Source organism: Ursus maritimus, unplaced genomic scaffold, assembly GCF_017311325.1.
Source record: "Ursus maritimus isolate PB19 unplaced genomic scaffold, ASM1731132v1 scaffold_5, whole genome shotgun sequence".
Taxonomy (NCBI): Eukaryota; Metazoa; Chordata; class Mammalia; order Carnivora; family Ursidae; genus Ursus; species Ursus maritimus.
Window position 1 is genome coordinate 30676378 of NW_024426663.1, and position 288358 is coordinate 30964735.

The 288358-nt window shown below is 41.7% G+C and overlaps 1 protein-coding gene across 2 annotated transcripts; it reads right to left on the reverse strand.

The window, feature by feature from the left end:
- Positions 1-28009: 28009 nt before the first annotated feature.
- On the reverse strand, positions 28010-181753 carry SV2C (synaptic vesicle glycoprotein 2C). Of its 2 annotated transcripts, none has more exons than XM_008691274.2 (12): positions 181126-181753; positions 130536-130716; positions 118127-118278; positions 60427-60560; positions 59875-59964; positions 57691-57801; positions 57157-57245; positions 53319-53477; positions 49892-50025; positions 47761-47964; positions 47128-47287; positions 28010-28193 (listed from the first exon to the last, which is right to left on the reverse strand). In XM_008691274.2, exons 1-12 carry the CDS (start codon positions 181700-181702, stop codon positions 28010-28012), a joined length of 2175 nt encoding a protein of 724 aa, XP_008689496.1. In that variant the 5' UTR covers positions 181703-181753. The 2 variants fall into 2 exon arrangements, with proteins under 2 accessions (XP_008689496.1, XP_008689495.1); XM_008691273.2 differs by having other exon boundaries at positions 57655-57801.
- Between the last annotated feature and the right edge of the window lie 106605 nt (positions 181754-288358).

Consider the following 288358-nt stretch of genomic DNA (forward strand, 5'->3'; position numbering starts at 1 on the left):
TGGGACATTCTTCTGCTTCCTGCTTCCCTCTGGCTTCTGAAGGCCCATGAGGGAGCACAGGGCGAGGAGCTTCAGGGATTCCCTCAATCCTCGACTGCACACCCCTCCATGGGGCTGCGGCTGGGGCCGGGCACTGGGTGTGACAGTGGCCAAGAGAATTGCTGGTCTAGAACAAATGACACAGGCCAAAAAGAAAGAAGTGGCTGGACCTTCTGCAGAGGGAGCAACATGAGGCTGAAGTCAGCACCGTCCATTTAAAAACTTAAAAAACCCGCAAACGAAGAAAACTCTGTGCCTAGGAAGTATAGACTGCAAGCTGAATTGATTTCACAATGATCGATCATCCCACAAATACAATGCCAATGAAGGCTGTAGGAAGCAAATTGGAGATAAATGTGTGTGAAGGAGAAACGGAGGCCCCAGTGTTTAGAGTTCTCTGAGGACAGAATGGAGTCCTTCCTATCAATAAAGAACCACTCAATTTAGCCCTACAAACACAGGATCACTGACGGAAAAAAGACTCAACAGCAAAGTGAGACCCTATGAGGGGACTATAGGATTCAAGTTCAAAGGGGCTATCTGGGGAGTATCTCGTTGGGCAGAAAGCCCACGGGTTCCTGAGTAAGGAGGATGGCCGAGTCCAAGCTGCCTTTGGCTGTGACCCCGGAGAAGCACACAGCGTGTGCCAGCTCCCTTTCCCTGGTCTCTAAATTCCCCTCGCATCTGGGGGACCTCCTGGGGTAGTGCGGTCAAAGTCCGCTGGGCCCCTGCACTCTGGGTAGGATACACCAGCGGCGAGAAGCAGCCCTCCCACTCAGCTTCACAGGGTGAGCCCTGGCACAAGACCCGGACCCCTTGAGAGGAGGACGGTGGGCAGGTTCCCGGAATGGAGGGGTGCCTTTGGAAGAACCCACTTTCTGAGGCGTCCTCAGGGCGGCAGCTGATGCCAGGAAGTGAGAAACCCCACCAAAAATAAATGAAATCTTGGCCTGCAGGACTGGAGTCCTTCAGACATCAGATTGAGAGTATTTCCCTTTGAAACTTTACACAATTTAGCTGAAGGCAGATGAAAAAAATATTACCCCCAACAAGGGGGATGGTGAGTATGAATTCAACTGAGATACATCCCAATTCCTTTCATGGGGATGGCATGTAATACTATAATAAGAAAGGCTTGAAAACTCTTACGAGGGGTATAGAGCTATTATGGTGGGGGATTCTGGATGCGTTAGAGGGCTCAGTCGTCAAATCGAGCCTGACTTCAGAGCACGTGGGGGTATCTTGCACCCTGCACGGCGCAGGAGTGCCTTCAGACGGCTTTGCCCTGTGCCAGCTGATGGGATCCTCACAGAAACTCCACGAGCAGGTTTTTCTTCCCTCATTTCATGGAAGAGGAAACAAAAGCTCAGACAAGTGCCCAAGGTCAACTCCTTAAACATACAGCCAGGACTAAAATTTGATTCTACTTAACGCAAACTCTGTTCTTTTCATCACATCAATGTCAAAAATACAGGTTGCTGGGGCGCCTGGGTGGCTCAGTAGGGGAAGCGTCTGCCTTCAGCTCAGGTCATGATCCCAGGGGCCTGGAATTGAGTCCGGCTTCAGGCTCCCTGCTCGTGGGGAGCCTGCTTCTCCCGCTCCCTCTGCCCCTCCCCCTGCTTGTGCTCTCTCTCAGTCAGCACACATCTGGGGAAGACTGCTAGTGTCGTAAGCAGCATCCTGGAGGCTGGGCCCTGTTCTGAGCATGTTCACACGTACTTCCATTTAAGCCTTACAACCACGTTTCCAGGTTGTCTGTCTCCATTTGACAGATGAGAAGCCTGAAGCACAGAGTCACTTATCCAAGGCCAACTATGTGTTCAAGGTGGTTCCACTACACGGAAGAGCTAATTCACCAACTGGCTAAAGGACTCAAGGAAGACCAAGGAAAATGATCAGAAGCCAGGAGGTGAGTGGCAGGGCAGGGCTCCTGGGTCCCAGGTCAAGACCTGAGGTACTTGCACACCCATGGCTACATTCTTCTCTTCATCCCAAGAGCCAAGGTGGGCCTCACCCCTGTCTAACGTTCATCCTCCCACCATGCTCTGCATTGTATCCCCTTTGGTTTCTTCCAGAGCCTTCACACCATTGACTCTGGGCCCCTTTCCTTCTTTGTCCTTAACCTTTTCTTCTACTGGGGCTCTCTCAGTAATCTCTGAATAGGATCCAGTATGTTCCACCTTTAATAGTCTCTCCCCTCAGCCTCACATGCCCTGTATCTCCTACAACTAATTTCTTGCCTCACTCCACCCCAAGCCTGCCTGTCTTTCCTGCAGTCATACCTTGGTTAATGACATCAGCACGCATCTGGCTGCCCAGACCAGAAATCTGGGCATCATTCTTGATCCCTCCCTCTCTGTCACTTTGTCCTCTAATTCACTGCTGAGTCTTGCAGATTGCATCCTTCAATCATTCCTCCAATTCCTCCCCTTCCCTCCACTGTCACCACCTTCAGCATGGAGCTGTCTGGACTGCTCTCCGCTCTTCTAGTTCTTGCAACCTTGCCTACCTGTCATTCATCAGTTCTCCACACAGCAGTCGTGGTGATCTGTTCAAATACAAAGCTGATCCTGCCACTCCCCTGCTTAAACTCCTGCAGTGTCTCTGTATTATTCCCAAGTTAAAGACCCAACTCTGTATTGTAGGACAGAGATCCTCGGAGGTATGAAACTTCTCACCTGTCCAGACTCATTTCCCCATCTCCCTAGACGCCGCTGCCGTAGCTGCCACCACTCAGTCCAGCCCATCCTCCCTCACCCTTCCAGAATCAATTTGGATGTCACCTGCCCAGGATGTCTCCTCTGATCTCTCTTCCCTGATTGGACCCAAAGCTCTCATCAGATAGATGTGTCCCATCACATCATAGTTGTTGACTTATTTATATCGCTAACTACCGCATAGCTCCTGCTCCTTGAGAACAGGGACTGTGTTGTAACTACCGTGTCTGGTACTCGGTGGAGGCTCAGTGAACATAGGTGGAATGAATAAGTGACCTAGCAAGGCCATAGGGAGTGACCAGAAGCTGATAAGAAGGACTCTGGGGTTCAGAGTACAAAATACTTTCCTCCTTTAGGGGCCAGGCTGGCAGCAAACAGGGACTGAAAGCACTGACATCTGCTGAACATACGTGCTGTGCCAGCCTCTGTGCTAGGTGCTTGCTGTCGATTATTTTCTCTTAATGCTCGCAGTAATCTTACAAGATAGATACTGGTTTTGTTCTCATCGAATAGATGAGGAAACTGAGGCTCAGAGAAGTTAAATAATGTGCAGAAAGTCACCCTGCGGAGATGCTAAGATTCCAGCCCTGGTCTCTGCACTTCGTCGGTGTTACAGTGAACAGCTTCCTTTGGCCGCCACCTCCACCTACAGTGCTGCTGGAATCTTGAGGGAGAGCCTCTGTCTCACCTGCAGAACTACCACGGGGAAATGCCTTGTGTCCCTAACCCGAAAGCAGCTTCCCACTGGTTGGCCAATGACCGAGGTCTGGCGCAAGAACTTTGTTAGGGTGACAGGCTGAACCCATCAGACGCCACTGTTGGGGAGTCTGTGACGTATGGAAAGGGAAAAGGACAGTAGGATGGTACTAAAGAGGGACCACAGGGCAAAGGCAACAGAAACGGGAGGCAGAGAGGAGGGTGGCAGAGAGAATTAGTCAGCAGGGAAAAGTAGAGATAGAGAAAAGCTGAGTCAACCCAATGGAGGAGAAACCCCAGTCTGAAAATTCCAGAGAACGACTCGGGAAACTGGGGTTGAGATATTGGAGGGGATCTACTATCTGGAATGATGTCTTGGGGCGAACCCCACAAAGCCCAGCTGTATGGCTGGGTCCTTACATCCTAAAAATAGCCCACCATTGGCTAACCAAACCAAGGGGTCTCTGGATCCTTCGGTGAAGGCACCTGACAACACAGGCTGGTACTCAAGCCCTGGTGGGGGCTCCCAGCAAGTGGTCCGGGCTGGCTCTTGCTGCTGGAGGGAAGGCACCTGCACTGGGGCAAAAGTGCCAAGGCTGGGGCTGGGGTAGATGTCCTCATCCACTCCAGGCAGCGATGCTCAGCTGAGGTGTTCCCTTTAAAGCCTAGTGATCCTGTCAGGAAACCTGTGCAATTCCACTTTAAATGCGTCCTTCCCCTTTATGACTGTGCAGAGAGAAGGTCAGAGGGAGGCCTTGTTATTAAGCCAAGTCGGCAAACAGAATCCCATGTTTGATGTTGCAGTGTGGCCCTGCAGCGGTGGCAGCTCTGAGGCAAGGCTGGGGGTGAGGCGGGGAGTCAGAGGGTGGATGGTGTGCAGGTAGGGGAACGTCACCTCTGCCCCCTACTTGTTTCTTGCTTGATTCACTGCAGGGCCTGGCCCCTCCCTGCCTGACTGCCAGCCGTTTACTCTCCGAGTCACTTCCCAAGGATGTACCTGGAAATCGTCCCGCCAGTCCAGATATAAGACCAATTTTTCTAAAGTTGCTAATATAGCTCTAAAACATTTTATTTGGATTCTGCTCAACATTGAGATTGTTGGGGTTCACACCTTTTTCTTTCTTTTTTTAAAGATTTATTTACTTATTTAAGAGAGAGAGAGAGAGAGAGAACAAAAGCTGGAGGGGCAGAGGGAGAGGGAGAGAGAACCTCCAGCAGACTCCCTGTTGAGTGAGGAGCCCAACTCGAAGCTTGATCCCATGACCTTGAGATCAAAACCTGAGCCAAAACCAAGAGTCTGACACCTGACACTTAACCGACTGTGCCACCCAGGCACCCCCATACCTTTTTCTTAAATGAAAAACATTCTGTTCAGATAGCATGATAACAAAAGCTCATTCATTCCATGAATATTTATTAAGTTCCATTAAGTGTTAGGAGCTAGACCAGATATTGAGGAAACAGCAGTGACAACACAGAAACCCTTATGCACTGTTGGTGGGAACGCGACTTGGTGCAGCTACTATAGAAAATGCTATAATGGGTCCTCAAGACATTAAAAATAGAACTACCATATGATCCAGCAATTATACTTCTGGGTATTTATCCAAGGAAAACAAAAACACTCAATCAAAAAGATATACACGCCCCCATGTTCTCTGCAGCAATAGCAACACCCAAGATATGGAAAATACCTGTGTCCGCTGATGGGTGAATAGATAAGAAAACGTGGTACAGGGGCGCCTGGGTGGCACAGCGGTTAAGCGTCTGCCTTCAGCTCAGGGCGTGATCCCGGCGTTATGGGATCGAGCCCCACATCAGGCTCCTCCGCTGGGAGCCTGCTTCTTCCGCTCCCACTCCCCCTGCTTGTGTTCCCTCTCGCTGGCTGTCTCTATCTCTGTCGAATAAATAAATAAAATCTTAAAAAAAAAAAAAAAAGAAAAGAAAACGTGGTACATACACACACACACCTGGAATATTATCCAGCCACAAAAAAAAGAAATCTCACCATTTGCGACAACATAGACAGACTTGAGGGCATTATGCTAAGTGAAGTAAGTCCGACAGAGACAAATGCTGTATGATATCACTTATATGTGGACTCTAAAACAAAACAAAAACAAAACCAAAACACCCCTGAGCTCAGACATACAGAGAACAGATTGGTGGTTGCCAGAGTGGGGGTGGGGCAGAAGAGATGAAGAAGGTCAAAAGGCACAAACTTCCAGTTATAAAATAATAAGTCATGAGGATATAACGTACAGCATGGTGACTACAGTTAATAACATTGTGTGGCATATTTGAAACAGAGAGAAAATCGTGAAGGTTCTCATCACAAGAAAAAAAGCTTTGTTATGTGTCATGACAGATACTAATTAGATTTAACATGGCGATCATTTTGCACTATATACAAATAACAAATCATTATGTTGTATACCTGAAACTTACATGTTACATGTCAATTATACCTCAAAAAATAATAAAACATAAAAATTGCCGCCAATGTTTTTTAGCTCTTGTGTATTTTTATGTAAAGAAAGGGAGACATCATTTTCACTTACCCATAATGCAGAAGTGAGTGTCTCATTGGAAGTGGTGAAAAGTAACTTCATGCACTGATCTTTAATTAAATATAATTAACTGCCTACTTACCAAAACGTTTTTCAGGCTTCTTGACAATCTTTTAGTTGCTTTGGTTAGCATTAGACTCAGCTGACAATCACAGGGAATTCCAGCATCATTAGGAAGTCAGGCTCCTGCTAGCTTCTTGCTCTGCCGTCCTCAATTTGGCTTCAGCGCAGTGGTCTGAAATGACTGCTTGAGATCCAGCCATCAGGCCCACATTCTAGGCAGCCTGATCTGTCTGGACATTATACATGATACTTCTACTTATATGCCCCTGGCTAGAACTTAGACACACGGCTCTTTCTGGCTACAGGGGAAGTTGGGAAATGTGGTATTTACTCTGTGGCTGTGTATCATGCTAAAAACAGGTCATTTATTGCTAAAGTAGAAGAAAACAGATACGGGGGCCTCTGGAAGTGGCAGTTAGTGTCCTTGGGGTTTGGATGATATAAATATTCAGGAGGAAATGCTTTTTAAAATTATGTTATAATAATGATAATGACTTTCCTAAAAAGGTCAAGTGGCTCTCATGTATTACTCTAGGGCACAACATTGCCACTGTCAGAACGGAGAATAATTTCCCACAGAGAGGCCATACTGAGCTGGAGACTGAGAGGAATGGATTTTTCAGAACAGAGTCGGGGTCCGTGTCTAGCCTGGTTAGCGTCAGCGGTCAGAAGGAGCGCAATGTCTGCAGCACTTCCCAGCACCAGCGGCTCAGGTCACCTGCTTCTTATCTCTTGGAATCAGGACAAATCATGAGTTTTGATGACTTGAAACTCAAGCTGTGGGAAATTTAAAGGAGCCTGTAGTGTTTAAAATCAAATGAACATATTAGGGTAATGAAACACATCTGTGTCCTCCAGACGATGCTGTGGCTAATCCCTACTCGATTTGCTAGGCACCAGCCTCCCGTGGTGGGCTAGAGCTGTGTGTTTCATGTAATAGAACTGATTCCATGGAAAATGAAAATGAGTGGGCACACAGTCTCTCCTTTGCTCTCCCGCTGGCTGCTCCCTTGCAGTGTATTCCATAAGCTTCTATCTCCTTTGTTCTGCCTTGGGTGAATCCCTTCATAGCCCGAGCCACTGGTTCCCACCCGATCGGTCGCCCCACCTTTGGTGGCCCTCATGGGGAGCCTCTGCCAGCTTGGGACTCTCCCCGGATTCTCCAGGGATTTCTTTGGACTTTTCCTCAGTGGACCGACTCCAGGACTCCTCGGGGAACTGATGACCTCTGGCTGAGGTTACTCTGCGGGGAGATCTGAAGCTCCAGGGGGAACCAGCCAGGCTGCCCTTGCTTGAAAGGATGAGGGATTTCCCCTCTTGCCCTTCAGAGGGACCCTTCCCTCCCTCTCCTTTCTCTTTTCAGACCTTAACCCTAGTACTCCTCAGACAGCTGAAGATCTCTGGCCAGTGTGCCTCCCTAATGTGGTCTGAAGGTCTGAGTATGAACAGTCCAACTGCTTGTGCCTATGAGGGCAAAGGATCCCTTTCCTCTCCCTCTCCATCTGCAGCTCATCCAGGGTGAATCTGCACCCATTGTGGACTTGGTTGGGACCCTTTCCTGACGCTGGCTGACTCTCGGCTACCTTGCTTCTTTGAGCCGCTCCCCTTTCTCCTTTGTTCCTATGGATCCAGCTGCCACCCTGATCTACGGGCAAAATACCGTCCCACGTGTCTGAACGAATCCAACAATTCCATATACGAATGATGATTCAACAAGGATCCCAGCCCATACCGCCGGAGGGTCCCCTCCCCCTAAACCCAGTGGACCTGGCCACCAAGGAATTTCACTCAAACGGCCTGCCAGCACATTCATATAATCTCGCTCTGGTAACTGCAGAAACCCTGATGGACAGACAAGTTTCGGGAGGAACAGTGCACCTGCACCTCCGGCCAACATGAAGCAGCTGCTGAAGTCGAGACTTCTGCCTGGATGCCAGAGATTCGTCATTGCAGCTCTGTCGGGGGAATGCAGACGGCGCTCTAAGCAACAGGTTTGAGTGATGGAAATCTGAGCCAGGTAAAAGGGCCCCCAGCGACCGACCACGGGGCTGAACACAAACAGGCTCATTAAGCCACAGGCTCTACCTGACCAATGGGCTACTTACGACCAGGCACAGTTACTGAAAAAGGAAAATTCCATATGTCCCCGGACTCCCTCACTCTGCCCTATAACTGTGGCCCCTCATCACCGCTGTGTGGCACACAGTCTCTCCTTTGCTGTCTGGCCTGCTGCTCCCTTGCAGTGTATTCGATAAGCTTCTATCTCCTTTAAAAAAGAAAAAGAAAAAGAAAATAAAAATGAGTGGTCAGAATTAAAATTATACCCTCCGTTGTTAGCGAAAGGTGGCTTTTAAATGAATCCTACTTTTTCCCGGCTTAAACTATAATTTGAAAACTGATTAATTTGTTTGTTCATTCGCTAGGTCAGGCATTGCTCGGATGTCTCTGAGCATTTGGCAGGGGTACAGAGATGACCTTGAAATACTTAGCCAATTCTGATGATTTGCAGGCATCCATGGCTTCTAATGACACGACACGTTTCTCGGCTCTTTACTCAGTTGAGAAGACAGTGCACGGGGAAGAGCATTGATTTAGGAAACCTGAGTTTAAGTCAGGCCCCATGTAATCTTGGACAAGTTTCTTACCGTTTTGGGCCCGAGTTTCCTCAACTTACGATTCATGGTTGAGTTAGATAAGGAGTCCCAAGTTAATTCCTGTAGTGGCTAGGCATGTAACAAATACGTGAAGTGGACCTGGCTCGAGAAAAATAGAGGCAGAGGTCTGTTTTGCTTTCCCCTCAACTCAGGTTTAAGAAAACAGCAGTCTGAACCCAGTAGTAAATGGTCATGAACACTCAGCTTCTAAACCAGAAAAGGCATGGGGGGCGGTGGGGACAGACATCACCTGCGGCCATGATTGCTTATCTTCAGTTAGGAATGTGGGCTGAGTGCTGCCAGGTCTTTTGAATTTTCAAGAGAATTGAGAAATATGGATTGGTTTTCTGATGAAATTTTTGATTTTTTTCATTACGGAGCAACCAATGCAAAATTTTAAAAACCCTTATGCCAGTTAATCTTTTATGCGCCCAACTAGAATAAGCTGGGTTTGTAGGACCACACATTGATGATTTCTGGATTATGCTGTAGTCGGTAGAGCACTGGTTCTCAAGCAGAGATTTCTGGACCTACTAAGAGTGTCAGCCAGGCAGAACCCTTAGAAATTACACAGTAAGTTCTGTGAGCGTACGTTTTTGGTGCAAGTGGACTCACCAGTTTCATTTGAGGTAGGAAGTCATGGCCAGCAAACTTAGGTTCACCAGTGAGCCTCGCACAGGTTTCCAGCTCCCACTCTTCAGAATGCCAAGACTGATGATGGAGTCAGACACTTGGTTCATTCACTCCCTCGTTCACTCAGCAATAGTTATGGAATATTTACTACGTACGACGCATCTTCTAGGCACTGGGAACACAGAAGCAGACAGAAGAAACAACGTCTTTGTTCTCATGAAATGTACATTCTACAAGAGGGACACAGATATTATCTATAGAAACTAAAAAGGCACATGTGGTGTCAGGCAATGGGGAGGGGTGTACAAGGTAAGAGGAGAGAGAGCGACAGGGGCAGAGCAGCATTTTAGGTGGGGTGAGGAGAGAAGGGCTCTCCTGCAGAGACCTGACTAAAGTAAGCAAGCAAGCCATGTGATTTTCTGGAAAGAGCATTTTAGAGGAGGGAGAGATAAAGACAAAGGCCTGCGGCAGGTGCATAGAGTGGTCTGTTTATGGAGTAGCAAGGCTAAGGTTAAATTAATGTTATATAACCACCAGTGGGTTTAAATGAAGGCTTTGAGATTTTTTTTCTCTATAAAACAAGGAATTCCTTCAAATTGCAGCGCTTTATCTCTTTATACGGATAAAGCCCAGTTGAGAAGCAGATCTAAGAGGCACATACCTGCTATTGGCCAGTGCCATAAACCGGCTCCATCTTTCCTGAGAGCTGTCTGGTAAATTTAACGAGAGCTGTAAAACTGTTTACACCCATTGACTTGGTCACTTCACTCTGGAATAGTTCCACGAGGCAAAAGAGAAGGAAAGAAAGAAAAAAAAACAACCACCACCACAAAGAAAAACCAAATCTACCACATGTCCTTAGCAGGGGCTTGTATAACACACACAAATTTCAAATAATCTGTCTTCAAAAATGTAATAAAAATAAGCAAAAATTAACGAAGAAATTCACCATATTTAGATTCTCTTAAGCTGTTAAAATGACACTTGGGAACAATATTACTGAGGGGAAATGTATTATATGAAAAATGAAAGTAGAAAAAACAAGGTACAACCTGTGTATTGATGCTGATCAAAACTGTGGAACATATATTCTTGCCCCTTAACGAATATGAAAAGAGCATCAGGAGGGGAACAAAAATCTATTGTCCTGTGAGTGCTCTTTTTGAGCAGGGTTGCTGACATTCATGATGAGTCTTTCGGTTTTTTCTGGTTGTTGGGTAATGTGAGATTTTTTCCCTTTAGGCTGAGGTTTAGCACCCACAAAGTACCATCCCCCTACAACAGCACTGAAAGGGACGGGGCTGTTCCTCAGACACTGAGCTTGCCGCACAAGCAGACTCTACAAGACATCCTCTGCCAGCACCACAACGGGGGCTATGGAACAGCAACATGGCTCTTGGTCACAATTCTGCTGTCTGCACTCTGGACGGATCTGGCATCTGGGAAGGAGGCCACTAAGGTGGGGTGAGGAGAGAGTGGCCAACTCAAGATGGCCGCGTGTAGGGGAGCAGCAAGTTCTCTTTGCAGCCAGAGTCCTCACTCCCTTCCTGATACAGCCCAACAGCTAATTTTGTAGCTGTCTCCTTGTGGGGAGAGGGGGTTCCCTCGCTTAGAGAGTTCCAAAGCAAAACACACTCTAGCCCAGACTGAGCTTTGAGATGTTTTCTTGTTCTTCAGGCCAATGTTCACCTCTTCAGAGAGGGCTTCCCCGGCCATCTGATCTAAACTAGCTCCTACCTGGTGACGAAGGGTGTATTATCCTGCTTTGTGTTTTGTGTATCAGTCCTGTGTGCCATCTTAACTAATTTGTTTATTTGTTTACTTATTGTCTGTCTTCCCCCCATTATAATGTAGGCTTCTTGAAAACAGGACCACGTCTGTCTTATTGGTGACTACAGTGATTTCTGGTGTAGAGCAGTTCCTTGGTATTTATTTATTTTTTTAGTGGATTAATAAACTTGCAATGATCAGCAATTTGGGATCTCTGGACCTCTGCAGCCCATCTGGATATCATTTCTTGAGCCAACTTGAATGAAGGATTTCACACGGGAGAAATGAGACCATATAACTTGGCTGCTGGATTCATTAGAGTCTCAACAGGACCGTGACATTATCTTGGGCCTCAGGAAAAGGGTTGCTCTGAGAAGGAGGGGAACCTGTTTGACTTTCCCTCTTTGGAAAATCCCCATTTCCATATTCCCAGTCTTTCTTCTTACTTTCCTTCCCTTTGCTTCTTCTGGGGAACAAAGGCTAGTAGTCGGGTAGGTGATGGTGTACTGGTAGGAAATCTCCATAGCTCTAGGGCCCTTCAAGAAGATCTGCCTGCATGGAGAGTGGGGTGGGGAAGTAGGCACACAGGACAAGCAGATCTGTGGTTGTTTGATTCTTGCATCATTTTCAACAAACGGCTCAGAAAATAGCTCAAGACAAAGAGGATGACATGTATCCTTCATTGCATAGAACTGGAACCTGGTGTCTCAATGTCAGCGGGAAGAGATGGCTGGGGCTGCGCCATTACTGACATGGAGCTGATGTCTGTTGCCTGTGCTTGCAAATGCTTCTGACTCCCACACACTGAAGAAAGTCTTCAGCTGACTACCTGGAGTCATTGCTCTGGAATGTCTGGTACATGGCTTCCCAGTGTGTGACAGTGCAAAAGGGTTGCAGTGGAAACGAAGGCTAAAAATCTCTCTAAGAGTTCCTGTTGAGAGCCAAGACTTGCAAGGGCTTTTGTCTACTTGGTCATTTCCCCACAATCTAAACAGAATTGCTGAGAATATGCATGCCTTTCGTAATAGTTGCTCACATTAATTGCAAGCTGTGTCTGGCACTGCTCTAAGCATTGCACATTGACTCAACAATCCTAAGAGGTAGTTACTATTTTTTTGTTTTTGTTGATGAAACACTGTGCACAGAGCAGTTAAGCAACTTGTTCAAGGTCATCCAGGTAGAAGTGACAGAGCCAGGAAATGAATCCAGAAAGCTTGGCTCCAGCTCCATGCTCTTAACCATTATGCTGCACTATCTGTATTGAGAAATAGACACCTGGGGTGCCTGGGTGGCTCAGTCAGTTAAGTGTCCGACTCTTGATTTCGGCTCAGGTCATGATCTCAGGGTCTGGCGATCAAGCCCTGTGTGGGGCTCCATGCTCATCGTGGAGTCGGCTTGAGCTTCTCTCTCTCCCTCTGCCTCTGTCCCTCCACCTGCTTATACACACACAGACACACACACACACACAGACACACACACACACTCTCATTCTCTCTCAAAATAAATAAATCTTAAAAAAAAGAAATAGAGACACATGTAGATTTAGTTTTATTATATAGAGTCAAATTACGAATGCATGGCCTCTGGTCCAGCTAGGCATCAAGTTAAGTGTGTCAGGGAGACAAAGGTAAATGAAATATAGTTCCTCCCTCCAGCTTTTAGCCTGCTGGAGGAGACAGGCACACGTGCTCCTTTAACACAAGGAGGTGAACCCTGGAGGTGATGGAAGTTCAGCTGCTGAGGGGCTGGTAGAGGCAGTCGGGGTAGGCTTCTTGGGCAGGGGAGGCTGCAGTTGGACCATTTCTTATCTGTGAGAAATGCTGAGGTGCTGTGCATGCTGCGACGCACAGCCCAGATCCTGCTTTGAGAGCAGAGCACTCGCTCCCCAGCTGCCCTGAGTGCTGTCAGCCCACGGCTCACAGTTGAATCCCTCCCTGGCCTTTCTCTTGTCAAAGGGAATTGCTTCACCCAAGGTTGTCCACTTCCTCAGATGGCCTCATGCTATAGGTCATTGGTGGGGGTACAAAGGCCCCATCCCCTTGCCACAGTTTGGGGACAATTCTGAAAGCCGTCCCATAAGCAGAGCCACATGGGCTCAGCAGAGACCTCTGGTGCAGTCTGTCACAGTTAACTTTCCTTCTACCAAGGGCTGCTTTCTTCTCTCCTTTATGGGTGTTATTCCCCAAAGCACTCACCGATACATTTCCTTCATCAGAATCTGTCTCCAGAGTCTGTTTCTGGGGAAACCTGACCTGAGAAGGCAAGCAAGGTGCAAGGGTCTTCTAGGTGGAGGGCAGCATGAGCAAGTCTTGGCAGTGTCTACCAGCACCTAGGTACCAGCGAGACGTATGCAGTTAGGTGTAGAGGGGAAGGTGGCTGGTGAGGGGGCAGGGACAAGATTATAGAGAGCCTTGTATGTAGTCTGAGGGGTTGGACTGCCTCCTCAGACTGTTCATTCATTCATTTAACAAATATATATATATATATGTACAGCGGGGAGCCCGATGCGGGGCTCAATCCCGGAACACTGAGATCATGACCTGAGCTGAAGGCAGCCACGTAACGACTGAGCCACCCAGGCGCCCCTAACCAATATATTTTTTAAGGATTCATTTATTTATTTTAGAGAGAGAGAGCACAGGGAGTGGGGAGGGGAAAAGAGAGAGGGAGAGAGTTTTAATGGACTCCACACTGAATGCAGAGCCTGATGCAGGGCCCAATCTCATGACCCTGAGATCATGACCTGAGCAGAAACCAAGAGTCGTACACCCAACCAACTGCACCACCAAGGTGTCCCTCATTTAATAAATATTGTGTGCCTACTATGTGTAAGTCATGATCCAAGGCACTGGGGATACAATGGTAGGAATTCCCCCAGCCTGTCCCACATTTGGCATTGGCTGCTACAAACATTATGGCTCATGTCTTTGATGCACGTACAGACACCTTTCTATTGAGCATACACCAAGGAGAGGAATTCTGTACCATTTTCAAACTGTCATACCAATTTACCTTCCCACCAGTATGTGGCAGTTCCTTGATGAGAGGCCCTTGTCAACACTTGGTATTATCAGTCTTTTAAATTTTAGCCTTTTTGGGGGCAGGGGCTATGTAGTGGTATCATAACATGGTTTTGTTTGCATTGCCCTGATGACTGAGATTCTTTTCTTTTCTTTTCTTTTCTTTTTTTTTAAGTAAGCTCTACACCCTGTGTGGGGCTTGAACTCGTGACCCTGAGATCAAGAATCATATGGTCCACCTACTGAGTGGGCCAGGCACCCCTTGTTTTCATATGTTCAGTGGCCGTGTTCTTCTGGACATCTTTTTTCAAGTTTCCATTTAAGTCTTTGCTCCTTTTCTATTGAGTCATCTGTCTTTTTTGTATTGATTTGTAGGAGTTCTTCATCTATTCTGGATAAAAGTTCTTTGTTAGATATTCAAAGTGCTGACATCTTCTCTAACTCTGCAGCTTGCCCTTTCTCTCTATTAATGGTGTCTTTTGGTCTTCTGATCGATACTGAACATACCCAAAAATGAATTCCAGCTTAAATGTAGAGCTAAATGTGAGATGAAAAATAATGAAGCAGCTAGGTGAGGAGAATGTCTTCGTGGCATCAGGGTAGACAAAGATTTTTTATGTGATCCTTAAAGCACTAACCTGTAATGGAAAAGTTGGCGAAGACATCATGAAGACAACGCACTAAGCACTTGCATTGTATCGTTCAGTCCTTTCAACGAGTGATCTAAGTATCCCTCTATTACCAATGAGAAATTGAGGCTCAGAGAAGTTAATCAGTCTACTTGCCCTGGACCACACAGCTCACTCATGGAGAAGCTAGGGCTTGAACTCAGGTTTGACCTCATCTGGAGACCAAGCTCCTGACTCCTGCTGGGGCGGTGCCCCCATTACCACCTGCAGAGGGTCCCCTGTGGGGCCTGCATGGTGTCAGGCTCCAGACCTGTGCCATCACTGGCTTCTCATCGCGCTGTCTTGTGTGCAGGCATCACTTAACATGGCTCTGGTTCCTCCTTGTAAATTATTCATTTCCTCCTCCACTGTTTTGTGAGCTTGGCCTGCTGGCAACAGTTGCTCTTTGGCCTTTGTCTTAGTCCTGAGAAGCAAGTCTCCTCCAGGCTGTATTCACAGCAGCTATACCTGGGAAAGACTCGGACAACATTCTGTGTCTGAAGCAGGCTGAGTGGCAGAGCCCCAGCCACCTGGGAAGAGGAAGCTCTTGATGAGAAGTGCCAGGTCTCCACGATCTACTCAGGGACCTCTGGAGTCAGGGAAGTCCTGGCATCCTGGTAGGGGTGCCACCACTGTTCCTTCCTTCTCTTCCTGGCTGCCAGAGGCCCTGCTGTGGAGCTGGGCACTGTCTGAGCTGCTTTTATGGGAAGGGGAATGACAGCTGAGTTGGGGGTTGTGGGTAAGTCACCTGGAGGTCAGGGTCAGGAGAGGCCCAGGTGCCTGTCAGGCCTGCCTGTGACAGCAGAAGCTAGTAGTCACCTGATGCCGTAGAAGCCTTGTGGGAGCGGGACAATGGCAGGACTCCACCCTGTGTGAGCCCTCCACGAGGGTCTGGCTCCCGTTATCAGTGCACCTCAACATGAAGGGAAGTGCAGACCTGCCTCCCAGAGCAGATTTGAGCCGATCTTGCTTATCATACTGCCTATCCTGAGAACTTGTGTCAAGTGCTTTGCTAAGCTTTTTACACACATAGCCTCAATATCTAAAAATCCCAATGACATACAAACCAGCATCACTTTTAATGTATAGTTCTAGAAATAAATACACAGAGAGACTAATTTTAGCTTCCTCCATGCCCTCACAGCTGCTAAGTGGTGGAGTTAGGATTCAAAACCACATCTGTGTGACTCCAAAACTCCGAGGAGTGTTTGCCACCAAGCTAATGGAGCATACACCTCAAGGCCCCCATTTGCACAGGTCCCTTCGAGGCCCTGGGAGGGCCCTGACAGTGTATTCAAATGGTCATATGTTCTTCAACATTTTGCAAAACTAAAGAAAAACTTAATAGCTGGTTTCCTTAGTTAAAACTACCATTTCTTGCTACTGTTCTTCTCTCCCTCAAACTTGCCCTGGTGTTGCGCAGGGCTAGGCATTTCGGAAAGCGGGCTGAGGAGAGGAATTTGAGCTGGGTGGATACTTAGTTTGGGTTTGGTGAGATACATTGGTACAGCTCATCATCACTTCTGTGATGGGTAAGTATTGCTAGCTGTCTCTCTGAAGGAATGGCTTCCGGGAATATTCCTGCTGCCCTCAGGGCCCATTCACCTGGACTTGGGACTCGAACACACAAAACCAGAGGCTGGATTGCAAACGTGAATGTGGTCTCTGTCTTCAGCGCAGGAGGTATGTGGGAAATGGAGAAGAAACAAGAAACTTAAAAAAAAAACCTATTAGTAATCAAAACTAATTTTTATCTTTCTATTCCCTCTCTAGATGATGATCTCACAAAACTGTTACCATATGAAGAGGCAATCAGAGAATATGCAGCCAAATAATACAGGGAAAAAAACAGATGTGTCAGGCAGTTAATTAATTATAATAGTGTGTTACTTTTCTGGAATTTTGCTATGGTCTGTGGTATATGTCAACTTTCAAAACTTTGGAAATTATGGGAGCTTCTTTTCTCGTTCTAAGTAAGTACTTTGGTAGCTAAATTTTTTGATTATAATCTTCTTAAGAAGAAATCCCTAAACCTGGAACTGAAGAAACCTCAAGCTCCTGCTCCTAGCAGCAGTGGCACCCTGCCCCCTCCATTGGAAGGTTCACCAGTCCTCTGTGTGGATGGAGAAATGGGACTCTGAGGTCTAGAAAAGCCCCCTCTTCCTGCACTTTAGAAAGTGCTACAGGCATCCTCTAAGGGAGAGGGGAGGCTGCCAGCATCCTCTAACCTAGGCCGCGAGAGCACAGCAAAGCCCAGGCCTGCCATGGGCCGCATCGGATGTTTTCAGAGGCCAGAAGAGGGGATGGGGAAACTTGCCAATCGCCTCGCTTTTTGCGATGTGCAGTAGCTCCCCGTACAGCCGCGTCCCAGATGGAATTTGCTGGTGAGACTTCATTGGCCATCTCAGTCTACAAGGCTTTTGGGTGCTCTCTCAGGAGCAAGGATGCAGGTGTGAGCAGCTGTGAGGGAGTGCAACTGTGGTTCATAGGGTTTGTTCCGCCGCCCTGTGGGTTGGGGGGCAGGGAGCATACAAATAGGGCTGAAGGCAGGCGGCAGCTGGTGCCCTTGGAGTCAGGGGTGGGGCCTGCTGTGTCCTTGGTGCTCCCGGACCACACCACCATTCATTCTGGCCCAAGGCAGTTCCAGCAGCTGCAGGGCGGGACGGCCTTCCTTTCAAGAACTTGTCTTTGTGGTTTTCACTTCTCCACCTGGTGTCTGGACTGCAAATTACAGGAGGTGACGCTGCATCGCTTCTCCCCACCGAACAAAGGGACTGAGGCAGCTCCGGCTGACACGGTTGACTCCAGCTCCAGAAGCACCCGCCCCCGGCTCCCCTGGCAGCCAACCAGTGCACAGGCTGCTTGCAGTCATGGGCTACGCTCCACCCGGCCAGACCCCAGAGGGGCAGCTTTGCTCAGGGGCTGTGGTGTTGTGGGGAACCCACACCATCGACTCCAGGATTAGAGAAAATGATTGTACAGACAGAGCAGGTCTCATTTGGAATTCTAGTAATCAGAGAGCCTTAAGAACAGCTTGACACAGGCCTGAGAGGCTTGCTAGCCTGCCCTGTGGAATCCTCTAGAGTTATCTGTTTCTGGTTTAGGAGTGCTGGGCCCAAGGGTTATTCCCCATCTGTCTCTTTATGTCCCCCTCTGAATGAATAGCACACACAAGAGTGAACACATACAATATAGCCCTTGCTACTCTCCCATGTGACCACAGGCAAATTCAATCCCATTCTGTACACAATACACACACACACACCATATAATTCTATACACAATGTACATACACAATAAAATAAGTAGCACTTGGGCTAATGACCTGGGCTGAACTGTGTCCCCCTGAAATTCATATGTTGAAGTCCTAACCCCCCAGTACCTCAGAATGTGACTGCATATGGAGATCGGGTCTCTGGAGAGGTAATTAGGCTAAAATGTTATTAGGGTGGGTCCTAATCCAAGGTGCCCCTATTCAAATAGGAGATTAAGACACAGACATCTACCTAGAGAAGACCATGTGACAACACCGAGCAAAGAAGGCCATCTAGAACCAAGGAGGAAGCCCTCCAAAGAAACGGACCCTTTTTCTATCTTGATGTTGGACTTCTAGCCTCCAGAATTGTGACAAAATAAGCCTGAGCCAGTCTGTGGAACTTTGTTAGGGCAGCCGGCCCTAGCAAACTAACATAGATAATAGCACCTTTGCCATCCCAGACATCACTGTGCAGGAAAAGATATTCTTTCAGGACTAATGTTGCCTTGTTTTAACATACTGATTGCTGGGAATTTCACATTTGGCATTTTGCAGCCATTGGTCCAGGCCAGGCTTGAGGATGCTTCCCTCAGATCTCATAATGATCCTTGGCCAAACTCATTTGCACCTTCAGTGTCTTTTGGTGACCTCCCATGCTTGCCATAACCCCTGATACTATTAGGGGTTTTTAGCCCATGGAGTCCTCTATTCCTCCTCATGTGAGAGTCTTCTCATGAAACAGGAAAGTAAGGAAAAGGGTGCAAGTGGTAACTTTTCTCAAGTAATCAATTGGTTCTTAATCAGGTGGGCTGGGGGCTAGAGAAAGGGGGAAGACCAATATGGAGTGATGCGCTGGCTATCTCCAGTCTGGTGGGGAGAAGAAAAAGGGAGAACAAAGTTGCTACAGCAAAAAGAGAGAATCTAGCCTTGGGGGAGAGAACCTGGAAGAAGTGTGAGTTGGCCCCAGGAGAAGGAACAGCCTGCAGAGGGAAGTGCGTGCACAATCTCTAGGGGAGTGCTATCCAACAGAACTTCTGGTGTGAAAATGTTCTGTATCTGTGCTGTCCAATATGGTAGCCACTAGCCCACCATATGTGGCAACTGAGCATCTTGAAATGTGACTAGGTATGACTGAGGAACTGAATTCTTAACTTAGTTGTAGTTATTTTAAGTGTAACTATAAATAGCTGAGTACGGCAATAGTCTAAGCCAGCAAGGTCTGGAAGTCATGGCCCACCACTGCTTGCTACTCAATGGCTACCTTCCTTTTTTCTTGCTCATTAAACTTCAGTTTTATTCGGGTAGCCAGAAGCCATGTTTTAGCAGGGAGAGAACTCCTTCTGAGCTCTCTAGAGGGAGGGGATGTCTAAGCCAGATATAATAATTATATTGCCCTTGCTAGTGATCGGTTTAGGATAGGCAAATGATGCGAATCCCGCCAGTGAGACGTAATAGGAAGTCTGCTGGAGGATTCTGAGAATGTTCTCCATGATCTTAAAAAAGGGTCCTAAAGAGGGCACAGTCTGTCCTCTGGTCCTTATGCTTTTGCGTGAAGATCTAATGCTTTGACTTGCTGGCACTCTCTCATGCCCGAGGGGACGAAGGCGAGTCGGCTGAGGATGGCTGATGGGAAAGGTGGAAGGAAACTGGGTCTTCGGTGATGTTGTCCAGCTATGTCATAACCAGCGTCGGAACTGTCCTTTGTTACGTGAAATAACAATTGCCTTTATTACTCTGGATATTTGAAGCTGGGTGTTCAGATACATGCAGTCTGAAGTATTCCTTTGGGATCAGCAAATCCATGGCAGGCAGGCCATGTTTCTGCCTTTGATGGCAATGCTACAAAATACAGCACCTTTTCTCATCGTTCTCTTCAAGATAACATTCCAAGTAGCCACTATCAGACGAGTTAATAGCCTACATAAAAATCTGTTCGCTGTTTCTGTTCTAGAGCAAAAGAACACCGACGTGTGCTCTGCCACCAGCTCCCCCACAAACATTTTCTTCCCAATGGTCCTGGCTAACAATCAGAAAGTGTTCCTGTGACATCAACAGCACCTCAATACTCATGATCCCCGCCCACAGAAACAGTTCAAATAAGCCCGAATCCAAGGAAACAGGTTTTCTTGATGCCTAAGCATAGAAAAGAAAGTTTTTATTTTTAAAGGGTCAATTCATGCTTGGAAGGGAAGTCAGTCGCACGGCAATCTTTATTTGAATATAATGGAGCAAAAAATGCTCTTTTATTAATAATTCGATGTACATTAAATATCTTTGCAGCTGTTACATGAATGTTAGGTATCTGGCAAGTAAATGTACGCACACTTCCACATCTGATAGATTTATGCTGTACACGAGTCATCCCACACGGAGCATGCCCGTTCGCAAGGATACGCATGGATGTCTCGGGACATTTGTTAAAACATACTTGGTCAAACATTTTGGCAATTCGGGAATCAGACACAGAGGAGCATACCAGAAAGATGAGTTCACAACAGGACCAGCTGTAGGGAAGATGGAAACTCCAGAAACCTGCAACAGAATTTATTGGGGTTCACACATGCAGCACATATCTACAATACAATTGGGGTAACTAGAACATTCATAGCAGGAGGTCTTACAGAGCAGTGAAAACAGGAAAGGAATAAGACAGAATAAAACAAAACACCCAAACACCAAAACCAAGGACAGGACCCCTGCCAAGATCTCACTGCAAAGGAGAGCGGATGGTGGGCTTAGCATGTGCCAGAAATGGAGGTTTACCTGAAAGAAAAAAAACTCTCACAGGACTTTATTTACAGTATCTAGACATCAGTGAAGGACACATGATCTATTCAATATGTTCCCAGGTCAGGGTGAGGATACGTAACCGCTTTTTAGATGTTATAAAAGCGCGTATCAAGAAAGAACATTTTTCTTGTGTTTGATTTAGGACATAGATTCAGCACAATAAATGTCTAACAACAGTGGTGGAAGTGAGATTAAGCAAATCTGTCCAGTTCTATCCAGGCAGGCCTGGTGAATGTCAAGGGCAAGGAAGGAGTTTCCTTCTTGGACACCTACTCTGGTGTGAGAGGGGAGACACTTCGTAGCTTCGAACGAGTTTATTTTTGTTTGCAAAGAGCCAACTTAGTACATTCTCCCTGAAGGAGCAATACCCATACAAAGTGGTGGATTCTCTGCGTGGTGGGTCCTGTTCTGAGTCAATACAAATGCAGAGAGAAACCCTTTGTGTACTGACTTGAGGTTGAGCTTGCTAAGTCTGTTCCTTCCCTCGGGCATGTGGGCGATGCTGACCCACAAACCTATAGGACTCAACTTGGTGTGGCCTGGGTCAATGCAGTGGGAAGCCACACAGTGCTCAGGGCTTTAGGGAGAGGTATGTGGGCAAACGATTAACAACTGCTTGGGGCTGAGACTGGTTGGGAGCCTTGGTAGATTTCCATGCTGTAATGGCCCCCGCCCCCGCCCCCGCCCCGGCCAGTTCCAAGCTAGGAACGTGCGTCACTGAGCGTGGAGTTGGAAGGCGTGTGCACTAGTACACAGTATACAGCATCTCTACCATACAGAGACCACAGGCGTCCATCTCCTCAAGTGCATGGATGAGGCTAACGTGTGGTAAAATAATTAGAAAGTGATGAGTTTCGCATATTTCTTACTTCAGTGTAAGTTTGCATAACCTAATTTTTAGTAATGGCTGTGTTTCCCAACTGGCTCACAAAATGCCTGAAAGTTTTGGCTCTGAGGAACGGGTTTAAGTCTGCTCGAGTACATCGCTGGCTTTCGAGGCCTCTGGATTCTGTGAGCAGGCCCCACCAGTCACTCTGCACGCCTGCTTCTACGGTGGGCTGCTAGGCTGGTGTTAAACCCTGTCGGAGTCTGAACAGAGGGCCGAAGGCTGCTTTCTCCTCCTTCTAGTTTTGCGCACTCCCGGCTCTAAGGGGAGGACGAATCTGGCAGGGTAGGCAGAGAGGGGGCAGCCTCTGCAATGTCAGCATTTAAATCGGAATAGAAAGCACCCAGTCTCTGCCTTCGGCTCAGGGCGTGATCCCGGCATTCTGGGATCCAGTCCCACATCGGGCTCCTCCGCTGGGAGCCTGCTTCTTCCTCTCCCACTCCCCCGCTGTGTTCCCTCTCTCGCTGGCTGTCTCTCTGTCACATAAATAAATAAAAAAAAAAAAAAAAAGAAAAGAAAAGAAAAGAAAAGAAAAAGAAAGCACCCAGCCTCCCTGCGAGCAGACCCTCTGCAGGCCGGGAGCAGCACCTCTATCTCCCATGGCTCAATGAATTCCGAGAGCCCTGCAGCAGGCTGCCTCATCTTTCTTTTGGGAGTCCAGTGCTAAGCTTTCAGACTTCTGCCCCAAAAATGGGCTCTTTTGGATCCCATGCCCATGGTACCCATCTAATCATGCACAGGAAGGAGAAACAGCTGGAAATCTCTCCTGGTTCAGGGAGCTATGTCAACACCAACAGTCCAGAGCTTAGACTCCCTGCACCCACCGCCATTCAACACGTTCTTCATCCTTTGGGCCTCCACCAGAGGCATGGACGGGCACACTCTTTAGTCCCAAGTGCACCAGGGAAGCTTGGCCTTGCCTCTGTATGTGGCTGGAGTCAAGAGGTGACCAGAGGAGGCAAGGAGGAAGAAGAATGGATGGGGAAGAAAGCAAGTGAGTGTGTACTGCCTGGGGGAGGTAAGGAGGAGAGGCTTCGTGGGTGACAAAGGAAATCGGGGCTGGGGGGGGAGGGTCACCACCAACTACTGTCTCTGCTCTGCCTCCCTCAGGCCTCAGAGCCCCAAAGGTCGTTGCAGCTTCAAGACCCTTTGCAACAACTCTGCACTGGTTTTGAACTGAAATCTAAAAACCTCCGGCCACTAACTGTCTGAACCTGTTTTCTGGGTGGCTTCTCTGCTGAGGAGAGAGGGGGCAAAGCCGCTCCAGCATTCTTTTTTTTTTTTTTTTTTAAAGATTTTATTTATTTATTCGACAGAGAGAGACAGCCAGCGAGAGAGGGAACACAAGCAGGGGAAGTGGGAGAGGAAGAAGCAGGCTCATAGCGGAGGAGCCTGACGTGGGGCTCGATCCCACAACGCCGGGATCACGCCCTGAGCCAAAGGCAGACGCTTAACCGCTGTGCCACCCAGGCGCCCCTGCTCCAGCATTCTATCTGCAAAGACAGTGGACTCAGTCAGCAGTCTTCAGAATCAGAAAGAAAACACCCTGGGAAGCTGAGGCCCAGGAGCCTGTAGCTGAGGGGGCTGCTGACTCTGTTCTGGAACAGACTTCCCAGGCCCCACCTCTCCTCTCAGGCCATGAAAAGAACTCCGGGACTTTAAAAGCCAACCTCTCTACGGAGAAGGGGCTATCTTTGCTGCTGCTTCCTTTCCTTGAATACTTTAGTGTGATTTCATGCCGAGGCATTCAAAGCAATAGCATATGTGTCTTCGTTTCTCTCATTTTCCAAGTATTAGTTAGTAGTCCCTCTAACAAAGGCCAAGAAACTGAGGGGCCTTCTCCTCCCGTCAAAGATAGTCCCAATGTCTGAGTAGTTTCTGAACCGCCCACCGCAGGCTACTACTTCTTTTATATTTGGGAAAACAACACTTTGTGTTTATAGGGGAGGGGCTTTCATATGAGACCCCATTATAGCTGTTTTCTCATTCACGCCTGTTTCCTCCGCTTTCACTTAAGTCCTGCAAAGGGTTCACTATCCGCATGGAGCACACTGCCTCAACCCAGCACATGGGAAAAGCTCCATGAATATGTACTGAATAATCACATGAAAGGATAAGAGACCAGTGAATGCTCTGCCCACTCTTTGCCCCACCCAGCCTTGCTGGCCTTAAACAAAGGCCTACACCGATCCACGAACTGTATCTGTGGAACTCAAGATCCTGGGATTACTAAGATCTAGGTACTGTCGGAGAAAGAGCCCAGGAAACCCTGGCAATGCTGTGTCTGGTTGGTGCAACGCTGCTGATAGGAGGAATGGTCTATATTTGGAGCAAGAGAACATTACACGGAGAACTGGCACTCCATACCCGGAACGATAAAGGGCACATATGTCTTGGAGACACTGATAATTTTCTTTGGTCTGCATCATACAGATTGGGAGGAAAGCTTTCCTCAAAACATACACTGTTTGGCAGAAACGAAAACCGTAAGAAATGTATAGTTCATGTCAGAGTGCCCTACGGTGTAGATTTCTTTAAGTCACTGGACTAAGCTCAGCATGACATGGGGGTTAAAGGAAAATCAAATATACAGCCAATATGCACCTTACCAACCAACCACTTTTCTTTCTATGATACCATGTAAAAGCCGAATTCAGACATTTCTGACTTCAGAGCCTTTAGTGCATTGAACAGATGAAGAAAGAGATAAAGGCCATTTTGATATTAAATAGAAAAAACTGGAGACTATCATATTTTATTTTGGTTGGCAGAGGGAATCAAAAGGTATTCCCATGAAATGACTCTGTAATGACCCCACGGTTTAGAAAGTCTCCCGTGTGCCCTTCACTGGAACCTTCTTAAAGATATCTTGGACTCTCCCTCTGACACTACATTTTTTTCCCCACCTCTCCCATGATATCTAAAGACATCCACAGAAGCAGCGAAGCAGTTTTTGGTGCACACCTGAAGTCTGATTTGGTGAGATCTGTAAAGGAAGGTGCCTTTGCCAACTTAGGTGGTATCAATTCAAAACTCAGTTTTTGCGGCCCTAAGTCTTCCTGTTCTAAGAATAAAAGGGAGGAAGGAGTCGGGGCAGCTACAGGACACAGCCTTTGTGACAGCATGGTGACCAGAGACTCTTCTAACCGTGTACATGTTGCAGGGTGGGTCCCTTTCCTGAGCAGGCAATGATAACCATCAAACCAGCACTGAGTGGAGATAACGCTCAGGATCCTAAGAAGCCAACAGCACAGCAACATGGGAACTACGTTCTCTGGCCTATTCCTCGGGGCTTCCCAAACAACCTGCCTGCTTACTAATTTGTCCATTTCTAAACCAAACCTATTTGGTGCTTCTAACGATGAGTCCAGCTTCAAGAAGGCAGCCAGGGCCCATCTATTTTCTCTCCCAGGGTCATTACTCTGGGTGTAAGGTGATCCCTGGCCACTGGGTTTGGCGTTCTGGATTGATTCCAAAGAGCTATGAGGACATTTTCCTTAGAAAAGGAGTCAGAAACACAGGAGCAAGTGGAGTGGTGTCCTAGGCTTCCCTTTTGGCACATACTCTCGTTTTCCTCCTTTTGTGGATGAAACGAGATGCTGGTGGCAGGTCCCGGCGCCAGCGGCCTGCTCCATAGACAGAGCTGAGTTCCTGTGTAATCGCACGGCTCTATCTTAATCCAGCTAACCCCGGAACAAGCCAGACAGGCCCTGCCACATACTTCGGGAACAACCTGAGCTCTCTCAGAGAAAATCAAGGTGATGGGAACAATGCAAAGGAGGCAGTGAAAACTGCATGGAAGGTGGAAAAGGTGGTGACCAAGAAGGTTTGTGACCACAGACTGTCCAGGAGATTAGAATAGATCCCTCTTGGGCCACCTGGGAGGTTTGGATCAAGTGACAGGAAGGCCACGAAAGGCTCTTCTGAAGGGGATGCATGGTGTCGGGTCTCACAAAGTGGGGTTCTGCTCGTTTATCTCATTCTGACCCGACGAGTGTTCAAATAAAACTCTGCATCTGCTGTGCCCGGCAGGTGGGGAGATTTTGTTCACATTCAGAGCTACAACAGACGTGTGAGACATTTATGAGAGTGAACTTTGCTTACTGGACGACCTTAACTTTCAGAAAGCTAAGAGACTAGAGACAGCGACATCCATGCACATTGCTCTTTCTTCTGATTGGCTGATGAACATACACGTCTCACTTTGGGAGTTGTTATTGTACAAGCTGTGTTCAACTAAAACGGCCCTGCCGGGGTCCCCACATGCGCCTTTTTTAAGAAGATGAATCACGGGGTAGATAGGGAAATGAATCCACGTGAAAGAAAAATATACAGGGTACCTTCCTGGGTTGTGTGAATGCTAGCTTTGTTCTCCAGTAATATTAGAGAGGCAGAAGGGAGAGTCGGCTCCGTTTCTCTCCCTGATTTCCTAGCATCAGTCTAAGAGATCTCATCTAGTCTTGACTGATTCTCCCTCTTCCTGCCACCTTTGCAGTTTGGGGTTGGTGTTTTGCTGATGTGCTGGCCTCCCCAGGGAACCACCCTCTTCCTGCCAGCCACCAACCCCAGACTGCCCCTTTACAGACCTGAAGGACTTCGAGGGGTTGGTCGATTAATGGCTATGTTAATGAAAGAAATGGGTCACAGAGTCAGAACTCTGTACTCTGGGGCTCCAGGAGCACCATTAGGAAGGCGAGAGGGAGGCAGAGCGCCTTCGGGGTTAGGACGGGGCTTTGAAGGTAATGGCTATTGGAAACAAAGGCTCTCTCTTCCTGGGGGGCCCCAGGGCTGTGGCCTGCTGGAAATGCTATAATAAGTAACAAGGATAACCCTTTGACAAGACAGAGTTAAAAAAGGAATATTGTTTTAAAATGGGATTTATTCCTGGCTGCTGGTCACTGCTGCAAGTCTATAAGGAGGCTTCAGATTTCAAAGAAGATGAGTAAAAAGGATGAGCCTGGAGGAGGGGCACGCCCAAGGGGTGAGAAGGTCACATAGCTGACAGCCCGTGGGAATGTCCTGCTGACCTCTATCTTCCAGGCCCAGGCGGATTCCAGAGGTAAATAAAGCAAGCAGCCCCAGACCACTGGGAGATGCTGCCCTTGTCTGCCAGAGGGCCCCTTGCTTGGACTAAGCAGGATGGAGATTCCACACAGAACCAGCAGCTGGAGCACAGGGGCCAGTGGAAGCTAGGGGAAGAAGACCCACTTCAGCGCTGCCAGCTAGAAAGCCCAGCATCAACGGCGCGGGGGGGCACTGCCCCTCAGAAAGGTGGTACCCTCAAGGTAGCATTTTGCATTTCCAAACAGCCCTAGAGGTGGACTTCCTCCTCATTTGCAATTTACAACAACAGAGACGACTGACCAGCTCTAGACTGAACACGTTTCGGACGAAAGGCAGAATCAGGCAGGTAGACCCAGGGTTTGGATAGTGACTTTCTCCCTTCGAATCTGCACCCTACCAAGATCAAGGGCAGCTGGGGTGGGGGCGGGGAGGAGACGGGGGTAAATGGAGGCAGAAGATCTGTCTCTGATCTCTGATCTTCTAACGTTCTGGCCCACAGGCCACAATCACGGACACTACCGCGGCTCCCTCCTCAGATTTTTCAGGACTTAAACTGGGCAGAAATCTGGCTTATGCCTTTCACTCAGATCTTTGCTGCTCGCGGCACAGCCTCTCTCTCTTCTCAGCAGAGCCACCTTCCCTGTCAGGCCTCAAAGAGCCCCACCCAGCTCTGGTGCCACATGGTTTTCTTTGTAAGGCCCTGCTGTAACAGCAAGAATTGGGTATCCTTTTCTAAGTAAACAGGAAATATCACTCTGTTTGAAAAAAAAAAAAAAAAAGAATCCCTCTCCTCAGCACAAAGGCAATAATATGCCAACTTCTATTTCCCGTGAATGCGAAATCAGAAGCAGGATCTCTTTCTGAAGGCAGCATAGGCCCCTCCACCTTCAGTGAGCAGAATCTCAGGGAGGCCCGGCTGACGAGGACACTTAAAAAGTGCTACCACTGATTCCTGGGAGCTGGGAGCATCCCTGTTAGGAAAGGTCACAAGGCATGAAAACCCCTGCAAGCTCACACCTAAGGGGCAGGATGGTATGCATCTACAGTTCAGTCACGGCAAGAGTTAGTGTTCAGATATTTTACCACCTTTCAGTATGCGAAAACATCTGAAACCTTGAGTCAGTCCGGAGGGTTGACACAGGGCAGGAGAAAGAAACGTGGTAGACGGATGGCTTGTACCCCATTACATCAGGACCTGGGTTCGTGTGTCGGGCAGGCGTAAGCCCACCAGTCCTCCACACACCAGCACAGTGGAGGCCAGCAGGATAGGGATCGATTTGGTGAAGCCGACCAGGGAGCCGAATATTAAGTTTCCAAGGACGGCCGCTGCTTTGCACAGGGCATTCAAGAAGCCAAAGCCTGTCGCCCTGCAAGGGGAAGAGACACAAGGCAAGGTTGACAAAGCGACTTCCCAGATGCAACCTTAGATACAAACGTCCTCGGCAGTAGTTTTCAAGGACCGCCAGGAAGAGTTTTGTATCTCATTAAGGCATGTAATGAAATGCTTGTTAGTGCATCTGGACGCAGGGAACCTCAGCTGTTGGTACGGTTCCTTCGGCCCTCTGTTGATTTTTCTCCTCACCTTGACTGATTCTTATTCTGCCCAGAAGTTCCACTTTATTGTGAACAGAAAGAAAAAGGAAATATCAGGGAGATTTCTTCTCTCTTCCAGAGTTTAATTAAAATACAGGACCATATATTTCTTTAGATTTTTTTTCTCCTCACTCTTTCCTCATAGCTTCGTTAACGTGTGAGGTTTTAAAGAACTAAAGCCATGGAATTTTCAGAGAAAATCAGAGATGACTGGCTGGTATTCCTCATCTTTCGGGTGACATAGACGTGAATGATGACGCTCTCTTCACACGTGTTTTGGTAGCAGGCAGACACTGGATGCCGAGCGGGGTGGCCCACCAATGAGCTAATGGTACTTCTTCCATCCTCATCAGGGTTTCATGTGGAAAATCACGTCCAGGAAAATATTACAAGGGAGAATCAGAACGTAGGCCTAGAGAAGATCTTGCTCACTGTGCTAGCGTTTGAATGTGATTTTACTCTGCACTTCCAGGTAGAAAACTTAATTTTGTTCATGAGGGTACTGACACCACTGACATCATAATATGAATTTCCTTGGCCTCTATGCCAGTTCACTTTCTTGTCTGTCACTGGATACATCTGTGTGTTCAAGGCAAATTGAATGCAAGATCATTCATTGTTGGACACATTTTCCCCCCTCCGGAGGGAAGTGCATTTTAGATGCTGTAAAATGCAGCATCTACTACACATCTTTCTTTGATTTGTAAATGCCTAAGTGTGGGCTTCGGTCAGTCACAACTACTCATCGCTATCTGAGCTGTTCCTAGTGCTATTTTCTACAAAGTGTAGATATTCATTGCAGTTATTATCCACTCACCCTCCTTCCCACACCACAGAGAGGAGTGTACACGTCTGAGGGAACTCGGCCTGTGACTTTGCCCAGGGCCAGTGACTTCAGGGGTCAGAAAAGACCTACGAAGAGGTAGCAAGTGCCAACTTTCTTCCTGGCCAAGACACCTAGAAGGTAGAGGCCTCTGCCGTGTGGCAAAATTGCCAACTGTGTGGAATGTGGAAGGGGTGTAACAGAATCTCTGACAGAAAAACAGGAACTTCTTGAGAAGAGAGTAAGCTAATTTTATATGCTTCTTCTTTTTGGCTTGTTTTTAAATAAAGAAACTGGTAATAACAATGACCACTGGAAAGGTAAGATTTAATATATTGATAACCATTTTCAAATGAAATTGCTGGACGCTACATGCTGGGTACCACAGAGGACTTCGGTAGAATGACATCATCCCCACAGCCTCCCCCACCTCCATGGAAAAGTCATGAGGCTGAACTCCTTGTTTGTTCATTAATATTTTTTAGAGCTGTTTTAGGTTTTCAAAAACATTGAGTGAAAAGCAAGGAGAGTTCCTATATACCCCTTCACCCCACGGCCCTATTTTTAACATCTGAGTGTGGTACAGAGGTTTACAATTGATGAACCAGTATTAGTACACTGTTATTAACTCGAGCCCATAGTTTATGTCTGGGTTCATTCTGTGTTTTGTATTCTGTGGGCTTTGGTAAATGTATAGCGCCAAGTATCCACATTACAGTATCCTAGGAATCATAGTTTCACTGCCCTAAAATCCCATGTGCTCCCCCTATTCATTCCTCCTCTTTCCCCAGTAACTCCAGCCACCACTGATCTTTTTAGTGTCTCTAATTTTGTCTCTTCCAGAAAGTTAGATAGTTGGAGTTCTATGGTAGGTAGCCTTTCAGATTGATGTCCTTCATTTTTTTAAAAGCACATTTTAGTTTCTAGATTCTAGGCTCATAAATTACCAAATACATCTTCTGGTAGTAAGATAAACTGTATCGTTCTGGGAAAAATGGCTAGTGTGTATGTTGCTGATAAGAGGGGAACATTCTTCTGTAGGAAGAAGTCTCTTGATGCTGAAACTGTTGAATGACCCAAGCAGAGTTTACAGCTGGGTTAAAATAACCGTATTTTCCCAAGCTCTAACTCTAAACAGGGTATAAAATATGGGTGGCTATCTCCTTATGGTATGGACAACTTCCTGAGATTTCTGGACAGTGCTGAAGAGACATGCATTGGGAGCATCTGGTATCTAAAGCTTCTAAAAAAAAGAAAAAAACCCAAACGATCAAATCTTTATATTCTCTGACTCTCCATCTTCATTTACCTATCAGAGGCAGATTCTCACACGAAAATCTGGTGTGGACATAAAGCATACAGCCTCCTTAAATTAGCATTGGCATTCGAGAAAATGTGACCATCCTTTCCTCGGATAAGAAAGTTATTTCTTCAAATACTTGTGACCTGGAGGGTGTGATTTCCCATGCATCAGACACACAGCTGTGTTACCAAAATCATTCTCAAAGTAGTTCTTCCTTGCTGGTTATCTGTTTACAAAGTAAATAAGCTTTGACTTCATTTACTTCTTTGCTCTTACTTAAAGGAAAGCCATGAACTTCTACAGACACACAAAATACAAGTCCCCATGCTCATTAAGTCCTTTGAGGGTGGGGAGCTTGGAGTTTGCAGAGCTCAGCGTTTGACTTGCTGACTTCTCAACAGCACGACAAGCTACTAAGTTTTTTTTCAGACCAAAGATGTTCCGTGCCTTCTCTTAACCGACAAGTACAAAGGAGAAAGAATGAACTGATCTATGATCTTTCTATAAACTCTATGCCTTGTTCCCCTACCTCTCCAGCCAGAATCCTTTGTTTTCAATTCTTGCTCAACCCACTTAAATCTTTTACATGGAAATTCCTTCCCTGAACAGTACCCTGGGACCACGGCAGCCCTCTTCCACATTTTATTACCGTGGCCTTGTCCTGCACCACTAACTCCCTCTGTCTGAGAGCCCAGTGCTAGTTCAGGGAGCTGGCTTACTGGGGTCCTCAGGCTCCGCTGATGGGGGTGTGGCCACCAGAGCATCCCTCCCTGTGGCTGGACTGTGGCTTCTCCAGGGCCTTCCCAAAGGAGCAGGTTCCAGTTCATTCATATCATTATTAGCTTTGATTAGAGGCCGGGTAAAGGAAACCGCTGGCACCATTTTGGATAGAGTGAGGAAAGTTTTGCCCTCACATTTGGCCTCTTAAATTTCATTTTTCTGACTTCAATGCAGGGTCAGCTGTGGGTTTTACAGGGTTCCTGGGGAGAATCAAGGGATGCTGAATAATAGTAGCACGTAGGCCGTGCCCGGCACACGGTGGGCGCCATGCCACTGTTAGCCATGGTTTCAAACACTGACTGAAGGATTGACTGCTGAAATCAGGAAAACAAATTAATTGCTCATTTTGAAAAGACCTGAAATGGGGTCGATCCAGACTCGGCTCACAGAATTCACCTTTTAAGGGGTAAAATGGAAGCATTCTCTTTGCTTAGTCTAAACTTTTGGAAAGAACTTTTTCTGGACAACTCAAATCACTGGTAAAACTTAGAAAAGGAATACTAAGAACTGAGCAAGGGGGGGGGCATTTTGCAAAGTATAGGCAGTCCTTAAGTCAATAATATCATAGCCCCCTCTCATCTGCAGGGCAGACATTCCAACACCCCCTGATACTAGGGATAGTACCAAACCTTATATATACTATGTTTTTCCTATATATACTTACCTATGATAAAGTTTACTTTATAAATTAGGCTCAGATTAACAATAACTGACAATAAAGTAGAACAACAATACGCTATGATAAAAGTGAGGTGAGTGTGGTCTCTCTCCCTCTCTCTCAAAATATATTGTACTGTGTAAGTCATCTCTACACCCAATGTGGGGCCTGAACTCACGACTCGAACCTGAGATGAAAAGTCCCACGCCCCACCAACTGAGCTAGCCAGGCGCCCCTGTCTTCACTCATCTTGTGATGACGTGAGGTGAGGCAATGCCTACATGAGGAGATGACGTGAGGTGAATGACGCAGGTGCCGGGATGTGCTGTTAGGCTACCACTGACCTTCTGACGCTGTGTCAGGAGGCGGCTCATCAGCTTCCAGACCTGAGGGGACATGAGTCACCAAAACTGCATAAAGGGAAACCTCAGATAAGGAGGAACTACTGTACATTGTGATCTAGGGGTTCATCCAGAAGTTGGCTCTTGAAAGCACAAAATGAATTGCACTTTTCCTCATGCAAGCAGCACTACAAATGCTGGCACATTTCCCAGGTTTATCTAAAAAAGCTGTTTCACCACTGAATCCATCTGAGCTACTGGACTACCATGCTAAGAGCACTAGAAACCCCTTGAATATATGTCTAAGAAGCAAAATGGTCCTTAATAAAGTCCTGATTTACACATTCTTCTATGTATTCATTTAACGATCATTAAGGGTTATGTACCAGGCACTACACTAGGCACCAGGGTGGCCGAAATTAAGACGACGAAGTCCACCTTTGCATTAAGACAGATGCAAAAAGATCATGAAAACACAACATGCTCAGTACAGTAATACAGACAGCCAAGGGTACTATAGGGGTGCAGAGGATGGGAGGTGATCTCGGTGGGGGTGGGGCACTGAGGGAAGACTTCTCAGAGGGGATGGATGAGAAGAGAAGTCATCTTGCAGGAGTAGGAGGAGCTCACCAGGTGAAGGATGGGATGTGCCCAGAGGTGCTCTCTGACTCTCAAAACACCCTCACATCTAACTGATCTCTGTGGTACCCCACTCAGTCTTAGACACCCCACAAAGGCCTCTAGAGCACCAAATGGCCTGCTTCCCCCCAGTCCCCAAACAAGTGTCCCTCTTCCTCAGCTGTCTCAATGTGAGGTCAGAGGAGCAATCTGGTGGAACTAGGGTGCATGGCCCTGTGTGACCACAGTCTCACTCAGGGGTGCTCAAAGCTGGGTACACACTATCACCTGTGGAGCTTTTACAACACAGTGCTGTGGCGATACCAATGTCCAGGGCCACACCCCCAGACAGTCTGACGGTACTGCTGTGCTGGGAGCCCAGGCACTGTTAGTTTTTAGAAGTCTTGTGTGAATCTAAGGTATATCCAGGGAGGAGGACCCTGGATTCTTCCAGAGATAACTGCATTTTTGAATTGATCTGGATTTACTATTCTATGCCAAAAGGAAATTGCAAAAGCAAAAAATCTACTCCACCCCTCCAAAAAATGGTTTTCATTTCTGAATTCCCTTTAGTGTCCTTCCAATCATATCCTTATTTTTTATGAATCACAGGATTCACACAATTTTGCTTTTGCTTTCCCGCAATCATTAATAAAACCATCCCATGTTGTTTATGTTTTGTTTAAAATGAAATGATGAGGCATATAACCATTATCTCTGTAAGCGTACCACTGGGATAGTTAGGAGCTTTCCAAACTGGGGGAACATGAATGCTATTGCAACGAACACCTTCACACTCAAAACCTTTACTTGGATGTGTTCATTAGGAAAGTCAGGCAGTGTAACACAGGCAAGGGAAAATGTTTATGATATGGTTGAGCTGGGAGGAGACTGTGGCCCACAGGAGAGGAATCCAAGGCAAAGGCTTCATCCAACCTCTTTGCCTTCCCATCCCTGCTCCTGCTCTCTTATTTACGTTGCTCTTCGCAGCTTATTTCTCCCAGAGGCAATCTGTTTCTCAAGTAACCTGAATCATTTCTTTCTCTTCCAACTCTTGTGCAGCCGCTGTGCAGGCTGGACTCTGGGCAGCCATGAAGGTTCTTCCTGTTGAACGAGGTCCTCCTTCCTGCTCTCCCACTAGGGACTGGCTTGTACCACTCTCAGGGCTCTCCTGTCCGAATTCAGCCTGATCTTTGGGGCAGGATTGTAGAGTCTTTCCATTCATTCATTGCTGTCCCTTTAGGACAAGCACGGTGACACATAAGAAGATACTTGTGGAATGAAGTAAGGAATTTCCTGACACCTTCAAAATATGTTGGAAGTAGATTTCTGTAAAGGGCATCCTAATGGGCATTAGGCCATGTTTGTTTACTGATGCCAGACTATCCTCTTGCTTGTTCAGAGGACAGAACTCTAATTTCACATTCTTAAGTCAGAAAAAACTGAATTCAATTACTTTCTGAGCTTCAAAGAAAGAGAAAGTTTGTCTCACCCAAGTAAGTAGTATGTGTATGTGTGTGGTCTATATGTGCCCTCCTTAACCTGGGAAGATGGCATCCTATACCACTGAGCTGGGCTTGCCTTACATACAAGCCGAGAAGGACTTACGTATGGTTTGTGAGCCAAGAGGAATCCCTGGGCCCAAAGCAGAGCTCCATCTCCCTCCCATCCCCATCCCCATCACCTGTCAAGGGTCTTCCTACTGCTTGTGCTGTTGATATGCAAATATTCACAGTCCTGCAAAATGGAAGTCTTTGTGTCTTCCCCTCTATCTGATGAAGCTAGGCAGCAAGTAGATGAGTGCCTGGGCCAGAGTAGATAATGATGGAATGAAAGCAAGCACTGGGAGGCAACTTGGAGTTCCTTTAAGGCCAGGATTAGTGAACATGACTGTATATTCTAATTACCAGGTGAGCTTCTTAGAAGAGCGCCACCCCAGACCCCCTAGGAAGAGGGACGGGTATGTCTGTTCTGGGAGCAGCACCGTGGAGCCACAGAGCTGGGTTTGAGCCTCAGTGACCCAGGGCAAGTTTCTTTTCCTCTCTGTGTCTCATTTTCCTCTCTAGAAAACAGAGAAAGTCTCCTTACTCTTGTAGGCTTGGAATGACGTTTACACATGGTTAAATGAGATGACCTAAATCCTCGGTACTGAGCCTGACTCACCTCTATTTTTAGATAAGGAAACCAAACTCCAAAAAGGCTAAAGGACTGATCTAATTTACCCACTATCTTCTGGCAGCACCAGGTCTCCTCCTCACTACTGATGGAGAAAGGGGAAGAGAGGAGGAAGAGGGTTTCCAGTAGGCAATGCTGTGTGACCAAGGGGGAGCTGGCAGCTGAAGCATCGGGAGGTCACAGGCTCTGGACAGTGAAAGTGGAAAGGGGGACAGAGGGCAGTCAGAGGGAAGAGAGGTGCAGTGCTAGATCCCACATCCGATGGAAACCTAGAGCCCATAACCAAACGGATTTTAAAAAGCATCCCTTTTCCCTCCCTTCCCTTCCTCCCATTCACCTAGAGCTATGCTAATAAATAAGGAAAACAAAGTCCTGTCCTGATTGAGCTCACATCCTAGTGGGTAACAGATAGTAAGCAAACACACACATAACACCATATCATTATACGACCTGGTGGTAATTTGCTTTAAAAGTACTTCAGTACAAGGAGAAGTTGTTCTATACTCTAGAATTTAAAACATGTTAATCAGGAATCAACAGGCCAGAGATAGGTACTTAGGGCTTTACACATCATTTTAGAAATCTGCATGACAAAGTTTGTTAATGAACGCAGAGACAGTTTTTCATTGGTAAAATGAGTAGATGACTGGAAAGAAATGTTCTGCTCTTAGCACCATGGATGAGCAAGCATCCTCCAAGCCCAGCAACCTCAAACTGGTGGAATGGTACCCTTGGCTGAGATTCCAGATTCTAGAGCCCACTGGTCCTGCACACTAATGCTTAAAGGCCTGACCAGCCCCAAGGCTGATGGTCCTGCTGTCGGCATGTCATAATGGTCCCAAAGTCCTTTCCTGTAAGGGCTTGTTCAGCACCCAAGGGCAGAGAGATGGACTTCCTGGAGTCATGAACGGGCTGTAGGACCATTTCTGTGCCTGTCTGCACATTTGGTAGGATTTGCCGCCATTGTAATACCCCACCTGGGAGAGAGGTGGTCGGTGAAGGACACGTATACTTCTTACCCCCTCACACTCCACTTCTCACTGCCAGAGACAAAAAGGGTCTGACATTGCCTGAATGGCCAAAATGACTCAGATCACATAAAATACAGACATATATTATACAATGACAAGGTCTATAAAGATAGAAATGATAGAAAAGTTAGAAAGACAGTTGAGTGAAAGAATACTTCATGTCAAAATCTTCAAAAAATATTAAGTGAAGATATTAAGTTATCTTCATAACCACTGATGTAGCATGTTGTCGTTTTGTATCCCAAACAAATGAGGTACAGTTTTGCTGAGTGGTCTCGCTGAGGTCGCACAGCTGGTCAATACGAGATCCAGGATTAAAGACCATCAGGATGGAGCATGGGGAGGGAATGGGGAGCTGCTCTGTCTTAATAAGAACAGTCCTCAGGGGAGGGGCTTCAGTTGGTTAATTCTGGGCAGATGCTTTGGTTTAGCTCATGGAGGAAAAGGACCAGCCCACAGCGCTGGGTGACAGCAGCAGCTGCCCAGGAAGAGCAGGGAGTAGCAGGTGGGAACAACCAGAGGCTGACTTTCAAATGCTTCCTGAGGTCATGTCTGAAACTGTGTGTGTGTAAGGGGGAAGAAGGGAGGGGACCAGTGGCCAGGGAAGGCAGGAGCACATGGCTGGATTAATACCCGGGAGACAGGCCTGCTGGCTAAGGGACAGCTTGGGTTTCAGCATTTACAAGGTGGGAGCTCCTTGTCCTGAGCTCCATGGAGAACGGGTCAAAGTGGCCACTGGGCCATAAGGACGCAGGAAGCGTCAGCAGTGGCGCTCTGTCACACCCGCATGGTGACAGCAGGAAGTCACTGCCTGGATACAGAATGACAGGAAGGCTGGAACTGAGATCCCAAATGACCCAGTGCATGTGTCTCTTACATTAGGTGGCTATGTTTAGGATTTCAGGTGGTCTAAAACCTTGACAAAGGAGGGGAGGAAAAGAAGGGAGCTAAAGGATGGGGTTAACGAATACTAGGTAAATCTAGGTCAGCCTATCATTACATATTGTTTCCTCTTTGAAGATTCGAAGAGATGAGGGAGAAGTTCTGATTTTTTTCATAGTTAGAATACAGGGGATGGACTCCAACCAGCCCTGACTGAACCTGTGAATGGACTGTATCTTGTGTTGGCATCTCCCAGTGCAAGGAGGACTGAGATAGTTTTAGATGGTGGCAGCACCTGGGTGTGGAGAAATGATGGAAAAAGGAAACTCCCTTGGACCCATGTGTTCCGTGGGTGGGGTCCCCTTTTAGATATCTGGCAAGCTGGGAAAATCTGTTCTATCTCTGGCACAGTGGGGCAGTCATACTTCCATCTATGAGAAGAATCTCACATTGTATCTGTTGCCCATTGTTTACATTACAGATAATAGGCTCCCTGCTTATTTTTGACACAGGACAGGGGCTGATGTATGTAGGGATGATTAGAAATTGTCAAAATACTATACAATGACTTCTATATTCAATAATGCTCACACTTCAAAGATCTATCACTCTGTGTTGCTCTTCATTTCTTCCCTTATCATGCTTCTCAAAGCTGTCCTGACTTCTCAGCCTCATGGACACATACTCAACTCTGCTTTTTCCATCACCCCCAGTTCCCAGCACAGCTCCCTGCAGACCTGCAAGTACCACTCTCTCCTTCAAGGCCATGCCTCAGAATTCAGAGTCGGAGGAAGAAACATACTGTGTGGACCACTGAGTCCCAATCACTGCGGTAGGTCCTCAGGGATGTTGGGAGGCTGGCCTCTGCCAGGAACCCAGCTGTTAGTGAAGAGTTGGGATGAAGACAGAGGACCAAATGGAGCTGGTTGGCCAGGGTGAGTACACGAACAGAGAGGCACCTTCCTGTCCCCCAAGTTCCACTGCAGTTAGTGTTGCCTGTACCTGAGCTAGGTCTGGCAAGAGTCAGTTCAATAAACATTACTGACAATCAGCTGCAAGCTATTTGTCCCATTGTACTAAGCGTAGAGTTTACAGATTATTCTAACATACAAAACCTTTCCTCAGTGTCAGGCCTCATTTTTACAGGTGATGATGCCTCCTTATTACCTCCCTGACCCCGTGTTGACAGGCTGGTTTTTTGTTCTCTCTTCTCCTGGCCTGAGCTTCTGGCCCACTGAACCCTTCCTTGTCTTCTAGCTTTTATACTAACCGTGCACCCTATAGTATGACCTGCTGTGGTAACTCAGAATCTTCTTCCCTTGATGGGCTTACCCCCAGACCAGACTCTTTGCCTTCTCGGACACATCACTTTTCTGTAGGCCTCTGTTTTCTGTTTCCTTTGCCTTGAAATACTCCCCAGGCCTCTCTAATCCTACCGCCTGGTCTCCACATATTGTCACCAGCCCAGGAGCCAGGAGAGTGATGCCATAAGAGTGCAGAAGAACAAAGGGATGGCTGCTTGTCTGCAAACACGCACGTGTGTACACTTGTTGACTGTCCCTAAGTTCCTCCTGTCTTTACACATGGGACCACTTCTCTCCCACCTGCAGATTTAGCCCTGTCTGGGGTGCAGAAGTCAACTAAACCTCAAGGTAGGTTAACCCTGGGCCTGCCTTGCGATCACCTGTTGCATGGATGGGAGTCTGGCCACTAGGCTTTGCCTTAGTAGTAGTGAGCAGGCCCCTGCCTTTACTGTCATGTGGTAATTTAGTTGCTGCCATAACCCCAATTTGAGTCCTCAGTTCCCTTCCTCTGTTTGGTCCATCAGCAGCATCTATCACAGCTGATCACTCCCTCCTCCTGAACTACTTTCTTCACTTGGCTCCCAGGACCTAACCCATGCCTTTTCTCTTTACCTCACTCCTGGCTCCTTCTCAGTCTTCCTTCCTGACTTCTCATTATCATCTGGACCTCTGAATTCTCCCGTATCTCTGGACTGAGTCCTCAGAACTCCCCTCTTCTCTACCTACATGTCATCCTTTGATAGTGTCATCTGACATCAGGACTTTAAATTTCATCTCTACACTGAAAGGGCTCAAATTTTTACCTGCCACCCAGGCCTCTTCTCTGAACTCCGGTCTCATACATGCAACTGCCTAGTTGACATCTCCATCTGGATATTTCATAGCATCTCAGACTTAACAGGAACAAAACTGAGCTCCTGATACTTCCTCCTTAACTTCCCCCTTACATAATCTTCCCTATTTCAGCAAAGGCAACCCCAGGCTCTGGTCAAAACCCTTGAAGTCATTCTGAGTATCTGGCCCATTCCCCGACCGCCTACCTGCCCCTATACCTCACATCCAATCTTTCAGCAACGTCCTTTGGTCTTCAACATATTTACAGAATTGAACCAATTCTTACCACGTCCACTGGCACTACTGTATCTTGCCACAACTGCTGCAGTGCACTTCTAACTGCTCTCCCTGATTCCACCTCAGATCCTCTGTAGTATAGTTTAAACACAAAAGCCAGTTTTCCTTTTAAACATATATAAGATCATGTCGTTACTCTGCCCCAAACCCTCCAATGGATTTTCATGAAGATCAAAGTCCTTCGTGTCTACTCTGACCTATTGCCTCTTACCATTCACCTTGCTTATGCTGCTCCAGTGTGACAAGCTTCTTTTCCCCTCCTCCCACTGGTCTCCTGCACTGATACCTTAGGACCTTTGCACTCACTGATGCCTCTGATGTGAAAGTTGTCTTCCCAAGTATCTTCCTGCGTCTTTGCTCAAATGTCACCTGTTATAGTTGCATATTCTTAGACCAACCTGTTAGCAATTATAACTCCCCAGACCCCAGTGCTCTCTATGCCCATACGTAGCTTTCTTTTTCTCTAGAGCACTTAGGACCATTGGATATATTTACTTTACTTATCTCATTGTTTATTGACTGTCTTTTCTCAAGTGGAATGTAAGCTCCATCAAGCCAGGGTTTTCTGCCTGTTTTGTTCACTGCTCTATCTCAAGAACCAGAATAATTCCTGCCACACGACACATATTCCAAAATCATCTGTTTAATGAACTAGTGACTGAACACTCTATCCTCAGCTCAGGTGTCTTTCTGGCAACCAAACATAATAATGCAAATGCTTATCAGAAAACATCATGTTGACATGAAAATCCAACACGTCCACAATGGCAGCTCATTATCTTCCTGACCCCAGCCCAAACCTGGTCTCTCTCCTTTCTGTGTCCCAGTCTCAAAGTGCCCATCACCATCCACTCAACTGCACAAGCAGAAGCTGGAACCCTCTTTGATGACCTCTTTCCTCCCCCTACCATCTAACTTACCAAGAAGTTTTATTTATTATATCTCTAAATATCTGTGAACATGTTGAATGTTGATTTCGCTCCTTTCTGACCCACATTTTTCTAGTTCACGTCACTGTTTTCCATCCTAACCAGTCTTCCTGCCTCCTTTCTGGCCACCAGAGTAAACTTCTAGCCCTTTTCTGATCTTGTCCCTTTTCTTCCTAAAACACTTCAAGGGCTCCCCATCACCCTTAGGATGATGCAATTTACAAGATCCTTCCTGATTTGTTCCTTGCTTACCTCTCTTAACTCTTGCCTCCAGAAGTTTTCAGATAGTATTTCATTTGTCATCTGACTGAAATGTTCTTTCTCCATTTCTTTGCCTAGCTATCACCTATTTTTCAGGTCTCAGCTGTCAGTTCTTTCAAGAGGCCCTCTTCTCTGCTTTCATGACACCATGCGCTTCCCCCACAGTGACCCTGACCTCACTCTATGGTACCTGATGTTCACCTGTCCACAAGCTCTGTGAGAGTTATGACCACAAATGGCTCATTCATGGTGGTATCACAGGCACTCAAAAAAAAATGTTGAGTGAGTAAGTAAACAATATTAAAATTCATATGGAGATGACGTAGTCATACTTTCATGAGCATTCCCACTAACTACAGCTGAAAATACTGGATATTAAAAAGCAAACATAAGAAGACTCTGAAAGACAGAAAAAGGTAGAAGAGCTAGGGACCTTGGGAGTGATGAGTTCCCTGCATTTTCTTTTGCTCCAGTGATCTCAGACTCGGAACTGAAGAAGATGGCAATGTGGAAATACCATCAGCAACAGATAATTTAAAAAGCCCCAACAAACCCTGTTCTCTTTAGTCAAAGGACCAGGGTAGGGGCAGCCTAGAAAGGCAGAAGATGTTTAGACAATAATCTCTCTCCTCCAAATGAATACCAGAAGAATTATAGCCCAACTGCCAGCCACACCAGCAAAAGCCAAGGAGAGAGCCTAGACTTCCACCCTCACAAAACTGTGATGAGGTGACTCCATATCACCATCAAAGTGGTATCAGGGAAGGCAAAGTAGGGAGCTGGGACTTTCATCGGTGTTGGCCAGTGATGAGCTCTTTCACTTCTCCCTTCTTTCCTTCCATGGCATCATGATCATGAGGGAAGCCTAGACTCCCACCACTGGCCAGCAGTAATGAAAATGCCCAGCCTTATGGGCATCAGTAGAGTGGGGACACTGGACATCTAACTCCACCTGGCAATAATGAGGCAGTGCACCCTTTTCTCCTCACAGGGAGGTGTCCAGAAACTAAAGGTTTACAAGAGATTTAAAGTCTTATAACATAATAGGAAAATGACTTTTCAATTGAATATCACTCATCCTAAGAACAACTGGGAAGATCTCACACAGACTGAAAAAAACAATTAAGAGACACCAACCCAGAGATGACAGAGATGTTAGCATTATATGACAAAGGTTTTCAGGCAGTCATGATAATAATGCTTCAATGAGCAATCATGAACACACTTGAAACACATAAAATATGGAAAACATATAAAAATAGGGAAAAAAATCTTAGTGATTGGGCTCAACAGTGGAATGGAGGGGTCAGTGGCAAGAATCAGTGACCTGGAAGAGAACAATGGAAAATATGCAATAAGAAAAACAGACCAAAAAAACTGAAAACAAGTTAACTGAGCATCAGGGACCTTTGAGACTATCACAAAAGATCTAATACTCATGTCACTGGAGTTCAGACAGAAGAAGAGAAAAACAAACTGAGGGCTTCAGAGGGGAGGGGGGTGGGGGATTGGGATAGGCCAGTGATGGGTATTAAGGAGGGCACATATTGCATGGTGCACTGGGTGTTATATGCAAATAATGAATCATGGAACAGTGCATCAAAAACTGGGGATGTACTGTATGGTGACTAATATAACAAAATAAAAATTATTAAAAAAAAGAAAAAGAGAAAAAATACTCAGATATATAATGACTGAAAACCACACAAATTTGTCAAAGAGACACAAACCTACAGATTCAAGAAGGTGAGTAAACCTCAAACATAATAACCCAAAGAAATCCACACTAAGACCAAGAAAAAAATCTTGAAAGCAGCCAAAGGAAACAACACCTCATCTATAGGGAAAACCACTGAGATTGCTAGATGCCCCCCTCTCAACATGTAATGCTTTTAGAATTCTCCTAACAGCTTCTGAGCAGCGATGATGCCCGCACCCGCTCCAGGTAACACTGAGTTGTATCAGTCTTTAAAATCTCAGCTTTTCTGCATAATAACAGAAAGCTTCATATCATCTCTGCTTTAATTCGAGGAGCTCCAAAGATAGCTTCTTGATGGGGGCTGGTCTCTGGAAATAACCAACCATGTGAATAGAGAGTTGAAATTTTCAGCCTCCCACCCAACCCCCAACTTCTAGGGAGGGGAGAGATGCTGGAGATTAAATTCAGTCACCAATGACCAAGGATTTAATCAATCATGCCTACATAATGAAACCTCTATAAATCTAGAGAGCTTCCAGACTGCTGAATGCATTCAACATGTAAGGAGGGTGGTGGGGGACCCTAATTAACTTCACAGGAATAGAGGCTCATGCACTTCAGACTCTTCTATACCTCACCCAAGGTACTTCTTTATCTAGTAAATTATCAAACCTCTTTCGGGCTGTTGAAATTCACAAATCTGTAGTTGGCCGGGCAGAAGTGCGAGTTGCCTGGGCACTCCATTTGCAGTGTGCATCTGAAATAGGGGCAGTTTTGAGGGACTGAGCCCTTTAACTTGTAGGATCTGATACCAGCTCCACGTAGTGTCAGAATTGGAGAATTGGTTGGTGTTGGAAAAGACACCATATATCTGGTGTGAGAGAGTATCAAAGAATATACTAAAAAGTTTCCCTAAGCTTCTATTCCAAAAAATGGATTCCGTCACATCTCCATAAACAAATTGGATCCTATAAGGACTCCACTAAAATGTGTGTTTGTGAGTGTCCTTCTGCCCCATTCTGGGCCCCTCAAATTATCATATGCCATTACAGTCTGTGATCTAACCTGGGAGAAAAGCTGAAATGTCATCAGGCAATTATTAGATTATGCTTTCCTTTGATGCTGAGATTTTGAGGACTGAAGAATTATTATAGTGCCATTGACAGAGTAGAAAGGTGTGGTCCTGGAAGGTCATCAGCTGGAGAAGCAGGGCAGCTCCTTGCCCTTCCCTCATCCTTCACCCTACGCATCTCCACCATCCAGCTCTTCCTCAGTTGTATCTTCTCATAAAAAGTTGGTAAATGTACATAAATCTTCCCTTGAGTTCTGTGAGCCATTCAAATGGTCAAACCCAAGGAAGGGGTCATGAGAACTCCAATTTACGGCCAGTTGGTCAAAAGTGCAGGTGATAACTTGACTTACGTTTGGTATCTGAAATGCGGGCAGTCTTGTGGGAACTGAGCCCCTCACCTGTGTCATCTGATGCTATCTCCAGGCAGATGGTGTCAGAACTGAGTTAAATTGTGGGACATCCAGCTGGTGCTTGCTGGAAATTATAGAAGATTAAGAAAAACCCCCGCACCTGGTGGCCCAAAGTATAAAATTGAGAAATATTATTCTTTCAATAGAAAAACAGAGCTTTCCTTTACACATAAAGTGCTTGTAGTTGTTGCTTTGTTCCATTTTTTAGTCACAGAAAAGTGTTATTCAGTAAGTGTGTATAATTTTAATTTCAAACTTTCCTGCCCTCTATGAAATGATTTAGGGTAGCTTACAAAAAACAAAAAAAATTAATAAAATAGGAATAAAAGAGGGTAAATCACAATGAGAAGGAACAAAGCAAATAACTGGACCATGCAGATTTAGCAGAGACAGGCCTCCTCCCTGCCTAACAGAGAATGAAATGTGAAGAAATACCAATTTTTATCACATGAAAGGAAGGGACAGAGCAGCTCCTCAGAAGGGGGTCCTAGAGCTCCCTGCATATTGCGGGGCAGACCGCACAGAGGGAAGGGTGTACTGTAATGGGCTGTATCCTGTCCTCTTTGGTGTTTTCACAGTAAAGGCAAATGTAACCCTTAATAAAAGTCAAAGGTATAACATTAAAAGTAAAATCTATAATGTGCTTGACAAACGTGGATTTCAAGTGTTGTAATAGCACCTAGACTATACCTTACATTATGTTCCCCAAACAGAATCATTTTGATTGGGAATTTTGACTTTTTAACTAAGCTCCATGCACAGCATGGAGCCCAATGTGGGGCTTGAACTCAGCATCCTGAGATCAAGACCTGAGCTCAGATCAAGAGTTGGACGCTCAACTGAATGAGCCACCCTGGTGCCCCTGATTGGGATTTTGATAGGAGTTGGCTGTTAAATGGTTCCAGGAGTTATTTTTTTTGGCTCGGGGCCTGGGATCAGAGTGTCTTATTCTGATCATTAAGGACAGATTCCAGAAACTGGGCAAGGAGTTGGCAGTGCTAAAGTTCTAATATGAAATATCACAGCCTCTAGTCAGAACTCTTGTCAAGATGTATTCTTTTCTGCTTTGATGGGGAGAAGAGGCCATAGGATGCCTGCACTCAGGACAGTTGGGGTTTTCCTCTCAGAGCTGAGCCAGAGATGCATGGAGACTCCTTCTGTGGCCCAGAGGAACATGGCAGAAATGGGAGAGAAAGTTTCCACCTGCAACAGAGGAGGTGGTACTAACTCATCCACCAGGACCCTGGCAGTGCGGCTCTGGAGGACAAGTCAGCCCTCCACCACTGAGGAAACTGACTTCCTGCATGTTATCTAATCACACCTGTGTAGGAGCTGGAGAACGTCCCCCAGCAAAGGTGTGGCTGCAGTGAAAAACACACCTTGTGGACATCCAAGTCACTGCCCCAGCTGCTGAACTGGGAAATTCATTCCCATGTTTTGCTGCTCCAATAACTGAATGAGTTAGGAGTACTCCTGCCGGCCGGTTCCTGGGACACGCAGGACTTGCTGGAAGCAGATGCTGTCAGCCCCTGCCCCACACCCCCAGCCCCCACAGCCTTGCCTAACCTTCCTGAGACTGCCGGAGGAGGTGTGGGGCAGTCCCCCCTACTGTCCTCCTCACTCCTTCCCTGGGGCTAAGGCTGCCCTGCAGGTCTCCCAAGCTTCACCTCGCTCCCCATTTTCTCTCACACAACCATGTCTCCTAGTAGAATCTGTGCACGTTTAGTTCCGTCCTGTCCTCTGTTTCTCAGAGGACCCGAGCAAACACAAATAGCAATTTCTGTTTTTACCAACAAATTCTGTTGGGAAATTTTACCAAATTCCAACAACAAAATTACAGCAGGTCCATGTTTCTCATCAGAGGAACCTGCCTAATTCACTGTTTTGTTTTTTTAAGCTAGATTTTGCCATAGAAGAATACTCATCCTTCTGTTCCTTATGGTAGAGGGATAAGCAACTGATTCATCTAAAATAGTATCAAACTCTTACATGTATAACAAAAATGTGTCTGGCTATGCCATAGCCTTGCTTTACTATTAAGGGGTTTATTTTAAATGTATAGTTTAATCCCCATCTGGGCCCTGTTTGCAGGAAGAGAGATTGATGAAAGAATGCTCAGTGGATACTGCAGAGTCTTAATCTCCTTCTTTCCTTTCCTTCCTTTCCTTCTCTTCTCTTCTCTTCTCTTCTCTTCTCTTCTCTTCTCTTCTCTTCTCTTCTCTTCTCTCTTCTTTTTGGCAACACCCTTATCCCAAGGTCCATGGCATCTATCCCAGGTGCTCGCTCACAGAAGAGAATTAATGTTTGTTGAATGAATGAAGGAGAAGCTGTATTGGAGTATATGGTTCCTTTCAGAGCCTAAATATTCAATAGGAGGTTACTGAGGGTCTAGTAGAACATTTGATAAGCACATGTCCATAAGAGTTTGAGATGTTCTGCAGGAGATGGGTATATAGTTCCTATAATGTTCCTATAAGGTCAGTAATAGATGTTGTTGAAAATTCTCATCTCAAATGTCTCTGCAGATTCCTATAGAAATCCCTCCTGCATTTCAAAGTTCAGAAAATACTGACCCCATCCTTCAGCACAGAGGGCTCCCATGGTGACAATGTATATACAAAATAAAAGAAGGCAAAGGCTGTTTGTCTTTGCTTATGTCAAATGGAAAAACAGGGCTTCTATTCTCTTAATTATTCAGCTGCTACAGCTCAACCCCAAAAGTCTATCATTTAGTCTTTTCTCTTATATAAGATGCTTTTTGTTTCCACGTTGGGACTCATGTATAACTTTCTTCTAAAGGCAATCCTTGTTGTTGTTGTTGTACCTGGAAATAGATTGGGCTTTCCTCCAATAGACCACAAAGGTCAAGAGATATGGTCTAGAGACTTCTCTGTGGTTGCTTAATAGAGACGTCATGCAGACATTTGCAAAGGAAGGTAAGAGCCCTCTCAGGACTGATTAGCAGCTCAAAATGTGGTACAAGAGAGGTTATTAAATCCTGCCCCTCATGACTTCATTATAGGTTGCTCATATTGTCAGCCAACAAACTAAGTCATAGACACAATTAAATCCCTTCACTGGTTTCACTGCCCTATTATTTATTCCTGCTAGCAACTATATTTCCTGACATTTTCTTTTTAAAATGTATGAGTGAAAACTACAACCTCATAAACCAGGTATTTTTTTGGATTTTCACTTACTTTGGGAAATGACAGTTTGGCTTATTTTTCTACTTCTCAGTGGTCCCAAGAAGCTCAGAGCGCCTCTTCCTAGAGGCCTGTTTCAACATACCTGCGGTCTGTGGGGTACAGTTCCACAGTGACCACATCCAGAGAGTTCCAGGCCGAGATGGTCAATCCGTTATACAGACACAGCACACCTACCATCATGGACTCACTGCTGCCCAACCAGAGGAAGAAACAGCTGATCCCGGAAAGCACCATTGAGCCACCTGCCAACAAAGCAGACAAAAGGGTGCCATGTTTCCCATCATCTTAGGAGAGAATGATCCTTGGGTCTCTGACATCTCTCAGCAAAACTGAATCCCAAGGGGAAGCTGTGGCCTGGACTCCAAAAGCTCAGGTACAGGTAGCCTCACCTGTATAGAGGTTTGCCTCTCCAACTGCCTTCTGAACGCAGCAAACATGAAATGCACTTCGTCAATTACTCAGTTACTTAAGTGGAAAAACATACGTTAGTCACACGTAATTAGTTCTTCAGTCTGTCAACTCATGGAAGCTGCTCAAATGAAATGTAATTAGACATAATTTTCACTGAAATTTAGCCCTAATGAAAGGTCTTAAGGGATTTCTCCTCATCTCTGTGGGATGCAAATCCCTAAGGGGGCAGGGAGTACAGTGGGAACCAGGCTCCCCGGAGACGGCAAGGGCAGCTCTTTTATTTTACATGAAACCAAGCACATACCTAGCATCGTTAAGCGCCCAATTCTGTCCATCAGGAGAGCAGACACGATGTTGCCTGGCAACACTGCCAATGTCCCCAGGAAGCTGACAAAATAAATCCAGTAGGCACTGTAGTCATCATCGAAGGTAACCTGGCATCCCGTCTTGTTATGCAAAAATGAGCAGTTTTGAAATTCACTATCAATGAATTTATACGGCTCAAAATCTGTGGACACAAAGACAATTCATCAAGCTCTTTATACTTGTGCACCGGTCTAAGAAAGCCAGTTAAGAATTCAGGAAAGAAACATCGCATTGTAAACTTGAGGGCTTCAGGGCCTGGTCAAAGCGCAGGGACTAGTCTAGAACCTCACATTACAAAGTAGCTGAATGAAGGATACCTTTGTTGAATAAAAGAACACATTAAAGGGTCCAGTTATTTTCTGATTTCTTATGGTTGGCCATCATAATTATATTACTTGCTTACTCCTTTATAGTGTCACTTTGTTCTAATTATCATGTTACATAAGTACTATCATTATAGTACTAATAGCTTGCATACTACAATTACAAAAACAATTTATTTCAAAATGTGTATGAATCAGCCTTATCATTGCTATTTTATGGGACTCTGAGGCAAAGAGAACGAAAAGGATTTTCGTTGGGCCCATGAGGCTGGATATAGAAGTTGAGGTCAAAGGGGAGGATGCACAAAGGAGTAAGAGTCGCTCTTATCGGAAGGTCACTAGCATTCGCTGCTGATATTTTTTTCCTTGAACTTGGACCTATCCAAGGAGGGGTTGCAGAAGAATGGTGGGTTCTGCTAAAAGGCAGTGGGAATAAAACTGTTATTTTCCTTGCTGATCAAGACCTGCCTAAAAAGCTGGTCTTCTGAGGTTGAATGGGTTAGAAGATAGTGATAGCACTGTTTTAAAAAACCTGAAGACACCTGGTTCCACTCTCCTTTGGAGCTGGGCAGAGCTGCTTCCTGTCTGAGCACCAAGAAGGCAGGGTTGGCAACAAGGTAGCGCTATACTCCTGCCAGTGCTGGGCTCTTATTTTCGACTCAAAGGACAGACACATCAGAGGGTAGACGTAGGAAACCATGGGCTCTGCAATCAGATAAAACTGATCTCAAAAGTTTGCTGTCACCAGGTCTAAGAATGTGGCCAAATTACTTAATTTTTCCAAGTCTCCACTATTATCTCACCAAATGAGATAATGAGCGTCTAATGAGAGTAGGAACCAGCATATAACAGGTCCTCAATCAGTTTCCCCCCTACTCCTCTTTTCCCCTGGGGAGTTTTCCAAACTCCATTACCAGGATTGGACTCAAAAACTATTTGATTAAGCAAAGCCAACATAATATGTTGTCCATCTCTATTCACTACAGCTCAGGCATGATCACTTAAGTAGACATCAAATTTTGAAGCCAGATTTATAAACCAACAAGCCACAGGGTAATTTTTTTCTTCAAACAGTAATCAAAGGAGGGGCACCTGGGTGGCTCAGTGGGTTAAGCATCTGCCTTTGGCTCAAGTCACGATTCCAGAGTCCTGAGACTGAGACCCTTGTTAGGTTCCTTGATCAGTGGGGTGTCTGTTTCTCCCACTGCCCCTCCACCCACCTGTGCTCTGTTTCTCAAATAAATAAATAAAATCTTTAAAAAAATTACTCAAAGGATATATATATATATATATATATTTTTTTTTTTTTAGACAGAGAGAGAAATTGTACACACACGTGAGCAGGGTGGGTGGGGGTGGGGCAGAGGGAGAGAGAGACAATTTTAAACAGGCTCCATGCTCAGTGTGGAGTCTGACACCGGACTCAATCTCATGACCATGGGATCATGATCTGAGCCAATATCAAGAGCTGGATGCTCAACCGACTGAGCCACCCAGGTGCCCCAAGTTTTTTTTTGTTTTTGTTTTTAACTCGGAACTTCAGCAAGTCCCAGTTGCATTAAATCTGACAGAGACCAATAATAAAAGCTTAACTATGATCCAACCTGATTAAGGAAATCCATTCCTTTATACTTCAATATCTACTTTCCCCATAAGCCTGTGCCCACACTATCACAACGTATCAGGTTTCTGCCTAGAACTGGGCCATGTGAAGAGGCCCCAGGTAGAGCTAAGTAGCACACCTACCTGTGTTATCAAAAACAGTGTCAATAAATGTGCAGTTCTTGAAGTAGGTGTTCACTGAAGTCACATTCTCAAAGACGCAGGCCTTAAACAGTGAATCTTTGAAAGTTACAGATTTGAACTTCATTCCTACAAATCTGCCAAAACACACAGAGAAAAATTCTTATCAATGACTGTGTCCAGCAGGGTTGAGAGATCTGTCCACCACAGACTCTCCAGAAAGACATTAGCCTCCAGATCTTCTAGGCTCTTAGATTCCCCCCCTTTCCTCATGCAGCCTGTCCTTTGGCTATCTCCTGGCTCACCGATATTATTTTCCAGCAGAAGAGCTGGCATTCAAGATAACTTCATTTAGCTTTGGCAATGTTGGTAAAAGACTGTGGAGGATGCTACTGAAGGTAGAGAGTTTGGAGATTAACTGTGGCTACCGATTCCTTATTTTTCAATCCTACCCTCTTGCTCTTGATCATATGCCTTTATTTGAAAATTCTCTATTTGAGGTTAAATGGCTCTAACTTAAGAATGTGCTCCCATGCTCACTCTTTATGAAAGTCTGTTTCCTAAGCTAAAAATTCAAGGCTTCATTCTTATACAGGGATTTCTGGTGATTCTGAAGAGAGAACATGAGAATTCTGCTTCATTTATGTGAGGAATGATGGACCTGGGGCTCATAGAAAGAAACTCATAGGTCACTCTACTTTCTATGAATATTTTTCTTCTCAAAGCCAACAGGTCTTCCTTGAACCAAGCAGCGTGATGAGAGAGCTCTGCTTATTTGTGGAAAAGCATAGAATAATGAAACCTGCTCAGATACCTTTTTGGGTGCTGCAAGGGGGGGATTCTAGATGGTGAGATGATAACAGTCATGATGATCCTAACATCTTAAAAGAGTCTGCAACTCAGATCTGTCTGTGTTGGTAAGAACTCCCAGAAAACATGGATCGATAGTCATCATTGTGTCTCAGTAAGTTACTGAGAGACCATGAACATATACTTAGCCAGTCACTGAGAGGAGAATGCTTGTTCAAATGGAGAATAAGTTACTACACCAAATACCACTCAGGGCAGAAAGGGTCTGCGCATCCCAGGCAAGCAAGCTGACTGACTTAAAAGCTATAAGACCCTTTAGTACTTTCAAAATTGTTCTCACCTTAATGCCTGATTGTTCTTATCAGCTTGAAGTGCGCTGTGGCCTAACACACCACCATCTTAAAAAGTAATCTTATTTCAACCTCTACTCCAGGGGTCTGGAGTAAAACCATCTAAACCGTACATTTCTCCATTAAAGAAGGGTAAATAATGGCTTTTTTTTTTTTTTTTTTTTTTTTTGAGAGAGAGAGAGAGAATGAGTGAGCAGGGTAGGGGCAGAAGGAGAGGGAGAGAGAATCCTAAACTAGCTCCACACTGAGTGCAGAGCATGACATGGGACTTGCTCTCACGACCCTGAGATCAGGACCTTAACCAACTTAGCCACCCAGCCGCCCCAATAGTGGCACATTTTAAGAATATTATCAATTTTCTGAAATAAAACTGAATTTAGAAAGGGAAAACCATTTTAGGTTTTTTATGAATGGATAATATATAGCCCGAGTACACAGGGTACAGAATTGAAAACACCGAAAAAGGATAAAATAAGTCTTTTCCTAGCCATCTCCGAGCCTCCCAGTTCTTTCGCCCAGAGATGGCCAGTGTGGCCACTTTCCCGTGTACTCTTGAGGAGCACTCTGTTCATAGAGCGCGAGCAAAGGACACACACTACTCTACACCTTTGGTTTGTTTCCCGAGAGTCTACCCCGGAGGCTATTCCATCCAGAGCAGTAACACGGCCTTGAAAAGAGGTGCCATTTTATGATATTGAGTAGAAAAGCTCTTTGTAAAAAATGAGTTCGCTAGTGGCATTTCACATTTCCCTGAAAGACAAACAAAAAAATGAATAAAAATTCTAACACCTTCTAAAATAAATATATATGTTTCACAGGGATTTTAATACTATTAAAATGGTTAATCCTTATATTGCTAATGTAAAAAATTTCCTAGTGGTGACTGAAGAGTCAGCTTAGAACTTTAACAAGCGTCATTCAAAATATGTCAGAGACACAAACATATCAGACGTTTCTAATGGAGTAACAATACTTTTAAAAATAAATGAAGTAAATGTTTACCCTACCATTACAGAGCACGTGACTCTAAGGTTTCCGTGGTAAAACAAGCGCAGACTCGGGCTGGTATTTTATGTGGGAGAGTGAAAGCGATCCTACATGGCTTGCATAAGGATTAGGCCCCTCGCGCAACTGCCAATTTAAACAATTATCTCCTACTTCATAATTCTCCCTTTCATTATACAAACCGTAAGCATCCTATAGAATTCTTTTTCATCCTTCCAAGTGGTTTTGCCCTGAAGAACTTTGTTCAGTTTTTTATAATTTTTACTTTTACCAGTTCTGCGTTTGGTACAATTTCCTAAAATGATGTAAACCATCAGGAGCTCACATCAGCCATTATTTGTTCAGAAAACAACTTATGGATAGAAACAAACGGCTTTGTTTGTCCCTTTCCCTCCCTGAAAGAATGCACTGGAACCACCTTCCTGAGCCAGTTCTCTCTCCTTATCAAGAAGCATTCCAGGGCTCCTGGGTGGCTCAGTTGGTTAAGTGTCTGCCTTCGGCTGAGGTCATGATCCCAGGGTTCTAGGATCGAGGCCCATGTGAGGCTCCCTGCTGTGGGGAGCCTGCTTTACCTCTTCCTCTGCCTGCCACTCACCCTGCTTGTGCTCATGCTCTCTCTCAGTCTGTCAAATAAATAAATAAAACCTTTAAAAAAAAAAAAAGATGCATTCTAGATTCCACCTTCAAAAACGTCCTTTGCTAACTTATTCCGTATTTTCAAAGCCCTGAACTTTGGGGAATCATTCCTGTTCTCTAAGGGAAATCTTCCTGATACAATGTAACACTACTTCTTGATTCAGCCTAGTGGAGAAGGAAGGGCTTCTGAAAAGTGGTCCCCTTTCTCAGGGGTAGGAGACAGGCATCAAGTTACACTTTGGGTCCCCTCTCTGAATTAAGTAACACCATTACCCATCTTATTTCCTCATACTCCTCACTCTTCTCTTCTGTGACTTATTTCTGTGGCTTTCCAGCGTCTCTCTAAATTTTCTTTTCATACCAGTTAATTCTGCTACTTCACAAATGTGAAGCGACGGTTTCAGAAGCAGTTTTAAGTCAAGTACTGATACACATATACCCTTTCTTTTAAAAGCCCATTTGGAAGTGTTTAAATTCAGTTTGAAAATTACTAATGTACAAACTAAAAAATAACAGCAACAACAATAAAAACAAGCAAACAACAGTGCATGATTCTGTGCAGTGAAGGTTAGGAAGAAAGACGTTTTTCAGAACAGATAGCAGATTAAGTTATTTCGAAGTTTCCGGACCTGCCATTCTCGTATTCCGCTCCCATGTGCAACTGATTTGCCATTGTAAAGTTAACACCTAAATTTGAAAATTTTTCTCTCTCAATCTTTTCAATGGGCAACACGTTCGACTGCAGATGTTTAATGACATCAGGGAACCACACAGATAATCCATAGTACCTGCAAAGACAAAGAAACGGGAGTGTGTATGGGTATCAGTGCACCTGTTCAGTGACTGCCCCCCTGACATTTTCAGAGAGGCAGGGGTTCCTGGAGAAGCACTTGTGATTCTGATCAGCTCCCTGCAACATGAGGAATCATTGAGCCATCATCTGTACTGCCCCCTCCCCGTCAGAGAGACGGCCTGGGAAGCCCCAGGGATGGGAGTCCTGCACTCTGCCTTTGGGCAGGGACATGCATCATATACCAACACAGGGCTTCCTGACCCTGATGTTTTTTCTTATCACCCCAGGCTTCACTGGGGAACCCCGTCCCCTAGTCTGGTGGTACAAACTCCTGGGGTCCAAAAACACTGAGTACTATTAAAGAATGATCTCTTTACTAATGGGGACTATTTCTCGCTTTCTACAGTACTGTGATACTGTTAGCCTGAGGGTAGAGATCCATTTCTCAAGTGGTTCAAGGCTGGGGAAAGGGTCATTTGGGTTATTATCTGAAAGTCCAGGTTATTTTCACTTTCTGCCTTACCCTCTTCTGTACGATTCTAGCAGGTGACAGCTCAGTCACTCTGCTGTGCTCTTTAGTATAGTAGCCACTAACCACATGTGGCTACTGAGCAGTTGAAATGTGGCTAGTGCCGTTGCTGGGTCCTGGGTAGCTCTATTTTTAACTTTTTGCGGAAGCTCCATACTGTTTGCCAGAGTGGCTGCACCAGTTTGCATTGCCACCAACAGTGCAGGAAGGCTCCCCTTTCTGTTCATCCTCTCCAACATCTGTTCTTTCTTATGCTGATTTTAGCCATTCTGACAGGTGTAAGGTGATATCTCATTGTAGTTTTGATTTGTATTTCCCTCATGATCAGTGATGGTGCATTTTCATATGTCTGTTGGCCATTCGTATGTCTTCTTTGGAAAAATGCCTCTGATCCAGCAATTCGGGTATTTACCCAGAGAATACAAAAATACAAATTTAAAGGGATACAAGCACCCTGATGTTTATAGCAGCATTATCTACAGTAGACAAATTATGGAAAGAGCCCAATGTCCATTGACTGATGAATGGATAAAGAAGATGTGGTGTGTGTGTGTGTATGTGTGTGTATACATATATGTACATATAAATGGAATATTACTCGGCTATAAAAATGAATGACATCTTGCCATTTGCAATAATGTGGATAGAGCTAGAGAGTATTATCCTAAGTGAAATAAGTCAGTCAGAGAAAGATAAATACCATATGATTTAATTATATGTGGGATTTAAGAAACAAAATAAACAAGCAAAGGAAAAAAAAAGAAAGAGAGGAAAATCAAGAAAGAGACTCTTAATTACAGAGAACTGATGATTACCAGAGGGGAGGTGGGCACGGGAGGGGGAGGAATGGATGAAATAGGTGACGGGGATTAAGGAGTGTGTTTGCTGTGATAAGCACCGGGTATTGTATGGAAATGTTGAATCACTATGTTGTACATCTGAAACTAATATTATACTGTGTGTTAACCAAATGGAGTTCGAATAAAAACTTAAAAAAATGTGGCTAGTCCGAATGAGATCTGCTCTAAGTATAAAATACCAAATCTGGAGACTTATGAAAAAAAGAATGTAAAATTAAGTCATTAATCACTTTTATATTGATTATATGTTGAAATTATACTACTTTGGACATAATGAGCTAAATAAAGTATATTATTAAAATAAATTTCATCTGTTTCTTTTTATTTTCTTTCGTGTGGCCACTAGGAGATTTAAAATGACATATGTGGCTTGCATTTTATTTCTATAGAGGTTGCTGCTCTAAGTTGGTGGTTCCCCAAGTAGGATCTCTGGACGAGCCCAGCATTGCCTGAAAACTTGTTACAAATGTACTCTCCAGTGCCATCCAGAACGGCTGCCTCAGAAACTGTGGAGGTGCAGTCCTCCAGGTGATTCTTCTGATGCACACTCACCTCAGCCTGAAGTGTCCCGTCTCTAATATCAGAGCCATGACAGTACCACCTGCCTGACTCTGGTTAAACGGGATGCACAGTGCCTCGCAGATAGTGAGTGCTCAAAAGATTATTCAGTGTTGATCATCACCACTGCCATCAGGATTTCTAGAACATCTCTGCCTTACGATTCCATAGATGTCCAACCCCTTCCTTCCATAGACCATGACTGAATCACTGTGGGGGTGTGAGTGGTGGCCGTTAAATCAGAAATGACTCAGGAATAGAACATCTACCACACTGCTCTCTACTCATACACTCAGGACAAAAGTCTTCGGAAGTGGCAACAACGAGGTAAGCACGCTAGCCTGGAACACACATCATCAATGACATGGAGGAGTTTCAGCTAATTTTTTATTTATTCAGTGAACATTCACTGAATATCATCAAATGCGAGGCACTGTGGAAACCACAAAGCTTAAAATGTGGTCAGCAATAAATAACAAAATAAAAGCAAACCAGATATTACCATGTAAATCTCCACATCAAGAGTAGAACTTTTGACTACTTATCTTTGTACCTAGTTGAGTGTTTAGTACAGAGTAGATACTTTTTAGCCTTCTCTGCCTTCATTGATTGATGTGTCTTCTAGAACTTGAGTGGGAATTACTTTACATATTCTGAATCAACCCTCTTAACTTGGAAATAAGGAAATAAAACTTGATAGTGTCTCCAAGTCACAGAGCAGAGTGAGGCCTTAGGTCTTCTGATCCACACTTGCCTTGTCTCTCCTTTTACTACCCCTCATGGCACTATGAAAGATCGACCATCTCTGACCACTCACCTGTTTTAATTTAGGCATGTTTACAGATAGAATCTGCAGTGTACATGTTGGGCTCTACTAGGGCGTTAAGAGCCAACTGACCTGAAAGTGTAGGGTATTATCTAATTGCCTCTTTTAAACAGTAAATTATGCAAAATAGAGTTGGACACAAATATTCTAAAGCCATTAGCAAATAAAATTCTGATATTTTCTTCCCACCTCCTCTTTTCTTAGAACACATATATGGTGGTTTTATTCATTCAGTAACTACTTATTGAACACTTACCATGTGCCGGGGCACATAGCAGTGAACAAAATAGTTTAAAACCCCTGTTCTCACAGAGCTTCCACAGAGGGGGAGACAGAGCTTTATTCTCTACAGAACAAAGAAATGTTTTGTATATTAGAAGATGGAAGGTGCTCTAGGGGAATAATAGGGCTGAGGAGGGGGTAGGGAGTGCTGAGGGGCCGCAGTTAAGGAAGTGCTTACGGAAGGTGACCCTGAGAAGGTGACACCTGAGCCAAGTCTTAAAGACGTGAGGAAATGAGCTGGGCGATATCTGGGGAGCAGTGCCAAGACAGTTCCCTGAGAGGGGAACGTTCTGGCATGTTCAAACAAAAGCAAGGAGGCCAGTGTGGCTGGTGCCGAGCAAACAAGGAGAGGAAGGTGGAGAAGCCACGGGGAGCAAATCACCCACAGTCTCGTCAGACTTTCCAAGGACTATTGGTTTCGCCACCCAGCATTAAGACAAAATAAGGTAAGTCATATATAAAAACTATCATGGTCGGCAAATCTAAACTGAAATAAAGAAAAAATCTTTCCTAACATATTAACAGCATCAAACAGTGTAAGAAAGGAGAGCCGTGTGACTGGAAGTTACCGTGTGGAAATGTAAAGATTTCACTCACCAAGAACTGAAATATTACTTACCCAAAGGACAGGGTGAACCAAACAATTGTAAGCTTTATTGTATTTTCCCTGACTGGGTAGTTGAAACATCTCATGAAAGTCAACCAAATCTGTGAAATATTAAAGAGTTAGTTTCCTTGTGTGGTTATGCAGTGACCCACTCCCCAATCCCCTTCACCAATTATAAAAACACTTCTTTCAGCCAGATTCATTGGAACTTCAAATGTCAAGGCTGAAGGCTCTAGGAAACCAAATACTGCAAGTTTCACTTTTTTAGCTTCCTGGAAGCCAATGGATAAAGTAACTTAAAACTTCAGTGTGTCCCAGCCCTGACAAGACTTCTTGCCTAGCACCTTCCCTTCCCAAAGATAGAATGTCTTGGCTAGCCCACTTATCTCAGGGGGGTCCTTTCACCTGGTCCCAGTGCAGGAAAATAAGGTGTCCCGGACAGAAGGGGGCACAGCCCCACTCATGGAATGGTCACAATAAACCCTGCTTCTGACCAATTGTAAAGACGACATGTTGGCCAGCGCTCAGGGCGGGTCTATTACTTACTCCATAGAGTTCCGTGCGGATCCGGACAAAACACCTTTTGTACCACGTCCCTGTGTCACTCTCAATTTCAATCAGCTCATCTATTTGTTTGGGGGTTTTGATTCTGTGGACCTGTAGAAAGCAACACAATGCCAAGTGCTGAGTTCTCTTCTCTGAAGGCCTATCATTTGTTTTGAAATCCTCCATGGATTACATGTAGGCATTATTTTGTGATACTCTAGATTTTTTTTAAATCACAGAGGTGTTCTTATTACTCAACATATTAGTTTTGGGAGGCTTCTTCTTCTCTACTCATCAATGTTTGTTTGTTTGTTCATTCATTCATGGTCACCCACTGAGTACCAGGTCCAGCACTAGATGATGGAAATGCAAACAAAATATCACATACTCTCAGCATTACCATACAAAGAAAAAAACCTCTAATGGAGATCTATACTGGATGGGAGAGATGTATTTTACAGAACACCCAAGTTGACTTGGGAATGAGAGAAGCCTTCAGGGACTGAATCTGAGCTAGGACTTATGGAGAAGTAGGTCATTTGTCATGTATGTAAACCACTTGGAGGCCATTCCAAGCGTGAGAGCTACCATGTGCAAACATCTTGAGTTGTGAGAGAAAACAAGGTCCTGGCCAACTACAAAGACTTCTGGATTCCTGAAAAACAGTCCAAGGCCAGGGGGCAGTGAGTCATGAGGGCTGAAAGAAATCAGTGGCAGTAAGGTCAAAAGTAAGGAAAAATGAGTGATATTTAGGATGGAAATAATAGGACAGAGTGATTCCTTCAATATTATGGGGATAAAGGGTTGAAAGAAATAGGGTAGTTCTAAGGTTTTCCAGTTTGGTGGTACTGGTGGTATCTTCTGATAGAATTTAGTAAAAAGAAGCAGCTTGAAGACTTTTAAGGTGCTAAGTTCAGACTTAGAAATTCAGATTGGGAAGAACATAGAAAGATGTCCATAAAGGCCTTTGACATGTATGTCTGGAGCTCAGAAGAATTGTCCATTACGAGATAGCTGGAATCAGCTAAGGAAAATATATAAGGTTAAAAGAGAAATTGCTAAAAACAGAGTCCTGTAAAACAATATTTAAGGTAGGGGCATAAGAAGAAGGGCTTAAAAAGGAGGGTTTGGAGGAATGCATGCAGATTCACTGTGTTGTAGGCACAATAAGGAAAAAGACAAATTTGTCATGGTGGAATTGTGTAATGACTTTGAAAGTCACATAATAAATGACTCTGAGATTACCCATTCTTTGGGACTATTTCTTCCTGTTCTCACCTAATTGAGTAACAACATGGATGACCATGTGTGAATTTGGTAACTCAAACATTCTGGAAGAAAAAGCAGGTAAGTAGCACAGTGAGGCCCTGGAAAGACTCACCTTCACAGAAGATGCCTTTGGTAAAGGATTTTTCCTCACCTGGCTAAGAAGGGTTAGGTGACATTGAGTATCTAGATGATGCCTCAAGATTCCTCCAGCCTTATGATCCTTTAATTTAAAAAAATTCATCCTCTGTTGTGCATCTGCTTAAAAGATGGGCCTATTCAAAGACTTCCAGGTCCTCAATGAAGGACATTCATTACCGACCTTCATTTTTCCATTACATTGCATAAAAATTTTTGCTAATGAAGAATGTGTGATGATTTAGGTAAAGGCCAAACTAAGTCTATATTTACATTATGAAAAATGTGTTTCCTAAATAAAAATGAAATAAATAAATGTCAGTGGACTATTTAATGAGGGACTGCTTCATATGCTTTAACACCTATAGTTGATGTTATTTATAAAACCCTGAAGATCTTATTTATGTCCCCCTTATGTCTTACTGTATGTCTGCCTAAAGCTACTTCAGACAAAACATTATTAGTCTAATTGAATGACTGCCTATGTAAAAAGATTTAAACCATTGTTCCTTCCAAAAAATTCCATCCATCCAATTTTCACTGCTTTAGACTGGCCTTCCCCACTGAGAATAGACTTGGTAACAGGGACATAAGAACATTCCATGCAGAGCGAATGGCACACACAGAGCCAGTGAGTGCAACATGTCTACGTGAAGTGGGAATATGAGGAACCGAAAGACAAGCGTAGCTGGTGTAGAGAGAAAAATTTACAATCCGGCCTTTTCAGAAAAGGTTTCCCTGCCCTTGGCGTAGAAGAATCACTGAGAAGCAGGTACTCACCGAGAAGACTTTCTCAGGCTGACCCCGCGCTCTCATGTTTGTGTCATGAATTAATTTCAGGATCATCCACGCTTCATCGTGTTTTCCAACCTAAGAAATGCGAACCGACCATGAAGGGCTAAAAGTAAAAACACTCATACTCCCTGATTTTCCAATAACCATCTTGTGTTGTCAGAGCAAATGGGGTGTAATTGCACAAATGGGATATCCCACTGGGTCTCCTTAAGTACGTGAGCAGTTCAATGGATGTGCCTAGAACTCGAAATAGCATCTCTGGCTACTAAAATTTCATGTATAAAAAAGTAGGACAAAGTCTTTTCACGGAGTGAGAAGTTACTTGCTTGAGGAAGAGCATTAGCGCTTTCTGGCCACGAGGCAGCTTTTTCACACACTTGTCTTTTAGAGCCTGTCTCCATGAGCCAACCCCTTCAGGGTTCCATGGTAGCAGGGAAAACGTACTTCCCAAAGAGGCAAACACACTTTGCTAGAATTAACAAGGAACTTTTTCCAATGTGTGTGGCTCCCTTGAATATTCATAGTAATACATGTTACCTCCAACAAGAACCGTGGGCTTTCAGGCATGAATGTGAGGGCCACCACTGAGGAGACACAGGGCAGCGCACAGACTATCACGAACACACGCCAACTGTGAAACTGGTAAGCTGACCCCATGCTGAAGCTCCACCCTAGAAAAGAAAGAATGGAAGAGTGAAGGAGAGCGCCTCTCAGATGGCCTGCTGGGAAAGCAAGGACCCCCCCCCCCAATCACTGTAGGTGTCTACACTGCAAATGTATTAAGTCTTCATATCCACAGAAGAATGAGCCGATCTGGGCATTAGCCACAGTAAGCAGCTCAACTTTACAACCACCAATAGCAGTGTTGAGAGAAAAAAACCAAAGGGGTCAGAGCTTAAGTATGGGGGTACATGTGTGTTTCTGTACAACCGAATTCTAGGGGCCATGATAAATTAATTTGGAATACTTTTTGCAATAGACCTCTATGCTGGGACATGTTCTGTTTGCTCCTCCAGATCACTGCCCCTTCCCTCCCTCTTGCTGTGTTTTGGGAAGTGGACTGGTATGGAGGCATCAACTGGCTCGTGTGACCACTGGCTTCCATTGGGTCTGGCAAGGTGGGAGCAGCATTCAGGATATTTCTTTCCCTTGCTTCCCTCCTCCCTTCCCCTGGCTGGGTGGAGATTTGTCAGTGGGAATGCTCATCCCCTGGGACCTTCTCCTACAGCCACAGCTCTTGTCAGCTTCTGGCAATCACCCCCTCCTGGTGCCCTTTGAGGCACAGGTAGGTACAAGATGCCCTCCTCCTGCTAGCTCCTCAGTGCTTTATTATTCCCTATTGGTTTCTTTTCATTATTTCCACATGACTCTTTAGTGATCCCTTGTGAGGGTGTTGTTGGTTTCCTGCCAGGACCCTGACCAGTACAATTGTGAAGAAATGGCAGGTGTGGTATCTCTCCATATGTGCATGTCATAAAATAGATCAAGACAATTTAAAATTTCTAAATAGTATTTTTACTATAATGAAAATAAGTATAATGGGATACAAACAGAAATCTCTTTAAGAACTAAGGAAAACTGCTGAGAATAACCAGGAATCCCACTGCCATAGTCCCCTAGTTAAAGCTAAGCGTAAGAACTAAATAAAAGCTGAAATGAAATAATAAGTAAAAAATAATATTCATAAAATTTAAATAACAGTGGGAAAAAAAGAACTAAAAGGAAGCCAATTTTTGAATGAATATAAAATGGCTGAAAGCTAAATTCAAACGTGATTCTAAAAGAGAAATAATGAAGAGTATCAAATTTAATTGAAAACAGAGAGAAAATATATAGAGACATACATGAATTTCATGAGACAAAATTTTAGTTTTTAGCAACACGTGGCATTTATAAGGCCTTTTGTGAACAAAAGTCAGGTGTTTTATACCGCATCCCCAGGACAGCAGTGTATTTATTCATTATTTACACAGAAGCCAAGTGAGATTCTGAAGGTGATGTAACTTCCTCAGGGCCACAAAGCTGACATTACATATCAGCATCTTCTCCACCCGGACTTGAAGCAGAGTCGTGTACCACACCCAGCCTCATGTCTATGCACACTGGCTCATCAATGCAGAATTTGTTGACAAATGATACAAACATCAGTGACATGCTACATCAATCAAATGATTAATAAACATTTTCTGGGAATTTAATACATACTCTATGGATTGGTAAATTAACCACATCATAAACTTTAGGAGAAGGTCCAAAGTCCCAAATATCCAAACCACAGAAAAAAAATTGGTGGAATAGAGAAAACATACCTTGTTCACTTCACATTTTTTTTAAAAGATTTTATTTATTTATTTGACAGAGAGAGAGAGACAGCCAGCGAGGGAGGGAACACAAGCAGGGGGAGTGGGAGAGGAAGAAGCAGGCTCCCCGCAGAGGAGCCTGATGTGGGGCTCGATCCCAGGACTCTGGGATCACGCCCTGAGCCTGAAGGCAGACGCTTAACGACTACGCCACCCAGGCGCCCCTGTTCACTTCACATTTGATCTGAAAGTTTCTTATAAAGAATATCTTTTTATTTTTTAGAAGCTCTAGATCATACTGTTTAACACACCAAAAGAAAAGCTGTAGATGGCTAAGTGAAGCAAGTGCAAAGCTACAGCACAGGATTACATCACACTAGTGGATAGAGCTGGAAGCTTCTGGCACCAGAACAGGGCTCCCTCCCTGCCCAAAGATGTCCTCATCCCCATGTCCAGACCTGTGACCACGTGACTCTATATGACAAAGGTACCTTGAAGGTGCAATTCAGTTAAGGATCTTGAGGTAGACTGATTATATCATAGAGCAAGGTCCGACCTACATAAGTAGAAGAGCTTTTCATAAAAGACAGACAGAGAGAAGGAGATGTGACGAGGGAAGTGGGAGCTCAGAGAGACATCTGAAGGTGCTGCAGTGCTGGCTGGGAAGATGTAGCCGGGGCCACAAGCCAAGGAATGTAGGCAGCTTGCAGAAGCTGGAAAAGGCAAGGGCTGTCTTCTCCCCTCCCACCTCCAGGAGCCCTGCAAACCCATTTAGACTTCCAACCTCCAGCATTTTAGGATAATAAACTTGGGTGGTTTGAAACCAGGCAGTTTGTGGTGATTTCTTACACCAGCATTAAGAAAGCCATAGCCTCTCTTTGCAGTTACAGCTCTGTTGCTTACATGATTGACAGCAATTAAACTAAAGAAGTTCAGTTCTTCTCTATGAAACCTCAGGCTCCTGGCTTTTGCTTGGACTTCTCTGAAGGCATCTCCAATGACCTGTCTCCTTTCTGACACCTGGTCTTAGAAATACAGCCCTTCACTCTCACTGCTCCCAAACATCACATCACTGGGGGAAGAGACTGAGTGCGATGTGATTCCATTTGAGCAGTTTTCCGCCCACGGAGGAAACTGGACTACAAACTGAATCTAATCCCGGAGGAGAGCTAGCTGGTCCAGAGGCTCCCTCTCCTCAGCTTAAAATGCAGTTTCTTCAGGGGTAGATTCTTCTGCCCAGCAGCCTAACTTTAGCCTGATCACTGCGGTTCACATCCTTCTGTACTTCATTAGCTGTGAAGTGGGGCTCCGGCCCCCTGCTTGGTGTATGTGTGCGCACACGCACTGTGCTCTTGCTTTATATAAAGGGGGTGGGGTCCACTCCTTTCTCTCCCCGTTTTTTGCAATATGCTTTTCCCCAGCCTCCAAAACTCAGTTGTACCCCTCCTTCTGTCTCTCTTCAAATCTCTAGCAGTCTACTCTACTCCTTGCACTTGACACCCACCTCCTGTTTTCTTTGAGAACACAAACACAGAGAGAACTACATACATCTTTCCTTCTCACTCCTGAATCTCCCCACCCACCTGCGCCTGTCTGCACCCTCTGCCTTCCCTCAGGAGCACTGGCAGTTGGTCTGTTGTAACCATTCCAAGGCCAGTCTGTCCTTGAGACTCTCTCTCCTCCTTCTCTCTCTCAATTACAGAACTGTAATTACCTGTCCCTTCTCTCCAGCTCTCGTCATGGTGTTCTCTCACCTTACTCGATGGGTCATTCCATCAGCACACCCATCTCTGCCATCTAAGAAAAAACCCTACCTTGCCCCCCACATGCCTCTCTAGTTGCAATGCTACTCCTCTGTCCCCATTCTCAAAAGAATGGTCATGAGCAACTGTCTCCACTTTCTCACCCCAAATGGGCTTCTGCCCCCAAGTCCACAGAAGCTATGCCAGTCAAGGTCATCTGTCCTGCCAAATCTAATAGGCACTTCTCTATCCTCTTCTTACTCGAATTGTCTACATCATTCCATATAGCTGACCGTTCTCTTCTCTTTGAAGAACTTTTTCCCTTGTCTTCCTCATCACGACACGCCACCTCATTGGTTTTCTTTCAGTTTCCTTAGCTGACTTTTTCTCTCACTAGCTCTCCAAAGTCGGTATATCCTAAATATTGATTGTCAGTCCTGTTTTCTGGATATAGGTTCTTTCTAGGCAGACTCGTGTATTTCTATGACTTTCAGCACCATCTGTATGCCACTGTCTCTGACACATAGCCTCTTTCTAGGTCTCCAGAAACCCACCTCCACCTGCCTATTGACATCTTCACAGAGGTGTCTAATGGGCATCTCCGAGTTATTGTGTCCAAATGCAACTTCTGATTTCCTGCTCTGCTACCAAAGAAAACTCTTGTTTTTCTTTCAGTGTTCCTGTTTCAGCCAATGATACATTGTCAGCCACCCAGATATTCATGCCTAAAACCAACACCTCATCTTCAGTTCCTCTTTTGCCCTTACCACATTCAAGGTCCAATCTCCGCAAGCTCCACCTTTCCAACAGACCTCAAAGCCACCCACTTCTCCCCATCTCCCCGGCATCACCAAGCTTTGTCTTTGCATTTGGTATTTTCCCTGCCAGGACTGCTCTGCCTGAATATTTGCATACGTTGGTGCCTCCTTCCCACCTTCCAGGTCAGTTTAAAGTTACCTCTTCAGAGAGGCCAAACCCTCAATTCCACTCTGTCACCAAAGCCTGTCTTATTGTTTCCACAGCACTTACTGATATCCAAAGCTGTCAACTGCATTGATTTGGTGACACGTTTACTCTCTGTCCCTCTCCGCACTGGGAGAGTAGGAACTCTGCTTTTGTTACCCACCAATACATTCTCAGTGCCTATAGCAAGTCATGGTCCATAGACAGGTGCTCCTTAAACATGTGCTAAATGAAAACACACCCACACTCTCTCACAGTGCGTTTGTGTGAGTATTTGAACACATGACAAATCACTGCAGGCTAATAAGACTAGTTTTCTTTTGACATTTTTAAAATTCACACTAAACAGCAAACCTTGATTTATTTTTTCAAATTAAATTAGTAATTTATATACTGTAAAATCTATTACCTTTTCAGATTACCAGTTCTATGAGTTTGATAAATGAATAGTCATGTAGCTACCATCATAATCAAGAGGCAGACTGGTTCCATCACCCCAAAACATTCCTTCCTGCTGCCCTTTTGCTGTCAACCCTTCCTCCCTTGCTAGCCACTGATAACCATTGGTCTGTTCTCTGTCCCCATAGTTTTACCTTTTCCAGGATGTCATCTAAATGGAATTCTACTGTACACAGCTTTTTCAATCTGGCTTTATACACTTAGAATAATCCATCCGTGTGGATTGTTACACTTATCAACAGTTTGCTCCTTTTCACTGCTGAGTACAACTGCCTTGTGTGGCTAGATGACAGTTTGTTCACTCACCATTTGAAGGACAGCTGGATCGTTTCCAGTTTTAGGTGATTATAAATAAAGCAGCTGTCAACATTTCAGTCAGGTGCTTTGTGTCCCAAAGTTTTCCTTTTTGCTTGGGTAAATACCAAGGAGCAGGTTAGTGGAGTCATAGGATAAGTTTATGTTTAGTTTTATAAGAAACTGCCAAACTGTTTTCCACAATGGCTGTATCATTTTACATTCCCCTCACTTGTGTGTGATACTTTCAGCTGCTACAGATCCTTCCTACCACTGTTTTGTCTGTTCGGGTTTTTTGTTTGTTTTTGTTTTTTGTTTGTTTGTTTTTGCCATTCTAGTAGGTGTGTAATGGTATTTCATCATGATTTTAATTTGCATTTCCCTACTGCCTGGTGATCACCTTAATTTACTTTGTTTATTCATTCATATTTTCATTGAGTATCTACATGTGCTAGTCACAATGTTCCACAAAGTGGAGGCTAGTAAGACTTCTTTTCTGCCCTCGAGGAGTTCTAGTCTAGGGGAAGAGGCAGATTAGTTAACAGATACAACAAACAGTCCCACACATGCTGGAACAGGTTATGAAGAAAGTATAGTGGGAGTACAGAAGGAGCAGAGGTGTCTATCTGAAAGAGTATTTTCAACAGAGCCCAAGCGAAATTTCTTTTCTGATTTGGGTCCTGAACAAAGAGCTAATTCTTAAGTTTCTAACATTCAAGTTAGAGATACAATCCAATTCAATACTTAAGAAGTAGATGAAAGTAGCCAAGACAGGTTGTGCCATACCTGGTCCCTAACTCTTTCCTTCTATATCACAACCATCTGACCTGGAGAAAGGGAGGATGACCCTCGAGTGGGAGGAGGGAGTCCTAGAAAGGGAGACCAATGCTACTCCCCTTTTAGGACATGGCCCTGGGAAAGGGGATCAAAGACTGATGGATGATATTCTGTGTCCCAGATGAGGGACAGACACAGTGACAGTCTTGAGAAATGGCCCTGCAGATGCTTTGATAAACTAAAATACCATTATCTGGATCCAAAATGAATAAAAGAATGAAGTGGTAGAACACTGACCACCATAATTATTCAGCCATGAATTCCTGGGACCCCTCCCCATTTCGATTTCAGTATGGTTTACATCTGAATTTGAGAGTGATATAACACCTAAACCACCACCAGCAGGAAGCAGGGAGACATCAATAGGAATGAAGGACCAGAATATGAAACCAGGACCCATACAACTAGGGAAGTGGGTTATTGCATTTAGACACTCATCTGCACTTAGAAAAATGGATTGTCTTAAATGAGTCCTCTGTTGGCACCATGCCTTTCTTGTCTTATAAAAAAAAAAAAAGAAGTGATTCTTGGTGTGGGTGGTGGTTCTAATTGTCCTCTGGACTTTGTTAAAAAATACCCATCAAAATGTCATACTGAGGGATTTATCTACATATAATGTAAATTCCATGTATGGAAGAACCTCAATTAGGGTATTACAGAAAGCGGTTACTGCACAGCGCTAATCAGTGTGGCGCTAATAAGAGCATTATGCATCTCACATAGTAATCAAGGCCATTTACAAGCCTCGAGCCAACGTGCTCTAGGACTGCAGAAACTAGCTGCCTCCGCAGTTGTACGACTGTCTGAGATCTTTCAGGGTGCCAAGGCAGAAGTATGTGATGCATGTGGAAGAAGAATGCTGGCTTTCATGCTCTTTTTTTGGGGCTTAGTTGCTGTTGCGCTCGTGAATGAGCACATACTTTACTGATCTATATTTGAGTACCAGTTTTGCAATATTTGTAGGACGCAGTCTTTGGTAAGAAGGCAGTTTTTTTTTTTTTTTTTTTTTTTTAAGATTTATTTATTTATTTGAGAGAGAGAGAGAGAGCACGAGCAGGGGGGGAGAGGGAAAAGCAGACTCCCCGCTAAGCTGGGAGCCCGACGGGGGTGGGGGGGGGCTCTCCAGGTGCCCCAAGAAGGCAGATTTTAGGTGCAAGACACAGATTTAATGTTCTTAAACATTAGCAATCAGTATTTATAACAAATACATATATGTGAGACAAGTTTTTAGTAGCTAAGAAGTAAATCGCCTATATTTATTGGTCAGTGGTCTTCACTCACAAGGCACAGAGACAACTAAAACTCTTTTTGGAAAAGTAGTTCAAAATCCATTTTCTTGAGTGGCAACACACTTAGGAAGGGAACAATGATCAGATAAATTTCTGATTTTATTCCTACAGAAATAAAGTTTTATACCCTCAACAGGTTACTGGGTTTGCAATATAAATACTGTCTAATCCACGTGAAACATTAACGCTTGGCTAGAAACTCAGGTTGTCATCCATCTAATGTCATCTGTGACTTTAGAACCAGATGTAGCTGGACAGCCTCTAGTGCTGATAGCAGAAATTTTCACCTCCTCCTCATTTGTTAAAAAAATGAAAGAAAAAGAAGCCAGAGTGAGGGGAAAAGTTAAATCAACTATGGTATAGCCATGAAAAGCACACCATGTAACTACTTGCAAAGAATGAGGTAGATCTTTCTAAACTGATCTGGAAAATGTCCAAGTTACACTGCTCAGTGAGAAAGTTCTTTTTCAAACAGTGTAAACAGTAATCTCATTTTTACAGACACATAAAACATATTATATCCAGAAAACAAGGGAGGGGAGGTATACACTTAACTACTTTAAATGGCTACTCAGGGTAGGGAGTGGGTACTAAAAGGGGACTTTCGCTTCTGGCATTATTTGAGTATTCTATTGCCTTGTTATACTATTTAATCAAAAAGGACAAAAAAACTTTTCAAAGAGTTGTAAGCCTTTGATTTTTCTCAAGGTCTGATGGGAAGAGAGAAAGTATAAGGAAACTGGAATGATAATTTTGACACTATTCAGCATCCATACAATTCTCAGAACTAAACAAGGTTCATTTTGATTGCAATGAATCTGAACATTGACACTATAGTGCTATTGATGGAGAGCAATGAGAAAGTGCCAGAGACTACCCTGACGTCTCCAGGTTGCAAAGGAAACAATATTCACAGACCTTTGATCTTTAAACCAGTAACTCTAGTCACAGGCTACTTCTGGATTCCTGGGGGCAGAGCCAAGTTGCATTTTGAGCCAATCATGTAGCACAACTGCTGACATTGGTACACAAAGTAATCACAATAAAAAAAAAAAAATGGCAGGGGGGCTCCCGGGTGGCTCAGCTGGTTAAGCATCCAACTCATGATTTTGGCTCAGGTCATGATCTCAGGGTTGTGAGATCCGATCTGGTGTCTGGCTCTGCACTCGACAGGGAGTCTGCTTCTTTCCTTCTCTCCCTCTACCCCTCTGCCCCTCTGTACTCTCTCTCTCTCTCCCAATAAATAAATCTTTAAAAAAAAATGGCAGGGATCTGCCCGCAGCATGTAACCATGCCTTTAAAAGGCAAGAGTCAATTCAACTACATTGGAAACAGGGGATGTACTGTATGGTGACTAACATAATATAATAAAAAATCATTATAAAAAAAAAAGAGTCAATTCAACTGGAATTATACACTCTAGGGAGAGGGTCCAAGGGTCCAAGTCCAAATAACTGCAGGAGTCACCTGTCTCTAAGAGCAGGCCTAAGCAACAAGCTAATCTTTCCTCTAGTTTCTCTATTTCTGTCTCTGAGCTCTGGTCTTACCATTAGGAATGCACAGAGTGAGTGGTCAACAGCAGGAGGAATGCCTCTGGTTCCTGAGTGTGACTTGTCACCCTACCCTGCTTTCAAAGAAGCAAACTTCCTGGTGGCTTTTGAAAGTCAGAAATTCAAGGGCTTATTTGTCAAGGTTATTTTTTTCTGGAATATCTTCTGTGAGTGCTTCAAATATGAAAAGAGTAAACAAGAGTACCTTTCCAGAAAGAGTTCCTGGTGCAAGCATGTATGACTCATTCAAGCATGGTTCTTCCCAAGCTCCAGTGAAAGAAAGAGTCTAAGAGTTTAAAAAAGGTGATAGCATAAAATGTGTGTAGATGTGTTTCTGTTTTCAACAAAGATCCTTTGGGATTTTCTTTTGTAGACAGACATTAATATAATATTAATAACATGATAATGTAGATCTATTAAAATCTTATCGAAGACCTTTATGTAACTATATACTACAGTAGCCTATAGAACTGGCAAATTTTGACCACATACAAATGAAGCTTATATCATAAATGCATATAAATGCAGCTCAATACTTTGTAAATACACGTTGTATATACTCATATTTATTATCTTACAGTATATATAGGCACACATTGACTTTCCTTCTCTATCTTATATAAATATTTACTTAAAAACAACTGCGTATGTTTGTAGGTTTATATTAATACATAAACTCTTGCATAAGCTGATGTCCAGGCTTAGGAAACTGAAAAGCAAACATAACTATTGAGAATTCTTACATTAGATAGAAAGTTGGACTAACAGACTCAAAAGCCATTTTAGGGCTAAGCTTCTCTCTGATTCTAAGATCTTGTACCTGGAACAGATGAAACCACAAGAAATTCTCTTTGGAGTATAGATCCATGATAAGAAATGGAGCACTTTAAAAACTTAACTAAATAAAACTAAAACAAACTTGTGAACTGCAGGTTGTTCTGACACAAATGCCCAAAGGTTGGTAGAAGACTCCTGGCAAAATAACGATACTTTTTCTGTATATTAGCAACCCAGTCTGATCTGCTTTTAAAGTAGCTGTCCTTAAAATACTTTTTAGTTGTTTTTTAATTGAATTAAACACACAATGTTACATACATTAGTTTGAGGTGTGCAACATAGTGATTTGACAAGTCTGTTCATTATACTGTGCTCACCACAAGCGTAGCTGTCATCTGTCACCTCACAACACTATGACAATACCATTGACTCTATTTTCTGTGCTGTCCCTTTTATCCCCATGATGTATTCATTTGCTAAATGGAAGCCTGTATCTCCCTCTCTCTTCAACTGTTTTGCCCATTCCTGCACTCCCTTCCTCTTTGGAAACCATTAGTTTGTTCCCTGTATTTATGGGTCTGTTTCTGCTTTTTGTTTGTTTTTTAGATTACACATACATGAAATCATATGGAACTTGTATTTCTCTGACTTACTTTGCTTAGCATAATACCCTCGGTTCATTCATGTTGTTGCAAATGGCACTATCTCATTCTTCTTTATGGCTCAGTAATATTCCACTGGATGTATATACCACATCTCATCCATTCATCTATTGATGCACACTTGTGTTGCTTCCATATCTTGGCTATTGTAAATAATGCTGCAATAAATACAGGTGTGCACCTATCTTTTTGAATTGGTGTTTTCGTTTTCTTTGGTAAATACCCCATAGTGGAATTATTGGATATGATATTTCTATTTTTAATTTTTTGGGGAAACTCCATATTATATTCCACAGCGGCTGTACCATTTTTACATGCACCAACAGTGCACAAGGGTTCTTCTTCCTCCACATCCTCACCGACATTTGTTATTTCTTGTCTTTTGATACTAGCCATTCTGACAGGAGTGAGGTGGTATCCCATTGCGGTTTTGACTTGCATTTCCCTGATGATGGGTGATGCTGAGTGTCTTTTCATGTGTCTATGGGCCACCTGTATGACTTTTTGGGGAAAATGTCTCTTCAGGTCCTCTGCCCATTTTTAAATTGGTTGGGTTTTTTGGTTTTGAGCTGTATAAGTTCTCCATATATTTTGGATATTAATTCCTTATTAGATCTGCCATTTGTGAATATCTTCTTCAATTTAGCAGGTTGCCTCTTAGTTTTTTTGACAGTTTCCTTTGCTGTGCAAAACTTTATTTTGCTGCAGTCTAGTAGTTTATTTTTGTTTCCCTTGCCTCAGGAGACCTATCTAGAAAAAATGTTCCTATGCTCCATGGCAAAGAGATTACTGCCTATGTTTTCTTCTAGGAGTTTTTATAGTTGAGGTCTCAGGTTGGGTCTTTAATCCATTTTGAGTTTATTTTTGTGTATGATGTAAGTAAAATACTTTTTTTTTTCTAAGCAGCACTCCATACAACTTCAGGGCCCCTGTTTTATTCCAGATCAGGATTTCTTTTTGTTCTTTGGACACGGCCTTAGCAAGATCTTGTCTGTGATCAACAAAAGCTCTCTATCCATTCCTGGAAGATTTTCCATGATGTGGCATAAAAATACTAATGGAATCCATTCTTAGGTGAAAGATAGTTCCCCAGGGTGGGGATAAGGAGAGGGCCATAATATTTCCAGTGTTATGACAACAGAGGTCAGCCTGAGTGCTCTTTGTGGCTGATGCCAAAGGTCACCCTCATACATCTTCGCTAACTGTTGCCCTGTCTACCTGTTGCTTTTTTCTAGCCCCATTTCTTGCCTTGTAGTCTCTGATCCAGAACAAATCATTTAACACTTGACAAGTGAAACAGCTGCTTAGCTCATGATTCAGGCCCAAAACGACCCTTAGAGCTTTGTCATTCATGTCAAAGAAATTCCATTCTAATGGGCTGGGAAATACACGCAACCACATGACATGCAATCACATGAGCCCTGGTTTTGGGGCTGCGCCTCAAGGAAGGCGACATCGCAGGCCCCTTCCAAGTGCAGTGATGGCAGAGCAACTCTGGAGAGGTCTATCCTTTTAGCCCCATCACCAGCTATTGTTCACTTGTATCCAATTTAACACCACACCCTTCACATCGTCTCAGGTTCCTAGCTCACTGACACCAGAGGCTTCCTGAAAGGCTCCGGCCCATGTGGAGGCACTCAACCTTGCTCAGAGCCTTCCACACCAGAACTGGGACAGTCAGCCTCTACTTTCATCCTTCTCTATGTCCAGCCAGCCACTGGGAAATGTAACTCTGTTTTCTGTATTTTGCCCAAACCTCTCCTGTTCTCTCCATCTCTGCTTTAGCTGAGGGCCTTGATCTCCCTCCCTGGGTCATCCTCCCAGGGCTGGCGTGCAGCTGGCATGGTCTGTATGGCTGTGACGACTTCTGAAATACAGAAGTACGCAGGTCATGGATATGGTCCTGAGCCCTGGTGCTCTGCACCTCTCCACGGTCCAGCCACACACGGGCAGCACCAGCCCAGCAGTGGGCCTCAGAGGTTCCAGCACTTTGGCTTTTCTCTCTTCTCACTGACCATAGCCCTCGTGCTAAATCAGTTTAATGCCTTCTCTCTTTAATAGAGCTCCAGCTTCTAGTCTTCCTAGTCTTCAAGAGATCCTTCTATAATAAAAATCAGATCTTATCACTCACCAGCATAAAACCTGTCCAGTGGTTCTGTGTAGACCCTTCAGGATAGAGCCCAGATTCTTCAGTGTAACCACAGGCCCTCCAAGACCTGGCTCCTGGTTCTGTCTGCATCCTCATTCCTCATGATCCCTCCTTCCACACTGCTACCAACAAATACTTTGGCGTCTTCACTACTCCTCACCCGTATCAATTTGGAGAATTCCTAGACTTCAGTCTTCTATTGACCAAGTAGGGAGAAATGGCTTCTGTAAATTCTTCAGGACACACTAGAAGGTATTTACTTCCCCCAGTGAGTTTTCTTGCTATCCTGTGAATTCCCACAGTGCTTAGCACAGTGACTGACAGAAAAGCCACAGGAGAGAGTGAGGATTTATCTGCAAGTCTGTTCCATGAAGCCACGGGCCATGTCTTACTCATCTTTAGTATAAAATATGACAAAGAGTAGTCACTCAGCAAATGCTTATGTAATTAACCAATGAAGAACCCACTCTTGGATTCCTTTATAATCACTTTGCCTAGGACATTCCAAAGTGACTTTCTGAAAACATATTTATTTTTTAATTTCTAAATATAGGAAGTTTTTTGTTTTGTTTTTGTGACTGATTTCTAAAATTTCTAAGAGCATATGTTTGGTGGTTTTCTGAGATACAGTGGAACTTGCTTTAGTGCTCAGATTGATCCATTTTTGTTTTTGTTTTCCAGCTTTATTAAGGTATGATGGACAAATAAAAATTGTATATGTTTTAGGTGTACAATGGGATGATTTGATATGTGCACACTTTGTGAAATGATTATCACAAATAAGTTAAATCACACATGCATCACCTTACTTTTTTTGCAGGGGCATTGTGGAGGGAATACATAAGATCAACCTCTTAGCAAATTTCAAGTATACAACATAGAATTATTAACTATAGTCACCATAATATATATAGAACTGTAGACACATTAGATCCTCAGGACTTATTCATCTTCTAGCTGAAAGCTGTACAAGCCTTTGACCCATTTCCCCAGCTTCTAATGGCATATCTCACCCACAGCCAGACAGCAAAGGGGGCTTCCCCCTACAGCAAAGGATGTATTTTCTCCTGGACAAACTTAATACATCTCACACAGATTGAATTTCCTTTTGGAAAAATAAAATTCTCAGGAATTAATAAGTTGGTTTTTAACTCAAAGGGACACTTCTGACAATACATCTTTAAAGCATGCTTCATTCAGATTGTCTGAAAACAAAACAGAGGAGCCCACATCAGTTCAACAGTTGGCAGAGACCCAGTTCACTTCTGGCCATCCTTGATTTATAATCCTGCAGAAGACGCACAAATGCTGTTCTCCTCCCTTGCCCCTTCCCTTTTGTTCAAAATGTCAGGCATCTACCCAGAGTTAAATTTCACCTTTGCTCTCTGGCAAGGCTGCCTGCTTGGGTCATTAATCTTGGACCAGAAAGAAGCTCCTCGCAGCTACTGACTGTGGAAAGGATTGGTCCTGGCGTATCCCAGGGAATGGTTTTCTAGGGCTTATGGCGCCAGAAAAATCAAACCCAGAGTGAAGGAGTCTGGGACAAAGGCAGCAGTTTTTCATTCGCTATCACCTTCTGTGGCGGCTGCTTAGAGAAATGATCTAATAACTCGGCAAGCCCACAGTGAGGAAGCACTGGAGCCCAAGCAGATGGCCGGCCGGTGGCTCCAGTGCAGGCCAGGAAACCGGCCTCGACTGGAACGCTAGTTCCCAGCCCTGACAGCTTCACCTGTGGGCTCCCTTTCTGCTCACGACAGTGTACCCGCTCTGATGACAGTTTTGGTAAAAGACAGGAAGATGTGAGTACCAGCTGTGGACTCCAAGAGGGACACAGGTGGAGGGGATTCGTGGCCTGCACCATATTCCCAGAATATTTAGAGCACACCCACCATTTGCCAGGCACCTCACACACATCATCTTGTTTAAAACATCAACAATCCTGTTGTCCAAACCCCCACCACTGCCAGAGGGTGAACACATAAAAGGCAGGCCACCAGTTAAATTTGATTAAAAAAATTTTTTAGTATAAGTATGTCCCATGCAATATTTGAGACATACTTATACGAGAAAATTTATGTGTTGTTTATCTGAAACTCACATGTAACTAGGAACCCTGTCTTTTTTGTTGTTGTTAATTCCGGTAACTATACCCCAGGAGACATTTGGCGATGTCTGGAAACGTTTTTGATTGTCATGATCTTAGAGGAGGAGTTACTACTGGCATCTCGTGGGCAGAGGCCACGGATGCTGCTAAGTATCTTCTAATGCACACGACCACTCCTCCACCCCAAACAATTACCCAGCCCAGAATATCAGTAGTGCCCAGGATAAGTGGCCAGGAACTGGTCACTGTTTTTTCTATGTTACGAGGACTCAAAGTTAACAGAGCTAACGAAGGTAGTTTGAAGCTTGTTTTCAAATGGATGTTGGGAACCAGACTTTCAGAAGGCTTTGGATTTCATTCCTGATGAAGGCATTTTGTTTTATGTTAGTTTTCATTATTAAGTTATAAGCTCTTTTTGCTATAAAATCGATCTATAGGGGTTGTCATTTTCCTCCTTACATACTTTTAAATGCACCTTGAAGAACAAGTAAAGGTGGCACATAGTAAGAAGAGCTAAGAAATTCTCCTTGCCCGCCCCCACCCCAGGGTCTTGGTCGAGGGCAGCACTGTCCATCAAATGCTTTCTGAGAACACCTGCAGCTTATAAACGGTTAGTACTACAAACAAGGTAATAACCAAATGTTTCCTAGAGAATCTGTATTCTTGTTTCATAAGGGCAGGGGAGGTTTGTTCTTCAAATTGCCTACTAATCTTCAGGAATGGGGAAACAGCATCCTTAGTAAAAGTACCTGGCTTCAACCACACGACCCCGCCAGGTTCCTTGAGACAAGCCATGGCAGTCAGGGCTGGGAGGCCCATGCTGGGTTCCACAAGACCGACACTGAGGACCTGGGAAGCGTTCCTCCTCTTCAGGTTCCTCTCAGCTCCAGCCTCCTGGTGTCCGTCACCGTGCCCAGGGATATCATCATCAAGGTTCACAGGCTTCTCCCAGCACTCACGACCACCATCCGCACAGCTCACCTCTTCTCCCCTGCAGCAGGATCTCTTCCCCGACTCCTGCTGATGAAACCCCCATTCTCTGGAGCCTGGCTCCATGAAACCCTATCAGCCATGAAGTGCTCTACGGCAGCCTTAACGTTTCCTTCCCTCTCCCCTTTTTCCAGACAGTGTCCATGAGTTATTTGCCTTCTGTCTACCTGCTGAATACCACTGACCAGAACACAAGGCCCTTTTCTTTCTTTCTTTCTTTCTTTCTTTCTTTCTTTCTTTCTTTCTTTCTTTTTCTTTCTTTCTTTCTTTCTTTCTTTTTCTTCCTTCCTTCCTTCCTTCCTTCCTTCCTTCCTTCCTTCCTTTCTTTCAGATTTTATTTATTTATTTGACATACAGATAGCCAGCGAGAGAGGGAACACAGGCAGGGGGAGTGGGAGAGGAAGAAGCAGGCTCCCAGCAGAGGAGCCCGATGTGGGGCTCAATCCCAGGACCCTGGGATCACGCCCTGAGCCGAAGGCAGATGCTTAAGGACTGAGCCACCCAGGCGCCCCTATGAGGCCCTTTTCAACCCAGCCCCAGCCTGCTTCACCACACTCCCCTGCAGGCATGCCTCCCCATTCCAGCTCAGCGATGCCCTCCATGGCACTTTTGTGTGCAATACAATCACAGGGAACAGTATTGAAAATGCACATTCCCAGCCTCTGCTCCTAGAAAAATCCACATTTAGGAGGGCAGGGGTGGGTCCCCAAACCTGCATCTCAAACAGTAGCCCAGGCAGTTCTCATGCACATGTTCTTCCTAAGAAAACCAACTTCCAGTCTTACCCTATCACCTTGTCTTGCTTGTACCCCCGGGTGACAGACACCCTTTGTGTCTCAGCTTGGCTCTTTCTTTCTCACCCTTGTTATTGGCTTGCAAAATTCCTATTCGCACGTCAGGGCCCACATCCAACTTCACCTCTCTAGAGCTCCCCGTGAATGCAACAGACCTGCCCAGAATTAACAGCGTTGTCTTTGGTATTCCTACAGTGATTCACATGTCCTGCCACTTCCAGCATTTATCACATATTTGTTTATAGTATGTTCTTTGCCAAATTCCTGAGGCTGAACATTTAATCTGTTGAATCATGTTAAGCAGAAAGGAATAAACAAAAGGGTACTTTAGATTTTGGTATAACTTGTACAGCCAAAAAAGTATGCCAAGTAGAGGTCACCATGTAATTTAAAAAGTCATATTGTACTTGGATTTCACATCCATGTCTTATTGTAAATCACACATCTGTCAAGCTTTGTTTCCCTAGCTATTATTTCTCTGTTATACCAGATTTGTTAAAAAATTGGGTTAAAATAAGCTTATCAATCATTCATTCCCACCTGTTACTGAGAGCAGTCTAGCTCCTCTGCTACTATGTCGGGAGATGCCCAGGGAACATCTCATATGTACGCATGAATGCTGTCCCTCCCATCACCCTGTAGTGTCTTTTGTTTCTGTGTTTTGGGAATTTATTGACAGATACAAAGGCCTTCAATATCCAGCAAAGCCCTAGGATGCCCTGCTCCCATGCGCCACCGCCTAACTTTGAAGCATCTCTGGAAAGGGGTGGACAATTCAGGCTGTGAGTCAGACCACCCAGGCTGGAGTCCTCTTTCTGCTGGTCACTAGCTGTATGACCTTGAGCAGGCTACTTCATTGCTTTTTTATGCGTTTTCATTGTGCTAAAATCTACATAACATAAAAATTTACCATTTTTACCATTTTAATTTTTTTTAAAGGTTTTATTTTTATGTAATCTCTATCTCCAATGTGGGGCTCAAACTTACAACCCCGAGCTCAAGAGTCACATGCTCTTCCAACTGTGCCAGCCAGGCGCCCCTTAACCATGTTTAATGTACAATTCAGTGACATTAGATACCTTCACATTGTTGTGCAACTATCATCACCAGCTATCTCCAGAACTCTTCTTCATCTCCCAAGTTCTATACCCATTAAACAGTGGCTGCCCATTTCTCACCTCTACTCCCCGCCCCCGCTACCACCACTTCACTTTGTGCATCTATGAATTTCACTACGATAGGCACCTGATCTAAGGGGAATCATACAGTATTTGTCCTTCAGCATCTAGCTTATTTCACTTACATTAATGCCCTCAAGGTTTGTCCATATTGTAGCGTATGTCAGAATTTCACTCCTTTTTTCAGGCTGAAGAATATTCCATTATGTGTATAGCACATTTGGTTAGCCATTCAGCCAGCAGTGGGCACCGGTGGTTTCTATCTTTTGGCTATTGTTAAAGCTGCTATGAACCCTGGTGTACAAATATCTCTTCAAGTCCCTACTTTGAATTCTTTTGGGTTTAGTGCTAAAAGTGGAATTGCTGGGTCATAGGATAATTCTGTGTTTAGTTTTTTCAGGAAATGCCATACAGGCTTAACTGTTTGACTCCGTTTCTTTTTACTTCTCTCTCTCTCTCCAAATGCTTTATTGCTCTGTTGAGATGCTTACAAATACTGAAAATCACCCAGCCTGGGGCCCAGCAGCCATGGCCTAGTGGTGGGCAGGAAGGTGGGCTTAGTGTTAAGGGGTCAAGGGCCAAGGCCAGACTGCTGGTGGCCTGGTCTTCTGCTCTCCATTTCTGTCACCCTTCCAAGGCTGAAGGGAGGGCAGTCATCCTGCTGCCTCCTCTGCTGCTCGGGTCCCCCCCCCCGCCGGGGCATCTGAGCAGCCCTCCATCTCTGCTAGAAACTCAGCCCGTACAGAACCCACCTAGCTGCCTCTCCCATCCGCTTCCCTCCTCCTCCGGTCTCTGGATGTCCGAGCTTCGTCCCTTCTGGCTCTAAGCAAGGCGTGAGTGAAGGGAGAGGGCAGGGCTGGGGGGCCAGCAGGCAGCACATCGGGGCCTGGAGACACAGGCAGGGGCTGCAGTCAGGATTAGTGTGACGGTATTAAAGCCAGTGCTGTGTAGAGCCAAGGCTGCTCTGTGTGCTAACCTTGGTCCCACTCTCATTACTAATAGGCCTGGACCCAAAGGCTCCTTTACCCAGTATCAAAATTCCCCTTTCCTATCTTGAGCTCCATTAGGCTCCAATGACTCCTTCAAGGACATCTTTTATAGTTCATCTGCCGTTCCCTCTGACTGGTGCTCATACTGAAAAAGGAGGAGCTGAAAGCTGCGGGAAGAGAAAGTGCACTATCTCCTCATGTCCTTCTCTTTGGCTCTTTTTCCTTTGTGTCCTCCTACCCCAGGTGGCTCCTCCTTCCTCAGGGGGTCACAGTCCTTACAGGCACGCCCGGACCAGCCTCTGAGATGTGCTTAAGATAACATACTCAGCTTAGGCTCCCCTGGGACATTGCTACATCCCACTTTCTAGATGAAAAAAGTGAAGATTCCTTAAAACAAAACCAAAAATAAAAACAAAAAACAGCCTTAACTTTGAGTTACCATTGTTCAACATCATCAGTCTTCAGAAAATGCAAATTAAAACAACGAGATACCTTCCAAAGCCCACCACGTGTGGGCAGGGGTGTGGGACCAGCGGAAGTCTCACACATTGGTGGCGGGAGTGTAAAATGGTACAACTTTAGATTCTTATAAAGTTAAACATACATCTATCATATGACCCAGCAATTCCACTTTTAGCACTAAATCCAAGAGAAATGAAAACCTAAGCAGAGCAGAGGCGGCTCAAAAGACCTGTATAAGAATCACCAGAAAGCAGCCTTTAAAACAATAAAAATTTACCCCTCTCCCTCCACACACACACACACACACAGGAAATCCCACAAAAATCTGGAAGCAACCCAAACGTCTATCAACGGGAGAATGGAAGAACACATTGTGATATATCTATATAATGGTACTACTTTATAACGAAAAAATGAACTGCTGATACATGCAACAACATGGAGGTATTTTTAAAACATTATCATTGACTGAAAAAGCCAGAAGATTCCACACTATATTTATATTAATTTCAAAACCGGGAAGAACTAATCTTTGGTTAGAACTCAGAACAGTGGTTGCCTCTAGGGTGGGTAGTCAAGAGGCTGACTGAAAACGGGTGTGAGGGAACTTGTGGGGGAGATGGAAATGTTGCGTTATCTTGATTTTTGTGGTGGTTACATGGATGTATACAATTACCAAAATCCACTGAACTATACATTTAAGACTCTTGCATCTTTTTGTATGTAAATTATAACCTCATTTAAGCAAGAGTAGTCTCAGGACAAGCACAGCAAGATTACAATACCGGTAATATACCAAAGCTCCAGGCAAAGCACTAGATACTTTATCAACTACTGTGATTTGAAAGCATTCAGATTGTATTACTTTGGGAGCACTATTTCAACCGGTTGCATTTTAACAGACAACACTCTTTTTGCTTTTCACAACAGAGGTGACCAAAGGTCAGGCAGGGCTCAGGTTCCCGACTGAAGCTCCTTCTCCCCTTTTGGCCAAGCTCTCCTGGACTAAGGTAACTCCGAAAGAGGGAGTTCCCAACCCTGGAGAACTAAGGAAGCTCTGGCCATTCCTCCTCGCCAAAGGGAGATTTCCTGAGGCCGTAACCCTTCTGACCAGGATCATGCTGCCTAAAATAGTCTTTAGCAGTCATCCAGATGAATCAAATCCAAACTACATCCTGTTGAAGCACCACACGGTCAAAAGGGTGGCAACAGAGTTACTGTTTCTAGGGGTTCAAGCCACAGAAACAGGCAGTTTTGACTTCTGTGTCTCAATGAGTTCTTTGCCTCCCACCATACCCCTCACAACCACACACGCAGGCACGCTTGAGCTACAGAGAATATTTAGCCCCAGAGGCAGCAATAATGGTGAGATGGATGAATACAATGTTTTAATTAATAAGATTAATAAACAAATAAGAAAACAAGGAATTTCTTTGCGTAGCTCCGTGGCTCTGGAAGTCTGGTGCACAGAACACTCGTGGGGATTCCTAACCACTGCAGGTGCCTGGAGGTGGGTGTGCTGGGAAGTCTGCCCACCGGCCTGATTAAACAAGATGGGAGGGATGCTTTGACACAGTGGTAGATTAAGGAAGATAAAAAAGGTTTTCAGAAGTTTAGAAGTCGTTTTCATTTGGGTGGAGGCCGGCAGAAAAAAGTTGAGATGCAATTTTAGAGACTTAAAATTCCCATCAACAAGAAGAAACTTGTTGGTCAAGTCTGTTTGATCAATGCCTTTGCCTTCCAAGGGCCAAGCAGAAAGGTGAACTGGCCGGTTTTTCAGTTTTATGGATATCTTGAAAAGATAAATACAATGACATTTTTAAAAGGAGGCACATAAGAAAAAAAAAGATTGGGAGTGGGAGAGTTTCTGGCTAGGAAATGGATTTCGGTGAAAACGGCTCTTCTTCAATCAGAGTTCAATTTGCACAAAGGCAAATCAAAGTGAGTTTTTCAAAATACCTCGTGAGCCCTCTAAAAGACTGAACTTTTGACAAACACAAGAAAATCGTCCGGCAGAAAATAAGGACTGACAAGAATTACTAAGCCAAAATACATCTCCCTCATCCATGCTAGGGTGTGCTAAGAAATGGTGAACTGTGATTAACCCTAACCGACACTGGGGGGCACCCTGGGTTCACAAGCTACACAAAGATGAAGTGCTCTTAAAAGCCTCTGGCCTGGTGACTTTTACTTGCCAGAATGAGGGGAAGCTTGAAGCAATTCAGACTAGGGCTCAGAAGCTGTTGTGCTTTTTCTTTTCTCCATCAAATTCTAATTCAACCGCTGTACTCTTTTTTTTTTTTTTTAAAGATTTTATTTATTTATTTGACAGAGATAGAGACAGCCAGCGAGAGAGGGAACACAAGCAGGGGGAATGGGAGAGGAAGAAGCAGGCTCCCAGCAGAGGAGCCTGATGTGGGGCTCGATCCCAGAACACCGGGATCACGCCCTGAGCTGAAGGCAGACGCTTAACCGCTGTGCCACCCAGGCGCCCCCAACCGCTGTACTCTTAAATGCAACCTGGCAAGGCTCCCCTGGGAGGCAGATACAAAGATGGAAAGGCAGGGCCCTGCCCTCCAGCTCTGAGGGCCAGAGACCCAGTCACAAGGAGCCGAAGCACAAAGCAGCCTCCATGAGGGTCATGATACAAGGTCAAGGCCTCTGGAGCAAATGCAGCAGAGCAGAATTGTTTCAAGAGGAAATCTTTGCCCACCATTTTGTAAAAACATCCTGAAACATTTTCTGCCCCTGCTGCACTCTTTTGTCAGGTTTTGAGTTTTTAAAAAGGGATTAGGGAAAATGACCTGACAGTGTATTTCATTACTATACCAGGTTCTAAAGAGAACCCAAGCACTCTTTTCTCCTGGAAGGGCCAAGATGGGGGCCAGGGTGAAAAAGAAGCAAGAAGGACCAGAGGATTCCGGGTGTTTGGTGGGAGGTACCTCAGGGGTGAGGGGCTGAAATGAGGCCATCCACCTCTGGTGGTCCTGAGGCCAGCAGACCTGAGGGGTGAGCTGGGGCTGGCCTGGCATGCCCACTCTGACAGATTTCACTGGGTGAGGGGTTTGGTTTGAACAGATATGGGCTGCACATGTAAGGGTTATTTGAAACCAACCTACTCTCTGGGATTTGGAAAGGAAAAGTCTGATAGAGCAAAGGAATGCCGAGCTACGCAAACACAGATCCAAGCTAGCGCACTGGGGCCCAAGGGCAACTTTGGGATCACGGTAAAGAAAGATGTGTGAGTCTGTGAAAACAGTTAATGAGAACAGGACTCTAAAACCAGAGGTGAGGGAAGAGAGTCCTGCAGACATGCTGGAGCAGAGGAGGGTGGGGCCAGGCATGGGAGAAATGGGTAACATGAGAAGACCTTCTCAAGACCCACTGGTCCTGTGTCCAAACCACTTGATACAATTATAACCACAGGACAGCAGAATACATTCACAAATCCTTGTCTGAGAAAACGGAGAACCTTAACGGAAAAGACTGAGCTAGAAACATATCCTAAGCATTAGTGGTTCTCATTATCCCTGGCAGAAAAAAAACAAAAACCAAAAAACTTTCTTGGATCCGGGGGAAAAAAAAACCTCTGGTCAATTCCACTTACTAAGAATTAGTACAGAGTGTCACAGAACTTAAGAAGGGCTTTTAATGCTATTAAGAATGATTAGCATTATATCTAACAGCTGTTTTTCCTCTTTCCATAGGCTAAAATAGCAGGGAAGAGCTTGAAATTTTTGGTTAGCTGAGAATTTCCTGACAGCGAACATTAAAAACTATAGACAAAATAAAATCCATTGGAGTGAGGGGATGGTCTTATAAAAAGAGAAAAACCAACCCTGAGTATCTCATTTGTCTGGAATGCCCTGGAAAGGGGGTAAACTTGACTCATCTCACCTGCTTAGGATTCTTTTGATCATTTTTCTTTACGCTCAGCAGTCTTATCGTCGTTTTCTAGCTATAAAAACAATACATTCTTATGTGGCAATTCAAACAATATAGAATATAACTTAAAAGAAAGCAAATCACCCTAAGTTTCAGCACCCAGAGATGACATAACATTTTAGGTTTAACACAATTATTAGTATTTAATTAAGCCATGAGAAGATTTACGGAGAGTCTTGGGAAAGGAGGAATTTCATTCACTAAGATTTCTGAAACTTGAATCTTGGTTCACAGTATGTTGGAGGCAATCTGCATATTTCACAATGAATATTTGGACCTATCTGCATCAGACATTACCTTATAAGCCTGGACTCTTTCAGAGAAAACAGGCAGTTCATAAGGGCCGGAAGAATGAGATTAAGAGATGCATCACATAGCTAAATACGGAGGCTGGAGTAATGCTTACGTTAGGTCTCATTCCAGCTGAGGTGTTCAAAACAGGCTTCCACCACCATTCTGGAGGCATGAAAGACAAAGGAGGGGCACCTCATGCTGTTAGGCTGCCCTGCTGCCTGGCTAGATTTGTAGACGCATTGCACTTCTACCTCCTGCCAAGTCTCATGAGGAAAGTTCAGATTTTTAAAAAATCAGTGAGAATATTCTACAGTAGTTTCTCATCTTAAGATAGGAAGAAAGTGGTTTTTTTTTTTTTAATTTTTTACTTCTTATCATACGTGGCAAGAATTGCTTCTAAATTAAATCATGCCTGTAGGTAAAGCTTAAAAGATTTCCACTGCGTGTTAAACATTCTGACACCAGTTCCGATGGGAGAAGAGGTGTTTCCCCACACACCCAAGCAATTCTGACGGCAGCTGGGTGTCCTATAATTCAGTTCAATTCTGAGACCACCTGGAGACAGCATCAAATTCCACGGGTTAAGGGGCAGTCCTACAAGACTGTCCCCCACCCCCTGCCCCCTCAGACACCAACTGCAAGCCCAGGTTGTCCCCTGTGCTTCTGACCTAGGCCAGAGACTGGAGGTTCCAATGACGCCTTTCCTTGGGTTCAAATATTTTGCAAGAATGGCTCACAGAACTCAAACATTCTACTTACTGGATTATGGGTTTATTATAAAGGATAGAGCTAGGGAACGGCCCAATGGAGGAGATGCATAGGGCAAGTTATGGGAGCTTCCATACTCTGAGAACCCACTCTTCCTCAATCCCCATGTGTGCACCAAAGCAGAAGCTCCCCAAACCACATCCTTTCAGGTTTTTATAAAGGCTTCATTACATGGACATGACTGATTAAATCTTTGGCCACTGGTGTTTCAACTCAGTCTCCAGTCCCTTGCCCTCCCCAGGAGGTCAGGGGACTCAAAGTTCCATTAACCAGGTAGGCTCTACCGGGAACCAGCCCTTATCCTTAGGGGTTTTCCAAATCACTTCAATAACATAACAAAAGACACTATCATCACCAACAACGAAATTTTAAGGGTTTTAGGACCTCTGTGCCAGGAACCCAGTGGAAGACCAAATATCTATTTATTATAAATCTTAATATCATGATAATAAATGACAAACATTCATTTCACAAAGATGAAATCCTCATGGGAGAACTGTAAGATTTTCAGGGAGGGTGAAGGGAGATAAGGTGAGAAAGGAAGAGAACAATACCAGATACACCCAACTCCATGCAAATATGTGCAACTCGCACTGTGTCAGAATCAGAGGTGAATGTGACACCGAAATTAGTGCTCTTTTGATCCCACAGAATTTTGAGAAACCATTCCCTCCACCACAACTTCTAAATTGACAGTTACATTTTCATCTTAGCTTGGGATATATTTATTACTATGGGTAAAATTTCTGGCATATTGTAAATAATGGAAACCTTAAATAAAACCAGGCTAGCACCCTTAAAAATGGAGCCAATGGAATCTCAATGCCATAGCAATTTGGAACGGTCATCAGCCACTTAATAACCACAGGATCAAGCTCTTGAGTAAAAGGAAATTTTACATGATCTCCTTTTCTCCTTGAACTGGAAATTCCATTCCACTTACCCCACAGAGTTCTAACCTCATTTAAGCATATTGTTATGCATAAAACCTTCATTTATGATTTGACTGACCAACCTATTATACCTCTCTGCAAACACATGTTCTAAATTTAAAATATAAAAACATCCTGACCACAAGCTTTCTAAATGATAGAGAACATTATACTGACTGAGCTATTATTACACAATTGATCAATATAACCAAATATAGTTTTTAAGTTTCACAGGTTTTTTTTAAAAAGATTTACTTATTTTAGAGAGTCAGGTAGAGAAAGAGAGCGAGAGAGGATGAGAGCGTGAGGGTGGGCATAGGGAGAGGGAGAGAGAAACGCAAGCAGAGTCCACATTGAGCATGGACCAGACGTGGGGCTTGATCTGAGGATCCTGAGAGCGCAACCTGAGCTGAAACCAGGAGTCAAATGCTTAACCCACTGGACCACCCAGGCGCCCTGAAGTTTGACAATTTTTAAACCAAAAAAAGAGTTTTATTGGAAGTGTATCTTTCAATAACATGGAATGGAGAGGTTTTTTTCCCCAAATGGTTCCTGTATCCATGGGTGAATATTACGTATTGCTAAAGTGAGAGAGTTTATCATTAATTCATATTCATGTAAATAAGTAAATGTGAATGGAGGGAGTCTGACTCCTAGCTACATGTTCAATTCTGGGAACTCTCACGTCTCCCAGTTTTCAGCAAATATTGTTAATGACCTACCAGCTTATTTGATTAGACTCTTCTTCAGAATTGTTCAAAGGAAAGAATTAGAAACCACTTGACTGGAAAAGGATTTATTACTTGCTCACTAGAGTCATTTTCCAATCTCCTACACCAACTTTTGAATTACTCCTTATTCAGAATCTAGAGGTTCCCAGCTGAGGACACGAGTGAGCACTACACCGCTCTTGTAGAGTAGGAAAAGGGTGTGTTCACCAGTACATCAGCTTAAGGGAGAGTGCTTACGGATGTGGAACTGCTTAAAATTGGCCTTTTGAAAACTATCATTGCACATGTCCTCCTCGGACAGTGAATTCGCACACCCTCGTGTGAAGAGCAAAGTCTCTGGATTTAGCCTGGTAACAGTCCTAATTCTACTATCTCACTGACCTTAAAGAAGTCATTTGCTTTTTCTGAACCTCATTTTTCTCTAATAATAATAATAATTATATAATATGATAATATTATATATTATATTATATAATATACATATATAATATAAATACAATATTATATAATTATTATATAATTTATATTTATTATATTTATATTATATATATTTATAATATATTATATAATCACATACATATTATATATTATATAATTATATAATAAAATATTAATGATAATTAATAATATTAATAATAATAATTATTAGCAGCAGCAGCCTTGGGGTTGTCTGAAGGTTTAGATGGGATCATGGAAGTAAAGATGTAAAATTCTACGTCAGTGTTAGGTACTGTTTTCCTTACTATTTTTGATACCAGTGATTCAAGTGTAACAAATCAGGACCTGGGGTCATGTACACAAGTGATATCAACCCCAGGAATAAGAAAACCCTGTTAACAAGTTCGAAACACCAGTCCCCCAAAGCTGTACTGATAATGAATCACACATGGATAGTTCTAACACTGGATTGCACTGGTTCTCGAAGTGTGGTCTCTGACCTAGCAGCCTAAGCATCACCTGAAAACTTGTTAGAGATGCAAGTTCCCTGGTTCCACAGATCTGCGGAATCAGGACCCCTGGGGTGGGGACCCAGTAACTTGCATATTAATAAGCCCTCCAGATGACTCTGTTATGTGCCAAAGTCAGAGAACCCTGCTGTTCAGGATGATTTATGCGTGAGGAACCATACTGGATTACCCAGAATAGTAGGTGAGGAGACAGGGAGAAGCATTTAAAGTGAATAAGTGAATTAGTTCTGTATCAACATGCCACCAAATGTCACAGAGGGGGGAAGTGCTCTTTCATTTTACAGGTGATACCTATGCTGCCATTGGTCAGGGTAAGCAACAGGACCGTCAGGAAAGGAGACTTGATGTCTGCACAATTTTCAGAGTATAACTTAAGACTTCTCTAAATACATAAGCTAATGGCTACTCCTCTTGTGGGCAAGGACAAGAAGTCCTCTTGGCCTCCCCTTTTACAGAGAAAAAAAAAAAAAACAACAAAACAGAATCAGAAGAAAACGATCCATGGAAGTTTTACAGAAAGATGTAGCTGTGCCCATCTGGCTACAAAGAACTGTGGTTTCTTGACAATACTGTCTTCAGTTTCAGTGCTGCACCAGGACAGCTGGGCCATCCAGCACAAGGCTCCTAACGCTGACCCAGCCTCTATCATATGCACAGCAGGCTGCCTTCAGTGGGGCAGGGATGAAACCCAATCCAGGACAGCTCATAGAGGAAGGATGCAGCGGACAAGTGAACATAGAGCTCCCTTCTTCTGATACAGTGTATTTAATGCATCTGGAAAATGGATGGAAAGAGGTGGTTCAGAACTACTGATGCTAATGGGGTTTGGATGCTGTTCCTGCAGGATGCTTATTTAGCACAAATGAAATAAAGTAAAACAACAGCAACAACTCTAAACCACAGTGTACTCAGGATGAGAAGCAAGCTTTCAGTCACAGTATCTCTGATGGGATGGCTTTGATATAGGACTTCTGTTTTTAAGGTTTTTTTGGATGGGGAAAGAAAGCTCTGAACAGTTTTTTTTTTTTTTTTAAATGGGGAAAGAAGATACAGGACTTTTAAAATACACAGTGTTTTTGTTGACAGCATATATAAGAAAAAAAAATAAAGTCAAAGAGCATGTTAGCCATTTTATTTATTTTTTAGAGAGCGAGAGAGAGCGCACACATGCAGGAGAGGGACAGAGGGAGAGAAAGATTATCTTAAGCAGACTCCATGCCCAGAACACAGGCTGATGTGGGGCTCGATCCCACCACCCTGCGATCATGATTTGAGCTGAAATCAAGAGTCGGACACTTAACTGACTGAGCCACCCAGGCGCCCCACCATTTTATTTTTAATATTAGTTAGGTTTGGATTTTTCTTAATATTGCAAGAAAAGTTAGACCTGAAACACAAGAATAGCCGCAACAACAGGGACTGGAGAGTGGGGCAAAGAGGAGTATCTGTTGACTTTTCTTACCAATGAGGGAACCTCTGAGACATGGGTACGGGAACTACTGATGCTAATGGGGTTTGGATGCTGTTCCTGCAGGATGCTTATTTAGCACAAATGAAATAAAATAAAACAACAGCAACAACTCTAAACCACAGTGTACTCAGGATAAGAAGCAAGCTTTCAGTCACAGTATCTCTGATGGGTTGGCTTAAAGTCAACCATTAATTAAAGTCATCAACCATGTGGTTTTCACAGCTGACTTCCACATTGCAGAGAGAGTGACTCTGAAAGAGAATGGACAGCCCACACCACAAACCAAGCATTCAGAATAAAAGGTTCCAGTTATGTAACAAATGCCACAGTAACCCACTGAGGGTTAATATTAAGCCGATACCATTGAAAAAAATCTCATTATGAGGACTGTGACAAAAATTGAGCTGCTATATGGTTGACTGAGTGGAGGCTGCAAAGATGTATATGCTCCCAGGTTCTGCAGTGTCTTCTATCAGGACTAGCGCAGTGCTACCACGGACACCGTGCAACAACACAGCCATGCACATCAGCGACACACCTGTCCCCACTGTCGTAACAGCAGAGTAAGGCAGTAACGTCCTTGCACTGTCTGACCACATCAAAGAGAAATCTGTACCAACGGACATCTTCATAATCAAATGAATATATTTTCAGTGTATTTTCATCAAAGATATTATTTATAAAATGGATCACTTTTCCAACCAAATAAAAGCAGCTGCTGGTATTAACACAATTATTTAAAAGTCTTAGATCATATTAAAATGGTACCCAAATCGGCTTTAAGTTATAATGTTACAATATTTTTCAAAACCAACATTGACTATTTATTGGAGTAATGGGACTGCATCATGCATCTTTTCAATTTATTTCCGATATTATTATTATTTTTTTAACTTGGTGACTATAAGGAGAGCGTAAAATTGATAAATGTTTTGCATCTGGCCTAAGACATTTCCTGTTTGTGTGAGCGCATTAAAAATAACAAAGGACTCTAGAGTAGACAACATCCACTAAAGAGGCTTCCAACCTCATGTTTCACAAACTTGGAGCAGCTGTTAATTGCTTGCATCCACTTGGAATCATAATGCGCAATGCAAGTCATCTTAGAGATTTCCTGCGTCCCTCCGAGAGAAGTTCTCCAAGTCTCTTCTCCCTGTCTTTTCAGAGCTGATTCTGAATTTTATTTTTCTTCAGGTTTAATCATGGTCTAACTATTTCAAAAAACTGAGAGCTATTTTCTGAGTGCCCCAGGTGCAGCTTCAGCGCTGCTTCCCTTTTTCTCCTAACACCTGCTCCTTCCTCTAGCACAGGGACTGTGGTTCACACTTCTTCATCTCAGTCATTCAACAATTACTGCCTGAACATCTGCCACGGGCAGGGCACCGGCCTGGAAAGATGGCTGCTGTCACGGGCTGAGGGGTGTCGCCCACAAATCCCTGTGTTGAAGCCCTAACACCCAGTACGCCAGAACGAGACTGTATTTGGACACAGGGCCTTTCAAGAGGTAATGGAGTTAAATGAGGTCAGTGAGTTGGGTGCTACTCCAATAGGACTGGTGTCCTTAGAAGAAAAGGAGATGACACAGAAAACACAGAGGGATGACCATGTGAGGACACAGAAAGAAGGCCATCTGGAAGCCAAGGAAGGAAGGCTCCAAAGAAACCAAATGTCCCAAGACCTTCACCAGATAGTTAGCCTCCAGAATTGTGAGGAAGTGACTTCCTGTTACTTAATGCCAGTCTGTGGCATTTTGTTACAGCAGCCCTAGCGAACTAATTCAGCTGCGTTGCATCCACGTACGCGATGTTCCCAAATGACGGCAGAGGATCACTCCATGCAATGTGAATGCAGAAGGCCCAAGTACACAATGACATGCCTGGCTCTTGAGAATATTGCCAGTCTTGCAGCATTTTAAAAGTCAATACAACATGTATGTAACTTGGTCATCAGAAGTCCTAGACCAAGAACTTTCCAGGTTTGGGGCAATTTTCTCTCTTCAATATGGCCTTGCTTCTCTTCTTCCAGGCATTTAATAGTCACTGGTATCAAATGTCTCAGCAGGTGGGGAAGGACTGGCTGAGACCTGCTTTGAGGTTATTGCTTTACCATCTACTTATTTATAAAGTACCAACATACATGTAGTCTTTGATTTTCAAATTTAATCTTAAAAGCTAATGATAATGGCAATGTTGGGACTCTGGGTAATTTAACAATTTTCAGTTTTAATAGAAAAAAGAAAGACCACTTTAGGTCCACAATTTTATAGAACTCAAGCTTAAATTGAAAATTTCAAATGTTCTTTATTTTCCATAGATTGTTAGAATAGAACTAGTTTCCGGATGCTATTCCTGTCCTCCCCTTGGTATGGAGCAATTTTAAAAATCAACTTCCGTGTGCCAGTGCACAGCAAATGGAAGAAGGAATAGGCATTACCAGCAGTAATGACTCATTATCTGAAATAAGCACAAAGATAAGTAATCACCTCACAGGAAAAAATGAGCTGTGCTCAATAAAGGTAATTTTTTTCTACTTCTTGTCCACAGTTCACAGTATCCACTTCTATCCTTACATGTGAAAAAGGAAGCTAGTTTTGAGTGACAATTACCAACTGTTAAGGAATGAACATGGTGAGTGAAAAGGAGCCTACAAATAGTCACCGTACACCCACGGAACACCACTACTCCATTAAAATATTTACCTGCACAATTTCTGGGTCACATCTGCTGTATACAGCAGGTCGTAAGACACAATCATTGTTCTGACTTGGGTATTTCGTCTCATCAGTAGCGTGTTCTTAGGTCACTCAGCACTCTGACAATTAGTGAATCCCTTTTTAGGGTGTGACAACATCTCTGGCTCCCGTCTTACCCTTGAGGAAACTGGGACAGTAGCACTTAAAGATTCTGAGTTTATTATTTTTCAAGTCTGGTTCTTCAATTTCCACTCTGTAAATATCACGGATACACCTTTCAGCAAATAAATCATTTCGAATCATTTCCTAGCCAGATAGTTCTGAAGGTAAAGTAAGGATGTCTCTTGACTCTTCCTGTAGCCTCTGCCCTTACCATCATCCATGGGTCCTAATTCTGTATTTCACAAACTCAGGATCCAACTTTTAAAACCATTTTGCTTGCACAAGTAGATGGCATTAGAGCAGAAAATAGAAGTGTTTGTTCATCCGTGTGTACTGGCATGGGGAAGCGTGACAGTGGTGGGGATACTGAGTCTCCATGAGAGGGGAGAAGAACCACTATATCTTGTCTAGTTGGCTGTGTGGGGATCCCTACAAAGTACTTCAAAGCATTCCCTTGCTCCCCTCCCCTACTACCCCGATTTTTCAAGCAGAGTGTCCCTTCTGCATTCCCGAAGTCTTTCCACCCTGCCAGAGTTGCAGTTAAGGTGCTGCCGAAGGGGTGGGGGTGGGGGTGTTACTGTTCAGGATGCATGGAGCATGCACCCAGAAGATGTGTGTTTCCACAGTCTCCACAATGAGTCAGATTTTTCTCTTGAAGGGAATGATCCTGACCAGCTGTTCTGACAGTCTGTAGCAACTGAAAAAATACATCTAGCTAGGTGTCTGTCGGTGTCAAGTGTTCAACAATAAATAAGACAGTCCATTGGGTAGGACAAACACAAGACTCACTAACTTCTGATGTTAATAAATCAACAATTATTCCAATTACTTATGTTATTGTCATTTTTCTATTTAGATAAATACTAGGAAATTTTGAGTTGCATCCTGGTTTCTTGGCTTAGTCATTTTGGCAAAGGGAACCCCAGCCCCTTATAGTAGTAAAGGAATCCTCAGGGAAACAGTAAGGCTTTGACTCACACTGGGGCCTTACGAATATAAGTAAAAGGAACACCACTTTGTGTTGTTTTTTTTGCAGCCACTCTCCAAACACCCCGAGCTCTTGTGATGCAAACAAGGAGCCAGGAGCTCTATATCTGCGAAGGGTGATGGGGAGTGTCCTTAAAAAGCCCCCAGTCTCAAACTCTCATACACTAGAAAATCACCCTTTAATACCCTGTGTGTATACATTCACTCACACATCCCTCTTGCCTCATGGATGGAACCAGAGTTCTTTTCTGCTTTTCACTGCAATGTTTTAGTGGGGCCACTTAGTAAACTGTCTGCTCTGATTAATCACATCTCTCTTCCTGGCTCCAATAATTCCATCCTTTAAGTATCTTTAGATCAGATGCCCATAAATCACACAGCACCCTGAGCCTGCTATGAATCGCCCACAATTTCAATTAGCATACAGATTTAACAGCTGCCATCAGTGGGGACTGCAGTCGGTGGAAGGAGTACAGCTGATCCGACATTTAAGACTGGGCAATGGCCCTACAACCCAATCTACTCACAACATTTAAAGTATCTACCATTCTTAATTCAGGGATGTCCGTGAACTTAGGTCTGCCTAAATGATTCCCATAAAATCGATCCTCTGGCTACTAAATCTGGCGGCTTTTCTTAGCTCATCCTCTTTGACCCCCCAGATCCATTTGACCTGGATGGCTCATCATCCTGCATAAACCAAACTTCTGTCTTTGTCCCACCATCATACCATCCTGGTTCCCCTTTGACACCCTGGCATCTCTGTTCCAACAGGGTTAGTCCCATCTCCTTTTCTTCCAAGTTTTGGCTATTCAATTAAGTCATTCGTAATTAATTTATTCATTCCAAAAATATGTATTGAGGGCCAAGCCCTGGAGAATCAACAATGACAGCTTCCTGGCCACATGGAAATTTACAAATTAGGGAAATACAAAAATATAAAAATATAAAGGACATATAGGGTGCTCTTATAGCTTACAGTTGAGAGAACCCATTTCAATTTGAGAGTATCAGACAAGGCTTCCCGGGAAAGTTGATACATCTGTTAAGTCCTAAGAATGACAAATTAAGTTAGGAAGACAAAGACAATGTTCAGAACTTGCATCTCTTCTTTATATGGACTCTTAATGAGTACGTTCGTGTTGTATGTTTATAGGCCTTATCTATCCCACTAGACCTATGCTAGCAGGCCAATATGGCACCAGTACCCACATGCGGCTGTTGGGCCCTTGAGAGGGACTACTGTGCCTAAGGAACTGAATTAGGAGTTTTGCTTAATTTTAATAAATTTAAATGTAGAAACTGATGCTTGACTTCATTACTAGAAAACTGTTAAGTATGTTTCAAGCAACTTGAGTGTGAATCTGTTTTTTTCAATTGTAAGCCTTCTAAGTGCGGGAAAAGGCCAGTCCCTATCTGAGGGAAGAACATTCCAGAAGAGGGGGATAGCACATGCCAACACACTGAGAAGGAAACATGTTTGGCATGTACAGAGCAGAGCAAGGCCAGTGTGGCTGGAGCGCCATGAGCAAGAGAGAGCAGTAGGATATGAGGTAGGCCACGGACTCAATCAGGTAAGTCAGGGAGGCCAAGGCAAGGACTTCAAAGTTTGACGGGAAAACACTGCAGGCTGAAAGCAGGAAATAGGGTGGACCTACATTTTTAGGATCATTCTGGTTGCCTTACTGAGAATAGACTGGGGAGCACAAAGGGAAATCAGAGCCAGTTAGGAGGCTCTGGAAGTGATCAATAGCAATTTATTGAACAACTCGGGGTATAGGCAACAGGAAATGAGGACAAGTTAAATCTGGAGCTCTGCTGAATATCTTACTACAAATGGAAAACAATCATCATTTAAAAACCCATCTTTTTAAAAAATCACTCTTCAGTCAACAGTGTCACAGCGAGCCCATAGTGTGTTCATGCAGGACTGTCTCTGCTCCTAGTCTTGTCTTCATCTCAGCTGAAGAAGTGTTAGAGGAAGACTTTCAGCTACATCAGGTAGTAAGATCCCTTTAGTATTTATTGACTGTAGAACTGACTTGGGATTCCTTGTGGAACCCTTCATTGGATGTTTGCTGGTGGCTGACAGACTCATTATGGTTTTAGAAAATGTGTTTTTTTCAATTCAGTGCTTTTCTGTAGTGCAAACATACCTACACACACACACACACACTGCTACCATTTATTGAACACTTGCTATGGTGACTTGCTCCTCACCAAGCATTTTATAGGAGTGATCTTATTTAAATTCTACTAATTACCCAATGAGTAGATGCTACCGTCTTCATTTTCTTGAAGAAACAAAATGTCCAAGGTATTGCAGATAGTCAGTGCAGAGACTGGCTTCAGGTCAGCAACACCTGGATTTGAATTCCAGCTCCACACCCACTATCTGCAAGACCCCAGGGTGTTTCCCCATCAGTTTAAAAAAAAAAAGAAAAAGAAAGAAAGGTGGGTCCAACGTGAAGCCACAAGGCCAGTGTTTCTTAAAATATAGTCTAGGGTCCACCTGTATCGGAATCTCTATCGGTCCTTATTAAAAGCACAAACTGGGGTTGGTCTGGAGTCTGCATTTTCAATAAGCAGTACAGATATTTAATCAGTATATTATTTACGTAACATCTACTTGTAGGGTAGAATTAACATACTTAAAAATGGGTCATTTTACATTTATATATTACTTCTCTGGGATATGTGGAACTTCTCAAAAACTTCCTACATTTAGAGGCAGTGTCACAGTCTAGTGTCACCTGAAAAGAGCCTGAGACAAGGATTTGGATGCAGGTAGTTTATTTGGGAGGTGAGCCCAGGACACAGGTGTGAAGGAAGGCAGAGTGAGACCGAAGGAAGGAAAACATGGATAAAGGATGCCTTACTGAAGTGATTTCTGCTAGGGGCAACAGGAGCTCAGGCCCCTGGGGGCTCTCTAAGGCACCATGTAGAATGTGTCACTGAATGGTCTCTCCACAGGAGGTAAAGCTAAGGCAATTATCCACCACCTCGTTTTACCTACTAGTTGAGGGCTGACCCCTGGGAGTAAACTCCCTTGCATTTTATGGGTGTATCTGTGTGGGGCCTAGAGGTCTTTGGAAAGAGCCATGAGCCCAAAAATCAGAAAGCCCCATAGCAAACACTTGTGTTGGAACACTGGTGATCTCTATGCTACTGTCATTGCACTGGTATAAGGGTACTGGCGATGTGGACCAGGGAAGAAAACACATCTGCTTCAGGCAGAATTCATCACACAAGTGCCACTTAATGCTCAATTTGGGGTGGACGATCAGGAAATACATTGGCTGGCACAGAAACAAGAGCCTATTCTTCCCCACACATGCCACACTTTTATGCTGTGGTGGAGGTACCAAAGCATCTCCGCAGAAAATAGTCTTAAAGAAAAAGGACAAACAGATTCTAAGATTTAGGGGGTCTTCTGATGAAAGAGACTACCCATTTCCAGGAAATGCTATGCCAAGCCACCTCCACTCATCGCCCCTAGTCAACGAGCTCCTCTTGCTCACAAAATTTGCAGTCAGATTTCTGGCGCTTCACCATGAACAGATAGCTAAAGATCTACAGATACTGAAGAAAAGTTCCAACATCAGAGAGATCAAAACAGAAGAAACTCAGAAAAACAGGTAATGCAAGGAATATCACTGCCCACTCCAACCCCTCAAATCCCATAGCCAATGCCCTCAGAGGTGTAAGGGAACATAATGTAGTCATGCAGTATGAAAAGTTGCATAGAAAGGGCAAAGAACAGACCGATCTCTTAGTTTTTCAAAAAGTAGTAAGGGAAGACATGAAAACTCAATAGAATGGTTGGAAGGTAGAGTTGAAGAAAGTGCCTAGAAAGTAGAATAAAAAGACAAAAAGATGAACAAAAGAGGAAATCAAAATATTAGATAATCAATCAATCTAGGTAATTTCCAATATACAGAGATTCTAGAATGTTAGAACAGAAAAACTGGTGGAAAGTCATCACTGGGCGAAAAGTTTTATGAGGGAATGTCTCCAAACTCAAGGACTTAAGCGTTCAAATTGAAACGCCTAAGTCCCAGGAAAGTGAGAAAAAGAGAAAAAAGAGACACATGAAGGCATATTATGACCATGACACCATGAATAAAGAGAAGAACTTACAGAGAGAAAATACAGGTTGTATATAGAGCAAAGGGAATGAGAAAGGCATCAGATTTATCAGTAATTCTGGATGCTGGAGGACAGTGGAGCACTTATCAAAAATTCTAAGGCAAAATGATTTTCTTTCTTTCTTTTTTTTTTTTTTAAATTTTATTTATTTATTCGACAGAGATAGAGACAGCCAGCGAGAGAGGTAACACAAGCAGGGGGAGTGGGAGAGGAAGAAGCAGGCTCATAGCAGAGGAGCCTGATGTGGGGCTCGATCCCATAACGCCGGGATCACGCCCTGAGCCGAAGGCAGACGCTTAACCACTGTGCCACCCAGGCGCCCCAGGCAAAATGATTTTCAACCTAGAATTCTATTCCCAGCCATCCTATCAAACTGGTATATGGTATGATAAGGAGGCCCCCCCCCAAAAAAAAAGAAAAGGTAAAAAGATGGTGTACATCAAAAAGTCTATGGGTCCCAGAAATAGGGAATCAATTCAGGAGATCTGTGAAGGGATGTCCCAGGATGACAACTATGTAGCCGACCCAAGAAACACAATGACCAAAGGACTCCAGGAGAAAGGTCTTCAGTATTAAGTAGTGGAAATGATAGGTCATCTAATATGTTTCATTATGTTGAAAATCATACTGAGAGGTTGTACATGTACAAAGACTTCATCAAACACATCGAAAGCCAGGCAAATGAAAATACAATGTAATTATTAACTCCAGGAAAAGTAAAAGTTACATAAGAAAGAAGTATCTAGAACACTATTTGGCTCTGCAAAAATCATAATGATATAAATTCTGATTACTGATTTAACCAAACATTATGAGTTTACTGTATTGACAGCATAGGAGAAAAAGAATTTGGGGTTGGGGGTAGAAACACTAATTCTCTATTTCCATGCTAGTCAACAGGTAATGTGTAACAGACACATTAAGGGAAAAACAGTGTATCTACATAATTTAGAAAAAAATGAGGCAAATACAGAGGAAACAACTCTAATTGTTAAAAGCAGCTGCTCCTGAAGGGAAGGAATGGAAGGTGGGGAAGGGAGGGACAGAACAATTTTTTATTATAATCCCTTAGTGGTGTTTGATTTTTAGGACATGGACAAATGGTACTTTAATTTTTAACAATTAGCTAAAAAAGAAAATGTATTCTGAAGCTAGGCAGTAACTTTTGTGTACTATCCATGGTGCCATAACACTCATTTTGTTGGATTACTAGGTGTCATAGTAAACGTTTTTGGTCATGCTGCTGATGTGGAGAGTGGAACATCTGCTACAAGAAACTGATCCATTTCATCCTAGAGGAAAAATGGCTCAGCTGAGACAAGGGATTTATTTCTCTGTAGGAAAATGTGGGTCTTACCACTCAACTCTGCAGCATGCAATTTCTAGATTAAGATCTGTTTTTTAAAATATATGCATCTTTTAATTTTGTATAGGATGGGGCTGGGGGAGATAGCTCATATCACCAATTGTTTCTTCTCCACTTTCATCAGTTTAGATGCTAGCAGACTCATCTACAGCAGACCCAATTAATGAAATATACTACATGTATCTAAGGACATGTAGCTAAGGACAAAAGAAACAAATGTGGATTTGTAAAATGATGTTTCTCTCTGGATTTGAAAATGGGTCAGCTGACATTTTATTATGTTTACTTTTTTTAATCTTGATTCATCTTCTGCACTAAGCCAATCCCATGTGAAACTGCCTGAGATTTCCAATATAAGCATTCACAATACACTTCAATGACAAGATTTTATGTCCTGAGTTTCTGCCTTGTGGTAAACAGTTGCATTGTACTACTGTTTATATATAAGATTTTTATACCTCTGGGATTTTTTATTATTTTTCTTTATAATTTCTATCTTCCCTTCCATATATGTTTAGCATATTACAATTGTCCCAACGTAGACATGCTTTTCTCTCAGCATGGTGCTATGTTTCCCTTTACCAAATATATATATCACATCTTAGAAAAATCCATACTTTAACAGGAAAAAAAATCTACCAAAGCCTTGTTTACCTTGCCAAAACATTTCATGCCTTCTCTGCATTTTACTAAGGATATCTGTTTATTCCTTGACTTTGTGTCTTTTAAAGTATCATAAAATGTCTCATCACCATTTTCTTATTTACCTTTTTTTTGCCCTTTCTCCTTAGACCTCCTTTTGTTTTGTCTTTTTTCTGACCCTTTCGTGGAAAAATATCATTTAAATTAATCTCCCTTAGGTGATGTGATCCTGAAAGGCCAAATTAATAACCACAGGAAAATGAGAACGCTGGCTGGCTTTAAAAGCCAAGTGAAAAAATGAAAAAGGAATGTCTTGCCATTTACCTATATTAGTTCTTCCATCTCAACTTATCAAACATCTTGGTCTTAGGAAATACAGTGCATAATTCTGATAAGGTCTGGTCGGCGTGTGTTGTTGCTCCAGCTTTTATCTCTTGATTACAGTTACTGCAGGACGAGCCCTGTGAAATCGCTCACCCGGATCACCTTCCATTACAAATCAGGTAAGCACAGGCCGCCCTTTTGATTAGCTATAATATACTGCATAAAGGAAGTTTCCATTTCCCACTAAAGTCTGAACCAGAGGGAGAAGAAAAAATGAGCCAATCAATAACCTTTCCCCTGAAATGAAACTATGATTTATAATGCTCTTATGCAGTGCCAGGATGCTTGTTTTTTTAGGGCGGAGGCAGTGACGCTGCCTGCAACCAATGAAAACAGAAGCCTGAAATGAGGTTGCTACTTGCTGCTCAAACTGCCGCCTTATTGAGGAAGCCAATGATGTATCATAATAAACCTTGTCTCTCTGGATCCCTCCGATTTGGAAATCACAGGACCACAGCCACAAAGCATTTGATTCTTTGAGTTAAAAACTCAAATTACTTTTCCTCTAAAAATTAACTGTACTTTTCATGTAATACCACTGCAGACAGACCTTAAAATATGCTGTCCTGGGTTTGATAAAAGGGGTGAGTTATTTGGAATTGGGCTTTAAAATTTGAATAATTTTCTAAAGAAATATGTGTAATAGGGACTATTTCACTCATCGTGAATTTTTGATACATATGCTTAATTTTGTTGGTGGCAGGAAGGACACATATTGAATTATTATGGCTAGGCAGTTCTAGAAACAGAGTAGGTGCTTCTAAATTACTAGCTCCATTAAATTGAAGTATTTATTGACTAGCCTGCTACAGTCATACAAATCAAACTGATATGCCCATTTACATCCTGGCTTGTAACAATGCACAACACTTTAAACAAAACCGCATTTGTTTAGAAGAATTATATGTATGGAAGCCTTTCTAATAAAACTTGTCCCTCCATATTGTGAATGAATGCAGTTTCACCATTGTGACATAAAAATGATTTCAGTATACCTTCCCAAGACCAGAAGAACCTCAGCCGTGAGCGGCAAAAGCACCAGTCCATGAACAGGGGTGTATTTGCAGACCAAAAGACAAAAGAGGTGAACTGAAAGCAGGTGTTTTGGAACCCTGGCAGTAATTCTGACTGTATGATATTCACAGGTGCTAATTAATCCTGCAGAATCCTGCACTGGACAGACATTTCCCTTGGAGATCTCCTTAACCACTCCTTGGCCTTTACAAATTACTTGCCATAGCAACTTAGAATATGATGTGGGAATTAAGAGGGAAGTACACATTTTCTAGTGCACATGTGTTAGGGACTGAGGCTTAGAGAACCAAAGGGCATGGGAGTTTAAGTAAGAAAAGAGGTCATCTGACTCTTATTTCAGGACTCTCTGCTACTTTAGCTCTGCTCCTCGCTTATGCTTAGAAAATGTTTTAATTTATTTACTAAATGAGCTCCAGTAAAACTCTTGATATTTTTTCAACCTTGGGTGCAGGGGGTTGAATTAATTACCCTCCAACCACCACACTATCAACAGCATTGTGCAAATCATGTGCATATTTCTTTCCCCCTTTATCAACATTCCCCACTCTCTTGGTGATCCACCGACACCCCCACAGCCATTGCGGTTTTTTAAAGAAATTTTTATTATTGAAATAGAGTTGACTTATCATGCTACACCAGCTTCAGGAGCACAACATAGTCATTGAACAACTGTATACAATATGCAATGCTCACCACATTAAGTGTGGTTACCATCCATCACCATACAACATCATTACAGTATTATTGACTATATTCCCTATGCTGTACTTTTCCTATCTGTGACTTACTTTTTAACTAGAAGTTTGCATCTCTTAATCCCCTTCACCTAATTCACTCATACCCCTATCCCCTTTCCCTCTGGCAACCACCAGTTTATCCTCTGTATTTGAGGACATCTCTATTTTTGTTCGTTCATTTGTTTCCTAGATTCCACATACAAGTGATATTGAATGGTATTTGTCCTTCTCTGACTTATCACTTAGTGTAAGATCCATCCGTGTTGTTCCAAATAGCAAGATTTCATTTTTTTATGGCTGAGTAGTATCGAATTGTATGTGTACACACACACACACACACACACACATACACAGCATCTTTTTAATTCATTAATGTAAATTGGTACAACCGCTGTAGAAAACAGTATGGAGGTTCCTTAATAAATTAAAAATAGATACACTAAAGGATCCAGTAATTCCACTACTGGGTATTTGCCAAAAACAAACAAACAAACAAAACAAAAAAACCACCCTGAAAACATTAATTCAAAAAGATAAAGCCGATGTGTTTTAACTGTTGACTCAAATTTGAATAAAACCCTTGTAAAATACGTAGTAGGTCTCTTAACTTACAAAATGGCAACATGCTAGGGTCTCCGCTTTTTTCTTACTTTTCACTCAGCATGGTTATATGTTGCCATGGTATCATGTTGCCATTACTGTTTCTAATTGATGCCAAGTGTCCCACCACCTTTTGCATACCCATCCCCCTCATGATGGATGGACAGACTGCCCCAACTAACTCCTTTCACAAATAGCACTGCTGTGAACATCCTTAGGTATGGCCCCTTATGGATGTACATATGCACTCCTCCAGGTATATACCAGGGATGGAATATGCTAGGTCAGAAGGTATGTATTTACACATTTTGACAAGCATCATCTGACCACTCTCCAGAATGACTACACCACAGTCCACTTCCCTACCTAGATTAGAAGACTCCCAGTTCAAGGCCCTCTCACCCCAAACCTCCTGTTTCCCCTTGCTTGCAGTTTTTAGTCATCGAGGCCCCACCTCAGCATGGCCTTGAGGTGGAAGGAGGGCTTTGTCTCCTGCCATCTCATCCCCAAGGGAATATGGGCACTGTCCACATGTATCACTACACAGCATACATCCTCTCCCCTCTTGTGGGCATCATCTCACCCTCTCTTAACAGAAAAAGGTGGGAGCTAACTACACATTTAGAGGGCAAACAGAGTTTTCATGCCTTAACTTTCTAGCTGCTCAGTTCTGGATTTTTCCATGCTCTCCTGCCAAGTCTTCCTGGAGTGCAGAACAAGACGGCTCTCCTTAGTGTGACAGTCCAATTTCTCCTTTTCCAAAGCCTCTCCACTGTGAGAAGCCCCTGCTGAGAGCCACAAACTCTCAGGTCAGCGTAGCCCATCTTCTGCCCTGTTGCTCTTCAATCAGGCTCTCCTTGCCCTTCAAACCATTCCCATGTGCACAGGCTTTTCTCTGAGAAACACCCAAGTGGCCCTGATTTGACTGGAGTGGATTGTTAATTGCAGGGAAAGTCTCCCAGATGGTGCAGTGCCTAATGAATGCCTGACGCTGTAAATAGATCCAGCAGTCTGGATCCCCTGAGCAGCGGCGAAGGCCATGGACACAGTGCTTTCGAATCCAAACACGAGGCAGAGGCCAGAAGTTAAAACCGGGGCGGGGGGAGCGCAAAAACAAACAACCTGGAAGCTTGAGAACCACTTTAAATTACAGTAACTTAGCAGCAGCTCAGCAGCGACAGAACCTCAGGCTATGGAGAGCTACTTCTGATTCTGCTCTTCTAAGTCATCGCTCCTGCAGAGGCTTGGACCAAGTGAACCGGGATGACATCAACCAGTTCCTCCCCTTTAAGCCGCATCAGCTGCAACCATCACCAAGATGGGAACTTGGTCCTCAATATGCTGATTCACAAAGGAAAAAAAAAATAACCTCACAGCACAAGCTTATTTAATAAAACTAACTAGAACTGGGAGTGGTTATGTTGGATCAGATGTGTGAAAGGGTCTAACATCCCTGCCTCAGTTATTTGGTGACTCAGTTCAACACAACACTCATCGTGATCTAGTCTGGGCCAGGCATGGTGTTCTGGTACCATGGAGATTATAAAGATGACTAAGAGTTGATCTCTGGCTTCAAAGAGTCCAGAAATTGTTTCAGGTACTTAAGAAAGATGCTTTTTTAAAAAATTGAACGTATAAATTATGGCCATGGAATAAGGCAGAGTTGTGTCTGGAGCACACAGAGCTTGTGAGGCCCCCGTGAGGGCCCGGGGTCATGGCTGCCTCCTACTTGGTTCCACTGGTACCACATCTGGGTCAGAAAGGGGGAAATGCCCTTGTCTACAGTCTTTCTCTCTTTTCTCTAGTGGTCTACTGCCTTCCATCCACTGCAAGAAAGAGACTTTACTACTGGCTTGAGACATCCTTGAGCACAAACTACACATGGCAGAGAGAAGATGGTCATGGGAGGAGCTAGTCCCTCTGCTTGCTTACCTGGTGTCTTCTGCCTGGCCAGCTCCTGTGCAGGACAGGCTGTCACACAGTTTGACTTTCATCTGCGCTATGAGAGGAGGTTTCTGAAAATCTTCACAAAGCACCAAGGGCAATTCTCTTGTAGGAGGAGGACACCTGCCAGTCAGACAGTTGCCTCCCACTACTTCTCAGTAGGTCCCTGAGGTCCTTTGCCCTTCAGCAGGCCACTGCTGAGGCCCTGCTCTTCTGGGGCCACTAGCTCACGTCCAACCTCTGACCAAAACTAAGTTATTGCTCTCTCTGGTCACTGGGACCCCAAAGCACAGCTCCATTTCCTCTGGTTTAAGGGCACAGCTGTCCCATAGGTACTCAATGACCAGAAGTCCCACCTGCCTTTCTCCTGAGGCGGACATCTTCCTCCCAAATGGTTCCCAGACAGGCACCATCTCTCCATCAGCAAAAGATGGTTACTGGGTTTCTCTCCTCCAGGTCAGGTTAGCTCCTTTTGTCTTAAAAGTGGCTCCTTCTGTGCCAAATTTAGCACCTGGCCTAGAAGAATGTTCTGTTTGGTCCATGCAGTGTTTTTTTTTTTTTTTTTTAAAGATTTTATTTTTATTTATTTGAAGAGATAGAGACAGCCAGCGAGAGAGGGAGCACAAGCAGGGGGAGTGGGAGAGGAAAAAGCAGGCTCATAGCGGAGGAGCCTGATGTGGGGCTCGATCCCATAATGCCGGGATCACGCCCTGAGCTGAAGGCAGATGCTTAAGGACTGCACCACCCAGGCGCCCCCCATGCAGTGTTTTGAAAACTTTTCGAAAGGATTAGGTGATTGTGATAAAGTTAATTAGGAAAACAACTTGGCATTTTCTCATCAAGTTAAAGATATACTTATCAAAAAAGTCCAGCAATTCCCCCTCAGGTATTTACCCAAGAGAAATGAAAACCTCATTCACTCAATGACTTGCACACAAATGTACATAATTACTCCTAATAGCCAAACTACAAACAACCAAAAAGGTCCATCAGCTGGGGAAAGGATCAACAAGCTGTGACCCATCCATACCATGGGATAGCACTCAGTAACAACAAGGAATGAACCTCCACCTACAAAGAAGAATCTCAAAGGCAATATGCCCAAACAGAATCGAAACACAGAAGTTATATGCTGTATGATTCCATTTATAAGAAATTTTATAAAAGACAGAAAGCATATCATTGCTTACCAGAGACCAGGGATGGTGTGAAGAAACTGACCGCAAGGGAGTACAAGAGATTTTTTTGGTGGTGGGAGTGTTCTGTATCTTCATTGAGATGGAAGTCACACAATTGCAAACCTTTGTCAAATCTCATCACTTAAAATGGACTAATTTTACTGTATGTTATATTCATTTCCTATTGTTCTGTAACAAATTACTGCACACTCACTGGCTTAAAAGCCACGCAAATGTATTATCTTACAGTCCTGCAGGTCAGAAGTCCAAAATGGAGCTCACTGCCCTAAAAACAAGGTGTCAGCAGGTTTGCCTTCCTTATGGAGACTCCAGAGGAGAATAGGTTTCCTCACCTTCTCCAGCTTCCTGAGGCTTCCCACATTCCTTGGCTCATGGTCCCCTTCCTCTATCTTTAAAGTAAGTAACATAAAACCGAATTCAGCCCACGCTGTCACTTCTCTCTCTTCCCTACGCCACCTTCTGCTCTTCAAGACCCTTGTGATTAGATTGAAGCCCCTGGAAAATGCAGGATCATCTTCCTATTTGAAGGTCAGCTGATTAGCAACCTCAATTTCATCTGTCCTTGCCATGGAAACTCTTACACTCACAGGTTCTGAGAGTTAGAATGTGGAGATCTTTGGGGACCATCATTCTGCCTACCACACGTGTAAATTATATCTGTATAAAAATAAATTTAAAATTCGATGGATTAATAATTGGAGAGACTTCATATAACTATCCAGAATTCTGCTTTCTCCCAGTAAATCTGGCCACACCAGGCATGAATAATTGCGTGGCTTAAATCTGTTGCAGCTGAGTAGCTGCCAACCCTCGAGAGAGGGTTTGGACTCTCTCATTTGCCTCAGTTTCCTTTCTTGTCTGCTTCATTCATACACATCGCCTGCCTGGGCACTATGATATTGAAATTGATCATCTCGATCTTAAACTGTTGAGTCAAATGAAACCAGGACTCTCTGACTTTTCACAACTCATCTTCCCTTCTTGCCTAAGTTTTCCCCAGCCTTCCACCTAACCCATCTGGCTGATGTCTTCCCTCCAACAAATTGTAACACCATTTGTATGTTAAAGAACACATAGAATTCAAAATAGCTCAGGCAAGGCTGAACTCCCAAATCCACCACAGTATTTGAGAAAGAGGCGCTTTGAGCCCACAGGCTGAAACAGGAAAGATGAGAAGCAAAGCTTGATTTCAAGGTCCTTTTTTGTTACCCAAGACCAGATGTTTCTGTATACTCCCACCTTAGCCTAGAAGCTTCTCTAGCTCCTACCACGGGGCCAGTCACAGAGTAGATGCCCCCCAAATGTTTGCAACACCCAAAGTGCCATGTTAAATCTCATCAAGTAATTTTAATGAGGGCTCAATCTCTGTTAGTTTAGCACTAATGCAGATCCAATTCTAGGACCCCCTTCTTTATGGGATAATTTAGGCTTAGACAGGAAAAAATTCATATGTTCCACGACCTTCAACCAATTTACCAACCCTTGCCAGTCACCTCATTAAGACATGCTTCCGGTTGTTGAAAAGACTGGGTGAGGGAATGTGCAAATGGCTGAGACAGCTCATCTTCACTATGAATCACACAACCAGCATCTTCTCATTAGCAGGACAATGCATTTGATTCACATCTATGGTAAGCAGCCCGCTCTGCTCTGACCCACATTTTCTTTCGCCATATTTTGCCTCCTTTAATTTTGCCAAATTTAGAGCCTGGCCATTTATCTCCCAGCACACAGTTCTCAGACTGTTTTCCAACCTCTTTGCGGGTATCCTGCTCAAGCCTTACGAACACCATTTGTCTTGTGTATCACATAGTGTGATGGGCAACGCAGCCAAATAGCTCATCGAGGAGCGAGCATGAGAGTGAGGAATAGTGGTCAATATAATTCAACCTGTCCTCAAGTGGAGACATGTCCCGATGTTACATAAAAGATCAGTCACTTCTTAAAGAAGAAGCACCTCGAAAATTTGAGAAGGTTCCTTTAGGAATTACTTAGTTGCATAATTAGATTCCCCCATCATGCTTTGAACCTCAAACTCTGTTCTATTTAATCATCTATTTTTCTAAGGTTCCATTATAGGCATTAATTGTGCATTTTATGGAATTAATTATATAGGTATCCTCTGCATGGTCCAGTTGTGCCGAATGGCCACATTTGCTAGGATACCACACCCTTGGTCTTTAACCAGGATAGCCTTGGGACCCTCTAAAAGCAACTCAGAGCAAATCCAAACTCGATTTTGACAGAGACAGCTATACAAAATATAGATACTAAATCAGCTCATAAGAGAATAGGAACTTCCAGGTTATTCAGGACCAATGTCCCTGACATAAAAATTAAAGTTGGTTTACTTTTTACAAATGGAAGAATATTGCACTTGTAAAAAACAGATGGGCAGCTCTACCACTGTTCATCTTAACCATCTGGGCAAGTGGATGGATCACAATTTTTGGGGACCTCACTATGTATATGGAAGAAAAGTGATGTCCAGGTTCTCTAGCTTGTACCCTCATACATCAAGGAAGCCTTCTCTCCCTCTCCACAACACTGTGAATATCTCTTGCCCTCCAAACCAGTTCAGTATTATTGATGGAAATCCAGGAAATGGTCACATCCTCAAACAAGGAACATTTTAGAAGATTATAATTTTTATGTCCCTCCAGGTAGAGGTTAATTTAGAAGCACTATAATTAGTTATCAAGACTTGGTAATCGTGCTCATTGTAAGCCTTGGATAAAGGATCTAATTAGGTTAATGATGAATTCAACCCAGCAAGGGTATTTTCAGAACAGTTCTTTTCAAGGAAACAAACATGTGCATGCCTTTTGTCTAGTTCAGAATATACAAATGTTCAGAGAAATGAGATAGGCAGTTCTAACAGAACCATAAGGATATCATAAGGCCTTATGTAAGAGAGAAAAAAGATCAGTGTTTCAGAGATAAGTTTGCAGTAGGGCCTGATAAGAAAAACATTGGAAAAAATTCTTAACTTTCAATGCCTTCAAAGGGTAGGTGGGTCATGGTGTGCTTCTGGTGACTGGAAGGTCCTCTGTTTGCTAAAACCACAATTGGTCGTGCTAGGAAATGAACTGTGTCTCCCTAAAATTAGTATGTTAAGGCCCTAATGCCCAATGTGACTATATATGGATATAGGTTTCTAGGAAGTAACTGAGGTCATAAGGGTGGGGCCCTAATCGAAGCTAAGAAAATGCTCTTTGATGACATGTTGATGACACAGCAAGAAGATGGCCAGGAAGAGAGCCCTCAACCAGAAACCAAATCAACTACCACCTTGATCTTAGACTTCCAAACCTTGAGAACTGTGAGAAAATAAAGTTCTGTTGTTGAAGCCACCCAATCCATGGTATTTTGTTATGGTAGCCCAAGCAGACTAACACAGGTGAGGTATGTACGTTTAGAGCTAGAAGCTGGGCAGAGCTGAATTTCTCTGTATACTCGGAGAAAGCAGGGTAGGCAAAGCAGTTAGATTCTTAGAGGCAGGAGACAAGGCAGCGAAGTCACATGCTGTGGGGGAGGGGGAGAGAAACATGTAATGCAGCCTTTGAAAGGCACACAAGTATCAAATAAAGATGGATGAGGTTGTGGGTTATAAGGCATGCAATGGAAAAACCTCTTCTGTCTTTTATGACATTTTCAGTGAGGTAGTTTTTAAATGACTGAATTCTGGGTTTAAACGTTTTCTCCTATGGCAAAGGATGGAGGCATAAGTCTTGCAAGGTTTGCCAAGGGGCTGTGACGGGGTTACCCAGAGAGGTGAGGGAATTGGTAGTTGCCACATAGGCTGTATATGCACACCGTAGGGACCATCAAACAAGTTTCTGGCTCCAAACTACCCTGTGGGCTGCTCTCTGAGAACATTTCTTAGCTTTGTCATGTCTGGAGGACATTTTGAAGAAATGAGGATCAGAAGACTGGTTCTAATTTCTAATCTTCACTTTTGTTTTTCACTCTGGGAAACAACAAAGTTTCTATGCAACAGGTTCACCATTCAAAAAATGGGAATAACACTTACTGTTGCTTTTGTTTCTAAGATAATTATAATAAATAAGCCGATAGATATAAAAATGCCTCTCAAAAAAAGGCATTACCAATTTTGTTTTCTCCTTTTTATTTTGAAATAACTAGGGTCATAGACACTTGCAAGATAATAGAGAGAGATCCCATGTCCTCTCCACCCAGTCTTCCTCAATGGTTAGAAATGCTTTGATCTTAAATTACTATGTACAATATCAAAAGCAGGAAACTGACAGTGGGATCGTGTGTGTGTGTGTGTGTGTGTGTGTGTGTGTGTGTGTAGTTCTATGTCATTTTATCCCACATGTGGATTTATGTAACTACCTCCATAATCAAGACAGACACCATTCCGGCAACTCAAAGATCTCCTGGGGGCCAGCCCACTGTAGTCACACCAGCTCCCCTTCTCCTCACCCTCTCTAATCTCTGCTAACCATTAACTTTTTCTCCAGTTTGATATTTGTCATTTCCAGAATGCTATGTACATGTACCTTTTGAGATTGGCTTTTTCACTCAGCAAAATGCCCTCGAGGCCTATTCAAGCTGTTTATCAAGTTCCTTTTGTTGATGAGTAATAGCATTCTGTGGTATTCTAGGACATTTTGGTTGTTTCTGATTTGCAGCTATTGCAAAAAAAAAAAGTGTTATGAACAATTATGTGTAGGGTTTTGTGTAGACATAAATTTTCATTTCTCTGGGTGATGGTAAATGTTCTAGGAGTACAGGTGTGGGTCATAGGTTAGGTCTGTTTAAATTTTTTTTTAAACAAACTGCTAAACTACTTTCCAGAGTAGCTGCACTATTTTGCAGCCAGCAATGTATGAGACATGCAGTTTCCCTGAATCCTTACCAACATTTGGTATTGCCATTAATTTGCTAAATAAATTTTTTATACTATCAAATGTTTTCACTGTCTGTTCCCAAGGCAAACCTTCATGTCAACAGCTCTTGGAGTAAGGATCTATATCCATAGTAAATGAAACCAACTTTAGGTGCTTTTATCTCTACTGGGGATCAAGTCCTAGTCCAGTGTTTAGGCTGGGATTCACATTTGCTTTGGGAAGCAGCCAGGGGTCTAGTCAGCTGTAATCCGAGGATAAGGAAGTCTGGTCTGCCGCAATGCTGCCGAGGATTCACATTGGCTAGGGCTCTCTAGACTGTTGTACCTAATTTTCTGTAACCAACACATAAAGGCCACACTAGCCCAAACTGTACCCAACCTCATTTGGCCCCAGACAGCACATTATTGCATGCCCAGTGCCTATTCTATTTAATCATCTATTTTTCTAAGGTTCCATTCTAGGCATTAATTGTGCATTTTACGGAATTAATTATATAGGTATCCTAATTAGGGCTAAGGTACCTTGTCACATGTTGGTAATCATGACTTCCTAACAGCAGGTGGCGCCCCTGAGGATTGCATCTTGCACAGAAAACTCTCTCCACCATCTCTCGAGAACAATTAAACCACTATCAAAATGCCTTGGTACAGTGGAAACTGAAGCTGTGCACGCTGACCTAAATTTCTTAGACTGGATGTGGGGTTTTTTGGGTCTGGGTGCTGACAGCCATGCCAGCCATCTAAGGAAGGATTCCCTCAGCTCCTGCCATTTCCTGAGCCTGTTTCTCTAGCCTTCCTGACCATTCTGTGAGCTACTCAATAGCCTTCTAATAAATTCCTGTTCTGGTTAAGTTAGCTCGAGTTGCTTTCCATAATTTGCATCTAAAAACTGACTAATACAGAAGGGGCATACTAAAATGTTAGATTATGAACCACATGGACATTTCTAAAAGATTTTCCAGAGGAAGAATGAAATGGTACAGCAGAGATGGTTAGTTGTCTCCCAATAGCCACTCTATCTGATCGGTGTTCTCTTTACTGCTTGGTATAGAAGGCTACACTTCCAAAACCTCCTTGTAGCTTGGTATGGTCACGTGCTGAAGTTCTGGCTAATGAGATTTAAGTGGATTTGTCTGGGATTTCCAGGGAGATTTTTAATGCCAGCACAGGTATATCTTTATATATCCTTCCTGCTTTGCCCTGCCTAGAATGTGGACCTACCGGCTGAAGTGTGCTCAGAATGGTGGATAAAAGGAATTGTGAGATAAAAAGAATTGGGCCTTTGATGGGTGGAACTACCATCCCAGCCCTGGACAGCCCCCATCCAGGCTTCTTTTAATATAACACAAGCTTATATCTTGCTCATGCCTCTGTTAATTTTTTTTCTCTTATATCCAGTCAATCCTAATTTTTTTTTCCCCCAGTAAATTCTAATCTTAACTAATAGATTGTAAAGAATGGGATGTGGAATTCTGGGAGAACCCAAAGTCCAGTGGTTTCCTAGGATTCAAGAGAAAGGATTCATTGACTTCCAGCTTCTATGTCCACATCTACTTAAAAATAAAGGTAGCTATTAGGCCTGATGCCAGGTGTAGTTACCTCATATGCTAATACATTTTGTTAACAATTGGTTTCATTTATAATCCTATTTATTTCATTTTCTGCATTTAAAAGCATTATTCTGGGAGGAGGTGTGCAGGCTTCACTGGCCACCTGAGGGATGGATGAGCAGCCCAGCTGTGTAGGGTCACCCAGCAGCGTCAGCAGCACACGCATCTGCAGATCTTCACACCCACACATGAGCAGGAAAACTGCCATATTTTTAAAGCCCCTATCTCTGTTTTCAGACTGTGAGTGTAAGATCAATGTGCTTGGCACAGTGTCTGGGACATAGAAGGCTCTCAACAAGTGACCTCTGCCCCTCTGTTTCTGAGGAGCTTGAATGGCAGTGGGAAGACCTGAGCACATTGATAACTGGCTTAATGCACAATAGAAGAGGCGACTCTGAGTTCACCACGTACACCTCCACGCCTCAAAGATCAGAGTGAGAATGTTGTAAAGCACTTCCCAGTACTGTGCAGGACTGGCAGGGGGTGGGGTGGGTGGCAGGTGGGGGAGCTACCTGCATCTCAGCTGACAACGTTTCCCCAGGTGATGTCCTTCACGTGAGGAGAGCAGCGGGAGGGCTGGGGGTGGGAGAGCTTGTGGCTCTAAGAACGCAAGGCTTCCAAAACCCCTGAACAATGACACATACTCACTACAAAAATAGCCATACACTTAAACAGTGAGAAGGCCTCAAACCCATTTCTTAAGCCTTTAGATAGAAACTTTATCATTATTATTTTGGGGGCCAATGTATCTTATTAATGCCTGGGGAAAACTGAATCAGAGACTGGAGGAAATCTGAGTCTAAGAGTCATTTTGTTGAAATCAAAGATTAGATGGATCCTAAAATGGACAAATTAAGAAATAACACTGGTGTACATTGATGTACCAAGTGGGTTCTCCTTGCAATGTCTTACTCTGATACTTGAGAATAAAATCTGCAGTGTCATGACATTCAATGAGGTACAGCTAAGATGGGTGGCAGGGCTTGGGGCCACTTGGCTGGGCTGGTAAATGGGACCCAGCTGTCATTGTAGCCCTCCCCTGCCACCCAGAGTGGGCGCAGAATACTTGGCACACCTTACACGCTCTGTGTCTGAATGCTTCCCCTTCCTAAACACCTCCACAACCTTCAAATGATAAGCACACAGCTGAGAGAATATGGTTAGGAAAAGGAGAGTAAGGTCTTTTTACTCTTTCAGTAACGTCTTCGTACGCTTACCTCAACGTTAGCCCCATCTGTGGAAAGAAAAGACTGCACTTAGTGACCGTGCGTATCAGGCACGGTGTAACCACTGTTGTACACAGTCCTTGAACACAGCAACACTATGCGGTATTAAGCCTGCTTTATAGACAAGGAGACTGAGGACCAGACAAAACTAGAGAATGGCTGAGCCGGCTTGGAACCAGGGCATGTCTTACATCTAACCCCATGCCAGTAACCACTCTGCCTGCCGCCAGGATCCAGAGCGTAGGACAACTTGCTGCAAGACAGAAACGGCTCTGCCACTGTTTCTGTAACCTGCAGGGCTGGCCAGCGTCTCGGCCACCAGGTTAGGGCAGTCAGGTTCTTGTCCTTCCTACCTGGTGAGAGTGGTCCCGTGGCCTTTAAGGTGGGTCTTTGTATAGTTTGTGCCCTCCAAATATTAATTCATCCAACAAATAACTGAATGGAAGATCTGGATTCATTGAGTTCCAGGTAATCCAGGTTTTACAGTATTATTTTTTTCTTTGAATCTCTCTCATTATCTTAATTTTTTTCTGATTTTTCCTTTCTCTGACTCCTCTGACCTCCTCACCCACTAGGTGAGGTTTACCATTTGGGACTTTTGAGCTCATTCTCCCTCTTCCTGTAGCTCTCATCTCGAGCTGGGCTGCATTGATGGAGTCTGGATGTCTGATGTAGATGAACCTGACAGCAGTAAGAGCTACCGTTTGTTAAGCCCTATTCAAGCCCTGGGTGTTCTAACAGGACTGTCACACTTAACCCCCACTGAGATGCAGGAAATGGGATGGGACGAGACTGAAAAGCTTGACAAAGCTCATACCCAGAGGCAGTGCGGCAGTGACTCAAGATCAGCACCCACTCCCCCCCAACCCTTCCCTTGGCTACAGTGCTCTTCCGCTTGTGAACAAAGCCAACATACCCTTGCCTATTTCCTTCTTCAACCAAACAGCCATTTGACTATATCGTGCTCCCTTCACCCAGTTCCATCGTTAGGGAGAAGAAATGTATTAGCTTCACACATCTTGGAACTAAAGGGGGGGTAGGGACATCTTGGTCAGGAATATGTGAGGTTTTAAGCCCAGGCCTTGTGCTGTGGCTGGCGGGGGTGGGGGTGGGTACTAGGGGTGGGCCTGGGCTTTATGGTGCCCCCTGGGAGGCCTGCAGTGAAGGGTGGGGGAGATGGAGGTGTGGGGCGGCTCCAGGGCGGAGGGCAGCCCCATGTGCTCTGGGCTTTAAGAGCTGAGGCATTTTGTGCTGAACCGAGAACCTTCCCACTTAGCTAACTGAATGTCCTTGCTGCACACTGTGGTGCACCTCAGCAGGGGACAAACCTCATCTGATGTGCACGCGAATTTAAAACAGAAAATGACGTTGGAGGGTTTAATGGAGCAGACAGTGCTGCAATCCCAGGGCAACTCCAAAGCCTGGGCCAACGTGCAAGCTCTCAGCCAAAGAGGGAAAGTGCTGTGAGTCAGCAACCTGTCCCATTTCCTCCTGAGGCCCAGGGGCTTCCATTAAATGCTGCATGTCCTGATTACTGAGGGGAGGGAGGCTGAAGGAAAACCGTCATCCCTGTGCTATCTCTTCTCTCACAGGGATCCCAGAAGCTGGAAGGAGCTGGTCACAGGGGAGGTGGCCAGGAGGAAAGGTGAAGACATTCAAACAGGGCCTCCTAGGGCTGTGTCAGAGTGGGCAAGGTAATTTTATGTTGGGAATCTCCAGATGTTGGTGACTGTCTGCGGGGAAATCTTCAACCCCTCCAGCAACGGTGTGAAGGTAAAGTACCATCATGATCCGATGCCAGTCCAAAGACGAGGCCTCGGTGGGCTGGGTGGATCCCTCTGTCCATCAGCAGACCCTGGCCACAGCCCACATGTTAACTCAGGAGCCCTTGCAGCAGTCCAAACCCCCTTCTGGCCTTGTCTGACTTCCTAAGACTCGTTTCAGATTTCCTTTGCCATCCTTATTGACCACTCACAGTCTCTTTGTGTAAGGAGTTTGTCTGGAGTCGGAATTTAGGTCACTTGGTACCCGGCTCAGGACTTTGTGCACTGACTGCTCTGCCACAAAAGCAGAGAGACAACGCCACAAACACCTTCTTATCTGCATCACTTATCATTTAAATTGCTTGCAGAGTGGATGCCAATTTTTTATTCTTTCCCTCTCAGCACAAATCCTGTTACTGTTGTGAGAAGGGCCAGTAACTGGCTCTGAGTCGCTTTATAATGCTCCCAAATTGCTCCCTTGCTGGGTGAAAACTCCCTATTGCTGTCTGGGTGGTGGCGCTCAGAGGTCTTCTGAATGAAAGAGGATGGCGGGCCAGGACCCACATACTCTCATTTTTCTATGGGCTGTGACATCATCTATATAAGGCAGAATTTCAGAGGAAAAAGAAACTTTCCATTTTTTCAGAGGTTGCAGGGAAAGTGGATGGACTTAACAGCTCTTGTCTAAGTAAAGTAAAAAGATGTGGCACTGAGAAGAAGACAGAGCAAGATGTCAAAGTTACTTTTTAAGTGATTCTAAGCCATACGAGTGGGAAAGCCCTTTAGCCTGGATGAAACCAACAATCTGGAAAGCTAAACACCCACTGAATAACTCAACCATGCCAGTCAGGCTCACTCTTCTCTTTGTTCTCATTTACAGCCCTCCCTATACATACATGATGAAGTCCCAGGGGCTTCCCAGATCACCCACTGTGAGAGGTAGGAAGCTGAAGATTCTCAAACCTGGCTGCAGTGATCCAGCTTTAAAAGCCATCCATGCAGAGTCCCCAACCCAGATAATCAGATTCGATTGATCTGGGATAGGACCAAAGCATGGGTATTTTCAGGGGCGTAAGGGAAGTGGTAAACTTTTATGAAAAAGTATTTATTAAAAAAAAAAGTATAACATCCATATAGTGATGTATGCAAATTTTAAGTACCCAGTTTAATGCGTTTTTATAAATGACTACTCCTGAAACACCTTCCCCACACCAAGATACAAAACATCATCATCCCCTAGAAGCCTCAGCACCGGATTTTTAAAACTAAGTTCTTTTCTTTTGAAATAATTCAAACTCTTCAAGTTGCAAGAGCATAACAATGATTTCTCGATTTCTCAACATTTGCTGCAACATGGACGGCACTGGAGGAGATAAAGCTGAGTGAAATAAGTCAAGCACAGAAAGACAATTATCGTATGGTTTCTCTCATCTATGGAACATAAGAACTAGGAAGATCGGTAGGGGAAGAAAGGGATAAAGAAAGGGGAGGTAATCAGAAGGGGGAATGAAGCATGAGAGACTATGGACTCTGAGAAACAGAGGGCTTCAGAGGGGAGGGGGGTGGGGGAATGGGATAGGCTGGTGATGGGTAGTAAGGAGGGCACGTATTGCATGGTGCACTGGGTGTTATACGCAACTAATGAATCATCGAACTTTACATCAAAAACCAGGGATGTACTGTATGGTAACTAACATAATATAATAAAAAAAATATTCATTTAAAAAAAAGAGCATAACAATGAACTCAGCAAGGGAGATAAAATCTCCCCTGCTGATATTAATATGCAGACGGGCTTGTTTGCAATAATTGTTGCATTTGCCACATTTCTGGCCATGGAGAGCCTTCAATAAAACATGGGCGTAAGGTTTTAATGATCTGTTACTGATTGCTTAGCCAGGTCATTATTTCTCAAGCTTCCTTTAACATATAAATTAATGTCAGTCTCAGATACACCTAATTTTGTTGTATTGTGATTGGGTTTTTGCTAACTTTTTATGAATTGTTTATGATTCACAGCCTCAGCTCTTTCTAGTTACGTATGGACTAGGCAGCCCTTGTTGCTATAAAAAAGAAAATCTTATGTGTGCTTGAGAAACACAGAGGTGGGATTACACTCATTCTTTGTGGGTCAGCCACTGACTGATGGCTGGCAGGGCCACAGGCAAAATCTGGAGCCCACCATAGCTCGAGGGTAGAGATGTGTACAAGGCAGGGATGTCTGAGGAACTAAATACCTAGTGAGGAAAGACAAAAACAAGAGCGATCTATGCCCAGGCCTGGTGGAAATGTGCAGAATGCAGAAGCCAGTCTGAGTTACGAGCTCAGGAAGACCAGCAAGAGAAATTCTGAGACACAATGGGAAGGGGACCAGGAAGGAGACAGCAAAAACCCAGGAGCCAAGGAGCTCTGCTGCCATCAGAGGCTGAGACACAAGGCTGGCTGCAAAACGAATCCAGCGGCCGAGTGGAGCTGCCAGCAGCGGCTCGCTGTGTGAGCACCAGGCGGAGCTGGCCACAGGGGCTGCAACCGCATCCACCTGGATAAGGCACCCCATTTTCATTTGTACAAAGCTTGCATACGGACTAGGGCAGCTCCAGGAGCCATGCTGAGCAACGCTGGGCTCTGCACAGGCACTGTGTCTCCTTTTGGTCTCCTTACACACAGTTCCTAGGAAGCAATCCTTTACAGGGCAGCTAAGTGACTTTTCCACCCAGAAATGCCAGCTAGGTGGGGTGGGAGCTAGACGCCTGTCTACACAGAGGCAAGTTCTGAGGGTGGCTGAGGGCTTCAGGGCCCAGACAAAGAAGGTGAAGCACCTGCGATTCCTTGGACGGTGGGAGAAGACAAGCCTTAGGGTGGACTCCATGAGCCTGTGTGAGGGTAACTCTGCCCCTGAACTGACCAGAGTTTAAAAAAGGAAAACCCACCTCTTGAGCCTGGCACACTCAACTGAAGTGTTTGGCAAGGAAAAGTTCTCTTTAGGCCAAGTAACCTTGTTAACAAGTCTTCCTTCTTATTGTTATATACAATTTTGATGTGCATTTAAGTTTTTAGGTTTGTTAAAAGAAAGAGCGTGACAAACATGAATTCTGTAACTCAGTATGGTAAAACAAATTAGAATGCATTTGAATACTAAGTCTCCATCTTGTCTGTGATCTGAGCAATGAATCAAATTCACCCAGGGTTGTTCCCTAACAGAACTAGGCTTTATTGTGAAAATTGCTCTGTTATAAAACAAAAGCAGGAAAAAAAGAAAATGGTCCCAAAGTGAATTTCTGAAATCTAATTTTTTACCTGATGATCACTTAGATTTTAGGTTGAACCAAGAATGAGTTTTTGAAGTCCACATGTGGTTTTAATTTACACAGTATTCATAATTTGTAAACTTCAACATACCTGCTATTTCTCTCTCTCTCTCTCTCACACACACACACACACATACACACAGACACACACAGATACAGACACAGATGCAGACAGACACACACACACCCAGAACATCTTCCCTCCCCTTTGCCTTATATATCAAATTTGATTCTTGGATTCTGTGAACCTCTCCCTGCATTTCACTGTTTGTGGTGAAGCACCTGGAAGTTTCTGGCTCCTAAGCAGGACAACGCTTACTGCTCAGAAACAGGAGGTGGCAGGAACGGCAAGTGCTGAGAAGAAACTGAGGAGGGATCTGGGCAGCAAGGACAGTACAGTCACCTCTTAAGTTCCGCAAGCAGACGTTGCACGAGAAGACAGGAGTCTTCCTGCTCTCACCAGTTCTGAGCAGCCAGAAGAGGTGGGGCTGATGTGGAGCTGAGCTTTGGAGGGGACCCAGGGGGGACAAATGAAGGTACCTGTGTGCTCCTGATGTGTAGGACAGACCCCCAAACAACAGTAAGTCCTGTTGCCTTATATACAATGACCTCTGTCTCCTCTCATGTCCATCTGGGTGGGGACCCCAGAGTTGATAGCACATAGAAAGCCAATGAAAGTGATCACTTGAAAAACAGCAAAATGCAATAATATTCCTACAGGGCCCCTGGGATGGTCCTACCTTACACAGATCTCTGTACTAGGGGGGAAATCCTAGATATTACAAAAGGGAAAAACTTGATCATGACAGTGTGTTTCTCAAACCAGCGTTTACAACACAGGGAAGGGATGGAATGGAGGCTGAAGGAAAATAAGGTGGCTGCCTGGCCTGTGTCAGGCCAGCCTCTTACCGTAATGTGGGATGATGGCCCAGGCCATGGCAGAGGCGTAGATGCCACCGATCATCCAGAACATGCAGAGCCAGCTCAGATGCTCACCCCGCTTCTCTCGGGCCAGCACTTCAGCAAAGTAGGAGAACACCGTGGGAATGGCTCCTCCGATCCTGCCGAGAGGGACAGAGAATACGTGAAATCAGAGCCAGGACAGCTATGGGAGATGCAAACGGCAGAAGCTCCCAACACACGCTCTCTCTCTATACAGCGTATCCAGAGATGTATATTTTCTATCATTTTATAACTTTAATATTATAATCTCTGTTCAATAAAGGTTTATGATCAGAACCTGCAATTAAGCGATGTTACCAAAAGGTGGCAGTGGTGCCCTAGCCACATGCTTTATAGAGCTCAACTTGCTTAAGAATCTGAGGGGCTTTCTGCTCAGGATTGAATGTTCTACGTATTTGCAAAAATTACAGTATTGGTGGGTCCAATCTAGTGAATATTTTAATTATCACATTTTTACAAAGAGGTACTGTGATATGTCCTACCCATGACATGGTGACTTTGGAAACAGCTTCAAATACTTCTGGGAGGCTGTCTGCAGCTGGACTTAACTAGCTACTACTACCCTGCAGCAGCTGGCCCTGCAGCCCAGTCAGGCTGTTGTGTTGATGAACACAGGCCCAACAGGGTTGCTTCCTGGACTGTTCTGGTCTCAACCCAGTAGATCTCGTTGCTGCCTGAGTACATGTGCATGTGCACTGGTAGAATCAAATAAGGCTGCCGGCTTCCATACCAATAGAATGGGGTACAATGCTTCCTTCCGGTAGGGGAACTATAAGAGATGTTGACATGAACAGTGACTTCCATTCAGGTTAAGGGTTCTCCAATGAGAGTCTATGGAATAAATATTTTGTTCATTCTAGGCAGATGGGCCCTAGATCTCATCCAAATTTCAAACAGGTATTGACCCCTAAGTTTTAAAAAAACACTGCCTTGGGAAGTAGGGTAATATGAGAAAACATTACTTACCATCATTCCACAAAATATATCGATTCTTAAATATTTTTTTGAAAGATGTACAATAATACATTTAAACAAATTGCAGAGAAAACACTTAGCAATACAGTTTTAAAAGTATGTGCCTAATTCCTTTATGTTCAGACTTCTGTAAGGTAGATTGCTATTGACATTTCACATCAAGAAGTAAAACGCAGTTAGCAAGAACTGATCTCCTCAGAGCCTTTAATATGATAAAGAAGTATTGGCAGTGACCATAGCAAATGAAATTTAGAGAAAGGCCTTATCTGTAGCAAACTGGATGTACCAATCGAATTGTAGGATTCATAATGTCATCCTGCATCAAGTGGTAGGTCAAAATATAGCACCACTTCATTCATTTGTCCCTGCTTAAAGTGATATGGTGGTTATCTACTGCTAGATATGGGCAGATCACTTAGGCCAATGCTTTTCAATCTGTGGGCTATGAAATTAATTTAGTAGCTATAAAAAGAATTTTAAAAATTGAAATAGAGACGAAAATAGTTAAGTACAACTCAAGTTGTAAGGATAAGTATCATTTCATGAAACTTTTGTCTTCATTACGAACATATTTATAATGTAGAAAGTACATACGTATATGCATATACATGTCTACGTATAAATTTATATAAAAGCAAATAAATAAGTATGTATATAAGTGTATATTGGATTACAATGTGTTTCTTAGTGGGAATTGCTATTCAAACACTTGAAAAAACACTAGCTTGAAGCATCTAGATCTGTTCCCCTGGGCTATGATTGAGGCAGTTCTACCTAAAATTCCTAAACTCCACGTGACCTCAGATGTAGCACTTGGTGATATGGCGCCATCACACTAGGGGTAGCCAAGCAGTCCAAGGTCATCAAGAGGACCCCCCACACAAGAAACATATGCGTGTGGCGCTATTCCACACCACATCAGACTCACACAACTCTCTGCCTGGCTTCTCAAGGACCAGAAACCATGGACAACTAGCTGAATTTTAAAATTCCACAAAGCTCTGAAGAGATTCAAAGTGGTTTCATTACAACACACAATTTTAATAGGAAATCAGATGGCTGTGTCATAAATCATTTAACGCTACTGCTTTTTTCATTTGATGTGAAGAATCCGTTTCTCTGCACCATAAAGTCCCAGGTCCCTAACCTATGCCTTCACTTCTCAATGCATAAAAAGAGTCCCGGTTTTTACTGACTTTTCACGTCCCAATTAATGTTTCATCAGGATTCTGGACATTCCATACATAAGACCTATCGCTTACATTTCATGAAGGCACAATTGCATGTAAGATATGCCAGGCCACTCGGAAACAAGATAAACGTACCCTGGGGCAGCTAAAATGGCAAGTGGAAGACTGTAGACTTGGCTGTTAGCTTTACACAAATTATTGTTGTGTAAGAGAATACCAACTTTTAGGGGGATATAAGCAATCCAGCCAGTTCTGATTCAATGCCTCTTTTTCAAGGTAGTTATTTTTGCATGGATGTCCCAAAATATCTGTTTGCAAAAGCAGATCGCAAAGAACCCTAATATCAATGGATAAATGAGTCTGAAGTATGAGTGAGGGAGTCTATTCAAACCCTTTGCAGAGTTCTTCAGATTCAGAGGCCTACAAAACAATGCAAGCATTCATATTTCTCACTGTGGGCTGATCATCCATTTTAGGGAAAACATTACCTCTCGTGTTACTGTGATGGCCTTTAAGCAGAAAAAAACATTACAGCCTGCTGTACTGTTAACTATTACTGGTGTTTCATACACCAGCAGAGGTCTTAAACATTGTTTATACTAAGATGAAGGCTCTTTGAAGGTGAGGACTATATCCCATTCGTCTTTGAATCCCAATTACCTGGCCCACTGGACATGCACTCAGTGCTCCTTGAAAGAGCTGTATTTCTCTGCTGAGGGAGGTGCCACTCCAAACGGACTGGAGTAACTTGTTCTGAGGACCTAAATATCTCCCGCAAATGGAAACATACACCTTATGTTCTGGGTCAATGTAATCATAAGAGAAATTATGGGTGCTGGAATGGAGGTTCCAATAGCAACAGAGCCCCCAAAGAGTTCCTGAAATCACTCTATGTCTGAGTTGCTATGGTCATCTCTTGACCAGGTGCCCTGGTGAAAAGAGCTACTTGGAATTCCTGGGCATAAGATACTGTGCAACCCTCTTGGGCACTCTAGGAACTTCTAAAATAGCTTTGGTACCTTTCAGAAAAATGCTGCAGAATGCTATAATTACCAACAACAATAAAAATTCAGATATACATTCAGAGATAAAGCATAAGTTTTCGTGTCTCGCAATATGATTTTGTTTCTTTAAGTACTGAAGATAGGAAAAAGCTGTCCCCCCCATTTTTATAAGGGGAAAAAAGAGAAAATTTCTCATATTCTACATCAATATTCAGTATTTTGCATGAGGGGCTATATATTTCCCGATTTGTTTTATTGTATCAAGATAAAATTTCTGAGACTACATGAAGAGATAACAAATATTTGAATGGCAGTTCTCGAAGTCCCACATATCAGTGGTTTTTAAATACAGTTGATTGTGGTCTCCTCTCTCCCAACAGATGTTTGGCAATGTCTGGATACATTTTCGGCCGTCACAACTCAGGAGGTGCTAGTGGCGTGTAGTAAGTAGAGGCCAGGAATGCTGCTAAAAATCCTGGAATACACAAGACAGCTCCTCGCAACAAAGAATTATCCATCCCAAAATATTAGTAGTGCGGTTGAGAAACTCACGTAATGGGGATTTAATATGAAAAATATAACTGGTTTTATACTAAAAATTCATAATATAAGGCACGAAATGGTTATCTTTTACATTACTGGATGCGTAAGACATCTCTAAATCCAGTTAGCATGGAGACTTTTTTATTGTTAGTTATATACTGATCAGTTAGCTACTGTTGAAATTTTCTCAAGTTCATTTTTGATGGAAGTTTACATAAATGAAGCCGTCAGATCAGGGTGGTCTGTAAAGAATTTTCCTCAGTATCAGATATGAAGTCTGTTTTATTAACTGTCAAAAAGGGTCAAATCTTTGTTATCTTCGGTAAAAGGAGGCACAGAGGAAATAATAATTGAAATCCACACTCTATAGAGGTGGAAGATTAGCTAGATTCAAAATAATCGAATTGATACAACTGAAATAGAACACTGATATTTGGAATTCCAGAGTTGGAATTATTCTGAAGCAATAATAAGGTTATGTTTTTACCACTTTAATTACAGAAATATAATGAAACTAGGAAGATGTATTAAAACACATTCTAGAATCAGTTGGGACCACTCTCCAACCCCATTCTACATGCATATGTGCCACATGCGCCCACACACGCAGGTACACACACACACACACACACACACACACACACACACACATCACCTCAAAAGGTCTACATATGCCTCAGTACCAGGTGTCTGGTGAATATCATGAAAAATATTTATCTCCCTCAGTAATCTAAGGCAAATTCCCAAGTGGGATATGGTGTAAGGCAAAGGGTGTGTCAGCTTTACAGACACAAATTCTCTGTTGGGCACATGAGACACATAAGTTTAAGTCCATTTAGCATAGCAGGATGAAAGAGAATATCGCATAGTACAGTCCTCGCAAACTTCAATGAGACTTTTGTAAGGCTGCGAATTTCACAGCCACCCGGCATATTACTCTGGTTTGGAGGGCAACTCTGGTGGATTATGATTGTCCCCGCACCTCATCATCCTGACTTACGCTGGCTACTGAGGCAAAGATAGGGAAGGGTTGCGGGTTCTGCAGTGAAAGAGGGAGGCTGTGGATAAAGAGTAGTTGTACTTAAAATGGCTTGAAATCTGACAGTGTAGAGGAGAAACTGGAATGTCAGATGACTTCTTGTCCTGAGGAGGGGTTCTCCTGAATAATTCTGTTCTGCGTAATTCCCCAGTAGGCATGTAACAAAGAATACATTCGTTCCAACTTATTTCACCATGTGATTGTCAAACAGTCTTTCACCTCCATCTTCCATCTCCCATTTCCATTGGGAAATGGAGCATTATGCGAGGACTGAATTAAAGAGGAAGTTGAATATGCATTGTAAAGTCACGTGTTCTATACTGATAATAGGCGGAGGGCAAAGTCTACCAAGAGCTGACTCTGACAGCTTTTATTAACATGGGTATTATGGGTTTATAAAAAAAACTCTGAATGGTGTAGTCTATACTGGGAATCACAATTACAAAAAAGTTGCATGAAAATATCTATTTAACCCTCACTCGGAATCAACAAAAAAGGAAAATCAAAGACACTGAACTTCCAGGCAAATTGCATAGCAATTCAGAACCAATTCACTACATTTTAAATTGGACCCAGAAATAAACAATTAAAGCAGCAGCCCCCAAGAAGGACTTTTCAGTGACTTCCTTTTCATGAAAGTAAAGAGACTATCACAGAGGCTTAAAGAACACAGATCTAACGGCTTCTGAATGGGCTGGGTTGGCACAGAAAATGAGATTGCTGTATTGATTAGAAGGTACCTGTTCATGATGAGTACTCAAGACAGAAACAGGAGAAGAACACTTACGGGGAACTGAACCAATCATCAGATTGAGATTGGAAATCTCCTATACCCAGTGGCAGTGCTAAAGGATGTATCGTTTGGGTAGCTTTAGCTTCCCACTGTCCAAAGCCACAGATTAAAAAATCATATTCTTTGATAGGGACAGTTGTTATTTTCCATATTGTATGAACCAAGGATAGAATAATTGGTAGAAACTTGACTATTTTAAAAATATTGAGATGTAAATATACAATTTGGGTAAAAGTTGTGTTTCTAAGAAAACAGCTTCAATACAACTTCCCTAGCCCTTGTTTGCAATCAGGTTGGTGCCCTAAACCCCTAAACGTATAGTATCCACAGCAGCACAGTATGTCACAGGGAATGGGTATAGTCATCGATCAGGATTCTAATGCTGTCTTGAAAAAAAATTAATCGAGCTCTTGAGAGAGCTGGAAAAATGCATTCCCACAGCACCTACATGGTGTCATGAATAAAGATGGTGATGATCATTAAAATGATCTGTAAGATGTGAAGACAAAAACCTGCAGACTTCACCAGACACTTGTTATATCTACTCATCCATTCCTCCACCCACCCTCTCACACACCCACCATTTACCTATCCATCCATCAACCCCCATTCCTACCCCCTCCAGCCAAACTCTGCGTGAGGTACATCAGAGTTAGAGGAGGTACAGGCATGAAGAACCCAAGTGCCTGCCCTCAAGGAGCTCACAGAATCTTTTCTAAAGAGTGCATATGGTTCATTTTTCCACAATTATACATTGTAAGTCTGGGAGATCTTTTGCTCTGTTACTTCTCTCTTGGGATCAACAGCACCTTTGCCAAAGGGCATACTGGGAAATGAAGTGCCCAAAGGTCAACCTCTTTGTTGGAAATTCTCAAAAGGCGTTGTCTAAGACAGTGCTAATAGAAGTACCATGTGAGCCACATGTATAACTTTATTTATCTATTTTTTTAAAAGATTTTATTTATTTATTTGACAGAGAGAGAGACAGGCAGCGAGAGAGCGAACACAAACAGGGGGAGTGGGAGAGGAAGAAGCAGGCTCCCAGCTGAGGAGCCTGATGCGGGGCTTGATCCCAGAACGCCAGGATCACGCCCTGAGCTGAAGGTAGATGCTTAACGACTGAGCCACCCAGGCGCCCCATAACTTTAAACTTTCTAGGAAAGATATTAAGACAAAGCAAAAAAAAAAAAAAAATCAGGTGAAGTTAATTTTATATCCATTCATTTAACTTAACATATTCAAATATTGTCATTTAACATGTAACCAATATATAAATTATCGGTGAGGTATTTTGCACTCTTCTGTATGTGCTAAATCTTTGAAACCAGTGCATGTATTTTGCATTTACAGCTCATGTTAATCTGGCTACATTTCAAGTGCTTGGTAGCTGCATGCTCCCTGTTGGATAACATAGGCCTAAGGAAACCATGACCTCCTATTTACAATCTGGGTTTGTGAATATTAGGGGATTAAAGGTAATGTAGTCTGTTGCCTCATCTTTCATACTGGGAGAGCTTTCCATTCTGATTCTCTGGGTCAGAAACCTTCCTGAAGGTTCGAAATGTTTATTTAGTGCCTATCGTGTATTGGGCATCATGTCCTATGAAATCAGAGATACTGCTTGTTGAATCTGAGACAGCACAGCCTCGTGGTCTGAGCATGGGTTCTGGCACCAGGCTGCCTGTGTTTGAGCACAATACTTACTGTGTGACCTCGGACAGTTACTTAACCTCTCTGTGCCTCAATTTCCTCCTCTATAAAATGGGTGGAATAAAAGGTATCTTCCTCACAAGGTCACCATGAAGTTTAGAGGAGACAATATCACAAAGTACTTAGCATCTCTCAGAGGGCAAGCATATACAGGTGTTTGATAAAACACATTTTAAACGTTTTGAAAATTTTGAAATGAGTCTCCATTTTTCAAATATGATAAGTAAAACATATCCTAAGAAAAGACTACTTTGAAGGGAGAACCTGATAGTTCAGAATTAGACTAAAACTGAGAAGACCGGAGGATCTATTGAACATTTGGAAGCCACTCAATCTACCTGCGCCTCTATTTAAAAAAGCATAATAGGGGGGCTTGGGTGGCTCAGTCGGTTTAAGCATCGGACTCTTGATCTCAGCTTAGGTCTTGATCTCAGAGTCATGAGTCTAAGCCCTGCATTGAGTTCCACACTGGGCATGGAGCCTACTTTAAAAAAGAGCATACTCGGGGCGCCTGGGTGGCACAGCGGTTAAGCGTCTGCCTTCGGCTCAGGGCGTGATCCCGGCGTTATGGGATCGAGCCCCACAACAGGCTCCTCCACTATGAGCCTGCTTCTTCCTCTCCCACTCCCCCTGCTTGTGTTCCCTCTCTCGCTGGCTGTCTCTATCTCTGTCGAAAAGATTAAAAAAAAAAAAAAGCATACTCTTTTTGCATAGATATTTATTTAAAATGTTGTGGGAATAAACATGCTAAATATAAAATACTGAAGAATTCCAATTAGTGGGGAATCATTTCTACAAAGCCAAGGTAATCTGGTTATAATGCAGTTAATAGAGGGATATAGCAAACAGCGATGAAGTATGCATTTGTGAGTCTCCATTTGCAGAGGGAGAAATGACTATTTGTCCACGATGATATACAGATACATAGAAATTTCATTTTAATTTCTGTTGCTGTATATTTTTCTCCTGACCTTTATGCTTAGCAGTGCCAGGCCCTCAGTGAGAAGCTCCCAACTCTGACATTGCCCAGCATCTGAAGCATTATCATTCCCATAATTAACAGTGACTGGAAACAAATAATTTAATTCTGGGGCAAATGAAAATGAATCAGTGGTGTCAACTCCATTTCCCATCTTTCTAATTTTCTGTAACAAAAGAGGAGAGGGAAGTGTCTGTTCCCTGGTGTGAGATTCACTTAGGGAAGTGAGAGACAGATGAATAATTGGTGATGCCCTATTCCTCACTTACACTGTTGTCCCCAGCTGGAAAATCATTCGTCGTCTGAATAGACATTTAAAGTCGCACAGAATACGGCAGCTGGACACATTTATGTTTCTAACAAAATATATTCATGACTTGGTGTGGGAAATTAAGAGGAAAGCACTTTTAGAGGCAATGAAACCGTAAACCCAGGTCGACCTCAGGCTACATGAAGCACCACTTCGCAGTCTCCCTTATATGCAGAAACAGGAATTTAACACAGTGCGCTAATGAGGCTTCAGCCATGATATAAGAAAGAATAGCTGGAAACTTGTGGCATTTGTGATAAAATCAGCACAAAGGCATCTTGATCTTGGATTCAGAATGCAGTTTAGTTGAGTACAGAGTTGCTAGTTCAAAAGGACTTAGTTGCGACTTAAGTCCTAGCTATGTCTTCCTGGTTCCATCACTGCACTTTAATCTGCAAAATGAAGGCTCTGCCTGTGACCCAGAATTTCTCTTCCTCCTCTGAAATTCCCAGGCTGTGGAACTTGTGGACAGGCTCTGTACCAACACGGAAATTCTATCAGTAACAAGGTCTATTCCAGTTATGCATTCTGGAACTGGGAAATAACCACAGGATGCATTCAGGGACCCATTGGACCCACTGTGAGATGGGCCTGAGCTACAACTCCATGATCACCCAAACCCCACGAGCCCCTACACCAACTGGTGGACCTCAGTGACATTTTGGGTCTCCTGGAATTAGAGTCAGTTCAGAGCCGGTGAGCACCCCGAAGTCTGATTATCTCCTTTCCCCTCAGCATCACGACCCTAGTAAAAGGCCGCAAGTCCCTTGGGAAAGGCTGTGAAAGATTAAGGGATATAGTTTCAGTGTTGTCCTGGGGTTCTTCCTCAAGGGACGCAGTCTCCCCTTCATTTGAGGAATTCTAGGTCTGCAAACAGGTTCAAGTCTGGGAATTCACTCATGGGTCATGACTCTCTCATGAGCCTCATGAATATTTATGATTCAAGTTAAACTTTCACTCACTTGACCTAGAATTCTTCTAATACAGATCAAGTAAGACTTCAGCAAACACCATGATCAACTAGCCAATGACATACGTCCAACCCTGGCAGGACTGGTGTTCTTTATGGCAACCAAACCCGCCTTGCCTTGCCTTGCCTGGAGCAGACAAGCCCCAGCCTCTTGGAATTTACAGTCTGGAGGAGAAGAGAAATAAACACAGGAAAAGCAAGTATTTGCAGGAGGGCTGGTCTCAGAATGGGCCTCTCTGAGGCCCTGAGCACTAAGGGTTCTGGGAGAAGAACGTCCGAAACAGAAAAGATGGCAAGAGCATCACTCCTGGGAAATGCATGGAGTGTTGATGGGTCTGAGCACCAGAGTCCTGCAACAGAAGAATCCCAATATTCTGAAGCCTTATTTCCTTGGTCATTTAGTTTTACTCAATCTAAAACCTGGATCAGATGGGGGTAGAGGGAGCTCTTAACTAAGTAGAAAAAACAAGATCTCTGGAGAAAGCAGAGCCTTGGCTGAGATGACCCAGAGATTAAGAGACAGGGTGTCCAAATGGAACTCTAGAGCTGCTGAGAAAAGCCGTCTCTCATGGAGGTAGTGGCTCACATGTTGTGTATAGGTGACATGGCCCATAAATTCGGCTGAGGAAGAAAGACAACCTTCTTCATTTTCCTTAACCACTTCAGTTCTCAGGTCCCCTCAGTGCCTGGATCCCACAAAACTCTGAATGTTTCGCCACCTGGGCTCTCCCCTCGGCTGTATCCCCTTCCTCAGGAATCTCCATCTCTTCTCACAAAAGAAGAATCAGGCTAACAGACACACGAAAAGATGCTCAACATCACTCATCAGCAGGGAAATACAAGTCAAAACTACAATGAGATACCACCTCCCACTGGTCGGCATGGCTAAAATTAACAACACAGGAAACAACAGATGTTGTCGAGGATGTGGAGGAAAGGGAACCCTCCTACACCGTTGGTGGGAATGCAGACTGGTGCAGCCGCTCAAGAAGACAGTCTGGCGCTTCCTCAAAAAGTTAAAAATAGAACTACTCTACGACCCAGCAATTGCTCTGCGAGGTATTTACCCAAAGGATACAAAAATCCTGATTCAAAGGGATACATGCACCCTGATGTTTACAGCAGCATTATCAACACTAGCCAATTAACAAAAGAGCCCAAATGCCCATCAACTGATGAATGGATAAAGAAGATGTGGTATGCACACACACACACACACACACACACACTGGAATATTGCTCAGCCATCAAAAAGAACGAAATCTTGACATTTGCAACAACATGGATGGAGATAGAGTGTAATTTGCTAAGGGAAATAAGTCAGTCAAAGACAAATACCCTATGGTTTTGCTCATATGTGGAATTTAAGAAACAAAGCAGATGAACATAGAAGAAGGGGGAAAAAAGAGAAGGAAGCAAACTGTAAGAGACTCTACCACAGAGAACAAACTGAGGGTTGCTGGAAGGGAGTTAGGCAAGGAGATGGGCTAGATGGGTGATACACGTTCACAAGGGCACTTGTGATGAGCACTGGGTGTTGAATTTAAGTGATGAATCACTAAATTCTACCCCTGAAACCAATATTACACTAGATGTTAACTAACTAGAATTTAAATAAAAACCTGAAACAAAAAGAAATAAGTAAAAATAAAAAAACAAAAAAGAAGAGAAGAATCAGGCTGGAAAGCCCGAATGACTCTCCCAGGGTCCCCCGTAAAGGGCAGGGGTAGGGTGCACTTGAATTTCTAGACTCCCAGTCCTGTGCCAACTTGGCAAAGGCACAGTGCATTAACCTCTGGTATCACAATTTATGGAGGCTAGCTGAGTTAGCAATACACAGTCTGTGCTTTGCCAGGTAGATTATGTTATTTAGAAGTCAGCAGCCCTGAGCTGCTGGCTGAAGAATGATATGTCTGCGACGGGGAGAAGGATGATATCATGAATATACCCAGGCAGTCTCTTCTTCTGTCCTGCCCTTGAATTAACTTCTAGACAGTCCATTAGTTTGGAGTATTCCGCAATCACCATAATGGCCCTTTTCTCTGCAGTCAATTGGGTTGACCACATCACAATCCAGAATTGGCAATTAAAACTGCCATAATAATTTGACCACAATCAGGTACCTTTGAGTCTATGGATATCACTGAAATTTTCTCAGTAAGACTGTAAATGGAAAGGACTGGAAAGTTCAGAACTTAGGCTGTTAACCTTTTCCTGACAGGCTAGTGGTATTATGTAGGTACGGGAAAGCAAAAGGAAGCCTTGGCCTATGTCTTACCCTATGGACCCTGAGAAGGTCCTTTAATAAATAGCCCCAAGCAACACATGCTCCTCAGGTACCCCAATTCACTCAGCACTAGGTCTGCGTCAGCTCCTTGAATCCATGATCCCAATTACTTCCCCAGGTCACCCGTGTTAGTTTGCCAATCTCACACAGCTCTGAGCACCAAGGGAAAGCCTCCTTTCTCTATCATTCGTTACAAAGCAAATTATTGATTTTGATAATTTTTTCCCCAAGGAAAAAATACTTTTACACTTTCCCAGACTTTCCAACCTTCTTGGTTTACTGGAATGGTCTATGGGAATGTCTTCGCTCTAAGGAAAGCTCCTGATTTGTGCAACTTAGTCATGTATTTGCAAAGTGCCCACTGTTCTTCTGGACTTACAGGTTGATAATTATATTTCTAAGAACCAGCATCACGGTTCCAAAGGCTGCTGTGAAGATAGGGAAAGAAGTGTGTTAAGGGATAATTTCTCAGTAATGAGGTCCTCTAGAGTGGAGAATATGTACAATTACGAAGAATAAACACATTACTATGAAATATGAAGGAAAAAACCTTACCCGAATCCAGAAAGTAAGCGACAGAAGAGAAAGAATCCATAGCCTTGGACAAATGAAGAAAGGAAGGCGAAGAATCCGTTGATAGACATGCAAATCAGAAGAGACTGCTTTCTTCCCACTTTGTCTGCCAGTCCTCCCCAGAAGAAAGCCCCTGCCATCATCCCAAGGTACACTATGCTGCCTGCAACACACAGAAAACAAAGAAACATGTCAGAGATTGGGAGTAAATGACACATGTTAGATCAAATGAACAAGAGACAAAATACTTTTCAGCATTTTATATGGGAAAAAATTTCTTAAAAAAAATACATCCTTCAGGATATACAAATCACCTTTCAAGTTGGAAAGTACGCTCTGTGGGTTAACTTTAGCTGTCATAACCAATGACAAAGACAAAAGACAAAACAGTGATGTTCTTGCTCGGTTCATGAGAATGGGTACATGGTGGGCAGGCACAAGGAGTTTCCACACAGGACAGTCCTGGAGTTTGACTCACAGGCATGTTGCCTTTGGTCCAAATGCCCAGCTTAGCACACAACAAGGCCAAGATGGGAGACTGAGTCAAGGGCTCCCTGGTCAAAGTGGATCCCTCAGCCTGCTTCAAATCTCTGCCTGTAGCAGATGACTGGGCCAAGGCCAGACTCTTAGGGACTCTCTAGAGGATTCCATGGGTTCTTTCTCTCTAGTCTCTCCTAAAAGCACTGGCTCTTCCTTAGGAAGGAAAGGGAGGCTAGGGAAGGTAGGCTTAGAGACCACAAGAGTTAATCTTAAACAGTCTCAAACTCTGCTCATAAGAGAAAACTTTCTCTTGGTGTCAGAAGCTTAAGGAGCCTAAGGAGAAGAAAAATAGCTGTTGCAGTTTGGGAACTGTTAAACTTATCATGGCTGGCTTTACTTCCATAGTGGAAACAGATAGAAAATCAAGAGTTAGATCGATGTCCCTCTTGGTGTCACTGTGAGTACACATGTGATTTTTTTTCTTTCTTTAATTTTTTTTTAAGTAGGCTCCATGCCCAGAGTGGAACCCAGTGGGGGGCTTGAACTCACGACCCTGAGATCATGACCTGAGCTGAGATCGGACCCTTAATTGACTGAGCCACCGAGATGCCCTGTGAATTTTCTAATTCACTTGCTTCTTCTAAAAAAACAGGCCCCCAGAATCCCTGTCCAGAATCTTTCTTAAGATGAAATAATATTAGGTCTGGCAAAAGTTAATTCAGAGATGTTTGTAAAAGGGTGTGCAATGTCTAGGGGAAATGACATAATTAATAAATGAAAGTGTGTTATATTTGGGTGTGGTATTTACAAAGCTACTACTACATCTCTCATCCATTTCTGCTCCCCCCCTTCACCAAATCACCATTTGAATAGTTCCTTTCCAAAGGCACATCCAAGATACTCAGCAGCATCTAAGTAACAAATTAGAAAAACACATTGATTTATTGCTTTAGATTAGTTTGGGAAATAACCTATTTAAACACTCACCTTGAATTCATTTGCTTACTACAGTTAATGGATCAATAGGAGACCCAGAAGGAGAACACCTGGAGAAGTCTGATGACCTTGACATCAGTGACATGTGGACGCTTCTCTGCATATAGCTGAGTATAGGCGTTATAGTGAATGGCAAATGCTGGAGCAATTGTACAGTAAGACAAAACAGAAGCCATTTTTATTCAAGCTGGGGTACTGCAAAGGGGTGAGTGGTCATCCTTTGCCTTGGTGGTGAATGACATATTTTTCTCTTTAATATGGGGCTAACCATACACAGAGCATCCTTCACAAAAAGAAAAAAAAATACTCATATTATGAAGCCCAGTGCATGGTTACAAGACAATTTAGATAATGGATCAGCACAAGGCAAAGGAATTCCCAAAGGAGAAAGATTCATCCAGGGAAATGCATATGCAGCAAATCTCTTATTTATAGCATAAGGGGCTCAAGTCGGCTACTCAAGCCTCTCAGAAGAATAATTAATAGCTAAGCTTTTCATAATAATACCTGTGACTTTAAAAATGCCTACAAATCAGAAGGTGAGCTCCCATAGATCAGGAGGGGCTCGTGGTGCTGCAGTCCAAAGATGTGGGAGTCTTTCTTGTAGCTCCAGCCCCAAGGACAAAAACTGGTCACTTGCAATTGCTGAACCCTTACCAGCTCTGAGTGTTTGCATGAATTAATGTATTTGCTCCTTACAACAATCTGCTGAGGTTAATACTATGGAACCCGGTTCACTGGCACAGAGAAGCAAATGATCTGACCACAGCAAAGTGAGTAGTGACTACGTCTCGGCCCATCAGCAGTTCTTCGTGCAACATGGTTACAATTCCTTGAACAATCCTGGCTGCCCTCATCCCAGCTTGTCCCGGCCCCTATGTGGTAGTACTACCCAGAACTGAAAGCACAATGTGAAAGGTCTCTGAGGTGTCTTCCGCTTACAGAATCAGAGTTAAGCCCAGGGTAGCAGAATATGATAGAGGGGAGCTAGGGGGAAATGCTGCTTCATTCTACCCAAGCACATGACAAGGGATGCACCATTTGTTCTCAGACATTCCAAATGGGCTCATCCCCAACCACAGGCAGGAGGTAAGGGGGTCAATGCTGAAAACAGCTCAGTGGTACCAAGGAAAAATGAAAATCCAGTGTCTTTCTAAAAAGGACATGCTTTGGAGGCGCCTGGGTGGCTCAGTCGGTTAAGCGTCCAACTCGATTTCAGTTCAGGTCATGATCTCAGGGTTGTGAGATCAAGCCCCACGATGAGCCCCACACTAGGCGTGGAGCCACTTAAGATTCTCTCTCTCCCTTTTCCTCTGCCCCTCCCCCCTCAAATAAAAAGGACATGCTATGCTCCAAAGGAGGGCAACTCCTTTGCTTTTCTGGTTTTAGGAGGCATGATGCTCCTGCTGGACTGGGGTCTATAGCCTATCATTCTCCTTACTCTGGGCAGTCCCCTGAAGTCTCATCTTCACTAAGCCAGACCACAGATTTACAAAGTGATGATTCCAGCACTTTAAGGACTCATAACTGCTTGCTAGATTTTCCCAACTGGCAGTAGCATGAGAACACAGCCCCACCCTGGATGCTTCTTAAAGCTCAGACATAATAAAAGCTGAGTGAGCTGAGCTTGCCTTTGACCTCTATGATGGAGGTGGTTGACTTGACAAAGGACAGAGCACCCACATTTATCATTAGCACTTTGTACTTAAGCCACCCCAAAATAATACTCATTAGAGTTTTTAATATATAAAAGAGTAAAATAAAAATGCCCCATCTTTCAATTCCTCCAGATATCCTTAATACACAGCCACACACACATATATATGATATACATATATATATATGTATTTATATATATTTATATATGTATGTTTAAAAACCCAAATATGCCTGCATGGCCAAAAACTCAAAGCACATGAAAATATACAAAATGAAACTAAAAGTCTCCTTTTCCCCTGCCCTTAACCCTCTTCCCAAAGGTAACTATTATCAATTTTTCTAATTCTTCCCGGAAGTTTATACCTATAACTATATAGAAAAATGGATAACCTTTAGGAATTGCCTGTTAAATATAGTTTTTTGCTCCTGTGTAATATTTGTCTTTTCTCCCATTGTGTTTAGGATTTCTAAACTTAGCAAACCAGAAATTAATCCCTGTCAGAATTTTAATAATTACTTCAAGATATATTTCATATATTTCAGAAAAGGATGCACTATCAGCTACTAGGGGAAAAACCAAACAGTTATTTCTCCATCTTACGTTTTTTCTATTCCTAAAATAAATACTTAAATCTCCTTAAAAGAGAGAATATTAAATTCATTGTAAAGAATTTACTGAGCATCCACTCTGCCTACTTTTCCTGAAGAGCTAGAAATATAAGGATTGATAAGTCACGATCCCTGAGCTCGCATAAGGAGAACCTCAGCAAGCTGCTATCTGATGCCTACTCCAAGCCAGGAGAAGAGGGAGACAGTTGCACACCCTCTAGCTCACACCACCCTCCCAACACCCCATTTGATCATGGCCACTACAGAGTGGAGTGGCCAGGTCAAAACCTTCTATGGCCTCCTAGGATATATGACCAGGACAGAGCAGTGCTGAGTGCACACTCAGGGACCTGGGTTCCGAGTCCCTGAACTATTTCTATTCCATCCAAATGGCTTAAGGAGCTCATAATTCAGTGAGGGAGACCTCATGCACAACTCATGCTAGCCATGAAGTGTGCTCTCCAGTGGAGGCATAACTAGGAGCAGGGGGACAAGAGGTAGGTGGCTGGTAATTCTGACTGTGGCCTCTGAGAAAGTTTCACTGAGAAGGGAATATCTGAGAGGATTATGAAGGATAAGAAAGATTTCAAGACAGTATTAAATTCCTCCACAAGTGTTAGGTTTAGCAAAACAAAATGTAGTATCAAGATGTATCTTCACTTCCATTCTGGTTAAGAATATGTTTCAGATCTAAAGATAACAATCTTTCGAGCCTACGTTGCATATTATTGGTAATTAGACTGTCCCACTGGGTGTGCCAGGGACAGGACTCAGCCTCCCCAGTAGCTTATTTGAGACAGACAACACAATGAGAAGATTCATTTGTTGACTGTGTGACCTAATTAAAGCCAAACCTTCGAATGTTAGTAAAGGCACGGAGTGAATAAAATTGGAAACACTCCGGGATTGTCAGAATACAAACTGTATTTCCTGACTTGTTTGTTTCCAAGTTTCCATTTCATTTTTGCTGTGTGCTGATGGGGATTCCCTGAAAACTCAGAGCAGGGAATATACGCTGTTGACATAGACCACCTTCCTGCTTTCTACTCCTCATGAATGCTGCTGATGGTAGAATTCAAAGGTATGTTAGTCCAAAGTCCCTTATTTTAAGGACAGGAAAACCAATGCTGTGAGAAGCTCGTACTTGAAATCAGGTCTTCTAGATTCTTCTCCTCAGAGTATGACCTCTGGACCAAAAGCACTGGCACCCTGGGGGAACCTGCTAGAAATTCAGACTCTAAGGCTCCACTCCACAGCTCCAGAAGTCAGAAACTGCATCTGAACAGAATTCCCACAGATCTGTGTGCACTCAGAGTTTGAAAGCACTTTTAGTCTGATGTGCTTTCCATTAAAACACTTTATCTCTCTAACACTTTTTTATTTACTTAAAGTTTGTATTTGTCTAACACATATTTGATAGGAGCAGATGCAGGCTATGGAATTCCAAAGACACAGAACCAGCAAGAGCTCCCCTATGCCAGCTGCAGATATGTAAAGGGAAAGCAGAAACTCTGTGCCTCCCCTAGGACCTGTCTCCTCGGGACTAGCTAGAGGCAGACCTCTGATGCTTAGAGAGGCCAGGCTGTGACTCTCAGATCCTTTCATGAATTGAATGAAGATTCTAATTCAGTTGGGCTTTTGGGAGGTTGAACCTGACCTAAGGCTCTCTCTACTCTTCCTACCACAGCTCGGGTTCAGGCCACGCTTGGCCAGCCCAGCCCCTTCGTCTTTCAGAAGACCAAAAGAGGCCTCAAGCAAGACTTCCTCATTAAAGTATTTTCTAACATGGGGGCCGATTCCATTTATTTAATCATACCCTCATTTCCCCGATGAATATCACATTTCTCTTTCTGTCTCTTTGCTAATAAGCTGCTTTTGATTCTTTCCAACAATACCTAAGAAGGCACATCTTTTCCCCTAGTGCCATTTTAAAGCACATTTAAACTACACAGAACAATTTTAAGAAATATATATAGTATTTTTCTCATAGAAATTTTTAGCCAATAGGTTTTAAAAATTGATTTAAGCACTTCAGTTATCCATGGCTAATGCATTATTCTATAATTCATTGCACCATTTATTTACAAATTGGATTGCTACAAAAATCATTCTGTGGCAGTATTTTAAATTCAGAATACTGAATTCAATGGTAAATAATCTCCATGAAGCGATGGTCATATTTACCTTTTATAAGGAGAATTTTCTTAGGATAAAACAAATTTTTAAGTCAAAGAAAAATAAAAACAAGCACTAATTTGAAAAGATATATGCATCCCTTATGTTTACTGCAGCATTATTCACAATAGCCAAGATACAGAAGCGATCTAGATGTCCACTGATACAAAAATAGATAAGGAAGATGTAACACACACACACACACACACACACACACGTGCGCATGAGCGTGCGCGCAGGAATATTATGTAGCCATAAAAAGAATAAGATTGTGCCATTTGCAACAACATGGATGGACCTCGAGGGTATCATACTAAGTGAACTAAGTCAGACAGAGAAAGACAAATGCCAAATGGTTTCAGTCATATATGGAATCAAAAAAATGAAACAAAACAAACAAACAAACAAACAGAAAGTAGAAACAGACCCATAAATACAGAGAACAAACTGGTGGTTGCCAGGGGACAGAGAGGTGGGGAGACTGACAAAGTGGGTGTAGATAAGTCAAAGATATAGGCTTCTGGCTACGGAATGAATAAGTCGTGGGGATGAATGGTACAGCACAGGGGAGAGTCAGTGGTATTGTAATAGTGCTGTATGGTAGCTACACTTGTGGTGACTGTAACATCATATAAAGAGTTGTCAGATCACTATGCTGTACACCTGAAAATAATGTAACATTGTATGTCAACTATACTTCAATTAAAAGGAAAAAAAGTAAAGCTATGTTGAAAGAGAAGACTGACTTGGGCCATAGCTACGCCCTCGTGATAGGATCTTGAAAAGGCCAGATTCCAGATTCTTGTTATTCGGATACTTATGGAGATAAGTCATACTTTTTCTGAAGGCTATGATCAAGTTTTAGAATCTCTCTCTTTCTCTTTTTTTTTTTTTTTTTTGCTCTCACACTTGGATGAAAGACAGCTCTAGATATAAACTCAGCCTTTGGCTGATACGCTAACTTTTTCATGCAGGAGTCTATCTTCCACAAAGTACCACTTATCAAAGTGGAGCATGTTCATAGAGCAGGATTTGGCCTAATAATTCTTATGCTGAAAGATCTTTGCATCCTCTCTGGCCAGACCAACTCAAGGGAAAGTGTCTATGGCCTGTAACACTGAGTGGTGCCCTCAAGATCAGGACACATACAGACCTTCTCTACTCTAGTAAGGTCAGTGAGCCTTTGTTTGGGATTTTGAGCACGGGTCCTTTTTGTGCAATGCTAATATTACTATTGGTGTGAGTGAAAGAGAGAAAAGAAGGGAAGGAAGTGGCGATGGGAAAAAGACAACAAACAAGAAGAAAGAGAGGGGCTCCAGGGTGGTGTACAAAGTCAATTACAGCTTTTAGCCTCCCTCGGCTCGAGTTCTGAAAAGACACCACCTGAAACAGTACTGGAAGAGTTAACTAATTTTTTAAGTCTCAAAGCCTTATTTTTTTTTTGCAATTTTAAACTATTCAAATGAATAAATAATACATGATTGCTTAAATTTAATTAATTTAAATAATTAATAAATAATTAATAGGCTTCTCTTCCCAACCCCTCACTTTTTCCAATTACTATTTTTAGTAGCCACAGGGAAGGGCTGTTACATGTTCAAATGCATCTGTGGACTTTCACAAAATCAAATACAAGTAAAGAAAGTGATAATATCCAAGGCGTATGTACAAATGAAAAAGGAAAACCTTTCCTAATTTGCAATGGAAAACATCTGCAACAAAAGTCAGCTCACCTTTGCTAGAGAGAACTGTAAATATCAGATGCAGTCTACAGCACATCTCTGACTTTTACATTTGGGAAGTCTGGCATTTAAGTCTTTGGTCCAGGCAGAGACGGCTGCAGCTGCTTGTACAGGCAGGTAAGGCCACATCAAGCAGCATTACTGCTTGTTACCTAAGTCTCCCTGGGCATGACACAGCTTCTGAAGGCCCAAAGACACTATCACTGAATCCAGAGAGCCAAATGCAGAAGCAGAGTCCTAATAAGGAAGGCCAGTCTTCTCTATTATCCTTCCTCAAATGGGTAGTATGCAGCATGCCCACTGGATAGGGGAAGAGATATTCAAATATATTTTACATGGATAGCTCTGGAAGGCCCCAAAAGGGGCAATAACAGCCCCTTGGGTATTCAAAGCATTAAAGACACAAGTCTTAGGAATGAAGAGCATTACGGAGAGTCACTTTATGGTATACCATGATATCACCTATCAGCTCCCACAGCAATGGGACCTCTCTCTCTGGAAACTTCCCCCACTATAGGCCTGTGCTGAGGGAAGAGAAGTGGTAACTGACTGAACCCTTGCTTCCGAAATCCCAGTCACTGAGTCAACAGGGAGCAGGTGGTCACTAATTCCATGGCACTTCGTTGGGTTCCTGCTGTAAGCCAGGCAACTTTGGAGGTATGAGGACAGGGAAAGGGAAGAAGAGCAGTGAGGAGAGGTCCACAAATATGAAAGTGGCATGCTCCTCCCTCTGGAGCAGCTCACAGCCTAGTGCAGTGCTTTCAGACAATGGCTGCACATCACAATCATCTGGGGAGCTCCAAGAAAAAGAACGCTGAGGCCCAGACCGCACCCAGAGGTTCTAGTCCTGGGGTAGGGCTTAGGCAACAGTACTTTTCAAAAACTTCCCAAATGTTTTAATATAAAACTGGCGCTTTGAACCTTTGATTTCCTGAGAGATTTAGAAACATGCAGAAAATTAATTACCATTAAATGAAACACATGGTGTAATTAAGGTGAGTACATTATGCTTAAGGGGAAAAAAGGAAGGAGCAACTTAATTAGTTCCACACAATTCTGGAAAACTTCCCACAGAAGGTAGATCATGCTGGGTTGTGACCAATGAGTGAGAATTCTCCAAGTAAGAGGGGAAAGTTTCCTGGAAGAGAAGAAGCCTCAGTTAAAAGGTCTGGAGGTATGTCAGAGCCCAGCTCACTAAGGACTTCTGGTAGTTGAGATGGATGGAACGTAGAGTTCATGCTTGGGGACAAGAGCGGCAAGAGACCAGGACAGAAGACAAGTTGGAGTCAATCCAAGGAATTAGCCTTTATCCTTTGCGAAACTAAAAAACAGACTGGACATCATTGGCGCCTGAAAAGATCATTCCAGAAACTGCAGGAAGGATCAACTGCAGTGGGGAAGGATGGAGGAGTGGATCTGGCCCAGGGTAAGGCAATTGAGGCCTGAATGGCCCAGAGCACAACGTACAACAACATACAGTACTCCCTCTCAGGTGTCACTCTGCACTTGTGTGACCCTGAGAGTGAGTACCTCCTTAAATCTGTGCTCCAGCCAAGGGGAAAAAGACCAGCTTCAGTAATATCACTGAGAAGTCGCCCTGGGAAGGAGTGATGGCAAACTGCTCTAAGGCAGGGGCAGCCAGCTTGGAGAAGATTCACAAGGCTGGGGGTATTTTTAGTGGTCAGACTCCATAGTTCTCATACACTGAAGGGAGAGGCAAGGAAGAGCAGACTGGCTTGGGATGGGTCATAGTAAAATTCATAAAGAGAGGAAATACAAGAGGAGAGTGGGCCTTACAGGCCAGTGTCTTAAACAAGTGTGGAGGAAGTCCACATCAGTACCCTTCACTCTACTACCCATGAACGGGGCCAAAGAGGGCAGTACGAGCGACACATGCGAATCTGTAAGGCCAGGATCAGTACAGCTCATCTTCNGGAATGCCTCATCAAGGGAGCAGGGCTTGAGCTGAGTAGCCAAAGAACAAGGAGAACATGAGTAAGAGGATAGGCCGGATGGCCTTTTGCATCCCCTCATTCATACACAACAGCAAGGGGAAAGTTCTGGAGTGGGAAAGGGCAGGAGAATGATGGGCAGGGAAGCAAGGGTATGGAGCCTGGTTAGAGAGGCGGGTTGGGTGTGTGGAGAAGTATCCATAAATAACAAGCCCCCCCCCACAAAATTAAATTAATTACATAGACCATGGGGAGCCACTGATGTGTTCCTAAGTGGAGAAATAAGGCCATCAAAGGCCATCAAAGCCCTAATGTGAAAAGACCAGGCCATTTAGAGCAGGATTGGCAAATGTCTTCTCTAGAGGGCCAGAGAGAAAAGACTGCATTTTAGAGTTTGCAGGCTCCACAGGCTCTGCCACAACTGTTCAGCTGTGCGGTTGCAGCATGAAAGCAGCCGCAGAAAATACAGAAGCAAACGGACATGGCTGTGTCCCAATAGAACTATTTACAAAAACAGGCAAGGAGCCGGCTACAGTTTGCAAACCCCACTTTGAGGAAAGTTTGCCTGCAGCAGTGCTGAGAGCAGGTTTTCAAGGACTGAACCAGCCAGTGGAAGGGTCTGGGAGACAGTAGAAAGCCTAAGGCCAGGGCAGGGGTGGTGGCCACAGAGAAGGCAGTTCAGAGCCTTGGGAAAGGTGGGATTTCTCAGCAAGGATGGAGGAAAGAGAGGACAGAGACCCTAGGATGGACCCTTGGGAGCAGCCACAGGGACAGAAGGAAAAGAAGTCAGAGGTGAGAAAGTGTGGGCAGGGAGACAAGCAGAGGGTGTGGAGGGAGGAGAGAACACCTCAGCAGACAGGGAGAAGCGGAAAGGCGGCTCCAGAGTGACCAGAGTGCCGGGACTCAGAGAGGACCTTGGGCTTGTTCTGGAAGAGGGCGCCAGCAGTCTCGGAGTGGGGTTGGGGCGGGACAACTGCAGTGCAGCGGTGGTGACAAGGGGAACAGAGCAGGGTGGCCGTGAGGACATGCAAGCAGGGGTGTAGCTAAGCAAGCTGCAGCTCAGGGAGCGCAGGGGTATGAGGCTGAGGGACTGGAGGCGAAACCACAGCAAACACAAGAGCCCAGGAGAGTGGTGAAACATCAAGCCTATTAACATGGACATCACTGCCCTGAAACCACGGCCACAGATGCCACAGAGCCTAGCAAAGGGCTTCTGCTACTGAAAGAATGGGCCATTCTGGAAGAACAGTACTCTCATGTGTCTCATTTCCAGAAAATGCATGAAAAACAGGCTTATGAGAAATTCCTTAATCTCCTCAAGTTTACCTGCAAGCGATGAAAGGATTTTTTTTTTTCCAGAGAAGTCTCTTTTATATGAGCGCAGTGAACAAAGCATAGAAATCTAAAAGGAAGGGGTACTTTAGAGGGGCAGAACAGGAACATAATCTTGGAGCTATGTCCATATGATATCTTTTGGTATTTTAAGCCACCGACATGCCTGAAGGGAAAGGGCTCCTGTGGCTTAACTAAGGCCATTTCCAGACACTGGGGATGTGACTGCATGGCAGGAAACTAGGTCTGAAAATAGACTCAAAGATCACACAGTGCTTGATCGATACTGCCTGGAAAATGATTACACAAGTCCTCCAAGACCCCTTTTGGAAAGCCATATGGAAGTTTCTTTGTTGCTGATGGTTTTTTTTGTTTTTTTTGTTTTTTTTTTTTTTGGCTGTTTGTTTTTTTTAAGTTTAGGTGTGAGGTATCATGATGAAAACCAGACTAGATCATAATAGGTTCCAGTAAATGTCTAAAGAGAGAATTCAGTAATCCATTTCGGATGCTCCACCATGACCTTTTGTTTCCCCAAATAGGCAGATCCCTGAGCTGTCAGCCCAGAGCCGTGAGTGAATAAATATCAGGATCGGCCTTGCACTAATGGATGTTGGTCCTAATCCATTACTGCTGGCCAAGCCGAGGTGAATTCAGGGCAGCACTTTCTGACACATGAGATTTATTTTGTCATTAGTGATGAAACGCCATGCAAGGGCTCCTCAATCCCAAACTGTCAGAAGTACATTTAGGGGGGTGCCTGGGTGGCGCAGTCGTTAAGTGTCTGCCTTCAGCTCAGGGCGTGATCCCGGCATTCTGGGATCGAGACCCACATCAGGCTCCTCCACTAGGAGCCTGCTTCTTCCTCTCCCACTTCCCCTGCTTGTGTTCCCTCTCTCGCTGGCTGTCTCTCTGTCAAATAAATAAATAAAATCTTTAAAAAAAAAAAAGAAGAAGAAGAAGTACATTTAGGTATTTCAGGGAAGGTCATGCAAATATTCAGGTATTGACCCACAGTGCTGAAGCTGTTCTTCAGCGGCTCATTATTCTTAGTATGATTATAAATTATTTGTGTCTAGCATGAGCAGTTAGCCATCTGCTTAGATTAGGAAGGAAAAAATGGGACCACTCTGAGAGTAAGAAAAAAGCAGGAACTTGAATCAATTACTATATTATAGCTTAAAAACAAAACAAAACAAAGAATGTTGAATCCTTTTTTTTTTGGTCTTCTAGAACCTAAGACAAGATATGCTAAAAATGGACCTGGCCCCAAATGCCTCAATGTTTCTTAAACACATTTTAGTCATTCTTTTCTTTGAACCCTTACCCAATGAACCTTACCAGAAGCATCTTTCTCTTGCCTTTCATCAAAACCCTGAACCTTGAACTTCACCTCCACATTTTTTGTGAGCACACCCAGACTACTCTGGTTTTCATGAGTAACTTCTGTATATCCTCATCCACAGTCTGATTTGCACTCTTTGTCAACATTTCATACGCATTGGTCTTAGCTCTGCAACCAGCTTGTATTCTGACCCCTGGTAGGCACCATATTGTGGACAGCTTATTCAGAAACTCCATCAAACTATGTTGTTCTAGGCACATTTCAAACAATCAGTAAAACCTAGCTAATGCAATTTAAATTTAACACAGGAGTTTTACCCTAAACCCTAGTACCAGTCACACACAACTATGCAACTGAGGGAACTAATGTAAATCTGAAATCCTGACCAAAAAATCTTGAGTATCCCAAGTAAATGTGATAAAACATATAGTTGAGACCTTTCGTCTAGAAGAGTGATACCCAAACACACACATCTACAGAATAGGCTTCATGAGAACATTTCCACCAGCCTATAGTGACATGAAAAAAAAAAAAAAAACAAGAAAAATAATATATGCCATTTCGTCAAGATAAATTTATTTAATTTAAAGATCTTTTATTCTAAGGATATGTCCTTCCCATTATTTTAATGTGGATATGACTTTTGTTTTATGAATTGATAGTAAGCATAACCAGTGGTGTGTTGTGTTGCAATTATTATTTAGATTTAATAAATCTTTTTAAAAAACTGTTTAAACTGTTATTTATTTGAGAGAAGGACAGAGAGAGAGAGAGCAGGGGGAGGGGCAGAGGGAGAAAAGGAATTCCAAGCAGATTCCCCACTGAGCACAGAGCTAGAGGCAGGGCTAGACCCCAGAACCCTGAGATCATGACCTGAGCAGAAATCAAGAGTCAGAGTTGGCGGCTCATTGCTCAACCAACTGCACCACCCAGGCGCCCCACAATTATTATTTTTAAATGACCTTCCTTAGGCCAATACTCTTTTCTTTTTCTTAATTGGACTTTAAAATCCCCAAAACTGGGAGTCACTAGTATAAAACTCAAAATGGTGGGAACAATATTTTGGAAATCCTGCACTCTGAAAAAAGGCTAACAGGAAAATTAATGTACTAAACCATGGCTTGTAAAATGAATTTCTAACATGTAACAATAGGTATGTCTCTTTATGCATGTAAGTTGTTACACAATGTGGCTGCAAATTTCTCAATACTTCTTCTATGAGGAGGTGGAGTCTATGTTGCCTCTCCTGGATTCTGGGCAACCACTTGACCAACAGAGTATAACAGAAGTAATGTTATTTGATTTCCAAGACTGGGTCATAAAATGTAGCTCCCACCTTGCTCACTTAGAACACTTGCTTTCGGATCTCTGAGCTACCATCCAAGAAGTCTGACTACCCTGACAACACCATACGGGCACTATCCTCTACTACCCAGCTAAGCCCAGACAAAGGTCAGCCATCTTGGACCCTCCAGAACAGTCCATCTGCCAACTAAACCACCACTGAGTAACTTCTGACGGCATCATGAAGAACAGAAGGATCACCCAGCCAAGCCCTATCCAAGTTCCTAACCCATAAAATAAACTATAATTTAAAATGTTAGATATAGTAAAATGAGTATTGTATAAAGCCATTAAGTTTTTGGTAGTTTGTTACACAGGAACACATACCTGGAATAGCACAGTCCCTACACTTCTAAAAACATTTCTTCACTGGGATACCCAGACTATAAGGAAAACAGTTTTCCACTTTTAGTTTTAAAGAAGGTCAAAATGTTTTAATTGTTAATATTTCTTTTCTTACTGCAAATCATTTCAAAATAAGAACAAAATATCAAAATAATATTAAGGGAAACTCCCTTCCCCCCAGACTTCCAGCCATAAACTAAACAGTGAGTGGGGGACCAGAAATGAAGCTAGGAAGTTCTCCATCTGGCTCCTGTCAAGTCTTTTTCCAGGAAATTCCAGGAAAAATTTTGGGGGTTTTGTTTTGTTTTAGTGAGTAAAATTTAAAGTAGTGGGGAGAGAGGAATGAAGTGAATGTCAAGCAGGCTTGAAGCAGAGGGTGTGTTATGGGTGGTGGTGGTAGTGGGTGGTTTGGTTTTACGATGGGAGATCTGGTCATGACTCCAAGGAGCAGGAACACATAGAGAGCACTCTCTCCCCAGCAATAGTATATTAATTAGCTCCTAGAGGGAAGAACACGAGGACATAAATTCCATGTGCTCTGGAGCAAGCCAGCCACGACGTGGCTAATTAATAAAGCCCAGCAGCAGGAGGAGACAGAACCACAGCTCTTCTTGGGAAACTAGGCAGCCTACTTGCTACCATGTTTTTCTCTATACAAATGCCCTCCCCCCAAACAGATTCTCCAGGTCCCTCCACTTTTTCCATCTTGAGGCTCTACAATATGATAAATCAGTGATCATTTTAATCTCACAGCACAAGTTTGACTAAGCATATTAAACTCTGACTCACTATGGGTGAGGAGGATGGGGTGGGGCACCATGTGCACAGGGTTGTCACAAATAACAAACTCCTTGGGGCAGGCTGGTGCCTCACAGCTGTGGGTGCAGATACGCAGAACTGCAGGGGCAGTGATCCGACTGTGCCAACCTCCCGTTCTCATTCAGAACTTAGGACAATGCCAGCCTGCACTCTCCTGAGACCTGCCCCACCCCAATGTAGAGAGGCTGACAGAGCAGCAGGGGTGCCGTCTGACAAATCTGACGGGCTTTGACTATTGCCCTTGTTACTTACTGATTCCAACCCTGTCTCAGGGGCCCACACCCTCACTTCCCCAAAGAGGATCTAATTCATTAAACCTCTGGGTTGTATGCTTAGTTTTCATTTCAAAATTTCCAAGTTCCACTTTTAGAAATAATCAACTTTATGTAGGTTTCTAGACCTCTTGTCTTAATTGTTTATCGATCTAAAAAACAAATTACAGATAATTTTTCTAAAGTCCAGCACACTCAGGATTAGTATTAAGAGTATCTCATCAGCAAATCAAGTTGCACACACAAAGCGAAGAATGTGGGCAAAATTTTAGCACTATTTAACCCTTTGGTGTTAGATCCAATTTTCCTTCTACACTTCAACAATTACACCTGTCACTAACGTGTAAACATTCACAATTATATTCACCATCAATTTTCCTTTCTAACTAAATATATATATTATATATATATTTACCTAACTAAATTCATATATTTATTATAAATATAATAGTTACAGTTATCTATAACAGTTATAGAACTAAATTATATATATTTATTTTATAAATGTATACATCTAACTATATATGTGTGTATATATACCCCTACTTTAAAGGATAAATTCTCTTTTTAATTGAATTATACCTGATCCCTAGGCCATGGGAGTAAGATCTAGTCACTGTCAGATTTCCTTTTGTTTTATAAACAAGAGTGATAGATTCCTTTGTGTTTTAGGGACCCTACTGTTGTTGGCAAACTCTCACCTCTAGAGGGAGCCAAAGACTCCCCGCTCCCCCTCTTTTTGACCCCCACCCCACCCCCCGCAAGGAAAAAGAGTTGTGATTCTGTGAAGGACAAAATAGAAAACTCTGGAGACTTAAAAACGAGGCCAGTGTAGTTGGGGCGAAAAATAATCCCTTCATTTGGATCATCTCTATTCCATGTAGAGTTTGCTCTTTTATCATCTCTTGCCCCAACACAACCTTCCCTTCCTCCTCCTGCTCTGCCTCTGGCTTCTCCCGGGAGCTGAGAGATTTTACCTGGCCTGGAAGCTGGTAAGTTTCCCTACCTGTCTCTCATGGATGCAGGTGAAGGACATGAAGCTCCAGGTCTGAGACAAAGACTTTTGCGCTCACAGCAACAGCAATCACCAGGGTCAGCTTTCCGGCTCATCAAGAAGGAATGGAGCAGGGAGCTATCGCCTGCCTGTGGGTTTGGTTTCATGCCAAACAAAAGGGAGCCCAGCTCGTCAGGATAGAAGACCACATCCAAATTTGAAGACATGTTCTCAGCTTAGTAATCAAGTGTGTACAGGTCTATAGAAGGGATCAACCAATGATGTTTTTGTGCAGCTAAGAGTGTAAGCTAAGAATGGTTTTTTACATTGTAAAAGGGTTATAACAAAGAATATGACAGAGATCATAGGTGGCCTCAGAAGCCTGAAGTATTTGCTACCTTGTCCTTCATAGACAAAGCTTGCTGATCCCGGCTCTCCAGCATCCTCCATACTTGGGCCACTGTCGGGGTATGGGGGAGGGGAGCAATACAGGAAACAGAGGATTAGGCTCTCTCTCTCTTCTCTTTCTTGTTCCATTAGAGGCACAAATGGCAGGTCTGATGGAACAAGGGCATTATGAGACTATCTTGCTCTTTCATTCTTACTTGCCATTCCCAGCATAAACACCAGAGACAGGTAGATATCTCTCATAAGATGGGGTTGAGATGATGACTGATTGTCACATCAACATTTTTGTGGGCAAGGGCTTGGTGACCAGCATTCTTGTGCAGTTGATTTCCAACTGCCACCCAGCCCTCAGAACACACCTCTGACTCACTTTGGAAAATGACTTCTTTCCTACCAACCACAATATTTCTCCATAAGTTGACACCACTATTCCACCAGCATGGTTTTTGTAGCCAGCCAAATTGTCTCTCTCCCTAGCAAGCAGATTCACTTAGTGCCACCTTTCTCCAGCCCCTCAAATGCCATGTTCTCTTGTTGCTAAGACTGGTTTCCAAGTAGCATCAGAGTGTCCGGCAGCTTCATCAATGGGTTCCATGTAAAGGAACCAATTAACAACATTACTATTGCCAACTTTCAATCGACATAGGACTTGCCCAAACTTTTGCTAACTGGGTAATGGTGTGATGCAGTTGATGGATTCCCCTGGTGAGACTGAGGAACTCAATTGGGTTTGTTCTATCTTCTTTGATGCTGTAGTCCTCTCAACTTTAGAAAGAAAACCTTAACTGACAAGCCTGAGATAAACTACATCTACTTAAGCCTTTGTAATACTTCTAATTCTTAGTTTCCCACCACCCTGCCACAGTTTCCAGCCACAGCTATGGTTTCTCAGGATATCATGTCATGTTTAGATGTTAAGTACAGTGCACTAGTCAAGGAGACCTGAGCCAATCTTGTCACACCAGTAAACTGCAGTGATAGCCATGATGTTTCCACAGTCATTCTGGGGATCACAATACTTCTAAATGGAATCATTAACTGAATCCCACCAAATACTAACCATCCATTGTTTCTGGATTAATTCATTTTTATTTTATTTTATTTTTTTACAGAAATAATATTTTGTTTTATTTTAATGTTTTTTTATTATATTATGTTAGTCACCATACAGTACATCCCTGGTTTCTGATGTAAAGTTCGATGATTCATTAGTTGCGTATTAACACCCAGTGCACCATGCAATATGTGCCCTTCTTACTACCCAACACCAGTCTATCCCATTCCCCCCCTTCCCCTCTGAAGCCCTCAGTTTGTTTCTCAGAGTCCATAGTCTCTCATGTTTCATTCCCCCTTCTGATTACCCCCCTTTCTTTATCCCTTTCTTCCCCTACCGATCTTCCTAGTTCTTATGTTCCATAGATGAGAGAAATCATATAATTGTCTTTCTCTGCTTGACTTATTTCACTTAGCATTATCTCCTCCAGTGCCATCCATGTTGCAGCAAATGTTGAGAACTCGTTCTTTCTGATAGCTGAGTAATATTCCATCGTATATATGGACCACAACTTCTTAATCCAGTCATCTGTTGAAGAGCATCTTGGTTCCTTCCACGATTTAGCTATTGTGGACAATGCTGCTATGAACACTGGGGTGCATATGGCCCTTCTCTTCACTACGTCTGTATCTTTGGGGTAAATACCCAGTAGTGCAATGGCTGGGTCATAGGGTAGCTCAATTTTTAACTTTTTAAGGGACCTCCACACTGTTTTCCAGAGTGGCTGTACCAACTTGCATTCCCACCAACGATGTAGGAGGGATCCCCTTTCTCCACATCCTCTCCAGCAATTGTTGTTTCTTGTCTTGTCTATTTTTGCCATTCTAACTGGCGTAAGGTGGTATCTTAGTGTGGTTTTGATTTGAATTTCCCTGATGGCTAATGATTTTGAACATTTTTTCATATGTCTGTTAGCCATTTGTATGTCTTCATTGGAAAAGTGTCTGTTCATATCTTCTGCCCATTCTATGATTTGTTTATTTGTTTCTCGCGTATTGAGTTTGAGAAGTTCTTTGTAGATCTTGGATACCAGTCTTTTATCTGTAGTGTCATTTGCAAATATATTCTCCCATTCCGTGGGCTGCCTCTTAGTTTTTTTGACTGTTTCCTTGGTTGTGCAGAAGCTTTTTATCTTGATGAAGTCCCACAGGTTCATTTTATCTTTTGTTTCTCATGCCTTTGGAGATGTGTCATGAAAAAGGTTGCTTTGGCCGATGTCGTAGAGGTTGCTGCCTATGTTCTCCTCTAGGATTTTGATGGATTCCTGTCTCACATCGAGGTCTTTCATCCATTTGGAGTTTATCTTTGTGTATGGTGTGAGAGAGTGGTCAAGTTTCATTCTTTTGCATGTAGCTGTCCAATTTTCCCAGCACCATTTATTGAAGAGACTGTCTTTTTCCCACCGGATGTTTTTTCCTGCTTTATCAAAGATTAGTTGCCCAAAGAGCCGAGGGTCCATTTCTGGGTTCTCTATTCTGTTCCATTGGTCTATGTATCTGTTTTTGTGCCAGTACCATGCCGTCTTGGTGATCACAGCTTTGTAGTACGGCTCGAAATCCGGCATTGTGATGCCCCCAGCTTTGTTTTTCCTTTTCAACAATTCCTTGGCGATTCGGGGCCTTTTCTGGTTCCATACAAATTTAAGGACTATTTGTTCCTTTGAAAAATGTCATCGGTGTTTTGATCGGGATAGCATTGAAAGTGTAGATTGCTCTGGGTAGCATGGACATTTTAACTATGTTAATTCTTCCGATCCATGAGCATGGAATATTTTTCCATCTTTTTGTGTCTTCTTCAATGTCTTTCAAGAGTGATTTATAGGTTCTAGAATATAGATCCTTTACGTCTCTGGTTAATTCCAAGGTAGCGTGTGGTTTTTAACATACATTCAAAATTCTCCCCCTTACATTCAAAATTTGATGGGACAATTGTTCATTCTTCATCTACTCTCTCCAGTAAAATATATTTTATGCTTTTATTTTGTTATGATTCTTTTCACACCCAGTTAGTAGACATGCCTGATGTGGGAACCCAGGGAAGACAGCAACACTTTAAACAGTGAAACAGTTAATAGTGGAAAGTAGGGGGATGCTTGCTCGAGTACCTACCACAGCTACATTAGCACTAAAGGAATTCCTCAAGATTAATGTTACACCAGAAGACTAAATTAATCAATGGTGTCCACAGGGAAGTCTTAGCAACAAAAGGAGCAAAGCAGGGGATTTTTCTCTTCTGGATTAAACTCATCACTGGAACACCCCTGGAACGTCATTTCAGAACTACTAAATGCCCAGAGCCTACATATTTTCACAAAAGGGGGATTGTTTTATATTTTATGGGAAAATCTGTGAGAACCTTTGATCTCTGAACCTTACAATGCACACTCATTAGAGTGTAATATAGGAGAGAAAGGTGAGGGCTGCCAAGGAAGGGGAGATACACTCACCTCAGGGCAGCATGAAAGCAAGAACAATGGCGTACAGGCCAGACAGAGCCAGCTGCCTCCTAGGGAGACCTGCTCATAGGGCACTGGGCATTTGGTTGGAGAGTGCTACTACCCATTGTGATACCATCTCCAAAACAAGGTTAGGAATTTAGTCAATACTTTTTCACTTAATTACTGCTTATAGATCTGTCATACACAAACATGTCCAAAATTTTATAGAATCATCTTATATATTTTTTTAAGAGTTTATTTACTTACTTGAGAGACTGAGAGCATGAGCAGGGAGGAGAGGGAGACGGGAGCCCGATGCGGGGCTCAACCCCAGGACCCCAAGATCATGACCTGAGCTGAAGGCAGATGCTTAACTGACTGAGCCACCCAGGGGTCCCGAATTATCTTGTACTTTCTGCTTTTTTGCTTGCCTGCTTTTGTTTTTGGTCAATATGATTACAGGTGGTGAAAGAGTTTCACCCATCATTGTCTGAGCTAGAGCCAAGGTGTGGGTGAGATCCAGGGTGAGGAGTTCTGGTGGGCAGAAGCGATCTGGCTGCTAGGCATGCAAGGGGGTGAGTTGGCTAAAGCAGGGAGCATCAGGTAGGGCCCTGAGATGCAGAGTCCTAGAGGTCAGGGGAGCCAGTAATGACTGCACTGGTAGAAACCCTCCAGAAAAGATGGTCAGGACTGGGAGCAGGTGACTCTGGACCCAGGGATTTTAGTGCAGAAGGCCATGGTTTATGTACAGGATCAAGAGGGCCAGGGGTGTTTGGACACATGCATTTATGCGGAAACTTAGGGACCCTTTCACCAATAATGTCCTAACCAGGACTTATAAATGATCGCCCTTCATTGCAAGAAGAAAGCAATCAGAGGCTAGATAACCGGCATACACCGGTCATGGGTCTAGATACCATAAATGTGGGTTCCATGAATTCTGTCTCAAAAATAGAAGCAGATTTCTCTGTCCTGTGCACTGAGTTCCTGACCTTCCTGCATCATTTTAGGAGCAAAAAGTGGTGTGAAGTGCATCCTTTACGTCAGGATTTTTTTTAAAAGCCTAAGAATAACTCAATTGATTACAGATTCTGATTCCAATTCCTATGTCTGAAGATTCTTCACCCACCCCAGCCACTCAGTGGAGCAGGAAGGACTGTATGCTTTTTATCCAGACTCTGACATTTACAAGCCATGTGACCTCAGACAAACCAACCTCTCTGGGCATCAGTTTCATTGTTTGTAATACAGGGATAATAATAGGAGGCTCCTCATAGGGTTACTAATAAGATAAAACAAGTTAAATCTTGTACAGTGCTCAGAACTTTCTTGTACAGTGCTCAGAACTTTCTGGCACATAGTAAAACTACGTATTTGCCACTATTATTATCCTGTGTTTCCCCATTTGTAAAGACAAGCTATTTTATCTTCACAAAAAAAAATGTCTTCCTATTTTATCTTCACAAAAATAATGTCAATGCACACACTCAACTCTGAAAGAGTCATGGCAACTTGGAACTTTTCTCTTCCTACTACTCAGTGACATTCAGGGCCACCAAGACACAAAGCCTCGGAAGACAGAGAGCTAGAAGGGACATGAGATATTGAGTCAAACACTCATTTTACAAGTGAAAACTTACAGCTAAAGCTTTCTTTGGTCCTAGCAGTTTGGCAATAAAACCAGGAATAGAATTCAATAAAGTAAATTTGCCTGCGTCTAAAGGTGTAGGTACACGTATTAATAGTGGGTACCTGTCAGGTCAATATTACCACTGTTTATTGGCAGGCTCGTCTGTTTTCCTTTTTGTAGCAGGATCAAATGTGAAAATGTCTTAAGCTTTACCGGAGAGGGTCACGAAATAATTATGTAGGGGTTCGCTAAGCATGGGACACAAAAGCAGGATACTGCTCACTGAACACAACTCACTGAAATAAAATTGATGTGGCTTGACTTTCTTTCAATGTACTAATTCTGCATCATGTATATCAAGTAAGGAAGAGACCTCCTATGTCATGAACCCCATGCCTGATCATTTCTTCTTAGGAGAAGAACCCTTTACACTGGCAAACTTTACCTTGACACTGGTTTCTATTTAAGTGGGAAAACAGCTCCACTATAGAAGGCTTGGGCCTGTGGTGTTAAAGAGAACAAGGTTTGTGGATGCCTTAAACAAGGACTCTATTGTTTGCCAACACAATCCAAATCATTTCTATGATTTTGTGGAAGGAGCATAGATGCGGGTCCACATACTGCCACATTTCCAAACTTGAAGGTGAGGGGGAAAATAACTCAATGAAACATTTTCTTTCTCTTTTTCTTTTTTTTTTGGGGGGAGGGAGAGGCAGAGAAAGAATCCCAAGCAGTCTCCATGCCCAGCACAGACCGCAACGCAGGGCTCGATCTCACCATCCTGAGATCATGACCGGAACTGAAATCAGAGTCAGACCTTTAACCGACAGAGCCGCACATGTGCCCCTCAATGAAATATTTTCTAAGGCAGCATTTAATAGGAACAGTTGTCTATTGGTTTGACCCCAGCTCACAGATATTTGCAGGATTTATTTACCATAATATCAAATGATGATTTCTACAAAGAGGTCTTTTATTTTCATTTGTTGCAAGTTTATAACTTTACTATCAGATCTGCGCTAAGCAAAGATATTTAATGGCTCGAATAGGGGTTTGTTGGTTCTAATTATAAACTTGAAATTAAGAAACCCAGTTTCTACTTCTTCCACCTTCCCCACCTTTAACAGGTTTTGGAATCTGAGCCAAATCACCTCAGATTCCACAGGGCAGGGATGTGGAATTCTGCTGTGTTCTTATGGGCTAGGCCAACTGATCTGAATTTCCTTTATTTTGGAAAAAATACCTCAAACTCTTACCTATGAGGGTATTTACACCCTACTCCTTATCTTCATTTCTATTCTGGGTATGATATTAACACAAGATACTGCAGGGCAGAAACAAAATCAGGACACACGGGGAGAACAGTGGCCAGGAAGCTCTGGGGTTAGCCAAGGACAGGTGGAGGAGACAGTGGGCATTTATTACCCACTCCCACTCTGCCCCCCCGCCAGGCTTTCCTTCCGGCCACACCTGGTTCTAGACTGTGATTTGATTCTTGGCACATCTCTGCTGCGGATATCGCTTTCCTGGGCAGGGCAGCATGGCCTTATTCCTCTTGCTGTAAATCTTGATTCCATACCTGCTCTCTGCCCGGGCCTGTCCTGCTGCCTCTCACCCGATCTTAACCTCACTGCACTGAGTAGTTCCTGAATCTACTCAGCTACTGGCTTGGTCTTTTTGACTTTGGTCTTAACCTACAAAAAGCAAACAAACAAACACCACCACCTCCCCAGCTCAACAGATATTACACCTACTACTCAGCAATAAATAGGCACAAATGATTAATACACATAACCAATGATGGATGTCAAGGGCATTATGCTGAGCGGAAAAACAAAAAAGGAATCTCCAAAGGTTACATACTTCGTGATTCCATTTCTATAACATTCTCAAAATGACCAAATTATAGAGATGCAGAGCAGATCAGTGGGTTGCCAGGAGTTGGGCTGGGGAGATGGTGTGACTGACGAGAAAGGGGTAGCTTGAGGCAGTTTGTTGGTGGTGATGGAACAGTTCTGGACCCTTATTGTGTGGTGAGGTTACCCAAATCTATATACATGATAAAAATTTCTTACAACTATACCCCCACACAAATACAAAATAAAGAACAGATGTAAAAAAACCAAAACACCTGTCTGAAGCCTAAATAAGGTCTGTATTTGAGTTAACAGTACCACAGAAATGTCAATTTCCTATTTTGACAATATACTAAGCTTTTATTTGGTATTATATTGAGGGAAACTGGATGAAGGGTACACAGGAACTCTTTGTACTATTTTTGCAACTTCTTACGAATTGCAAAGTACTTTAAAAATGATTTATAAATATGTATATCCATTCCCAGCTGCCGCATGTCCCAAGAAGGGACAAAAAAAGACATGCAGAGTGCCAAAACTAGAATTCATTTCCATTGCATTCTTAAAGCAAAAAATCATATGGAATTTAGTGTCAAGCTTAAAAAAGCTTGGTATTGAAAAACCAAAGAAAACTGGATAAGTCACATGATTTAACCTGTGATTTGTCTTCCTGTGACAGAACTCAAACAGTGGGCACATAAAATGGGGGTGACCTGCAAATTAAATGGATCACATCAATCAAATCTGGTTGTTTTTTCTTTTGGCAATTATTTTCTATGCTATAGTTCTTACTCTACTGTGCAGATCATAATTTCTTCTTCACATGAACAGCAGTCCCTGCGTACGAGGCTATTGCACGGAATGTGATCTTGAGACTCTCTGAAAAAGGAACGGAGCAATTCTCTAACAATTCATGAGTTCCTGAAAAGTATCAGAGAAGCCAGTAAAGTAACTTTTAATATTTCTAAATAAGATTATTTAAAGAAAACATGGCACCTTAAAAAATAATTATTCTCATATGACTTGAGTGCTTTGAGGGCTTTAAGAAAGGAGGTGGTTGGATATTTTTACTTGGACTTGACAATTGAGTTAAGGTGTTGACAATCTCCATCTTTGCTGAGAAAAGACAACAATGGGTGAACACGTTTCCCCAATTCTCAAAAGACAGTAAAGTTCAAGTATTTATGGCACACCTATGAAGACTATAGGAGGGGTGTATACCAGTCAGGACCCTTTCCCACATCAGTGTCTGCCCTACTATACCTAACCCAAGGGGCTTCCAGAATCTTTCTTTGCATTTGCAGAGGTTTCTTCCATATACTCTGAGTGAGAGTTTACAGAAAATCAAAATAGTCAATTCCTTCTTCTTAGGACAGGGAGCAAAGCGTGAGGTTCAAGAGTCCAAAGAAGCTGCTGGCCTTGCAGTAGAACATTTACAATGGCAGCCATCATAGGTCTAATTTGGTTTTCATTTTGAAATTCTTAGTGTTTGATCTGTGTGAGAGAAAGGTCTTGCAGAGGAGAAGGTCTGCTCCTAAGGCTGAAATTGCAGGGCTAATGAAGAGCCAAGATGGGATTGGGGCAAGGTCAGGCCAACACCACTAATGAAGTACATGGTACCATTGAAGAGGGTTACGAACTAGCTGAGGTGACAGCATCCTTCAGCTCTCAAACCCAAAACTCCTGGGGAAAATCACTAGCAAGCAGAGCTCATTTATATTATGCAAGCTTAATACATAAATGTTGACTAGAAGGGAGAATAGGAGGTATGGTCCAGGTACATACTCGTGTATGTATCATTTGTTCATTCCATCACTAATCCCACCAGTTTTTTTTTTTTTTTTTGGAGAGAGAGAGAGTGAGCAGGGGTGGGAGGCAAAGGGAGAGGGAGAGAGAATCCCAAGCAGGCCTCACGCCCAGCATGGAGCCCAAAGGGGGGCTCAATCTCACAACCCTGAGATGATCTGAACCGAAATCAAGAGTCGAACACTTAATTGACTTGGCCACCCAGGTGCCCCTAATTCCACAAAGGTTTTTTGAATAATAACTATGTGGTCAGCACTGGTGACCCAAGGATGTATAAATACAGAGCAACCAAAGATGTTTCCTGGAGGCAGTGAATTTTGACACTGGTTCACAGGCGTCCAAGGCAGAGGCCTGAAAACTGGATTCCTCTGAATTCCAGTTCATTGAAGTATACTCCATGAAACAAAGGGTTTACAGCCAAATCACTTGGGAAATGTTGTTAACTGTCTCAATTCGCATATTAAAGGCTGTGAGAAGTCCTCTGGTAAAGACTTTAATACTTCACAGGATCCAGTTTGGGAAACAGTGCTGTCAGATTACAGACTGGTAAAGAGGTGTGGGAGCACAGGAATCCATGGTGAAAAGACAGGATCACCCAGGGGTGCCTAGGTGGCTTGGTCGGTGAAGCGTCTGCCTTTGGTTCAGGTCATGATCTCAGGGTCCTGGGATCGGGCCCCATGTCAGGCTCCCTGCTCAGCAGGGAGTCTGCTTCTCCCTCTCCCTCTGTTTCCCACACCCCGCTTATGCTTGCTTACATGCTCTCTCAAATAAATAAATAAATAAATCATAAAAAAAAAGACAGGATCAAGCAAGTCATACTTTGTGTCCCATGAAATATACCAAGGCTCAGTCCACATAAACCAGTTAACTTCCCAGAAATGTCACTGCTATCCAAATATTGATAGGATGCTATGTAACATACATGTTGTATTTTTACAACTTTCTTCTGCTTAAGATCCAAAGAGAAAATTCATCATTCATAGAATCTCAGCATCCTAGAAGGCCAGGGGTGATAAGATCGTTGGGAAACCTCTGGCACAATCTTGGGATTCCACAGATGGGTCTGGACAAAACTAATCAGTAGCCTGATACTGAAGAAACCCTGGGCTCTGATTCCCAGCCTAAAGGCCCTAATGAATAAGTACCTGCCTTTCATGTGCTCCATATAGCAGGTATGTACTGTGGGTGCTAAAAAAAAAAAAAAAAAAAAAATATATATATATATATATATATATTACTAAGTCACTATATGAAAATAAAAGCAATAATAAAATGTACAGCCATTTCCTTGGAAGCAGTCATTAAACATTTCAGGTAAAAAAGACAGAAAGTATTACCAGGGCTAAAGGGTCAGCAGGGCCTCAAAAATACCATTATCTGATGGTGCCTCTTCCCATCACTGTGTCAATGAAATTTTCTTATATCTTCAGTGTTGTTAAAATCTTATTAACCTACTGGCTCATAGAGCTTAATACTCTAAACCAAATTATCCAAGAGCATCCATATAGACTGCAAAGAGCTTCAGTAAAATGATCAATGACATGAAAATGTAGTCTACAGCTAACAGAGCTGAGTAACAGGTTTGATTTAATATTGGAGAATCAGGTGATAAGATCCCACCATTTTCTTGTTTCTGTCCTGCATTTTATACAGTCATTAAAATACATCATAAAAGGCCACTGCACACATACTTGACTTAACTTTACAAAGCAAGCCAGTCAATTTTCCAAACAACCTTACATGTCTATTGTTTTTTAAAAACAGCTTTATTGAGATATAATTCACATACTAGCCAATTCTTCTACTTAAAGTATAAAATTCAATGGTTTTTCGTATATTCATAGATTTGTGCAACCATCACCACAGTCAACTTTAGAACATGTCTTCATGTCAAAAAAAACCCTTTGTAGCCTTCAGCTATTGCCCTCATTCTCTTTAGCCCTAAACAACAAATGATCTACTTTCTGTACCTATAAATTTGCCTATGCTGGACATTTCATAAAAATGGAATAATGGTATAATATGTGGTCTTTGTAACTGGCTTATTTCAATTAGCATAATATTTTCAAGGTTCATCTAGATTGTAGCTTGTAAGTACTTCATTCCTTTTCATGGTCACATAATATTCCATCATTTGACACCAAATTTTATTTATTCATTCATCAGTTTATAGACATTTGAGTTGTTTCCACCTTTTATAATCAATAATATTACTATACACATTCATGTACAAGCTTTTGTATAGGCTTTGATTTTCACTTCTCTTGGGTGTACACCTTAAAAGTAGAATTGCTGGATCATATGATAACTTTATTAACCATGTGAGAAACTTCCATACTTTTTACCAAAGTGCCTGCATTTAAATTCCCCCTAGCATTGAGGGTTCCAATTTCTCCAAATCATTGTGAACACTTATTGTTATCATCTAATTTTTTATTTCTAGCCAACCTGGTGGGTGTGAAATGGTATCTCATCTTGTTTTGATTTGCATTTCCTTATGACTAATGATGTTGAGCATCTTTTCATGTGCTTATTGGCCATTCAGAAATCTTCTTTGAAGAAATGTCTGTGCAAGTCTTTTGCCCATTTTTAATTGGGTTGTCTTCTCATTATATATTGTGGACACAAGTCCTTTATCAGATACATGGTTCAAAATATTTTCTCCCATTTTATGGGTTGTCTTTTCACTTTCATGATGTTGTGCTTGGAAGCAAAAAATGTTTTTAATTTTGATAGCCTAATTAGTTTATTTTTTTCTTTTGTTCCTTGTGTTTTATTGTCATGTCTAAGAATCCTTTGTCAAAACAAAGGTCATAAAGATTTCATTTTCTTCTAAGAGTTCTATAGTTATACCTGACATTTAAGTGTTTGATCCATTTTGTGTTAATCTTTGCATTTGGCATGAGGTAAGGGTTTTATTTCATTCTATTGCAGGCAGCCATCCAGTTGTCCCAGCACCATTTGTTGAAAAGACCATTCTTTCCACATTGGATGGTCTTGGCCATTTGTTGAAAATCAGTTAATTACAGAAGTATGTTTATTTTTGGACTCTTAATTCTATTTCACTGATATGTATGTCTAACCTTGTGCCAGTACCACACAGTTTTGATCACTGATACTTTGTAGTAAGTCTTGAAATTGTAAATGCCCCTAGATTTTAAATAACAGTTTATTAATTAATTTGTTGTCCTTTTTTGAGATTGTTTGGTTATCTGTCCCTGGAAGTTCCATATGAATTTTAGAATTGGTATGTAATTTCTATAGGGAAGCTAGCTGGATTGTTTTGTTGTTGAATTTGTAGAATAGAGTTAGGAATATTGCCATCTTAACAATAGTGTCTTCCAATCCATGAAGATAGGATGTCTTTCCATTTTTTTAGGTTCTCTCATTTTTTCAGCAATTTTTTTTAAGTCTTAGAGTATAAGTTTTATATTTGTTTAATTTATTCCTACGTATTTTATTCTTTTTGGTGGAATTACATAAATGGAATTGTTAATTATCATTTTCAGATCGTTCATAGCTAGTGTATAGAAATAAAATTTATTTCAGTATATGAATTTAATAACCTGCAACCTTGCTATTATAGGTTAAATTGTGTCCCCTTCTCCCTAAAAAAAGACATATTGAAAAAAGGATATGCTGAAGTCCCTTAATACCTCAGAATGTGACCTTCTTTAGAAATAGGGGCACTGCAGATGTAATGAGTTAATGTGACATCATACTGAAGAAGGACAGACCCTTGATCCCAGATGTTTAGTCTCATTATAAGAAAAGGAGAGAGACAAAGATGGCCCTGTGATGATGAAGGTAGAAATGGGAGTGATGCATTTATAAACCAAGAAATACCAAAGATTGCCAACAGAAGAAGCGAGCAAAGCAAGGAAGGATACTACTCAGCCTCAGAGGAACTGCCAACACCTTGATTTTGGACTTCTAGCTTCCATAATTATGTGAAAATGTATTTCTATTGTTTTAAGCCACCCAGATTGTGGTACTTTGTTACAACAGCTCTTAAAAACTAATATATTTCCTAAGTTTGCTTATTAGTTTTAATAGTTTTTAGCGAAGTCCTTAAGATTTTCTGTATACAAGATCATATCATCTGCAAATAGTTTTACTTCTTCTTTTCAATATGGATGCCTTTTATTTCTTTCTCTAATTTAACCGCCTTAGCTAGAAGCTCCAGTATAAAATTCCATAATGTAATAATTGTAAGAAGGTAATGTTAGGTTTGTTACACTTGTAATATGTTTAACAACACCACAACAAGGTGGGGAAAGGAATAGAGCTATATAGGAGTAACATTTCTGTCTCACAGGAATTAAGTTAGTGTAAACCTAAAATTAATTCTAGCAAAAATTACCAAAACTGACTCAAGAAGCAACAGACACTATGAATAGGTCTAAAAAACAAGAGACATTAAATTAGCAATCAAAAAAAACCCAAAAAACAAAAAACAAACCACTCACAGGAAAATCTCTGGCCCAGATGGCTTCACTGCTGAATTCTACCAAATATGTAAAGAAGAGTTTTGTTTTGTTTCTGAAAAAAAGAATTGGTTTGTGAAAAAGCGTTTGTTTCTGTGTTCAAATTACCATCTGCAGTTATTTTCTTAGCCCAGTACAGTTTTGTTCCATGTACATCTTTTGTGCTATTATTGGCAAACATGTTATATTTCTATAAGTTAAAGGCCCAACATTATATATATATATAGTATATAGTGTATATATTGTGTATAATGTATATATATGTGTGTGTGCGCATATATATATATAGTGTGTGTGTGTATAATTGCATATATATATGTGTACAGTGTATATATATGTGTGTGTGCGCATATATATATATATATATAGTGTGTGTGTGTGTGTGTATAATTGCTTTCTAAATCATTTCACAGAAGAAGGGAGAAGATACATCCATTTATACTATCTCTTATAATTTTACAATGTTCTTTGTTTTTTTCATATGGATTCAAATTACTGGGTGAGGTCATTTGCTTTTAGCCTGAAGAACTCCCTTTGGTATTTCTTGTAAAGCAAACCTGTTATCAATAAATCCTCCCTGCATTTTTCCTTTCCAGGGCTATCATTTTGCTTTCATTTCTGAAGGATAGCTTTGCTGGATATAAGATTTTTGGTTAACAGGTTTTTTTTTTTCCTTTCTGCTCTTTCAATATGTTATTCCACTATCTCTGGCCTCCACCGTTTCTGATATAAAGTGAGCTGTCAAAACGGATCTTGTTTTATCATCAAGTCTGATCATTTCTGCCTTTTGATTGGATTGTTTAATTCATAAATATTTAATATCATTGATATAGTTAAACTGACATCTGCTCTTTTACTTTTTGTTTTCTAGGTATCATGTCTCTCCCCAATGCTTTCTTTTTCATTCAGCTAATGTATTCTAATTTAGCATTTAAATTTCTTTAATGATTTCTCACTACATTTTAAAATTATTCCTTAGTGACTTCTCTCTTATGAGTGGAAAGTTGTTTTACTGTTGCTGCTTTCAAGATTTTTTCAAATGTTTGCAAGTCATATATCTAATAAAGCGTTCATATCCAAAATATATAAGGAACTCCAACAACTCAGTAGCAAAAAAACAAAAACAAAATTAAATAAGCTGATTTAAAAAATGCACAAAGACCTAAATAGACATTTATCCAAAAAAACATACAAATGGCCATAGGTACATGAAATGGTGTTCAACATCACTAATTATGAGGGCAGTGCAAATTAAAACTACAATGAGATATTGTCTCACAACTGTTAGGATGGCCATTATCAAAAGAACAAAAGATAACAAATGTTGGTAAGGATGTAGAGAAAAGGGAAGCCTAATATACTGCTGGTGGGAATGTATTTGGTACAACCATTATGATAAACATAATGGAAGTTCCTCAAAAAAACAAAAATACAACTGCATATGATCTGGAATCCTACTTCTTGGTACATACCCCAAAGAAGTGAAAGCAATATTTCTAAGAGATATCTGCACTGCCATGTTCACTGCAGCATTATTTACGATGGCAAAGACATGGAGTAATCTAAATGTCCATTGGCAGATGAATGGATTTTAAAAATGTGGTATATACACATACAATGAAATTTTATTCAGCCTTAAAAAAGAATACAATCGTGCCATTTGCCACAACATGGATGAATTTGAAAGACACTGTGCAAGGTAAAATCAGTCAGATATAAAAAAAAAATCAAATACTAGCTGATCCCACCATTTCAGGAACTTAAAATAGAGACTAGAAAGGTGAGAATCAGAGAGTAGAACAGTGGTTGACAGCATCTGTGGAGAGGGGAAGGAGGGGAACCGAGAGGCAGTGGCGTTGATCAAAGGGTATGCAATTTCATTTACACAAGGCAAGTAAATCCTAGAGATCTCCTGTAAGGCACGGTGCACACAGTTAACAACATTTACTTCATACTTAAAAATGTGTTAAGGCAAAGGCTGACGATGACAGGGTTGTATTTATTAGCACTGTTCTAGTATTAGGGGCTTTTTAAAAAGATTTTATTTATTTATTTGAGAGAGTGAGAGAATTCGAGAGGGAGGGAGGGGCGGTGGGGAGGGAGAAGAAGAGGGAAAGAATCTCCATCAGACTCATGCTGAGCTCGGAGCCCAGGACCCTGAGATAGTGACCTGAGCAGAAACCAAGAGTTGGACACTTAAGCGACTGAGCCACCCAGGCTCCCCATCTAGTATTAGAGGCTTGTATACATTGTCTCGAATCCTCCCAGCTACTCTCTAAGGTGACATTTTAATTACAACTAGCTATAGGCTACCAAAAACAGAGGATGAGAGGCTCTGGAAAAGTGATGATCACAGTTTTTAAAAAGCCTACAAGACAAAGCTACTATTTATTTTCTTTTTCCAGATTAGTTTACTTAAGCTCAGAGAAACTTGCCTGAAGACACATGACTGCTAGACGACAGATCTAGGATTCAAACCCAGCTCTGCCTCAAAGCCTTGGACCATCCTGTGCTTCTTTCCTGCATATTCTAATGGGAATACATAATTAGACATTTGATAGCCACAGGCCTGGAAATCATCAGAAAAAGCCTGATGTTGCCTCTATATTAAATCCTTCCAGCCCTGTCCTCTCAAAGTGCTAGACATTCCTTCTTTTGAATCTCCCTGTTGCAGCATCTGTGACACTTAGGTGCCCTCATCTGCCACATGCCAATCTCTCTCTCTGGTCTGTAAGCACCTGAGAGCAGGGACTATGTCTTTACAACCCCAGGATCCAGTCTGGGACCTGGGCAGGGACCACGCTAAGGAAGTGTTTGCTGGATGATGCATAAAGAAAGGCAATTAGAATCACAGCACATATACAGACAGAGTCCCAAGGGCTAAATCTTGGGAAGACCCTCTAGGGAGCAGAGAGAAGAATGAAGAATGAGTACTAGAAGAGACGAGAGACTCCAGAAGGAGCCAAAGGCAGATGCAGTTTCAGGGAGGAGGGGGTGGTTAACATTTTATTAGGCGTGGCCTCCCACTCAATTCAGGTGATGTGAGGAAGCTTAGGGAAAAGGCTATTCCTGGGAACTTCTTTCAGGGTCCAAACTGGGGGAAGTGCTGGGGTCTTTACCAAACAGGAACAGCTCAGGAGGCCCCTGGGGGCAGGGGTCAGAGGAAGCACCTGCCCCATACTGGGAAGAATCTGTCCATCCCCTGGCTTTCCTCACTTCTCCTGGCTTTACAGCAGGCCATCCGGGATGCATTTCTGTGTCATAGCTATAAGAATTCATTTCTCTCTGAGGAGGGAAATCGCATTTCTGGGGGAACAACGCATCGCTCTGTGACTCTGAGAAAATGTGATCAGGGATCCTACACACCATGTGATGTACAGTAGGGGTCTGCAGGAGCCACCGTCACACTATAAATGTAGTGTGCCCAGTGTGGGGAGAGGGCAGGCAACAGGGGGCTTCTTTACTGATCCAGCAGAAACCCAGGGGGCAAAGCTGTAGTGTGTAGTCCTAGAGGACCCTCTCACTGGGTCGGAGGCTCACCCCAAGGGAGTGGTCAACTGGGAGCTGCCTTCTCCTGGGCAGTTCTCTACCATTTATCGTTACTATTTGACTGCTTAAATGCGAACATTTCAACAAAGTTTATTTTATTGTTAAATCCAGAGGTACCAGTAACTGATACAGTTTTCAATTTGGAAAAATAAATAAAGTGAGATAGCAGCAGCTAACTCACTTCTCTCCTGGTTTGCCAATTTCTCTCCTCTATATATTCTGGATGTGATTATTGGCACATAATGACATAGGAGCACTAGATAATAGCTACAAATGTGCAATTTTCCCTTGCAGAAAAGGATTAATATTTTTTCAGCTGCTCCAATCGCTGGTATAATTATGTTACTAGAAGCATTATCCAAAACAAATATACTACAGTACCTTAGAACCAATTTTTAAATACTGATTTGTTTTCCTTCTCTTTAAAAATAGACATTAAAACTCAGTTTAGTGATTAATCTTACATCTGTCCTTTCCACCCTCTGCAACGGTTTTCTTATTGCCTCGGCCAATGTCATTTCCTCTGCCACACACCCCCTCCCTAAAGCACTCTCGGTTATGCCCACCTCCTCCCCTTGAAACCCTTGCTGCTCTTGGCCTCCAGGCAGTTGAGACTTTTCCTACGATTTATTTATGACTTTTCTCCACTCCACCCCTAAGATTAGCTGAAGATCTGTCACTACCCTCCTCTCTTCCACAGGCTCTCCCCTTCGGCATGCATCCTCTCCTGTGGGCTCTGCATCTCTATTCAGAGATGTCTCCAATACCCATCTCTAGGGCTAGTTTCCCTGCCAAGTCTCAGGACCCAGTTCTAAATGCCCTCCTGGGCAGTTTGTCCTGAGTCTGGTTGGCATCTCAAACTCAACAAAAAAATCACTGGGCACCAGTGATCACTGGGCTAAGGGTAGTCTGTGACTAAGACACTCAGTTCCTGCATTTGCAATAACTAAACTCTTCTTCCCTCTTCCCTCCCACACACAGGCTCCCTGTACTTCCCCACTAATCCCAGAAGTACAGTTTATATTTTATGCACTCCTGCCCAACACAATACCTGGGCATGAAACCTCAATGCCTTATGGTATGTTCCTCTCCCTTGCTCCCACTGCTAGTGGGTTGTGCAAGTCCAGGACTTCACTGGAAAACACCCTCTCCTCTCACAGACCCTCTGCATCACCCACAATCAGGCCCTCCACACCTACTGACTGGACCACTCAATGCAAATGAATCTTAACTAATCCCGCTGGCTAATCTTGGACCCATTCTAAACACAGCAGTCTCCCAAAGGAGAGGTCTCACCACATCACTTCTCTGCTAACACCTCAAGCACTCCCTACCTGTACCAGAATAAACTCATGGAGTCTCCATGAACAGGTAAGTCCCCACCCACCCTTCCAAGTGCTCCCTTCTACGTATGCTCCACTTCAACAAAACTGAACCACAATCTACTCACAACACCAGATTCATGGTTTTCCTGCCTTCAGCCTTCGCTCAGTCTATTCTCTCTCCTAGAAACCCCCTTTGCCCACCCCTGGCTCAGCAAGTCCACATTGTGCCTGCAGTGGAAATCCTGATCAAATATGACAGTCTCCTGAAACCTTTTTAAAAACCACTCCTCCCTCAAACAGAATTAACCTCTCTGTCCTCTGGTCCCCCCACCGTTTTGATGGGAAGTGCCTTGTTCCCAGGCTTTTGTCTGGTGGATCTCTGTATTTGCCACAAAACTGTGCAAGTGTCTTGCACCAACTCAGTAAGAATTTGAGGAATGAACGAGTGGGGGAACCCCTGCTGGTGTCTTTCTGTGTCAAAACTGCTAAATTTTGAAAGGTTACATTCCACAAAGGCATCTCTGACCTATTAATGAGAAAAAATGAGTAGCTAACTACATGATCAGACAGAAAGCCCGGAGAAGCCAACCACTTTCTCACACATATAATCGGCCTCCACTTGGGTGTGTGCATTTACAGCTGGATCGAGTCCCACTGCAGGGCTTTCCTTTGTCCCTGTGAGCAGTCTGGTTAACTCTTACCAGTTTCCAATCAGTTTTTTGACACAGCAGTACTTTTCCTATTTCTGATTTAAATAGATTCTGCAGAGACAATCAGCCACACTCAGAAAAGTCATTCAATTTCATGTTACACGGGAGGCAGGAAAAACCTGAAGGATTCACATTGTAATTTTATCACCATGGCTCTGGTACTGAGAAACTATTTCACAAAGTAGAATCACACTGTGCCTTGCACATCTGGGGACCATTCTGGGATGCATGGCTGTAAATGTGGTTAGGGACTGTGAAGACCCCCACTGTGTAGGAGAAAGACCAGGGTAAAGAAATCAATAGCCATTTCAGTGGAGAAAAAATGCACAAATGTGCATCCCTCAACTGTCGATAAGAGATTTACTGTTCGGAAAGAAAACCTCTCCTTGAAAATGCTACATAAGGTTCCTTTGTAATGCATGTTGCTGTATATTGGTGAATTAGGGAAGTACTCCCACTTACATTATCACACGCCCCATTGTTTAAAATCATAGTATCACATTTAACCTTCACTATCAATAATGTTGGAGATGCTGCTGCTTGGCTGGGGGGAGGGGCCTAAGACAGCGCTACCCACAGTGGGGTTCATAACCATCAGCTTCAGCCTCACCTGTGATCCCAGCTCATCCTAGCATGAGGAACCTCAGGCCCACCCCAGGTCTGCTGTATCAAAACCTGCATCCTCAAGTGAAGTCTGCATATGGTGTCTGAGAAGAAGTGGTCTAGATCATAGTGTTTCCAAAACTTTCCTTTGAACAAGAATCATTCAGAATGCTTATAAAACATATATACAGTTCCCAGGGCTTACCCTAGCACTGATTCACGAAGTCTGAGAATGTATGTGACAGTGATTGAGATAGTGAATTTAATGACTGATGGGATGTCTGACACACAGGGCAAAGAACAAACTCTAATCCTTCCACCTCCTGCTGTTATCACCACTACCAGAAGGGTGGCCAGATTTAGCAAATAAAAACACATGATGTCCAGTTAAATTTGAATTTCAGATGAACAAATAATACTTTAAGTGTATGCCAAATGTTGCACGACACATACTTTTATAAAAATATTATTTGCTTGTTATTTATTTCAAATTCAAATTTCCCTGGGCACCCTGTATTTTACCTGGCAACACTATATCCTGATTTTGGAATATCTGGGAGAGGGGAGTGGGCGGCAGAAAAGTTTGGAAAAATAGATCAGTCCCAGGTTATGGAGAACTTGGAATACCATACTCAGGAGTTTAAGGCAATCTATACACTAACCAGCAAACAATTTAATCAGGGATGTGATGCCACCCAAATCCTCCACCCTCCTCCCCCAGACATGATCTGAAGAGCAATGACAAGTGGGCTGCTGTGACAAGAGTCTCCATTCCAAAGACCCTTTAAGGTGGGAACACAGAGGGTGCAGGGGTCATAATCATGGTCAGTGACCACATCACCAAGAATAGGGAAGTTAAAATTTCAAAACCATAAGTTTATTTTGCATTAATTCTAAACTCTTAAAGCATTTATTTAAACCCTGCCCTGATTCATAAAAATAATTTAAGCCAGCTACTTGACTTTTCACCAGAATAACTGGGCACAGCTGAGTCCTAGCCTGATTTACAAAGAGCTATTTGCAACTGGGGAAAAAAGTTCACAGTAACACACCAAAAGCAAAACTTCCAATGTCCTTCCAATGCCTACCCTGATAGCACCTTGAGCCTGGCTTCTGGATGTCCTGTTTATCTGGTATAAAGCCTCATTTATAAAGTCAAGCAATTACCCAATAACTCTCAAGTCCATCTCATAGTCTATTTACTCTTATTTAACAGATAATTCTTTTTTATTTATTTTTATTTTTTTAAAAAGATTTTATTTATTTATTTGACAAAGAGAAAGACAGCCAGCGAGAGAGGGAACACAGCAGGGGGAGTGGGAGAGGAAGAAGCAGGCTTCCCAACGGAGGAGCCCGATGTGGGGCTTGATCCCAGGACTCCGGGATCACGCCCTGAGCCGAAGGCAGACGCTTAATGACTGAGCCACCCAGGCGCCCCTAACAGATAATTCTTAACAACTTTAGTTATCTAGTTTCCTAATCCACAGCACAGATACATCAGGGGATGAGTTAGAGAGAGTTAAAGTGGCAGCAGAGACAGGATGATAGGAAGGGGTGAAGAAAAACCAAAGTATTAAATAAAGAATAAAAATCAATACCCTGAATCAGGTGAAGAAAAACCAAAGTATTAAATAAAGAATAAAAATCAATACCCTGAATCATCAGGACACATTTAAATGATTGAAGATAAATTTAGAAATAATATAAAACACTTTCGATTTCCATTTAAGAAATATGCTTAAATAAGAAGAGCTTTGACTTTTGAGGAGGTAAACTTTATTTACCTAAAATATGTACCTCACTTCTCAAACAAGTTACATAGCGAAGTCACACATTTTAATCTAATTATTATCCTGACTCCAAGCTTACTGAAAAATTGCCTACAGAATATTCTAGGTTATATTATTGGTTCCCCTCTGATTTTTAAGTAGCATAATTCATCTACATCCAAATCCCTCCCTGCACTCTCAAATATTCCCCAAGAAGCTCAACAAGAATTCATTAGTCTAGAATATTCTTATGTGAGAGGCCATTACAGCAAACTCCACGCCCAGAATTAGTCTGGAATCCGTCAGAAAGAAAGCTACCAGGAGGAGCAGTTGCCACTAAGAACTGGAGCCCCGTCAGGACCCCAATTCCTGTGAAAATGCAGGAAACAGCTGGCACAGCTGCTCTGGGAAGACATTTGTGTCTGTCCAGGACTCACTGCTAGTCCGGGCAGCTCCTCAAACACGGGACACAGGTGAACTCCGTCCATCTCTGAAGATGGCTATGAGCACCCAACCACCTCCAAAACAACTTTCTTCAAATTGTTTTTTTTTCCCCTTTTCCTTTTGAATTGTGTTGAATTTACACAACACAAAATTTGCCATTTTAACCATTTCTAAATGTACAATTCAGTGGCATTATGTACACTCACAATGTTCTGCAACCATCACCACCATCTTTCCAAACAGAACTCCAAACGGAAACTCAAACTTTCGAGCAGTAATTCCTCATTCCCTCTCCCGTCCAGCCCCCAGTAATTCTAATCTACTTTCTGTCTTGAATTTGCCTACTCTCGATAATTCCTATAACTGCAGTCATACAATCATTTGTCCTTCTGTGTCTGGTTATTTCCCCTAGCATAAGGTTTTCAAGATTCTTCCATGTTGTAGACTGTCTCAAAGCTGCATCTTTTTTCTTAAGCATTTCTTTTATGATTTACTTTCTATTTGTTTTCTCTTGTTTGATTTTACATTTGGTTTCTTATTATTTAATGTCATCCGTCCTTCCAACTTGGAACATCACTAACCACCACATGGCTTCCTCCTGTCCATCCATTTCCTTCCTTAACTTGACAAGGTGGAGATGCTGACTCCGCCTCAAGGTGGTAGCTGCCTTACACTTCAGCTCATTGCTGTCAGGAAGCACTGTCCCTGAGGGATAGCAGCCTTGCTTTTCACATTGCCAGAACACATCGTGTTTTGCTGTTCCACTGGAATCCCCAGGAGAAGGGGTGTGTGTGTGTGTGGTAGAAATATCTTTGCCATGAATGAGCCTACAGAAGTCAAGTATGGCAACCCATAAGCATATGGTCTCAGAGTGTAGAGAGGGAAGTCCAAGCATAAGATCACAAAGGTAAATTGGATTCTTGGTTCTGGAGGTAAAAGCATACTCCCCCCAAACTTCTCCCAAATATGCCTCAGTTCCTGCTCTCCCCCTCATGGCTATGGTATCACCTGTGGGTAGATTTGGTTTCACTTAGTTATTGGGAAGGGTAAAGAGACCCCATCCTAAAACCTTACCTGGTAGCCTAAAACTTGGCCTCTCACCATCGGTTCTCTCCTTTCTGGTAGGCACATTATGTCCATATTAATTGGGTTAACAGCAGGTCTTTATGCTACCCACCCTCAGCCTCTTTGAAGGGGCCACACATTTTGCTCTTACTTTGGTTCATGCAACTACCTCCCAAGGACTGAGATATTCTTGGTAACGATTTTACTTAAAACAACTTTTTCTCTTCTCTTTGAACATTATAAATACCTAAATGTAAATACCAAAAGACATCAGGAATGTAATTTATTTTGTGTGTTGATCTTTGGTCATTCAGACGTCACCAACTATTCTCCAAATGCTTGTTTCTCAAAGAACAACAGAAATCTTAGTCTCCTAGAAGAAAGCTGGGCTCCAGCACTTACTTGAAAGCACCTTATTAACATCTTGTCTTAAGTAGAGCAATGCCCAACTTTCTCATCTTCTCTTCCTAACTTCACAAAGGGCCGTACTGAATGGGAAGCAGTCCCTTTAACTTCCCCTCTAAGAGCTTGATCCTCTGCTCTGTCCCAAACGGAACTCTCCCGGGCACAAACCAAGGGTGCCGTGTGGATGCAAAGTGCATCCTAGCACCTCCAAGGCAATTTGCCCTATGGAAGTGCCCAGGGGTGTGGCTCCATCCTGCTCTCCTTGAGCTCTTCCCTGGGTGCTCTTCTTCGCCTCCCACCCCAACTTTCTCTGATGTTGCTTGGCTGACCTGATCATACAGATGTGTGATGACCACTCCACCAAGCCCCAGCCTGGCCTCAGTGCAGCCTAGTAGGTCTTCTGTTTGGTTGAGAACTCCCTCAGCAGGGGCATAACGAGCAGAGTCCGTTGTCCTTCTCTTTTCTTTTTTTTTTTTAAATGGTAATTATATCGATGTCATTTATTAAGGACAATGGTGCAAAGTTACTAGAAGAGGCAGTGTGAACAAAACACAAGACAGGCAGATAAAGTGGACCCAGTATGAAGCCTGTCACATGCTCGATTCCCCACCACCCAAGGGCACTCCATCCTGGCCTCTGCCCGGGGACCTTCCGTCTGAGGCTGAGGAGTAGCACTTCTTTAATATGCCCTCTCTGCTAACTTTAGCTTTGGCTACACTTCTTGCCCTTGAGATGTCAGACACTCAGGTAGTGTTGGCAGGAAACCGCAGCTATGTCCAAGATCAGGGCAAATCTGAAAATTCCCTTCTGTACTATCCTAGCGCTCTAAGCCTCAGGGTTTCTCTCATCTCCGCCCAGAGTCTCTGTGGCACCAGCTAGCCTCCAGAGGACGAGAAGTGGAGCCTGGTGCTCTCTATTTTTTTTTTTTTCCAAAACAAAACTCAGCAATTTCTGGGCAATAAATACAGGCATGCCCATGGTCGGGAGAGGGACTGAAGCTCTCTGATGATGGTGTTCCCTCCAGAGCTACTCTTTCCATTTTTGTAGTTCTGAGTCATTCAAATGTACTGCATTTACAAACACAAAGTCCCCCATTTCTCAACATTCCCAAAGTATTTTAAGCTGGTGAGACTAGGCACATGATGTACTAAAATAAAGCCCATACTAATTTGACTACACTTAGCACCCAACAACTATAACTGCTTGGGTGAATGTTTACTGAATTATATTTGCACCATATAATTATATATGCTTTTCCTTTGATCTTTCCCTTCTTCTGAATAATCTGAATCTGCCGTAAGTTCTTGGAAGGGTAAGACCTTGGTTTCTTATCTTCCTCCTCCTTCTGAATCTTCTCAGGCTCCGCATCACCTGATGTAGATCTGCAAGTAATGGAGCCTCTTGGCACAGAAAACTCCTCTATGTTAGTTGGGGAAAGGTGCTCGTCTAGGTGGATGAATGATCAAAAAGAGCCTCCTCAGAGTAGAATTAGCAAAAGTCACCTTTTTCTACAGGCAGGTGGAATCAGCCACAAGCCAGGGTGAATGGCTTGGTAAGTAGAAGAAGGACTGGATTCCAGCACCGGCCAGGTGGCTTTGTGCAGGTTACAACTTGCACAACTGTACGTAACAGCCCCACAGTGTAAGTTGGCTACAGAAAGTGCTTGCACTAGGATGTTCAGTAGTTTCTTAGTTGTCAGTTTCTCTGTTTCCAGGCTTTGTCTTGAGAGTGAAAAAATAAACTTAATGGCAAAAACAAGCAATATTCCAACATTTAGAAATGTTTGCTCACTTAAGATTGCATTTTTTAATGTAGTAAAATACACATGACAAAATTTATCATCTTTAGTATTTAGATAACAGAGATGTGAAAATAATTTAAAGATCATCATATTGTTTTTAAGCAAATTACTTACATTAAAAAATTAAGTGGAAAAACTCATTGTGTCCTCATCATTTTATACTTGATAAGAGATCTCAATTTTGGAACTGAAGATGAAAACTATACCCAAGGACCTCTTTTACTTTTTCTCTCACAATCTTAAAAAGGCCAATAAGAAATTTCTAAGTGTAAGGTAAGAATGTCATTTTGCAAAGATGTGTGTTGGGAATACTTACTTCAGTAATTTATCAGATTAACTCTTCAAGATGAATGTAATCAAACCATTTCCTACTCTCTGAAGCATTCTTCAGGAAGCTTAGGTCCTATAAAAGTTCTTGTTATGTAAGAATATTGAGAGGTTAGATTTCCCATGAAAGGGGGTGACTGCATCTTCATGTTTGGAATTCAAACCTGCAAACCCAAATTATTTGTAGTTACTAGGTGATTAACATTTCAGATTGCCTTATTTAAACCAATCTGCAATTAACAAATTCTCTAAACTGACAACAGTCGGAAAGTTCTACAGGGACTTCAAGGAGAGTTCCACACTGAATCAGGATATGTAAGGCCAGGACCACCAATGGAATCAGAATCCTCATTCAGGAATGTTCTAGTATGTAGAAATATAGGGAGTCACGATGCAAGGATCAGTCTTCAGGTTCAAAGCTGTACTGTGAGAAAACCCCCAATGAGCCTCAGAAAAAAAGGTATTTACTATCATATTCTCACCATCCCAGAATGCTGCTTATTGTCAAGTTTCAGGAATGTGGCATGGAGTTTCTGTTCACTCCTATCCTGTGAAAATGGATCACAGACTCTCTGGATGGAGGAATCTTTTCAGGCTACTTGGGCCAATTCCACTATGACGTTAGAAACTTCAATTCTCTCAGGAGAATATGAATGACCAGAGGAAATAAGACCCAGGAATATAATGGCAACAAATTATTGAGTCTTCTTTTCCAATTTGGCAATAATGAATCCAAATAAGATTTTGCTAGTGTTGGTGGACAGGATGTTCTCTAGAAGCCAATAACTTTTTAATTCCAATTAGAATCACTATGACAGCCTAGAGGCTAAACAGAACCAGAGGGCGTACACACACACACACACACACACACACACACACACACACACACACACAGACAGTGGATGTCAAACCTCCCTTCAAGAAACCGAGACAGATGTCAATGACAAAGGGATTATTAGGCAGGGTACATAGCTGCTGATCCTGAAATCTGCACCCTACACTTTTAGAGTACAAAGCCCCTCATTTTAAAATTTAGTTCACACTTACAAAAGTAGAAGAAAAACACTCCTAAAATTCATATGAAACCACAAAAGACCTTGAATAGCCAAAGAAATCATGAGAAAGGAGAACAAAGAAGGAGGGCAACACACTCCCTGATTTCAAGCTATACTCAACAAACCAGTATGGTACTGACATAAAAACAGACAAACAGACCAATGGAACAAAATCGAAAGCCCAGAAACAAACTCAAGTTTATATGGTTAACTGATATTTGGCAAGGGAGCAAAGAATACTTAATGGAGAAAAGACAGTCTCTTCAATAAACAGTGCTGGGATAATTGGATATTTACATGTAAAAGAATAAAACTAGACCCATAACTTACAGCACTCACAAAAATTAACTCAAAATGGATTAAAGACTTAAATGTAAGACCTGAAACCATGAAACTCTAGAAGAAAATATATGGATAAATCTCCTTGACATGGGTCTTGGTAATGATTTTTTTGGATATGACACTTAAAGCACAAGCAACAAAATAAAAAATAAACAAGTGGCACTACATCAAACTACAAAGATTTTGCACAGCAGAAGAAGCCACCAACAAAGTAAAAAGAACACCTATGGATTGGGAAAACAATATTGGTAAATCATATATCTGATAAGGGGTTAATATTCAAAATATTTAAAGAACTCCTACAATTCAATAGCAAAAAACAAATAACCCAATTTAAAAATGAGCAAAGGACCAGAATAGACATTTCTCCAAAAAAGAGATATGAAAAGCCAACGTGTATAGAAAAGATACTCAACAACAATAATCATTATGGAACTGCAAATTAAAGCCACAATAAGATATCACCTCACCCCTGTCAGAAAGGCCATCACCAAGAGGACGAGAGATAACAAGTGCTAGCCTGCATGGAGAAAAAAGGGAACCCTTGTGCACTGTTGGTGGCACTGTAAACGGGTACAGCCACGCGGGAAAATAGTATGGAGGATTCTCATAAAATTAAAAATAGAACTACCATATGATCCAGCAATTCCACTTCTGGGAATATATCCAAAGGAAACAAATTCTAAATGAAAATATACCCTCACTCCCATGTTCATAGCAGCATTATTTGCAATAGCCAAGACATGGAAACAACCTAAATGTCTATTGATGGGTGAACAGATAAAGAAGTTATGGTGTACACACACACACACACACATGCACACACACACACACTGGAATATTATTCAGCCCCCAAAAAACCAAAGGAAATCTTACCATTTGCAACAACATGTTGGGGCCTTGAAGGCATTATGCTAAGTGAAACAAGCCAGATGAAGAAAGAAAAACACTCACTTATATGTGGAATGTAAAACAACAATAACAATAACAAATACCCAAAGACCTAAAAAATAATAATAATAATAATAATAGGAAAAGAGATCAGACCTGTAGTTACCAGAGGCAAAGGGGGAGGGTAAGGAGTAGGGAGAAATGGGGGAAAGTAGTCAAATGGTGCAAACCTCCAGCTATTAGATAAGTAAGTACTAGATGTAATGTGAAAAATGATGAATCTAGCTAATACTGGTGTATGATATACAGTTGACCCCTGAACAACACAGGTTTGAACTATGTGGGTTCAAACTACATGGGTTATATACAGATTTGTTTTGATAAATACAGTACAGTATAGTAAATGTATTTTCTCTTTATTATGATTTTCTTTTTACTAGCTTACTTTGTTATAAGAGTATAGTAGTCTTATATAGAATATAGAATACATGTAACATACAAAATGTATGTCAATAGACTCTATGTTACCATAAGGCTTCCTATAAACAGCAGGCTATTAGTAGTTAAGTTTTGGGGGAGTAAAAAGCTACATGGGGAATTTTGACTGTGCAGAGGGTCGGTGCCTCTAAACCCCACATTGTTCAAGAGTCAACTACCTAGGAAAGTTGCTAAGAGGGTTCTTATTCCTAAGAGTTCCCATGATGTGGAAACAAATTTTTGCTTTTCTTTTTCCCCCTCTCTTTTCTTTTTATTGTACCTGTGAGAAGATGGACATTAGCTAAACCTAGTATGGTCATCATTTCACAATATATGTAATCAAACCATCATGCTGTACACCCTAAAATTATACAGTGATGTATGCCAATTATTTCTCAATAAAACTGAGAAAAATATAAAGAGTATACCCAGATGCTGAAAGATCAAAGCTTGGACTAAAGCTAAGACTGCACCACTTTGTTATCAACTTGGATATATTAATCTACCTGACAGCACTGGGAATGGGTGATACAGACTGAATGAAAGGACTGGTTCAATGAACAGTGAGCCAGCTTCTGTAATCTGCCTGTAGTCTAGTGGCAATCAGCAGTCAATAGGACTAAAGCAAAAGGTATCTCAGAAACTCCAAGCTTGTTTTGTTTTTTTTAAATTCATGCAGCTAAAGATAAAGGAGCTAGAAATCTCAAAAGAATATATCTTCCTTTATTAGTACCTAAAAGAATAAAGGAGTGTATGGAGGGGTGGAGAAAGAGAAATTAGGGATAGTTCAGGTCATATTCATCCAGCTCAGTCTTCAAGGAGATCACCCTTTATAAGTGGCAAACAAGGTAAAAAGAGAGAGAGAGAAACTCTGTATGACCAAGGAATTCCACCACAGGGGTAGAAACTACAGAAAGAAAGGTTAAAAGACATGCTTCAGGTCTACAAGAGATTTGTTTGTTTTCTTTCCCATTATATTCCTAGAGTCTAAAATCATACCTGTCACACAGCAAGTGCTCAACAAATTTTTGTTGAATGAACATTATAGTTGTTAAGAGAAGATGTACAAATGTCAAATAATCTGACTTGATACAGTCGATAGCCAAGTATTGATTAAAATGAGAATCACTGCTCCATTTCTAGCCAAAAAATATATCCTAAATTCACAAAAATCTATATTTATTCTAGAATTATTTACAATTTTTTTTAATTTCCAAGAGTTTCCAAAAATGAAAAAAATGTCAAGTAAAATTCTATTCATATGTACAAACATATTCTTAATGCTTTGATGTTCGTGGTCTACCTCCGTTTTTGTCCAGCATGCCAATTGACCAGCCAATATTGTGGATGTTCTAAAGGAAAACTAGTATGTACGACAATAGGACATTTCTCCGGGAAACTCAGGGGACCACCCAGGTAGGCCTCCCAGGTGCTAGCTACTTCCACCCAGTCCTACTCTGGACCTGGGTCCTGCATGTTCCAAAACTGGACATACCAGCACGCGCTGAACAGACCCATCTCTCAGAAGCAGACTCCCAGTAGTCAGCCTCACCAAGACAGATGGGAAAAAACAGAATGGACATTTGGTGAATTAAAACAAAAAAACAGAATTGCCAAGAAGACTGGCAGGTTTTGGCAAACACATTCCTGACGGGCAAATTCTAAAGAAAGGTGAATTTGAAATCTTTAAAGTGCTATGGTGCGTGGAATTAGAACACAAGGTCTTTGCTACAAGACTCATGTCTTCCCAGACTCCAGGCTGATGTGGCCTTCCTTACAATAGGGTCCAACATCTGCATCTATGGCTTTCTCCCATTGGTCCTCCATGACTAACGAAGTCAATTTTAAACAACACATTCTTACTTTAGATATATCAGTATCTTCAATGAGTTCTCAAAGTGGTAATGATCTCAGAAACTGTCATCTCAAATATTTGTTGAGATTCTATTATATACCAGGAACTGACTGGGTAGGGGAGAGACAGTAGTTAACCACACAGACAAAAACCCCTGGTCCCATGGGGCTTATATCCCCTCTATTTTAACTTCTGCTCTGCCTCTTTAAGATGACTTTGTACTATGGGCTGATTTCACATGTTAATTCTTGGAGAAAATCCTATTTCTCATTTGTGACTGTTGCCATTATGTACTGTCTATAAATACAAAAAAACAGAAAACAAAAAAACAAAACCAGACAATATCCTCTATTAGGGTTTTAGAAAAGGGCAGAAAAAGATCTAATACCAGCAGGTGATTATATTGTTGGAGTCCACAGACAAAAAATGAATTTTAGATCATCCCTTGAGACACCAGAGTGGTATATTTCTGCCAGTAATTGAGAATATCGTCTTCTCCTAGAAGTAAACCCAATCGAGAGGACTTTAAATGAAAATGTTAGAGAACTGGAAAGCAACATGGGATGATGAGCTGGGGTGTGTGTTCCACAGTCTGCCTCTCCCAGTACGCAGCCCTGTAGGCAAGCTGCCCACACGGCTAGGGCTCCTCCCCTCACTTTTAAGATGACAGGGTCTGCTTAAATCCCTAAGACATGGAAAGCTGGGAAATACCAGGATTTCCCTTGAAAATAGGAACCAATCCTTACTCATCTCAATCTCCCTTACAGGGCCTCAGGCCATGCCCCACACATAAAGCCACTCCACAAATACTACTTAACCTAACACAGAACCTACTGTAACATCAGAGCGGCAGCTGAAGTCACTGATACGCCAGATAAGATGTTTAAAAATTTGTGTTCTTTAGCTGTCGAACCCTTTAATAAGTAGCCTTGCTCACTGTGCTCCTCTCAAGAGCTGTTTGCACAGCCAAGAAATTCTTCAATGCTTGAACTGAGAGACCCTTTGCAACCTTTCCTGCACAACCCTGCAGCACCCAAGAGTTACACATCTCTTCCTTTTCCCACAACTTCCAGGCCTTCCCACTCTCCTGGCTGCTCCTCTTGCTCCGGCTTCTCTTTCTCAGTCCTCCTCCTCACCACCAGCCCCGTAAACGGCCTTCTGCAGGACACTGCTGGCCCCCTGGTTAAGTTCACTTAAATGACGTTGGTAGTGTGATCTTAAATGAGATGGCTCACAAACCCACTATGCTCCAGCCCAAACGGAGAGTAACCCGCGGGGCTCTTCGGACACCCCCGAGGATCTCTCAGTGAGAAGTCTAAAAGCAACTCTTCATCCTTCTTCCTCATGTGAAAACCTGCACTCTGCATTACTTAATTTGATGAATCTCCTTCTTTTCATCAACTGTCCACTTGTTCCACCAACTGAATTAATCAAGGACCAATCCCTGATGACTCCAACCTCTGGAATAGCACTTAAATCCTTGCCTTTTCCACACTCCGTTGGTGAGGTCCTAACCCCTCATGTGGTCTCTTAGCCTCAAGTCTCTTTACTTAACACCTCTCTCCCAGCTATTGATACTTGCTTCTTTATACCATTAACCTGCAGGCATTTGTGAGTTCTCCGTACTAGAGGGTAACTTCTTTGGATATAGAACCTTGTCCTTATTTGTCCTATTATCCCCTGTGGTAACACTGTGCTTTGCACATAATAAGTGCTCAATTAAACAGACTTTGACAATAAAGCATGGATTATCTTAAAGCAACTACACTTCCTCCCTCAAATAGCAGTTTGTTAGATAATTAAATATTTACTCTTTTACCCAGCCCATTAACAATGTTATATACACACACAGACCATACACATAGACACATGCACACACAGGATGCTCTTAACTCCTTTGAAGTCAAACTTCTAGCAATACCAAGAGATGATTTATCTCCCAAATAACTGAGACATAAATTTGTTAATATTTTTTTCCTGATCTTCCTTGAGAAAATGACAAAATGCTCAGTAACAAATGAGAAATTATTTCCAAATCTATATCTCCCAAATACCACCAAACATGGGTCATGCATCTTTCTTGCATTTTGATCCCACTGCTGTGACTTAGTGTGGTAATTATATTACAAAGCTATTATTCGATGAAATGAAAATGGCAAAACAATTTAAACGCCTGTCTAAAAAAACTCCATTAGAATGCAATTATAAGTGAAATTACAATGGCAAAATAATTGAAATGCAAGTCTGGAAGGCACAGTTAGGAAACCATTAAAATTCTTCTGCTGAGGACTCGCAATGTTGAGGGAAACTGTATACTCCTGGGGACACATTTTTACTTCACTAAAGCAGTCAACATTTATGGAAACCTGAAAATATCTGTGCTCTGATTGTCCCACAGCATTATCTACACTTCCGGATGCCACCTAGGGGTGTGTAACATCATCGGGGTTTACAGGTTTCTGGGATAGACTGATAAGAGAACCATGGGCGATGCTGTGCTTCCACTCAGGACCAAGAAGATAAAGGCACAAGGGCAAGCTCAGTTTAGATTTCCCTGCAACGTTTCCAGTATAAAAGCTAGCATATAATGGGAAAAGATTTTTGTCCTAAAATTAAGCTTCCAATTATTAAATATGTGTGTGGATGTATTTTAAAGGATCTATCTTCTTAAAATGTTCTGATTTTGCAAATTCTTCATAAATATTTTGATGCCCAGGTTTACATAGATATATCTGCTCACCAAAAGAAAAAAAACAAAGACAAAACACAGTGCTAGATATACAAGCGATACACTGAAATGATCAATTTGACAAATGACTAAGGACCCTCCTCTGAATCATGTTCTGTATTTTGATGGCTGAACACACAGTTGAGTCTACCAGCAAAAACATGCAAAACATGCCCCATTCCCACCGCCCCCCCCCCAGTCTGCTTCCACGGATCTCTCTCAGTTAAATGACTAAAAAAATAGATGCTAGGAGGAAGTCATATAAAGAAACAACTGTTAAATAAGATATAAATCCTTTTCTCATTTATGATATCTCTGTCGCAATGTCACAGAACAGGTAGAAAATGGCATTTGGGGTACCTGGGTGGCTCAGTTGGTTAAGTGTTCAACTCTTGATTTAGGCTCAGGTCATGATCAGGGTGGTGAGATCAAGCAAGGGAAATAAGTGGGAATGTTAACTAAGCTTTGCAACAACATGAACCTTGAGGGCATGGTAACTTTATTTTTGTTTAATTTAATTATTTAATTTACTTATTTATCTTAGAGAGAAAGTGTGTGTGTGCGAGCATGTGCAAGGGGAGGGGCGGAGGGAGGGTGAGGGAGGGAGAGAATCCCAAGCAGGCTCAGAGCCCAATGTGAGAGATGTGAGATCATGACTTGAGCCAAAATCAGGTGTCAGATGCTTAACCAACTGAGCCACCCAGGTGCCCCATGGTAACTTTAAAACAAAAATCAAATCTGCTATCTAGATATTTTATAGAGAGATCATATTATTTTTACACATATAATTGAGATATTAATATGATTTGAAAGAGACTTTTAAATCATATGAGGAAGTTTTTCCAGTTTAGGTGCAAAAGTATGAACTTTGAAAACGATAGAAAAAGTCATCTAGAGAAAATTCTATGAGTAAGATAAGAATCTATTCCATGAATAAATTCTATGAGATAAACAAGCAAACATACACATAGATTATAGAAAAAAAAATTAGCAGGGTCCCCAAAGTATTTAAATCATAGTATCATACATAAAATTTGAAATTTGAAATCACATTTGTCAGAGTTTTATAGAATTAACCTCTATATTTAGAAAAGTACTCAAATAGGTTTTCATATAATAGCTTTATTAGCTTCCAAGGGCATATCTTTGGAAGTTAATAAAGGAGAAACCAATAAAACATTTATAATATTATAAGTTAAAATCTATTGCTCTAACTTTGAAATGCATAAAGATATAAGTTGGATTAATGGGTGGATAGATGATAAAGAAAATATGGTATCAAATGTTAGCTATAGGATCCAGGTGGTGGATATATATGGGCATCCTTGTACAATATTTTTTTTTCTTTTGTATGTTTAAAATTTTTCATAATAAAGCATTGGGGAAAAAATGCAGTGCTCTGGATGAAAAGTATTTACTCTATTTGTTAACTGTGCTCAACAAATAATCCAGGTTCAGAATTTGTCTCACTGAGGCAGGGCACTCACCTAGCCATCCGGATCCTGAATTTGGAATGCATAGGTCTGTCTCAGCGCTGGGCAACACGAAGCCAACAACAAACACCTCCACACCGTCCGCCATCAGGGCCATGCCCAGGACGAAGAAAAGGGCCCACTGGAAACGGCCGTGACCACACTCTTGGATTATCAGCTCATACTGCTGGGCTAGTTCTTCCTCATCAGCTTTCCTCTCTGACTCCAGCTCCTGCCGGTCCTTGTGCACATCCCCCTTAGGCTGCCCCACTGACACAATGCTGTCCTTCCCTTGGTTCATACTGGGGATGCCCTGATACTCCCCTTCATAGATTTCATCTTCTTCATCATGACCCTCGGTAGCTTCACTGGAGCCTTCATCATCATTGGCGTCCCCATCATAGGTCTCTCCCGATGGGTAATAGTCATCATTCTCTTCATCTTGGAATCGACTGTAGGACCTCTGCGTGTATTCATCCTGGGCCCGGTCCACTGCCTGACTCACCTTCTTTACTGTTTGTTTCTTCACCTCTCGGGCAATGTCCTTGGCACCCTTCATCAGTGAAGTCCTATCCTTGTAAGAGTCTTCCATCTTCTCTCAACCAATGGCCAATGCGAAGACAGGAATTCTTCAGACTCTGATCAGTGGTTCGGCCCTGACTGCATCATCCACTTTGGGGTCAAAACAGAACTGCAAAAGAAGAAAAACCACACGAAATATTTATTATTCCTTTCTTGTCTTTTTTTACCATTTATTTCTTGGTCTCTTTTCACTGCCCCTCAGACTAAGACACAGAAATAGCTTTTCCTTTCTTTGATCTCACTGTCCACATGCACACTGGATGCTGGTTCTCTGCTCAGGTGTGATCAGCGCTTGCAATACTTATCAGTTTCACTGTTGTTAATTATTATTATTTGGTGTTTAAGAAACTCTGTCCCCTGGGAACTTTAATAGAATACACAGGCATTCCCCAGAGAGTAAAACAGGACATCTGGCCCCTCTGAAAGCACATCTAACACATTTGAAAGTGTTATAAAGATATACTCTGATTGAGAAAAATAGTATTGCTCAGAGACATGCACACACTGCAAAGGCAAATATATAAGTATATTTGTAAAATGCATTTCCCCTCTACTTTCACTATATCTCCTTCCAATAAATAAGAAAGACTCATATGGCACCCAAAACTGCAACAGAATATTTCAACCCCCTAGCATAACCCCCCAGTATAACCGTCATATTAGTAGGAAATGGGTAGAGTTCATCAAATGATTTCAGATTCCTTTGATAAACATTGGATAAAACATGTGGTTAGTCTAGTCAGGGTCTGTCCTTTCAGAGGTCACCCCCAGACCAGCAGGGACAGGTAAGCCACATGCCATGTGCCTTCACAACCCCATCCTGTAAGTACTCCAAGCTTTGTCTCTACCTTCTTCATCTCTGGACACACGCACACCCCTTGTCCCACTGCCACTCCAGTAAACTGCTGTCTTGGATACCAGAGTCATGGGTCTCCTGTAACCCACCATTTGGTTTTCTTTCTCACTGAGAGAGGCCTATGTCTTGGCTCACATTAGGGCTGAACACATGGTAACTGATCTTTCACTTGTCCACTGAGCTGTCTCCTCTGGTGGCCCACCACTGTAGAGAGATGATATAAAGGTGAGAGAGTCCTCCTCTATCATGAACTTCCCAAGCTCTACTCTGTGGCAGTGTTGCAAACATGAGTTACATAATAACCATTTCTACCTTCTTTTCGTATCCAGTATAAAATACTTGATAAGTAGCTATACAAACATACACTTAAACGGCTCATTCAGACATCACAAACAAACCCAGCAATAAAGACAAAAAGGTATTTGTTTGCAAACAGACTGTGCATCGTTCCCACTGAATAACTGCAAATGCCCAGGAGGCACACAGAAGCATGGTTCTGCAAGGCCTGTGTTTTGGAAGACAGCAAAATGAAATTAAAATAAACATGTGATTACAAGCCTTTTTGCCAAATGTCTTAATGGAAGGTTTTTATGTTTGTTCTTTTCCTTTTTCTCTTCTTTCATTCTTTTCTCTTTCTTTCTTTCTCTCTTTCTCTCTCTCTTCCTTCCTCCCTTCCTTTTCCTTTTCCTTTTCCTTCCTTCCTTCCCTCCCTCCGTCCCTCCCTCCCTCTGGAGAGCTAAGAGTCAGGGGAAAGGAGAGCTGGGAGGACCCATGAGCTGAGTAAGAAAAGATGAGCAGGCAGCTGGAAAAGAGTTTGAGGATGGAGGCTTAGAGACTCAAATGATATTCCTCTATTTCAGGGTGAATCACTGAGTTACACCACATTATATGTGCCAGACATCATTTTAATAAAAAAAAATGTTTGATTTTGTGTGTACTCAATGCCAGACATTGTGCCAAGAACTTTATATACATTTTTAATTCTTTTATTTAATCCTTACTTCAATCCTCAATTCAAAATAGATTTTATAGTCTCCATTATACAGGTGGGAAGATTAAGGCTTATTGAGATTAAATAACTGGCCCAGGGTCACAAAGCTCATTAGCAGAGACCTGGCACTCCAGCCCAGATGTGTCTGACCCCAAAGACTTGCCCCTTACCCCTCTCTGCTTTACCCAGTGCTCTTGCTAAGGTCTTAGTAAATGCAGTAACAGTCCTCCTGGTCATTCTGGTACCTTGGTTTCCTACACAAAAATTGTTTTATAGTCTTTTGCCTAAATCTGTCTTATCTTCACTCATGATAGGCTTTATACAGATAATAATTCCAAAAAATGGTCTTGTTTGTTCAGATAAACCATCCCAACATGGTGGCTGTACTTCAAAAGATAATCCTGTAGTCATTCTAAACAAGATGTCAGTGGGCAAGAAGGGCAGGAAAGAAGGCAAAGCAATGAACCTCCGACCACCTCCAGTCAAGTTCAGCTGCCTGTTCTCCGTAATGCAAGACGGTGTACTTCTCCATGAAATAAGGATAATGACATACCACCTCACAGTGCTGTGAGGATTAATAAGTGGTGGTTATGCTGTGTCCAGGAGAAAATGTGACATGTATTAAGTGATTTTAATTCAGATTCCCCAGAAACAGAACCCATGATAAGGAGTCAGGTGCAAACCATTTATTAAGAGGAGTTGGTAAAGGAGGGGACAACTGAGGCAGGACGGGCAGTTTTAGGCAGGGTCCTGGGGGGAGGCAGGCTTCAGCCTCCACTCAGAGTTATTCCCACTCAAGGCAAAGGTGCGGGGCTTTCACACTCCCACTCCCACCCATTGTTAGCTAAGGGCCACCCAGGATGAAGATGGACTATGGTCACTTCTGACTCTCTGCATCCAAAGCTAAGCAGCTCCCAGGGCTCAAGGACGGTCCTCTGAAGGGGTACAGGTGCTGGCTGGTGGAAGCAAAGGCCCCTGGAGCCAGGGGAGGAAAGCAGAGACAATGAAGAGGGTCCAAGAGTATCTAGGCAGGGCATTCACAGGATCTGCTACAATAAGGGTTTAACGACTACTTGTTTAGATGCCCTGCTAATCATGCTAAGCAGTAGGACCCACAGCTGATTAAAACCTGTATTTACAGAAGTGGCTCTTACAACCAAATAATATTTACAGCACAGTTTATCGGATATATTTAATGACATGCACAAATCAGCTCTATTTCCATGTGTGTGCCAATCATTTTGCACAAATAATAATTTATACACATAAAAGAGAGTTATTCTCACAAAACAGATTTTCAGTTCTTTTTTTTTCCTTTGATGATTGATGCCACACAGCATATACTCACTCACACCATATATGATATCAAAATCATCCTACATGTGTTCCCATCATGCACAACCCTCCCCAGCACACACACAGCTGTTTCTCTCAGTTTCCCCACACTGTCCCCAAACCTCCAGTCCTTCCTTCTGCTTTACCCCTCATCAGCACCATCATCAAAAGATCTGGGATAGGTCCTCCTCACCAAAATGTTCCAGAATCTTCTGGATGCTGGGAGAGTCCATCATTTTAATAACTGTATTTATGCAGCTTTGAAGCCATTGTGCACAGAGTAATGACAATAGCTGGCCCATTATTACGTCGGCCCTAGGCACTATCACAAAACAGGAATCTTAACAACGGTCATACGCTTTTTAAATCTCCATTTTACAGACAGGAAAACCGAAATCTGCCCAGTAAGAATTCACACCTACACAAGCCTACTCCAAAGCCCAACCACTTAGACTACATCTACCAGCAATTAGTAGAAATGGGAGCCCATGAGGGTAACAGAGATCTGAAACTGCAGAATTGGGGAAGAAGACAGCCCCACCTCCCATGCCTGGATGACAGAAACCCCCAAAAGTCCTTGCAGGTCTCTAGCATGTTGGGTTTGGGGGAAGGAGCTCATTACCTAACAACCCTCTTTGCCTCCTAAGTTCGGATCTAACAGAGACATTCAACAGAGGAGACAAATGGTGATCAGTTACACCAGCTGATGGAGAATTGTGCCCACACTTTATCCCGGATGCCACACCTTCTTCCCAGTCATGGGACTCTGCACCATGCAGGACTCCTTCCTGGAGAGAAGGCTGTCCAGGGAGCTTCCCATGCTGCAGGAGTAGCAGACCTAGGGAAGCACCTCCATGGGAGCTGAGGCCAGCAGGCCAAAGTCTTTCCCCCAGTTTGCAGAGAAATTGCTCCTTCTTTCTTGGGGGGCAGTGAGGGTATGTGCATGGTGGGAAATGGAGAAGCTGCAAGTGTTTTTCCCACATCTGTCTCTCCTGGGGAGCAGTGGAAATCCCTGTACCTGAATGGAAGTTGAGAAGAGGGAATAATGTTTCACCTTAAGTCAGTGCTATATAATTTGGTCAGGACTATAACAGCACACACCAGCCACCCCAATGAGAGCCTTATCACTTTCCATCTCTTAGGAGATAGAACATAAAACTAATTATATGTGATGACATTATAGTAATGTCACAAAATAGAGCTTCATTAAAATAAAAGGGCAATGACATGAACATTAAAATTTGCAACAAGTCCAGAAATATTTTGAAGGACTCTATAATGCATTAGTCCAAACTAATACACATTTTAGTCTATGATTCGTGTCAGAAAGAAAGGCAATACTCAGTAGCCACCACCCACATTGGAAGTAGGGCTGATTGTAAACAACTAGATACCTCTTTATTAAGGCTGTTTCACATGTCCAAAGATAACGATTTTTTTAAAAAAAGGCTTAAGATCTATTTCATTGAGGTATAATTTATATTGAATAAAATGCTCTGGTGATTATTAAAAGAACATAGTCCAATAGACACAGTGCAGAACACCAGATAGATTATGAAGATGCTTATTCTGGCAGAAAACATTGGTTGAAATGCTTAGTCAGCACAGGTTTGAAACCTCTGGACCTTAAGTAACTGTCAACAAAAAAGATCAGCATATCCGAGCTCTGGACTTCGGTGGAGAAAAATGAGACGATGGATATGGCCTTGTAGGAGCTCTAAGTACTATGTAAGAATGTCTACACTGCTACTTCATATAGCCTAACCTTGTGTAATAGAAACACTGTCTGAAGGTGACTGGAGTTAAAATGCAGAAATGTATATCTGCAGTGAAAGAGCATTCTGAAAAGAAGCTTTGGGGAGGGAGGAGAGGACGTCTGAGATAAAGGAATATATACAGACCCATCATCCCAGCCTGTCCAAATCTTTGACATCAGACTTTTATTTAAGGATGCCGCTTGTCCTCCAAACCTTTAAACTTATGTGTAAATATGTGTCAAATTTAAAAAAAAAATCTAAATTCTAACATTATTAAAAAATTATTATCTATTAAAAAATACCATAAAACTCACTAATTAGAATTGAGAGAAGCAAGATGAAAGGCAGAAATTCTACATTAAAATAATATTTTTAAATAAATACAATATTTCAAGTCTCTTAAAAATTGAAATTAAGTTTACAAAATGTTATCTTTTATGAGATATTTGCTACAAAAATGAAGAGTATTTACCATATCTGCATATTTTTAAGTAATGCCATTGAGAGAGCCTGGAAATTTTGATTTTAAGTATATTAACATTCTTTTTATGCAATTTTTAAAAAGATTTTATTTATTTATTTGACACACAGAGAGAGAGCTTAAGCAGAGAGAGAGGGAGAAGCAGGCTCCCTGTTGAGCAGAGAGACCAACACATGGAGCTCAATCCCAGGACCCTGGAATCACAACTGGAGCAGAAGGCAGACACTTTACCGACTGAGCCACCCAGGTGCCCCCTTTTTATGAAATTTTGACACAATTAATTTGTTCTATGGAGAATAGCTCTCCTAAACCAGGGCAAGCTGGCCTCAGCAACTGCTGAAAGCTCCACCCACTCCACATCAGTGGAGTCTACAGGCCTATTCAAATAACAAAACTGTTTAGGTATATGAACTTTTCTGAAGGTCCTAGACCTCTTCATAGAACAATATTCTCAAGTGAATCAAAGTGAGCAATATTCTGTTGAAGAAGTGTCTGAATTTAATTTAGTATGTACAGCAATATTCTGAGTATAAAACTAAAACATCCTTAAGAAATAATTGGAAAATTCAGAAAGTTACAAAGAATAAAATAAAAACCATATGCATTTCTACCATCCAGAGATCCCCACTCTTACCAATTAGTGATTCTAATTCCAGTCTTTAGACTGTGCAGATGCTTCTGCATATTATTCCTTTAGATCATACCGTACATTTGGATTTGAAGCCCTTCTCAGATTATTCTATTATCTCTCAGTCTTCAGGTATGAATTTTCCCATTCACTGGGTTAGTAGACTATCTCAAATAGTGCAGGCCTTCATTACAGGTTTAGTAATTCTTGGCTATGAACATACCTTCTACAGCAGTGGCTCTCAACGAGTGGTCTGGGGTTTCCCAGGAAACCCTAAAGACCAGTCAAGGAATCTGCGAGGTCAAAATAATTTTCATAATAGAAAAAATGTTACTTGAGGTTTTCACTTGCATTTTTGAGTGTACAGTGGCATTTTCCAAAGGCTACATGTGTGGTGACATCATTACTCTAAGGGTTAATGAAATGTGTACTTGCAGTTCATTGTGTCTTAAAATTAAGTTTCTTGGATTTAGTTTCTAATGTGGTAAATATCAATAGGTATAACCAACAATAGTTATGGAGACTAGACCAAATTCAGAATTATGGTTCTAGAGGAATCTTCTGCTTGAATCTGGAGTTATAGAGGTTTTCCTTGAGAGGTTTTTTTTTGTTTTTTTTGTTTTTTTTTTTTCCAGTAGGGTTTTGAGTTTGCCCCTGCTTGAGCCCCAAAGGGTTCACAAAAGTCTGAACTAGCTTTTCTACCAGTAGCTCAGCTCTGGATTTCCGTATTTGCAGAGATACTGATAAGCTCAGGGTTTCCTTCTCAGGTGGAAATCCCAGCCTTGTCTAGGGCAAGCTAGTTGTGGACTGTCTTTTCTTCCAGGTGGAGATAGGCAGTGTGCTCCTGGCTCCCGGCCTACCTGCTGACCATGCCCTGGTCACAACTTAGAAGGCACAGTGTCATCTCCCACACACTGCTATGTCTGCACTTTCCATTTCTGGGACCTGACAATTTCTTTTTCTTTCTTTTGAGGTCAGCTATTTATTATCAAAATAATATTTTGATATATCATCCATGTATGTGAAATAGGGTTTAGCATGTGCTCAATCTACCATCTTCATCCACAGGTTAGCACTTTTATAACCTGCTTTAATCATACATTTTATATTTAAATTTTCTCATACTTTTAAATATTCTTCTACCACTTTTATTTATGGTATACTATAATTCATTTAACCTATCTCCTATCATTGGACATTTAGGTTATTTCTACTATTTTAGTATTATTAATAATGTGATGAGGCACACCTTTGTGGTAGATCTTACTGAGAATTCATGAGGTCAAAGGAAGAACCTAGTTTTGATGATTTTTATATATAATATCACACTGTCCTTCAGAAAGGCTGTGACAATTTATAACTTCCAGAAGCCTGTAGGAGAGCCCCTATTTCCTTGTGTTCTCACCTATGCTGAAATTACAGAAAAATGTTTTATCAATTTTTTAAAAGATTTTATTTATTTATTTATTTATTTATTTATTTATTTATTTGAGAAAGAGAGAGAGATGAGAGCATGAACAGGTGGAGGGGTAGAGGGAGAGGGAGAAGCAGGCTCCCCGCTGAGCAAGGAGCCCGATGCGGACTCAATTCCAGGACCCTGAGATCATGACCTGAGCTGAAGGCAGACGCCCAACTGACTGAGCCACCTAGGTGCCCCAAATGATGTTTTATCATTTTAAGTTGCATGTGATTACCAGTGAAATTGAACATCTCTTTCCTTGTGAAATCTTTTATCTTTTGCCCATTTTTGTATTGAGGTTTACACAGTGGGTTTAATGTGGCCCCCCCAAAGACACAACCATGTCCTAACCCCCCAAATCTATGAATGTGACATTTTTGGAAAAGAGTCGATTAAATTGATGATCTTGAAATGAGATCATCCTGGATTCTCTGGGTGGGCCCTAAATCCAATGGCAAGCGTCCTTTTAAGACACAGAAGAGAGAAGACACAGACACAGAAGTAAAGCCATGAGAAAATAAAGGCAGAGATTATGTAGTCACAGGCCAAGAAATGCCCAGAAACACCAGAAACGGGAAGTGGCAAGGAGGAACTGATTGTCCCCTCAGGAGAGAGGGCAGCCCTGCGCCACCTTGAGCTGTGAGAATAGCCGTTTCTGTGTTTCAAGCCACCCAGTGTGGTAATTTATTAAGCAGCCCCAAGAAAAGAACACAAGATCTGTTTCTTATTGAATTTTAAGAACTGTTTATATATAACTTCTTTTGTCATACATGTTGTAACTACCTCATCTATGGTGTTTTTGCCAGGCAAGTCTACTGACTATTTTTATAGTCTGTTTAAAGTGTTCTTCCTTCATGTTTTTGCCTTCAGTAGTGTATTAAAGGCCCTCCTCAAGTTTCAAAAATTTGGCCATATTTGTTTTAACTCATTTGAGTTTCATTGTTTAATGTGTAGTTCTGGAATTTATTTTGCTATATTGTACAAGGAAGGGATTTTTACAAATGAATAAGCAAATATTCCAGGAACATTTATTAAAATGCCCCTTTTATGAGAGACAAAATTCCCACGTATATTAGTCTCTCTTCAGTTTTGAATTCTGCTACATTTGTTATGTTTATCTCCTATTGCCCTCATACCATTTGGCCTTAATTTTTTTAATCATTTTGTTATAAATTTAATATCTATTAGTGCATGTACTCCTCAGGACTCATCCTTTGCAAATATTTATTTGCATCCCATCTAATTTGTCTTCCAAATGAACTTTAGAATTTCTTAGTCATTTTCCAAGAAAATTTTCATTAGAATTTTAACTAGAATTGAACTAAGTTTGCATTTCAGAAGAACTAGAAGTCTTAAAATAGTCATCCTATCCAAAAATATATCTTTACATTTATTCAAGTCTTCTTTTACGTAACTCAGTGTAGTTTAGACATTTTCTTCATATTGTGCCAGTTATTTAATGAACAAGATGCATACACACATATATAAATATATCTATTTTAAATTTTTTAATTCATTTGTGTATTTGTTTATTGCTTTCTCAGAACCATGATATACACTCTGGCCACAAAGTTTAGCGTCTGTCAGATCGATTCATGGGCAGGAGGTATGCTCTCTCCCACAGTAAAACATTGGCCTCAGTGGGAAGGGAACTCACTGAATTTCAATCATACAGCAGAGCAGATGAGATGCAAGTGCTGGGTCAGGCTTGCTTATGGAAACTTCAGGAAGGGAAGCCTCTGAACCACCCTGACAGTCCCAGCTCAGCTGTCCTCTCTAGACCCTTCTATGCACCTGGCCCATCTCTGATCAAGTCTTAAAAGGAGCAACACTGCGGGAGAATTGGGAAGCAGACTCAGAGTGTCTTCAGTGGAGCCCAGAACAAGTACAGTATCCTGGATTCCTGTCCCAAAGTAGCTAGTAGGATGCCATCACCCCTTGGGGAAACCAGATGCCTAAGGAGCATCAAAGCAATCTGTGTTATTAGGCATAATCACCTACAAATCTGTCATACACAAACCTACTCTTAAATAAGAGTGAGATAGTCTCTTCCACAAAATGACCAAAGACCTTCTGGCAGATGAGTCCCCTGGCATCAAACACAGGCTGCCAGATTGGAAATGGACCATCTGGGGATGCGGTAATAACCACTTAGTGTGAATGCGGTCAGTTCTGCTCCTTTCACTAGGACTTATGAATCATGGGAAGGAAACTTGAAAAGGAAATGCATTCCTTCCCAGAAGCACATGCGTTAACAAAAAGGCTTTCAAGACCTGAGAAGAACGGAAGGAAAAGAGCAACTTCCCTCAACAATTCTTATCTCCTCTGGGATTAAAAAAGGGCCCCCAAAAGATCCAATCATTCATTGAAGAAGTATATATTAAGCACCTACTATATGCCAGGCACTCGTCTAGGAGCTGCTAGGAGCTGAATATAGGAGACTGAGCAAAACACACAAAGTCCCTGGTGGTGTGGAGCTTTCTTTCCAATGACAAGACAGGTAACAAACAAATATATAATTTCATGTAGTGGTAAGGCTACAAATAAAAATAAAGAAGGGGGGGCGCCTGGGTGGCACAGCGGTTAAGCACCTGCCTTCGGCTCAGGGCGTGATCCTGGCGTTATGGGATCGAGCCCCACATCAGGCTCTTCCGCTATGAGCCTGCTTCTTCCTCTCCCACTCCCCCTGGCTGTCTCTATCTCTGTCGAATAAATAAATAAAATCTTTAAAAAAAAAATAAAGAAAGAAGGGTAGGAAGTTGGACCAGTGCTGTCCCACAGAATTCTCTGTGATGATGGAGATGTTCTAGGTCTGTGCTATCCAGTAAAAATTGGGCAAAAATTTAAATCTAAATAACCGCACCTGACTAGTTGCTACCCTATTGGACATGGTAGGGTTAGGGTGTGCAGGAGGGTCTGCTATTCTAAGAGCAGTGGTCTGGGTGAGAGCCTCTGAACAGAGGAAAATTGAATAGAAGCCTGATTAAGGCCAGGGCCATAAGCCAGGCTGCTCTCCAGGGGCTCAGAGCTTTCCAGACACAGGAGCAGCAAGAAATAGCCTCAGGTGGAGAAAGGCAAGGAGGCCAGGGGCCTGAGTAGAGTCAGGGAGGGGCAACAAGGAAAGTGACTAGGGACAGATTATCAGGGAATTCAAGGCCACAGTGAGGACTTTGGGTTTTACTCAAGGTATGATGGGTTTAAGGTAGGAAATCTAAAAGAAGGTAGCTTAATAAAACCCTATTTATGTAAACATTGGAAACACTTTCTTTTCTTTTGCTGTATCTTATTAGCCCTGTTTTCACAACTGTTCCATTCTTTGTTCAGACTATAATCATCTGATAATGAATAGGACAACTTCAAAATAAAGGCAGCATTTATTAAATGTTTTTAAGGACAAGTTTGAGGAAGGAGGAGAACAGTTGGAAGAAAAGTTCCTGAGAACAGACAAAGCAATCAAGAGAAAAATCCAACCCTCAGATGTACCAAGTAAGCACTTAATAAGGACCTATGATCAGTTACCCTTCTTCTCCATATTCACTCAATCTCACATCAGAGCTACTATAAAATGAGACTAATTTGTTCCCTCTGCTTGCCCATCACTGGAATTAGAAGAGAAAGAAGTGGACACAGGCAATTTATAACTTAGATAGTCATATCTTACATATTTAAAAGTTGGCTAGGGAGCCAAATACTGGTGTCAGGCAATTACTTATATGCAAAGCCAGAACACTACAAGAGTCATGTAATGCACACACTATCTCAGTGGAATAAACACCTGGTTATTCCTACAGTGGTAACAGAAACTCCACAACATCCCTTGAGCAAACAGGTGTCCTCAACATATTAAAATGACCTAAATGATTAGACATAAACAGTGGTCTTGTAAGTCAAACACACACCTGGGTTCCAATCCTGCTTTTGTCCCTTGCTACCTTTGTGACACTAGGCAAGTCATTTACAGTCTACAATCATCAATTACATTACTTATAAAATGGAAAATAAAAGTCCTGTTCAGAGGATTACATAAAATAGCATCAAAGGCAACCCTAGGCACATGGTATTTCCTCAGTCCAATGCCAGTGTACTTGAAATTAAAGAAGTATAAAAGGATGTCATTTGTAAATACAATTCACAGTCCAGCAGCGATCATGCTGGCAATTTCCATTTCTGAAAGGAAAAATGACCATTAATCATAGGTTGGCGCTGCGCTTCCCTCGCCAGGAACCAGGCTGGGGAGTCACGAAGCACAGTGCTCTTTCGGGAGAGACTCACGAGGTGTTTATGGCTGTTGCTGAGATACACACCCTGAGGTCTGGCTGCAAGGAAAGCTCCAAGAGGAATGTCTATTTGTCTGCTTGTCTTTTCTGAGCTCATCAGGCAATGTGATTAGTATACTTGGAGTTTTCATGCAATTTGAAGGCAGAGCTAGATTGATCAAATCTGCCTCATTCATATTATTACATGGATAACAGAAAAATACTTTCTCCTGGACCTCAGGTAACTCCCTTCATGTCTACAGGAGAAAGGAACAGACTCCCCCAGGCTTGCCCTATTCTCGCCTTAAGGTCTACAAATGGCATATTTTCTCTTTCTACTTTGCCCATGTTTTACTTCATAAATACTTTCTTTTGCAAGCTGCCAAGGGCATGGCTACAAGAGCAGCTGCCTTTGTTTACTTCAGCACCTCTGAGCACGTGATAAAACCCCCAGAGCTTGATCCCCAGGGATGCTCTTCTCATTGTTCCCTTTGCTTGTGGCCTCTACAAGGAAGGCACCGGAGACTTCCTGAACACACCTACCAGCGCTCTGTGGCTAAATGCACGTGCAGCTTTGAGACCGAGGTGTTGTAGTAGTGTGAGGCGTGATCTGCAAAGCAAAAGAATGGAGTGTTCATGGATTCAGTGTACCACCCGCTGCCCAAGGCTCTCTCTCTTTTTTCCCAAACTGGTTATTTTTTTTTCTTTTTTAAGTTTTGTTTTGTTTTTATTTAAACTCCAGTTAGTTAACATACAGTGTTGTATTTAGTTTCAGGTATACAATATAGTGATTCCACACTTCCATGCATTACCTGGTGCTTGTCAGAATAAGTGTCCTCCTTAATCTCCATCACCTATTTCACCCATCCCCTCATCTACCTTCCCTCTGGTAACCTTCAGTTCCTTCTCTATATAAGAGTCTAGGACTCTCTTGCTGCAAGATAATGCTGCGAGATCAAGGTAGCCACTGAAGAATGGGTGCCCTCCTCTCTCTTCCAACAAAACCTTCTCCTTTGCTGCCATTGTGGAAAGGAGCTGCTCGATAATTTACACAGGACATATACATAAATGGCCAGGGTGTTCCTAAAGTACTCCTCCCTTCCCTGACCTATTTTTTCTTTTAACGCCTTAGTCCAAGGAAATGGGGAAATCATGGAATTCCAAGCTCACTAATTGGGTTGCTAAGTTAAATACTGGGGGACAAGAGGGACTTCTTGGTTTCAAACCTCTTGAGTGGACTACTGAATATTCTACCAATGTATGAGAACAGATCTGGGCCTAGAGCAACAGTCACAGGGAAGTCGATTTCCTCTATCCACCCCACCAGACTACTAGTTCTTTAAAAGAAGAGACTGTTTGGGTTCATCTCATATCCTTAGTCCCCAAGGCAATCCCAGGCACTCATTCAACTAACAGCTACTTTCACCTACTCAATAGTAGACTCTGGACTCTCCCTAGACTCCGTGCATAGAGAAATTAAAGGCACAGGTGCTCACCATCAAGGAATTTTCCATTTAGTGGAACATCCAAGCACTAAACAGATAATTGTCTTATAATGTAATAAAAGCTATGTGCTGGCACATGTTATTCTGATAATCTGAGATAGAGTGAGATCTAAACTGATTTGACCAGGCAAAACGTGGACAAGTAAAGCATTCACAGACTAAGGAATTAGCTTATTAAGGTCATAGTAGGAACTCGTTATACATCGAAATAAAAATAAACAAACATGTCGTGCACAAGAGCCTTTGGCAAAACTGTACCTGTGTCAGAACAACAACAACAACAACAACAACAACAACAACAACAAACAAAATCAAAAACAAAAACAGATTTCCAGTGCCTTCTGTAACTGTCACACTGCTGGGGCCAATAGCCAAACTCAACCTTGACCATACTTGCTAAAATTAAACGGTTCAATTTCTTCCATTAGCTTTTGGGTGTCTCACCTCTCTGACACTGTTATCCACTACAGATTAGCACCAAGGAGGAAGGTATAAACACACTTTCAACTCTGACAGAAATACATGATCGACACCTGATTACATACAACAGTGTATTCTAAAATGCACTCCAAGGATATTTAAAAGTATTCCTCAAAAAGAAAGTTTATGGACCATTAAGATGGGAATACACCTGTCACTTTCTCACGACCTCCACTGCTCATCACCTGGTCCAAGACAAAATGTCCATTTTGTCTCACCTGGACATTACAATGGTCTTCGAGGTTCTACCTTTGACCTCAAGAGGCTCTTCTCCACATAGCAGGCAGAGTAATCCTTTCCAAAGATAGGGCAGATAATATCACTCCAGGGTTGAGTCCTCCAGGGACTTCTCCCAAGCCTTCTGCCCCTACAGGGCCCGGCCCATCTCCTCTCTGGTCTCATCTTCTACCACACCCCCTCACTCCACCTCAGCCTCCTACAATATGCCAAACACTCTTTTACCTCAGGGCCTTTACACTTGCTATTCTCACTGCTTGGAATGCTCTCCCCCCTCCCTCATAACCGTCGGCCTCCCTCCCTTACTTCCTTTTGGCCCCTTCACCAATGTCACCTGCATGTAGAGCCCTAGATCACACTATCTAAGACAGTGCCCCCACATCATCACTCTCTGACCCTTTATGCTGTTTTTCCTAACATCTTTCTACATCCGACATGTTATATATTTTTTACTTTTTTATTATTTGATTATCCCCAGAAACTATAAACTCCATGAGAAAAGGAACTTTTATTTTGTTCTTGGCTAAATTCCCAGCACTTTCTAAAGAATGCCTGACACTTTCTAAAATTTTTGTAAAACAAATGCCTGAATGGAACACTAAAATAAGCAAAACTGAATCTTTTTTATTGTTCTTACTGTTTTTACAGATCTTCTCAGGGCCTTTGATATGCTATCCACGCTTCGTGTGCATCCTTCCTCCATGAAGAGGAAAAAGCAACGTCATCCATACTTACCTGACCCTGCAGCCCAAAATATCTTACAGAACAAGCATTCTCAGGACAAGTGTTGGTGTACCCTCACCAGGAGTCAGATGCAACCGGGGTGGACACATTATCCTAGTGTTGCCAACAAGAGAAGCTTCCCTCAAGAAAGACAGAGGCCTTCTCTCGCAATCAATGCAATTCCTACAACATGGGAGCAGGATGAACACCACCGCCTCTCAGTAGAATCCCGGAAAAGCAAATTAATTCTGATGTTTCTCGGTCTAATCTTGGGGAGGCAAATTAGTTTGATGCTACCACTGGGTCATCAGATGTTTCTGTCATGGCCAGTGTGTTCTGCAGAAAGAGGTTCGCTTTGTCTTCCCGTCTTCATCAGCAGAACGGGATCTAATTCTAACAGTCCCGTAGGTCACTCTTCAAATGGAAATATGTGCTGGTAATATTCAGGGTAGAGGGAGGAGGACAAAAATATGGTTCCTTACTAGAAGTGTGCCTTACTTTACCCTCTCTCAATCTCTTCCGCATATTTTACAGGTAGTAATTTTAAGTATTCTTTATTAATAATCACCTTTGCTATAATCATAAGGAAATCACATGTGATTCTTTGAGAAAGGTCTAGATTTTTAAAAAAGTGAGTTACTGAAAGGACTTTCATTCAAAGGACCATTAAAAAAAAATCACTCCTGGGTCATGGTAACATTTAATCCAGTCCATATTTCTGAGTGCCTGTGGCATGCAGAAGCTAAGTGGTAGGAGGACGGATGGTGGGAGAGACATGGGAGACAGAGGGAAGGAAGAGCAGCCTGTTCCCTGTGAAGTCACCCTCTGGTGGGACTCCAACCTCATCTCAACCAGCTAGAATACACAGCACTGTGGGGCATGCTGCACACACAAGGGACCAGGACAGGAGGAGGGGGGAAGGGGTCCATTTCACTAGCCTGCTAGAAGGCAGAAAGGTCCGTGGGCTGAGTGTGGGCTCTACCTTAGACGTGATTCTATTTTAAAGTAATGCCAGTGGGTATGTGAACCAGATTTTGAAAGACTTGTTAAGAATGACCAGTGCCTTAGGCTTTAACAGAGTATTTGGGACATCTGGGCTTTGAGGACTAGCCCACCATGTCTGCAAGGGAAAACAACGATAACTACAAAAAACAATATAGTAAAGTGGATTATGTTCCTCCTGACTGAAAATGATTTCATATTCTAAACTGAATTTTTTTTATAGGTGAAGGCTTTTGGTCCTAATGATTTAAATAAGATCCTGAAAGGTTTCCTAAATGTAAGAAGAATCAGTAAGTTTTATCTGCTCCCTTTGCCCCTCCCCCCAAATATTTGTTTCCTCTCTTTGTTCATAATATAGAAATTGCAGTACAGGCAGTGTTCAAACCCTTGCCCCTGGTGTTCAGGGATATGCATTTGTGCAGGGTCATCTGTATGTACATTAACATTTGTAAGCAATTTCATATACATTATCTCATATGATCCTCATTTGGATCCTCATTCGGATTTCATAGACAAAGAAATGGAGACTGAGCGATGTTTTGGGATGGCCCAGAGTCACAGCAGGCCAGTTCTAACACACGTGAGGCCAAGTCTGCATCTTGTTCTCTTTCAGATGCGCAGTGGTGCTGAACTTCAAACACTCATGCTCTTAGCATCGTTATGGCAGGCAGGCAATACTTGCCCGCTTTCCAGTGTGTTTCATTCCACCCCAAATTCCCGAATTCAGTTTCTAACTTCTCCATCCAATGCACAGAAAGAGGCAAACGGAGACCAACAGAGCTCCACAGCAGCATCAGGGCCAACGGGCTGCCAGTCTGCCCCCCTCTCCCCCCGCCCCGTAGCACACTGCGGCAGGCCAGCCTTGCAGCGCTGTGATCCACCTGCATTGTTACTACCAGTCAGAGGCTCGTAGGACTCCTTTTTATTGTCCAGTTCCAAACGTGAACTCCACAGACCCTGAAGGTCTGCTGAGTTAGATTAATGGCTCCTTCAGGATCATGCCTTGGCTTGAGAGAACGCCCTGCCTATTCACTCCACATGCAAACACAACCACGCTACCCAAGTGTATTTCTGCGCATGCTTCACTGCCATGGACATTCATGACCCACTTCCCACAGGTGCAGAGAACGCTACCAGTGAGACTCCATGCCCCTTATGTCCTCCTCTGCTCCTGTCCCGCCTCCTCCACTCCCTGCACGCCTTCTGTGTAGACATGCTCACAAGGCCTCCTTCCTGTTCAACAGCATTCTCTGCCGAAAGATCTCAAGAAACATAAAAGAAAGTCCTCTGTGGCACGCATGTTCGAAAATGCCTCACTATTTGGTGCTTAGAGACACCATTTACAGTTGTTAGGTGGTTAAAAATGCTGTGCGTAGTGGCTCCCCTGAAGAACAGTAGGTAACAAAATGTAACCTCTGTTGTTCTATTTCTATAGAAAATCAAAGTTGACTTAAGTCATCCTGTCTTGAAATATCTTTTCTAGACACAAACCATTGTATTAGTTTCCTATATACTAGATAGAGAAAATCTTAAGAACTCCACAAGAAAACAATTAAAACTAATCAATAAGTTTAGAGGTATATAAATTTCTAGGGCTAATCACTTCGCCTCTAAAGTCAACAGGACAGTGGTGAAAATAAGAAGCCAACACAAACACGTAGCTCGTTAGTCAGTCAACCTCTTCTTTGTCTACACAACGCCAGACAACCAAATCAATTTTTTTTCACTGCAATTACCCAAATTAACAAGTTGTCTCTATCTGCTTTAGGATGGAGTATTCAACTCACATTTTATTTCTATTTGATCCCTAGGTCAAGTAGCAACAGATAAATTTAAAGCTTCAGCTTAAAATAAAAATTCGGTCTTTTACGCCCTAAAGGTTAAATGATTTTAAGGTTATCCAATGAAAATAAACCTTTTTTCCTCTACAGGATATAGATGCATCATTTTTCCAGAGCAGAAAGGTATTTCCCTTCTAATGTGGTGAAGAACGGAATTTCAAGGACAACTGTGCTTTAAAAAAATTTTTTTTTCAAGATTTGTTTATTTGAGAGAGAGAAAGAGAGAGAGCACGAGTGGGGGGAGGGGAGGGGAGGACAGAGAGAGAATCCTTAAGCAGACTCCCTGCTCAGCGCACAGCCCAATTTGGGGCCCTAACCCAGGATGCAGAGATCATGACCTGAACCAAAATCAAGAGTCCAACACTCAACTGACTAAGTCACCCAGGCGCCCCTGTGCTTAAAAATTTTATGTAAAAATATAGAAATTAAAATATGTCTTTAGAACAAGTTCGGCAAATGTTGCCCATGTCTCTAATTTCTGATAAGCTTAATGTCTGAACCACTCTCTGTTCTCATATTCCTATCATTGCCCTTCTGTGTGACTCTTCCAAATTCTTTTGCCTCAATCCCTCTCTCTATGTCCTTCTTTCTACCTACATAGAGGACCCCACTCTTACGTTCTCTCTTTTTATGGACCACATTATAGAAGAGAAGTTAATTTATTACTTTCATACATTGTTTAATTTCATGTCTTTTATTACTTTTTACAAAGCAAGAATTTTAAAAAATGCTTTCTTAATGCTTAAAAAAAATCTTTAAGCTGCTTTCACATCATATGATCTTCTGTCAGTTCCCTGCCCTCTGTTGATAACAGGTCACTGGCTCTAAAACAAAGGTTTTCTAGGTTCAGTGTAGACAAATACCTCCAAAAAAGTATCCTGAAAACCAAATATCTTCAACATTTGCCTACTGTGTTGTGTAGACTAAATGTGCATGACCTTTTCTGAAAATGTGTTTTTTTGCATACTTAGGTGTAATGTAAAGTTTAAAGGGATCTGCAGATGTTTTATGTTTTTCAAAATTAAACATCATTTTTAAATGACTGATCTTAACAAAACACTGTAAAAATTCTTCTGAGAAAATTGTTCCTTTATGGATTTTCAAATACTCCTCACGTATTTTATGTAATCAATTCTTAACTCCCAAACACAGTATCGAATGAAAATGTTACTGAAAAGAAAACTGAAAACTAGAAGGTGTTATTTGCTTGTTATATCTAAATTGTGTATGTGCAAAAGTGAACTTTTGTGCCAGCTCATTATTCTATGGCAGCATTTCTTAAACTATATTCGGTGGAATAGAAGTTGAAGAAATGTTAATAGGTATTATTATATTTTAAACATTAAGAACTCACAAAAGCAACAAAGCCTTTTTGCTCTCAAATTGTTGGAATTAGGGACAATTTTGTAATCCTCACATTTTGCAACACTCCGTTGCTTTCAAATTAGAATACTTCAAAACATTAATTATTCCATTTTTGGACCACTTACTGCTTTTCATAAGAAACCCACTGTTGTGTTTATTTTTCCATTGGATTATTTGGTCATCTCTGGTGGTATTTAATTCCTTGGTGTACTCATTTTTATGGTCTACTTTAACCCAAGTGTTTTGCTCATTTCTTGAGCTTCTATTAGAGATCTGCGAATACATTCATTCTTTAAACATTCAACAGATATTTGTTGCCTTTCTGCTATGTGTCAGCCACTATTCTAGGCACCCAGGATGCAACAATGACAAGCAAGATCCCTGCCTTGTGGAGTTTTCATGCTAGCAGGGGGAGAAAGACAATAAATAAAAAAAAACTAAAATAAATAACCTAGTTCATTAGAAGATAATCTATGCCTGAAAAATAAATAGTAAGGCAAGGAGGATTCAGAGTGGGAAGGGGGTGGGTTGTAGTAATAATTAGGGAATTAATGAATCATTGAACACTACATCAAAAACTAATGATGTACTATATGTTGGCTAACTAAACATAAAAAAAAAAGATTGGGGCAATGACTTAAAGGAGGTGAGAGTCATCCAAAAGGATACATGGAGAAAGAATGTTTAGGGCAGCAGACAGGACTCAATCCCTAAGTCACGATCATTCTCAGCACATTAGAGGAACAACAAGGAGGCCAGAATGGTTGGAACAGAGTAATAGCAGGGAAAAGTAGAAGATAAACTCAGAAATGTAAAAAGGATCAGATAATGTAAAGCCTTGTGGTTATTAGTAAGGACTTCAGCTTTTACTCTGAGTATGAGAGGAACCGCTGCAAGGATCTGAGCAGAGAAGGGACACGAACTGACTTCAGTTTAAGAGACTTTTCTGGCTGCTATGTTGGGATAGACTCTAGAGAACTAGAATAGAAACAGATACCAAGACTGAGGACTTCAGAGGGGAGGGGGGTAGGGGAATGGGATAGGCTGGTGATGGGTAGTAAGGAGGGCACGTATTGCATGGTGCACTGGGTGTTCCATGAATCATGGAACTTAAAAAATTAAATTAAATTAAATTTTAAAAAAAGAAAGAAACAGATACCAAGAAAGAAACTACTTCTGTAACTCGGTGGGGGGGGGGGGGTCAGACAGGGGTTGGGAGCAGCAGGTCCTGTGAGAAATAGTCAGATTCCAGATAAAATTGGAAAGTGGAGACACAAAGACTTCCTGATGTAGAGTGTGAGAAGACAGAGAGGGAGGGGAAGGATGGATTTTTTTCATCAACTGCCATGGGGTAGGGTGCAGAAGCAGCAGGCTTGGATTGGGAGTGGGGAGAAGGGATCAAGAGTTCAGGTTTTGGACACATTAAATTTTAGCTACTGATCAGACATCCAATGGAAATGCTGAGCATGTAATTGAAGTTCAGAGGACAAAGGTCTGGATCAAAGTTATATACACTTAAGAGTCAACAGCACAGGGGATTTTTAAGCCATAAGAATTGATGAGATCACCAAGAGACTGAACATAGATAGAGAAGAGAGAGGAGGGGAGGGAAAGGAAGGGGGATTGAACCCTGGATGACTGAAAGGTTAAGAGACTGGAAAAAAGAGATAAACCATCAGAGTGGATCAAGAAGAGATCTATGGGGTAAGAGGAGGCCCAAGAGAGTGTGATTTCATTGGGATTTAATGATGAGAGTGTCAGGGAGGTATGTTATCAGTCGGGATCCAGTGAGGGGACTCAGTTGACAGAATTCAAAGTAAATATTTATCAAGAATGAAATTGTTAACCAGGTAACAAGAGGGTAAAGATAGGACTATAAGGAACTGAATGAAAAAACTATGACCTCTAGGGCTGGGGAACCAAAGGAATGGTGTTTGAATTATTAAATAACCTTAGAGGAAGGCCCCACAGAGCTGAGCTCAGACTCCTGAGAAGCAGGTGTTGCTCAACTGGTACTGGCGTTTCTGAGCTCAAAGGAGGGACCTCGTGGTCTGGGAAGCTTTTCCTAAGAAGAGGCTGCCAGCCATCTGGTGCTTATGTCTCTGAGGAGGCTATGATGAGGCAGTGTGTTGGTTTTCCAGGGCTACCATACAAATTACCACAAAGACAAAAGAAATTTAAGACAAAAGAAACTTAAGACAAAAGAAATTTATCCTCTCACGGTCTGGAGGCCTGAAGCCTGAAATCAAGGAGTCAGCAGGGCCATGCTTCCTGTGAAGGCTCTGAGGGGGATCTATTCCATGCCTCTCTCCTAATTTCTGGTGGTTGCCAGGAATTCTTGGCATTCTTTGGCCTTGAAGACATATCATTCCAATCCCAGCCTCCATCTTCACATGGCCTTCTTATATAGAAACCAGTCATTGGGTTTAGGGCCAATCAAGTAAAACCTCATCTTAACTAATTACATCTGCAAAAACTCTATTTTCAAATAAGGTCACATACTGAGGTTCTAGCAAAACATGAATTTTAAAGGGACACTACTCAATCCAGTACAGGCGGGTCCTGTAAGTATTGGAACAACTACAAACTGGAATAATATGCAGCAACAGAAAGGAACTGTCTCTTCTGGAGTGAAGATGTTTTTCTAAGCCCTGACACTCAGGAGAACCACATGTAGACAGGAAGCCAATGGGAAGTGACTGAGAAGGAACAAGCCCATTCTTCCTCCTCCAGACGCTCAGTCTCCCTCTAGCATCTCCTACTGGCAGAACCTAACATGCAGCCATGTCAGATCTAGTTTGTAATCCCATCATGATCAATACAAACAGAATACAGAAAAGTAGTCTTGGAGCTGAGAGACAGTATCTTAACAATTAGCACAAGGAGGTAATAATCAACCACGTCAAAAATGTTGCTGACAGGTAACAAAAGATGGTAATCAGTAATTGTCCACTGGATTTAGCTTCAATTGTTTCATGATCAAATAAGTTCAAGGAGTGCTGCTCTAGCGCTCTTTGTTGGACAGGCCAGCCATTTCAGCACTTTGGCCAGCTCCTTTTCAAAAGGGTTCAGCTGATTACGACCAATACAATTAGAACAGTTATATATGAATCCCACTTGATCGTGATGGATAATCCTTTTAATGTACTGTTGGATTCTATTAGCAAGTATCTTGTTGAGGATTTTGGCGTCCATATTCATTAGGGAAATCGGTCTGTAATTCTCCTTTTTGATGGGGTCTTTGCCTGGTTTGGGGATCAAGGTAATATTGGTCTCATAAAATGAGTTTGGTAGCTTTCCTTCTGTTTCTATTTTTTGAAATAGCTTTAGGAGAATAGGTATTATTTCTTCTTTGAATGTTTGGTAGAATTCCCCAGGAAAACCGTCTGGGCCTGGAGTTTTGTTATTTGGAAGGTTGTTTATCACTGACTCAATTTCTTCATAATTAATTGGCCTGTTTAAGGAATCAATTTCCTCTGGTTTCAATCTTGGTAGTTTATAGGTTTCCAGGAAGGATTCCATCTCTTCCAGATTGCTTAGTTTATTGGCATATAGCTGTTGATAAAAATTTCTAATAATCCTTCCAATTTCAATGGTGCTCGTCGTGACCTCTCCTTTTTCGTTCATAATTTTAATAATCTGGGTCCTTTCTCTTTTCTTTTGGATAAGTCTTGCCAGGGGTCTGTCAATTTTATTGATTCTCTCAAAGAACCAGCTTCTAGTCCTGTTGATCTGCTCTACTGTACTTCTGGTTTCTGCTTGATTGATTTCACAAAAAGGAGAATTACAGACCGATTTCCCTAATGAATATGGACGCCAAAATCCTCAACAAGATACTTGCTAATAGAATCCAACAGTACATTAAAAGGATTATCCATCACGATCAAGTGGGATTCATACCTGGGATGCAAGCGTGGTTCAATATTCGCAAATCAATCAGCGTGATACATCATATCAACAAGAAAAGACTCAGGAACCATATGATCCTCTCAATCGATGCCGAAAAAGCATTTGACAAAATACAGCATCCTTTCCTGATTAAAACCCTTCAGAGTGTAGGAATAGAAGGTACATTTCTCAATCTCATAAAAGCCATCTATGAAAAGCCTACTGCAAATATTATTCTCAATGGGGAAAAGCTGGAAGCCTTTCCCTTAAGATCAGGAACTCGACAAGGATGCCCACTCTCGCCACTATTATTCAACATAGTACTAGAAGTCCTTGCAACAGCAATCAGACGACAAAAAGGGATCAAAGGTATTCAAATTGGCAAAGAAGAAGTCAAAATGTCTCTCTTTGCAGATGACATGATACTCTATATGGAAAACCCAAAAGAAGCCACTCCCAAACTATTAGAAGTTATAGAGCAATTCAGTAACGTGGCGGGATACAAAATCAATGCTCAGAAATCAGTTGCATTTCTATACACGAATAACGAGACCGAAGAAAGAGAAATTAGGGAATCCATCCCATTTACAATAGCACCAAAAACCATACGTTACCTTGGAATTAACTTAACCAGAGACGTAAAGGACCTATATTCTAGAAACTATAAATCACTCTTGAAAGACATTGAGGAAGACATAAAAAGATGGAAAGATATTCCATGCTCATGGATTGGAAGAATTAACATAGTTAAAATGTCCATGCTACCCAGAGCAATCTACACTTTCAATGCTATCCCGATCAAAATACCGAGGACATTTTTCAAAGAACTGGAACAAATAGTCCTTAAATTTGTATGGAAACAGAAAAGGCCCCGAATCTCCAAGGAACTGTTGAAAAGGAAAAACAAAGCTGGGGGCATCACAATGCCGGATTTCGAGCTGTACTACAAAGCTGTGATCACAAAGACAGCATGGTACTGGCACAAAAACAGACACATAGACCAATGGAACAGAATAGAGAGCCCAGAAATGGACCCTCGGCTCTTTGGGCAACTAATATTTGATAAAGCAGGAAAAAACATCCGGTGGGAAAAAGACAGTCTCTTCAATAAATGGTGCTGGGAAAATTGGACAGCTACATGCAAAAGAATGAAACTTGACCACTCTCTCACACCATACACAAAAATAAACTCCAAATGGATGAAAGACCTCGATGTGAGACAGGAATCCATCAAAATTCTAGAGGAGAACATAGGCAGCAACCTCTACGACATCGGCCAAAGCAACCTTTTTCATGACACATCCCCAAAGGCAAGAGAAACAAAAGATAAAATGAATTTATGGGACTTCATCAAGATTAAAAGTTTCTGCACAGCCAAGGAAACAGTCAGAAAAACTAAGAGGCAGCCCACGGAATGGGAGAATATATTTGCAAATGACACTACAGATAAAGGACTGGTATCCAAGATCTACAAAGAACTTCTCAAACTCAATACACGAGAAACAAATAAACAAATCAAAAAATGGGCAGAAGATATGAACAGACACTTTTCCAATGAAGACATACAAATGGCTAACAGACACATGAAAAAATGTTCAAAATCATTAGCCATCAAGGAAATTCAAATCAAAACCACACTGAGATACCACCTTACGCCAGTTAGAATGGCAAAAATAGACAAGGCAAGAAACAACAATTGTTGGAGAGGATGTGGAGAAAGGGGATCCCTCCTACATTGTTGGTGGGAATGCAAGTTGGTACAGCCACTCTGGAAAACAGTGTGGAGGTCCCTTAAAAAGTTAAAAATTGAGCTACCCTATGATCCAGCCATTGCACTACTGGGTATTTACCCCAAAGATACAGACGTAGTGAAGAGAAGGGCCATATGCACCCCAATGTTCATAGCAGCATTGTCCACAATAGCTAAATCGTGGAAGGAGCCGAGATGCCCTTCAACAGATGACTGGATTAAGAAGTTGTGGTCCATATATACAATGGAATATTACTCAGCTATCAGAAAGAACGAGTTCTCAACATTTGCTACAACATGGACAGCACTGGAGGAGATAATGCTAAGTGAAATAAGTCAAGCAGAGAAAGACAACTATCATATGATTTCTCTCATCTATGGAACATAAGAACTAGGTTGATTGGTAGGGGAAGAAAGGGATAAAGAAAGGGGGGGTAATCAGAAGGGGGAATGAAACATGAGAGACTATGGACTATGAGAAACAAACTGAGGACTTCAGAGGGGAGGGGGGTGGGGGAATGGGATAGACCGGTGATGGGTAGTAAGGAGGGCACGTATCGCATGGTGCACTGGGTGTTATACACAACTAATGAATCATCGAGCCTTACATCGGAAACCGGGGATGTACTGTATGGTGACTAACATAATATAATAAAAAATCATTTAAAAAAAAAAAAAAAGAACAGTTATATATACATCATGTATAGGTGGTCATCTACAAAAGGCTCACAGTGCTACCCACAGCCACCCTATATCCTATCACTGTCCTCCGCCAAAATGTATTTCAACATTTGCACATGAGGTAATGAGACCTTGGAAATGAACATATTCCTAGAGCGGTCCATAGACTACATACAGGGCCTGTCAAGTAAAATCAGGCAACAGACCTACAATAAAATGAAAATTCAGCTCCCTTCGTCTTTCCTCCACTCTGTAATTTCAGTAAAAAGTCCATGGGTGATTGAAAGCAGGTGTTTATATTCCCTTAGTCTATTTCTTTGGAGGATGGCAGAACAAGTCAAAGTAGTAAAAAGAAATTATTTTGTCAGAATGGCTAGTATCAAAAGGACAAGAAATAACAAGTTTTGGTGAGGATGTAGAGAAAAGGGAGCCCTTGTGCACTGTTGGTAGGAATGTAAATTGGTGCAGACACTATGAAAAACAGTATGGAGTTTCCTCAAAAAAACAGAAATACCATATGATCCAATAATTCCACTTCTGGATATTTATCCAAAAAAAATGAAAACATTAATTTGAAAAGATACATGCATCCTTATGTTTATTGCAGCATTATTTACAATAGGCAAGATATGGAAGAACGTACATGTTCATTGATAAATGAATAGATAAAGATATATATATTATAGATATATGTAGATATATTATATATATATGAATGAATAAAGATACATATACATATATGTATATATACACACATATATGTATACATATATACACACACACACACAATGGAATATTACTCAGCCTAAAAAGAATGAAATCTTGCCATTCACAAAAATATAGATGAACCTAGAGAGTATTATGCTAAATAAAAGAAGTCAGAGAAATACAAATACCATGTAATTTCACTTATATGTGAAATCTAAAAAATGATACAAATGAACAAACAGAAATAGACTCATAAATACGAAGAACAAACTGGCCATTACCTAAGGGAAAGGGGGCGGAGGGGATGAGTGAAATAGGTGAAGGGGTGAGAAGTACAGCACAGGGAATTTCATCAATAATATTGTAATAAATTTGTATGGTGACAGATGGTAACTACATTTATCATGGTGAGCATTTTGTAATGTATATAATTGTTGAGTTACTATGTTGTACACAGGAAAAAAATTGTTTTGGTAAATCTGGAGCAAACTCAATGCACATTTTAGAGACCTAGTTGCCTCCTTAATACCTCATTGATTATTTTTGGAAGTATTTTCTGTTCTTCTTTAAATTAAAATTTATAAAACTTGCTGATGTCCTGAATATTTAAAAAATATACAATACAAAATAAAAACAATGAGAAGACAATATAAAAACAGTATTGAACTATAAACAAAAAGTTTGGATTTCTAGACTACTTTTGTCGCTAACTAGTTTATAGTTAGGCAAGTGTTTTAACAGCTTTGATCTATTTTCTTCAACTATTAATTAAAATCTGACATAAAAGATCTTTAAAAAAACTGTCAGCCTTTGACTTGTATTACCTAACTACTAGAAGTAGCATCTATGGGTATCAGTGTTAGTAGGCAATTACTATGACTTTTGATAGTGGAAATTAGTTGATTTTAGTTCAGTATCTAAATCACTCCTTTTGTGCTCTATAAAAGGGTTGGTATTTTTCATGGAAAAGTGGCAGTGCTGAGCAAATGTACAAACTAACAGGAACCTAAGACACTGAAAGTCACATTTGCAAGGAAATGCCTTAATTGTCTTTCACTATTACTAGTTATTTATTTGACATCAATACCTTTTCTTCTCTCTTAGGAATAAACCAGTTACTTTGTCTAAAATAGATAGTAAAAAAAACCAGAAAGCACTTAGTGTACATCTGCTTGTGTCTAAAACTGATAAAAGGGGACAACGATATGAAGAATGCACATAATAATTCAGTGTAGGACAAGCCATTAATGTAAATTGAGCTCTCGGAGGACAGAGTCCTGTCTTCTTTGGGTTGGGTTTCTATATGTTCAGCAATTTGACTTTTTACATTTGTGATTCATTTTTCAGATTCTAAAACCATCCAGCAGAACTGCCTCTACACTGTGCTAAATGCAGAAGATGTGGGGAAGTTTCATCTAACTGGAATTCCTCTAGAACATATTTCTGGTCAAACAAAAGTGTTAGAAACAGCAACCTTGGGTATTACTTAAAATATCTTAATTTGGAATAGTATGTTGCTTGCCGGTAAGTATTACCAAAAAAATCACTACACTTGGTAAAACTTTAAAATAACATAAAGGGGGCAGAAGGACTTCTGGTAGATACTATTTAGGGTGTGCATGTGTGTCTATATGTATGTCTGTGTGTGTTTATTTTAAAAAAAATTTTTTCCTGGTTTTTGATGTAAAGTTCCATGATTCATTAGTTGCGTATAACACCCAGTGCACCATGCAATACGTGCCCTCCTTACTACCCATCACCAGCCTATCCCATTCCCCCCCTCCCCTCTGAAGCCCTCAGTTCATAAAATTTTTAAAAGATTTTATTTATTTACTTGAGAAAGGGAGAATGAAAAAGCATAAGGGGGGGAGAAGGGCAGAGGGAGAAGCAGACGCTCCACTGAGCAGGGAGCCCAATGGGGCTCGCTCCTAAGAGTCCAGGATCATGACCTAAGCCGAAGGCAGACGCTTAACCATCTGAGCCACCCAGGCACCCTTGTGTGTGTTTAAAGTAATGATTTCCATTTTGTCATAGTTACCAACCTGCAATGTAAGGTTATACTAGCAGTCATATTCTTCTTAATATCTGAAGCAGAAAAACATTTCATTAAAATTACTTTCAGAGAAACTTCTTACAATAACCCATTCATTTTCTTGTGTGTGTGTGTGTGTGTGTGTGTGTGTGTGTGTGTGTGTGTATGTGTGAAGAATATAGCTATTTCCTTCAAGCTTTCTAACACTAAAGAGAGGCAGTGAATGGTCTTATCTGACTTTGGCTGCATAGCTCTCATGAAGAAATGTAGAGTAAATTTTTTCTCACTCTTTTAATTGGACCAAAACATTTAATTACTATGAATCAACAGATCTCCATTTTAGTGTCTCAGTACTTGACTGTCTATCCATCATACAAACAATCGGGTGCTTTGTGTTACCAACAATCCAAGTTCCCAAACTGGTTAGTGACTTTCAAAGGTTTCCCCTTGAGCCTTGCTTCTCAAAGACTGGTCCAGCAGTATTGACGTTACCTGGGAACTTGTTAGAAATACAGACCTACCGAATCAGAATTTGCATTTTAACAAGATCCTGAGGTGATTTGCATGCACGGTAAAATTTGAGAAGTATCAACTCATATTCGTTTGCATTCTGTTGTAACTTGAGTAGAAAAAAAAAAAAGAGCAGAATTATAGGTGTTGACCAGGAATTATAGCTGACTATGCTCATATAGTGTGCCATGCAATTCATGAAGAAAAATGGATGAAGAACTGCTAATACATTTTTAACCATCATAAGAGTGAATATGAATGATTACTGAATATCTGTAGAGTATACCTCTGCCATGTAACTAGGATCACCATATATCCCACATTCCTGGGATAGTTTTAGTTTATACCTGATATCCTAGAATAATTGTTAATAGTACCCCACCACCTTTTAAACTAAAAAAGTCCTCATTTGGATAACAAATTTTCTGTTGGCCCTAATCATAATCTACTTCCCAAAAAAGATTTAATTATAAGAATAAGGTATTCAGGCTTCACTAGTCACCTAATTCTGCTCCTACAAAACACTGGTGAATGGGATGGAGACCTTCCACTATTAAAACAACAAGGCAACTGTTTTTCATTTCACAGAAGAAAAAAAAGTAATCTTCTCATTTTAACTTTTTGCTTATTAATTTTTTCTTATATCACTAGTATTAATATGGTTTATCATTGTGGTTGTAATCTTCTCATTTTAACTTCTTACTAATTTTTTCTTATACCACTAGTATTTAATATGGCTTATCATTACTAGAATCTAGTATAGGGTCTGACTTAGAACAAACCTACATGTTTATTTTAAGCTTAATATATCAATATGTTTACAGTGTTGCAGAAAGAGCACCATGACTTCCAGCTACCTGAACTGTTTGGAGAATCACAACTGTAGTCTCCCATGACTGAAAACACCACTCTATAAATTTCCCATCTGCATGTACTAAATGGACAACAGGCACACTGGATGTACACTATAAACCTAGATAAAGAACAAGAAAACTGGACATCACCGTTCAGTGGTATGGGTGAGTCTGTGGAAGCAAACAAATCCAAGGAGAAAGGTGGCAGGCATCTACCCTCTTCTAGGTAAACAGGTAAAATGAAAGAAACGGCCATTCACTGGCTGTGGTGCAGAGTATAATGAGATCAAAACATAGGGTTGGCTAGGGGTTGGCTCTGGGGAAGTCAATTCTGCCTATTTGACCAGAGGAGGACCTAGTGGGGCCAGAGTCAATTACCAGGAGCTAGAGTCCATTCAGAGAGCAATGGGGGGAGCTGGGAGAAGAGCCAGTTACCAAAGACAAGGATAAGGATTGCCAAGGCAGGAAAAACAAGTTAGAAACAAATCTAGATGATGTGGAAAAGTAATCTGGAGAGGCAACACATTAAATTCTTTTCAAATCTTTTGTTAAGGTATAATTTACATGCAGTAAAATTTACCCTTTTTGGTGTATAATTCTGTAAGTTTGGCAAACAACAACACATCACAGTCAGGATATAGAACAGGTTCTCTCACCCCCAAAATTCCCCAGGCCCATCTGCCATCAACTCTTCTAACTCCAGGCCTGGCAACATTCTTTTTTTTTTTTTTTCCTATTTCCAGAATGTCATGGAAAAATATAATCATACAGTATGTAGTTTCTGTATCTGGCTGCTTTCACTTAGCATAATGCATTTAAGATTAATCCTCATCGAATTTATCAGTAGTTTGTTCCTTTTTTTATTATTGAGGAGAATTCCATTGTATAAATGAATCACAATTTGTTTATTCATTCACCAGCTAAAAGACATTTGGGATGCTTCCAACTTTTGGAGATATAAATAAGGCCCACATAAACATTCGCATATACGTTTTGTGTAAACATGTGTTTTCACTTCACTTGGGCAAATATCTAGGATCAGGATCAATGGACCATATGATGAATAGATGTTAAGCTTTGTAAGAAACTGCCAAAGTGGGGCGCCTGGGTGGCTCAGTCATTAAGCGTCTGCCTTCGGCTCAGGGCGTGATCCCAGGGTCCTGGGAAAGAGCCCCACATCGGGCTCCTGCTCCGTTGGGAAGCCTGCTTCTTCCTCTCCCACTCCCCCTGCTTGTATTCCCTCTCTCGCTGGCTGTCTTTCTCTCTTTCTGTCAAATAAATAAATAAAATCTTTAAAAGAAAGAAGAAAGAAAGAAGAAAGAAAGAAAGAAAGAAAGAAAGAAAGAAAGAAAGAAAGCAAGCTGCCAAAGTGTTTTCCAAAGTACCATTTTGCATTTCCACCACCAGCAATGTATAACAGTTCCAGTGTCCCACATCTTTGTCAGCATTTGGTATTGTCGGTTGTTTTTTAATTTTAGTTACTCTACTGGGAGTAATCTTCAATCCATTCCTGTTTTAATCTCCCATAAATGAAAACACTATACAATAAATTCCCATCTAGGGAAATGGACAACACTATACAATAAATGGACAACACTGTACAATAAATGGAAAACATTATACAATAAATTCCCATCTAGTGAAATGGACAACAAACACACTTGTAGCTTTAATTTGCATTGCCCTAATGAGAATGGTGTTGAACATTTTTCCTGTGTTCATTTGCCATTCATATATCTTCTTTGATGAAGTGTCTATTCAAATATCTTGTCCATTTTTTACTGGGCTGTTTTCTACTTTGTGAGTTTTGAGACTTATTTATATATAAAATGCACTCAAGTCCCTTATTGAATAAAGATTTTGCAAATGTTTTCTCCCTGTCCTTGGCTTGATTTTTGCTGTCTCACTGGTATCTAAACACAAGGTCTTAATTTTGACAAAGTTAAATTTGTCAAGTTTTTCTCTTATGGATCATGATTTGATTTCACATTTAAGAAATCTTTTCCTAACCCCAAATCACAAGTGTTTTCTTTTATATTTTCTTCCAGGAGATTTATAGTATTATGTTTTACAATTACTTCTATGATTCATTTGGAGTTAATTTTTGCATACAGTGTAAAGGTATGGATGGAGAATTATTTTGGTTTTGGGGAGCTGTCTTTTTGTTTGTTTTGTTTTTATTTGTTTCGTCTTTTGCATTAGAATATCCAAATATTTTAAGTACCATTTGTTAAAAAGACTGTTCTTTCTCCATTCAGTTGTCTCTGTACCTTTTCCAAAAATCAACTGGTCATGTACATATGGGTCTATTTCTAGAATCCTTATTCTTTTCCATTTTCCATATGTCTATTCACTTGCCAATATGATACTCTTTTGATTCCTGTAGCTTTAGAATCAATTTTGAAGTCAAGTAATGTGAATGATCCAACTCACTTCTTTTTCAAAGTTCTGGCTATCCTAGTTCCCTGTCTTTTCATATACATTTTAGAGTCAGCTTGTTGCTTCATATGTACTTTTAAAAATCAGCTAGGATTTTGATTGGGATGCACTGAATCTATAAATTAGTTTGAGGGAAATTGATATCTTCATAATATTGAGTGTTCCAATCTACAAACACAGGATAGCTCTCCATTTATTTAGATCTTTGATTGTCTTCATCAGTGATTTGTCATTTTCAACATAAAAATATTGCACATTTTGCTAGATTCATAAATATTTCTTTTTGTGTACTATTGAAATTGGTAATTTTTTTTTCATTTGAATTCCAACTATTTATTGCTATCACCTAAGAATATGACTGACTTTTGTATATTAGTTTTAGTAACTTTTTGTGTGGATTCTTTGGGACTTTCCAACCACGTGACTATATAATCTGTTAATAAAGACAGTTGTGTTTTTTTTCTGTTCAATCTGCAAGACTTTTGCTTTTTTTTCTTGCTTTATTGCATTGGTTGTGGTTTCTAATATAATTTTGAATAGGAATGGTTAAAGTAGAAATCCTTGCCTAGTTCCCAGTATTAAGGGAAAAGCATTCAACCATTCATCATTAAATATTATTTTAGCTATAAGGTTTTTGTAGATGCCTTTTATAAGAAGTTCCCTTTTACTCTGACTCTGCTGAGAGTTTGTTAAAAATCATAAATGAGTGCTAAATTTTATCACATGGATTTTCTGCATCTACTAGGCTGATATGATAAATTACATTGATTTTCAAATGTTGAAACAGCTTTGCATTCCAGGATTAAGTTGGTTATTATGTATTATGCTTTTCATAAATTTCTGGATTCAATTTGTTAGTATTGTGTTGAAGATATTTTCATCTATGTTCATGAAGGATATTGGCTGAAGCTCTCTTCTTGTAACATCTTTATCTAGTTTTAAAAGTCGGGTAAATATGCCCTCATAAAATGAGTTGGTAAATGTATCCACCTTTGCTATATTCTGGAAAAGCTTATGTAGAATCAGTATTATCTCTTCCTTAAATGTTTAGAACTCACCAGAAAACACATTAAAATTTAACTGTACTAATCTCGTAGAATTATGAAGATAAATGAGACAGTGTATGAAAATAGCCTAGGTACTATAACAAACAGAACCCAGGCAATAACAAATATTTGCCATTATAATTAGTCTATTAATCCAACTTAATATAGGTAGTTAGCATAAGAGCATGCACCTTCCCAGTGAAGATTATATGCCACAGGCTGGCATGCAAACCCAGCTTCGGTGGCCATAACTGATAATGTTAAAAGCCCAAGATTTGAAGGAAAAAAAAACTTTAGATTTCTTTGCTACAATCATTATACACCCATTTAAGATACATTGTAAAGAGCCATTAATATTTTTATCTTATTTTTTTAAAAGATTAATTTATTTATTTACTTGACACAGAGAGAGAGACAGCCAATGAAAGAGGGAACACAAGCAGGGGGAGTGGGAGAGGGAGAAGCAGGCTCCCAGTGGAGGAGCCTGATGTGGGACTCCATCCCAGAACGCCAGGATCACGCCCTGAGCTGAAGGCAGACACTTAACAACTGAGCCACCCAGGTGCCCCAAGCCATTAACATTTTTAAAGAATTTCAGCATTACACTATTTGAAACATTTTGTTTTATAATTGTTCTTTAAATTTCTATATGCACAAGAAAAAAATATGCTGCTCTTTACTACAGTCATAAAATTAGGAATGAGTTTAAAATTAGAAATGCGGATGGGTGCTCAGGTGGCTCAGTTGGTTAAACATCAGACTCTAGATTTCGGCTCAGATCATGGTCTCAGGGTCATGAGATGGAGCCTCTCATCGTTGGGCTCTGTGCTGGGCATGGAGCCCGCTAAGATTCCCACTCTCCTGCTCCCTCAGGCCCTCCCCATCCCACCCCTGCTCATGCTGTCTCGGGAAAAAAAAAAAAAAAAAAAAACTAGGAATGCAGGTAAATAATAGTACAAAATTCCTTACTATGTCCACTCTGCATTTCAGTGACTACAAAAAACACACGAGGACTAAATGAATGGTAAATAATGAATCAAAGGTGTGGTAATTTTAGAAATCCATTAAACAACATACTGAATATTTTAGCAGTTTCAATTATGCATTATTACTTACTACATAGTTTTTTATACATCCCTATATGGTTTTGCAGGCTTACATTATAACAGAATGCGTGTGGAGGGAGGCAGTGAAGCATACCAAAAGCACTTATATAAGGGTCTAATGGAAGAATCAAACAAATGAAAAACAAAATCTAGATCTTTCACATGCTAAGGCTTCATTTGTTATGAACAGAGAGGACTTGAGCCTTGGCAATTCTAGGCTAGTGATCATCACAGAAGTACATTAATGAAAGAGAATGCTAAAGTCAGGGTCTTTTTTCCTGTTGGATAAATAATGAATATTTATTGAACGCCTCTCAGCAAGCATACATGGAAACTGTCTAAGTCAAACAAGTCTCTGTAATGCTCTTACAGAGCACCACAGAATATGCAGATTCCCTCCGTGTATGGAGAGAACCTGGGTTTTGAAGCCGCACAGGTATAAATCCACTATTTATAGTTCTGTGACCTTGAGCAAGTAACATACACTCCATCTATATGAAGTAACTGAAATTAGCCACTCCTAACTGGTATCTTTACCTCAACGCTCTCCCTACCCAAGCCATTGCACACTTGCTTTCAAGTTCATTTCCCTGCTCAAACTGAGCCCAAACTGCTGCACCTGACCTTCAAGGATTCCCATCCACCGCAGTAGCTCAATCTCCCACCACTGCCAAGTTCCAGCGCTTACACCATTTCTCACCCCATCAATAGGATAACTTGCACTTCCCAGCTGCCCCAGTATGCTCCAGCTCTGCCTCAAATACCCTGCATCTCCCTCCCTGCCTGAAAACAATCCCATCTGCCCTTTAAGGTTCATCTCAAAAGTGACTGCTTTTGAAGTTTCTCTTTATACTTTAGGTCAGTGGTTCTCAGCTGGGGACGATCTTGCACACTCTCTACTACCCTGGGGACATTTGGCAACATTTGGAGATATTTTTGGATGTGATGACTAGAGGGGAAAATACTACTGGCATCTAGTGGGTATCAGACAGAAATTCTGTTAACTTCAATGCACAGCACAGCCCCCTACAACAAAGAATTATCTGGCCCAAACGTCAATAGTGCTGGGATTTAGAAGCCCTTAAGCAAATGTCCCAATGCCACCTTCAAACCACTGCAGTTTCAGACTGCTTATACTGAATGCCCACTCTTTGTTGGACAATATTTATATATAAAACACCTGAGCCCTCCCTCACAGGTCTGTGTGCTTGAGATCACAGGCTGAATCTCACCCAGCTCATTTTTCCCAATGAACATAGCACACCCCTTGCACAAAGGAGATGATCATTTGTTAACTGAAATGGAATTGAAATTTTGATTTTGTTTTAAAAAATATTTCAGTTATCTACTCAAGTCTATTTTCTCCTGTGTCCTGTTAAGAAGAAAAGAAAAGGTAGGCACCATCTTGTGCATTGAAACTTTAAATCCTTAAGATAAATTCTGGTGCCTCATATGCTCATAAGAATGAGTGTCCATTTAGGGCAATAACTGGTGCTATTTTGGATTAACTGTAGTTTGGATGCTAGTTTTCACCACATACTGTGAAGCTGTATTTTTTTTTCATTTAATATACCTGTAGCTTTTGAGCTAATAAACAAGTAAAAATACCTTGAACCTCAGCTGAGTTAAAAGGTGGCTTTACACAAGTCAGGACTAAGTAATACATGCCATGATTCATCTAAAGTTCCTCTGTTTTTTATAATCCTAATATTTAACAAAGTTAATAAATACTTGCTAATTTTATAATCCATCGACATTATAAATATTCTCTGAGCATTTTATAAATAAAATATTCTGGCCATTTTGCTGACAGGGCTGTACATGTAGAGGCTTTTGGCACACTTACAAAATTCAACTAAGAGTGAAAATTCACATCTGACCATCAACTCCTAATTTCATCTCTTCTGAGACCTAAGAAAGTGATTAGCTTAAGGAATATACAGACGCAGACACACACTAGTCCTTAGAATTAAGTCTGGAATTTTGAATGAAAAATTCAGCTTGGTGAAAAGTAGGAAAATCTGATCTGATCAGACACGACCATCATAAATCCCTTCACCATGACTAGCAGGTGAGCTGAACCCTCATGACTATAAACCCAAAGGGACTTCAGGCTGAGGACATGTGCATTGGCTCACCTGAGAAGCTGTTACACTGAGAAGCTAGGCATCCTGATTCCCAATACTGTCAGTCAGGGACAGTGAAAACTGTTATGAAAGAGTTTTGTGTTGTCATATGTCAGCCAGACCAAAAAAATCAATGGTTAGTTATCCTTCAAGGGAAGGAGGAAACCCCTCTAAGCAGAAAAGCACAATGCAATCAGAAGACCCTGAGAGGCACTTAACATTTTCATGGTTTCCTGAGGGAAGATGTCACAACACATCACTACCAGCAGAGGAAATGAAGACAAGACACACACACACACACACACACACACACACACGCACACACACTGAGTACCCCAACAAACACATACATACCAGGAAAGGAAAGCACTAATATGGCCAGAAGGAGGTGCAGAAGAAACTTCAAAAGTATCACTGGGAGCCCCAAGAGCTCAGGGTCACACTTCATTGCACTTTAATTTTAGGCAAAGATAGTTCATCATATAATTTTTTAAATTTTGCTTTACCCTCTTTCAAAATCATTTACTGAGTGAAAAAATTTCTAAGCCAACAATTGGACATAGCATGAACTCTTATTTTCCATCTCATTTAGGAGCTTTAATTTTTTTACTTTTTAAGATCTTTATTAAATGCAATATGATGTTCACCAAATGTCTAACATAGCAATTGCGTAATATGGTGATAATAAGGGTGTGCATAATGTCAAAAAGTTGGGAGTAAATGAATTAGTTGTCTATTGCAAAATATCCCTTTAACTTTGGCTCAGGTCTTGTCAGTGTATAATTTAGGCAGAGCTCAAATGACTCCAAATCTTCCACAGCCACTAGGTTTCATTGGTGTCACCCTTAAAGAAGAATCATATGATACTCCTGATGTTAAATAAAGCTGGAAGTAGAAGATGGCCTGTATTCCTGTCTGACATTCAATTATACTAATCACTGGTTTTTCTCCTCAGGCTTGCTGGGAAGTGGATATTAACCTTTACGGGTCTGGATTTTTTTTTTTTAATTATTCACTGCCTTTGAATATAATCAAGCCTTCTTGTGCACACACATCGGTATCCCAAAAGGCAGGTACGATCATCACATATTCAGGTTCACGGTAATGAATGTTTGGAGCTCTGCCCCAATAACAATGCCCACTGCACATCATAGATAAAGTGACTGATGCCATTATCAACACTCCAACTTTGGATTAAAAGGCACACAAACTGGATATAATATTCAGTTCTGGGTCACTCCTTCAATGTCCCCCTTTTGAATTACCCTTACACCAGTTTCTGTTGATAAGAAAAATAATCTTATCCTTGAACTACAGACCAAGACAGGTCACCAACCTTTCATTCCCTGTTTTTTCAGTCTCTTGTGGAAGCAAATCAGATGGCTCCCACCCTCATACCAGAAGATGGGCAGGGGAATCCCATAGGAAACATTGTCTAGCAGTGACCTCAGAGAATAACAAGAAATTGTTATTTGAAAAGCAGGGTTAGAAGAAACCACCAGACTCCTACTGGTTATCTCCCCCAGTTGTTAGAGCAGCCATCTTTGAAAATGTCTGTTTCTTCACTCCTCTAAGCTTCCCCTGTGCTTAGCCATCGCTAATCAAGATTAAGGCAGCACAGTAAAAACTCATACCTTCACAGCACAAGTGTCCACACTACTTGTGTTGTGGGTGAGCCTTAGAAGTAGAATTATGATAAAGGCTTGTATATTTTCTACAGACACAGCATTTCCGTAAGCAAGTCCAGCTTCTACACTACCCCCTTGACAACTACCGCTAGAGAGAGAGTAATGTGGCAATCTTCACAGAAAGAGTGTGCTCCCTTCAGAGACAATGCCAAAATGGAAGAGCTCTCCCTGTGTTACAATTTGCCCTTCTCATCCCCAAATATAAATCAGGTTACTACACGTGGTACTAAAATATACAGAATTAAGAGCAATCCAACAACATACAGTAGTAACATATATTTTGCAATGCCTTATTAAATAATTTTCATAGATAAAATAACCCACCTGAACACATACACTCAAAATAACTACCCAATGCCCAAATAGTGTCAAGGAGAAATAGAAAAAAAATAATAAAATACATTTTTAAATATGTAAATTTTCTGGTGTAACAACTCTAGAATACAAAATGAAGACATGAAATGCTTGCTTCTAGGTGTATAATCTTCATGAATATAACAAACACCCATGGAGACAAATAGAGGTGTGCTTATTAGCAACTTACATATCACAATTAGTGTGTGTTACCGCTGGTGACATGATTGTTGGAAACAATGAGCAACTCTTGGTAAAATTTTAAATAAAACAAAGTATAGTCTTCCCTTGATTGATTTATAAGTAGTTTTCCCCAAGGAAAAAATATATATAAACTACACAAAAAATCCTTGTACTTAACAGAAAAAGTTCTAGACTTGAATTATTAGAAACGAAATTTTCGAATGAAGGGGGTGTAAACGGAAGGGGGAATGAACCATGAGAGACTATGGACTCTGGGAAACAAACTGAGGGCTTCAGAGGAGAACGGGTGTGGGGGATTGGGATAGGCCAGTGATGGGTATTAAGGAGGGCACATATTTGCATGGTACACTGGGTGTTATATGCAAGTAATGAATCATGGAACATTACACCAAAAACTAGGGATATACTATATGGTAACTAACATAGCATAATAAAAAATTATTATAAAAAGAAAAAGAAATGAAATTTTCACTTAAATGGATGTCTGATGGGACATGGGAAAGTTGTGCAGTGTGTGAGACAATGCTTTATTCTGTGGAACTGCCCTATGCATTATATGTCTTTGGTCAGTGGAGCATGGGCTGACGTTGACATGCACAGATTCTGAGCCTAGGCTTAAGAGGCATCACATGTTTCTAGTCATCTTTCCTGTACTTCTGTCATCCCCATGCAAAAAATATGAATTGGGTAGCCAATTATTCTAAGTAGGATTAAAGACCTGAACCTAACCTTAATCTGAAGAAAACCTAGCAAAGCTCAATGTAAATTAGCCTGCCAATCCACAGAGGCATGAGCAAAAAGAAATTGTTTAAGGTTGCTAACTTTTGGAGTAGCCAGTTAGGCACCATGATGTAGCAATAAATGTCTGATGTATCAAATGAGATTTCCTTTTTTTCCCCAGCATACGTGAGGCAAGTGGTTAAAGGAGGGATAGAAAAATCAATAAGAAATTCATTGAACATTATATCAAAAACTAATGATGTACTATACCTTGGCTAATTGAATTTAAATTAAAAAAAAAAGAAATTCATGATGTTGGACAGGGAATGGTTGGATATTAGGAAAAACAAGGAATGGGTGGGATCCAGGGAAAAGGTAGAAGTTAAGCAGCACTATAAAAAACATGCAACACTGAGTCACTAGCTATATGAGTTGCTGAGATATGGAAGAGCCCTCCAACAAACCATGCCAATGTGAATTTCATGAGCTTGCTACCCCGCAATCGCCTTAGAGGATGGAATCTACAAAGTCTGCCACAGTCTGGTAGATCCATGTAAAGGCAAGTAGAGAGGCAGTAAGAATTGATCATTCATGGTTTTCACCAAATAAAACCCTTGTCATCAAAATTCAAATCATGGTTCATTTATCTCTTCAGATTATTAACACATACACATTAAACAAATAGTAGATCAACAGCAAGCCCATGAGTATTTCATTTTTATCAACACCTTTGCTTTCAAAGAAATTGAAATCTTCTATAAACCTGGCTTCTATCATACAGATATTTGTAAAACTAATTAAATGTATCTGTCATTCTATCTAGTTACTAATGTTCTGATATTCTGAGGTCTGATTCAATGGTAAATAAAACAAAGAACAGGTTTAAATATTTGCAAATAACCACAAGCAATGATTCCATGTTCCAATGAGCTAGGAATGCATTTTAAATAATTCATATACATTTTTAATGATCTACAGATAATGCCACATGACTCTGAAGTTTCTAGAACCTATACAAAAAATTGACTAAGCATAGAAAGCAATGAAGAAATACAATTAGACACAAGAATCACAAGAGTTCACAAAATAAAAACAAACCAGTGATCTTAAGTAACTATGCAATAAACTTGACAACCTGGATAAAATTGACAAATTTCTTTTCTTTCTTTCTTTCTTTCTTTTTTTTTTTTTTTAAAGACTGCTTACCAAAACTGACATAAGAAGAAATAGAAACTCTGGAACCTTTACCTATTAAAAAAAATTATTTTGGGGGCACCTGGGTGGCTCAGTCGTTAAGTGTCTGCCTTTGGCTCAGGGCATGATCGTGGCGTTATGGGATCGAGCCCCGCATCAGGCTCCTCCGCTGGGAGCCTGCTTCTTCCACTCCCACTCCCCCTGCTTGTGTTCCCTCTTTCTCTGGCTGTCTCTCTCTCTGTCAAATAAATAAATAAAATCTTTTAAAAAATTATTTTGTAATGAATCAGAGACTTTAAAGCATTGGATGAAACTCTATACACATTCATAAGAAATTTTAGCAAATCAGAAAAAGAAGGAAACTTCTCCAATCTGATAAAAGTGGAGGTCAAATGACAGACTTGCTCATGAGGTCACAGGAAGAACCCAGAAGAGTGAGCAAATTAGGGACTGTTTTCTCTGCCTTTGGCATCTCGTGGACTGAGAGTCTGGCCATCTGGAGACAGCATCTGTTTGTGCACAGTCATGACATTCTCATGTCCATCAGCAGTGATAAGGCTCTGCCAAGCAGTTTTCCAGACACTGGGCATGAAAAAATAGGCATCTGAGCAGGACAGGGAGAACTGTGTTAGGCACCTCCAGAGGCACCTCCAGAAGGAGGTTGTGACTGGAAGGGACGTGCAAGGTGCTTCTGGAGTGCCGGGAATCATCCCTGTCATGATCTGGGTGTTGGTTAAAGAGATGTGTTCACTTTGTGAGAATCAATTCAGCTATACCCTTTTAATATGTACACTTTTGTCTCTGTATATTATACTTCAATTAAAAAGTCTTAATAAATATTTAAAATGTGTTCAGCCCTTATGTGTCCAGCACCTGGAGTTACAAAGATCTCAGTGACTTTGCCTCTTCCCTTAAATTCAAGGGACTCAGAATCTAGTGGGAAAACATGCAGAGGGCCATAATGACAAAGTGTGAGCAGTACTATGATGGTAATGGCTACAAAGGGACTGGGAGAAACAAAGAAAGGGACCCAAATTCTGCCATGGAGAGGCATGAAGTTTTAAGCTGAGGCTTGAAGGGCAAGTAGGAGACTTTTCCATGAGTGGGTATATGTTGAGAGTCTGGGAAGGTTAAGTGGTGGGAGGGAGGACATTCCAGACCCATGGAAGAGAAGATAAAAATTGTCCATCTCCAATCCCATCAAGTACACAGCCATAGGATGAAAAATGTCCCTAAAAGCAAAACATTCTGAGTAGCAATACAGGCTTTTGACAGCCATTGGACACGTAAGATTTATTGAGAACAGAGGTGGGAGATGGAGGAGAGGTCCTTGACTTTAATGACCTAAGTCAGCAAGGCACAGTTCCTCTCAGTGTTTTGGTGTACTGGATGTTTATAGGTGAGTTCCCTTTTTTCATTCAAAATGAAAACAGCTTTATTGAGCACCAAAATAATTTATGTTCTCACAACCTCAATTACCTTCCTATACTAAGAACTAAAAAAATATCCAAGGGAAAAACTGGCACTGCATTTTAGCCACTAAAACACTAATATCTGGACATATTTGAGAAACATTACATGGGCAACTTGAAATTCATTTTTACCAACTTTACTAATGCCTTAATTACAAAAGTAATACATAATTACTGTTAATTACAATTCAGAAATATATAAAGTGAAAAGTGTCAGGTCCTCTCCATTTTATCCCCAAAAGATAATAGTTTGGTCTTTGTCCTTCCAGACTTCTAATGTACATTATTTTTTTAATTGAGACATATGACATATTCTGGTCAATCAACTGCTGCATTTTTAACTAATAACGTGTCTTCAAAATATGTCCATGTTCGTACATACAGGTTCATTTCAATGTCTGTGCAGTATGTCGTTATTTAGATATACCCTAATTGATCTGATCACCCTCTGATGGACATTTAGATTGTTTCCCATTTTTCGCAACCACAAATAATATGCACAGAACATCCTGTGCAAAATTCTCATGATTTATCTTAATATTCTGATACTTCTGAGCATGTCTGAAAGGCAGGGACTAAGAAATCTCCCAGTAAAGAGCTCAGTGCAAGCAGAAGACAATCTGAGACTCACTATTTATGGTCTTGGGACAGGGGGCTGGAGTAGGAAGGGACAATTGATTGTGAATGCAGGATGTTGTGTCACCCGAAGTGCTTTCTCACCAGCCTCATACATTCACACACCCTCTAAACTCTCCAGGGGCATTAGGAACACATGGTAGCATCAAGAGGTTGTATGATACTGAAACCAGGGCATTCTGGGCAATGGGAGATCTGCTCTGCACCACTGTGGGATGCTGCTGCAGGGAAGGAGAGTCAAGGACCACAGGAATTATCCCTGAGAGCTCAAAGAAGTAGTGAAGAATCTTTGCAGCAGACTGGAAATCCACAACTGGGGTAGGAACAGAACCAGGGAAATGACTGTGGATGCTAGCGTGGGTCTGTATGTCTACCTTCACACTGATGTGGCCAAAAGGAAACCCTGGCTGTGGATTTAACAGGATACTTCAAAAAATAATAATCTTTATACTTAAATTATTTTTGTGTTCAACACAGCTCATAAAGTGTTCAATGTGCACTCACTGGAGCATGCTGTCACATGTTGAAAATAATACTAGGGTGAAGGCAAACATGAGAATGTCCCGGTGGAATTATTAGAATGTCACTTTTTCAACACAAACACACATAAGCACAAAAATTAAAAAAAGAAAAAATGGCATCCTTAACACTACTAAAGAGTAATATGACAATGAGTATATTTTAAAACAAACTAGTCAGAGACTGAAATGACAAAGTGGGTCACTTTCTCTACCCACTGCAAAAATGCATGGCTGTTCCCAGCCGCAGAGGCTCCTGAGCTGCGTGACTCAGCTAGGTAATTTAAAGCAAAGAACAAGCATCTCAGATATTTCTCTTAGAACAATTTCAACCCCCCAAGATCACTATTTATCTTGTGTGGATCCGCACATTTAAAAACCTGAATACTGGAGGGTATGGAGTCTAAAATACATCGCCAATGTTCCTGGTGTTCTTACAAAGGCAGACCTAGAACCTCAAGCTGCAGTCTCTCTCAGAAGCTGCGGGAGCAGTGTCAGGGAGGGAAGGTCCATGGAAATGACCCAAGGACAGGAGAACTGAAGCTAGTTCTTTAAAAGTTTCTGACGCTCACTCAAAGTCCTGGACCATGCCGGATAGTTGGAATCAGGTGAAGACCGTCATGACGTACTGGAAAAGTCACTGATCTTGGTTCAGTCAATTACACACCATGTAACAGGGGAAAATCACAAGTTCTCTGAGTACTGAGAGGCCCAGGGTCACTATAAAGACTACAATGATCTACATGTACATGTGTATACAAATATGCATAGGTCTCCAGGATTAGCTAATAACTGACAAAAGGAAAATGGGGGGTCCCTTGTTCAAAAAATTTCAAGAGATGATGGCAGAGCATGAACCAAACACAGGGCCTTTCTAACCATGACGTCCTGTGTGGCCCAAGAAGAGAGCCCTCAGTGTTACCATTCCACAGGTGGGTGCTCCTTGCGAACAGGACCTTTATAACTGCATAGCTGAATCTCCAGAGTACCTTGCATTTGGTAAATATTTAGGAAACATTTGACTACTTACAGGATTGCATTATAATAAAAAGGAAGCGGGGTTTCCTACATTAAGAAGGAAGCCCTTCATGTTACAAAACAAATACTGCTTGAAGGGAAAAGACATCTTTTACAGTACAGTGCCTGCAAGGCAACATGCTAGGAGCTTTCTGCATGTTTTTTCCATTTACCCTTTACACACAGTCCTGAAAAATAGATATAAAAATCATCTCTTCACAGCAAAAGAAATTAAGGCTCTAAGAGATTAAGAAACTTGTCCATGGTTACACCATTTTTCTCAAGCAGCTCATGAATTCATCTGATAAAATTTACTGAGCTCTTACTATGCTCCAGATACTGTTTTAGACACTAGGGATAAACAGCAAGACAAAACAACAACCTATCTCTAATTCTGTCCTTGGCCTCTTGGAGTTTGTAGTTCAGTCAGGAGAGACAGGTATTAATGAAAGAATCTCAAACAAAAAAACAAATCATATTTTAATATAAGTACGACCCATGCAATATTTGAGACATACTTAGATTAGGAAATGTTTTATTAATCTGAATTCAAATTTACTGAGTATTCTGTTTTTCTCCAACAACCTTATTTATAAAGAAAAGAACACTGTGAGAGAAGAAAGAATCCCCCCACCCCCAAGAGGGTTGGGAAGCTATTCCAGAAAGGGAAAATGACTGAAGTCTAAAGAACATCAGGAGTTAATATGGTGAAGGTAGGGTGGAACAGGTGATAGGGCAGGGTACAGCAGCTTGCTGGAGCAGGATGGCGCTGATGTCTGAAGGATGGGAGAGGTTTGGAGGTTAAGCAAGATGAAGTCACAGAAGGGAGCAGGGGCCAGGCCATCGAGGGCCTTGAAGGCCATGCTAAGGTTTTCAGCCTTCCTGCCACCAGAGCAACCTGTCATAAATGCTGCTCTTTCTGCCTACGCGCTTTCTTCTGTGATACCATCTGCATAACTGTCTCCACAGGGTTCTTCCCAACCACCCATGTCACTCACTCCACCTCTGACTCCTACCCCAGAACTTGGTCTGTCTTGCCAGCTGGAAGGTGACTTCTCTGAAAGCTTCAAGTAGAGATTCAATAAATATTGGAGACAACAACACAGCCTAGAGAGCCCTGCCACAGTGCCACACTGTCAAGTACTAGTTCAAGTACTTCTGCAAGTGTAACCCCTAATGATGACATATAACCCACTTGGCAGAGCTTGATAAACAGGATATTTCTTGCCCATCCATGGAACTACTCATTTAGAATGTCTAAGATGAAGCTCAGACATCTCCATTTGAATAAACTCCCCAGGAAAGTATGGTACACAGGACTGCTAAGAATCATAGGTCTATTCAACTACACTAAGATTCTAATTCACAGGATTTTCAAAGAGTAGTAAAAAAAAAAAAAGCACTTGGTCTAATCTGTCATAAATCTCACTGTGCTTTGAGTTGTAAGAAGGCCCAAGTGCTATGAGAAGACTAAAATCCATTAATATAGTTCTTACCTCCCAGTCTTAATCATTTGCAGTACATCCTGTCCATAGGAAATGATATAGCAGCCATAGTATGTGTTGGGTGCTCAACAGAAAGCTTTTAAAATTTGTCATGTTAGGGGCGCCTGTCTGGCTCAGTCTGTAGAGCATGCAACTCTTGATCTTGGGGTGTAAGTTCGGGCCCCATGTGGGGTATAGAAATTACTTAAAAATAAAATCTTTAAATAAAATAAGATAAAATTTGTCATGTTATATTCATCTGAATATCTGCTTTACTGAGATTAGTAAACTGAGATTATTATTTTTCAAATTTGGTCTTTTAAAAATGTCTTAATCCACAATCATGATGGTATAACACAAAATCTAATAGATGAATTCTACAAAAACAGAGCCCACAGCTCCATGTAAAACTGCAACATGAGTTACTAAAAAACACTTCTTATATTCTACTTATAAGCAAAGTTCAAATTTAAAACATAACTTATCAAGGGATAAAGAAAGTGTTATATATATATGTACATATACATATATATACACACACATACATACACACACAACAGAATATTAACCATAAAAAAGAATGAAATCTTGCCATTTGCGACAACATGGATGGATCTAAAGGGTATAATGCTAAGTTAAATAAGTTAGTCAGTGAAAGACAAACACTATATGATTTCACTCATATGTGGAATTTAAGAAACAAAACAAACAAAGAAAAGAAGAGACAAACAAAAAGCAGACTTTGAATTTTACAGAACTGGTGATTATCAGAAGACAGGTGGGTGGGGGGAAGGGTGAAATAGGTGAAGGGGATTAAGAGTACACTTACCATGATGAACACTGAGTACTGTATAGAATTGTTGAATCACTATATAGTACATTTGAAACTAACATAACACAGTATATTAATTGTACTGGAATTAAAATTTTTAAAAATAAAATAAAATACAACTCATCATATATTTCTGTATCGCATAGAAGGAAAGAATATTAGAATGAGAAAGTACCAAACCATCCAATCCACTGCTCCCTCTACACTTACTTCATTTTGTTCAATTCTTCCCAACAGGGGAAGCCATGATGATACGCAACTAGTACCAAGTGTCCCTAATTACAAGAGGTGTTTGTGATAAAAATAAATGCTGTCTTTATACAACATTGAGACATATTTCCAGCAAGAATTAAAACAGTAACTTGACCCCCTCATTTATTTCAGCTGTGTCAAATAAAGAAAGAACCTCCAAATTCAATTCACTGCAACGTTTTACACTGGTTGCTCAATAGGGCTGGAATGGAAAAAGCAAAGCGAAAACAAAAACAATTTAGCAATGTTGTACCAAAACCACACACAGATAGGGGGCTGCCTCTCTCAGGTTTACGGACAGACTCGACCTAAATGATGAGTTTGTGTTAAACGGACAATGATATACATGTTGTAAACCATGGGTCAGACAAAATCCAAAGCAACATGGAACCAAGAAGCACTAGTGAATCATAGGTTTTTCCTTAGTAGAGCCGCACTGGATAAAAAAGGCATTTTAACTTTAACCATTCATTATGTATGAATGATACGAATAACAACATTGTGAGTAGTCAGCAAGGCATTTCGACAAATCAGATGTACCATCAACAAGTTCACATTAGAGTAAGAGATAATATCCCTAATTATAGGAAATGGATTTTCTGGAACTTGTGGTCACATGATATACTGCACATTATGATACCCTTTGTGGTCATCTCCTTAAGGGTGGAAACTGCATCCAGTTTTCTGAGGTACCTTCCACACTTAGGGAATATGACTGGGTTAATAATGAGTAGAATTTTTACCTAAAAGCTCTTAGGCTGGTCTGCTGCTTGCACCAGAGAAGCTATTTTTACTGTCATCAGGTCATGAAAAATAAATCTGCTTTCTCTACTACATCACCAAAAACACTCAGATGTAATCCAGAACTTTTATTTTTTCCTTCTCCAGACAGCAGCTAATGGCATCTGATTTTATATAAGACTGTTAGGAAAAGTCTATTGTCTGTGTTCACTGACATTGAAGGCTAAATTTCATTAAAGGAACAGCACTGGTGACTGTCTCCAGAATTTTTTAAAAGATAAAATTGTTTTCTTTTTCCCTTAAAGGGACTGTGTTTCATCATATTTTCCATTCATAGAGAATTTGTAGGCACAAAGCTCTCTGAGACCATCTTTTGTCCTCAAAACAATTTTGTAGTAAGAGCTAGTCTGAGCTATTTTTCACACTTCTCAAATGTGGAGGATGAACCCAAGAGGGTAAATCACTTGCCAGGTGATTATAACATAATGCTTGGGGAAGCAGGGACTAGGATCTTTGTCTCTGGGCTCTTTGATGACTGCCTTCCTTTTATCCTTTCTCCCTCCCCTCCATCTCCCCTCTTTCAACCCTTTTGTCACACATACTGCAGATTTGGACTCATTCAGCAGAGCCAATAGAAAAACCTTTGCCAGGAGGCTTCCAGAAAGTGGGGTCTTTTTAAAAAATAATAATAAATAAAATGAAACATGGATTGGGCTTTTTATTTTCTCCCAGGGAATGCTCTCCATACACATTTTTATGTCTTAAAAGAGGAATGCAGCACACTGTTTTGTAAGCCATTCTCAAGCCCCGTTTAGAGGCCAGGCCTCTGAACAAAACTGAAGAACGGTGAAGGAATGGGGGAACACTACGGAATCTCATGAACCTCAACGTCGAAGCTTTCACATGAAAACTTGCCACGAGCACGAGGCTTTTCGGAACTTGCCACAGAAAATGAGTGAACACGTTAGAGATGAATGCCAAATTCTCTTCCAGGATTAAGGCTAAGAATCAAACTGAAACAACATTCTCGCGCTATCCATCGACTAAATATTTAGGAATGCGGTCTATTGAGAGAGGAGGCCATCAGGACATCCCTGTTGCGGCGCCTTAAAAGACGCCCTATGTTTGGATCCCCGGGGAGCGCCTGGCCGCTGCGGCGCCTTCCCGGCACTGTGGCGCACTGCGGAGCTGCTGGCCGGCCGGCCGGCCGACCCGGCCCTGCTGGGCTTTCCTCGCCGCCCCGCCAGGTGGGCGCTGTCCGCGCCGGGAGCGCTGCGGGGCATCCATCACCCGAGAGACTTTGACGCACACGCGCGCTCTTCCAGACCGAGACTCCGCCGCCTCCCCTCCAGCCCCCATCCCCGCCCACCCCTCCCGGGTCTGCATTTGCATCACCGGCACACGCAGCGGGTGACGTGAGCGCCCCCCAACCCCCCGCTCCCGCCGTCCAGGCGGCCCCTCCCGCGCCTCTGACTCAGCCCCTCCCCCTCCACCCCCGCGCGCCCGGCGCCTAAGGTTCCCCGCACGCCCACAGAAAGGCCCTGGGTTTTGTGCATCTGCGGCGGGGTGCCCGCTGCCCCACAAGTTCATCACCATATTCCGCAGTCTTCATGGGCCCAGCCCAGGGAGGTCCCCGCGACAAGCTGGAGAAAAGTCTTCCCAGTTCTAGAACCCAGGCGGAGGGGGAAGAGTCTGACAATTGAAAGAGTCAGATGGATTCGGTGATCGCCCCCCACAGCTCTCACCGCCACCTGAAAGGTAGCTTGTTTATGGGTGACAGCCCTCTCCCGTCCTGAGCCTCAAACCAGTCGGTGTATTTCGCCGCACTTGGAGTACAGTGGGCGCTCAGGCTTTTGCTGAATGAAGACGTAGTGTATGTAGCGAGGTGCAGCACTTACAAACAGCCACAGCCCCGCGGGATTCCCTGTTCTCCATCCCTCTCTGGTTCTCGCGCAGACACTAGACGGGGGCTTCGGAGACTTCCGTGGAATAGTTTTTTTAAGCCCCGGGGTTTCTTTCAGGCTCGCACATCGCCCAATGTGGCTGTCTCTGCTCTCCCGCCACCCGCACGTCTGCAGAGTGATCCCCGCCGAAAAGTTGAGCCCGAAGCTGGGGTCGGGGTACGGGTCAGACGCCTGGCTGGCGGCTCGGAGCTGCTTGTTTTAATTTAGCCTTCCCCTCCCCGTCCAACCACGTAAGCAAAGTATTGTGGAGGTCCCCACAGAAGGCGGGCGCGGCTTTCGAATCCCCGCTGCTGCCCACCCGCCTCCCCCAAGAATCCGTGCTAAAGTGCGCCCGCCTCCCCTGACCTACCCTGGGCATCCGGGAGTCAATCCATCTGCTTTACTCCGAATTCCCCAGTCCCGCCCCAGCAAAGGCACCCGCCGGGGAGCACCAGGCACCTGCAACCGCTTCCTCGGGGGCACGCGGGGCAAAGTTGCGCTTCTACAAGGCTGCAAAAAGTTCCCCACGCTGCAGCGCCCGGCTCCCCGGTCAGGAAGGGAAATTAGGTGGCGGCTGGAAAACCCGCCACCGCTGCCGGGGTCCCTCACTCACCGCTCCAGCCGCCTGGGACCCCCTGCCCTAGATGGTGTCAGCGCTGCAGCTGCTGCCTCGCAGGCGTCGCTCGGGCTCGCTCCCTGGGGCCGCCTCCGTCTGCCACTCTCGCCTGCAGCGCGCGGAGTGGTGACTCCTCCGAGCTTGTCAGCGACGAAAGGAGGGGCGGGAAAGTGGCTCCGGGCTTGCACGCTGCGGTCCTCCTCCCCCTCCTCCGCCTGCGCCTCCTCCCCGCGGTGCTGCAGTGCCGGGCGGCGGCGTGGCGAGAGTACGAGCGGTGCGCAAGGAGGGAGTCACCGCGCGCGGGGGAGGCGGGAGCGGCGCACGACTCCGTGCGGGGCGGGCTGACTGGCTCCGGGAAGTCCGGGTGCTAAGGCCTTGATGCAGCGTGGGATTGGGGGGAGGGGAGGGGCTACCCTCAAGGGTCAAGTACTTTCGGAGGAGTCAGGGCTCCTAGTTTGCAGCGGGGGAAAGGAAAGGGGCGCCAGTCCTTAATTAATCACTGAGTGCGACTCTGCGTGGTGCACTGGGGGCGGCGCCCCTAGTCTGGTCCCGCGAGACACCAAGGAATTCTGAATGCTGGACCTAAGTGGTGTCAGGGGAGAGAGGATTTGCCCCCTATTTCTGGACCGGGGACTGACCTCGGCTCCCAGGGAGCCACCTGTCAGGGCTAAATTGACGAGTTCCTCCACCCTTCACCTCCACACTGGCATACAAGTCGAGTGGAAACTTGAGGCCCAGCAAGAGCAAACAGGAGGAAACTTTGCTGGGTGTCTGAGGTCTCCCTAATGTCAGGTCATTCGGCCAGACAGCCGAATCCACAGGCAGACATTGAAAGTGGCTCTTTTAGGGGAAACTACTGAATATTTAAAAAGGAGAGAGAGGCAAGGGAATTTTGCTTGTATTCTCAATAACACTGGCGTGCTAGAGACCTCAGCTCGAGCTTCCCCATTGCAAAGCTGGATTCAGCGGCTCGGGGAAGCCTACCCACTCGGGCGACGCCTTACCCAAGGCTGGCGTGGCCACTCAGCGGCGGTAGAGGAGGGCGTAGTCGTCCGCTGGCCTCTGGCGGTAGCCCCTCGATGCTCCCCACCCCTCACCCCAATCTCGAGCACTGCCACCCAGATGCTTCGAGAAGCTGGGCTTCCCCAAATCCCTTACCCTGCCAGCTCCGCGCTCACATGGAACCAATGCAGGGTGGGAAGAGGCCACACTGGCAGGTGTCTTCCCTAAGATCACTGCTCTAATGATGGGTGACCCGAAGCAAGACAAAGCGCAACGCCTGAGCGGGATGCAGTGGGTGGATCTCTCTCTCTCTCTCTCTCTCTCTCTCACACACACACACACACACACACACCGTTTATCTGCCAATATGTTCTATTCGTGTAAATATGCCTGGATGATTGAATGGATCACTGTATGGATATAAATATAAATATTATCCGTACTTGCAACGGAAAGAAGAGATACCAGGCACGTCTGGCAGCCTCCTGCCCGGAGAAGCTAGTGGGGATGAGGTGGTTCCTTTCTGAGCCGTGTTGTCACATGAGCTTTCTGGCTTGGTTTGTGTCACCATGCATGATGCTGTGGAAAGAGGAAGACAGAGAGTCCTTGGCCTATAATTTTCCCTTCTCTCTATTTCAGGCACTTAAGAACTCTTAAGTTATGATTCCCCTGTCCTGTTGAACTTCTACTTGCTTTGCTACTTCGGTCTTTGAAAACCTGCCTGAGTCTTGTTTGGGTTAAAGGCTTTGCAGTTTGCAACCATTTATGGTGCTGTAAGGTGGTCAGAAAGCATGAAAATTAGGGAACATGCTCATTTGCATTTATCATGGATCCCTCTACATAAGCAAATCATTTAAATTAAATAATTATTTAGGCTAAAATTATTGTGTTGTTACAATGAGAAGGAAAATATATCCAGTGGGAATGCTTGTACATCCAGCACTGGAAATGACAGTGTGAAATTAAAAAAATAATAAATCTTATCCAGATTGCCTGCATATTACACATAAAACTTTGAACTCTCAACTGCAAAATATGCTGGTGATTCACTGGGTTTCCAAATGGACAAGCTCTTGAGAACCTTTCCCCAAATGTCATATGATAATGGATTATTTCTCCAATGAGAGAAGTTCAGAAAACCATGAATGATCAATGTGCCCTGTACTATGCTATCTCTTCCTTCAATCATTTCCCTGTGCTGTCCATGGAAGATATTTAAAGAAGTATAAAAATTTTTCTTGCTGCCAAGCTTTCCTGTCTTGATGCTGTTGAAGATAACAGCTCCTACAGGAAAATTCCCAATTGTGTATTTTTGAGAAATGTCCAATTTAAGACCACCTTGTGTTGGAGGAGGGTATTTTAATGCTGTGTCTTTGGAGGACAACAAACATTTTCTCATGACAATGGGATGCATGGTTCTTCAGCTTGCCCGCCAAAGCTGCTCTCATTTTAGGGTCCCACTTGGTGCACCCCTTGGCCCCAGGCCTATTGGATCCAGCACTCAGAATAGTCTTCCTCACACCTTCACTATAAGGATGTGTTTTCTCTCCTAAAAATACTTGTCTTGTAGGAGCTGATGGAAGGTAAAGGGAACACCTGCACTGTCCCCACAAAATCCCAGTGCTCTGACATCACTACCCACCCTACCAATATGGAATTTTATTCCTCAGTGCAGTATCTGCTGAGCATGCTAGAAAGTAAGCCATTAAACACACCTAAGGAGCATCGAAGCATCTATCTTACATCTGTAAAGTGGATTCAGTAAAAATAATTCATACTAAGTACAGACGCTGTGGTGATTACACTTGATAACACACACAAGAAACACAGTGCCTAGCACATAGTAGGCATAGAATAAATGTTAATATCCCCCCCTTTTAGTAGCCAGAGTGAGGTTTTCCCAAGTCTGTGCCTTGGGGTGCCAGTTCTATAAGATATTCCTACAAGCTTAGGGTAACTAACAGCTGGCTTCCAGAACAGAGACCTCAATAGAGCCTCACACACTTGGACCAAGGTCACATCACTCCAGTTCTCCTCACTTTCATCATTAGGGGTCAATAACAAGGCAGACACTCTTCTCATCCTCAATGCTCACAGCTTCCCCAACACTCTATGTCTTGAGTCTACCAGTGTTAATCTCCTTAAGCCCTTAAGACCTACTCATGTTGGTTACCACCAGCAGCTCGAGAATCTCAAGCGTGTTTCTCATCTCCTACGATGAAGCACATCTTATATGTCCCTTTCCCCATATCCAGCTCCTGGAACTTTCTGTTTCAGCCTTCTGGAAGGCACAATCCACCATTAGTAAAACGCCCTACATCTTCAGCCTCTTCTCTCAAGGTTCCTTTCACTTCCTGCATTATCTAATGGAAGCCTGATTCTCGCCCTAGAAAAGCTGCTTCCATAGCCCTCGCAAGTTTTTCCCTCTCCGGTTCTTGAATCATGGTGTCAGGAGATAAGAAGGTGGCGTCCTTCTTGTTCCTCAGTGCTGCTTCCAGAACATTGTTCCTCCCTTCTCCCAACAACCTAAAGCTCTGAATCTCACTTCGTCAGGTTATTGTACACTTTTAAACATTGCTGCTATGCTCAGACCTCCACATCACTCTGCACCTTTCCTGACAATTTTAGCTCCTAATTCAAGGTCACTCCCTAAACACCAATCCTACCTTGAGCCTCAAAAACTTAATGCACATGAAGATGTTCATTGCAACCAGTACTACCCGTAGTCCTGAGCAAGCAAGGGTTCTGTGCCTGATGGGGGCCCTTTGCTTTAGAATGCCTTACTTAAAAAATTTTATGTCCCCCTTTGGTGGCTGGGTTTGAAGCCCCAAATTTTCATGAAATGATGAATTCAGTTTAACATTGGGCTGGTAATTTCCCAGGGCCCTGGTACAAGGAAATGCAAATTCTTTCTGGAGGAGCTCTCCTTTATCCTAGACTTAAAAAAAAATTCCCTCAAATAAGTTTTGAGTGGAATCTAGTAAATGATGAAGCACACAAAACAACTAAACATGCAAGGAAGGATGACACCATGAAGGAGAGTCAGCAGATATCACAGAAGAAACTTCAGTCCTTCCTCAAGAAAAGACTTCAGGTGTTGGAATTATCAGTCACGATTCTTCCTTTACTTGAAGGAAAATAAAAGACAAGCTTTTAAGTATTTTCGGGTGATAGGAAACTACAAGGAATAACCAATCATACTTGAACACCTGTTCAACTCTCTGGTTATCCTACCGACATCCAATCCAACTTCCACACCCATATAACACAACTTCCTCCTTCCTTAAAGAACCTTGATTTTATTTTGGGATCAATCTTTTTTTTTTTTTTTATTGTGCACATATATTTAACAAAATGATTTTGCACAGAATGCTAAGAGCACGTTTCTTCATATTTTACAGAAAGGCATGAAAATTGATGCCTTTGCAAAACCAAATCTAACTCCTAACTAGGTGGATTACATTTTGTTTAGAGTTTAAAGCTTTAATGGCAATAATCATTATTATGATCAATAATAATTACTGACTGAAAAACAAATTCAAGAAGTAGTGGATTAAATTTAATATGGTCTCATATGCCCTGAAGGAGGCTGTACCTGATTTGGAGGAGATTTTGCTGTGTTCAAATAACATCCTCTTTGGAACTTCTGTGACTGCAGAGTCGTGAATCATCAGTCCCCTCCCTTTCTGCCAGACATCATGCTATCAATCTCCTTTACTCCCTGGCCAGGTCTTTTAAGATCTATAGAAAACAATTGTAAGATTGAAGCGTATGCCTTTCTTTCTAGCTTCTGGGTAGACCTCCTTTACTCGCAGCTGAAAACATTCTTACACTTACATTATCCACAACTCTAAAAAAGTATCTGCTACATAGTAGCTTCTCCACAAATGTCTACTGATTTAAACTGAGCTGTGTGTTGAGTTCATTTCTGTTAAGAAAACAAGAAGGATGTCTTCATCTGTTGGTCCCTAAATCATAGAAGGTGTTTGGCAAATATTTTCTTGAAGCCAGAATGGCTTCAGGATCTTACTAAGCACAAGGGAAGATTTTAGGGTCCAGATGGAAGGCTGAAAATGAAAGAAAGAAAAAAAAACCTCAGTGAAAACTCGGATTCTGGAAGAATCTTTCTGCTCAAACTGCCAGGGAAGGAGCTGCACCAGGCAGGGTCAGGAAACAAGAGCCTGAGGAGGTCTCTAGCTTCCCCTGGAGGCTCAGAGGAAAAGGTAACATGTCACCTGGGAGTCCATGCTAGGGCAGAGATGGGGAAAGGAGTAGAAATGTCCATAAGAGACATTTGTGGGTAAATAGAAGCAGAATGTGATGTCTGGAAAGCCTTCCTGTTAGGAGAGAGAGAGATGAATGAAAGGAAACTAATCAGTTCAGGGCTGCACCTTGGGTAGACTCTCTGGATCCCTAATTGTCCCTCTGTGTATGGTTTGCTCCCTGTATCTGCATGTCTAGAATAAAGTAGATTTGTCATTCAGGAAACGTCTAACCTCAGTGCATGTGACTACTGGTAAGATACAGAGGGGGTGTTGTGGTGTTGTGTTCCTGAGGTCTCCGTGCCAGAAAGAGGAGCTCCTGATATCTGAATGGTGGCAGAGAAAACTGGAGCCATCTCACACATGTGGTGCCCCGGCCACTAGCTTAGGGATGCCCAGGAGAAAGCACAGCTGTGAGTAGGCAACTCGCTCGCTCCGAGTCTCTCAGTGACTGTGTAGTGCCTCTGAGTATAGTGTAAATGCCTCAGCCTGTCCATATGTTTCATGTATTGCCCACCAGAGAGACTTCAGCACAGAGGAAGCATTGAATCACTTGGCCATTCTCTGACCTCAGCCATCCCGGTGCCTACACAATGGGCCTGGGGAACTGTCAATCACCGAAGGATGGCAGTCGACAGATATGTACTGCCCCACAGAGGGACAATTCTGAGAACATTCTATATAGTCTCTCAGAAAGTTTTCAGTAGGATAGCTCCCAGTTGGCCATAGAGGTAACAAATTTTTATAGTCAACAAGCTACTGACTTTCCTCCCTTCCTTATCTCACCTCTTCACCTGCTCACTATACTTCACATGATCAATTCTTCAGTAAATCACACGTAATCAAACCCTAAACCCAAACTGAGACAACCACTGTGCAAAGGCAGATATAACCATCTCCACACACTGAGAGCTTTTAGTTTCTACTTTCTGTATGGCCTCCTTACCTACCAGCTTGGCTATAAGTATCCTGTCTCATTTCCTGAAGTGCCACAGCCTTTGAAAGCTCACAAACTCCCTAATACAATGCTTTCCATATGAGAGGTGTAAATACATTTGAATAATTGTTCATTTAATTAATGTTCCACATTCCTTCTTGAACTTCTTTTTCCAAAATGAGACTTATCAAGGATCTCTCTGTATGAGGCGCTTTCAGCTTCAAATCTAGCAATGCCTTTTGGAGGGGTAATAGTACAATACCTTAAGAAACCTCCAGCATGCCTATCGTTTTCATTTTATTTAGATTAAAACCAACACACGCAGACACACACACACACACACACACACACAGACACACACACACCCCTACTTTGTAGCAAAAGTAATCTCTCTGAAATTTTTCCTGCTGTTTCTTTCAGTGACTTTTGTTGCTGCTCCAAGCTCTGTAATAAGTGTTATGGATCATCTGTATCTACATGATTTATAGCTCAAGTCTTAATATTCCCACTGGGTTTTTCATATTATCGCTGACTGGATTTTCCTTTTTAACATTCTACCACAGGTTTGTTAATACATTAAATTCTATGAAATTATTTTCCTGCTTAAGGGAGAATTATTGTTCCCATGTTCAGAATTTGTCTTTTATAATTTTCCTGCTTCAAATTAGTGTTCTAATACTCAGCTTCTCTATTTTAATAACAGACATGCTGATTTTCCGCATATGATCTAACTATTAAAAATGCATGTAGTAAGCTCTCAGGAAGTTAGGTTCACTTCTGTTTTTAGCATAATCCATAGCTATTGGTCCTGACCAACTTTTGTGTCACAAATTGCTTTTTCTTTTAAGAGGCAGCAACCACTATGAATGTTTATGATGGAAACATTTAGTATTAATAGTCTAATTCATGTTTTATCTTGCTCTACACTTCGGCTAAAGCTATTCCCTGCTGATAAAAATATTTTTGAATTACCCATGCCTTTGCTCCACTCCCAGTCCCAAGAAGAGTTTTCTGGGTGTCATAGTACCCTGCATAATGATACATTCTATATGGACATGAGATCTCCCTTACTAAAACTTAAGCTCATTTCTGCAATGGCAGCCCAGAATTAAATGTTCTTTAATAATGGGGCCTAATGGATTAGGTGAAGCTTAGTGCCTCTTCCCCATACACTTGCCAGGGGTTCTCTTCAAATCCCAAAAAAGTAGCTTCCTACCTTTACTATTAATGAAAATTCAAATCAAGCTCATCCCAGGCTATTGTTAATCCCAAGGAAGGGAGTAGAAAGTCTCACTTTGGCATAAGGACTAAGCTATAGTTTACCAAAAGCTCAGTGTGTGGGGCTATGAGGCCATTGTCTGCTCTCTAAGCTGCTGAGGAACAAGCTTCCTCCTTTCTTTCCACCCCTTTTCATGCATCCCACAAGAGGCACAGTCAGGTTCCTAGGAGGTGCCTTAAAAGTATGGTGGGCTCCATCTTGTCCCTCTGACTCACCACCTCAGAGGTCACCTCAATGCCATGAAATTCCTGTTTCCAAAAGAAGTAGCTCATTTCTAAAGGCTTTCTGAGGATGTAGGCTCAGAGACCCCTTGGAAGAAAAGAAGTTGGCCCAGGATTTCCTTTAAAGAGATCCCCAAAACACATTTCTTTAGGTTTTCCTAGAGGTAATGCAGAAGTAGCACAGAAATGGGTAGAAGATATTCCAGATCATTGGTTCTCAGAATGCTCAGTGAAGAGATTTCCTTGGCATATCATCCTGATAGGTTAAGCCAACAGTCAAAGAATACAATGTTCATAAGACACCAGAAGATGGCTGCAACTTAACACACAGGCCAAATGTCGCTTTGGTAAAATACAATTTCTAAGGACGCCTTCCATGCACCACCTTTCCAGAAGAAGACAAGATTCAGACACCCTGAAACAACCAGCTCAGAGATCAGTGTGAACAGGCAGTGGCCTTAGAGGTTATCATGCTGACACCTCAGAGCCCCAGAGAAGTCAGGCCTCCATAATCTTACTTACAGAGAACATACGGATTCTTGCCAGAAAAAAAGGATACTCAAGTGCCACCATCACAGGTTGCTACATGTGTTCTTGCGGAGGGCCTTGGTCCCAAGGACAGTACACATTCGCCTTGTAGAACAGAACTGGGTAGGAGTCCAAAGGCACAGCTGTCTCTGTGGTGGGCACCTCCTCTTCCTCTTACCTGGAAACATCTGCATATAAACAAGGTGCTTGTTGAGGATCCTTAGGACAAGGGCAGCAAGTTGGCAAAACTCCACTTAGAACACAGGCAGGTGGACAGCAGAGATGTGGTAAGAGCTCAGGTTGGCGAAATCCCCCAGGAATTTGGGGCACTGTGCCTGGTCTCCTCTGCCAGGAGGAAAAAAGTGTGATGTGGGCTGGGGCCCTAGGGTCCCGCGATGGTCTTAGATGTGGGGCAGGACTGGATTCCAAGCTGTGGAGCATGGAGAGTGCCCTGACAGACAGTTTCCAGGAATGCAGCCAAGGTGACAAGCCAGCAGATAGTACAACTGGGACAACAACCCAGAGGGGCTACACAGAGCTTGAATCCAGCTATGAGGCCTGTGATAGTGTAGAGTCTGTAAACAACAGAAAATGAACCTGAGACTAACTTGGGCCAAAAAAGGTGAGAGACCGGAAGAAAAGTGAGTCAGTCAGAACCACAGGAAGAACTGAAGGCCAGGTCTAGGAAAGACAGGAGCCAGGAGACTACTGAACTCTGAGAAGCCTCTTTTTAGGTCTTTGGAATGATTCAGCTGCCTCTGCCTTTAGCCCTTGTGTGACTAGCCTGGGATTCTCGGGAGAGTCTGAATGGCCCGGCCTGGGACACAACAGGTGGAGGAGTGGGCCAAGGGCAACACACCCACCAGGACCACAGAGAATCTGAGGAAGGGCCACTTAGCAGCAGGAGAGTAGGATGTGGCTCCCAGAGGAAGGGCGGGGTGGTTCTGTGCAAGACAAAACAAGAGATACTCACTTTAGGGCAGCTAAATGACAAACAGGGGTATCCAGGGCTTGAAGGGAAGGTAGAAAGTGCAAGGTAGAAGGCCATCTGATGCAAGAGTCATTCCACAGATTCTCACAGGTGCAGCTGGGTGTGAGGATGGAGCAATGAGAGGCCGTGCTCAGACCCACGAAGCAGCCACAGGTCAGGGAGGTGGCCTGCGAGAATACAGCAGATCCACGACGCTTTAGCTGAGTCTCAAAGCATATGGCGTCAATACAAAAAATCTGCACCACAGATTCTTGGTGGAGAGTGATTATAACTTCAAATGTTCTACTGCTCATTCCTCAAAAAAGCTCATTTGTTACTAAGACTGTATTTATGAAGGCCCCAAAGAACAAGCAGTGCGTCCATTTGATACTCTGAATGTTAAACCTCCTGTATTGCGGCAGACCATGGGGGAGAGTGCAAATCCCAGAGATGGTTTTCCGTTTTTTTTTTTTTTTTTGCACTTTGCCAATTTTATTAATTGTACTTTGATATTATGCCATCTGCTGTCATATTAGGATATTATTTTTTTAAAAAAAAAACCTCATTAGGGGCACCTGGGTGGCACAGCGGTTAAGCATCTGCCTTTGGCTCAGAGCATGGTCCCGGTGTTCTGGGATCGAGCCCCACATCAGGCTCCTCCTTGTGAGCCTGCTTCTTCCTCTCCCATTCCCCCTGCTTGTGTTCCCTCTCTCGCTGGCTGTCTCTATCTCTGTCGAATAAATAAATAAAATCTTTAAAAAAAAAAAAAAAAGCCTCATTAGTGTGGGGTGGCCATGAGGGCTTTGGTGACTAGGTCAGGCAACATAGCCTTCAAGTAATCTCAAGGGAACTTTTCTTTCCATTTTTAGTGTCAGTAAAAGCTGTGATACTTCTTTACAAATTCTTATTTTGTCCTACTTATACTTTATCCTCTTATATAGGTTTTAAAAAACAGTTCTTGGAGTGTTTCAGGGTAAAGATAAACAGAAGTAGAAACAATATTATTTTCTCAACCTTTTTAGATCAGATAATCGCTACGATGATAACTATTTTGAATGGTAAAAAAACATTGGAAGTTAACCAATTAATTATGAAAGTAGAAAACCACGATATAAAAACTTCAGAGCAGTAATACAAAAAGAAAAAAAAGAACTAAAGACCAATCTCAACCACAAATATAGATTTGAAAATCTGGAATAATATGCCAGCAAGATTTTGACACAATGAAAAGAAAAAGAGTATACTGTCATCTCACTAGTTTTATCAGGATGAAAGTATAGTTTAGTTATAAGAAATGTTTAAATAATAATCACATGGTCACATAAGTAAGTGCTATGACTATATCCCAATATATGTTGAAATGTTAATCCTTAAAATTTCACACTCACTTTTGACTCATTAGAAATCTAGGTATAGGAAAATATATTCTCAAAAATGTGTTTATATCAAGCCAACAGCCATATTATTATTGGGGAAACACTGGGGACATTCCCATTAAAATCAGGAATGAAAAAAAGAAGCCCATTATTATCAGTATTCCTTACACCTTGGTTTTAAAAGCACTGGCCAATGGAATTAAAATATGGACCCAAAATTTAAGAAATAATCATAGGAAATAAGTAGAAGAAACGATCATTATATGTAGTTGTTAAGCCTCTATATGTATAAACACAAAGGAAAAAATTACGAAAAATGGCTAAATATAGATAAATGTCCAAAGATCTATGGTCATTCTATATATTGACAATAACCATTATAAAAAATAATGGCAAAGGATCCTATTCACAAAAGCAAGAGAAGATATAAAATTCCCAAGAGTAAGCTTAGCCAGAGAATTGTGGGAACTAAATGAATAAAATCATAAAGTTTTACTAAAATACTTAAAGAAGAGTTGAATGCATGGAGAAACATTCTTAAATGGAAAGCTGAATATTATAAAGATATCTATTCTTCCAAAGTCAATTTACAGATTTAATAGAATACATAATACTTAAGAAATTTGGGGGGATGTTATCAAAATAATTTTAAGTGTACCCAGAAAAATAAAATAGGTAAGGATTGCTTAGGAAGTTTTGGTAAAACGACAATAACTAAGCATCCCTTCCCCAAACATAATAAGGTGCAATAATTAATTCAGTTTGGCACTGCCATAGAGTAGTTTGTAAACCAGTGGAGTATAACAGATGACTAATACTGGACCTGAAGTGGTTTTAAAGAAATTACAAACAATACTACTATTATCAATTCTACTATCCATCAGTTCATGGACTGAGTGCTTCTAAAGCCTCCTGTAGAAAATGTGACTAAATAACAAGGGAACTTTTTAAAGATAAAAATGATACAAAATCAGAAAGAAAACTAGCGGGGATGCCTGGGTGGCTCAGTTGGTTAAGCAGATGCCTTTGGCTCAGGTCATGATCCCAGGTTCCTGGGATCAAGCCTGCATCGGGCTTCCTGCTCATGGGGGAGTCTGTTTCTCTCTCTCCCTCTGCTCCTCCCCTCAGCTCCTGCTTGCGCTCTCTCTCTCAAATAAATAAAATAAAATCTTTTTTAAAAAAGAAAGAAAACTAGCAATTACTTGCAACAAATTATGAAAAAGAATGAAAACCTTGATAGCCTTACTACACAAAATAGTCATACAAATTATCAAGGGAAAAATAAGGCCTTAGGAGATAAATGGGCAAAAGGAACAAATCGGAAACTGCTAAGGAGGAACTACAACTGGACTGATAAACAAATATTCAATAAAATACAATTTAAAGCCACAATATATTTTCATCATCAAACAAATACTTAAGTGAAAACTATTTTTTTTTTTACTTTTTAAAAGGTTTATTTATTTGAGAGAGAGACAGAGAGAGTGAGCAGAGGGGAGGAAAAGAGGGAGAGAGAGAGAGAGAGAATCTCAAGCAGACTCCCCACTGAATGCAGAGCCCAATGCAGGGTTCCATCTCACAATCCTGAGATCATGACCTGAGCCAAAACCAAGAGTCAGTCACTTAACCAACTAAGCCACCCAGGTGCCCCTTAACTGAAAACCATTTAATAATTAACTTAGATCACATCTATTTTCTTTAAGAATTTAAAGCAGTTTAAAAATAGAATTAATGACATTAAAATTATTTTTAAGGTAAGAAAATCAAATCAAAGCCAAAATAAGTTCAAAGAATGAGCCTTCTTTTTTCTTTCTTTTTAAAGATTTTATTTACTTATTTGACAGAGAGAGAGAGCCAGCCAGCGAGAGAGGGAACACAAGCAGGGGGAGTGGGAAAGGAAGAAGCAGGCTCCCAGCAGAGGAGCCCGATGCAGGGCTCGATCCCAGGACTCCGGGATGATGCCCTGAGCTGAAGGCAGATGCTTAATGACTGAGCCACCCAAGTGCCCCCAAAGAATAAGCCTTCTAAAAAATAAACTACTGGCACTAAATCAAAATAGAAACTTCTGCACAGAAAACAATCAACAAAACTAAAAGGCAGCCTATGGAATGGGAGAAGATATTTGCAAGTGACATATCTGATAAAGGGTTAATATTCAAAATACATGAAGAACTGATATACTCAACACAAACATACCAAAAATAATCCAATTAAAAAATGGGCAGAAGACATGAACAATATTTCTCCAAAGAAGACATACAGATGGCCAATAGACACAGGAAACGATGCTCGACATCATTCATCATCAGGGAAACATAAACCAAAGCCACAGTGAAATCTCACCTCACCCCTGTCAGAATGGCTAAAATAAAAAGAAGAAACAAGTGTTGGTGAGCATGTGGAGAAAAAGGAACCCTCTTGCACTGTTGGTGGGAATGCAAATTGGTGCAGCCACTATAGAAAACAGTACAGAGATTCTTCAAAAAATTAAAAATAGAAATACCATATGATCCAGTAATTCCACTACTGGGTATTTACCCAAAGAATATGAAAACAGTAATTCAAAAAGATATACGTACCCCTATGTTTATAGCAACATTATTTACAATAGCCAAATTATGGAAGCAGCCCAAGCGTCCATCAATAGACGAATGAATAAAGATGTGGTATATATACATATACTGGGATATTATTCAGCCATAAAAAAGAATGAAATTTTGCCAATTGCCAAAACATGGATGGATCTAGAGGGTATAATGCTAAGTGAAATAAATCAGTCCAAAAAGGTAAATATCATATGTTCTCACTCACATGTGGAATTTAAGCAACAAAATAAATGAACATATCAAAAAAGAGACAAAAAGAAAACCAGATTTTCAACTATAGAGAACAAATTGATGGTTGCCAGAGGGGAGGTGGATGGGGGGATGGGTGAAGTAGGTGGAGGGGATTAAGAGAACACTTACCATGATGAGCACTGAGTAATGTACAGAATTGTTGAATCACTATATTGTACACCTGAAACTAATATAACACTGTATGTAAACTACACTGGAATTTAAATAAATTTAAACAACAACAACAAAAAAGTAAGTCTTCCATGAGGCTAGAAAATGAGTCACAACCTGGCTTCTGAAACCCCTAATGGTCCAAGAAAGAAATGCATGCAATTGCAGGGCTTCATGGGAACACGGATTATCAATTGTTTCCCTGCAAACAGCTTCCCTTGTCAATGAAACCTGAGGGCAATTTCTCCCTAATGTTGTCCTAAGGAGTCAGTGACAGAGCATGTCTTCAACAACTACAAAGAGAGTTGTGTATGTTGTTTTTCTCACAGCATCCCCTCACATGAACTTCAATTTTTTAAAAGGGGGAGGAGCATAAGACAATAAGACAGCCCAGACGCTGGTAAGAGAATCTCATGCACTGTCCTTTTTGATAAATCCCTGATAGCAACTGAAGTTGGTACCACTATTTGAGGGTTTAAGGAAATAATCTTCAGTTTATGCCAAGAGCTCTAACACCATTCCTCCTAAGTGATGCAGTAATCCACTTTCAGACTCTTTCCTAAATTGGAACTCTAAAAAACAGGAAACTTGACCCACGAAGCTGTTCAATGCAGTATTATTTATAACCATACAACACTGGAAACAACCTAAATATCTAACACAGAAGACTGGCTTAGCACACTGTGGTGTATGTGTGTATACCACACAGAGGACACACACATAGAGAACACACATAGAGAAATCACTACATTATGGTAAGAAAAAACACATGGTATAAAATTGTATATACAGTATGATCTCAACTACACGTACTCTACATCTAATAGAATCACAAAAAAAGAAATATTTAAAATGTTAAATTTTTAAAATATTTTTCTATAATTTTCATTAAAAAGTAAGAGATACTTCCTTGTAATCAGAAAGAATAAATTATAAAATTTGTAAAAGACAGATGGCTTATTAAAGGAATGTGAATGATTGTGCTTTGAGTACCCACCTCAATACCTGTCAATTTCTATTCATAAAGAACCAGGCAAGCGTTTTATTGTAAGTTTTTTATTTTTAAGATTTCTGGCAGATGTTTGGTCCTCTGGCCTAGAGGTTGATGCAGGACACTTAAATATTCTATTTTTTTTAAAAAGAATATTCCATTTACTATTTTTAGTCACAGGTTGCTGTTGGGTAATGTATTCTAAGAAAATTTTACCAGGCAAGGGATAACATATTTTAAAATTCATAAATGTTTTCATTTTCTAAAGCTATATACACTGACTATTCAGATGAGTATTTTGTTCTTCCTTGAGATCTTCTTTTTTCTGTTCTATGCAGTAATTCTGGGGGATCAAAGCATTCAGAGAACTTTGCTTTGGGTGAAGTTTAAAGTTTGGTATTAAATTATACCTATGAACAACATCAAAACCAACCTGTTGCATATCAAAGATAGTAATAAACTACAATGTTTGTTTTCCTTTTTAAGTTTCTTTTAGATCTAATACACGAAAAAGGAAGAGGTGAAAATAGCTTTCAATGTTGTTCCTTTGATTATTCATAAGTATGTCATTCTTAGAATTTTGTTGTGTTTCATCTTAAAAATCACTTTAACAACAGGAAAATATGAACAGTGAAAGGACATTCTGATCTCAGAACATTGGTATTTAAGGAAGGAAATGTTAGGGAAGGGTTGATCTCAATTTTCTGACCATCTCAATCCAGTGCCTGCCAGGATACAAACTGGGTTTCTACCATGAGGGATCAAGGGGAAGAAGAGAGGGATAGGGGAGCTTCCTTGAGGTCTGATTGTAAATTCCTCATAGGCAGGAAAAATTTCTTCTGGATTTGCTCTGAGCGGGACCTAGCAAAAAGCCCATGAAGAGGAGCTCTGGATATAGGCTTTGGGGGATGATAATGGAGAAAATGACTCACAATGTGCAAAACTAAAACAGAGGTCCTTAAGCCAAAGGACTCACTCCAGGAAGAAACAGCTGCTTATATAATAGGTGTAATGCACATATTATTATTTGTGTGTGTGTGTGTGTGTGTGTGTGTGTGTGTGTGTTGTTTTGTTTTGTTTTGTTTTTGGCAAGATTACACTTCAAGGAAGGCTCTTATACCCTGAGAGAAGCCCTGCTGAAGACATGATCTTCCTCCCATTCATGTCCAGGGCCTGAGCTCAGGTTTCTCTGAAGAAACCCTTTACCTTCAGATTTGCAATGTACTTTTTTCTGCAGTCCTTTCTCAGATTTCCATTCCACGCCATCCTCCCCTGACCTGAAATTTCATATTACCTTTAATGGGCTCCTTACTCAGTACACAAAATGCTAGTGTGGAGTAAGAGCACAGCCTTATATTTATGCTGCAACACTCTTCATGCTGCTCTGTTGTTTTCCTTCCTCATCCTCCCACTCCCTTACTGTGACTATTCACGTTATTCTTTTTTAAATTTTCTACGTATGTTTTGATTAACAACGCTCATAGGCGCCCAGGGTACATCTGCCTCTCTGAATCACTCTCTGGATATCATGTAAAACTGCCTAAAGTTGTTTAAATTTCTTCAAATATGTTTTAGAAACACACAAAGTAAAAAACAAAAAAAAAAAAAGAAGAAGAAGAAAAAGAAGTCCTTTAAGCATTAAATGCAAATCTCTGGCACAGGAAGGTTTAATAAAATGGTAGGGTTGAATAAAAACACTTGTTTTTAAAAAATTCTCCATCCATAAATCTCTCAGAGTTCTTAGTTGCAAACAAAAGAGCATGAGACAATTCAAACAGAAAAGGAATCTATTAAAAGATATTAAGTAGTTTACAGTATCTCTGAGAGAAGATCAAAGGATCAAGCTTAAAGCCTACATGGTGGAAATTAACATCTGAACTACACTATGGGATGGTCCAGGAAAGATTTCAGAGCCACCAACTCAGGCACTGATACCATAACTCCACCACTGATGGAAGGCCAGAACCTTCACGGCTACTGCCTTCAAAAGCTAGATCCCTTCCCCTCTGTCTTTGCTAGAAATGGCTATTGCTAGTGCTGCTTTCCCACTTTTTTAGAAAGACGCCTTAGGACCGGCAGAACCTAGGACACATACGTGTGCCTTTGCTAAAAAAAAAAAGTTGGGAAAGAGTCTTTAGTTTCCTCCTAGGGGAGGTGGAACACAAAAGAGAGGGATTCTTACAAGCATATGGAGCAAAAGAGCAAGACCATTCAATAGTGGTAAACACTCCTTCAGCTGTAAGAAGGAGAGGAGTACTGTGAAGGGGTAATCACCTGATTAGATATAGGCAATCATATTTGATGATGCATGGGCTAATTTTATCATCATCTACTGCAAAGCAGATCATTATACTGGGCGCATAAAGTGTTCAGACAGTTAAGGAAACTACATAGGGTGAAGGAAGGGCTTAACATGTTGGGGCACAGAGCAACATGGTGGATAAGTGGGATGACTCTCTGTATCTCTCCACAGTGTGTACATCTGAGTGCCTGCTTTGTGACCAAAAAAAAGTCCATTCAATTCAAAAGAAATATTGCTTTGGTCTCTGTACCTCTGTAAGAGCTTATTAGGGTTTAATTAAAAGTAACTCCAATGACTTGGCTGACTGCCATGGTAAGAAATGTAATATTACTTCTAATACTTTCATCTTCAAATTGACCCAAGCATATGACATGGTCCTAAATAAAAAGCCTTTCCTACTTCTCAATATCTTTTGCCAATTCACCAAAGAGCTATAAAGCAATAATAACAATTGAACATAGGAAAATTACGTGGATTTTTTTCTCAGGTACAGTAAAATCCTGATACCTAGTTTCACATAACCATTCATCAGACCTCTCCCTCCCTCCCCTTTTCCCGTACTCTAAAAATTGCATCAAATAAAAAACCTACCTAGCTTTTATTAGACAAAGATGACAGCAGTTTTTATAAATATTTTAGGGGCCACTAAGCTACTAGCTTCAGGGAAAGAAAAGAAGAAAACTCAGGAACATTTGAAGTTAAATATCCCTTCCTGGTTTTGTGTACCAAGAGGGTAAAAGAAATGAACCAAAATGTACACAACTCCCAGTAAAGAAAATATTGTCTTTGCCTTGCATTTGACACAAATATCATTCTGTAGATTACTTGACCCTTTTTGCAATTCTCTTGATGTACATTCATTTCAAAATATCCATTTTAGAAACAAAGTTTCAAGGGAATGAACACAGTAGCAGACAGTTTAGGGGGCAGGTTTCTATGTCTGTAGCTTATATAATCCTGCATATGGCAGGACGTCAGTACATATCAGATGATAAGAATAATGATGTGTGAGTCTCTATCCCCAAAATAAAAGTATAAAAAGGAGAAGGCCTGGTCTATTATTCCACACAATTAGGTGTAAATCTTACCCAGAATACAACTTGACATGGGCAGTGGGCAGCATTTTGTCGCTTTCTTTCTAATGTGACTATCTCCTGAACCAAACTAGGTTCTTTGCTGGAATAAAGAGGACAAATCTAGGCTTTGAGGAATTATTAGAAAATAATATGGAGAATTGATTTTCGTTATTTGTTTCTGGTAATAGAAACAATAGAAAACACTCGGTTAATAATAGAAAAATAATGGAACCCAACATTCCATTCTTTACCCTAAGTCAGCATGATCACTTACAAAACTTCGGAAATGATTTAATACATTCATACTAAGGCCTCCAAATTTGAATAGATGCACAAGATCATGGTAGAATACTATAAAAGAATATTATCATAGAGTTTTATAAAATCTACATATACTTACCTTAGTATTCTGAAGTGATCTAGAAGTATTCTTATTTGTATTTTAAACTGATTAGATTTGCTTCGTAATACTAATTTCAAATTTCAACTTCTAGTCACACTCTATTATGAGGCAAATCATCTCCCAATTTATTCTGTTCCAAATTTAATTTTGCAATGATGAAAAAATAGAATGTTCAGTACTTGGAATATTCTCCTTCAGCTCTTAGAAAGTTTCTAGTCTGTGTCTATATTCTAATGAGCACTTAAAAGTGTCTTTGCCAACATTTATTTCTCTTCACTCTAAGCTGCTGCTCCACAGAAATGAGAATTTAATCAGCCGTGATAGGTGAAACAAAAAAACCTGACTTGTTTCTGGGTTGGCTTCAGGTGTGTAGGTGGGACCGGACAGGAGACAGGCTGAAGTTGTCCTGGCAGTACACTACCCAAGCGTTGCAAAGAGTTTGGGATGATGTGGGGAAGGGGAGATTCGGTACCCTCCCTGGGGAGGTCAAAGACCTGAAACGGGCTGCCCTTGGAACAAACAGGGCATAATTCCCACTTCCAACTCAGACTATGTCTGAGTTATTCATAGTCATGTCAACTGAAATAGCTTAGGCAAAGAGACAGTTTTGGGGCTCTCCCTGATACCTTCCCTCTCACCATAGCCAGCTTCCAGTCTGCACCTGCATCGCTAGCATTAATCCAGACATAATGCCCAACTCGTAGGAGATTTATTAAATAAATAAATACAAACAAGAGAAAAAAATCAAATATACTGCAATGGTACTTTTGTGTGGAACAAACTTTAACCATACCAAAAAGAAATGTTCTCTCTAAAATAAAGATGTGACCATTAAATAGTCCTTATAAATACTTCTTTAGTCAAATAAAGGATACAGCAAAAACAATTACTGAATAATTCCAATTACTGAGGAACATTAACCCTGTTTCAAGGAAAAATATTTTTGCCTACCATAATTTTCCACAATGGCCATAAACTGCGATCAAAATTATTAGACTGGTTGGTGAGACTTTAACCCAGATCCGTGATAATAGTAATTGTAGCCGTCACACACATTGCTCTATACTTTACATGCATTATAGTCCCTAACACCCATAAAACCCCTAAGTAATAGGCACTATCAGGGAAGAAACTGAGTCTGAGAGGTTAAATAGCTTGTTTGAGGTCACATGTCTAGTCAGCAGCAGAACCAAAATTGAAACCTACTATATTTAGCAAATGAGCGAAGGACTGCGGCTCTAGTTATCCTATAAAGATAAATTTATATAAAAATTCTTTTAACTTTTTTCTTCTTATTAATTATTATTAATAGTTTCTGTCTCTATAGTACCTTAACACGTATCATTACGTTTGATCTTCACCACACCCTAAGAGATTTGTAGGACAGATGGCGGAATCTTCTTTTTATGGACAAGGGAAATTGAAGCTCAGAAGTTTTGACTTTCCAGAGTCACAAAGTTGGATCCACAGCATCCAGTAATCTTTCCAAACATGCACTGCCTCCTTAAAGCATGTCTCAAAATTGACAGAGAATGAGTATTAAAGAAACACGACTGAATTGCCTAAACTACAATACGAAACAAAACAAAAAACTCTGTGGATGTTTGACAAAATGATAATTCTGGACCAGAACTGGAGATAGAAACCATTTCTTTTTATATTGTAAAAGACAAAGCTATTATAAAATTATTTCCTGGAAAATGATTTTGGATAATGAAAATGTACACTTGGTCTTTGACTAGATGAGCCCAGATAAGAAGAGGCCAACCATCCCACACCAATCATTAACTTTCTCCCAGTCTATAACTGAGGGCTGAATGATATGTGACCTCTGAACCAAAGAATCAAAATATCTGCTATTTTGATCTGATGGCTGGTACACTCCAGATGAAAACTCTATTTTTCTCATTTCAATTCTAGAGACTAGCACTGTTTCACAAAGCTTCTGTCAATCAGGGAGTTTTGTTGAACAATGTGACATATACTTATGACCTGAAGTGTTGAGCTGAAAAGACATATGATACCTGAAACAAAAAAAAGGTCAGCTTTCTTCAGGGATGGATGCTTGTTAGAGATTTTAGAATCCACAGTAGTTATCTGAAATTCTTGAGTTGTTCCTTTCTTTTTCTGGCCCATGTTGAAAAATTAGGAATTAAGATATCTTGTACAGCCTTCAGCCTAAGCCAGCCTGATAAGTCACTGGAGTGTGATATGGGTTATTTGGGAAGTTCAGACTCCTAAAATCTTTCCCCCATTGGTTAATAACAATGTCTGAAATTCCACTGAAATGTTTTGTTTTTCTGGGACTAATATTTAAAATCAGCATAATATTAAACACATAGAACACATATTAGAATAGTTTGGTATAGTATTAATATATACTATCATAATATTATAGTATTATGTATAATATATAATTTATAATAATGTAAACCCGCTAAGAGAGGTTAACAAGCATTATTTCGCAGCCAAAATTTATTCCTTGTATTTTATTTTAAAGTTATATCTACTTTTGGGGCGCCTGGGTGACTCAGTCGGTAAGCGTCTGCCTTCGGCTCAGGGTGTGATCCCAGAGTCCTGGGATCGAGCCCCACATCAGGCTCCTCTGCTGGGAGCCTGCTTCTTCCTCTCCCACTCCCCCTGCCTGTGTTCCCTCTCTCGCTGGCTGTCTCTCTCTCTTTCAAATAAATAAATAAAATCTTAAAAAAAATAAATAAAATAAAGTAATAGCTACTTTAGAATTGGATTCTGTTGGAAGAAAGATTGCAGAGGGGAGAAATCACAGGGACCAAGTTTTAATAAGGACCTCTCACGGTAAAGACCAGCCTTGGTTGGGTCCCTACTTAAGGTCTGAGAAGTCAGCAGCATGATGTGCTAGACACACGTGACACCTGACCTGACCAGTGCCCTGGCCGTCAGACGGGCTCACAAGGGTAAAACATAACAGACATGTATTCTTCCTAATGCCAGGTCCCACGTCCCTGGTAGCCATGGAACTGGGGCTTCAGAATCTTAGAGGAGGTTTTGATGACAACCAGAGCCCATGATGCCATAGAAATCAGCCTGGAACCTTCTGCAAGTAAGTCCCTAGCCATTTATAAGCTTTAATACTGCAGTACTTTCTTTATCTACCTTCCAGTGATAGTCTGGCCTTGATAAGGGCAGTTCACACAACAAATGAGAAAGGAGAATATTACTTATACCCACAATCCCTGAATATGAATATGCTTAACGTTTTTTAAAACATGGTGATCTCAAAAATCATAAGGTACTTAATCAGCAATACAACTAAAATTGGATTTAATGTTTCCGAAAAATGAATTTTAAAAATTTCTCAGACTTGATTGGAGGAAGACTAAATTTCCAAAAAACTCAAGCACTAAATGTTTGGGGTTTCCTTTTGGTTTTTAATATGGTCTCAAATGGCTTTCAGACTTGATCTTGCAGGCCAAGATGCTGTAGCAGGGGAGAGCTTTGGCTGGGAGGACACGGGATTTAGCATCTACGTCCACAAACAGAATAGGTGGCCACAATTCAGAGAAAACAAATTGTTCTACTCTGCTGGGGAGAGAAAATGAAAGCTCCCATATTTTCTTTTCCTCATTTGTTTATTTTTTCAATTACCAAAATTTTTTTCCAATGTAATAGATAAACATCCTTATTACAGATTGTGTGGATGATGTATATACCCATAGGTAAATCAAAAGGAGGAAAACCTTGTACTTGGTCCCACCACCCAGAAACAACTGTTTCTGTGCCATTTCGATATATTTCTTTTGTCTTTTTGTGTGATGCCTAGATTTTTAACATGGTATTTACATAATTGTAATCACACTATATTTTATGACCTGCTTCCCTCACTTAACATTATTGCAGAACTCTTTTATATTGCAAATTATGTAAGCATTATTTTTCATTGCTGTAGTGAATGGAATACATAATCCATCTTCTAATTTTGAGTGATTTTAAATGTTTCACTATCTAAGCAATGCTGTGATAGATATCTTCGTTGACTGAGCTTTGCCAGATTTTTAAATACTTAAAATGGACTTCCAGAAGTGGGATTTGGGATCTAAAGGAATAAACATCTATGTGACAACTACTGTTAATCTAAATCCTAAAGACCACTTGAGTCTCCCATAGACGCTTTTACTTACTCAACCTTAAACATTAGCTCTGAGTATTATCATTTAAACAGTTGCTGCTTTGATAAAGAGAAATGTTATTTTGTGTTTTTATTGGCATTTCTTTATTACTAGTGCAGCTGAACATTTTCTTGGTATATTAGCTAAGTAATTATAGGGCATTTTGTGAATTTCTTATTCATATCAAATAGCGAAGTCCACATTTTTTTCTCAATGATTTGTGAGATTATTTTATAAAAACATAATTTGTTACAGTTGCTGCTAATTTCCATTGTTCAATTTATCTTTGTGTTGATTATGCTCTTAATTTTTAAAGCTACAAACATTTTAAATTTGCAAGTAGAAATTTGTATTTATACTTTACTTTGTGATCTGGCTTGCTTATTATTGTTGTTTAATCCAGAGAAGCAGCAGGAGAGTATAGATGCTTTCCTCTCAGTGGCTTTTCCTCACAGAAGTACCTTATCAAAATTTGATGAACAGGAAGAAAGTCACTTTTGTAAAGTTAGGGTTCATCTTGGGTTTATTATCTGGTGCAATTCTAAATTGTTAGAGGTCACTTTGATGCTTTAATTCCAGTGCATACAGACAAAAAGCCATCAATGAGAGCAAGGTCTTCTTACAAACAGATTTAAATGCCAGAGTTTTAAATGCTCTGGAAGGTTTTGATCAGGAATTGGGGGAGGAATACTAAGGTGGTAAATCCTTTATAGGGAAAAAAAAGAAGAGTACAGAAATGGATGAATGGCTAATGAACAAGCAAGTGAAGGAACACTGCCTTATCTAAGCAAATTTTAGCCTTCTCTAGTCCTCTAGGATGAACTCTGTTTTTATTTGGGACTCATCTCCAGTCCTCCAAGGCTCTGACTGTGGAGATCCCCAGGAGCTCTCTACACAGTCTCTCTTCTGCTTGCCAGTAACGTCTGCCTGCTGGGTGCACATACTCCTCCTCCCTAACCTCTACCTTCAAAGGTCCACGTATTTAATCATGGAAGAAAAGGGAAATCACATTATTGCCCTGTGTTAAGACCAAATAAATAACACAGCATGTCATCAACCCTAAATATTTTAATGAGTACTAACTGAATAAGTTGGGTAGCATTTAACCAATGTCTACGATATGAGTGATGGTTCTTACAAAAAAAGCAAATACTAATCGATTGCTTACTATGTGTCAGGCATTATTTCAAGTGCCTTACATATATTAATCCCTATGATGACACTATGAGATTGGTACCATTCCTGGCCACATTTTGCAGACAAGGAAACCAAAGGTTTGATAAATGGCTCAAAGTTACACAGTTAATAAATGGTGGAATTAGGATTCATTATGAGCTGTCTGGCAGCTGAATTTCTGCTCTTTATGGTATGATGTCCTGTTTTGCCTAAAAATGTTGTTCTGCCTTGAGTAAAAGCAATAATACCACTAGAGCCACGTGACACAACTATTGAGACCTTTGTTACAAAATAAACATGAAAATTAAGCAAAATGAATGTAGAGTGAAAGCTGCTACTTATTGAAACACAGGCTTCCTCTGGTGCTCCTTGGAAAGTATCTAACAGAAAAGAAAAGAAAAAAAAAAAAACACAAAAACAACCAACCAGAAAACAAAAACAAAAACCTCACCAAACCAATAACCTCAAAACAAAAAATAAGACAAAACAATTTGTTTTCCTTTGTTCTTGCTGACTTTCACCCAGAGTGACATTATTTGTGTAATTACAACATGTTAAATAGAATCCTAGCAACTTAGAATTAAGGTCATCTAGTCCTACCTGCCTCCCACCCACTGCAGACATTCTTTTACAATAGTCCTGCTAACAATCATTCAGTCATTGATGGAATGCCCACACTGACATAGCTCACCAGTTAGTAAGATGGCCTCTTAGGTGGTAGTCTTCTTACATAAAGATTGAATTTGCCTATTTGTAAAGTTCATTTACATGCTAAACAAATGTTTGCTGAACCCGTCTGCTATCTGCTTCCAACATGAAACCAGCTCTGGGAATCCACTGGGGACTAAGATATACACCTTATTTTCTCTAGTACGATTTTTTTTTTTTAAGTTAGAATTTTGCTTGCAATGAGAGAGTATCCGTTAACATATAAGCATAACAATTTTTATTACCAATCACATGCAAGTCCCATAAATTGTTTTTACAGCAATCAGCTAAGTGCATTGGTCCCATTCTGGGAACAACCTATATGCCATCAACAACAGAATGGATGGACACAATGTAGTCTGTTGACTCCATGGATACACTACAGAGTACTATAACACCCAAGAATGCACAAACTGCAACCAACAACAACCACATGGATGAATCTCACAGAGGAAAAGTAGCCCAACAAGACAAAGTATATACCACATGATTCTATTTCTAAGTATATAAGGTTCAAATCAGTCAAAACTAATCACTATTATTAGAAGTTAGATTGTGTTTACCCTTGGAGGAGAGTGATGGGAAGAAACATGAGAGGTCTTCTGGGGGTGCTGGGAAGGTTCTGTTTCTTAATTTGGGTACTGGCTACTCAGGTGTGTTTACTTTGTGAGAATTCATCAAGTTGTACACTCAAGATTGTTGTACTTCTCTATATGTATATTACACTTCAATCAGAAATACACACAAAGAAAACCATTATTAGAAACATTAGGAAAAAGTCACATCAGATTTAAGAAGAACATGGGTCAGATAATGGAAAAAATTCAATTTACATTCTTCAGTGGAATGCATATAAGCACTCCGTTCAGAAGATGGAAGAGAGCCAAAGCATTACCGTTAATAAATATGTCCTGGAAAAAAAATAGCCCCAATTTCCGTAATGGGAAAAGCCACTGGCAGAGCTCTGTGACATAAAATGAATGAACAAGGACGGTCACATTCGGAACTTCTCAAGGATCTAAGGACTTAAGCTGGCAAGAGGCCATCTGAGAGAGTACCAGTGGGGGAGGCTTGGGGCCCGGCTGCCTCTTCTTCTGGAAAGATCTTTCTGGCTCAGAGCCACAGGTTTGGTATATATATTGTTTGTTTTGACATGCTGACTTGGCAGCTCCATTCCTTATTATGAGAGTACTGCTTTATGTTCTTTGCATTTTATTTGAATGCTGTAGTGCTGTGGAGTACAAGTTGGCTTTTAGAAAACAAGTTTTTATTTAGTAGGAAAACCTTTTAAGCTTTATGTTTGAGATAGCAAAACCTTCAATCACATGGATTTGAGCTGAATAGCCAACTGAAATAGATATATACTCATGTACTCAAAGTTTCCTCAATGATCATCCTTTCCCCTCTTCTTTCTACTTATCTTTTAAGACCCATCTCAAATGCTACCTCCTCCATGAAGCCTTCCACAAAGCCCCTTCAGAATTCACTGCTTTCTAATTTTCTTCCATTGAATTTTGTGCGTTTGTTTATTTTAGCATTTCTAAAGGGAGATAACATGGTATAGTGGTATGGCAGCCTTTGTATTATAAAGATCAAAGTTTCCTAATTTCTCTGAGTCCAGATTTTCTTATTTTTCCAGGATTGGGTTATTTTGATGATCAAGAGCATCTGTAACACATCTGGCAGATAGAAGAAATCCAAAAGAAGATGCTCACTTCCCCCTCACCCGGCTCTATTTGTCTCTGGCAACATGTATCACCTTCTAATATGCAGTAGTATAAGCTCTATACACTTATTGTCTGCTTTGTTCAATGATGAATTCCAAATGCCTAGAATAATGCCTGCAACACTGTAGATACTCCAAAACTATTTGGGGAATGAGTGAATGAATTTCTTTTCATCACTCCTACTGTCCCACCCAGGAAGCCTGGTAGACTTATTAACCATCACTAGGTTTAAACTTTTTGAGGGCAGGAATCCTCCCATGCAGCTTCTTCTAGCCTCCACAGAGCATGACACAGTGCTCTGCAAATAGAAAAAGGCTCTCATCCAAAAGTCAACAGCAAGCTACTATAGAATTAACACTCACCGGTAAAAGCAACATAGAGGAGACTTAAACAGCAAAGTTAAGAGTAACAAAACCTTGGCATTAGCAGCACAAAAGAACATCAACATCTTAGCTTAAGCAGCATTCTGGGTCACAACAGATTAATGTATGTGTTGTTTGGCTTAAGACTGCAGCCAACCCACTCAATACTTATCAGTAGCGAAGAAGTGAGAGGAGAGGAAATAAGTCAATGCCAGAAGAGGGAACTGCTTAGTATTATTAAATGAACCTTTCTTCTTCTTTTTTTTGTTTGCTTATTTTATACTACAGAAGAAGCATAATGGTCTGCATATATATGTATGAAACAAAATGCTTGGACAATGTACTAGAAACTATAAAAGTAAATAATTAAAGTGACTATACTCTGTGGTATTTGGCTAACACTAAATGAAGTTTATTGTAAAATAAATCCAATGCTGTTTCACTTAGAAAATGAAATATGCATTGGCTTATGTATGGGAGTGGGGTGGTGTTTGAAGACTATCAGTAAGCAGTAAGAAGCATATTTTTGGCTATTCTGAATTCTAGGAGAAGTAGAAGGTAGAGTGGTTAATCACCTGGGCTTTGAAATCCTGCAAGGGAATTTGAATCTGGGTTCCTTCACTTGCTAGCTCTGAGTGATTTTTCCAACTTACCTGAGCTCCATGACAGCTGGATTTCTCCAGAGCAAGTGATGAGAAAAATGGAAGCTGTGATTTTTTACATCTTAATCTCCCAAGTGACATACCAACAAGTACTTCTGCCACATGTTATTGGTCACACAGACCAATTTTAGTACAGTACAGGAAGACTACACAAGAGTATGAACACCGGCAGGTGGGGGGCGTCTTGGAGGCTGGCTACTGTAAATGGCTAAAACAGCTGGGGGCTGGTGAGTGTCTCTCTCCAAATGGGCTTTCTGTGTAACTAGCTTGGGCTTCCTTATTGCATAGAAGTCTCAAGATAACCAGGTTTCCAACGAAGTGATTCGTCTTCCCCAGAGTGAGCATTCTAAGGTAAGAATATGGAAGCTGCCAGTATTCCTAAGTCCTGGGCTCAGAAATACTGGAAACTACATCTGACAACATCTTACTAGTCCAAGAAGTCACAGAGCCCACCTAGTTTCAAGGACAGGAGAAACGGACTCTATCCCTTGACAAGATTACACTTCAGGAGAGGGTGTTGGATCAGAGAGGTCAGTCATAGGTATTGTTAGAAATAATCTAACACGCGGTTAAAGGAGAGGGCAAACAAGAGAGTGGCATTGGTTTTTTGGAAGAAGTTAATACCAAACTAGGCTTTGACATAAATTGAGACCTAGGATTATAGAGAGGAGGTCCAACACCAAGAGCTGTTCAGGGGCTATATGCAATGCAGTTGTAATGACGGGAGAAGAGCCATGGAGGCCAGAATGTATGAGTCACTTGTGGGATGTATGGAAATTTACTTGGCAGGAATAGGAAAGTCACATCAGGGACAGACAAGAGATGAGGACGGAGACAACTGCCAAAGGGCCCTGAATGCTAAACTGACAACCTACACTTAGGAGCCACTACAGATTCCATAGGAAATGATGCCCTTAGAGATACTTCTGAAGCAAGGATGTGGACACTTATGAAACATTTACCATGTACCAGGCACAGGACTAATGTTTTACATACATTAGTTCCTCTCCAATTCTTACAGCAAGCCTACAGAGTGAATACATCTTCTTCATTTTTTTTTAAATAAGGAAATTGAAGCTTAGGAAATTTGAGTAACTTGCCAAAGTTTTCAATAAAGCTAGTAAGTGGCATATCTGGGTTTTGAACTCGGTCTGTTTGAAACCTCATATTCTCAATTCATTCAGGTGTTATCATTGTAAGATCCCAAGAGACAGAAATTTTTCAGGTGTTATTAAGAAAAGGCATTTGAGGTGAGTCCAAGGGACTGGCTTGAAGTCAAGACTGCCATGACATCTAGAGTAACAAGACCATGTGAGAAGCACTGGACAGAACCAGGCAATGCCATGAATGGGTGGCCTACAAGTCACACAATCACAAGATGGGATAGAGGAGCCTGTGCAAACATGAGCTGAGGGAGAAACTGTTAGAAATAATAAATGAATTCAGTAAAATTGTAGGATACAAAATTAATACATAGAAATCAGTTGCATTTCTATATATTAATTAATGAACTAGCAGAAAGAGAAATTAAGAAAATAATTCTATTTATAATTACACCAAAAAGAATAAAATACCTAGAAATAAACTTAACCAAAGAGGTAAAAGACATGTACTCTAAAAACTATAAAACATTGATGAAAGAAACTGAAGATGACACAAAGAAATGGAAAGATATTCCATGCTCATGGATTGGAAGAACAAATACTGTTAAAATGTCCATATTACCCAAAGCAATCTACATATTTAATGCAATCCCTATCAAAATACCAACAGCATTTTTCACAGAACTCGAACAAATAATCCTAAAATCTGTATGGAACCACAAAATGTTCAAAAAGCCAAAGCAATTCTGAGAAAGAAGAACAAAGCTATAGGCATCAAAATCCTAGATTTCAAGATATACTACAAAGCTATAGTAATCAAAATAGTATGGCACCGGCACAAAAACAAACACATAGATCAATGGAACAGAATAGAGAGCCCAGAAATAAACCCATGCTTATATGGTCAATTAATCTATGACAAAGGACACAAGAACACAGAATAGGGAAAAGACAGTCTCTTCAATAAGCGATGCTGGGAAAACTGGACAGCCACATGCAAAAGAATGAAACTGGACCACTTTCTCACACCATACACAAAAATAAACTCCAAGTGGATTAAAAACCTAATGTGAGACCTGAAACCATAAAACTCTTGGAAGAAAACATGAGTAATAGTTTCTGCCATAGGCCATAACAACATTTTTTGGATATGTCTCCTGAGGCAAAGGAAACAAAAGCAAGAATAAACTATTGGGACTACACCACAATCAAAAGATTTTGCACAGCAAAGTAGACGATCAACAAAAAGGCAACCTACTGAACGGTATCTGATAAAGGGTTAATATCCAAAATAGATAAAGAACTTACACAATTCAACACGAAAAGACAAATAATCCAATTTAAAAAAACGGGCAGAGGACTTGAATACACATGGGCTGAGGGAGCTGGAGACACAGCCGGAGGAGATGCCCTGGGTGAGAAGGCAGAGCAGGGGAATTCTCTAGATTTGGGGGAGTTCTTGAAGGAGAGGACCCTAGACTCTCCTCTATCTGTGAATGTTTTCTGCTTTGACGAAAGATGTAGCTTTAGGAAGAACTTGTATAGAGCAATGAGAGAAGAGAGCCAGATCAGCTGAATCAACTCTGGTGCCCAATGGAGGTTAGGAGGCAGGTGTTGGCAACAAATATTGAATCCAGATTGCCCTTACAACTAATGTTTAATTGTTCACCCCCACCTTTAGACCAAGACTAGAGGACTTCTTGTGGTCCTCTTTTGGCTATGCCCCTCTTCATGAGATAAGGAGTCAGCCAGACCAAAGAGATGTGCCCACCTGGAACCCATTCCCCATCTCTAAATATCTGACATCCCAGAATTCCCTGCTCAAATGCCTTGAGCTTACTTTCAAGTCTCCACAATCGTCTTATCTGGGTCTTTCCTTCCTAAGGTGAACTCTGCCACAGCTCTGTGCCCACTTAGGGCTGAGGGGTGGCCTAAGAAGCTGCCATTTTATATGCCACTTAAGGGCATATTGAAGTAGTTTGAATGTGCAAGCTAGAATGTCCATATGCATGTGCATGAGGCCCTCTGCAATAAGGGATAAAGCCAGATGAGGAAGAGAAAGGCTCTGATGAGGGACTGGAGCAGAACTCACAGAACTGGAGGTTCTCAATTTGAACCTGACCTTCCAGTTTCATTCTGAAGGTATACTTATAAAGGTAGGAGGAGGGTGTATATTTTACCTACCATCAGTCAGCTGTCTGCGGTGTTAAATATTTAGATGTACAGAGTGTGACCCTCTATTTGTATTCTTGCCCAAGATGCTCAGTAGGGGGCCTGTAAATCCTGACTTGGGCACAAGCTTGAAGAGGATATAATTACACCTGCTCTCCCCACTCTGCTCCTCCCAGCCAGCTCAACTCTCTGGACACTTTGCCTGACACTACCCCACACTCCAGTTCCCCAGGCCTAATGATGGCAGTTCTTGGCCATGGGCCTCAAGACGAGTAGAATGTTGCCTACGTTGTAGGCTATCTGCCATAACTTCCCCTATTTCCCGAAGCAGATGATTTTTAACTGTGCTGTATCCCTAGTTTCTCAATTTGAAAACACGTCAGGAAGAGTAGCATTGAAAATAATCCCTGCAACATTTCAAGGTAGCCAGCACTGCAAGGTTACACACTGTGAATAAGGACTCAGCTGTTTTCACCACACCTCTCCTACCTACCCCTCCAACTCACCACATGCTGAAGGAGACTTGGCCTCCACACTGAAGGTGTGCATAAGTGCATATTGAGCCCATTCATTTAGAAAGAAGCATCCAGGATTTAAAATGTTACCTTTGGACCGCACCATTCTTTCTCTCCAGGGTTGCTTTCTTATAGTGCCAACTCCCTTTATTGGTCTACAAATGTAATTCAAAAAAAGTCTTCACAGAATTTAATATTGTAGTTCTATACGAGTGAATAATTTGCAGGTAAGAATATGGAAGCTGCCAGTATTCCTAAGTCCTGGGCTCAGAAATACTGGAAACTACATCTGACAACATCTTACTGGTCCAAGAAGTCACAGAGCCCACCTAGTTTCAAGGACAGGAGAAACAGACTCTATCCCTTTACGAGACTGACATATCCCTTGACATGAAGACCAACTCTGTGTATTCTACTTGATAATATCAAAGGTATTTTCTTTTTCACTATTCAGTATCCTTTGAAGAAAATCCCATGCAATAAATGTGTTTTATAATTCAGTACCAGAAAACAGTTTGTTTACTGGAAGAATTAGAAGGATTCCTGTAAAGAACTGACTTTTTAACCCATTATTTTTCCTTTCTGTATTGGCTGCTAAGAATCTCAGAGTTAAATATAACACTCATAGTAATTACTTTGTTCCAGTTTCCTGATTCAATTATTTCCTGTGTTTCTTAGTCAATATGCTTCTGAGCTCAGTTATTTCACCTTTATTTTTAACTTTCCTACTGAATATATGTTTTATGTGTTAGTGTTAAATGTTAGTTACTTTTTACAAGGAGGCAGATGTACACAGCTTATTACAAGTAAATAAACTTATAAGTATATGCATACTTATTTTATTATGCTGTTTTTCTTGTATAAAAGATGCCATCACTATTAATAACTCTTATGGGCATATGTAGCTTGAATTTTGGTAGCAATGAGTTAGATGGTGATACCCATTTTCTCTTTCCCAGTTTCCTTTAAGTTCTAAAAGTCTATAGAAGAATAGGCACATACGCACGTGACCTGGCATGGAGACTGGCTATACTTCTAACCACTGACATGAGCCCCCACAAGTAGTTACCCCTCCACTGCTTATATATACAAGGAGGGTATTGGACCAGTTAAGATCCCTGTAATGTTTTCTTTTCCATGCACTGAAACTTACTCAATAAACGGTAATAGACTGCATGCAAATGAGAGGACCTCTGGTTTTCCTGCTTGGTCATCTGACATGCTCCAGGAGGGTCAACCTCCCCATGGAAGAGATGTGAGCAAATCCAGGACTGGGATGGCAGGAGCTCCAGAAGTGAACCATGTTACAGGCAACAGCCAGTAACCATTGTTGAAGGCTAATAAGGAAATGAAGGACAGGGCAGAAGCCCGTGCTGACCACACTTGGGCAATAGACTTAGGGCCCCATCAGTCTCATTTCTTCCTCCAGGGTGTGCCTATTTTTTCTGCTGGCCTGAATGCCTAGCCCTGTGTAAAGCAATTAATAATAATAGTAATAATAATAAATAGCCAATATACTTTAGAAACACTAAAATGTGAGCCCTTGAAAAATGAAGCTTCGTATAGGATCTTGAGCTGTGCTACTGTTTCTTCTGCAAAAGCAGAGACCTAATTGAAGTTTCTCATGTGCTTATCTGAGCGTTTACAAACCAAAGCTGCATATTGACTCAATTATGGGATTCCTCTGAGCTGTTACAGAGTTCTTCATTAACACAAAAGGGAGAGGATAGATGTAGTCGGAGCTGCCTTGCAGAAAGCTTTAATCTTCCCACAGATATTTCACAAGCTAGCCAAGAATGATGTGAAATATAAAAAGATTTCATTCCATCAAACTTTTGGCCATTGGTTCAGGGTATATTGAGAATATTCTTCCCTTATATACTAAGAGGTTCAATTGCTCTTTCAGATTAATGTTTTCAGTGAATGATGTAAGTGACCAGTAATGTGATAGTTTCCGCATTGTTATCACTTACTTTGTGCCTGGAGCTTTTTTGTGCCTTATTTATCATTTATGTGACAACTCTGCAACATAAATATTATTGCCACCACATAACCTTCATTTTCCAGATTTCAAAAATGAGGCTCCACAGAAGTTAAGCTACATGACAGGTAAGTGTGAGATCTCAGATTCTGGCCAAGATCTCCCTGGCTCCAAAACCCATGCTATTTCTAGTATGGAGCACTTTCCCATAACCCTCAAGCCCCCTACTTCCAGCTTAATGAAGAGCCTTTTATTTATTTATTATTCCTTCATTCATTCAAACACCGGTTTGCACAGTTAGTATACCAGGTCTTATACACAGTGCAGAAAGAGGAATAAATAATAAAATACGGTCCCTGCCCCTAGAGAAATCATATTATTTTCTTCTACATAACAGTTAATAATAATAAAATAGCTGCATTCTTTAAATATTAATAATTAATTCTGTCACTTAATAATATCTACTTATATTCCATCTCATCCCAATGGAAAGACTTTAAATGGCTCCTTTCAAAACCGGCAAAAAATAAGTTAGAGACTTCCCATTTCACTAGCTTTGCTGTGGGTCTTACCAACTGATAAATAAACTTTCTTTCTTCCTCAGGCTGGGCTATGAGGACACAGTCCATGCACTCACTACCTCAGGGAATTCAGGGCAGCAAGTAAGCTTTTGGGAGGCCGAGGATCATAGTGTTGGGGAAGGGCCTGGGTAAGCTGCTAGCGGAGTACTTCTATGCCTGCTGTAAAGAATCTAACAGTAGCTGAACCAAGCAGCAGATACAATTAATGATATAATTTCTACTGTCAGCTCATTAATTCAAGCTGATTGGCACAGAATGTCACTGTGGCTGCTAACAAATGGGCCCGCTGCTACAGAGTGACCTAGGAGTAACAGAGATATTGAATATATTCATATCTTGGCCGGTCTTTGATGGGCTAGACAACTTCAGAATGTAATTGCTATTTGATCAGCAAATGCTTGCAGTGGATTCAGCACTATGAAAGAGAAGTGCAGTTTCATATTCCTGAAACTGTGATTCATCTGATGACACTGCCCAACTGCAGAGTCAGGTCACAGGGCCTGCTAGGAGCTCTGGTGGCACAGAGAAGATCAAAGTGACAGCGGCAGTGGGGGACAATGAGGGCTAGCCAGCATTACTGGGGCGGCAGCCCAGTCAGAGGAGTTGGTGACATGGGAAGTGGGGTGCCACTGTCGGCAGAATCTGAGATACAGTTGCTCTAAGTCCGCATTGTGTGGAAAGCACTGGCATCAAGTGTGTACCCAGCTGTGTGAGTGGGCAACATGCACCGCACCTGCAGGGGAGCCCCAGGGACAGGCACCAAAAGACGACCAATCTAACACAGAAGGTATCAGAAGAGTTTGATGCAATCCTTTCACCAAATGGTAGCTAAGACAGGGGCATCATTTAGCCCATGACAGCCAGGTCAGATGGGAGACCACAATGCCAATATTTACAGTGCAGCAAATCATTTCAGAAATATTAGAATAGTTCAATGAATAATTTGCACAATTGCACAATAAGCAGTTATATGCTATATTGTTTGGCTGAAATAGAGAACAGAAGAGAATTTTTTAAATGTTTGATTTATTTATTAATTATATCACCATGCTGATGGTTCAGTATTGTTAAGTATTTTGAATATCACCCATGGAAAGAAAGGCCCCATATTGGAGCCAGCAAAAGGTCCAGTGGCTCTCTCCACTCCAGAAGGAGGCACATTTCTTAGCTAGGCTGCCCTGAGAGAACCAATGCTCTAACCACATGCAAGGGGCCTCCTAGAATTGTGTAAAGTGATGCCTCTGAGGTATACATGCATCAAGAATGCATCCTTTCTTAATGCATATTACATCATTATTAGAGCAAATGAGCAGTACTTATTCCTATGGGTGCCTTCCATTGCTAAGGTAATAATTCCCAGATGGCAGCTACTTCCTTGAATCCTTGATCCATTACTTCCAGAAAGGCCCCTTTCTCCACTGAAAGCTCTTAGGTGGGTGGGCAAACAATTCCTACTCCTTAGATAAATAAGGTGCAAATTTTTCCAAAAAGAACTTTATGGGAATAAAGGAAACCAAGCCTCTGACCAAAACAATCTGTCTTGCTGGAAAATTATTAAACCAAAACAAAACATGTAAATATTCTTACCCATACAGGGTCCCTTGACAGTTGCATGTATTAAGAAATAAAGACTTTTTTCAGTCTTTCCGAATTCACTTAAATTGTAAAAAGAAACAGATAATCACTAAAATCCTTACCTTTCAAGTGCTGAGCCATCAACCCTATGATATAATCATCATAGAAACTGGGTCTGAGGTCTCCTGGATCTAAATGGGTCTCTGGAACTGAAGGGCTCAGTTCAATTCACTTCTGAACAGAAGTGACTGATGGAGAGACTGAACCCACTCAAGAACTTGCTCTGATTATACTCTCTGGTTGATGGTTTTACCCAGAGGTCTCGTTCATTAGAAGATGTCAGGTTGAATTCTAAACTGACTTTCAGATTTTTATCCCAAAATAAATCACATGGTAAATGGCATTGTAATGGATTATTGCAGGTTAAGCAGAATATTTTAAAAGCAAATTCTTCTTGGACCTGTGGAAAGGTCAAATATTTGTTTACCTGTCCCTGAAGTTACATTTGCTTATTGAGCAGGGTGGATAAAAATGGCCAAAGGCTTTGTAATTGGCATTACAGTTACAGGGAAATAGTGTGGGGTTTTTTTCCCCTCTAATAAATACTTCTTATCACTGTACTTAAGAGTCAGGGGTTCCTCTGATTCTGGCTGGGAAATCACTGTGATGCCAGTTAAATGATGCAATTCCTGTGCCCCATCTCATGCCCTGAATGACTCTCTGAGAGTGTAATTAGAGAATCTGCTTTTTAACAAGAATGGTGAGATTTGAGAATACTTGTTCTATAAGACAGGGATGGATGACCTTCATTCATTCGTGTTGTTCACTCCTCAGGCATTTATTGAGTGCATTCTCCTGAGTGCTAGGAATATAGAAATTAATAAAATACAGTTTAGGTTTCCAGCAGTTTAAGGTCTGGATTTAAAGTGCACAAGTGTTTCTCAACTGGAGGCAACATTGCTCCCCAGGGGACAGTTGGAAATTTCTGGAAACATTTTTGATTGTCATGATTGGGGATGGGGGGTGGCATCTACTGGGTAGAGGCTAGGAAGCTACCATACATCCTACAGTGAGTGGAACAGTTCTCTTCCCAACCAAAACAAAAATAATCTACACCCTAAAAAGTCAGTAGTGTTTAGGGTGAGAATCTCTGGTTTGCACTATACTGATTCATTTAGTCAGCCAATCATTAGAATCATCTAGAAGCTTTGCAAATATCCATATCCTCCAAATTATTGTGTGGCAAATGTGAATCTATATTCAAAAGTGGAGTTGAAATATGAACGTGTGGGCCTTGATAATTAGATGCTAGAGGTAAACAACTCCTGATTCACAGTGTGAACAACAGAAGGAATTTTCACCTGTGCCATAACAAGGCCCCAGCAACCATGATATGGTTACTCTACTGATATGATTTCACAAATAAAGATATATTGCCAAACTGTTTTTGGATTATCTCTACACTGCTCAATTAACCAATAGTCCAGATGATATTTAATAAACAATTTACCATCCTTAAAAAAATGTTGTAGACTTCTACTTCCAGCCAAGATGGAATAACAGGCATTGGATTTACCTTCCCTTCTGAAACAACAAAAACCCAGACAATATATATGAAAAAAAAAAAAAAACAGTTTTCAAGACACTGAATGTTAGACAATGAAGGACAGTGATCCTGAAAGAGAAAATCAAATGCGGTGAGCCCCTTGTCTCCACCGTGCTGCCTGGAGAGTTTCTAAGCTATGGTGCAGGGACACTGGTAGACTTCTGGAATTGAGGAGACAGTACCCAAAGCTCAGGGAGACCAAGGTGGCTACATTTTNAAAGAGTCCCAGAGAGAAGCATGTCCCACAGAGAAACTATAGACATCTGCTAAGGAATTCCCTCAAGTATTCAGCTGAGCACTGCTCATCATCACATGCATGTGAGAAACCACCAGAGGCCAGGGAAAGAACCACCTGAGAGGACCAAAGGTAAGAGCACCTGAAGCTCACGCTCAACACGGAACGATGCCTGTTCCCACCAGTCAGATGGAAAAGCCTCAGGGAGGTAGGGTCAAGTATACAGAGGACCTTGCCTCAGTATCGAAGAAGAATGAACCCTAGATGAGCACTAGTCCCACCTAACAAATCTTATAAGCAACTTCCAAAAAGGATCAAACTCTTTCGATGTACTTAATGCATTCCAGAGCAAAGGTTAAGAATACTCACTGACACAGATGTGATAATTAGTAGACAAGAAAATGAAAAGAGTACTTATAATTGTATTTCATATGTTCAAAAAGTTAAGTAGAGCTATGGATGATACAAATGAAATTATACTAAAATATGTAAAAAGGGACATTTATTAAGACCAAGTGTAGTTTTTCTCAGGAATGCGAGATGGGTTTATCATTTAAAAATCAATCAATATTGGGGTGCCTGGGTGGCTCAGTTGGTTAAGCATCCAAGTCTTGATTTCCACTCAGGTCATGATCTCGGGGTTATGAGATGGAGCCCCACATCAGGCTCCATGCTGGGCGTGGAGCCTGCTTAAGATTCTTTCTCTTCCTCTCCCTCTGCCCCTCCCCACACCCAATACCTCCCCCCACTCACGTGCAAACAGGCGATCTCTCTCTAGCTCTCAAAGAAAAAAGAAGGAAAAAAGAAAAATCAGTCAAGTAATCACCGTATTAACACACTAAAACCAAAACCATTTCATTATCTCAATTCACACAAACAAAAGGGTTTAACAAAATTCAGTATGTATTCAGGAAAATAACTTTCAGCAAACTAGAATTAGAAAGTAACTTGCTCAACTCCATGTAAAGGACATCTATGAAAAGCCTACGGCTAACACCATACTCAGTGAACGTTTTCCCCCAAAGATCAGGAACAAGTCAATTCTCACCACTTCTACTTGACTCTGTACTGAATGAAGGTTCTAGCCATTGAATGAAAAAGGAAACAAAATAAAGAAACAAAATGCACTCAGATTAGAAAAGAAGCACAATTGCCTTTATCATTGAGGACATAATCACAGAGTATCTATGTAATTATCTACATATAGACTATTCAAAGTTGAGAACCGACACTACTTGATTATAAGACTTATAATAAAGCTACAACGTTCAAGACAGTGAATGGAGTCCGGAAATAGATTTACCCAAATATGGAAAACATTTTTTAAAAAGGCATAGAGGCAAATCAGTGGAGAAAAGATTGCCTAGAAAATCAGACAGTCTGATGCCAGAACAATTGGATATCTGTATGCAAAAAAATGAACTTGAATCCATATCTTACACCATATACAATAACACAAAATGGATCATAGACCTAAATGTAAAACCTAAAATTATAAATATTCTTGAAGAAACGCAAGAAGAAAATCTTTTGTAATCTTGGGTCAAACAAAGATTTCTTAGATGTGACACCAAAGATATGATTCATAAAAAAAGAAATTGATAAATTGGATTTCATTAAAATTAAAAACTCAGGCTTCTAGAAGGTACTGTTAAGAGAATGAAAAGGCAAATGAGAAACTGGTAGAAAAATATTTTGTGATCATATATTTCATGAAGGACTTGTAACTAGAACACACAAATAATTTTCAAAACTCAATAAGAAAGCAAAGAACTCAGTTTTTTTTAAAGGGTAGAATAGTTAAGAGGACGTTACTAAAGACATTTATTTCCCAAAGAAGGTGAGGGCTCCTTTTCTCCACACCTTCGCCAACAATTGTTATTTCTTGTCCTTTTGATTCTTGCCATTCTGACAGGTTTAAGGGGATGGTTCAGTGTGATATTGATTTGCATTTCCCTGATGATGAGTGATGTTAAGCATCTTTCCACGTGTCTGTTTGCAGCTGGCAGTTTTTTAAAAAGTTATACACTTAACCATATGACGTAATTCCCCTCTTTAGTATTTATCTAGGGAAATGAAAGTATGTGCCAAGCAAAGCCTTGTACATGAATGTGTACAGCAGCTTTATTTGTAAAAGGCAAATGCTGGAAACAATACAAATGTTCACAACAGGTGAATGGATAACTGAAGTTCAGCCTGTGCATGTAGAGCAACAGCACCCAGCAATAAAAGGAATGGACTACTGGTCAACATGATTAATATATATAAATCTTAATTATTTTGAGTGAAATAAGCCAGATTAGAAAAAGTTATAAATATTGTATAATGCCATTTATACAAAATTTTTAAAATACAAACCAATATACAGAGATAAAAAGGAAATCAGAGGTTGCCTGGGGATGGGTGATGCTGACAGAGGCTGGAGGGAGTGATTACAAAGGGGCCCAAGAAAACTCTGGGGCATGACAGATTTGTTCTTTACCATATGGTGATGGTCGCAGGTGTGACATATGTTATAATGTATCAAATGGTATGCTTTAAGTTTGTTCAGTGTATTGTATGTCAATTATCCTCATTGAAACTTTTTTTAAGCGGGGCTGAATACAAGCTTCTGGGGAGCCGCCCTTCAAGAGAAGTGTTTGTCCACCTGTGCCCTCCAGCCGCCTGTGCTCTTCATTCATCTCCTGTTCAGCCAGTCTCACCTCCCTGGGGCTGTCCTCAATCTGGCCTTCTGTTGTTTCTGTGAACATCTCTAGGTCTCTCCTACACATCATCTTTATTTTATTTATTTTAAGCTTTCAGAATAAATACATTACTTAGGCTTTTGACCCCCACCCCTTTCCTTCTCTGACTCTTGAAATACCTGTAATTCGGCTTCTTACCTGCAGTTGTCCACTGACTAATTTCTCGAAAGTTACCCTCACCTTTCCCATCTCCAAAATTAAATGGCCTTGCCAGGTCCTTATCTCTTTGTTATTATTTCCATTCCTGATCTGTGTTTTGGTCATTTTATTTGCTTCCCCAGTTGGTCCAGGCAAGTCACCACTCTGGTATTATCTCTTCCTCTCATATTCTTCAATGTGTGCAATTTATGGGTTCCCTCCTCAGGTTCTATGCACGAGTAACACCCTCAAATAGAACTTGGATAGTCTAATCCTACCTCCTTTTTTTTTAAATTGATTGATTGATGAGAAAGAGAGAGAGAGAGCGTGCAAGGGGGAGGGGCAGAGGGAGATGCAGACACCCCGCTGAGCAGGGACTGGATCCCAGGCCCTGACATCATGACCTGAGCCCAAGGCAGATGCTTAACTGACTGAGCCACCCAGGAGCCCCTGGAATCCTAACTCTTAGCTATCACTTGTCAAAGTGCTTTCTATTTAGGCTTCCAGGTTAATATGCAGAATATCTAGTTAAGTATGGATCTCAGATAAACAAGGAATGTTTAGTGTAAGTATGTCCCAAATATTTCATGGAGCAAGCTTATACAAAAAAAATTGTTTTTGATCTAAAATTAAAATTAACGGGGGATCCTGTATTTTTGTTTGCTAAATCTAATAACTGTATTTCTGCCTCATCTGAAAATGCCCTAGGTTTTCCAGCTTTCACTTGTATCTCTCTTCGGGAAAAATGCTACCTTTTTTAACTCTATCAAAGTCACCCCTTCTCCATACTCAGTCCTTCCCTGATCATCCCAAGCTCCTGCCTCACCGCTCCCTTCTCTTAGCTGGTCTCCTTCCAAATGTTATCTCGGGATCTTGAGGGGTATAATTCTCCAATCTGTTTTTTCTGTTGAGTCTCACTTTTGATGGGTCATTATTTTGTGTAGTTTGTAGTTTTGGTTTATGAGTTCACTTTCTGGTTTTTCTTTTTTCTTTATGAGTCAAATTTAAATTGTGAAAGTTCTTCCCCTTAGTAGTTTGTGCTTGGATTCTGTTTAGTGCTACAGGAGGGTTCACCTACCTAGAAATAGGTTTTGTTTTTAGAGACACGGAATTAATGTTTTGGTTTCTCACAGGACCTTTTTTCTCCTCTGAAAGCCCTAGAAAAAGATATAATTCTTGATCTTTTCCCTGAGTTGGTGGAATGTGAATTGCTTTTGATCTTTGAGGGGACACTGTCCTGAGTCCCAGCTTTCTACGAATAGTCTTGGGTACAGTTTCATCCATGGCAGGCCCAAGTCCACCCTTTCCTACCTGTGCGCTTGTTACAGCACTATCTTGGAGCCCAGCGCTGGCTGTCAGTGCACTCGCACAGGCCAACCTTCCCATTCCCAGGCATCTGTGCCCTGCTATTGCTTTAAGGTCTTACCTCATTTTTCTGCCATAGATTTCTCTTCAACTCTTTTGGATTCAGCTGTCTTTAAGAATATTTTTCTTTGTTACAGTTTAGCCAGTATTTCTGTATTTCCAGTGGGAGGATACAGCTGCAGAGTTTGCTTCTTCTTGTTACTCTTTGTGTCCTTGGCTAAGTGCCTCCACTAGACTGTAAGCCTCCCGAGGGCAGGGATCACTTCTTACCCTTTTTAGCACACAATCTCCCACCTAACAGAGCTTCAGTAATTATTTGCATGGTAAATGGTACTGTGCTGGGCTAATTAATGTTTGTTGCCTGGAAGTTGACTAAAAATACATGGAGGGGAGCCTGGGTGGCTCAGACGGTTAAGTGTCTGCCTTCCGTTCTGGTCATGATCTTGGGGTCCTGGGATTGAGTCCCGCATCGGACTCCCTGCTCAGTGGAGAGTCTGCTTCTCCCTCTCCCTCTGCCCCTCCCCCTGCTCATGTACTGTCTCTCTCTCTCAAATAAATAAATAAAATCTTTTAAAAATAAATAAAACTACATGGAAAAAAAATCATTTGTACACTTCAGTGCACCTAGCACAGTACCACCCACAGCTCCTTTTAATAGAAGCACTGGTGTGTGTGTGTGTGTGTGTGACACAGAGAGAGAGAGAGGGAGAGAGAGAGAGAATTTGCTGGGCTGATTCCTACTGGAAATATCTTTGAATTTAGAGATCAGTAGTTACCAATCTTTTTCCATGCCCACTCACCTGAGGTTCCTCATCGTTCCCAACTGTAACTGGCTTACCTAATTGTCACTTTGGGGGGGGGGGGATGCCTTGCAAAAGGATGTATCGGGCAACAGGCGTAGTTTTAAACTTTCTTCTCCACCCACTCCCACCATCCTAGTTGAAAATTACTGCCTTAATCATCCACATGAATTTCTAAAAAGCACTTCTCATCTAAGATAAAATTTCCCATTGTTGGTTATTTATTTTGCATCAACACATGTTTGTAACAGTCGGGCACAAACAAGCATTAATGCTCTGACTGGCTTCCCTGAAGCCATAAGGAAGCCCAATGGAGTGATACAACAGAGTTGGGCCATCTGACTTCCATTTTTCCCAATGTGTTATTAAACACACAAACTCTTGGTCACCGTACTGCATTTTTGTGGGTATCCAGCTGTAAGGATGTATTCAACAGTGTTGCAAATCATGTGTGTAGAAATGAGGAGGCTCAGTGTCTCAATACAGAGAATAAAGACTTTGATGTTTTGCTTTCAAAAACACAGAATTTTACCAGACGTGATGAGATTTAAGGGAATGTTTTCCTAATACGTTCATTCTCTTACAAGGAATGGATTTCAATGTGATATGATGCTTAAGGTGGTAAGTAGAGCTTCTAAAAGCCTTGCTTCCGTCTGCCATGGATAAACAGCCCAGCAGTTTGTGAAAAGGCATTATGCCATCTGAACATATTAGTCTCTTGGCTGTCTTGCTCAGACTATCTATGCACTTCCTTTATGAATGTTTGCTGGCAGAATTCCCAGCCAGGANCACAGCCATCTGCTCTATCTCTTGTACCCTGCCTTTGTGCCAGGGGGAGCAATCTCTCCCCAGATACTGCTTAGGTGTTTGGACGACTATAAAAGGGCAACCTAGAAAAATTATTATGTGCTGAGGGCACGTGTGCTGTTTCTGTGTTATGATATTTTATTATACTTTGGCTGCCCTGTGTTTTCAAATTGATTCTCCTAGTTGTAAACATGCACAGATGGAGTGGGGAGGGACAAGGGTAGAGTGGGAAGAACAGCTCCCTGAGAACAGCACTGGGTAAGAAGACCCTGGGGGGGAGGGGCGGGGAGATCCTTGTACTGTTCCTGCTCTACCTTTACCTGAAGGTGCTATTTTGAGCAAGTCACTTCCACCTTTTACTTTCCTTACATTAAATGGAAAATGGAAAAAAAATTGCATCAAAAAACAAATCCGAAAGACAAATTATTGACTGAAAAAACAAACAAAAACCAAACAAACCATTTCTAGTATTTATGGAAAAGAACTAATATCCCTAACCAAGAACTCCAACAAACTGGTGAAAATAAAAAACACAGATAATCCGTAAAAATAGTCATAGGCCTTGACTGGTTTCCTGGAACACGAAGAGCAAAAGACCAATAAATAAGTGACAACATGCTCACAAATTGTCAGGAAAATTAAAAATCAAAGCAACATTGGGAAATCATGTTTTTATGCATCTGACTAGCAAATAGGAAAAAAAAAAAAAAAAAAAGATGGTCACTATCCAGGGCTGGGAAAGGTGGAGGGACACTTGCAGACACTGGTGGGAATGTGAATTGTTACAGCCTCCTGGGAAAGTAATTTCACAATGCCTATCAACTTTGCCAGTAATCTCGTTTGTGGGAATCTACCCTATCGAAACAGAAACAATGTTGTTTAAAGACACATGTACAGGGATTTTTATTGCCAAGGGGGAGAAGAAAAAGTCTGGAAAATAACCTGAATTGCCACTGATGGAGGAATGGTTGAATACATTACTCCATCTCACTGGTTCTCAACCAGGAATGATTTTGTTCCCCAAAGGGCATTGGGCAACATCTGGGAACAACAGGAGGCTGAGTACTACTGGCATCTAGTGGATAGAGGCCAGGGATATCACTAAACATATTACAGTGCACAGGACAGCCACCCCAAACGAAGAATTATCTGGCCTAAAATATCAATAATGCTGATACTGAGAGACATGTATGTATGTGGGTCTAAATGTGCTGAAGGTGAGTGCCTGAGAAAATATTAAGTTAACTAAAAAGACTAATTTATAATATTGTATTAAAAATATTACGAGACAACTCCAAAAAAGTATGTATATGTATATATATATTTGCATGAGCATGATATAAAGCATGGAAGTTATTTATACCAAATTGGTAGCAGTGAGAACAGACACACATGAGTTCCTATACTTCTGTTTCAGATGACTGATCAGAATCATATGGGACACATTTGAAATATTTGTATTTCCTGGCCATAGTCCAGATTTCTTGCCTCAAACGCCATGGATCTGAAAATTTCAAAAGCTTTTGAGTTTTCCCCAAAAACGTGTCCTTCAGAAAAGAGGGAGCTTCCTTCTATTTAAGTACTTATCAAGTATCTCTTGCCATGGGGGCTCTCTCAATTACTTTCTTTTGATGGCATAACACTGTTGGTGGAAAAATACAGCAGTCTAAAAGCTGGGAACAATGCTAACAGAAGGCACCTGACAGAATCTCATTGGGTCCTCACAACGCAGAGAGTGAGCGAGCTCTGGTCCCTTCATCCCTTTATAAGGCACCAAACCTATCACAGGGGCTCCTCTCCCAAGACCCCATTCTAACCCTTAATTACCTCTCAATAGCCCCACCTCCAAATACCGCCACACTGGGGATTAGGGCTTCAATATAGGAACTGGGAAGGACACAAACATTTAGCCTATAGCAATGGCCTTGCCATGGCCTATTCTTCATGCCTTTGCCTTCTGAGACAACATGAAGCTTCTCAGCAGATTACATTTTAGCTTGTGTAAAGCAGTGATGGAGGAATTGTTATGGATAGTCCTAGCAGGTGACATAGTGAAAACATTCCACAGTGGTAACTCAATTTGTTTTAATATGTGAGATGACCTGGGTGAAAGAAAAAAAAGAGCAGGTGGGTCAGAGGCTGGGCCTTGTAATGCTGATGTGTGTCCTGCTCTGTTCTTCCAGCCCCTGTCGAAGGCAGGAAGGCAGATACTTGTGAGGGTACTTTGAAATTTTAAGGCCAAAAGAGCATCTGTTGATGCACCAGGCATGCTGAGAAAAGCAAATCATCTTTCAGTGCACTAAATGACACCGGTGAGTTAATGCAGCTGTTAGGCATTAGGCGCCAGGGAGAGAGTGGGAGGCAGAGTAGAGCTGTCGTAGTGAGCCTCAGTCTCTCAGTCTAGCCTTGCCATGGCTGCAAAATGGCATGGAATAAATCACTTTAACCTTGGCTTCCTGTTCTGTTCAATGGGATTGTTAATGGCTACTTTGAAGAATGAAGACTAGAAAAGATCCCAAAATGGTATAGGAAGATGAAACATGGTATTAATATTTTCAATGATTTAAATGATGATGTTTATTTTTAAGATCAAATAACTTCTATTCACCTACAAGATCTTAATGAAATAAAAAGCGATTTAAAAGCTTTCATCATGATTCAGTATCCATGCACTTGTGAATACTAAACTATGAAACTAAAAACTTCCAAGGAATTAATGGGATGAAATGAAAGAAAAGTTTCAAATGAATCATCAGCAAAAATGTCTTTTCAATTATAAAATGACTTTTCCAGGAAAGGAATAAAACCGTTAATTACTAGGACAAATAAATACCTAAAGGATCTTTAGACTTATCCTGTATCACTTGTAATTCCCTATTTTTCAAATTCAGTTTCCAAAATATCAGTTAGGCTCTTACATATGTAAGGCATCTGGCTAGGCACTGGGAATAGTAGATAAATGTGAAACAGCACGAAGATGGGGCATTAGAGTTTCCAGGAAGGCAGTTAAAGGGATTGATAAAAATCAATCTGTATCATGGTAACTGAATAGAAACGATGCTACTAATAACAGAATGCGATTTGTTTCTAGAATGAACACTCATTTGTTATGATCAAACATTTTCTTCATTCGGTGCTTGGAAATGTTGCTTTAAGCTCATATGATTTCACATACTCAAATTTCATAAAAACAGAACAAATTAAGTCATTGAGTATTTGTGGTAAATATATGAATTCAAGAATTTAACAATTTAATGTAAGTTGCACTACTGTTTACCTGGGTAAACAAAGCTTGCAGACAAAGAAATCTAATGAATCTTCATATTAATTTTATAAAAATAAAAAGAACGGCTGTCTTTTGACCAGAATACCAATCAAAAGCCTTGGGCCATTAGGTGGGAAGCCAAACCAGTCACAGAAACAGACCAATGATTTCTTCATGTATCTACCATACCATTATATTAATCATTAATTGCTGAACAAAATCTAAAATTTTAGTGGCCTGACACATTAAAATTTTATTTCTTGCTCACTTTACAGTCCAATATTAGTTTTCCTGGTTAGAAGTTGCCTTGGAACTAAAAAACAGAGCTTTCTCGCCACTCCCTCCCCCACTACAATGGTTGATCGGGACAACACAACTGTGATAAAACTCTATCAAGAGCGAAGAGTGGAAAATGCATGATGGTCTCTGATCTACTATGATACATAAATATTTATGAGGTATCTTGTGACTTAGGTTATTTCCCTTGATTTGACCCAGATTCTACATTCTGAAGGAGTTCTCCCTTGCCCACTGCGACTAAGGTGAGGAGGAAGAGTGAAGTATCCCCCCAACAGAGAAGGCATTTTGAGACAAGAAAACAAAGCAGGCAACTCCACCCAGGATGCACAGAGTTTTATTCAGGTAAATTACTGTGGGGGATCTGGTAGAGGATAATCCACACCAGCTACACGGTTATTCTCAAAGTTCTGCCAAGTCCACACCTAGGCTACAGATTTTAGAGCGAGGGAACACGAAGGGCATTTTAGTGAGATCAAAGAGTCTGCATGCACCTGACAGCTAACCTTTAATTAGATCTTGTAGTACCACCTGCGTGTCAGGAAGCGGAAAGACCATGTTATCGCTAACAGATTCATGGAAGGCCAAAGTAAAGCCTCCCACCCAGCCTTGCAGGCATTTCTAAGGTACATACATTAGTCTCCAAGGGGCTGAACACATAGCCTACAAGAGGTCATCCAGCAAAAAAGATGGAGGGCCAGAGGTGGATCAGTATTGTCAGCACTCCTATACCCATGATTCTTCATGGCCCCGGATCTTCCCTTTAGGAAGTTTTTCTTTGTCTATCATCTTCCACGGCTATGTCTGAAAGAGTCATCCAAGGACTATACCTTCTAGAAAGCCATATAGCCCTATTTTGAATATAGTGCAAGCTTAGGGATGCAAAGGATGTTTTAAAACAGTAATAGTCAAAGGTTTTTGTTCTAAGCTCATAGTTTTCTCAGCAATACAGTTTCCACAAAAACTTAGTAGACTTTTGACTATTTTTATACCACAAAATTTGGGGCTGTTATATTGCCTTAGTAACTGAACACTACCAGAGACTTCATTCAGTGACATGGCTCATACATCCTCTGTCCTCAAGTCCATCGCTAAAACACAACAGTAATTCACTATTTGTTTATCGTAGCTTTCAAAGAATTTGCAAGGACATACAATCCATGGCAATATTTCTTGAAATCCTTTTCTTTCCCCATACTATACCGGGTTTAAACTTTCTCCTTACTCCTCCGCTCTTACCAATATTCTTTTTAGTTTTCCCCCATCTGTATGGCCTTGTTCTTTCTTCTCTTCTCCCTCTTTTTTCTCTCATTCATGCATACAAAACACAAATCCCTCCTCCCAGTTTCTTGAGTTTTCTACTCGATTTGCCCAACCTATATAATAAGGTCCACCAGATATATGGCAGCGGTAGGGACATGAAGCTGATCACACCATTCTGCCCTAAGGTACAGTGAAGGAAAAGAGGGATGTACTCTCATACAAATATTTTTTTATCTCTTTGTACTTGTATGTTTATGTATCTCTTTCTTCCCTGCTTCTTCTCCCTGAAGGAACATACTCACATTTACTGAACACAATGCTTCAGCTACTGTCCCATCATTCTTTTACTATCATCTTCTTGAGGATGACATCTACTTATTTCTCCACTTCTCACACTCTGTTTACTCCTCAACCCATTGCAATAATGCTTCTGCCCTCACGTGTCTACTGAAATTCCTGCAAGATCATCAAATGGTCCGCAAACTGCTGCATTCGCTTCTCTTCTTGACTTCCAGAACCTCATCCCGCTTCTCTCTGTCCTCTGTTTCGAGATGACAGAATGACCCAGCTATTGACTAGATTTTCCTAATGACAATTGCTTTTCTCTTTTTTATTGTGCTCCTTAGCCTCAAGGAAATGTGGACAAATTCCCCCAGGAGTAGGTGAGAGCATAATCAAGTGACACCTCTGATACCACACGAAAGAGGATCTCTGCTATAGAGCAGAAATCCTGAAGAGTGCTGCAGAAGCCTCAACCTTTTCCTGCTTCAGGGTGAGCTATCTACATACCACTACACACAGTGAAAGGCAGCAGTCTTATCTCTCTCCAATTTCCGTGTGAAGCTTAATCTGGTCTTTGGGGCATCATTTATCAGTTTTAAAGCTTCCTAATTAGGTTGATGTTACAAATAGGATTTCTCCTTTGAACTAATACTGAGAGCTCTTGCAAAAACAGACATATCAATATATTTCTTAACAACTTTCCCTGAACTTCCTCCTTCTGACTTTTGCCATATGTTACTTACATCATTAAAACTGCCAATTTCAGAGAAGCATCCTATCACCATTGACACGTTATTGGAAAGTCAACTATTGACTGAAAAACGATAGATTCATTCTCTATGATTTTTATGTTGTAGAATTTGAATTTAAAAATTAAAATATCTTAGTAGTACCTGACATGATCATTTTAATTATTCCACAAACACCTTTTCACAAACTTACTATCTATTTTTTTCCTTCAAAAGCTCCTTTACATTCACATTATCATTAAGAAGTCTACAAAGATCAAAAGTTTTGAAATTGGAGGAACCATAGGCCCTGTGATTAGAATTATCTGAGAAATTTTTCTTACTCTTCAGGAAGAGATATATCCATTCCTGTCTCACGCTACAATTTGATAGGTGAAGGAACGAGAGAATTGAAGACACATTTTTAATAAAATTTGAGAGTTAAGTTGCAGAGAACCATATCCACTGTTACTAGTTTAAGCAGGATGGAATTTATTACAATCTAGTAAATGGTCTCAGAGTCACTGAGATGGTTAAAGAGATTCTTGAAAGAGTTTTCAGAGACAATTCCCCCAATCTCGCATTAGAATAGGCTACCCAGAGATCTGCTGCCTCTCCTACAACAAGAAAGCCCAGCTCCAGAGCAATGCTGCCACTGCCACAATCAGATAGCAATCTAAAATCATGAGGCTGCCACCATGACCATGCACACGAGCAAAATGGATGCCTCATGCCCCACCTCCCCAAACCCACGGAGCCTGTAACTGGACACCAGGACCAAGGAGCTCCTCCAATGGAGCTTGCCATCAGAACAGCAGAAGTGTAGCCTTCTCTTCACTTCCATGTCCCAAATCTTGCATGAGTGAGGCTGACTGGCACCTAAATCACCCTGGAAGATTAGCTGTGAGGAAATAGGAGGGAGGTAGAATGCAGCTTTCCCCTACCCTCTTATCCACCCCAGTGGGATGAGGTGGAAACAAGTTCCTAAAAATGAATGGCTGTCAGGACTCCTGGATGGCTCAGTAGGTTAAGTGTCTGACTTCAGTTCAGATCATGATCTCAGGTTCCTGGGATGGCATCCACTTTGGGCTCCACACTCAACGGCGAGTCTGCTTCTCTCCCCTGACTCACTCTCTCTTCCCCCTTCTGGGGCTCTCTCCTCTAATAAATAAAATCTTTAAAAAATGAATGGCTGTAATGGATGTTAAATGTTTTGAGTTGGCTAACTATGAAGTTTCTGAAGAAATTCTAACTTACACTTAGAAGATTAAAGAGGAACCGCTAAAATCCTATTTTAAAAAACTCATGATAAAGATAACTTTATAAAATTAGCTCATTATTATTAATAAAATATCAGGCCCAGTGGAATGGCAGTTTCAAATTATATTTGGTAGAAAAACAGAATAATACTGAAGATAAAGCTAGATAGAGGCCAATGGACCCTTTAGTTGAGCCAGAGAGAAGACAATGAATGCTCTGGAGGGCTAATGTCAAGTTGATTTTTTTCGATGAAATTATAGAGGTATATTTATAATCAAGTAAAATAGAATTCTCTATATCTCAATAATGAGTGAGAAATTACTGTGGAAAGGTTGGTGAATTATGATAATAAACACAGCTGCTTTGATGCGGCTAATGCAGGTGTGCATTTTAGTAATGTTAATGACATTCATCGCCTTGGCTTACTGAACCAACAAGGAGATTCCTCTGTGAGTGGGCCGAGCAGGAAGAAAGCCAGGCCCTAAAGGTTTTCTACAACAATGGCAATTGTAACAGTGCAATGTTTCATGTAGTTATTTAATATCAAGTGAATTGAATTCGGCTGCCATTGATAGAGTACCTTCTGCCATCACATTGAATAAGGGGCTTTGCATTGTTCTGTCCATTACATCATCATAAGAACCCTGAACAGCCAGCATTCTTTACCACTTACACCATGTTACAGATGGAAAACCTCGGGATCAGAAAGGATAAAGAATTGACACAAGGTCAGGGAGACAGTAATGTAGCGAGAGGCTGCAAACTCAGATGTGTCTGCATCTGCAGTGGAAACGTGTTGGCTTTGCTTGTCTAGCATTCATGCCTCTTGTGGTTTGGCTGGGTTGTATGCCGCTCCCAGGGTTGGTGTGTGACCCAGGTACACTTGACCAAGTCACCACGTCATCCTGGGCACAGTGGCCAGAAGTGTCATATGACATGACCACAGCCTATCAGAGAGAAATATATGGCTTTTTCTGGAGAAAGTAAAAGAGGAATTTTTTTCTCTTCTCTGCTGCACTGGGATTTTGAAACCACGTGCCCATAATAGCTGGTAACCTGTTACTACCAAAAGGAGAGAGACCTGCTAAAGATGAGGCCAACAGAAGAGAAAGCAGAGATGAGACATGGAAATAGACTAGTCTTAATGCTATTTTCTAAGTATTTAAATCCAGACATCCTGGGACCCAAAGAACCCATGGACTTCTCAGGTATATAAGAAAATTAGGGGTGCCTGGGTGGCACAGTCAGTTAAGGGTCCGACTCTTGGTTTCAGCTCAGGTCCTGATCTCAGGGTCTTGAGATCAAGCCCCGGGTCATGCCCTAAGACAAGATTGTCCCTTTCCCTCTGCCCCTCCTGCTCATGCTTTCTCTCTCTAAAAGAATAAAATAAATAAATCTAAAAAAAAAAAAAAAATAATTTCTTTCTTCCTAAAGTCTATTCAATGCAGACTCCAAAGCTCGTGTTCTTTCCATTGGGGTCACACTGTTTTAATCAGAGAAAAAACTACCTCCAAAATGAAATAAAAATGATTTAACATAATGACAATTATATACATAGCTTTATGAAACATTCTGTAGTTTATCTGTAAAACTGATTATTAAAATCACTGAAAAGATTTTGAGTTTGGAAAGATTTGAATAATTTCACCACGAGGTAAATTACTTGAAAATGTAAAATCTTACAGGGAATTTCTCAAGACAGTCTATGACACATTAATAACAGCTTACCTCTTAAAAAATATCCTTCCTGCCTCCCTCATCAAAGCCAATAATAAATGACATAAATTAAGAAGCTTTGTAAAACTAATAATTAGTCCATAGATACAAAACATATTTCTTTAAGATAATATTTCAAATCAAATTTACTGGCAATTTTAACATTTGCCCATAGAAGGTGACTCAAAATCATAGACCATACTAAGGATAGGCCAGGTACAGTGGGAACCAAAGTACTGTAGGGAAGAAGGGGTCCAGGATACTAGCTCCTTCTTACTTACTCTAATTATTCACAAAGTGCATGTATCAGGTACAGTAGACCAGGAAGTGAAAACAAAAATCCCAAATTTCAGTATGCTTTATTTTGCTCAGCTTTCCTTTTTGCTCATGCTAAATGTGCAGTGTGGGTCAGGGACTCTGCTCCGTCGTGACTCCGGGCTGGAGGTTCTACCCACCAACAAGTGGCTGAGCCATCTAGAAAACTCGGCTTCATAATCTGCTGTGGCAGAGGAAGAGAAAGGATGAAGAACTCACAGCTGTGGTTAAGGACCCACACTAGAAGTGACATACATCATGTCTGTTCCCAGCCTTAAGCAAAATTAGTCACGCAGCCCCAGTTTTAGCTAAAAGAAAGGCTGAAAAATGACAGCGAATCACACGTGATATCCGGTGAGCAATAACTATGTCTTCTGGGATATCCGAGTATCCAAGAACAGAAAGGAATGGAATGGAAGTCATGTGCTTCCTTGACTCGTATGTAATTACATTATGTTTACAAGTATATCTTTTACTTATTTATTACTTTCAGACTTTTCAAAAAGCAGATTTCTGTAGCAATCAGATGGTCTGCAGCAAATGTAGACATTAAAATAATCAATAACTCTGGAGTATGAGTAATTACACCTTGTAACTTATATTGGGGTAAATATACCTTTAGTCAGTTAATCAAATAGCCAGAATGGCCTAAGCTGAAAAAGGGCAAGTATACGTGTGTGTGTGTGTGTGTGTGTGTGTGTTCCAGGGGTGTCCATCCTCAGTCTCAGGAGAACATGAGTGTGCCTGCTTGGTCTGCCTCATTTTAATGGATGTGAGAAAAGATGGAATGTGCACACCTGAAGAGTGACTTAAGAAATCCTCTGATGTATTTTTATAAAGCTCTGGATGGCAGTAATTTTTGTCTTTGTTAAGGAGTCTGAACTCTAAAGGTGGGCTAAATTTTGCCAGTTTTTCAGAGGGGTGGTACTGCCCCTTAGGGAATGTTTTGAAAATCTGTGGTGGTGTATTTTGTTTTTGGTTTTTGTCCATTAAAATGTTTGGAAGGCCCTATCGGCATTTAGTAGGTAGGAGTCCTGCATCTCTTGACATTCAAAAGCCCCAGCTAGCATTCATGTTTATCATCACCTGAGCCTATATAACCAAAATATGCTTTCCATATAAACAGAAAAAAATGGGGGGGGTGTTGGATTTTCGTTTTTATTAAGTTTTTCAAGAATACAACTATTGTATAAAGAGAGGGGAGACTGCATTGTGTTTTGCTGAGTCTGACAAAGAAATTTTTTTTAAGATTTATTTATTTTAGAGAGAGATTGCAAGGAGGGAGAGGCGGAGGGAGAGAGAATCTCTTTTTTTAAACTGATTTTTAAAATTTATTTATTTTTATATAAATTCAATTAACATATAATATATTATTGGTTTCAGAGGTAGAGGTCAATGATTCATCAGTCTTATATAATACTCAGTGCTCATTACATCACATGCCTTCCTTAATGTCTATCACCCAGTTATCCCATCCCCCCACCCTTGTCCCCACCCTTCTCCAGCAACCCTCAGTTTGTTTCCTATGCTTTAGATTCTCTTATGGTTTGTCTCCCTCTCTGATTTTGTCTTGTTTTATTTTTTCCAGGAGAGAGTATCTTAAGCAGACTCTGTGCTCAGTGCAGAGCCAGATGCAGGGCTTGATCTCATGACCCTGAGATCACAACCTGAGCCAAAACCAAGAATCAAATGCTTAACCCACTGCACCACCCAGGCGCCCCAAGAAATGTATTCTATTTCAAAAATTCATGTGACCCATGACAACACTGCTAATGGTATTTGCATTCATAATGATTCTCTACAAACATAAAAGCACCTGATGATATTACTATACCTTCTAATGAAGTCAAGCTTGCTTATTTAGATATATGAGTAACATATTATTATAAAATATTTTCCTTTCTTCTCCCATTTTTATTACACTTAAAATGTTGGGTGTTCTTCAAAATTATAAAGTAGTCAATAATAATACTTATAAATTTGATTTCTGGATAATTAAGGAACATTTAAAATATTTGCTATGAAGAGATTGGATCTGGAAAGATTGAGAAGCAATATGCTAGGGATTACGGCATGATGTTTAAAATCACAGAGGTCAGAGATAAGTAGATCTGCACTCAAGCCTTAGTTCTATTACATAACCTCAAGCAAATAATTTACTCTAAACCTTAACAGATAGGAGTCTCTCAACTCGAGAGTGGGAATACTATTACTAACTGTTACATTAGTCATTCTGAAGGCTAAAGGAGATAGTTGGTTAGCTTGGTGCCTGGCCCTTAGCAGACAAGCAACAGATAAGTTATGGCCATTATTTCTAAGTTATTATTACAAATACAATTTAAAATTCCACATAAAAGATACACAAGCTAGAGTCTCAGAACCTTGGAGATCTTACACGGTAATGTCAAAATGGTTTGCTTTGTTTTTCTCTAGTCTCCTGGGTCGGGGGCGGGGAGGTGGTTTCTATTTCCTCGAATTCTAGCTAAGCCCTGTCAAGTCAGCTGAGAAGTAAAAGCTGTAAAAGTGTGTTTGTATAGAAACCCTGGATTTTTTTTTTGTCAGTATCTCTCTGCTTTCTTTTTCCTCTTAAGAAACAGTTACTTTGTCTACGCACATGCCATCTACTAACAATGCACCTTCCACCCACACAGGCTGCCATCCTGATGGGTCTGAAAGGACGGCTCTATTTTTACCTGCATTTAGGAGCTGGCTCTTTGAAAACAGGCAGTTCTGCTCTATAGGCTGGAAATGTGTTTCTACTTTGCTTGAGGGTCAGACGTAATACAAGCTGTTAATGATCCCATCAGTGAAATATGCTTCAGAAGATTAGCAATCCAGACTAAATTGGGCCATGTTTTTATAATCCCTCCTACCCATTCCTAAATTTCATTACAGTGTGGCTGTTAATTGCTCAAAAAGAGACATTTCCAACTCCTATGCTGGACCCTTGCAGAACTGAAATATACTACCTAGACTCTTTCCCTCTGGTGTGGGAGGGAAAATTATTTAATGCCAAAGAAAACACACTGAAGCTGAGTCTTCTAAGTTTTTATCCTATTTTAGTGTTAGAGCCCAAAATAATCTGAATGTCATCAAAATAACTGAAACTGACCTCTTGTTTTGACTTGTTTAATTTCCTATTTTTTCCCCTCAGAAGTCAAACATAACATTAAACGGTTCAAAAATCAAAAGAGGGAGGAGGAAGATGATTTCTTTAAAAAGAATTCTGGATTTCATTTTTCTTTCTACATGAAAGCTCTTCTCTTATAAACTCCCATAAGACTGAAGTCTGAAACTTTGTAATATTCATCCCCTCTAACAATCACATTAACCAATTTTAAGAAAATTGCCACACTTTACAAGCAATGTCATAATTCAGCCATCTTTCCCCTGAATAATGAACATACAGTGGTCACTCATCCTGAGAAGCAAGCATGAAGCGGGATCAAGCCCACAGCTGAGATCCCAATGATCGTGAACTCTGCACCCTGAAAAGACCTTGGGGAGGGCCTGATTCAACTCACTCACTCTGCAGGCTGGGTGGCAAATGGATCCCTCTGAGGAAACAACGAACTCTTCAACACATCTGTATTGATCTTCTACTGTGTAACAGGCGCTGTGCTATGTATTAGAGATACAGCAATACAAACCAAAACGAAACAAAACAAAATCCCTGCCTTGGTAGAGTTCATTATCAGGTGAGAGAAGACAGACAATAAGCAAAATATATAAGTACATTTGCTAATGTATTAGAAAGAGATAAATCCTAAAAGAAAAAGCAGGGAGGGTGCTGGGAGTGCCAGAGAGTGGAATACAGTCTTCAACAGGGACAGGGTGGGTCTCACTGTGTCGGTTTCATCTGAGAAAAGACTTGAAGGAGGCAAGGTTGTGCACCATGGAGATCTCTGGGGGAAGAACATTCTAAGCAAAAGGAAACTTCCGTGGAAAGACCTGTTTGAATAACAGCACAGAGTCCCATGTGGCGAAAAGGGTAAGCAGAGGAGTTGTAGAGGTGAGGCCAGGTAGGTCATGGGTGCCAGGTCCTATAGGGCCTGTAGGCCATCCTGAGGATGTTGGCTTTCACTCTGAGTGAGAAGGGGAGTCATTGCAGAGTTTTGATTAAAGAAATGACATGACTTGAATTGTTATAAAAGGAAAACTCTGGGTGGAGATTGGAAAATCCTTTTTTTCTACCTTATCCTCCTTTAGTTCAGTGGTTCTGACCCCGCAAATTTTACTGACAAAAGACAGATTAAGAGAAGAAAAGCATACAAATTTTACCTGATGCTAATTTTTACGTGACATAGGAAAAAGGTGAAGACTCAAAAAAGTGGGTGGGCCTAAGAGCTAATGTACCAATTTTAACAAAGAGCAATAAACTGTGGAGATGTAACAAGACAAAGGAAAAGGGTGTTTAGGCTTTTGAGGGCTGCAAACTGTGGGAAGGCAGTACATGGTAGAGATGGGTGGGAGGTAAGGGCTACTTAGCAAGGTTTGTTTCTGCAGGTCCATCGGGGAGCCAACTTTCTGCCTGTGTGGCCATAACACATCCCCAGGAGGAAGGGATTGAAGGCAGTCCTCTTTCAGGAGTCTCTGCTTTTAGTCAGATAAGGAAAGCTCCAGGACGGCTCCTTTCCGCATCTATTGAATCTCAAATGCCTTCAGCTTAAAGTAATCCTTCTGCCAAAGTGGCATATTTTAGGATGGCGTATTCTGATCCCCTTCAGCTTGCATGAGGACAAAAATGGGGGGAGGGAGTCTCACAGGAGTCTCCTACAATAGCTCAAAGTGGGAGATACCGGTGGTTTGGACCTGAGCGAAAACAGCTTAAGGAGGTGAGGGATACTCGGATCTAGACATGTGTGGATGGTAGAGCCAGCATGATTTCCTATGGTGTGGACACAGGGTGTGACAGAAGAGTCCACGATGACTCCAAAATTTCAAGCCTGGAATTGTGAATCATTAGGGTAGTTGAGAGAATGAATGGTCTCCAAGTCAGTTCTGTGTGTTCTTCCTAGAATTTGTTTGGCTCTGTAGATAGAGGTTAAGAATATTT

What these genes read in the sequence shown, in the direction of transcription:
- SV2C (XM_008691273.2), bottom strand. Translation starts at nt 181,702, where the DNA reads ATGGAAGACTCTTACAAGGATAGGACTTCACTGATGAAGGGTGCCAAG. An exon ending in CGCTTACTTTCTGGATTCGG is followed by an intron (nt 118,279 to 130,535) that starts GTAAGGTTTTTT and finishes CCCTCTCGGCAG; the next exon opens with GATCGGAGGAGCCATTCCCA. An exon ending in GCGGAATACGAGAATGGCAG is followed by an intron (nt 50,026 to 53,318) that starts GTCCGGAAACTT and finishes GTGTTTTGGCAG; the next exon opens with ATTTGTAGGAATGAAGTTCA.